The following is a 232,663-nucleotide window of genomic DNA, read 5'->3' on the forward strand; positions in this document are numbered from 1 at the left end:
CAAAGCCCCACCCCTTCATATTTGGTATCATTGAAAAGCCCTAAATGTCCTCTGTAGACAGCAAAAGGAGTTCATTCAGTAGAATGATTTAGAGCAGTGCTTGTTGTACAGGCTAACAGCTGCAGGGGGAACAACCTAATAAACGACTGAATAAAGTCTTAATTTAAGAGATTAAAGTCGTAAATTTACGAGATTAAAGTCATAAAATTCTAACCTGTTGTTTTAGAAGAGGAGAGCAGGAAAAACGCATCTTTTCCGTAGAAAGAACCAGGAAATTACTGCTTTATTCTAAAGTAAACAATTCCACAAAATGCTCTACAGCCTCATTTTAACAACTCTCCTCTTCTAAATCAACAAGTTAGAAAATTACCACTTTATTCTCGTAAATTTACGACTTTATTTTCGTAAATGTACGACTTTTTTCTCGTAAATGTACGACTTTATTCTCGTGAATGTACGACTTTATTCTCGTAAATTTACGACTTTTCTGTGAAAAAAAGTTTTTTCTCAATGTGGCCCTAATCCTCCGTCGTACATTTTAAAGGTGTGTAATTTTAAGTGAAAACTGGATAAAGTGAAAATAGTTTTTTTCAGGTACTACGAGCAGGACCTGGCTTTGGCGAAGGACCTTCAAGACAAATTATCCCAGGCTAAAGCTTACTGTAACCTGGGCCTGGCCCACAAAGCACTGGGGGAATACAGCAAAGCAGAGGAGTGTCAGAGATACTTGCTGTCTCTCGCACAAGCCCTGGACAACACACAGGTCACATCATCATCATCGCCCTCTAATATTTACACCTCTTTATTATCTGGGGCGTGGTTGTTGTTACTGACTGTGAGTGTGTGTGTGTGTGTGTGTGTCAGCAGGCAGTCTTCAGGGCCTTTGGGAACCTTGGCGATGTGTGTGTATGTCGGGGTGATCTTCCCGGAGCTGTGAGGTTCTACCAGCAGCAGTTAAGCCTGGCTCAGAAGGTCAATGATCAGAAGATGGAGGCTGATGCCTACTCAGCACTCGGGTCAGTTCACAGGTAAAACCACAACGTCCATCAACGTGGTTTTCTCTGTGGATTTAAAGCTTGAAACATCATTGGTGCATGTTGAGTCATGTGATGTCTGGAGACAAACAACCATCCACTCCCACACTCACACCTCGGGTCAATTTAGAGCAGGGGTAGTCACTTATGTTTCCTCATGTACAGGTGAAAGTGAAATGCATTAGATTTTTGTTATGCAGTGATCCCTCATTTATCGCGGGGGATTTATTTTTTACAATTATGATATTTGTGTTTTAAGGCTGTAAAACCCTTCACCACACACTTTATACACTTTTCTCAGACAGACATGACCATGTTCTCACATTTCTCACAAGTTTAAACACTCTCAAAGTTCAAACCTTTGTAGATTTTAAAACATAAAAGTATTATAGAATGAAACCAAAAATCAAAACTTGTTTTCAGGAAATAAAAATATCTACGTTTTCCTGCCTATTAGAAATAACTAATTTAATTTTAATGATCAACCTACGAGGACACATAAGAAATTACAGAAACAGTAAAGTTAGAGATTAAAAATGAGATTAACGCGATTAAAAACATGCTAAATATGACTGTGATTAATTATAATATAATATAATATAATAAAGTATAAGATTGAATGAATTAATCTCAGTTAACGTGATGGTTTGACACCCCTAACTTTGACTTTATCTGTTTTTTCCTCTACTTTCTGGGCTTTTTATTTGCTCTCCTCTCTTCCTCTCTTCCTCTCTTCCTCTGTCCCACTCGAGGCTGCTGCGGCAGCTGGACGCAGCCTTGTCCTTCCACAGCCAGGAACTGACCATCCGGAAGGATCTGGGCGACCAGCAGGGGGAGTGCCGCGCCCTCGGCCACCTGGCCGCAGTTCACATGGCCCTGGGAGACTACACTACCACCTTCCAGTGTTACGAGACCCAGCTGGGCCTGGCTCAGGGGCTCAGGGACGCCCGTCTGGAGGCCCAGGTCCACGGGAACATGGGCATCACTAAAATGAACATGGGAGTCTTTGAGGAGTCCATCGGTTATTTTGAGCAGCAGCTGGCCATGCTGCAGCAGCTGACTGGAACTGAGAGCATGATGGACCGAGGCAGGGCCTATGGGAACCTGGCAGACTGCTATGATGCTCTGGGAGACCATGAGGAGGCGATCCAGTACTATGAGAAGTACCTGACTGTGGCCCAGAGTCTAAACCATGTCCAGGACCAGGAGAAGGCCTACAGAGGACTTGGCAATGCACACAGGTGGGTGAAGCAAACATCCTATGCTCTCATTTGCTTTCGTTCTTTCTTTTAGTTTAGTTCGATCAGACCAGATCAGTACCACCAAGTGGACTAGAACTCAAACTATCCACACACACACAAATGGAACAAAACCGACAACTCTTTTGATAATCGATTAGTCGATTAGTCAGAGTTTTGATCACTGTATTCTCCTGTCGTCTCCTTGTGCTTCACCTGTTCCCTCCTCACTCTCCCTCCTCAGGTCCACTGGCAGCCTCCAGCAGGCGCTGGTGTGCTTGGAGAAGCGGCTGGTGGTGGCCCATGAGCTGGGTGGAGAAGGAGGGGGAAAGGCCCAGGCTTATGGGGAACTGGGCGCCTTACACAGCCAGCTGGGCAACTACGAGCAGGCCCTGTCGTGCCTGGAGCACCAGCTTCACATTGCACACACAGCAGTGGTAAGGACTTGTCTTGTTTCACTTGTCTGTCTCTTCGTTTTCTCCTGTTGAAAATGACAAATGATCTTCATGAGAAAGTGAATCATGCTCAATAATGTTCATGCTCTCACTGTCAGGATAAATCCCTGGAGGCAGAGGCCAGTGATGCTCTTGGAGGCATTTATCAGCTGATGGCAGACAATGAGACGGCGCTACAGGTGTGTACAGACTTGACGACTGATGTGAGACGAGGTTTAAAAACAACAGTTACTCAGTAAGACACGTGCAGACACTTTGACTTTGGCTGCTTATAACAACCTGGACGTTGATGCGTGTGATGGTCTGTCACCATGAAGCAGAGGGCGGTGTGACATCACCCACACATACTGTACATCACATAAACAGTATTTTGGTCATTACTCATGTATAGTATAGTATAATTATGTACTGGAGATTGAATTTCTCTCAGGTTTTTATTCTATTAGATTAAACCTCTGTCATCCATGTTGCTGTTGCCTAGCAACAGTGTCTGCATGTCTTTACCATCTGCACACTAAGCTGGTTTTGTTCAAAGCAAACCACTACTTTATTTAACCACCAATGAATCTGCACAGTGGTTTCCAAACTAGGGGCCACAAGCCCTGGTTGGGTCATGCAGTTATTCTAGGGGGGCTGTAGCTTCAGTGTGGACATGCAGTCATGACTGTGATATACATGGTCTCGTCTAACTCTCTGCAAGAATGTGAACAAAGAGTTTTTCCCCAAATGTCAAAGTCGCCCTTTAAGAATCCCTCTCTGCGTCCACAGTGGCACCAGAGGGCTTTGGATTTAGCCGAGCAGACGAGGTGTGTGAGCAGCCAGGGTCGAGCCTATGGCAACTTGGGACTGACCTATGAAGCCATGGGCAACTACGAGCGGGCGGTGGTCTTTCAGGAGCAGCACCTGAGTGTGGCGGCGCAGACCAATGATCTGACGGCTAAAACTCTGGCCTATGGAAGCCTGGGGAGGACACATCACGCACTGCAAAACTATGCACAGGCTGTGATGTACCTGCAGGAAGGTAAGAGTCCCGAGGTGTGTCTACACATGACATCGAGAAGCATTATCACACGTCTCATGAGATTAGGGTGTAATTAGTGTTAGTGTCTCTAACTCACAAGAGATATTTGTTACTTTAAAAAAAAAACCTATATCATATTTGATCTGCGTGAGGGCATCTCATTCAGAGTCTGAGATGTACTTTGTGATTTGAATTGGTCATTAGCTGAAAAGGCAACATGGGGTTAATTACGCTCGGACGGGAAGTGAAACATTGGGGCAACAACAGAGAGAAAGAGGGTAAATGTGCCAGTGTCGCACTGCCAGGACGTTCAAAGAGAAGATGTTCTCATCAGTCTGTATCTGATCCTCTGTTTGTCCTCAGGTCTGCGTCTGGCAGAGCAGTTAGGACGCAGAGAAGAGGAAGCTAAGATACGCCACAGTCTGGGTCTGTCTCTGTGGGCGAGTGGAAACCTGGAGGAGGCTCAGCACCAGGTGTGTATGTGAGAACCACAGAGACAGAGAGTGAGGGTCTGATTAAAGCAGGGGTTCGTACAGTAAGGCCCCATTTAGACCTGGTGTTAACATCCATCTTTATTCTCCTGTATGTGAGCACCAGTGCTGTAAGAATCAGTATCAGAAGAAACAAACAGTCAAATGAGAAAAAATGTTTATCGAGCGATCATTCATCATATCTCCACTCAATGAAACAGTAAAATAATTACGATGGATTGTTGTTCAGGTAAAAATGTTGCCCTGTATTACTGATAGTAACGTCTGTCAGGTCTGATAGTTTTGCTTGACTGAGCCACTTTTCAGATGAAGGATGGAGCAGATCAAACAGATTACATAATAACATCAACAACACAAATCACCAGAGTTACTTACTGCAGCTTTAAAGCTTCTGTTTGATGTAGCATTGTTTTCATCTTTATTTAATGTTTGTCGTGTCCCAACAAGTCATTTTCTTGTTGGTTATATATATGTACATATATGTATATATATATATATGTAAATATACACATAGTATATATATATATATGTATATGTTGCTGCGGCTGCGTCCCCAGCAGAGACAAAGTGGACAGGGAGCAGAGAGGCAGAACACTTCTTCACATTGTTGTGTTTCTCTACTGCCACCCAGTGGTTAGTGCTGAGACTTAGTTCAAGTATTAACTCATGTCATCTGAAGCAAACACGTCACAGTGTGTGTGTTATGAACGTGAAGACTCAGTTTGTGAACTGTGTGTTTCAGTTGTACAGAGCGTCAACGTTGTTTGAGATGATTCGACACGAGACGCAGCACAGCACGGATTACAAGCTCTCACTGTTTGACCTGCAGACCAGCCTGTACCAGGCTCTCCAGCGAGTCCTCGTCAGCCTAGGTGAACCGGCTCTCCTCTGACTGTGCTTGTTGGTGCATCTGTTTACTTCACGCTGATGATTTGGTTCATTTCTGGAGCTGAAACGATTAATCCATTATTAAGTTTGAAGCTTTTTTCATGATTAAAACAAGAGTTCCGATTGTTTAAGCTTCTTAAATGTGAGTATTTTCTTCATTTCTTTGCTCTGGAAAACAAAGAAATCATTAAAAGTGAATCATTTTGGTTTGTGGACAAAACAAGACATTTAAGAACATCATCAGTTCCAGGTTTCTAAGGTTTTCTAATATTTTATGGACCAAACTATTAATGGAGAAAATAATCGACAGATTATGAAAATAATCATTAGTCACAGATCTATTCATTTCCGCTCTTCTTCTTCTTCTTCTTCGCCCTCCTCCTTCTTCTTCTTCCTCTTCTTCGCCCTTCTTCTTCTTCTTCTTCTTCTTCCTCTTCTTCCCCCTTCTTCTTTGTCACTGTCGTCGCTGCTTGATCTTCTGTTTGTGTCTCACTCAGGTCGACATGATGAAGCTCTGGCCGTAGCAGAGCGAGGACGCACGCGAGCCTTCGTCGATCTCCTGGTTGAACACCAGAGAGGCAGTCAGCAGGCAGCGAGCACTGACCCTTACGTCCCGGTCACTGTGGAGCACATCCTGGACACGGTCAACAGTCAGAGGACGATGGTGCTCTACTTTTCTCTGGCAGGAGGATTTCTGTACAGCTGGCTGATATCTCCAGGAACAGGTGTGCACACACACACACACACACACACACTTGTCATGACATTTACAATCAACACACATGTATTGTCCGTGGTGGAATAACCATTTTAATATTGGACTCTCATATTTATTATAATTGTCATGACATTTGAGGACATTAAGGGAATTAACATTTGGATTTTATCACCATGTGACTTGAATGACCCCATGACCTTTCCTTTAAGGCCATCACTGTTTTATTCCGGGGCAGGATTACGATTGTTAAGTATCAAAAATATCTGCATGTTGTGATGAATGGGCCTCATTCACATATTTATAAATGAATGAATTATAAATAATATAAATGATATATAAATGTGTTCATACTCTGCAAACAAACAAAAAGATCCAGCTTTAAAGCTCCAGTGTGTAACTGTTCGATGCCTCCTTCACTCACACTTTCACCTTTCTAAGCACTTTTCAGTTCCACAAACAAACGTCTCTTTGCTGTTTCCTCCGTCTTTGTTGGTTTGTATATCGTGTTTATGTGGGTGGAGCATTCTTCTTCTTCTTCTGCACACACACACACACACACACACACAACACGCACCAAACCGTGCAGCAATTATCTACAGTTTTTCTAAAATGCTACAACAGGTATCGTGAAGTTTAACGAGGTGTATCTTGGAGAGGCCGGAGCAGACGTGTCTGAGCTCCAGGAGGGTGGAGGAGGAGGAGGAGGAGGAGGAGGAGCAGGTGCAAGTCCTCTGTCTCTGGACCAGCACATCTACAATGCCAGAGAGTTTCTCGGAGTGGAGAGCCATCACAGCAGGTAGAGCTTTTCTCTCTGATACATTAAAACACCTTAACATATGAATAAATGAACAAAAGCAGGTGCTACTGTGTGTGCAAGTGTGATGTTTTCTCTTTCTCTCTTGACGTGTGAAGATGTGAGACTGTTGTTACCTTTAATGCAGCATTCAGAATAAAGGACACATAATAAAGCCTGTGTCTCTGTGTGTGTGTCTCAGGATTTGCTCCGGCAGTGAGACAGAGAGCGAGGCTGGAGATCTGTTAGAGCAACAGTTCGAGGAGCTGAACAACAAACTCAGCTCGACCACCGACCCGTCAGGTTACCTGCGCATGGTCTCCAGGAACAACATCAACAACAGGTCGGATTTTCACTCGGTCATCTGTGTGATCTGTGGATGCTTGTTGGGCAACCGGCAGTTTCATCAGACTAATGTGTGTGTGTGTGTGTGTGTGTGTGTGTCTTCAACAGAAGCATGACGAGCCTCTACAGCGCCACAGTATCTCCAGTAAAGGACAACCTCTCCTCTCCTCCTGGTCGACTGAGTAATATAAGCAAACCTCCTCTGCGAGCCCTTTATGACTTACTCATTGCACCAATGGAAGGGGTAAGTGTGTGTGTGTGTGTGTGTGTCCTTTAAGTGTGGTTAGCATGTTAGCATGAGTGTTAGCATGAGTGTAAGCGTTTGCAGCTTTTTCTCGTTAGGAAACCGAAGTTTGTGTCAGTGAGTTCAAATGTGTTATTTATGAGGGTTCGAGCACAAGGTGCCCTGAACATAACTCACGTTTATTTGACACCACATCAGACCTGGTGAAAATGTACGTCTGAAAGTGCATCAAGCATTTGAGGTGGGCGGGGCTAAAAACTGACGCAAAAAAACTTCTAGGTCATGTGATGTCAGGTTTAACGTACATGTACGAAACTTGGGACACATTATTTGGTCTCTGTAAATTGTCCTTGAGTGTTTACATATATTTTATTAGTTCAGCCTTTGCTAAGTTGCTAAAATCTGTTTTTTCCTCGTGTCCGTGCTGGCAGACATGTTCTCAGTGTCTGCGTGGCTGAGGCTGGTTCTCAGCACTGACTGTAATGTCATGCCTTTTTAATCATGTTTGGTCATGTTTGGTGTGCAGGGTCTGATGCACAGCAGTGGACCTGTGGGCAGACACAGACAGCTGATACTAGTGTTGGAGGGGGAATTGTACCTGGTCCCATTTGCCTTGCTTAAAGGCAGCTCCTCTAATGAGTACCTGTACGAGAGGTTCAGTCTCATCTCTGTCCCGTCCTTGGCCAGCCTGGGAGCCGCTGTCAAGGTCAGTAGATAAAACATATTTAAGCAAATGTTGAATTCATGAATCCATCCACTCTCTTGTCGCACCTGTTGTTACAACCCATCACTGTAAATCTATTATTTCATCTATTTTAAAATGACAGTACAGTATCAGCATGGTAAATGTTTAAATTAAAGTAAGTAATTTTGTCATAAAGAAGTGATACTGTGGTAAAGTCAGCTTAAGTAAGAATAACCTCCAGTACTTCTTATTACCAAGCTCTTACCTGTATATGGTATTACTGCAATAGTATCTCATTACCACACTGTTTCCATTATTAATACTAAGCAGACATGTGAATTGTAAAAGATGCTGTTACTATGGTGGTTTTATCTCCCTGTTGTGGCAATAAACTAAATGGTATTTTCCCTTTAATTCCTTATTTTTCCTTATCCTTGTCCTTATTTCCTCTTTTGTTGTTATTTACTCACAACTGTTACTCCTTAATTATTACTCTCCCGCTGTTTTACACCTTCTACTGTATTATTCATCTGCATTTTCTTTAGAACATGTTTTCTATGCTTCTCTTTTTTAACAATTCTTAAAATAGTCTTTGAATCTCGTCTTATGTTGAAATAGTTTGTTGTGGTTCAGCTGACAAATAGAGAAATGTAGAAAGGAAAACGACAAGAGAAGAAAGGGGAAAATAACTGTGCAACAGGAGGGAGTGAGAAGAATCCTTCCCCATGTCCATACCTGCTCACCTCCCACCCACTGATAATGCCCCACCCACTGATAATGCCCCACCCACTGATAATGCCCCATCAGTCTAAACCTGTGTTTTCCCCACAGCCTCAGCATTGCCGTGGCCCCTCCCTTTGCACAGATGGAGGTTCAGTGGCTGCAGTAGTGGGAGCGCCTCGCCTGCCCCCCAGTGTGATGGACCGCTGGTTGTGGGGGCCTCTGCCTTCAGCCCAGGAAGAGTCTCTGTGGCTGGGGGATCAGCTGGGGTGTCACCCACTGACCGGAGCAAACGCCACGAAGGAGCGCGTACTCGCTGCTCTGAGTCAGGCTGAGTGTGTTCACTTCGCCACTCATATATCCTGGAAGCTTGCTGCGCTGGTGCTCGCCCCAAGCCGCGAGCACGCCGGGGGGGAGGCCGCTACCGGCAGACCCAAGGAGAGGTCTCCATGTGGGGCGTCGACCTCAAGCGAGAATGTGGACCGAGACGTCGACGGTTCCTTTTCAGTGAGTCACAGCAGCCCAGAGAGACTCAGAGGAGCAGAGGGACCAAATGAGGACGTGGACAGTGTGTGTGACAGTCCATCACTTCAAGACGTCCTCCTCACTGCTGCTGACATTCTGGGCCTGTCCTTAACTGTCAAATTAGTGGTTCTCAGGTAAAAACCTTCCACACATTCAACTTTTTAAAAACTCTGTCAACACTTTAAAAATCATTACAGTGGTTTTCTCTTTTCACAATCAATTTAAATGATTATTGTTATTATTAATATTGTTCGCTTATCAGCTCTAGTGCAGCTGGGATGACATTAAACACTTAGTCCAGTGATCTCAACTTGGTTTTATTCTTGTCTTTTCCACTGGCATCATTTTAGTTTTGGTTGTTGGTAGTTGGTTGGTTGGTTGGTTGGTTGTGGTTGTGGTTGGTTTTGTTTTATTGTTGTCTTTTCTGTTATTCATTGATTTTGTTAGCATTAATGTCAATTTTCTGTCAGTCCCTTGTAAAGCACTTGATTGGTTGGATGGTTGGTTGGTTGGTTGGCTTGTTGTTTGGTTGTAGTTGGATTGGGTTGGTTGGCTGGTGGGTTAGTTCTGGTTGGTTGGCTGGTGGGTAGAGTAACTAGTCAGCTCATCATAGTTCTGATGTCCTTGTCTCTTCAGGTTGTTCCCAGAGTCCAGCAGCAGGGTGACAGCTGACGGGGTGGTGGGTCTGACCCGAGCATTCTTAGCTGCAGGCGTCCAGTGTGTGTGCGTCTCCTTGTGGCCTGTGCCAATAGCTGCCTCCAAACTGTTCACACACACCTTCTACACTGCCCTGCTCAACGGCACTAAAGCCAGCGCTGCTCTGACGGAGGCTATGAAGACGCTACAGAGCAGCACGCACTTCTCACACCCGTCCAACTGGGCTGGTGAGTAAACAGTCACATCTCACATTATTCAAGATTCAAGATTCTTTATTGTTATTATGCAAACAGAACAAAATGTCCTCCCGATAAATAAATATGGAGTTTCTATCCTTCTGCCCACATCAAACACAAATATCCTTTTCTTTCAGGTTACATGTTGATTGGCAATGACGTGAAGCTGAACAGCCCCATGTCGCTGGTTGGCCAAGCTCTGGCAGAGATGCTCCAGTATCCAGAGAGAGCACGGGACGCCCTCAGAGTGCTGCTACACTTGGTGAGACACCTGCACAAGCAACTACAAACTCATGGTTGAGAAAACAGAAAGAACACGACAGCAGCAGAACTCCAAACTGAAAGATAATCCCAATAATAAATAATAAATCCCAATAATCCCTCTCCACAGGTTGAGAAGTCTTTGCAGCGTATTCAGAGCGGCCAGTGTAACCCAATGTACACATCACAACAAAGCATCGAGAACAAGGTCTGAGTGTTGCTCTTCTCTTCTTCTCCGTGTCTCATCTTTAAATGTCAGCTCATGACGTGTTTGCTCTCCTCGGGCTCAGGTGGGCGCTGTACCAGGCTGGCAGGCTCTTCTGTCTGCGGTGGGTTTCAGGTTGGACTATTCCGGTAGCGGCACGGGTCTCCCTGCGGCGGTCTTCTTCCCCATGTCAGACCCTGGGGATCGACTGCAGCAGTGCAGCACCACCCTACAGTCCCTGCTTGGTACCAACATCATAAAAACTGATATAATGACGACTTCTTTTGTGATGAAATGATACGTCTTATTATATTAAGAGTGATTTCAGGAAAATACCTCATTATGATTTTTTTTCAGATATTATTCATTGTAATTTGATTTGATCATAATTTTAAAAATCAAGCTTCATCCACATGAGATACCATCAGAATATATATATATATATACCTACCACTGATGCAGAAACTATTTACAGTTTTAGTGTAAAATATCCTTCGCCTCATTCTTCCCTTCCAAGTGTCAAAATTATAGAACATCTTCTGTGGGCTATTGTGATCCAAACATAAATAAACATCATTCTTGGGTTAATGAAAAACAACAATTTCAGGTTGTTATAGAATATTCTGACAAAAAAAAATACACATACATTTGACAGATTGTTCTGGCAACAAACCAGAACCAGAGCAGTTGTTACAAAAGCTCTGATATTTGCATGAACAGCAGTTTAAATGTTGACCACTAAGTCATTTTCAACGACCCTCAAAGGTTTCTGGTCGGCCATTTGAGGTCTGACCACTGAATCAATGCATGTTCATGACAGTTAAGCAGCAGAGTCTGTATTCATCACAGTCATGTGTCTTGATATCAGCATTCATTGATTCATCTCACAATGTGAATCTTTGTTTTTAAGAAGGTAAAATAATATCTGAATAAATGCTGACACAGAGATCTCCTGTGTGTCCTCAGGTCTTACCCCTGCAGCTCTGCAGGCTCTGTGTAAACTGGTCACAGCGTGTGAGGCTGGAGAACAACTCATTCACAAGGTACTGCTGCAACAACAGATACATCATACAGAACAAGTGGGACAGACCCAGAGACAAGGCTTATCTGCTGTGAGACAGGGGTCTTAGTGGTGTCATAGAGGGGCCACACACACACAGCAGTCTGATCTCAAGTCAAATAATAACAGCATAATAATCTATAAACTACAAGAACACCAATGTTTTCCCTTTGTTTTACATTTAATGGTTCTTTTCACAAAACCTGAAAATGTTTTACACAAAACATTTAATCACAACTAAACATTCTAGTATTTCACAGATAGTTAGAACATTATTATCTTTGTTGTATTCCTGAAACTTTTCACCAGTCAGTCAAACATCATCGTGACATCATCATGACATCATTGTGACATCATCGTGACATCATCGACATAAACACTGCGTGTGCAGTGACTCAGACACACCAGTGACACTGGGAGTGTTTTCCTCTTCCTCTCCCACAGACTCATGTTACAAAGGCATTTAAAAGCATGGTGGGTATGAAGAGTGTTCCACAGGTCAAGGGTCAAAGCAGACCCACAGTCTTTGCTGAGGATCCTTACACGTGTCCTTCCTTTCCTCTAAACCTTCTTCACAGCTTCACCAGGTGCTGGTGCAGTTTCAGTCCGGAGACAAAGAGCAGGATTTTTCTCTGGCTCCCATACAAGTGTCCATAAGTGTGCAGCTGTGGAGGCTGCCGGGCTGCCACGAGTTCCTGGCTGCACTCGGTGAGTCACTGATCTGCACAATCACTTCCTAGTTCATTTTAGGACGGTGTCATTTGTGGCGTCTTGTTTTGAGTTTGTTTTGAGAGAAACTCTGTTTGACTGTAAAAGAATGTGGAAACTGAATGGTATAATTGTTGTTTCCTTCACTCACTGTGTCTCAGGCTTCGATCTGTGTGAGGTTGGTCAGGAGGAGGTCGTGCTAAAGACTGGGAAGCAGGCCAGCAGGCGCACCATGCACTTTGCCCTTCAGTCTCTACTCGCACTGTTTGGTGAGGATCATTCATGAGTTTTGTAAAGTGTATAAAGTAGGAGACACGTGTCTATCATCATGCTTTCATTCTTAACACATGAGTCCTAGAATAAAAATGTTGATGAATCCTCACAATGTCATATTTCAGACTCCACAGAGCTTCCCAAGCGACTGAGCATGGACAGCTCTTCGTCTCTGGAGTCGCTGTCATCGTCGCAGTCTGCCTGTCAGCCTCACTCTCTGCCGCTCTCCTTCAGTTGTTACCCGCCTCAGCCCTCCTTCCTGCCACAGGTCTGTCCAGACACCCTGTCCTGCGACGCCATCTCTGTCTACAGCCTCAGCTCCCTCGCCTCTTCCCTCAGTTTCTTGTCCCGGCCGGAGCCCGCAGGAAGTGACATCATAAGCCACCGCTCGCACCAACAGGAGCCGGATAGACAGCGCGGAGCGGCAGGCCTCTACGCCTCGCATCGCCATCCCGGCGGCCTGTCAAGAGGTCGACTGACCAATCACGGAGGAGCAGCAGAGGCGGAGGATGACGAGTACGAAGGTTACTCCATCATAAGCAGTGAACCGTTAGGACGAGGAGGGAGGGACTGTGACACGCTGCCGCTGCCTGCAGGACACAGACACGGCAGAGGCGGCGCTGGGCGAGGATCTAATGGCGCTCATGGGTATCCCAGAACAATCTCCTCCAAGGGAAGCGTCAGCACACCCACGTCTCCCATCAAAGCTCCGCCGCTGCCAGTCAAGGTGGCAGCCAGTGCTAATCTCAGGCAGGAAATGTGAGTCCAGGGTTTCTTTATTTAGGAGAAATGAATGAATGTGGTCCTGCCACACCAGGTCCAGTGCTGAGGTGTCTCTGAGCGAGGTACCCAGCCCCCATCGCTCTTTGTTAACTGGACACTCTTAACTGACCCCAGTCATAGGAGCCACATCTACACTAGTGTTCAAACTACTACACCAGCCGTGGCCCTGCAGAGCTAAACAGTGTGGTCAGAATTGTGAGACAAGCAATAGATTTGTTCCACTGGCAAAGTCCAGAATTCAGTATCTTAAAGGTCTTAAAGGTCTTAAAGGTCCACTGTGTGGCAACTAGACATGAAGCAGCAGATTGTAACAGATGGAGGGATCCTCCCTCTGTCAGGTGTGTCAGGAAACAACAGACGTTTGCTCTGATGAGTTACTGTAGTATAATTCATCATTTGTGTTGGTTTGAATAATAATAACTCTCATGTGTTGGTTTTTTTCTCATTTCTTGCAGCACGTCTCCTCAGAGGACTAAAAAGGGCAAAGTTAGCAGCTCAGAGTCGGACCAGTCAAGTACTGAGACCGACAGCACGGTCAAGTCCCAGGAGGAGAGGACGGGGCCTGCCGGACAAATGGATCCACAGGAGCTGGCGCAGAAGATCCTGGAGGAGACTCAAAGCCACATGCAAGCTGTGGAGAGTCTGCAGAAAGCAAACGTTCGAGGGAAGACACTGATCAGGGCGGAGGGGAAAAAACAGTCATCGCTTTCTACTCCCACAAGCCCGACGTTGACTCCCTCTGGCAGAGAGCGTGGGTTTCATCCGTCTGAGACCAGTGCGTTCAGCAGACCACCCAGTCGGGCAAGTCTGAAAACGTGCTCCTCTCTTCTTTCTCCTCACCGTTCACTCCTCTCCACCTCTGTCTCCACACCTCCCCCAACTCCGCCCAAACCATCTCACGCCTCTGTGCGACAGAAAATCAGCTCCGGCTCTTTGTGTTCATCTGTCGCTGTGAAGGATCAGGGTTCACCGGTCTGCACAGCTTCCTCAGATGTGCACGCTCAGCAGACTCAGCACAAACTAAAACACCACGTCTCACCCTCCCACTCCCCGGCTGACACTGCACCATCACCAGCTCCGTCCTGTTCCTCTGAAGGATCCGTTTCCGCCTCGTCCAGTTCTGTAAACACTCCTGAAGTGAAGCAAGCGGGACAGGACAACAAAGTCCAGACTGTTCGTAACTTAAAAACCTTCTGGTCCAACAGCAGCCGGACACATGAGGCGCCCTGCGCCGCCAGTTTACTCCAGGGTGGGAACAAAAAGATGAGCACAGTTCAGAAGGATGTTCTCGGTTTGCTTAACCTCTCCCCCAAACAGCAGCCTCTCAGCAGGGATTCTGAAGCAGATGGTCACCAAAAACTGGACGCCAAACCCCGCCCACCTCCATCTGATGCTGTCCCCACAAACTCCAAAGGAGGCCTCAGTCTTCCCAGTGCGAATGGATACAAATTTCTCTCGTCAGGTCATTTTTTTCCATCCTCTAAATGTTGAGAGTTTGGATATTTGGAAAGTCTTCTGTTGTGTTTTCAGACAGGAGTCAAATACAACCAGCAACACCCACAGACAAGAAAGAAAGAAAGAAAGAAAGAAAGAAAGACAGAACCACTGCTTCATACTGACAGTCATTTAACATTTCTTTTCCTGTGGAGAGATGTTAAAAGGATGGTTCAGTTGGTTTTGGTACAGTACGGTACATTTTCTTTGTGTTCCAAAATAACCAGCCCCAACGGTTCCATTCTTTGGCACCAGAGTAAAATGGTACGGTACAGTCATGAGAGTCAGCTGATAGGGTGATGGAAAAGACCGGTGTTTCTTAGTTTGCAGCCAGCCTCTGATGGATTAACTGGTGTGTGTTGGGTCATTGTCGTGTTGCAGGTTCCAGTTCCTGCTTTGATTATTTGACAGATGGTGTCACATGTTCCTCAAGCACCCTCTGATACACGGTAGAATTCATGGTTGATTCTACGATGGTGAGCTGTTCAGGTCCTGCTGCAACCAAGCATCCCCAAACCATTCCAGCTCCATGCTTCACAGTTGGTACGAGGTTCTTTTCCTGGAATTCTGTATTTGGTTTATCTGGTGTCCAAATAATAACATTTTAGACTAATCCGTCCAAAGAACAGAACGCCAGATCCTGGTCTTTGTCTACATTCTCTCTCTCTGGCAAACCTCAGGCAGAGAGAAGCAAACAACACGAATTGAGCAAACAAAAATGAACCACAAAATATCGCGTCAATCATTCAAAGTGATTGTATTTTATTTGTTTGAAAATACACTTTTTGTTTGCAATGGTTGGAATTTTCGCTTGCTCTGACTCAAAAAGGGTCAGAACTGGGTTTTGTTCTGGCCCTGAGCAGGCCTGAGCAAGCTGTCTGCTGATTGGCTACTGAGTTTTGAACTCAAGGGACCGGAAGTATTCACAGGTTTGGAGTCACTGTCTGTTTGGAATTCAAAAAGGTTCCTACAATCATTTTAAATGTAATAATGGAATGAATTGTATCTAACTTCTTATTACAACAGGAGCCAAACACGATGTTTGAGGTTTAAATTGGGAAAGCCTTCTTCAAAATGCTGAGTAATGATGATTCAGATTCAAGATTCAAGATTCAAGAATAGAGGCTTTCATAGTGTGTCCTTATTTAGCCCTGTCTCCTGTTCTCAGTCCAACCGTACGCCTGACTGAGGGCTTTACCGTTCCAAACCGTACCATACTGCACCAAACACAACTGGACCATGATGGAAACTAGGCGCAGATGGGTCTGCCATTTTCAGACTAGGCTAGAATCACTGGTTTTATGTCATGATAACTCATTTAATTTTTTTTAATTCCCATTTCAATTGTCTACATGGTGTCATGAGTGATATAATGTCCATCATTTGTATGCAATGTACCACACTAAGGCCTTATTGTCAAATGTAGGTAATTTATTAACGATATGAATGTAACATGAAGTGTTTAAATCCAGGGTTTTCCACCAAATAAGGTTTCATGTCTGATGCTACAAACACACCTGTACGACTTCACTGTAGCACAAGTTGAATTTTGAGTGTGTTTCACTCCAAATGAGAATGGAAGGGTTGTCTGTGTTAATGGAGTTGATTTTGTCCTTATGAGACATATGGAGATGTCCTGTGCTACATGCACACAACATAGTTTACACACACACACACACACACACTGTCAACAAAACTCAGTGCTGACTGAGCTGAGCATCACCTCCTGCACCGATAACCAGCGACTCACTGAACACAATCCACACCTGCTTCATTCTACAATATCTTAACGGTCCAGTGTGCAGGCTTTTATTGGCAGAAATTGCATTTTTGTATGAAATGGCTTTGAAATAATAATTGTTTTGATTTTGCGGTCTTAGAATAAACTATTTGATATTAATACAATTACAATAATACATCGTTTATATAGCACTACACACACAAATAGACAACAATGGTTACACTTTAGATTAGGAAACACATATTCACCATTCATTAGTTGCTTATTAGCATGAAAATTAGTAACGTATTGGCTCTTAATTGACTAAGAGTTTTCCCTCAATAACCTCAGAATTATTGTTTATTAGTAATAAGTAAGGAAGTTGTTGTACATGAATTACAATCTCAATATGTTTTGCTTAGTATGGACTTTATTAATATAATTTATTCTGAGGTTATTGAGGGAAAACTCTTAGTTAATGGTTTACTGGTTGTATAGTAAGGCCATGCAGAATAAAGCATTAATAAGTACTTAATAATGACTCATTAAGAGCCAATATGTTACTAATGTGCATGCAAATAAGCAACTCATTAATGGTGAATATGTGTTCTAAAGTGTTACCAAAACAATCGATAGAAATCAAGCCTTAAAAGCGACGATGGAAAACGCCGTCACCTCATGTTCAGATCTGAGTCTGAAGGAGAAACTTACGACTCATTACAAACTAACAAGAGCCACATCACAGAGGGATGCACGATATGTTGACACCATATCGGTATTGGCCGATATTGGCTTGAAAATGTTAAGTGATATTGGCAAACACATAAGGATCCCGCAATATGACTAATGATGGAAGCAGTAGACTGAATAGGCTGCTACCTCACTGACTTCTATGCTGTATATTTATTTTGCTCAACATATTGTGTTAATTTAATGACAGAAGAGACTAAATTACCTCTGCATTAAGGGAAAAACCTTTATACAGTATGTGTATGTATCAGTATCATCATATCGGCATAATCCGATATTGGCAAAAAGTCCAATATCATGCATCCCTAGCTACACCCATAATAATCTAATGTATAAATCCAGGAAGAAGGTGTGTAATTCTTACACACTGAGCTTTTAAAATATGTTTGGATAAAAATAAATTCTAATCATTTTTATCTCGCCATTAAACAGCCTTTTCTGACTAGAAACTGCTCAATTTCACTGATTTACTCTGTGAACTTTGGTGTAGGAAGTGAGTGCTTAGCAAACTGTGTTTCCAGTCAGACAAAGCTGTGTAACTTAGATGTAACTTAGATGTAACTTAGATGTGCGTAGAATCCTATTGAAACTAAAAGAGTTATTACTTATTCTTTACAAAAATGAATCGCATTTTTGAGGCCTTTCCCATAACCCAACACTCACAGATTTTTGCGACCGCATCAATCCTGGTGAAAATGTACGTGTGGAAGTTGACTCTTGAAAAAGCGTTGAAAATTGGAAATGGGAGGGGCAAATAACTGCTCAGCCCCCAAAAATTGGCTGGCCTGAGCAGCAGGTTTAACGTACATGAACGAAACTTGGTACACGTGTTCATTAGGTCGGGACGGTCAAAAAATCTACACAAACCTATGCTCTAAAACCAACAGGAAAGCCGCCATCTTGGATTGAACGTTCACTAATTAGCGATTTTGGCGATTTGGCACCAATGATGTTTGAACAAACTTGTCCTAGAGTTTTCGTGCAAAGTTATTACACTTTGGACTTTGAGAAATTGTTAAACTGCTCATTCTCTGTCACCAATGTCATTTTATCTCACGGGAGCTGCTGGTTTACTGCTGCTGTGTTTGGTTGTTTTGTGTCACTGAGGTAAATCCAAATGAAGCATTTCAAACACTGAAGTCACATAACACATTTGAACTTAATGAAGGAGGCAACAGTGTATCAACCATTCAACCATCAACTCTGTGGCTCCATGTAAAATCACTGGCTTTACAAAAACTTGCGTTTCCTGTCAGATAAAGCTGTCTAACAATGAGCTAAAGTAGCAAACATACTCTCAAGATACAGGCGTAGCTTTTTTGTGTGTCTGAAGTTGGTTCTTGGCAAAAGACAGTCCAGCACTTTGTGTCAGGTCTTCATACAACCACAATTCCAAAAAGAGAAACCTTTACTGTTCGGAATGTAATGATAACAGCATGCCTTGCCTCTGGAGACAACTGGAGGGACAAAATCACTCGGATTATTATTATTATTATTTTTAAGTGTCTCAATGCCTCCATGTACACTGACTCACAGTCTACTGACTGAATGACTGACAAATGTTTTACGTCAGCCTGAACACTTTGCTATATTTGTATAAGTTGACTCGCATTTTTTGGATTTATTGTTAATAATTGTTGCCAAGTGTTATTACCTACGCTTATTGTTTTATTGTTGTCCTATATTTTCTAAGCTGTGTTTTCAAGTCATTAGTACACGTTTTATAAAGACATTAAAAAGAAGGATAGAATAAAAAACATTTTGGTATCTTTTGTGGAAAAGTGATTTCCAGTGTGATAGGTTACTGTGGCAAACGCATGTTTGCAGTGTCCCGTCTCTATTGTTTTTCCATCTTCTTTTTAGGGCCAATCAGTCCATGAGGATGTCCTGCAAAACCAGTCATTGTGCCACCTACTGGCAACAGGAAGCATGGCTTCAGTAGCAAATATTGTTTCATTTAAATTAAGCTTTCAGGGCGTGGTCTACATTTGTTATACTCTGACATAACTCATTATATAACTCAGGGTGGCCCGCCCTTGGATGGGCACCCCTCACAAAATACCAGGCCATTCTGATGTGGCATTTCAAAATAAAAGCCCTCTGAATGATCAGAATTGGAACGGTCTTTGTTCAGCAGGGGTTGGACTTACACGGTACCTCGGGTTACGATACACAATACATGGTTCATGATACCAATAATATATCGATTAGCGACACATCGCGATATCTGAAGAAAACAAAACATCAGTGTGAAAAGTTGCAAGATTCTTCTATTTATTATAACCTTCTGTAAACTCCCTCTTCTTCAGCCAGGTAACGACCAGGCTGTTAACTTTAGAGCGCCTTCATTTGTTAATTAAAATTTCAATATTTGCCCTGGCATAACGATTACCCTATTGCACAAGGAATGCTATAGCACCAAATCGATATTGTGACCCACCCACCCCTTGTTCAGTGAAAACATTGCTCGATTTTGCCAAGACTATATTAATTGTTGATTTAATAACTTGAAGACTAATTAATTAGGTTAATTCTATCTACCATCCATAATAGGTGTTATATATGAGGTGGAGGAAGCCTTGTCAACAACACTCTTTATTTTGTGGTCTCTCTGCCAACACAGTAACACAACAGTAAAGATGCAGTGCCACCTAGCGAACACACTGAGTAATGTACTTCTAATATTCCAATACTGTCCGCTGAGATTGGCACAGCACCCCCCGCGACCTTAATGATAGGTAGATAATGGATGGATGGACTACATCAGGCTGTGATTTAAGCTTCTCAAAGGTGTGAAAACACTATGTGTGGACTCATTTTCTCTAATTTCACTCCTTTTTCCTTGTTCTTTTCATTACTGGATAAGTTTTGGATAAGTTCCGATTTCTACGACTGCACCAGAAAGGTGTTGAATTTATCCAGTAGGATTTGCAGGCCTAGGATCTGTGTTAATATGTTCATAAAATGTTGTACACAACCATCAAGCTCAACATCCCAATCTTCTACATTATTTGTTGCTGTTTTTACAGTGTATTGTTTCCCATGTGTTTGACTGTGACAAAGGTGAAGTTGATATTCTAACTTTTGCACGAACAAAAATAAACATTTCGTATATATATACACATATATGTATGTGTGTGTATATATATATATATATATATATATATATATACATATATGTGTATACATATATATGTGTATACATATTCTGTTAGAAATGAATACATTTAAATTCGTTTGACTGATGTCTGCATGTTTTTTCAAACAAACAAACAAACAAACATTTATACTGCCATATGTGGGGACTAACTCGCCGTTGCTCCCATGAGTGACGTCACTTCCGCCTCCCTGAGTTCCTTCAGGAGTGTCTCCTCCTAACTGTGACGGTGCTGCCTGCATGTCTGCCTGCTCTCTGTGTGGTGTCAGCTATCATTGCGCAGCCGCAGCCCGGGGTGACGAAGATGGTGATCATCAAGGAATAGTGAGTCTGGAGTGTTTTAATCAATTCATTGTGTCACATAATCCCTGCCACTGTCTTTGTTCGAGTGTCTAGAAGCTAAATGATAACGTGGTAACTAAGTGTTCGGTGCTTGCGTCACGGATGGCGTTAAAATGAGCATGCTAGCAGCTGGTCGGCGGCTGCGTCTCATTTAGCCCGTTAGCTCTAACGGTAAATGTTCCACATCCACCTGCCCCCGGAGCTCATTATTGAAACCTGTTTATGTGCGTGTCGTTCGCTGCTGTTCACCGCTGGGTCTCACGTCGCTCAGTAAATACACACTTATGAGGAGAGTGGACCAAGACGTGGAATATGGGGCACACCGGTGTTTTTTAGGCGTCGCTAATGCGAGCCAGCGTTATAACGGAGGGAGATAATTGGCTGCGGACGAGTTAACATAAAAAAACACGTCTGTTTTAGTTTATTCAAAAATAATGCACAATGCACGTTGAGTTGATGGCGTGGCAGTGACTGACAATGTCACCTGCTTCTCTGTTGGCCGCGTGTTTTATCGATAAAGCGGCATATGTAGAGCTGTAGCGTCGGTCCCGTGAGTGACAGATTAGGGTTCTGTCTCTGCCGGATTTACCGTTACAGCTAGCGGGCCAAGTTAGTGGAGCAGGCGGCTATGGCTGCTAGCAGGGCGATGTTGTACTTTATCTGCAATGCAAACACCTAACATTAAATTACCAATTCATAATCTCGCTGCTCGTCAATCTGCTCTTAATCCCAGTGTTAACAACGTGTATGTTAGGAGACGCGCTCCTGTATTGGCCCATAGCATAAGAAGCTAGCGTGTGTTATGACAAGACTAAGACCTACTTTGCTGGTACTTTGTGTTAGCCCTTTAACTGGGCGGCTAAGACTAACATCACAGTAACATGGATTATCCGTTTTATATGTTTTCTTTTTTAGTCATATTATCTATAATCATATGGCTAATCTATAATAACGTCCGGATTGATACTCTGTTATTGATTCTGCCATGTCCAAAGGAGTCGATTTGATGATTTATAAGCCTATTACATTAATACTTTCACTAACCTCCATTAATTTGGAGCTATATGGATTTTTTTCATCACTGTAGAAAGTTAATACACAATTTACAGGACATGCTAGCAGGAATAACTCCTACATCTGCTGCTGTGTCCCATCATTTATTGTCCTCTGTATCAGCAGTTTATTTATGGACACGGCTGCTTTATTTCTGGACCAAACAACCGTAACATGGACATACACTTCATTTTATAGTAATACCATAGGAACTGTATATTTTGTTAAACATTATAATATTTTGTTGAAACCCTACTGTATAATCACAGCTTTATCCAAAGTGCAATAGCATTATCAGACATGAAAAACATGAGAGTAGGTAATACTGTAGTTTTGTTTTCAATGTTTATATGTTCGGTATGGCAAATATAATTGTTTATATTTGGAAGCTATACTGTAATTATTAGGGCTGCAACTGTCGCATAATGAGTCGATTGTTTTTTTCTGATTCGTGACAATTACTTCTGTTTAGTCGGAATAGAACGCTAATAATGTTATTACACTATCAAGAGGAGACCAGAGGATGAAGTAGACGACAGTCTACCACTCACATTGACACCTCTGTGGCAGTCTTGGCTATTTCTCTGTACATACTATCAAGCGATATCACTTTGGCTCCCTATAAGATCAACACCTTTTCCTTTTGTGGCTGTGGGGTGTAGGACCCAAAATAGTGTCAGTCTCACTTTTTAACTATTTAACATCCACACTTTCATGACATGCTCACATGAAAGTTGGCGGCAGAAGTGCCATTTTGTTTTTTTCTTTGTGATTATTTTGGAAAACTTAACGATGTCTTCTGTCACTTCAGCAAATTGTCCTCAACACTTATATCCAGAGAAAAATCAATGTAGTGCAATATTAATATGTATTATATCAGTATGTATATTTTCCTCTTTAATCTCTTTTGAATTACATTATCTATTATTTTTAATATTCTAATTATATTCAAATTTTTACTTAAATTTTTAAAATCCATTTGAACTTAGTGTCATGTGGTTGTTATACGTTCTGTCCACTGGACCATGCATGGGACACTGGTGACCTGCAGGTGCTTCTTGACGGCGTTAATATAATTAGCCACACTGTCCATGGTGACTCACATTCTACTCACTTGAGTGTGTCGTGGATGCATCTGGCAGCTTTTTCGGCATTGTGGCTCATCTGAGCTTCGGTGCGGTGACTGTCGCGTTGGTTGCGCGGCTAGGAACTGTATACCTTGGCTCAGGCTCTTGGATGAAGTCAGAAGACCGGACCCCTGCGAGATGTTAATTGGTCTCATGTCTTTGCAAATAAATTGTACCAGTTTGTCCATAATAGCATTCTGGTGAGCAGCTGTGAACCCTGCGATGTGGAGGGATGTGCTCGGACTTAAAAAGTGGTGATCTCCATGTGTGTATTACCGCCGTCAGCCCTTTCTGACTGATCATGAGATTGTTGTGATTCAAAAAACTTTATTGTTCTGCAAGGGTCGTACGTGAGCAAAGCATTTAGTTTTTCACACGGAAAGAGGCAGAGGAAAGAGGATGTAAGCTAAGCTGGATGTAAGCTAAGCTGTGCTCACATCACCCTCCGTTGGACAGTTTGTCAATTGCTTAGAGTTAAGGGGTGACGGGAGCAAGTTGTCTTTCAACTCAAAGGTTGTGGGCTCGATTCCCGGCTCCCCATATAAATACAAACAGTTTACCATATTGGCTAGCGATTGTAGGGTTGATATTTTGAACAGGTTTAGAGTTTTCGTTCTCGCCGTCAGTACAGTCACATGACTGTACTGTACAGTTGCTTTGTGTGATCATCTGTGTTATTTTTGTTTCTTTATAGTAGATGTTGAGTAAACGTTATAGTGATTTCCAATAATAAAGATATCTGCTGACCAATATTTCACAGTACCAGCCGCACAATCATGAAGATACATATTTAAATATAATGCAATTAGAAAAAAAGCAACATTTCGTGTTATACATTTGTTTAATAAGTTCTAAATATATTATGTACGTCAAATGACCACTATAACCTTTTATAACCCTGGTTTGGCTCTCATAGGTATAATGTATTTCTAATGTAAGTTATACTTATAGCATTCATGTGGCCAATCACATGACGACAGAGAAGCAGGCAGACAGAAAGTTAAAGTTACTTTTAGTTATAGTTTGAGTGATAATAAATACAATTGCTTTGAATGTTTAACCTCATGTTGTTTTGATTGTTCAAAGGGTTACAATCACATTTCAACAGCTTTTGTTACAATCACATTTCAACAGCTTTTTTACCCCCAAAAATCAATCTTTATTTTTGTAACATTTGTTTTAATAATTGTCTGTTAACTTGCATGTTAATTTAAATGTTTTTATAATGACAACCTCTTTGGTCATATTTCCCAACTAAAACTGTAGGTTAATGACTCAATAAACTCAGTACTTGCTACGTCTTTACAATGCCTGGGAAAAAAAACCCCAAGGCAAATAGTATTTCTAGGCTGTTAAGGTCATCAGTTGCTTACATTTTATATCAGTTCCATAATCTTAGCCTGTAGTGTGTGCCCCGCCAGCATAATCATTGTTTTTCTACCTTTCCTATTAGGGTTTCACATTGTGAGGAAGAAAGTTTTTTTCCTGCACACCTGTAGTGATATCCTGACATAGGCTAGTCATTATCAGTGCTGTGATTATACTGTGTGCTGGTGTTAATTTTCATTTCATCATATGTACATTGAGGTAGAAACAATTACTCGATTAATTGATTATGAATCAATTACTAAATTAATTGTCAGCTATTTGGCTAAACCAAAACATAGACGGCCTAAGATCTTTTTGTTCATTCATCATGTGATTTACCGCTGTATTTTCAATCATGATTTAAATTTATTTGTTTTTCCTCTTTATTTCCTGCCCCACCCCTCCCTTGTTCTCCTTCTCTCAGTCGTGTAGTGTTGCCACTCTCTGTGGAAGAGGTGAGTATCACTACCTCAGAGTTTTTTAAAATTGTTTTCTCCTGTCTATGACGTCTCCCTAATACCATTCATATTTATATACTGTACAGTTTAGACAAGTTAGAGTCCAGAGGTATCGTACGCTGACCAAGGCTTTTGGTTTTACTTTGCAAAAACAAAGTGCTGAATAGTTAGTAATGCCTAACCGAAAATGGAAATATCAGTCACTTGCATTCAGTAATTTGCTGGTAATTTAAGTTTGTCCCATTAATAACAATTTGCACTTTATTCTAAAGGAAGAACACATTTTGATCTGAAAGAAATTATAATTTGGGATGACTGGTAGATGGATGAAATTAGAGGTAATTAATTGGCCTAACCAATAAATTGGGATGGCATTTTTAAAAGAATCTGATTATTAATCGGTCAATTATAACAAATTACACTTTCATATGTATTTTATATATTTTTGAATGGATAAATGTTCCAAAAAAAATCAGCATCGGCTGCCCTGAATTCTGAAATTTGGCATCAGCCATAGAAAAACTCACATCGTTCCACCTTAAGTACATAGCTCACTGCCACCGTGATTGTTGATGGATTTAGATATGCTGGATTAAGGGACAGTTAATCAATATCCTTATTTATTTCAACACAATGTAGTTGCATGTCTAAGGCTTTGAAAGTTTTTAGTTCAATCTAACAATTTTCAGTGCAGCAGGTCGTGTGGCTGTTTGTGTTATTGCATCCTTGTATCACCTGTGCTTTCTTCAGGCTCTTGAAGTTTTTGCCTGCTATTGCACTAACAAAGAATCCAAGGATATGTCACCGCTCTTAAAGCTGTTAATTGAGTCTGCGTCTTCTCTATCTGTTCCCATTCCTCACAGTATCAAATAGGACAGTTGTACTCTGTGGCTGAGGCCAGCAAGAATGAGACGGGAGGAGGAGAAGGCATAGAGGTGCTGAAGAATGAACCCTACGAGAAGGACGGAGAGAAGGGACAATATACACATAAAGTATACCATCTAAAGAGGCAAGTCTTCCAGAAAAAAGAGAATGTTTACATTTTTTGTTTCCATTGTGCTTACATTAACAACAGCAGCTATAGTAACATTTGCGCTCGCCCGCATTGCCTGTCTCTTCTGATGAAAGAAAAAGTAACATTTTTGCAGTTATTTCATTATCGTATGGATTAAAATGGGATAAAGAAAACTCAACGTTCAAGTCCCATTTTCTTACAACCAATTGTTATGTAACTTTATTTTGGAGCGTTTACAACATTATAGACTGACGTGTGTTCACTTCAGCAGCTGTGTGTCTATTTGCATCGCTGCGTTACATAATGAAAAGATTCATCTGTGGAAAATGATTTTCAGTCATTGCTCAAAGTAAGACAGAGAGAAAAGTGAGTCTACCTGTCTCACTCACTCACACACACAGGTTTGTAGCGTGTGTGTGTTTCAGCTTAAATGTCCTCTCTGATGTTATCCACACATGCTCAAACGTACGTGGTGCATCAGTATTGTCACTGTAGACACATTAATAATAATATTTTGAAACACTGTGATAAGTTCCAGAGCTTAATATTGCAGCGTCTCCACCTGACAAGAGTTTGCACTGCGATCCACAAAGTTCCACGCGACTACATCTTTATACGTGCCGTCTGTGCGTGAAAGCAAGCGCACGCCGTCTTTTTGTGGTTTATACATGAGGCTCCTGGTGCTTGGAAATGTTTTTATTTACAGTGGTCTGCTGTAGTATAATAGTTTTTTTTTACCACAGTATTTTCTTTTGCCAACTCCAAAAATAAGTAATCTAATCAGGTAAAGAGGATAGAACCTGGCAATAGAAAGAGCAACATGAACATCAACAGAATACCACTAACAGAGGGTATTGGCTGCCAGCTGTTAAATCTGATGATAGACTTCCATTGGCAGCTATCTGACAAAAGCCATTTTAATGAACCAGCTTTTACCTTACATTATACAGTATATGCAGCAGTACAAGGGGAACTGAGGCTGCTTTCAAGACAAAGGGTTGTCCGGTGTTTCCTCATACAGGGCACAGCTCACATCTGGCATCTTGATATTGAAATAATGGGTGTTATTTTTTTTATTTATGTATTTATTTATTTATGTATTTTTATCTCAATAAATTAAAGCCACTCAGTCCAGTATTACAACAACAAAAATGACCATTCATTCCAAGTTGATGTGATGAAAATGTTGTTAAATTTCAACCACACTAGACAAAATGGGCCCAGTGTTTCCCCTACCATGATATTGGGGGGCATCCCTGCCCAACTAACCCCGTTGTATCAAAAAATATTGTTGTACACCATGAAACCATTGATAATGTGATTAAAAAAAACAACATGATACAATTTTTTATATACATCTAAATGCGTAAATGAAAAACATATGTAAAAAGGAACAACCCATGATTACGGTTACTGTTACTGTTACCTATGACGCTTACATTAACCACCAAAACAACCTGGCTTGTAAAGTTCAATAGAAACTGGAAGAAGCTAAACTTAGCTGTGACCGGTGACATTATTCCCAGGTAGAATTTATGACTTCTGAGAATTATAGAAGTTGTTAGTTGCAGAAAATTCACCAGATGAGGAGTTTGAGTGTCTCTGTCATAGTTCTCTCCCTGCAGAATAAAATTCTACCCCAAAGATTTCAACCAAAGTAGGACAGAATTTGAAAACCCTGTAGATAGACCGCACAATTGATGCGATTATTAAGTGTAAAATATTTGTGTGGACCGAGCTGTAGTGGTCTTCTGACCTGTTTCTCTCTCACTGCAGTAAAATCCCAAGCTTTGTGAAGTTGATCGCACCAGAGGGATCATTTGTTTTTCATGAAAAGGCCTGGAATGCCTACCCGTACTGTCGTACCAGTAAGTGAATGTTCACACCGCTCAATAAACATAAGAGGATCGTAGATGCATGCATGTTATGGCTTCAGTTTAGTGTTTACTGATGTCAACCTTATTTTTCATACTGATGCTGATGTTTCTTTCTTTCCTCCTTTCCCTGCAGTCGTGACGGTAAGTTGTTTTTTTATAACCTGTTCACACCAGGAAGTGAAATGGTGACATTCTTCTACACATCTGTGTAAAGTAAGCTCAGTAACATGGGGCTGCATGCAGAACTAGCTCGTGTTAGGTGAAGTGGGTAAATAAATCAGTTATTTACAGTTATATACCAATTTTTTTTACTCTTAATTACATTTTGTAGTTAAAGAAGTTTGGTGGGTTTATATTTCCCATTGTATTAAAAGTTGAATTTGACCCACTTTTCACCAAATCTGTGATCATATTTATTAGAGACTGATTTGCCTAGAATTTTCTTGGTAAAATGTTGGTTTAACTGGACAATGAATTAGCTTTCTGTTATATTGCCTAATATTGATATACCTCATCCGCTAGCTAGGGTTAAACTTAGATCAAGCTTAGCAGTGCAGCATTACAAGTGTTGTTCAAACGGGACTAGTTTTATAAGAGGAGGTGGGATGAAGAAGTTATTACTAGAGCGGGCCGGACGATGTCAGTAAAGATTACGGTGATATCACATGTGAAGAAACACAAATCATAAAGCACTAAAAGCACATCGATCCATGCTTGAGAATTCTTGGAAAGCTACTTGTGAACGGGAGATGAAAGAAAATGTAAGCACGTATTTACTGCTGGTCTATTTAACACAGAATTACTTTTACCTGGGTTCATTGTTCCAGACCTTTTTACCCCGGATTCTTTACTGGCATTGTTTGGTAATGACATGGCACATTCGGAAGGGACTAAATTCACAGAGAAGCTCTGGCAATAATTGCTTTACCCCACCTCCTCTCGTAAAACTAATCCCCGTCCAAACAGGACATTTGCTTAATTGGATTTAGTAGGGTTTATGCTCATCTCCATTCATAGAATTCTCCATCCTGGCTGAGGTCAGCAGTCATGGTTTGAACTTATTATTAGAAGACAACAATATACGTGTATATATATATGTACATATGTGTGTTTTTCTCCTGTTTTTCAGAATGAGTACATGAAGGATGATTTTATGATAAAGATTGAGACGTGGCACAAACCTGACATGGGAACAACAGACAATGTAAGTGAGCCGAAGACAGCGTTGAGGAACGTTAATGTTTAAGAGGTAAAATGATTTAGCGTTGAACTTGGGGAACTAACATTGAACGGAGATCCTGAAGTAAATGGTGAAACACGCCAGGTTGTGTCCGGCCATGGGTGGTGCTGTGAAACATTCCACCCCCCGCACAGAACGGTGTTTTATTCTCTGCAGACCTTTTTCAAAAGAGAGAGGGCAACATTGCTTCAGCTGGTGGGGAAAAGAACGCTCGCAAAACATAGCATTACAAAGTTAGCTTCTCTTAGCCAAACCTAAAACACAGCTAACAATATAATAAAAAAAAAACTTGACATTGGAGAATTAAAAATGTGAGGTATGTTTGCTTTAAAAAAAAATTAATGATTAATGCATGGTTAAAGTAGTAGTTTCTTATGTTTCTGTTTGTCATCTATATGATTAATCAGATAAAAATTTCATCTTTGAATATCAGGGTCATATTCTCCAATCCTAGAAAGCTGCCCTGTGGGCCAAATAGGTTGATTCTAATGAAAGGGGGAAGTTTCCATGTGTCAATACACACGGAAGTATGGTTTTACATTTGGACACCAAACACATTTACTGTAGTGGTGTCACAGTGGAATCAAGGATTGAACCACACACACACACACACACACACACACACACACACACACACACACCCAGTGTGACGTCCTGCATGCGTACCAGAGGGGATGAAAACAGTGTCATGGTCATTATAACACGACTACACGTTAGCTCCTCCCACTAACCCGAACCAGGCTTCTCTGACAAATCACGGTGTGTAAACTATGTAATGCACATGCAGCGTGTGTGCATGCATCATAAGGACGTAGACATAACTACAAACACAACTGCGTTAAGACAGACGACTCTTCTGTCCTCATCTGGAGAAAAGTTTCCTCAAATTATAGGTGTGTTTGTAGCATCAAACACACCTATAATTGTGTTTGATGCTACACAATTATAGCATCAACCTTTATCAGTGGTGGAAAAGCCTGATTTAAGCACTTACTGGTTATTGTTACATTCATATTGTTAATAAATGATCTATGTTTTGTGTTTTTTTAAATGAATAAATGTCCTTTGTCTTCTGTCTGTATCAGGTCCACGATCTGGACACGCAGACATGGCCGACTGTGGATGCTGTGGACATAGATATTGCAAACAACAACCAAGTGCAGGAGAGGGTACGTTTTTTTTTTTTATTTATCTATTTTTTTTTAATTTTTTTTTTTTAAATCATAAAGCACTAAAAGCACTAAATTAAGGCTACATTAATTCTAACCCCCCCCCCCCCCCCCAGCATTTTCAGACACACACGCACACACAGGGAGAGAGACACACAACTTTTGCCTCTCGCTGTGGCAGTATGTTGTGTGTTGTATGAGTTGATAAAGACATGATTGACTCAGTCATCACGTGTCTCACCTGCTGTGGAGAAGCTGTGTGTCCATACTGACGCTGACAGATCCAGTTATCTGGGCCAGTCCTCTCGGCTGTGGGCACATCATTTAGCGCCCCAGAGTTTTCCTACCTTCTGTATTGCAAGGGCGTTCGTGTGTGTGTGTGTGTGTGTGTGTGTGTGTGTGTGTGTGTGTGTGTGTGTAGCTCACTATGGCGAGAGTCTATGGTAAAGATCTGTGCCATGTTTTTATAAATGATTTTAGATGATACCTATCTTCTTCTTATTCATGCGAGACCGGTTGTGCGGAGCCCTAGCGCCCTCTATGGACGTGCTACCACTGAGCAGCAGTGTTTTTAAATGTCTCTAATGTGTCACTGACTCCTCAGAACACCTCAGGAAGAGTTTAGTCTCACTGGTTCTGACGGGGGAAAGTTGTGCTCTCCCAAAGCTTTAAACTAAAGTCCTAAATCTCACTGGAATTGTCACCAATAAATACAACCTTCAGACCTGCAGCCTTTTTTTTTTTTTAAACCACTCCCCGTCAATCAGTCAGTCAGTCAGTCAGTCAGTCATGTTACTTGTGGTTTAAAATCTAAAAGGAGGCAGTAAGCCCTTTTCCTCATGGTGGGCCACAGTTGACCCAGTTTTTCTTATACTATTTCTTCTCCAGTAATGACTTAAGTGGATCAGTGTTGAGGTCAAGTCTTAATCAGAGTGTGCATCTGCTCCAGGTCTCTTCCCCATTCTTTCCTCACAGACCTGATGGATTAAAACAGCAGTGAGCCTTGAGTTTGGGGGGATGGGATGTTTGGGGTTAGGTGGTCCTGTAAGACCTGGTCAGGATCAATAGTCTCCATGGAGACCAAAACCTGGTCCTTATGAGGCTAAACCTACTTTTTGAGGAATAAATTAAATTAAATTAAATTAAATTAAATTAAATTAAATTAAATTAAATTAAATTAAATTAAGTTTAATTTAATTTAATTTAATTTAATTTAATTTAATTTAATTTAATTCAATTACATTTAATTACATTTAATTAAATTAAATCAAAGGGCTAAGATGTGGTTAGGGTTAAGCATTAGCTAGTTATGTTTAAGGTTAAGTATAAACTTGAAAATCAGGTATTGTTAGCTGCACATAACTTTCTAATTACTGCTTAATAATGGTGAGTAAGGACATTAATGAACAACTATTATGTCAATATGCAAAAAAACAGGTATGCTTCTTGATTTATATTTAATAAATAAAATACAAACTACATGTGTTAATATTGACCAAATAAGTGTATATTAACCATAATAATTCAGATGATGCTCCTTCTAAAGAGGTTTGATTTGTCACAAGATCTTTTATTTTTTATTTTTCCTCCCAGAATTTTCTCAAACTTTCAGTCCAGATTTATGTGCATATGTTTTAAATAACATGCATGAAAAACACATTTTCCAACCATGTCTTGGAAATGATTTGTTTACCAATTCACATTCTGATATTAGGTGTAAACAGATATGTCTGTGAATTATTACATTGCCGCATTATGTGCAGATTTTCTCTTTTTTCAGAGAGAATTGCATTGTGATTTAGGTCATTAAAGAGTGGGTTCGTTGGTAAACTCTAATTAATGACCTTTTAATAGGATAATATGGTTTTGTGCTGTAAGGTGTTAATAAGAGCTTTGTAAAGAGTCGTAGAATATGCTAATAAGTAGGTAGTTAATGGTGAATATGTGTAGCCTATGACACTGTGTGACCGTGATGTCACCAAACAGCAAGAGAAACAAGTCATACCTGCTTCAGTCCTACAGACTGTGCTCCTGACACAGCACAGTAACATTACTCTGTTTAAACATCATGTTTAATCTTTATTCTTTCAGGACTACAAGTCAGAAGAGGATCCCACTGTCATCCCCACCACCACTCCCTCCACTAAGAGGAGAGGACCCCTGAGCCCCGAGTGGAAGGTACCGAGAGCAGAACTGCACTTGTGTTTAAAGTCCCTGTAAAGTCGTACAAATGTCTCCTCTGACTTTGTCAACCCACAGGAAATGTTTAAATTTGTTTTCAGTCATGTAAAATTCAGAAGACTGGAGAATCAGCTTCTGGCGAGGTTCCAAGCGATACTAAAATGTGACATCAACAGACTGCATGCAGGAAGTACTGTACTCACAAAGCTTTCTCATGAACTGATTCTAATGATTCAGTAAACTGAAAAACAACTGCTTTGCGTGTCACTAGTTTGTGACTTTGTGATGAATAGAAAACAATGTCACGGGCTGTGCTATGGAAACCCCGCCCATGTTGACGACTTACTATGAAGTAATGGAAAATGACGTATCTGATTAGAACTGTATAAAGTAAAAGTGCCATATGTCAGCATGATATTCACACTTATCACACTAAACCTGCCTAAAAACTTCAAAACCAAGAACACAGTAATACAGTATATGAATGCAGAAATGATAGTTTCCCAATATAATATGCATTTTTACATTCATCGGTTTGTTTATATTAAGTCAGTGCCAGTTTGAAGCTGCCAGAGTTCATCGGGCACTTTGACGCCATGGATATTGAGCAATATTTTGCAGAACAGAGTAACAGACTGAATATAATAATATCTGCCACTTGGTGCTTTTCACAAGCACTAGAGCTGCAACTAACGATTATTTTCATAATCAATTAATCTGTCGATTATTTTCTCGATTAATCGATGAATCGTTTGGTCCATAAAATATCAGAAAACATTAAAAAATATGGATCAGTGTTCGTCAAACCTGGAAATGATGATGTTCTCAAATGTCTTGTTTTGTCCACAAACCAAAATGATTCACTTTTAATGATTTCTTTGTTATCCAGAGCAAAGAAATGAAGAAAATACTCACATTTAAGAAGCTTTAACAATCGGAAATCCTGTTTTAATCATGAAAAAGACCTGTAGGAATCCAACATCTTAGCTCTCTGATAAACATTCCCTCGTCCTACTCTGGGAGATCACTTACATATGACAATAAAAACATAAAAACAAGATATTCAAACTAGTAAGCATTGGATTCTGTAGCTGATGTGAGGTGATCACTACACAAGCAGCATCTCTGTTGTCTGTTGATCTCCATCGCTCTTCTGTGCTTGCTTTGAGTGCATTTTCTGGCAGTGATTCAGCTGCTGCTGCCTTCTCTCTGACTGTGGTGAGCTGGTAAACTGCTCTCCCTGTTCTGGTCCCTGCCTGTTTTCATATCCTCCAACCTCCAGTACTTGTGAGGAGATGAGTTGCCTGGTATAAATGTCTGTGGCCACAGTGTCATTGCTGAACTCTAAACCTAAATGTATTTGTTCATTTAATTCTGTGGCGTTCAAATAAAGAGGTAAATCAAATAATAATAAGATTATTTTGATGGTATAGGGTCATTGTCATACGTCACATGTTTTGTGTTTTCTTCCTTGTCCTTTAAAGAAAGAGCTGAACGCAGACTGGCCTTACATGTGTGCGTACAAACTGGTCACTGTCAAGTTCAAATGGTGGGGTCTGCAGAACAAAGTGGAACACTTCATCCATGAGGTGAGGCTGAGGGAAGTTCTGAGATATCATCATACTGTTTACTGCCCTGTTTGTTGTATATTGAAGTGATTGATGGACGGAACAGAAGCCCGGTTTAGTTCCGTCTACTTTCAGTCTGTTAACCTTAGCTTAACGTAGGCATCGTGCCATTGGCATTAGTTAATGTTCTGTCTTTCTACAGCAAGAAAGACGTATTTTTACCAACTTCCACCGTCAGATGATCTGCTGGTTTGACAAATGGATGGATTTTACCATGGAGGACATTAGGCGGATGGAAGAGGAGACTCAAAAAGAACTTGAGGAGGTAATTTTTTCATCTAACACAACTCTTCTTCCTCGCAGTCACTCAACTGCACTTTTGTCACCTGGTGGAAAATGTTCTATATTTGGTAAATGATTTCAAATTGATTTCAAATTGATTTATTGAGCACTTTTCTAGTCTTGATGACCACTCAAAGGGCTTTACTCTACAGTCTTGCCATTCACTCATTCACACCTACAGTATTCACTCACGCATCCATACAGCACATTTATGTGCAGCCATCAGAAGCAACTTGGAGTGAAGGGTCTTGGGAAACATCTGCCATGTTGAAAGGAGAGCCGCTCTGCCAGTGATCCAGTGCAAGAGTTCAAATAAAAGAAGGACAAAGAAATGTATTGTTGCATGAAGTGAAAGTTATGATTGATGAAATGTATGAAATGACTGAAAACAGCACAGTCTGTGTCACCTGATTTAATCCTTTTACCCCTGAATGTCACATTAGATGCGGCAGAAGGGAGACGTGCGAGGCACTTGTCCAACGGAAGAGTAGAAGCCCGTCACTGTAGGTCAAACACTAGAGGCAGGCTGAGTAAGTCTATCAAGAACCTGTGTGGGGCTGCATGGCATTTTCCACTCCATTAAATGTTCACTGCCGTCTTGCAGCGGTCACACTTAACATTTGTGAAATCATCTGTTTTTCCAAAGTCTTTTGTGTGTCACATTTCCTGTGCTTTTGTTTCTTCTGTCTTTCTAATTTCACTTTCTTTTGATCCCATGACCTCTGTTCTTCACGCAGGCTCAAATGAGTGTTGGCTTTACCTTGAATATCCACACGTTATTTAAATGACCTGAGCTGAATTCTTATGTTGCTGATGTCACGGTGTCACAGCGAGGAACCACTACTGTAAATTGTATACAATCTCTACTTGTGTTGATGTAGTTATCCAATCAAAATGTTGTTATTTAATACACCATTTACAGTAAATATACTGTATCTCTTTGTCCTTAGTATGTGTTTTATTTAGGACTTACAATAGATAAGAAAAATAACAAATTAATCTCACATTTTGAAATTCATTAATCTTGATTGAGGGCGAGATTGGAAGTCGCTGATCAGCTGCCAGTATATTGCGAGTGGTCTGTTTGTCACTTACTTTCCACTTGTTGGTGACTTTGTTTTATCGATGGTTCTGTTGCTCAGCTTCTTAAAATGAGCTGTGCGTGTGTTAAAGTGCAGAAAAGGTTTCAGTCTCATGTAACTCCTGCTACACAGAATACAGCAGCAGCAGCAACAACAGTGATAATCTGCTGTCCATATCAGCAGATTATTAGATCAGAGGTGAAATCTAGATAAATCTTAGAATGTTGTGTAGGTATTCAAGATATGTGACGTGTGTGTCTTCAGATGAATCTCATGTCGACTCCTTCACTCTCTTGCTCTCGTTGCTCTTCCTCCTCGTGTTTTGTAACCACCATCATCATCATCAATAACTTTGACTTTGCTGAAAGTTTTCTTCTTTTTTTTTTGCAAGTGAACAGATTTCTTGCATGTGCTTATTGTTTAACCCGATCCTAAGTCTGCTGTGTTTTGAAATGCTTTTAATGCACTTCACTGACTACATGGTAATCTCATGTTAGAGCAGTAATGTCATGTAGAAGCTGATGCAGATCTTGACAAATCTATTGATTCTGATTTTCTTTTTTTCCCCTCCCTCTAAATATTAATGTTTACTGATAACAAATAATCCTAATAATAATGTTTATTTGTTTAAATGTGTGCAAATAGAGTCATAATTGAATGTATTTTGACACAGTGGTGTGATTTTAAACAGTCTCTGGTTCATCAGTGTCACAGTGAGGGTGCACACACTCACACACTCACAGAGTGTGTTAGCAAGCTCCAGGTATTTGCTAGTTCTCTTTTACTCTCGGCTCCACCGTGACTCCACCCTCGTCTCTGATGCCGATACCCAGACCAGCAGCGAGCTATCAATTAAGTCTCGAAAAGTCTGCAATTATTTTCCCTTAAGCGTAAAAATGTAATGACAGCATTATAACCACACCACTAGCATACTTTTAATGTTATTTCTGAACTGTTTTGATTTGAATTTGAACCCAAACTGACACCAAACCCCGTCTGTCCCGCAGCTGCGTAACACAGGTCCAGTTCGAGGCACCACTGCTGCTCATGAGCAATGAGGCAAATCAAACCAAACCCTGACCTGATGACGTCATCTGAGACACGCCCACCACGACAAGGAAGTGACCTCCACCCAATCGCAAGCCTCCTGTTCACCCAGAAAATCATAGTTAAAAGAAAAGGAAAAAAAAAAGAAGAAGAATCCTGTTTTTTTGCATACACATAAAAAAAAGGAAAAAAATGCACATAATGTAAATTGCCTGATAATGTAATTGTTAGTTGATTATTACAATGGGCTATGTTTTTATTCAGGTGCGTCAACTGTAACTTAAAGTCGAGCCTTTTGAATGGATTTAGCTTTTATGTCGACAGATTCCCACGTTAATTGGTATAAGACGACTTTAGCAGGTTTTGAACCATTTCTGCTCCTTTGTATAATAACTCTACTGAAACCCTCGTCTCCCTTCTCTGTGTTGTCTATATTCTTGTCTTGGTAAAAAAGAACATTTGTCTAGATCTCCTCCCCCTGCGTTTCACTGTCTTTGGCAGTTGGTCGGGAATACTGATCTGTTTTTTTTGTTTGTTTGTTTTTCGTCCCCTTTTCTTTTAGAATTTTTATATTTCAGGTTAAACAAAGTCTGCTTTACGGTTTAAAGCAAATCTGCTCATGCATGAACGGTTCTCTGCGGTTAGTTCCTCCTCCTCCTCCTCCTCCTCCTCCTCCTCTTCCTCCCTCCCGCTCACGTGCATGTGGACATCAGCAGAAACCCCTCAGTGAGCTGCCGGTTGCATGAGTGCAGTTGCTGCAGTGCAGCTGTTGATCAGAGAGTGTGTTTGTACTGCCAGTGATTCTGTGCTCGTGCTCGCGTTTTCCGCTGCAATGCTGCAATAACCACACAGCATCATTATTTCAGTTATTATTAAGTCAGAAAAACATGTTTGCCGTTTGCTTCCAGGTTAAAGTGTCAAGTATTAAGTGTGACCTTCTCTTAAACCTGGAGCCCTAAATAATGTTGTTTGTCTTACTTTATGCGGCGCAGGCCCAGAGCCCAAGATGATTCATTAATACTTAATCACCCCACTGCCCCAAATAGTTGTACAATTTTAACATATTAAAGGAAATGCAGATCTCTTTAGATACATGTTGACATGTGAACAGTGTTGAGCTCGAGTTCTCTGCTTTTATTTTGTAGGTGATAGCTCAGTTAGTGCACACGTGTGCATCTATTTCTAAAGTTTTAAAAACCAAAGTCATTAACCTGGTTAACTGGTTTAGTTCAAGGTCAGTATGAGCACACCGAGTGCTTGACTATGAATACGAGGCCACGTCCTCTAAGGTCAGTGTACAGAACACCACTCTCATTAATGCAGTTCAAGTGTTACGTTCATCGCCTACTCTGGGATGGTGGCAAGGGGGCCCCAAATCAATCTCAGCTGAGGGCCCCATAAAGGCTTGTGCCGGCCCTGACTGCTTGTCCGTTCACATCATTCCATTCCAAATGCTAATGATGACAGAATTTGACAGAGATGAGATAACAAAGGTGGTGGATCCCTGTGATGATGAGTGTGTGTGTGTGTGTGTGTGCACGTGCACGTGCACAAGTCACCGTAGTTCACTTTTCTTTCTTTCTCGCGCTCACAGTTAAAACACTGGTTTCAGGCGGCGGTGTGGATGTTTGTCACAGCTTCTGAGAGACGAGCATTTTAGGCTGTATTATTTATTCTCATCCATGTTTTATTTGCATAAAACAAAGAGTGTAAGGTTGTGCTGAACATTTGTTAAACTGCTTTACCAACAGACTGAATGAATGAGACTTGATCTGTTTTTATTTCTCTGGGGGCTACATTGACTTGACTTTTAAAGGTCGAAGCTGCTGAGTTTACGACTCTACTTTTAATCTTGTGCGGCTACTTTTGGCCTCTCTGAAAACTATTTTGTGATGTTTTATATGATCAGATAGCTTTGTGACATCTCTGAAGTCAGGCGTGAGAGTCTCCAAAATATGCCGTCGTTACCATTGTGTGCGTGTGTGTGTGTGTGTGTGCGTGTGTGTGCGTGTGTGTGTGGCGGACAGGTGAAAGCAGATTACAACGTGTTCATTGTAATAGAAATAAACAAAGTACATCCAGACACTGGATTGAATTGGAGGTTCACACGTCTTTACTGTAACTGCTGAAAGGAAGTTTGTGGTGTTGTCACGTGAGGGGATGACGGTGGTCAGTCCGTATGTTTCCATGCTTTGACTTTTAATGAATCCACGTCTTTGTCCCTAAACACAAGCACTAGTTGGGACTTGGTTTATTGAAGGAAGTGTGTCTGTCTCCACTACACTAGGGGTCAGTTTGCATCCATGAACTTAAAAATACCCAATTCCTTTAGCTGGTGGAACATTGTTGGTCCAAAGTCTGAACCTGCCTGAATGTCACCATGTTGTTGTTCCAGCTTTTTATTATTATTATTATTGTTATTATTGTTATTATTTATTGGTGTTAGCCGTGCATTGGAAATGTGGAGCATGTCAAAGTAGCTCGACTTTCAATCACATTATCTGGGTGTTTTAGCCTGATTTTTTGAATTTAGCACAATGTCAGTCAGAATAACATATTTACATGTGTTTTTAAGTCAAATATTTATTTTTATTTCTAACGACTCTGCGTGTGAAGTAATAAGAGAAGACTATCGTAGCGATGTTTACATGTGCAAAGTTCCCAAAAGATTTGCTCCAACTGGAATTTACAATTCTGTTGTTTACATGGACGTGAAATGATGTTATCAGATTGTGGTGTGTACACACACATCAAGTGTTGTCTAATTCTCCAACACTAGAAGCAGAAGACGCAGAAGAAGAAGAAGAAGCTTCACTTGTGTTTCTGTTACGGAAATACAGAAGTAACCAAACAGAAACATGTAAACATGTAAACATGTAAACATGAAACACAGGCCAACGCTGTCGCTCAGAATGAAACACAGCTGGTGACATTCAGGCTGGTGGATTGTTGTAAAAGAAGTTCATGTTAGGAAGACTTGGACAGGAAGTGGAAGTGGATTCAACTCATTAAGTCAATTGACGACATGCACGGTCACTATTTCCAGTCCGCTGTCGCCAAAGATGCAGGAGTTCTACAGAAATGAGAACATACTAGAGAATCTAGGGATGCTGCAGGGTCGTCCCCTCATGAAGCTGAAATGCAAACACCTTTTTTTTTTTCATTGAAGCCATGTTGAATCCCTCAGGGCTAACTACTGAACGACAGTGTTAACGTTTTCGATCGATATCAGATGTTTTACTCTTAGTCACAACTGACCAGAAGACGCTGGCTTATGTTATAGCAGGAAGTTGTAAGTGGCACACTAGTGCTTGTGTATTGGGACAAGGACAGTCTAGTTCAGCTAAGTAGTCAAGCAACAACTGTAGCTGTGCATGGAAATGTACTGTGGTTGTGTGTGTGTGTGTGTGTGTGTAAAATGGACCAAACGTATCCACCTGTTGTCGCTCAAACTATACCATAGTTGAACTGAACCTCATCTGTGCAGACCAGTGTACGGCTGTGGACATGGAGCCATTGCAGCAGCATCATTATCCACTACATGAGACCAAGTTAATTTACTAAAAAAAAAACTAAACAAACTAGGTTTAATCTGCATGCTCAACACGTGACGTATGTCATTCTCCCCCCAGTTTCTGTTTGATTTGTAAGCTTTTATAAGTTCTTGAACTGCATCAGTTGAAGATTCAATGAAAGGTCAGATCGATGCAGCCTGACCTTGTGTCTTCTGATGGAGTGAAAATCACCCTGTGTGAAAGACTTGAGCGGCTAGAAGAGGCTGAGTGATGCACAGTGGTTTGACCGTGAGGGGAGGTATTAGAAGTTTAGAGAGCAGACCCCGCCCCCAATCCAAAATACTGTTTTCTTTATTGCAATCATGAAGAAGCACTTGCAAAATCTACTGTCATTTTTTTTATGTTTCCAAAAAAAGATTCACAATGTATTAAATTTTCTCTTTTCTGATATGGCAAAATTCAGGGGGAAAAGAGTAGTGAATGTAAAACAGTCATTTTTTTGTTGTTTTTTCACAGCTGTCGCGCTGTGACAGAAGGTCTAGACAATGGAACATAACAGAATATCTAATAAATTTGAACAAATAAGAGGATTTGTGTGCAGTTTCCTTTCTTTGTTTGTTTAATAACAAATGTTTCTGTCTATAGTTGTGATTCATCATGTTTACCTTTAGAGATTAATATATCAAAAAAATGTAAACTTCAAAACAAGAGCCCACAGAATCATGGATTCTTCATTTGAGTTGAAAGTTTGACCTTTTAATTTGGTCTTACGATGGATTCTTTGTCAGCCACTCTGACGTGTTTTAGTCATTTTATTTCGATAGATAAATACTTTATTAATCCCGCAGGAACTTCAAGCATCCATGAGCTGCTCAGACCACAACATAACAGTAACGTTGGACCTATAGGACATAACCAAGAAAATACTGTATTAAAGTAAACATATATAGAAAAACACCATGCAATAGAAACAGTAAGCACAGTTGTTATTGACCACATCAACATTGGTTCTGTTCAGTTTGTGTAGGACATGGAATCAGCGTGCACCTTCATGGATTACACTCATGTATTTGTGCACGTGTATAATTTAGGTGTGATTTATCAACAGAAATTTAAGTCGGTATTTAAAATGATGTTTCCATTCATTCGTTACCAACTGAAAATGTAAGAGCTGTGTTCGTCACTGTCGAATATATTGAGGTAAGTGTTTTTCATACTGTGACCTGTCAAAGTCGCTGCTGTCCAAAGGTTTCATGAACAATTGTATTTGTTTGAAATCTATTTGAAATATTGCTAATTATTTTATGACTTACAGTTTTGACAGTTCTTGTACATGTTAGAAACGGTGAATATCTTTTATATTATATTTCGTATATATATACATACATATATATAAGTACACATATATGTGTGTATATATATATATACATATATGTATATATTTGTGTATATATATATATACATACACACATATATGTGTGTATATACATATATGTATATATTTGTGTATATATATACACATATATATGTATATGTATAGATCTATACTTCTATACTCCCTCCCCCTCTTAGATATGTTTTACATATTTTCATGTTCTCTATTTTTAGTCTTATTTTGACACAAAAAGGAAATCTACCTGAATCTTAAATGTTGAGATTACAGGTGCAGTAAAGTAGAAGTATCTACTAGTATTATAAAGTAGTCGTAAAATGACAATCGGGTATTTTCCCTCAATGATTTAGTCCCTCTATATAGAATTGAATCGACTTTATTGTCATTGTAGTTATACAACAGAACTGTGTTTGATCATAGCAGCGAGAAAAAAAGAGAGAAAAAAATGATATACACAGTATGTAATAATAATAATAAACAAGATAAAAGAAAATCATTTTAATAATACGTTGGAGTGGTTGGAGGTTCTCACAAGAGTTTGAAGTTTCTAAATATTTCAGATTTAAAAAAAAAATAAAAATTGTTTTGTTTTGTTTTTTCAAATGAATTCAATGTGCTTCCATAGTAGGAAGCAAACCACTACTACTTTATATATATATATTTATTTATATTGTTTTTTTTTATAAGCAATATAAAAAAAATATTTAAAAAATATAATGTTTTTACAGTTACCTGAACTTGCTCGGATCAGTACACGGTTGGTTTGCGGTAGTGCAGCTCAGTGTGCTGTGGTAAATCTGCCACTTTCTCAAAGAGTTTCATGGCTTCAGAATAGCAGCACGGACTTGTGTGTGTGTGTGTGTGTGTTCATTTTACGAGACTGTAAAAACTGCACTCCCAAACAGAAGGTGGCAGTACAACCGTCAAACACTGGAAACAAACCGCCGCAAAACAATAAGAAAAAGAAGAAAAATAATGCCGCCCCCAGTGCGCGTGCGCGAACACCAACCCAGCAGGTAAACTCCACCATGGCGGCGAGAGGCCATGTGCAAGATCCCAACGACAGGAGACTCAGACCCATTTACGGTAGGCACCGAGTGTGGAGTCGGCCGTGTTTGTATGTTTGGAGGCTCGCTGCATGCGGCTGTGCTCTGTGGTCTGTGGTCTGTGGTGAGGCGCGACTTTAGAGGAGGTGCTGGTGTCGGGAGTCGGAGGGCACAGGGCAGCGCTGCGGCCCCTCCAGCTCCGACCGCGGGTTCTGCTGCCCGCAGCGCCCCAATGACAGTGCACCCTAACCCAGCCTTCGCTAGGACACGACTACTGCGGCTGGTGTGCGTGTGAACCCGCGTTGAATCCACAGACACACTCGGCGTTGTCTCGTGTTGTTTCCGGCGTGGACAGGGGCTACTCATTTGTCGTTGTTTGACAGCTAGCTTAGCCGGCTAATGCGGACGTGCTGCAGCTGTTCGCACGTCAAAAGGGCAACAGTTCAGTCGCGGGGGGCAGTTTGTGATGCCTCCGTTTGAAAACGTGTTTATTGTGGTTCTGTGGTGTCTGTGTCCACATTGAATCGCCAACTGCTTTTGTTTCGTGCTAGCTAACTAGACACACGGTTAGCTTCCAGTTAGCACCGAGCTCATCCGTCAGTGGACAAAGCTCCAAGTAGTTTTTATGAGAGGTATTAACCTGTTAGCCTCTTAGCACAGACATCTACACAACTCTGGGGTTTTTTACATTTACCTACGTTTTACCTGGACGTCGCGTTGATATCGGAACATTTAATGCTAGCGGCGCTTACACCCAGTCTAAGCACATAAGTGTTCAGTTGTGTCAGTGACATATGAACAATCTTAGCTGTTATTCATTTATACTGTCGTTAGTTAATCATGTTCGTGCTGCTATCTCCATTTAATGTTATAGAGGAAATGTTTTGCCTGCAAATGATTACTTCCTAAATATATTGTTGTTGTTTTTTATCTTTGAAATGTCGGAAGGAAAAGTGTCCTGAATGAAGGATAATTACTTTCACAATTATGCTTTTAAAGTTGGTGACTAATAAAGTTAGGTAAAACATTAATCTTTTTTAAAAACCTGTAATCAATCACCCACTCATTTCATAGTTCCATATATCATCTATCCAGTTATAAACTAATCTATGTACTTATTATTACCATTACTGAAAGAAATGGGCATTCAGCAGTTTTTCAAGCTACTTTGTAACATATACACTGGCCCAGAAGATTCAACACAAATGCAAAAGTGACAGCACTAATGCAAACTCCACAGCGGGGGTCAGCAGTGTATGCCCTGGTAAAAGTACTTCCTACGACTTATGCATGAAGTACGTTATGTACTTTGTCCAATAAAACTGAAAGCATAAACTACTAGAAAAATATTATTTATATATGATGATCAATTATTTCAGATTTAATCACAATCTTAGTATATAATTGTTTTGACAGATAACTTAACACATGTTGTGTTCGCTTTTGATAAGACTTTGTTTTGAAAAGCGGAAATAGTACTGGTTTGGACCATTTCAGTGAATGTACCGTAAACTACACACTTTACATTTTCGAAACAGCTGATTTGACCATGGAAACTCAAATCCCCCACAACTGCTGATTTCTGTTGTGGCTTTTGCATTTGTTTCTATTTAAAAGCAAGAACACGGTCTGAGGAGAGCTGTACTTCAAATCTAAGCTGATGGCATTTCTGACATTTTCAGGTCCTTCTGCATGTTTCTCCCCAAAATGACAAATCTGTGTCCAAAGATGATCAATGAAGGCGTAGGGCTGGTACTGATTCATTTCATTCTGGGTTAACCCACTGATTATTTCCATAAAATAAAAGTGTTTTCAAATTGACTTATTGCACGTTGATGACACAAATCGCGTCATGCACACACACCAGTTTCTTATAAATGACGTTCTGCCTCATTAGGACCAGGTTTTGGTCTCCATGATGACTACTGGTCCTGACAAAGTCAGTGTTTATGCCAGAAAAGGTCCTAAAGAGGTCACAAATACACACAAAATGTACACACACATGCCGTCCTCAGGACAGCTGGGTGCCAGAATTAACCGTGCCAGACAGGATGCTGCGATTATGTCACATCTATTCTGTTCAAACTGTCATCACAGATGAAAGTATTGCCGAGCAAAGTATTTAAATCACTGTCTAGAGTTTGATATTCAAACTACGCTTCAACTGCAGAGCTAACATTTGACTGAAGGTAATTTAAATAGTAGACCATCAAAATCCAAAGGGCTAAACAATTCTGCTAAATTTTAAATAGAGCAAATGACAGAGATGGAGAAAAAGAAAACAAGAAGGATCTTAAGTGAATCAAAGCTCTACTCGCCCTGATGGAACACAAAAAGTGTTTACCGTTACAAAAAGAAATCTTATCGTGGTGAACAGTGTTAATATCCTGGCAGTTGGAGCAAATTAATTAATGCACTAAAGTAAAACTGCTGTGAATCAGATGACTTCAGCTGAAAAGCTGCTCTCCTGTGTTCATGCAGCTCAGGAATGTGGACATGCGTGTCCTCAAAACACCTCTGAATGTGGTTTCTGTGATCTGATCTGAGGACGCTTTCAGACCTTAGTGCGATGTGCACGATCGGATGGTCAGTTCTGAACAGGGTCATAGCCTGAGTCTAAACGGTGTTTCTTAGAGTGAACCGGTTCGGTTTTGTGCAGTCACCATTAGAAAAATAGGACTCAAATAACCAGCCTTTACTGTTTCATTAGTAAAATGGGATGGTAAAGTCAGGGTGGAACTAGACTGACTCCACCCACAGCAGTCAGCTTATTATTATTATTATTGGACGAAGTCACAAACAAACTTAGGCCATATTACATTATGCAGTCTTGACATAATATTGTTTTCCTTTGTGTTCCAGATTACCTTGATAATGGCAACAATAAAATGGCAATACAGCAGGCGGATAAACTGCTGAAGAAACACAAGGACCTGCACTGCGCTAAGGTGGGTCATTAGAGTTGTTGTTTTTTAAATCTTGCCTTCTGTTGCGTAACATGACATGGATTTTAGAAATATGCAGATTCTTTGTTTAAAATCGAATTTTCTGTCCCTTTTTTTCTCCCACTGCTCTTGCTCCTGTGCACCTCAGTCATGATCCCTCTCTTTGCACACACTGCACTTCTAAAAAGACACATCCACACATTCCACTAGAAAAATAGCAGAGCAGCAGTGTGCACTTTGACAGGAAAGAACACTGCTGCTGATTCACAATACACATTTTGAAATGTGTCTTTATTCTTGTGTAGGAAGTTGGAAGGAAATTCAGATAAACTCAGACACAACCTTTTATGGCATATGGTAAATGTTAGTGGAGCCTACAGTTAGTTTGTCACTGTCGCTAAAATAAACTGTTTTACTGACTGTTGAGATCTTCTGCTCCGCACCAGTGACGACTTTACTAATGTATTGACAATGTGTACAACAGCCTAAACGGTCATATACCACATCAGAACAGTGGCAGCTTCCTCCTTTATTTCACGTTCTCAGGGTCGGCTCACATCAGGGCTGCACGATAAATCGTTAAAAAATTGCGATCTCGATTCACAATGATACGTGATCTCATTTTCTTCTACCTTTTATTTATGAGCTGCATCACAAATAAACAATCCTGTTTTCCTCTCGGAGTTTCTCACTCTGAACTATTATTTCTAATCTTTTGTTCATGAGCGCAAAAAACATTTTGATTTGTGAAAAATTTGTGCCAGAGAATCGTGATCTCAATTCCAAGCAAAAAAAATTGTGTTTCACATTTTTTCCAGAGTCGTGCAGCACTAGTTCACATGCAGAAGAAGCCACAGGCACTTCAGGGGCATTACTGATGCAGCCATTGTTACTAGGCAACCAAAACCTGGGAGCTATTGACATGATCTGCCTCACTGAATTAATTAATACATACAAGTCACAATAATCAAAGCAGAGGTAATGAATTAAAGGCATAAAACCTGCTTTTTCCTAATATTTTAAAATGTAAAAGAAACTCTCCTCATTGCCTTCATTTATTCACATCTCTCTCAAGTTTTCACATCGTACGGTTCCCTGACAGTAGCGATGTTCCCGAGGCGCCACATGACCGTGCTTTGCTGCGCTCGTACACACCTGTGACATCATTCTGAGAAATAAGAGGCATTTTCATTATTTAAGAACAAATTGAATCGATTCAGAACCTTTTAAATCAAAATAGAATCGATTGAGGAAATTGACCATGATCCCCAGCCCTAGTTAACATGGTGAAGAACTGGCAAGTTTAACGTTTGTCTTTCTAATTCTTTTTTATTTCTCCCTTTCCTCAGGTCCTAAAGGCCATTGGCCTTCAGAGAACCGGCAAGCAGGATGAGGCTTTCACTTTAGCGCAGGAGGTGGCCACTCTAGAGCCCACTGATGACAACTCACTGCAGGCTCTGACTATACTGTACAGAGAGATGCATCGCCGTGAGTACACACACACACACAAGGCTTGGCAAGGTCAGGAATGACTGCATACTAATTATTGTGCCCGTCGCTCACAGCGGAGTTGGTCACCAAGCTGTACGAAGCTGCAGTGAAGAAGGTCCCACTCAGTGAGGAGTATCACTCTCACCTCTTCATGGCATATGCTCGTGTTGGGGAGTACAAGAAAATGCAGCAGGTATGAAAGCTCACACCTGCCCCTCAAACTGCTCGTCAGGCCTTTACCAAATTACTGATGATGAAAACAAGGGATTACAACTCAACTTTTCAATCACATCTGGGTTGTTTTGTTCAAACGATGCACAGTTAAAAACTGTAACTGTCCAAATACTTGGACTCTGCTGTAATCAGTATAATGAAAAGGATGTTGACGGTTGTGTATTTCCACTTTACAGGCAGGAATGGCTTTGTATAAAATCGTCCCCAAGAATCCTTATTATTTCTGGTCTGTCATGAGTCTAGTGATGCAGGTATGAGCATCCTTCACAACACACACACACACACAGACCTTGAATATTATGTATCGTATAAAAATGATGCACGCGTCTTGTTCAGGCCATCTCCGCACAAGATGAAAAGCTGGCTCAGATAATGTTCCTGCCTTTGGCTGAGCGCATGGTGGAGAAAATGGTTAAAGAGGAGAAGATTGAAGCAGAAGCTGAGGTGAGTGAGACGCAGTGAACACACAAAAACCCTTAAATACAAGATGAATACAACACTTTCAATGGAAACCAACAGTTTAATAAACCCTGCCCCCCTTGCCCTACATTCGTTGCTGGTGTGTTATTTTTAAATTTTTAGTATAAACTTTCCTTGGCAGTTCATCCAAATTCATACTATTTTAAGCCAGATTATCCTGTACAATCGGCACATGATTGGCACATTGGCAGGTGTTGAATATTCTCACTGACACCTTAACAATGTATTGCTGGTCCAGCATGCTGTAAATTACTTTCAAGTCTTATATAATTCTACCCAGTTGGAAACTAGGACAGAGTGATGGCTGCTAAAACCTGAACACATGAACACATCGCAGTGTGTCGGGTTGTAATTCTTATGAGTCAGATTCACACACACACACACACACACACACACAGAGAGAGTCACAGAGTTGTGGATTATGTGTGGAACAATCACTGCTCTGTGTTGTTAATTCAAGTAAAAATAGGTGTTGTCCATCGATCCATCATTCTTTCCAAATAGAGCTATTCAAGTCATCTGGTGAGAATTCTTGTATTTTTTAATATCACAAAAATAAATAAATAGCAATGTCAGTCTTTTCCAATATTGTGCAGCTGCAGTGTCCAGAATGAAAAATGTGTCCGCCATATACAGACAGAACAAAGTTGCTTGTTTTGTTTCAGTAGTTTTGTGTGTGTGTGTGTGTGTGTGTGTGTTTATAGGTGCAGCTCTATTTTATGATCCTGGAGCGTTTGGGGAAATGTGTAGAAGCTCTTGAAGTGATCAGGGGGCCACTTGGGGGTGAGTGCATATTATTTTCTTCTGTTTCTGTACCTGTAAGACCTGCAGGATAAATCTGAGTGAAGTTTTATTCCTTTTTATGTCTCAAGCTTTTTTTTCTTGGTATTTGGGTATTCAGGGTTCAAGCCAGGTCTAGATAGATGAATCATTTATGTGCAGTAGGTTTGATCAGTTCTCAGCGTGAGAAACGTCATGTGTAGTGTTAAATATGATGCAATACTACATTTGCGTTTGTTTTTATTGCAACACTTCGATACTGGCATGATTAGATCACATGACACGTTACAGCAAGCAAATGGACACGTTTTGACACTGACGTGCAATATTGAGGACTGCTATGCTAAACGGTATTCAGTGTTGCACAAATTATATATATAAAAAGTCCATGGATGGAATAATCTGATCATTCAGTATATTCAGGTCATCAGCTGACCTCATTCTTTGGACACATGTTGCTGAACCTAGACCTGAGCAACTATGGAAAAAACCAGAGTCCTGGGTTCAAAACCCACCTGTGACTATATGCTCTCATCTCATATTATGCTATTTGACTCCAGATGTGGAGGCACTTTTTTTTTCACTCCTTAGATTTGGTTACATTTCCATTTAAAAATGATAATTGTGACAATGAATATGACATTTTTATAAAACCGGGCATTTGTATGTAAATGTTACTGTTAGAAAAAAAAAAAGACAATTGGCCCCCAGGAATCTTCACATTATCAAATATGACCCCAGGTATAGATTAATATTCATGCCTCAAAAAATCAATCAAGAAACTATGAAAATATTTAGGAGGATCTCATCGAACAGATCAGACAACGAGGATGCATGCCCCTCATCTGGTGCAGACAGACGAGTTCTCTGATGTGAAGTGAATGTTGCAGGGCGTTTCTAATCTATGCTGAATGCAGCCAAGTTTCACTTTTGCACAAAGAGACTTTCCAGCATTTAACAGGTGCCGTTCCACCGTGTCCTCACATCTTGTTGGAAGACAGACGCGTGCTGGCCGCATGCGTCATCACAACATCCTGTTTCGGCCGTGTTGTTTTGGTGTTTAGTCTTTTGGCCGAAAACCATTTTCGGTCTATCTCTAATAGAACTCTTATTAAAGTTGTATTATTCTGTCTGTCCACAGAGAAGCTGACCAGTGAGCTGCAGAGCAGAGAAACCAAGTGTATGAAGCTGTATCAGAGACTACAACAGTGGCCAGAGTGTAATGCCTTGGCCCACAAGCTGCTCCTCAAAAAGTGAGTTCAAGTTTTTTACCAGTGTAGTATGTTCAGGTTTCTACCTGGAGCCTGCGCTGCAATGATTAACATGGACAGACTGAACGAATCAATGAGAGTCATTGAGAGAGACATTTGCTGACATGTGTTGTTGGTCCCCTGCCCCTGCCCCTGCCCCTGCCCCTGCCCCGCCCCTGCCCCTGCCCCTGCATATTAAACAATATAAACCACACACAGACATTAGACAGTGGTAACAAACTCTTGTTTCTTTTTCCAGTCCCGATGATTGGCAGTTCTATCCCTCCTACTTTGACTCTCTCTTTCACCTCATCGACCAGTCGTGGAGTCCGCCAGAAGAAGGCGAACAGTGAGTACAAGAGATGTGTATCTATGTGGATACTGGCATTAAGTGTGTATGTGAGCGTTTTAAAACACTCCTGAGATTTCTGTGACTTTCTGTGACTTAGCTTAGCTGGGCTTTTTATTTGATATTGAATGTGTGTGTAAACATTCATTTACATCACACGTGCCTATAGTTGGGGTAAAACAAATCGTGACCATAGTGCATCTGGGAAACTAAGAGCAGCTTATATCATCTGCATGATGGTTACTATTACAGTGGCATCAATGGATTTACACCTTGTGTGCGGTAAGAAATGATCAATACTGCATCAGCCTGAGCTTAAAATAGACCAGTGGCTAAGATAAGAATTACAGTTGTATTATTGTGAGTGGCGACAGAGTATTATTTAATTTCTCTGTGATGTGAGTTACACGACGATAGCTGACGTCATCAGATTGAAAATGCCACTGACTCGCGTGCCAACTTTTATGATGCAGTAAAATCAGTACAACACTTTCATTGCCATTGTCTCAATGTTTTTATTTTATTTTGAATGGACAGTGGTGTTTATAAGTTAAAGAAATGAATCATTCCAATCCACAAATATGTGTTAATCTTTTCAGAGGCCTGTGTGGGTCCATATAACATACTGCCACCAACCTGTAAACCCCGCTTTCGTCCAAGTCAAATTCACACGGGCCTTTGACCCAACCCATTGCTTATGATTCAACATTCTTACTCGCGTCAGATGACTTTATTCTCATTATGCAGTTTTTACAGAGTAGCTGGTGCCTGCGTCCTGTAACTGACCTGGTGCAGGAGCTAATATAGGCTAATATAAGCTAATGCAGTCTGTCAATATGTTGTCCAGGCTCTCGTCCTCAGTTTCTGAATGTATGTTGTACTTGCAGCATTAAGTAATGGTGATAGTAGTAGTCATTTTTTTGCTTTTCCATTAGCAATTTGTCAAAGTTGTCTTGAAATCACTCTGAGCTTCATTGTTGTTCTACTTTTATTACCTTTAATCTTTGAAGACTGCAAGAGAAGAGATTTAGCAAACAATGTATTCTCATCAGTCCCTAAGTGTGTGTGTTTCCTTCCTCTCTGCAGTTGTTCGGAGGGTGCTGTACATTACACTGTGGCTGAAGTGGTGAGGTTCGTTGAAGAGAGAATTAAGGCGGAGGATGGCAAAGAGTCTCGTTTACTCAGAGGGCCATATTTAGCTCGACTTGAATTAATGCATCGACTGAGAGAACGAGGCTGTCCAGAGGAAAGTGTCCTAGGTAAAACACTTGATTGTACACACACTGCAAAGTTATTGTTATTCCAGGTGCAGGGCTGAATAATTCATCCTGTTCAAATCAAAAACACAATTTAAAAAAAACAACAACAACATTTAGCAAAGTTTCTATGGCTGCAATTCTGTTTTGATTATTCGTTGCCAATTAACATGTAAAAAATAAATGTTGGAAGGAAATTAGATCTTAAACTTGTGGTAGATTATAGCAGTTAATATGTTGATGTTTTGGTAATTGTGCTTATTTACAGTAAATATCAATCTGAAGGTCTCCTTGAGAATGACATCGCAAATCAAATACTCTTCAGCGAGGAAAGGCAGCTTTTGTCCGGGGCAGAATACTGAGAGCAGATGAGAATTGTAAACGTCGAACATACAGAGACAGAAATGACATTATTATTTATTTATAATATTATTTACTTTGTTTAATATAAGGACAAGGTATAGACCTGTTCTACGGGAAAGATAACCTTAATTGACTTATGCTGTGATCTGGTGCTGTATAGAAAATAAAATTAAATAAAAGTAAGTAAATTGTGTTACAACATTAAAGGCGTTATTTTCAGAATAAGCCCCCGTTATGTTATCGATTTGTTTTGCTGATTTTGTTTTTGTCACATTTTTATTTTGTAACCACAACTGTAACAAAAACACGCTTCACAAGTTCTGATTGATGGCACAGCCCGTACTGTTTGTGTATTGGATGATCAGGTGATCCTTTAGAGCTAATGGAACAGTTCTTTGGGAAGTTTGGAGACAAACCCTGCTGCATCACGGACCTACAGATTTACCTACACCTGCTTCCTCCTGATCAGCATGTCCAGGTGAGAGGTGATTTCCTGCAGTGTTGCTGAACTCCCGTGGTTGAAGAGGCTAGTTGTAAAAATGTTTTTTAAAAAAATGTGTTTTTGTCACCTTTTTAGTTTATTAATCGTCTGAGTGAAGCAGTTCCTCTCGGTGAGCAGGGAGAGAAGGGCTTTGCTTTCCCTGACGATACCAACGCTCTGCAGAGGCATCTGTGCGTCTGTCAGCTGAGTCGAGCCCTCGGGCTGCAGCACGCTCTCAGTGTGGATGGCAAACTGCAGCTCATCACAGAGCTGAAGGCTCATTATCATCATGGGCTCAAGTTTGGTGAGAGCTTACACACTCCTCATTCACTTATTCATTAGCTGTTATTCAGTAAAAAAATCTTAACAAGTGTAAAAGGCTCATCGTAGCAGTGATTCATCAGAAGTTCTCTCATGTTTCTTGCTCACTCTTCCATCACTGATGCCCAACTCTTCCCACTGTTACATAAATTAACAAAGAAATAAGCACGTCCATCAATCCATTCCTCCTCAGTCAGAGTTTGTGTGTGTGTTTGTGTTTGTGTTTGTGTGTGTTCAGTGCTTACATGTAGGACGTCATCACTGCATCTTTACTCTTTGTTCAGCTGCTCTGTTTTTGTTCTTCAGCAGAATTTCTGTGATCACTGTAAGGACTATGGATGTAAAATAGCATTCTTGCTATAATTCGGCATGTTACATATTAAATGATCATATTGTTAATTTTGGTAACACTTTAGATTAGGAACACATGTTCACCATTAATTAGTTGCTTATTAGCATACAAATTAGTAACATATTAGTTCTTAATGAGTCATTAAGTACTTATTAATGCCTTATTCTGATCCTTACTTATAAATAGTTTAGTAAGGAAGTTGTTGTATATGAATTACGATCTCAATATGCTTTGCTTAGTATGGACTTTATAAGGTGGTCGTATCACAGGAAGAGTTATTCTCCCTTAACAACACCTGATGAATATGGTCTGTTCTGACATAATAAAACACAAAACTAAGTGTTAACAGTGTCCTAATAACTCTAGATGTAGTCTTTGTTGCTTAGTATGTTCCTCATACTAAAGTGATGTCTTTATCACTACTAATTCACTAGTAGTTGAACAATTATTAACCAACACATGTTCCCTGATCTAAAGTCTATTCTTGTAATACTACCACCTTTATAAATATCGTGTTTCATATACAACTTTCTTACTTACAATAATAAGCAATAATTCTGAGGTTATTGAGGGAAAACTCTTAGTTAATGGTTTACTGGTTGTATAATAAGGCATTAATAAGTACTTAATAATGACCAATTAAGAGCCAATATGTTACTAATTTGCATGCTAATAAGAAACTAATTAATGGTGAATATGTATTCCCTAATCTAAAGTGTTACATGACTTTTTGGAGTAAATTGTTCGCACTCTCGAGCTCCGTCATGTGTGTGTGTGTGTGTGTGTGTGTGATATTAGCTCTGATTTTATCATTGACTGAGTTTTTGTTTACTTCTGTGTTAACAGGGAAGACTGCTCTGAAGACAGAGCTGCAGTTCTCTGATATGTATTGTCTCATGGTAGCTCATGTATACATTGACTTGTGGACAGAGACTGGTGAGTATTTCCCTCTCTCAGATACCTCTCTTCGCTCACTTTGGGTAAAGATGTCTCTGTTAAAAAGCTATTGTGTGTGTGTGTGTGTGTGTGTGCTGCAGGGGATGAGAATATGGTGTGGCAGAGTTTGAGTGTCCTCCAGGAGGGTTTGTCTCACAGTCCCTCCAACGCTCAGTTCAAGCTGCTGCTCCTGCTCCTCTACTGTCGCCTGGGAGCCTTTGAGCCTGTAGTGGACCTTTACTCCAGCTTGGATGCCAAGCATGTGCAGCACGACACCATAGGGTCAGTATATAAGAAACACACCTTCAATCACAGCAGACAAGGATTGGGTCTGCTGGGAGAGTGTGACCTGGGATTACCTTAAGGCCTGTACATACTCTGTGTTCTCTCAGGTCAGGCCAGCATGTACCACTGTTGGGGTATAAAATGATGTTTTTGTTGTGTTTTTTCAGGTTTCTGTTGACACGTTACGCTGAGTCATTGGGTCAGTTTGCCGCAGCTTCCCAGTCCTGTAATTTCTCCCTCAGGTTTTTCCACTCTAACCAGAAAGATGTGAGTCTGTCCCGCCTCTTCATTCCATTTTTTTTTTTTTTTTTTAAATCCTGGATGGAATGCATCTTGTCAATATTGACCTTATTTCCTCTCTGTCCTCTTCCATTTTCTGTTCCCTTCTCTGTCGTCTTACCACCAGACCTCAGAGTATATTATCCAAGCGTATAAGTATGGTGCATTTGAGAAAATCCCAGAATTCATCGCTCTCAGGAACAGGCTGAATCAATCGCTGCACTTTGCCCAAGTCCGCACTGAGAGGATGCTGCTGGATCTGTTCCTCGAGGCTGATATGTGAGAAAGAACTCCAAACACACACTAGGTTATAACAGTTTATGATGTGGAGATGGGTTACTCAGTTACCTGTGTCTCTTCTGTCCATGTCTTTCAGTGTTTTGAGCTTGGATGAAAGTGTGAAGGCCATGTCGTTATCTGCAGAGGAGGACGACATCCCCTGGAGTAATATGAGGGATAACAGAGACCTTACTGTTTTTACCAGCTGGGACCCTAAAGAGAGGTATATATTAGTGATTGATCTCATCATCAGAGGCCACATATGCACTGAGAAGCACACACCAACCCATCTGCCTCTTCCTTTCACAGACAGCTTACTGATGAGCATCGACATCACTCTGTAGAGGAGGAATCTGTCTGGCTGAGGATACGCTCTCTAACACTTCGCATCCTCGCCTTCTTGGCTGGACACGGACACGCAGCCTCGCATCAGAACTCTGAGGTGGCCAACGAGAACGGCGTTGGAGACAAGACATCGATTCTCAGCAGCTTGCTGTCCCAACTCAATCAGACGCTCCAGACGGCCAATCAGTTTGTAGAGAAATGCATACAAGTACGTTCAGCACACTTTGTGGAAATACAGTTTAAATGATCCTACCTTTTTATATGGGCACCATATAAAAAAGATGACAAACCACTGCAGCCCCATTCCTAATTTAACGTTTCACTTTCATTTTTCTCTCTTACCTTTTTCTATTCGGACTCAAACCAAGCTGTTAAAAATACTAATGGAGCCTCGTGCTGGGTGGTATACCAGTTCATTTGAAAACCTGTTCAAATTTTTTATTCATTTTTTTTATATTACACAAGACCGGTTTATGAAAAACAGAACAAAACACTGTGTGACAGGGGACCCTTTTCACTGCTGCACCACACAGATGTTGTAGTAATTGTAGTAATTATCAAGTTACTCTGTCACCCTGGTGGAAAACACGTTTGAGTGTGTACAAGAATGTGTACAATTACGTTAAAATACACACTCAACTGTGCCGCTCTCACTAGAGCACTCACACATGCATGAAACATATATATCCATATGATGCATGCGGGGAGATGTCATGTGCTTTGTTACACGTGCGTTTACACACAAGTTACACACGGTGATTTCAGAGAAGTGGGAGGGGGTTTGAGTTTGGTCGATGTGTTGCCACATTTACTATTAGTTAGAGCTGCAACTAACGATTATTTTCATAATCGATTAATCTGTTGATTATTTTATCGATTAATCGTTTGGTCCATAAAATATCAGAAAACCTTAAAAAAACCTCGGTGTTCATCAAACCTGGAAATGATGATGTTCTCAAATGTCTTGTTTTGTCCACAAACCAAAATGATTCACTGAGTCAAAATGATTTCTTTGTTATCCAGAGCAAAGAAATGAAGAAAATATTCACATTTAAGAAGCTTAAATGATTAATCGATTATCGATTAATAGTTGTTGATTAATTAAGTAGTCGATTAATAATCGATGAATTGTTTCAGCTCTACTATTAGTTGGCAACAGCTTCAGGTTTAACGGGAGGAGGTAACGTGCAGTCGTGCTACAATGGCTACAACCACAACACGTTAAATGTTCCGATCTTTTCCTGCATATTAATGTGTTTAAATTGTCACAACAAAAAAAGGAAGTCACAGTTTTAACAAAAGATAAACAGATTTTTACTAAAAACTAAAAATAAATAACAAAGGCCTGAGCTAACAGGGTGATGAGTGTGACCGCCAGTTCTTAAGCACAATGGAAATGTCTGGTTTACTGATTCAAAAGTGTCAGTAAAAATAGTGAGTTAGGTTATTTAACACAAATGTCCACTTTTCTATCTTATTTCTTTGTCTAAAGTGGGTCTGACCCTGACCCAACCAGGGCCCATCAGAACCAGACGGGCATCTCTTGGATATCTATGGCCAAGTACAGCTGTGCAGACTGGAGATGCAGTACCACAGTCAGCCCACAGTGTGTCACTCACCTCAGTATTGGATTAGATTTTGATGGCCCATTTATTTTTTATGGGCATTTTATGCTTAATATTAGGCAAAGACAAATATTAAGTGGATAAAAAGCAAAGTGATACATGATGTTAGTAACCTCCTCCACGAGTATTCAAGGCCCTGAAGTGCTTCCTCACCCTGCTGCCTCTCTCCAGAAACTTCTTATCACTCCTCCCCAACTTCAGCAAATGATTAGATGGTTATTAGCAGCATGTCGCTTCCTTATCTCAGCGCGTGGACTCTGTATTGAGTGCATTGAGTCGGCCAGCTAAATATTATATGGAGTATTGTGGCGCCTGCTGTGTAATGATGATGATGTTGTTGTTGCACTGCAGTATCCATTCCTGGGACCTCCCTCCACCCGACTGGCCCCAGCTCTGTCCAGCGGAAGCTGCCAGTGTCAGGCTGCAGCACTGCAGCTGTCTGTCCACCTACAGGAGCTGGACACTGTCGGACTAGGTAAAAGGGAAAATAACACAAAAGTATGGATGTAATGCTAGAGAACAAATGCTGATGATTTTCTCATTTCTCTTTCTTTGTTCCGTCATAGATGAGTCGTCAGAGCTTCAAACCCAGATCTGCAACACTTTCAAATCATTAGTAGTACAGCTTCAAGGTGAGCATATGACGAAGAGTAAGCTCTATTATTTTGCGCTTTGATTCCGTTGTTGACGTTTTCTTCTTGTCCACAGAAATACTGAATAAATCCAAAGGAGATTTATTGGAAATGAAAGACAGCAAATTGAAAACCTGGCCCTCCCTATTAGAAAACCTTATCTTCTTTACTGAGGTGAGACACCGCTGCTTCATCACATTGCTCATGTGTCGTCATGTTGTAACATAACCCTGTTGTTCTGCATAGACGGTGTGCATAGTCTTGTGGATGGCTAGTTACTGTGCCAAGATCCTCCGACCACTCAAATCTAGTCTACAGAAGAAGAAGAAAAAGAAAAAGGACACAAACACAGCTCTGGTACACTTCTCTCCTTTAAGTCCTTACACACCGGTTTGTTTTTCTCTCTGATCATAATGTGTGTGTGTGTCTCTTGCAGCCAGTGGTGGTTTGTGGCTTCCAGGAGCTGACGGGGAGCTTGCAGGACCTGCTAACCCAGGCCTTGGACCACGTAAGGGGGCAAGAGACTGGCATGACTGCCCTTAAACTAGCCAGTTTAACCTTGGAAGGACACACACAGGTGAGTGTGCTTTGTCTCTATTGGGTTCTATTAGGTTGTAAATATTGTATGTAGAAAAACTCATGGATGAAGATGAGGACGACAAAGATGGCGACAGTGGATACAAGAGCAAGAGAGTTATACTGTATACACGAAAATGCAAGAGGTGATGGGACATACTCCCTTTGGGGTCGCCACAGCGGATCATCTACCTCCATCTGTTACACCCGCTGTCCTCGGGGCAAACTGAAAGGGCCAGAATATTGTTTTAATGAAGTAAACTTTGTGTTCTGATGATCTCTGAGCTTCTGTCTCATCATGTGTGTGTGTGTGTGTCTTTCAGGAGGAGGCGTTGTTTATGAAGGCTGCTATGGACAAGGTGCAGAGCAGCTACCTGCGCTCACTACAGGAGGTGGGAGACCTGCTCAAGAAGAGAGCAGAAACTATAAAGAACCTCAAGATCTGAACATCATCACACAGCAACCCTCACCACATTAAGATGACTATACTTCCATTATCTGCCCCCCTGCCCCCCCCCCCCCCCATATGTCCCACACTGCCGCCCGTCAGCTCACCAGCTAACCTGCCACTCCCTTGTCCAACAAACCCAGACCCTAGCCTCTCTCTCTCTCTCCCCCCGGGCAGATTCCTCACTCTTTGTGAGCTCTGAATTGGGGTTTTTTTGTGTGTCTTTTGTTTCACTCTAACACAAACCTCTGGATCACCTGCTACTCTTACAGCACATAAGCTTGTAAGTAAAGAAGATACATTTATACAGCAGTAACGGATGAGAGTGAGGAGAGAAGAAATAAATTGTGCTCTTTTTAAAATAAAGCAAATGAATAATCAGTTTTAGAGAAAAAAAAAAATCTAATAATTTATTGTACATAGTTAAAAGAGCAACTACCACAGTTCATTATCAGAAATGACAATATAAGACATCATAAACCACTATTCCATCTGTTTTTCTGGTGAGGCAGAACACAGTGGTCTCTCTGTGAAGAGCAGAGTCAGCATTAAACTGATGCACTCTAAGGAAATAAGGACACCTGGCTCACCTGGCTCCCAGCTGATCACATTTTCACTTGTGAGAATTATCAGATTTTCTTTCTTTCTTTCTTTTATTTGGGCTTTGTTTATTTTGTGTGTTGCTATGGCGCTGAGAGCAGAACCACGTCTGCAGTTGCAGTATTAAGAGCAGTGTTGAGTTCAGTAACCAGCAGGACTTTTGTTTTTCATCATTGTTTCATTTGAGTCGTCTGCAGCTGTGCTTGAATTACAAGTGGTGCTTGTTCCAGCACAAGAGAAGAAACATCAGACCTATGAATATTTAACTGACGCTGTACGATTGTCTGGAATATGAATGTTCTCCAAAAACGCTGTGTTTTCTATGTACATGATTCATGAGTTACTGGCCTTGTTCAGACATGGTGTTGATATCCATCCTGAGAGATCTGATCACAAGTGGACATCGCTGAAGTTTGTCACATCACATTTCACTTCCCCTGCACCGTGTGATGATGACATGGAGGTCATTTCTGTTTGTGAGGATAAAGATGATGTTTTTAAATGTCTGACTGCACAGATGTCTCTGTCAGTGGACTGTTTGCGTGCGCGTGTGTGTGTGTGTATTTTAACGACTGGCGAGTAGAGTAGAGCTGAAAGGGCAGCTTTATGCATGTGGCTGTAACATAAATTAAGATTTTGACCTTTTTAAAAGTGTCAAAATACTTCCAGTTCTTTGTCAAAGTGCAGTTAGCTAGTCTTAGTCTTGACAGCTGCAGTAGACAGAGTCCCATCTGCCGGTTGGGACCATGCGTCTCTGTACTGGTAAAATATTAAGGAGCTCAGGACAGTTGATGCAATGACAGATGACTTGAGGTCATTTCTCCAGCTCTAAATCTCTCAGCCCATATTGACACACATTTTATTGTTTGACCCTCTTCGAGACTCCTGACGTTTTTTTGGGGCTTCTTCGCAGCACAGGCAGTTGTTGTCAATGCTGGAGAAGTGATTTCTCACCAAAGTGACCTCTGCACAGAGTAGTGGTGTCAAACAGCCAGTAGGAGCGCACTCTCTCTCAATGGACTGTTTGCACCGTCTCTTCCTGGTTTTCAATAAACCACCGCGTCTATTTCCAGTAAGCTGTCAGCCAAAGATGCAGAGATGTTCTACAGTCTGTGTATGCAGGTGTTACTAAAGGGATGCAGCTCTGCTGTTGTCCCCTTACGACGCTGAAATGTAAATGCTTTGTTCTGTTTTAGGCCGTGTTCACACCCTCAGGGCTACCTACTCAAACAACTCAAACTAACTAAAAAGTCCAAGTTTCCCCTTAAAGACAACTGAGCTCTATTTTAGTGGACGTTGTAAGTGATGCTCTCTGTGATTATCGACAGCCTCCCATTATGCTACAGACTTTAAGATGCTGCATTCAGAGTGAAGACAAGTCTCCCTTGTATCGCTTGATTGATCACACTTGAAACGTATTGTATTATTGATCATTAATGCCCCAAAAAAGCCCTGCCTACTGTATCTTTAATGCATCCGAGGGGTGGATTTGCGTTCACCTGTGTCTTTAAACTCTTGCAGAAAGCGGTTTGTGTTGTGGTCAGATTTGAAAATGAAATACTTTGTGCACTCATCGGGGTGTTTTCACACCGGAGCTTGGAGCTGACGCGCTGTCCACTGGTGATGTGGATCAGTCAGGACGTTGATTTAACACCAGGTCTGAACAGGCATGTAAAGTTGCAGTGTGACACGCGTAATAGTATGCAATGGTTTCATCAGTCGAATGAAAGATCCTGACAATAACTCCTTCATGGATCCCTGTGAATCTGATTTGCCAGATTTTAGAGCATATATATATATAAATCTTGGCGTTTATATTCTAGTTGAGTCTAGACCAGAACATTGAGAGAAGGATTCTGTTTACTTTGACCCCTGATGTGATTGTATAGCCTGTAACATTTCACCCATCATCATGCAGTTCTGTTGAATATCTCGTCCTGACACTGCTCTTTTGTCATCACCATACAATTCAAACCCGCAGACAGACATTGGACCTAATTGTACATAAAAGTGGAGGCAGCCTCTTGAAAGCACAGTGTGTTGTGTGTTAAAAAAGCAGCTACAGTTGTGGATGACTGTGAAATGTGTCATTTGTCGTGTCTTCATTTTGTCATTCCCCAACAACTCTTCCCTCATGATCTAACAGTGGTGTCATCCGCTTCAGCAGGATGTGAAGAATAAGCTTGGAGCACTGACCGCTGACTGCAGGTTGTATGCAGTCATTTTCTTCACTGTTAAAAATGGCAATTTATGGAGAGCAGGTTGAACATGTGGTGAATTGGCGACGCCTCTCCTTCCTGTTATGCACACAAACACATGCACATCTGCTGATGCCTTTATTCCAAGAGTGGAGCCCATTCTGTCTGAATTGGAGATGTCCGTGACCCGACTACATGTGCGTTTGTTGGGGTTCTGTTACGGTTGACAATCTGGAGCGTCATCTCACCCCCCCCCCCCCCCTCCTTCTTTTGTTAGAAAATGGAAAACAGAAACACTGGAATGTCGAAGCTTTTTTAAATAAAAAAACAAAAAATAAATCTGACACTGTTGTGAAGTCTTACTCCTGACTTTAAGTTTAGGGCTGTAATGAATGATCAGTAAATAAACAGTAAATGTTCACATTTAAAGCAGCTGAAGTCACATTGATTTATATTTTTAAAAAAAAACAAAACACTCAAACCAATTGATCAGTAATCAAAAGTGTTAGAAATTAATTTAGTGCCGCTACGGGGTAAAATTCTATATTTTAACTTAATACTTTGAGCAAACTAATACATACTCCATGGTAGAGAATTCTGTTCCTTTTGATTTATAAATGGATCATTCTACAGCAACATAAACAACAATTCTTAATATGCAGGTGATAATAAATCCACAAAAACAATTGACTGTATTGTTCTCATAGTAATTGATGATAAGGCTCATGAATCATTTCTAGCTGACTGTACATGTCATGTTATGCTATACACGAAGATGTTCTTTAGTACAATCACATTAACGCTGGCCTCATTATTGCCGTCCTTTAATCCTTTTCATTTCTCTTCTCTCTTATAACCTGCCGGAACTTATACGAATTAAACAAGGCAATCAGAGAAGGCAGACCTGTCGCCCTCTGTTGGTCATATTGCAAAGTGCAAGTGCAGAAACACAATCAGACACAGACACACGTAGCCACTTAAAACAATACTTCACTAATAAGAATAATAAGATAAGAATTGTTTTGTGGTAATCACTACTACTGTTTCTTCGTTCAAAATCATCAAAGGGACTCTTGCCTTTGATTGGACAGCCGCTCCATTAATAAATAGAGACAAAAACCTCACTCGAACCCAGCTGTGTCACTGCTGCAGTACACATTTACGCCTGAGGGTGTCAGCAACACTTTTAAGGTCAATCGCGACTGCTTTATTTGAGTGTGATCAAGAGCAGCCTCCTCCTTGTGACGACAGGAAAAGTCGACAGACTCCTCGGCGGCGTTGTCTTTAAAACGCTAAAGTGTCTTTTGTGTTTTTAAGTGCGGTGAAGATGACTTACGTAGTTTGACTTACGTGGTTTTCAACAGTGGGGCGTTTGTTTTGGCACGCTAAGTATAGACGCTAGCCAATTAGCGCTGTTAGCTGGAGGCGTAGCTAAGTTAGCGGCGCGGCTAACTGTCACCGAGTTGTTTAGTTCTGTGTAGAAGGTTCTTCTCAATAAACACATGAGTGTTCCGCTGGTGGTTATACGCCTGGAGTTAGCCGAGCAGTCTCCTTCTCCTCAGGGTTTTCAGTACTCGGCTGGTAAGTTCATGTTTATGTTTAACATGTGCTTTAGCTAGTCTTGGTTAATATTAGAGATTGTTGTAATTCAATTCTTGTTATGACATTCTTCCCATCGACAGTTGTCATTTCAGATATACGCAACTTCATTCTGCCTACAACAAATGACGTCACGTTTTTCCATTTTTATATTCCCCTGGAATAATAACTTGTCAGAATTAATTTGTAGCTATATGAACCTGGATTTATGAATATTTATCATTTCGTTGCATAGACAGAGCTCACACATTTCTCACTCACGTGTTATTTGTTGTCGGAAGTGTTTGAAAGTTGTGATTTTGATTAGGAAGAAATAAATCGCAGTTATCTGTGCATATGTTATCTATATTCAGATTAACAACAACTTGCCACACCTGTCTGCCTCTTCCTTTTCTCCACCCTGACACTGACACCGAGGGGTGAATCTGAAAGGTTTCAAACAAAATTATAAAGAGTTCTTTCCTTGAAATCAGGGGAAATCATCACAATGATTGATAGTAGTATTATTTAGTGACAGTTTGCATCTGTAATGTTGATTTTACTGCCTTCTGTATTTAATCATCCATTACTTCTCCTTTCTCTTTATCTCAGTGTGTGTTGTGTGCAGTGTAAATTCACAGTGCCACATCTCTGCTCGCTGCATAGTGTTGTTTTCAAAAAGCTGTCTCACTTTTGTCCTTTTGTTGTTTGAATGTGCAGTTGAAGACATGTCAGAGGAGGAGCTGCAGGATAAGGCTCTGGGTTTGGCCAAACACACTCTGAGTGGAAAGACCGAGCTGGAAAGAGCAGCTGTGCTGCACCAGCACATCGGCAGCAGAGCCATGGGGGACATGGTGATCGAAACATTTGAACCCTGCCCAGGTGAGACATGCATGTTGCAGGATGTACAAAAACAACGGAGCAGAAACTTACAAAAACTTACAAATAATTAAATAACAACATTTCTGTGTGTGAGCTCTGTTTTAAAGAATAGGAACTGTGATTCGACCAGCGTTAAGTACACAACCTTTATCGATCTGAACACACCCAGTGTCTTGTGAACATGACTTGACAGTATTTTGAAACATTAAACACCTGACATTTGACACTTTTGTCCCTCTATAGGAGGAGGTGAAGACCCTGGTGGTTCAGCTGAGCAGACCAGTGAAGTTCGGGCTGCAAACACTGAGGACACAGAGGCTTCACAGGACAGTGGTGTGATGTCCAGCTCTGCTCCGGACTCTCCCTCCAAGCAGCTGCCTGATCAAATCTCGTTCTTCAGTGGAAACCCTTCTGTGGAGATCATCTATGGAATCATGCACCTTTACAAGACCAAGTCAGTCCCAGCTAACACATGTATATTCATAGCTCCAGACGTTGAGTATAGTTTTAATTAGTTTCATGTTTTTGTCTTGTTGCAGCAAAATGACTTCACTGACTGAAGATGTAAGACGTAGTGCCATGGTGTGTATCCTGACCGTCCCGGCAACCATGACCAGTCATGACCTCATGAAGCTTATGGCTCCATTTAATGATGTGATGGAGCACATGAAGATTATACGGGACTCCACTCCTAACCAGTACATGGTTCTGATTAAATTCCGCGCACAGGTAAAGTCTGAAAGAGACGTACTCTGAAAATCAATCAATGTTTTGCAACAAGAAAACAAAATGTCTTATTTCTTGGAAATGTGATGAAATTTGAGATGGGATGGATGAAAGAATTGCACCATTGTAAATGTCATTTACGATTTGTCCTTTTTTGATTTTTATTCTCAAATGTAGAAATTGAATTGAATGGATCTCAGTGAATGGACAGTCCTTGATTTGTTCATCTCGTTGTTTAGACACCCAGGATGTAATTCTCTTTTTTACCTCTACACTGTTTCCTTTTTTCAGGCAGATGCAGACAGTTTTTACATGGCGTGTAATAGTCGTCCGTTCAATTCCATAGAGGAAGCAGTCTGCCAGCTGGTCTATGTGGAAAGGGCAGAGGTTGTAAAGTCTGAAGAGGTAAACCTTTCCATCTTAGTCACAACTCATTTTATTCCTAAAATTTGCCTCCTAAAGTATTCTAGCAACATCCTTAACTCACAGCCTTTACACCTGGCGTTAGAATCCATTTTCTGTGATCAGATAGCACTTCCCCACATGCATTTACACCTGATATTAGCATGCGTCTCCGGTGTCCACATCAAGATCCGATTGCATTCCAGTCGCAGGCCGAAACTCTAACCCTGACTGGTGTTTTTAAACCTCATAATGACGATGCTCTCAAAAGCCTTGTTTTGTCCACAAATATGAAGCAAAGAAACTGGAAATTATAAACTTTTAAGACGCTGGAAAAAAGAAAAGGAAATTGTTTTAATTCTCAAAATAACATTCAAGCCGATGACTTGATTATATAACTAGTTGACAATTCATTTAGTAATTGATCTCTTTTTAAAAAACTTAAGTTTTTAAAAGTGGTTTTACAGTGATTTTACTCCACATTACAGACACACATTTTACGTTAACTTGCTTGTTCCCTCTGTTTTTTATCAGGGCCTGAGCAGCAACTTATTAATTATTATCAATAATTAAAACAAGCTTTCTGATTTTTCAGCTTCTTCAATGTGAATATTTTTTGGTGTCTTTGCTCCATATAACAATAAATCATTGCAACTGATTCATTTTGGTTTGTGAACAAAACGATGATATTTTCTGACATTTTATGGACCAAACAAATACTCGATTAATCGAGAAAATAATCGTTGTGTTCCTACCCACACACACACACACAATTGTTGGTACCCTTCTGTTAAAGAGAAATCACACATTGCTTCTGAAGCAGAATTGTTTTAAGAAACAAACAATGAAACTGGCCTGGACAAAAATGATGGTACCCGATAAATAATCTGACTATAGGGACATGATAAGATAAGGTGTGTCCTGTAATTAGCATCATATAGCAATTAATCAGACTGCCTATTGGGTGAAAAGTAGTCACTTTGCTGTTTGTGGTCAAATATATGTATAATGTGTACAAAATGGTAAAGACTATACTTGCTCTAATTTCCCGTCCTTTGTCTCCCGCTGTGTCCCTCTCTTTCCTCTCTTTGTCTCTCCCTCTCTCCCTCTCTCCCCAGGGAGCCAGTCTACCAGTGATGGAGGTCACTGAGTTGCCAAAGTGCACCGTGTGCCTGGAGAGAATGGACGAGTCGGTCAACGGCATCCTCACCACTCTGTGCAATCACAGCTTCCACAGCCAGTGTCTCCAGCGGTGGGATTATGTCTCGTGAGTACTCAGTCACTTGATGTCAGGATGCCACTGGAGTTATAGTGCTGCCCTGTGTTTCCTTATATATTGGAAAATATTGCCATGTTACTCATGTCCTTTATCAGACTTGACTATTGGTCACTTCTCTAAGCTTCATGTCACGTCATGTCATGTGTTGTTTTTTTGTCCGTGTCATAACTAGAGATGGGCGATATGGACTAATGAGTAGTATTTATCATGGTAACGATAAATAAACAACAATTCAGCCTCATCTTTTTGACTATAAATCTATCACCACCACCTTCCCGTGGAAAACTAACGAGACTGTCAAAGACTGAAAACCGCTATTCCCTTTTCGTGTAGTTTGAAGTGATGGTCGTAGTAGAGTATTATGTAACATTATATAACATTATTTTAATGTTAAAATACTTTGAGGTTGTCAGGTCTGTGTAAGCTCTGTTGTAATGGGGCAGCGCATTTACTTTATGTGCACTGTAGCGGAGACTGAGAGGGGGGACAGTGAACAGGCTGGATACAGTGCACGTCCTGTAGATGCAACGACGGTGAGGTAAATACGTCCTTTCTGAATTATTGCAGGTCTAACAACATCACTGATAAAGGATACTCAGGGTTAGGGTTAACAACGTATCCTAAACTGTATCGTAAACAGTGACATATCGCACATCTCTAGTCGTAACACACATGCTTCTGTTTTGTAAAAGACTACATGCTGAATATGTGCTCTGTTTTCAGGTGTCCTGTGTGTAGGTACATCCAAACACCAGAACCAGTAGAAGAGAACAAATGCTTTGAATGTGGTGTGCAGGAGGTAAGAGATACCAGACTCACTCTCTCTCTTATAAGCTCGTCTTCTCTTGGCAGTCTTTAAAACTTCACTCCCCCACAGAACCTGTGGATTTGTTTGATCTGCGGCCACATCGGCTGTGGTCGCTACATCAGCCGCCATGCGTACAAGCACTTTGAAGAAACACAGCACACTTATGCCATGCAGCTCACCAACCAACGTGTCTGGGACTACGCAGGAGGTACTGAACTGATGTGGGTCTCCACAATTGTTGTTTCCATTATTTATTAGAGTTATTTGGTCCATTAAATGGCTGACAAATTATAAATGATGTCAGTTAGGGTTTCCCAAAAGTCGCAATGATGTCCTCAAATGTCTTGTTTGAAAAAGTGATCCTGTTTTCTGTCATGTATCCAAAGAATTGTCACATTCAAGAAACTGAATTTATTAAATAGTTAACGGTTAATGTAGAAGTTGTTTACTGATTCATTGTTGCAGCTGCAGCCTGTTGTCAGTTGTGGGATGTAAGTTGTTGTTTTTTTTTGCTGTTGTTATTGCTCTCATTCCCTAGATTTCTCCAGGGAATTATCACATGGTTTCACTTGTTACTAACTATTTATAGCCATTAGACAACAGAATGATTCCCAAATTAGCTGCAACGGACCTGTAAACTTCATTTCAATTGATAAAAGTCTTTTGGCGATTACAGTTCTCCTTCCATCCAAACTATTTTTGTGGAGCGGCTGAACTGACTTAACAAAAGATTGATTAGTTCTGGAGAGAGCAGATCTGATAATCATGGGCACCGACCAAAGAAGAAGCAGATCTGATTAACACAGCACACAGGAACCGTTTTTTCTAGTTTTCTAGTAAGTAATATCTTGGTCCATTAATGTAAATAAAAAAAAAGAATGTTAATTTCTTCCCCCCCAAAAAATTCACATTTAAGAAGCTGACTAAAGTGATCATTGAATTTCAAAGTAGGCGACTACGTTGAGAGTCATTTCATCATTGCAGCCCTCAGCGATAAGAGCTTGTCCTGACTATGACTTAATTTGGACACAGTGTTAATCAATTATTAGTTTCATCTATAAGATATTTGTATCCACAACACTGACTGTCTGATCCACGTCCTCATAGATAACTATGTACATCGTTTGGTGGCCAGCAAGACTGATGGGAAGATGGTGCAGTATGAGTGTGAGGGAGGCACATGCCATGAAGAGAAAATCGATGCACTTCAGCTCGAAGTAAGAATCTCCTTTCTGATGCTTTGTTTGTTAAATCACAACTATAATGATCTAATCTATGGCCCATGTCGACAGTACTCCTACCTGCTCACGAGTCAGCTCGAGTCTCAGAGGATTTACTGGGAGAATAAGATCGCTCGTCTGGAGAAGGAGACGTCTGAGGAGGTACCAACGGATGTGCTCAATATAACCGTCAAGCTTTGAAATAGGCTCATACAAAGAGTAGCTGTTTGTGTGTGTGTGTGTGTGTATGTGTATATATATATACACACACACACATGTACGTACATACATATGAGATAGATATATAGACAGACCTAACTGTATGCATCTTCTTGTGTCACGGTCTTCACTTTAACTCCTGTGTTTGTCCCTCAGATTAACAACATGAAAGCTAAATTTAAGGAAACCTTGGAGCGCTGTGATAACTTGGAGCAACACTTGGGAGAATTGACCAATCAGAAGCAGGGCATGGAGAAAAAGTAGGTGTTACTGGTTTACATTTTGGTTTTTGTACATATTCACATATTTAGAATTTCTGCGTTTGAAGGCTCTTTGTTGCCTGCTTGTGTTGAGTGCACAACAGTTGGGATATATTGATAGAAAAACATCAACTTGGCTTTTTAGCTGACCTGCATTTATTTGCAGCAAAGAATCACTAGTTGTGGGGGGGAAAAAAATTAGAATGGTATTTTTCTCCATTGTGTCTCACATTAGTTTGTATTTGAAAGGTACAAATGACACCTTTCAGATGTTCTGGCTTCACTGTCATTCTGTCATTTGATATGTGATGTTTTTCTGACATTTTCTAAATGGGCAAATGTTGCTTTATACATTTTGTGCCAGTTCTCCTGTCCACTCCCTACTCATTTCCAGGAATGTCCGGAAGCCAATTTTCCAAACAGATTAAATGTCATACAACAGTATGAAATGAATACAGTATCAAACGTTTTCCTGTTATTTTAATACTGCAGTAAGTGATGGATGCCATTGATGGATACAATAGCAGCAGCCATCCTTTGGAGTCTGAAGGGATGTTTCTGTAAAGAACTTGATAATAACAACAGCTCTGTTGTGTGTGTGTGTGTGTGTGTGTGTTGAGGTTGGCTCAGACAAACAGCAGAGTGCTGAAGCTGGGCCAAGAGTTGAAGGACGAGCAGGAAATGAACCGCTGTCTGCGAGTCAATCAGACACAACTGCAGGCACAGCTGGCAGAGAAGGAACGCAAAGGAAAAGAGAGCGGTGAGATTTTCTCTAGAATTTCTAAATGAAATAGATGATGAAATATCACAAGTATCACAAGTCCTCGTACTCTACACACATTGGCAGGACAGTGGCAGCGGCCCAATGGAGTCTTTGTGCTGGCACACGCCTATTTACATCACACCACTCAATCCAAACACTAAAATACAAATGTTACAAATGTTAATGTAAAATGAATATACGTTTAAAAAACTAAACGGTGACAGATAAAATGTAATAGATGAATAAAGCTGCTAAGTAAATGTTTGCCAGCATCTACTGTAGAAACATGTAGATGCAGAATAAGTCATTGCTTCACAATTGCACAGGCAGCACATTTATAAAATGTCAGACAATAATACACAAGTTCTCTCTCTCTTGCATTAGAGTAGTTAATAGTTGAATGGTCATGGCAATGCACTCTCATGTTTTAAATCTATTACACTGAATATTGAACGGGAGCTTGAGTTGAAAACTGAATTAAAATATAAAGCACAGTTGGAATAATATGTGTTAATAATCAGATGAGGTCACCACGTCTTCACACCCACAGTTTGACACTTCATACAAACTCTAATATGAGTATTATTTTCCATTCTGTTATTCAGACAGACTTAAAGAGAAAAGGGGCGTGTGCACCTGACACTTTGGTCTGGTGCCTGCAGCAGCAGCACACTGACTCCTCCTTTGACTCCACCCTCAGTCTGTTGCCAAGTGCTTGTTCAGGGAGGGGACTGTTTGATTTCTCCTCTATCTCTCTATCTATATCTATCTCTCTATCTATCCATCTATCTATCTATCTATACACATAGTCCTTGTAACAAGTAAAGGTTTTTACATGACAATATCTGTGGTTAAAGTGATATCATCGCCCTTAATTACCAAGCCCTGGTGTTGTGTCTTTACACCCTGGAAGGTTGTCATCACCACTTTGCCTGAGGGCGACATCCATGAGCTTTGAATGGAAAAGTTTGTGTCTGTGGTTTAGACACACCTGTATTTTTCCCTCATTGTTTAAAACAGACTTGTGTTGATGTGGAAGACACATGTACCCTTCCTTCCTGTTCACACTAACATGAACCTGTAAATCACAGTCACATCCATTTCACTAATGGAACGGACTGCATTAGCTAGAGTCCGTGAGTCAGTGTTAGTTATAGTGACTGCGGCACTATTACAAACACAGAAACTGCTTTGTCGTCACTGAGCTGACAGAGATTTTAAGTGCGACACGTGTGTATATGTATTCAGTCATGTTTGTCTAACCCTGTAAGTGAAGCACACCTTTGTCCACAGCTCACCTGACACTCGACAAAAGAACAATAAATGTTTCTGCAGGAATTTGCAAACACGAGCAAATGCTTTTTTTTACAGAGCACTTGAAGTTGGTTCATCAAGTATATCCAGATAATCGAGTATGATGCTTTACGCTTGACCTTTTACAGCTCTGTTATCAGCCCCGAGCTAAGTGCTAAAACTCAGCATAATGAGCCACTTTTAGACAAAGGGTTAGTTAATCATGACATGATGTTACAACGTGACCCCTAAAAACAAAAATGAATTAGTTGATTGTTTTCATATAGGTTTCACTCAGCACGGGTTAACAGCACAAATGGATAAATAAAATTGTACATACTGTGAAATTAAGGATATAAAAAGGACACGTTCACGAGTCAACTTTTATTATCGGCCTGCAAACCCATGGATTTTTGTTAGTTTTCTTTCTAGTGTTACAGTTGTGTGTTTTCTCCCTTTGAAATCTGTGCAACATGTGCATGTTTTCTGCAGGAGATCGTAAAGACACGATGATCTCAGAACTGCAGGAGCAGCTGAGAGATATGATGTTTCACCTGGAGACGCAGCAGCAGATCGATCATCTGCCTTCTGAGGCTCGCAGTGAAATCCAGGAGGGACAGCTCAATGTACCAGACGCCCCAGCAGACGGCGCTCCAGGCTCAGCAGAAGTAGGCCCCGCCTCCAGCAGAGGCAGGAGAGGACGGGGCAGAAAGAGGAAGTAGGCAGTGCCAACATTTCCTGGAAAGAGCTTAGAAACTGTCGCTGCCTTTCATACATCAGAGCACACGCAGGACACATGATGACTGAACATCTTTAAAACAGAGTAGTGTTCTCTTTCCACAGAAACAAACGTGTGTGTGGAGTGTTAAGTCATGAAATTCTCAACCAATCCAAATCTATTTTGGTTGTAAATGGTATTTATTTGATCGTGTAATTCTCTGTAACCGCACTACTTACCAAAGTCTGAAAATGTAAAGGTACTACTTTTAATTTGACATGTGAGAGCTGGGCAGAGAGAAGCTGCTTTCTGAATGTATTTGCTTTGTTGAAAGTAAAATTCTGATGATGTTTTTCTACTGTTTGTCCTTTGTAGCCTCAACTTTGTGAGTTCTTATTTTTTTTTAATCATTTGTAAATTGTTTGTGAATTGAAGACTGTAAATATACTCAGGTTGACAAAGATGGATCCTGGAAGGTCCGTGGGCAGGAAGCAATGCTTTACCCACTGAGTTATTTTTAACCATGGAAATGAGTTTACTGCAGGAAGTACCACTGCATGGAATCATGGAAGGTACTAATCATCACAATAACCCATCAGTTTATAGTGGGGGCAGATGTAACATACAGGGCACACCTACAGGGCAATTAGATATCACAGGAAGTCGGCGAAAGAGCTGTAATTACCTCTGCCGAGGAGTTCATGTTTTTGTTGTGTCTCCTGCAGGTTTAGTCCAACAGGATTGACCATGACTGTGGTGTCAATCAAAGACAAAGCCATGAGCCCATATTTGGAGCAGATCCAGTTAAATAAATGAGTAAAATAATTAGAGCTGCAACGAACGATTAATCTGTCGATTATTTTCTTGATTAATCGTTTGGTCCATAAAATATTAGAAAATCTTAAAAAATGTCGATCAGTGTTCGTCAAACCTGGAAATGATGATTTTCTCAAATGTCTTGAATGATTCACTTTTAATGATTTCTTTGTTATCCAGAGCAAAGAAGTGAAGAAAATACTCACATTTAAGAAGCTGAAACAATCAGAAATCTTGTTTTAATCCTGAAAAAAGCTTCACAACGATTAATCGATTATCAAAATAGTTGTTGATTGATTTATTAATCGATTAATTGTTTCAGCTCTAAAAATAATCAATGGGTAGATCCAGGGATTTGTTTTGTCATGGTCTGAATCATGGTGAGTCGCTGTAATAAATAAACTTTTATTTATTCATATAAATCAAGGAAAACTCGAAAACTGGATCTGGATCCTGCAACCTGCAAGATGAGAACACAGAGAGAGAGAGAGAGGGAAGGAAGGAAGGAAAGACACACACTAGGAAGAGAAAGAGACAAGGTTAATGACATAATAATAAAGTCATATTCATATCCTGAGTGTGAGAGAGTGAGTGTGCGTGCACCACAGGAAAATCCCCCAGCAGTCTGGGTCTATAGCAGCATAACTAAGAGATGGTCCAGGTTTCCCTGAACCAGCTCTAACTATAAGCTTTATCAAAAAGGAAAGTTTTAAGTCTAACTTTAAATACAGAGAGAGGCTCCGCCTCCCGAACTGTCATACAGTTGATAATAATCACGATGATAATCACGACTCTACACTGGCTCATTGATCTGTAGCATCATGTTTACATAGGTTGTAGTAAAACAGCAGCTGCAGGCCAACCTGTTTCATACCTGTTTCACACCGGTTTCACACCTGTTTCACACCGGTTTCATACCTGTTTCACACCTGTTTTACACCTGTTTCACACCAGTTTCACACCTGTTTCACACCAGTTTCACACCTGTTTCATACCAGTTTCATACCTGTTTCACACCTGTTTCATACCTGTTTCATACCTGTTTCACACCTGTTTCACACCTGTTTCATACCTGTTTCACACCTGTTTCATACCTGTTTCATACCTGTTTCACACCTGTTTCATACCTGTTTCATACCTGTTTCACACCGGTTTCATACCTGTTTCACACCTGTTTCATACCTGTTTCATTCCAGTTTCATACCCAAAGTCAAATAAAAGTCATTGTTAAAACAAAAAAAGAATGAACTTTGTACAAATGCTGAGAAATATTTGTGTACAATGTGTTTTTAAAATCTTGGTTAAAAAAAATAATAAAGTGACTGAATTCATTTGTGACTAAATATTTGTTTTAAATGTAATATTTTATAGACTACGTGGCTGATCTGATATATATCTATCTAGCTATATGTATATATATATACATATACATATATTATTATAGCTATTACTTACAGATACTTACAGCAGTCTGTTACAATCTGTCTGCACTGTTGAAAATTGTCCTGCTAAAACGCTGTTTCATTTCACTGTGAATATGATTAAAATATAATATAATAATAAAAACCCACTTGACTCACGACGTCACCCAAAATAATGTAAACCACTGAATCAACAGAAGTTCACAGACCTGCCACCAGGCTCCTCACGGACGACACCAGCTGTCAATCACGCGTGTAAATCTTCCTGTTGTGGGACTAATAAAGCATTATCTCATCTCATCATGTTCTATTGAAGAAGAGCTGAAACAGAATATCCTAAAGGTGAATAAAATAATTAGGACAGAGACGAAGTAGCTAGAATGGTTGTATAAAACACAGCAACACAAGTGTGAGTGAACCTCTGCACCTTCTTTTTAATAAATTAATAAAGAGAACTGCGACAGCAAGTGAAAACATTTACATTAGTCTTATAGCAAAGGCAGTAGTCGTGTTCAAATCGACATTAGCTGCATTGTGTGTGCAGCTTTTGTTTTATCTCTTCATTTTGTGTATTTTACAAGCTGTGGTGTCTCTAAATTTGCTTATGAGGTTTGAGGTTATTATTTACGGCCCAAGCACCGACTGCAGCAAAGACCCTGTTTATTATCCACTAATTCTTCTGGTTTTTTTTCATCATCATATTTTTCTTTTTATTTCACTTACGTGTCGCACACAAAAACTCCTCATCGGGAACCACGAAACGTACGCTACGACCACGTTTTAGTGCGATTCTATGAATTATGCAGGAATTATTGTTACAAACACATTATTGTGATTTGTGTGGTTGTCTCTAATCTTTCTGCATCTTCTTTTTTAGGACCAATCAGTCCACAATGATAACCTGCAAAGCCAGTAATTGTGCCACCTACTGGCAACAGGAAGTGCGCCTTCAGTAACAAACGTCGTTTTTTTTAACTCTCATTGTAAATCAAGTTAGAAGTAGGAGCTAATTTTCCATTTAAATAGAGTTCTTTTTTCAGCCAGCAGAGTCACTCTCTGGTGGCTATTCAATCCATTCTTACTTCCTTATGAAATGTGCTCACGTTGTTGCTGCTGTGGACAAACGTAAGCAGAAGTTCCTCGATGTTTGAGGTCTGAGTGTGTTAGACAACGTGTTGCAGCAGTGAGCAATATCAACATCAACAGTTTACTTCCAGCAGCTTGTTGGAAGTAAACTGTGTACAGAGTGTGCATGTGAGTGTCCCTTCCTGTCCAGAGAGCAGTGAAAAAGACTATAGTGAAAGACAGTGTCTGCGTAAAAGCCTCTTTACATGGTCTGCACAGAAAGTGTGTTCTCTGCAGCGTTGCAGGAATTTGACAGTTCATACCAAAGTGACTGTATGTATCAGTTCAGTCATGCATGTGCGCTGCAGCACATTTGTGACATCCTGTGTTTTTATGTAGGCAAATGTTTCATTATGCAAACACGCTCTTCTATTTATATCCCCGTGACTTTTACACTTTAACTAGACAACGATCGGACGCCAATTTCCACAAGGTGAAAGTGAGCAGCTGGAAATGTCCAAAACCACAGAGTATTCCGTCTTCATGCACTCTCATACGAGACAAGACAAACCTTTATGTTATTATGTAGTGTGTAACTTAGATTAGATTCAAACCACATATGAGTTCACACAATGTTGATGTCTATCAGCTCCCCACAACTCTTTGTTTCTCAGTTTAGCAGTGTTTCTCTTTCATTTAATGTCAAGACAGACAGACAGACAGACAGACAGACAAGCAACATTGCTCTGGTAAAATGCTGACGTTTTAACTTCACTTTTCTGAGCTTGGTGTTGCAATATATAGAGTTTGCTTCCTGTTCCCTGTCCAGGTGTTTGTGAGAAACAATGATGGTATTTAGGTTGCCATAAAAATACGGAAATGTCTTCCCTAGCAAAACAAAACACTTCTTACTTTGGGGTGATAATGAATGAATTTCATTATAATTATTACACTCAATCTGCTACAGACTGGACCTTAAAACAAAAGACATTACACATTATCCAGCTTCACTAGTTGCCTGTGCTCCCATGCTAAGCTACGGTAGCTGCTCTGTGGCTTGATATCTGCTTCACAGGCTGTCGAGTGATATCTGTCATCTATTGTTCAAGTTTCAACAAGAAATCGTGTGTTTTATTTGTGTTTTAGTAAGTGTATTAAATGTGTTTTAGTAAGTGTATTATTTGTGTTTTAGTAAGTGTATTATTGTGTTTTAGTAAGTGTATTAAGTGTGTTTTAGTAAGTGTGTTTTAGTAAGTGTATTATTTGTGTTTTAGTAAGTGTATTAAGTGTGTTTTAGTAAGTGAGTTTTAGTAAGTGTATTAAGTGTGTTTTAGTAAGTGTATTAAGTGTGTTTTAGTAAGTGTATTAAGTGTGTTTTAGTAAGTGTATTATTTGTGTTTTAGTAAGTGTATTAAGTGTGTTTTAGTAAGTGTGTTTTAGTAAGTGTATTAAGTGTGTTTTAGTAAGTGTATTAAGTGTGTTTGAGTAAGTGTATTAAGTGTGTTTTAGTAAGTGTATTAAGTGTGTTTTAGTAAGTGTATTATTTGTGTTTTAGTAAGTGTATTATTGTGTTTTAGTAAGTGTATTAAGTGTGTTTTAGTAAGTGTGTTTTAGTAAGTGTATTATTTGTGTTTTAGTAAGTGTATTAAGTGTGTTTTAGTAAGTGAGTTTTAGTAAGTGTATTAAGTGTGTTTTAGTAAGTGTATTAAGTGTGTTTTAGTAAGTGTATTAAGTGTGTTTTAGTAAGTGTATTATTTGTGTTTTAGTAAGTGTATTAAGTGTGTTTTAGTAAGTGTGTTTTAGTAAGTGTATTAAGTGTGTTTTAGTAAGTGTATTAAGTGTGTTTGAGTAAGTGTATTAAGTGTGTTTTAGTAAGTGTATTAAGTGTGTTTTAGTAAGTGTATTAAGTGTGTTTTAAGTGTGGTTTGTGAATGTGTGAGTTCAATATGAGATACTATGGATACTGGTGTTTTAACGTACATGACAGTTACACTTTATCAAAGACGAGAGGAACATTGTGTTGATGCAAAAGAAAACATTCATCAAAAATAAAACATAAAGTCTCAGTTTGAACTGGGTTTCAGTTGTTTTAACGGCTCTTCATTGAACCTAGTGTAATGTAATGTATCAGACCCTTTTGTTTCAAATTCAGCATGAAACTGGAAAGAAGAGACGAGGGAGAGGGAGAGGGAGGAGGAGGAGGAGCCAGCGGGTGGTTGAGAACAGGATTTGGAGGTAAGATATACAGATAGGAGGGCCCTTCCTGAGTTGAGCTGTTGGCTGTGTGGAGCTGATCTCTGCTCTCACTCTCACTCTCGCTCTCTCTTTCTTACCTCCCCCGCTCCCATGGACTAAACCTGCACTAAAGTTCAACCTGTTTTCAAAGATTCCAGCCAAGTTTCAAGGTAAGCTGTTTCTCTGTTTCCTCCTGCATGTTGCATGTTTTCACCTGTGTCACACTATCTCCTCAGACTGGGTGTGCAGCAGTGGAGTGTTAGGTCGTCAACCAGTACCATTCTCTGAGAAACATCACTGACATTCACCGAAAATGTGTCAATAATATATATATATATTTTAAAAAAAACTCACAGAAAAAGCCACGCCCCCCTGCTCTTGTCTCTTTTGTGTATGTTTGTATGTTTATCCGCCAAAACTTAAAAAAAGTCAAAGTTTTCTCCATGTGAACCATCAGGCTACTCTAAAATGCCTGGTATGCAGCTGATCTTCACTTGTGAGCAGACAGCAGGGAGTCGGATGAAGCACTGATACCATCTTTCCCTCTCTCCTGTGCTTCTCTAAATTCTTTTGTGCTCAGTGGGTTTGGACACACAGGTCCTGAAACCTGACGAGTAATGACGCCACACCGTTGCAGTGCCAGGATCAGTCCCACAGAGCTCACACTGAACACTCAGGTTCACTGCTGTTCTCTCTTTTCTTGTTGAGCCAGGAACAGAACATGAATAACACTGATGTACGCTGTTGTGCCGACTGTGGTTTTGTCGTGTTAGTGAACTCACCAGCTCTGGGTGTAACTGATAGTTCCTCTTTTTCTGTAGAGCTAAAAAAAAACAAAAAAAAAACACACAAGACAAAGGTTTCATTGAACTCTGCAGATTATACTGCACACACTATAGTGACTTTATGTGAACAGAGTGAATTATCTTCTGTACTGTCACTGCACAGAGAGACTTTAAAGCCACAGCTCTTGTTTATCAGTGCATTAAATACAATTCTGGAAAGTGTCCTTTCTGCCCCCCAAGAAAATATTCACATTTAAGAAGCTGAAAACTCGGAGAGCTTGTTTTAATTACTTAATTATTTTAATTAAGTTGAAAATAGGTTGTGGGTCAGCTTCCTGGCTCTGCTAGTCTACATGCCGATATGTCCTTGGACAAGACTTAACCCCACGGTTCTCCTGAAGGCTGTGCTGGCAAAATGTATGGTTAGTCAAATCTGAAAGATATATATATATAAATGTGACAAAAAAGTCATAGGTTAGTATGTCGCCCAAAATGTGACAAAAAAGTCATAGTATAGTATGTCATCCAAATTGTGACAAAAAAGTCATAGTATAGTATGTCGCCCAAAATGTGACAAAAAAGTCATAGTATAGTATGTCGCCCAAAATGTGACAAAAAAGTCATAGTATAGTATGTCGTCCAAATTGTGACAAAAAAGTCATAGTATAGTATGTCGTCCAAAATGTGTCAAAAAAATTCATAGTATAGTATGTCGTCCAAAATGTGACAAAAAAAGTCATCGCATAGTATGTCGTCCAAAATGTGACAAAAAAAGTCATCGCATAGTATGTCGTCCAAAATGAGTCAAAAAAGTCATCGCATAGTATGTCGTCCAAAATGTGTCAAAAAAGTCATCGCATAGTATGTCGTCCAAAATCATGAAAAAACTTCATAGTATAGTATGTCGTCCAAAATCATGAAAAAACTTCATAGTATAGTATGTCGTCCAAAATGTGACAAAAAAAGTCATAGTATAGTATGTCGTCCAAAATGTGACAAAAAAGTCATAGTATAGTATGTCGTCCAAAATGTGACAAAAAAGTCATAGTATAGTATGTTGTCATAGTATAGTATGTCGTCCAAAATGTGACAAAAAAGTCATAGAATAGTATGTCGTCAAAAATGTGACAAAAAAGTCGTAGTATAGTATGTCGTCCAAAATGTGACAAAAAAGTCATAGTATAGTATGTCGTCCAAAATGTGACAAAAAAGTCATAGTATATTATGTCGTCCAAAATGTGACAAAAAAGTCAAAGTATAGTATGTCGTCCAAAATCACTCAAAAAAGTCATAGTATAGTATGTCGTCCAAAATGTGACAAAAAAGTCATAGTATAGTATGTCGTCCAAAATGTGACAAAAAAGTCATAGTATAGTATGTCGTCCAAAATGTGACAAAAAAGTCATAGTATAGTATGTCGTCCTAGTATAGTATGTCGTCCAAAATGTGACAAAAAAGTCATAGTATAGTATGTCGTCCAAAATGTGACAAAAAAGTCATAGTATAGTATGTCGTCCAAAATGTGACATAAAAGTCATAGTATAGTATGTCGTCCAAAATGTGTCAAAAAAGTCATCGCATAGTATGTCGTCCAAAATCATGAAAAAACTTCATAGTATAGTATGTTGTCCAAAATGTGACAAAAAAGTCATACTATAGTTTGTCGTCCAAAATGTGACAAAAAAGTCATAGGTTAGTATGTCGCCCAAAATGTGACTAAAAAGTCATAGTATAGTATGTCGTCCAAAATGTGACAAAAAAGTCATAGTATAGTATGTCGTCCAAAATGTGACAAAAAAGTCATAGAGTATGTCGTCCAAAATGTGACAAAAAAGTCATAGTATAGCATGTCGTCCAAAATCGGTCAAAAAAGTCATAGGTTAGTATGTCGTCCAAAATCACTCAAAAAAGTCATAGGTTAGTATGTCGCCCAAAATGTGACAAAGAAGTCATAGTATAGTATGTCGTCCAAAATGTGACAAAAAAGTCATAGTATAGTATGTCGTCCAAAATGTGACAAAAAAGTCATAGTATAGTATGTCGTCCAAAATGGGACAAAAAAGTCATAGAGTATGTCGTCCAAAATGTGACAAAAAAGTCATAGGTTAGTATGTCGTCCAAAATCACTCAAAAAAGTCATAGGTTAGTATGTCGTCCAAAATCAGTCAAAAAAGTCATAGTATAGTATGTCGTCCAAAATCGGTCAAAAAAGTCATAGTATAGTATGTCGTCCAAAATCGGTCAAAAAAGTCATCGTATAGTATGTCGTCCAAAATCATGAAAAAACTTCATAGTATAGTATGTTGTCAAAAATGTGACAAAAAAGTCATAGTATAGTATGTCGTCCAAAATGTGACAAAAAAGTCATAGGTTAGTATGTCGCCCAAAATGTGACAAAAAAGTCATAGTATAGTATGTCGTCCAAAATGTGACAAAAAAGTCATAGTATAGTATGTCGCCCAAAATGTGACAAAAAAGTCATAGTATAGTATGTCGTCCAGAATGAGTCAAAAAAGTCATAGAATAGTTTGTCGTCCAAAATTGGTCAAAAAAGTCATAGAATAGTTTGTCGTCCAAAATCGCTGAAAAAAGTCATAGTATAGTATATCGTCCAACATCGCTGAAAAAAGTCATCGTTTAGTATGTTGTCTAAGACGAGACATACATGTCATAGTGTACAACATTGGGTCAGGCATTTAGCTCGCATGGTAAAGCTGCCGCCCCATGTTCAAATACCTCATTGCATCCCTGGTTCGAATCCTGTATCAGCCACCCTTTCCTGCATGTTGTTTCTCCGCTCTACCTCCCCATTTCTTGTCTCTCTCTCCACTCTGCTATCAATTAAAGGCAACGAAAAGCCCAAAAATACAATTAAAAAAAAAGTCATAGTATAGTATGTTGTCCCAAATCACTCAAAAAAGTCATAATATAGTATGTCGTCCAAAATCCGTCAAAAAAGTCATAGTATAGTATGTCGTCCAAAATGTGACAAAAAAGTCATAGAGTATGTCGTCCAAAATGTGCAGAAAGTCATAGTATAGTATGTCGTCCAAAATCACTCAAAAAAGTCATAGGTTAGTATGTCGTCCAAAATCACTCAAAAAAGTCATAATATAGTATGTCGTCCAAAATCCGTCAAAAAAGTCATAGTATAGTATGTCGTCCAAAATGTGCAGAAAGTCATAGTATAGTATGTCGTCCAAAATCGGTCAAAAAAGTCATAGTATAGTACGTCGTCCAAAATGTGACAAAAAAGTCATAGTATAGTATGTCGTCCAAAATCACTCAAAAAAGTCATAGTATAGTATGTCGTCCAAAATGTGACAAAAAAGTCATAGTATAGTATGTCGTCCAAAATGTGACAAAAAAGTCATAGTATAGTATGTCGTCCAAAATGTGACAAAAAAGTCATAGTATAGTATGTCGTCCAAAATCACTCAAAAAAGTCATAGTATAGTATGTCGTCCAAAATGTGACAAAAAAGTCATAGTATAGTATGTCGTCCAAAATGTGACAAAAAAAGTCATAGTATAGTATGTCGTCCAAAATGTGACAAAAAAGTCATAGTATAGTATGTCGTCCAAAATGTGACAAAAAAGTCATAGTATAGTATGTCGTCCAAAATGTGACAAAAAAGTCATAGTATAGTATGTCGTCCAAAATGTGACAAAAAAGTCATAGTATAGTATGTCGTCCAAAATCACTCAAAAAAGTCATAGTATAGTATGTCGTCCAAAATGTGACAAAAAAGTCATAGTATAGTATGTCGTCCAAAATGTGACAAAAAAAGTCATAGTATAGTATGTCGTCCAAAATGTGACAAAAAAGTCATAGTATAGTATGTCGTCCAAAATCACTCAAAAAAGTCATAGTATAGTATGTCGTCCAAAATGTGACAAAAAAGTCATAGAATAGTATGTCGTCCAAAATGTGACAAAAAAGTCATAGAGTATGTCGTCCAAAATGTGCAGAAAGTCATAGTATAGTATGTCGTCCAAAATCGGTCAAAAAAGTCATAGTATAGTACGTCGTCCAAAATGTGACAAAAAAGTCATAGTATAGTATGTCGTCCAAAATCACTCAAAAAAGTCATAGTATAGTATGTCGTCCAAAATGTGACAAAAAAGTCATAGTATAGTATGTCGTCCAAAATGTGACAAAAAAGTCATAGTATAGTATGTCGTCCAAAATGTGACAAAAAAGTCATAGTATAGTATGTCGTCCAAAATCACTCAAAAAAGTCATAGTATAGTATGTCGTCCAAAATGTGACAAAAAAGTCATAGTATAGTATGTCGTCCAAAATGTGACAAAAAAAGTCATAGTATAGTATGTCGTCCAAAATGTGACAAAAAAGTCATAGTATAGTATGTCGTCCAAAATGTGACAAAAAAGTCATAGTATAGTATGTCGTCCAAAATCACTCAAAAAAGTCATAGTATAGTATGTCGTCCAAAATGTGACAAAAAAGTCATAGTATAGTATGTCGTCCAAAATGTGACAAAAAAAGTCATAGTATAGTATGTCGTCCAAAATGTGACAAAAAAGTCATAGTATAGTATGTCGTCCAAAATCACTCAAAAAAGTCATAGTATAGTATGTCGTCCAAAATGTGACAAAAAAGTCATAGTATAGTATGTCGTCCAAAATGTGACAAAAAAATCATAGTATAGTATGTTGTCCAAAATGTGACAAAAAAGTCATAGTATAGTATGTCGTCCAAAATGTGACAAAAAAATCATAGTATAGTATGTCGTCCAAAATGTGACAAAAAAGTCATAGTATAGTATGTCGTCCAAAATGTGACAAAAAAGTCATAGTATAGTATGTCGTCCAAAATGTGACAAAAAAGTCATAGTATAGTATGTCGTCCAAAATGTGACAAAAAAGTCATAGTATAGTATGTCGTCCAAAATGTGTCAAAAAAGTCATAGTATAGTATGTCGTCCAAAATGTGACAAAAAAGTCATAGTATAGTATGTCGTCCAAAATGTGACAAAAAAGTCATAGTATAGTATGTCGTCCAAAATCACTCAAAAAAGTCATAGTATAGTATGTCGTCCAAAATGTGACAAAAAAGTCATAGTATAGTATGTCGTCCAAAATGTGACAAAAAAGTCATAGTATAGTATGTCGTCCAAAATGTGTCAAAAAAGTCATAGTATAGTATGTCGTCCAAAATGTGACAAAAAAGTCATAGTATAGTATGTCGTCCAAAATGTGACAAAAAAGTCATAGTATAGTATGTCGTCCAAAAAGTGACAAAAAAAGTCATAGTATAGTATGTCGTCCAAAAAGTGACAAAAAAGTCATAGTATAGTATGTCGTCCAAAATGTGACAAAAAAAGTCATAGTATAGTATGTCGTCCAAAATGTGACAAAAAAGTCATAGTATAGTATGTCGTCCAAAATGTGACAAAAAATCATAGTATAGTATGTCGTCCAAAATGTGACAAAAAAGTCATAGTATAGTATGTCGTCCAAAATGTGACAAAAAAGTCATAGTATAGTATGTCGTCCAAAATGTGACAAAAAAGTCATAGTATAGTATGTCGTCCAAAATGTGACAAAAAAGTCATAGTATAGTATGTCGTCCAAAATGTGACAAAAAAGTCATAGTATAGTATGTCGTCAAAAATGTGACAAAAAAGTCATAGTATAGTATGTCGTCCAAAATGTGACAAAAAAGTCATAGTATAGTATGTCGTCCAAAATGTGACAAAAAAAGTCATAGTATAGTATGTCGTCCAAAATGTGACAAAAAAGTCAAAGTATAGTATGTCGTCCAAAATGTGACAAAAAAGTCATAGTATAGTATGTCGTCCAAAATGTGACAAAAAAGTCATAGTATAGTATGTCGTCCAAAATGTGACAAAAAAGTCATAGTATAGTATGTCGTCCAAAATGTGACAAAAAAGTCATAGTATAGTATGTCGTCCAAAATCACTCAAAAAAGTCATAGTATAGTATGTCGTCCAAAATGTGACAAAAAAGTCATAGTATAGTATGTCGTCCAAAATGTGACAAAAAAGTCATAGTATAGTATGTCGTCCAAAATGTGTCAAAAAAGTCATAGTATAGTATGTCGTCCAAAATGTGACAAAAAAGTCATAGTATAGTATGTCGTCCAAAATGTGACAAAAAAGTCATAGTATAGTATGTCGTCCAAAAAGTGACAAAAAAAGTCATAGTATAGTATGTCGTCCAAAAAGTGACAAAAAAGTCATAGTATAGTATGTCGTCCAAAATGTGACAAAAAAAGTCATAGTATAGTATGTCGTCCAAAATGTGACAAAAAAGTCATAGTATAGTATGTTGTCCAAAATGTGACAAAAAAAGTCATAGTATAGTATGTCGTCCAAAATGTGACAAAAAAGTCAAAGTATAGTATGTCGTCCAAAATGTGACAAAAAAGTCATAGTATAGTATGTCGTCCAAAATGTGACAAAAAAGTCATAGTATAGTATGTCGTCCAAAATGTGACAAAAAAAGTCATAGTATAGTATGTCGTCCAAAATGTGACAAAAAAGTCATAGTATAGTATGTCGTCCAAAATCACTCAAAAAAGTCATAGTATAGTATGTCGTCCAAAATGTGACAAAAAAGTCATAGTATAGTATGTCGTCCAAAATGTGACAAAAAAATCATAGTATAGTATGTTGTCCAAAATGTGACAAAAAAGTCATAGTATAGTATGTCGTCCAAAATGTGACAAAAAAATCATAGTATAGTATGTCGTCCAAAATGTGACAAAAAAGTCATAGTATAGTATGTCGTCCAAAATGTGACAAAAAAGTCATAGTATAGTATGTCGTCCAAAATGTGACAAAAAAGTCATAGTATAGTATGTCGTCCAAAATGTGACAAAAAAGTCATAGTATAGTATGTCGTCCAAAATGTGTCAAAAAAGTCATAGTATAGTATGTCGTCCAAAATGTGACAAAAAAGTCATAGTATAGTATGTCGTCCAAAATGTGACAAAAAAGTCATAGTATAGTATGTCGTCCAAAATCACTCAAAAAAGTCATAGTATAGTATGTCGTCCAAAATGTGACAAAAAAGTCATAGTATAGTATGTCGTCCAAAATGTGACAAAAAAGTCATAGTATAGTATGTCGTCCAAAATGTGTCAAAAAAGTCATAGTATAGTATGTCGTCCAAAATGTGACAAAAAAGTCATAGTATAGTATGTCGTCCAAAATGTGACAAAAAAGTCATAGTATAGTATGTCGTCCAAAAAGTGACAAAAAAAGTCATAGTATAGTATGTCGTCCAAAAAGTGACAAAAAAGTCATAGTATAGTATGTCGTCCAAAATGTGACAAAAAAAGTCATAGTATAGTATGTCGTCCAAAATGTGACAAAAAAGTCATAGTATAGTATGTCGTCCAAAATGTGACAAAAAAGTCATAGTATAGTATGTCGTCCAAAATGTGACAAAAAAGTCATAGTATAGTATGTCGTCCAAAATGTGACAAAAAAGTCATAGTATAGTATGTCGTCCAAAATGTGACAAAAAAGTCATAGTATAGTATGTCGTCCAAAATGTGACAAAAAAGTCATAGTATAGTATGTCGTCCAAAATGTGACAAAAAAGTCATAGTATAGTATGTCGTCAAAAATGTGACAAAAAAGTCATAGTATAGTATGTCGTCCAAAATGTGACAAAAAAGTCATAGTATAGTATGTCGTCCAAAATGTGACAAAAAAAGTCATAGTATAGTATGTCGTCCAAAATGTGACAAAAAAGTCAAAGTATAGTATGTCGTCCAAAATGTGACAAAAAAGTCATAGTATAGTATGTCGTCCAAAATGTGACAAAAAAAGTCATAGTATAGTATGTCGTCCAAAATGTGACAAAAAAGTCATAGTATAGTATGTCGTCCAAAATGTGACAAAAAAGTCATAGTATAGTATGTCGTCCAAAATCACTCAAAAAAGTCATAGTATAGTATGTCGTCCAAAATGTGACAAAAAAGTCATAGTATAGTATGTCGTCCAAAATGTGACAAAAAAGTCATAGTATAGTATGTCGTCCAAAATGTGTCAAAAAAGTCATAGTATAGTATGTCGTCCAAAATGTGACAAAAAAGTCATAGTATAGTATGTCGTCCAAAATGTGACAAAAAAGTCATAGTATAGTATGTCGTCCAAAAAGTGACAAAAAAAGTCATAGTATAGTATGTCGTCCAAAAAGTGACAAAAAAGTCATAGTATAGTATGTCGTCCAAAATGTGACAAAAAAAGTCATAGTATAGTATGTCGTCCAAAATGTGACAAAAAAGTCATAGTATAGTATGTTGTCCAAAATGTGACAAAAAAAGTCATAGTATAGTATGTCGTCCAAAATGTGACAAAAAAGTCAAAGTATAGTATGTCGTCGTAAATGTGACAAAAAAGTCATAGTATAGTATGTTGTCCAAAATGTGACAAAAAAAGTCATAGTATAGTATGTCGTCCAAAATGTGACAAAAAAGTCATAGTATAGTATGTCGTCCAAAATGTGACAAAAAAGTCATAGTATAGTATGTCGTCCAAAATGTGACAAAAAAGTCATAGTATAGTATGTCGTCCAAAATGTGACAAAAAAAGTCATAGTATAGTATGTCGTCCAAATGTGACAAAAAAGTCATAGTATAGTATGTCGTCCAAAATGTGACAAAAAAGTCATAGTATAGTATGTCGTCCAAAATGTGACAAAAAAGTCATAGTATAGTATGTCGTAAAAAAGTGACAAAAAAGTCATAGTATAGTATGTCGTCCAAAATGTGACAAAAAAGTCATAGTATAGTATGTCGTCCAAAATGTGACAAAAAAGTCATAGTATAGTATGTCGTCCAAAATGAGTCAAAAAAGTCATAGTATAGTATGTCGTCCAAAATGTGACAAAAAAGTCATAGTATAGTATGTCGTCCAAAATGTGACAAAAAAGTCATAGTATAGTATGTCGTCAAAAATGTGACAAAAAAGTCATAGTATAGTATGTCGTCAAAATGTGACAAAAAAGTCATAGTATAGTATGTCGTCCAAAATGTGACAAAAAAGTCATAGTATAGTATGTCGTCCAAAATGTGACAAAAAAGTCATAGTATAGTATGTCGTCCAAAATGTGACCAAAAAAGTCATAGTAATAGTATGTCGTCCAAAATGTGACAAAAAAAGTCATAGTATAGTATGTCGTCCAAAATGTGACAAAAAAGTCATAGTATAGTTGTCGTCTAAAATGTGACAAAAAAAGTCATAGTATAGTATGTCGTCCAAAATGTGACAAAAAAAGTCATAGTATAGTATGTCGTCCAAAATGTGACAAAAAAGTCATAGTATAGTATGTCGTCCAAAATGTGACAAAAAAGTCATAGTATAGTATGCTCGTCCAAAATGTGACAAAAAAAGTCATAGTATAGTATGTCGTCCAAAATGTGACAAAAAAGTCATAGTATAGTATGTCGTCCAAAATGTGACAAAAAAGTCATAGTATAGTATGTCGTCAAAAATGTGACAAAAAAGTCATAGTATAGTATGTCGTCCAAAATGTGACAAAAAAGTCATAGTATAGTATGTCGTCCAAAATGTGACAAAAAAGTCATAGTATAGTATGTCGTCCAAAATGTGACAAAAAAGTCATAGTATAGTGTCGTCTAAATGTGACAAAAAAGTCATAGTATAGTATGTCGTCCAAAATGTGACAAAAAAAGTCATAGTATAGTATGTCGTCCAAAATGTGACAAAAAAAGTCATAGTATAGTATGTCGTCCAAAATGTGACAAAAAAGTCATAGTATAGTATGTCGTCCAAAATGTGACAAAAAAGTCATAGTATAGTATGTCGTCCAAAATGTGACAAAAAAGTCATAGTATAGTATGTCGTCCAAAATGTGACAAAAAAGTCATAGTATAGTATGTCGTCCAAAAATGTGACAAAAAAGTCATAGTATAGTATGTCGTCCAAAATGTGACAAAAAAGTCATAGTATTAGTATGTCGTCCAAAATGTGACAAAAAAGTCATAGTATAGTATGTCGTCCAAAATGTGACAAAAAAGTCATAGTATAGTATGTCGTCCAAAATGTGACAAAAAAGTCATAGTATAGTATGTCGTCCAAAATGTGACAAAAAAGTCATAGTATAGTATGTCGTCCAAAATGTGACAAAAAAGTCATAGTATAGTATGTCGTCCAAAATGTGACAAAAAAGTCATAGTATAGTATGTCGTCCAAAATGTGACAAAAAAGTCATAGTATAGTATGTCGTCCAAAATGTGACAAAAAAGTCATAGTATAGTATGTCGTCCAAAATGTGACAAAAAAGTCATAGTATAGTATGTCGTCCAAAATGTGACAAAAAAGTCATAGTATAGTATGTCGTCCAAAATGTGACAAAAAAGTCATAGTATAGTATGTCGTCCAAAATGTGACAAAAAAGTCATAGTATAGTATGTCGTCCAAAATGTGACAAAAAAGTCATAGTATAGTATGTCGTCCAAATCAAAAAGTCTAGTATAGTATGTCGTCCAAAATGTGACAAAAAAGTCATAGTATAGTATGTCGTCCAAAATGTGACAAAAAAAGTCATAGTATAGTATGTCGTCCAAAATGTGACAAAAAAGTCATAGTATAGTATGTCGTCCAAAATGTGACAAAAAAGTCATAGTATAGTATGTCGTCCAAAATGTGACAAAAAAGTCATAGTATAGTATGTCGTCCAAAATGTGACAAAAAAGTCATAGTATAGTATGTCGTCCAAAATGTGACAAAAAAGTCATAGTATAGTATGTCGTCCAAAATGTGACAAAAAAGTCATAGTATAGTATGTCGTCCAAAATGTGACAAAAAGTCATAGTATAGTATGTCGTCCAAAATGTGACAAAAAAGTCATAGTATAGTATGTCGTCCAAATGTGACAAAAAAGTCATAGTATAGTATGTCGTCCAAAATGTGACAAAAAAAGTCATAGTATAGTATGTCGTCCAAAATGTGACAAAAAAGTCATAGTATAGTATGTCGTCCAAAATGTGACAAAAAAAGTCATAGTATAGTATGTCGTCCAAAATGTGACAAAAAAGTCATAGTATAGTATGTCGTCCAAAATGTGACAAAAAAGTCATAGTATAGTATGTCGTCCAAAATGTGACAAAAAAGTCATAGTATAGTATGTCGTCCAAAAATGTGACAAAAAAGTCATAGTATAGTATGTCGTCCAAAATGTGACAAAAAAGTCATAGTATAGTATGTCGTCCAAAATGTGACAAAAAAGTCATAGTATAGTATGTCGTCCAAAATGTGACAAAAAAGTCATAGTATAGTATGTCGTCCAAAATGTGACAAAAAAGTCATAGTATAGTATGTCGTCCAAAATGTGACAAAAAAGTCATAGTAAGTATGTCGTCCAAAATGTGACAAAAAAGTCATAGTATAGTATGTCGTCCAAAATGTGACAAAAAGTCATAGTATAGTATGTCGTCCAAAATGTGACAAAAAAGTCATAGTATAGTATGTCGTCCAAAATGTGACAAAAAAGTCATAGTATAGTATGTCGTCCAAAAATGTGACAAAAAAGTCATAGTATAGTATGTCGTCCAAAATGTGACAAAAAAGTCATAGTATAGTATGTCGTCCAAAATGTGACAAAAAAGTCATAGTATAGTATGTCGTCCAAAATGTGACAAAAAAGTCATAGTATAGTATGTCGTCCAAAATGTGACAAAAAAGTCATAGTATAGTATGTCGTCAAAAATGTGACAAAAAAGTCATAGTATAGTATGTCGTCCAAAATGTGACAAAAAAGTCATAGTATAGTATGTCGTCCAAAATGTGACAAAAAAGTCATAGTATAGTATGTCGTCAAAATGTGACAAAAAAGTCATAGTATAGTATGTCGTCCAAAATTGTGACAAAAAAGTCATAGTATAGTATGTCGTCCAAAATGTGACAAAAAAGTCATAGTATAGTATGTCGTCAAAAATGTGACAAAAAAGTCATAGTATAGTATGTCGTCCAAATGTGACAAAAAAGTCACAGTATAGTATGTCGTCCAAAATGTGACAAAAAAGTCATAGTATAGTATGTCGTCCAAAATGTGTCAAAAAAGTCATAGTATAGTATGTCGTCCAAAATGTGACAAAAAAGTCATAGTATAGTATGTCGTCCAAAATGTGACAAAAAGTCCATAGTATAGTATGTCGTCAAAATGTGACAAAAAAGTCATAGTATAGTATGTCGTCAAAAATGTGACAAAAAAGTCATAGTATAGTATGTCGTCCAAAATGTGACCAAAAAGTCATAGTATAGTATGTCGTCCAAAATGTGACAAAAAAGTCATAGTATAGTATGTCGTCCAAAATGTGACAAAAAAGTCATAGTATAGTATGTCGTCCAAAATGTGACAAAAAAGTCATAGTATAGTGTCGTCTAAATGTGACAAAAAAAGTCATAGTATAGTATGTCGTCCAAAATGTGACAAAAAAAGTCATAGTATAGTATGTCGTCAAAAATGTGACAAAAAAGTCATAGTATAGTATGTCGTCCAAAATGTGACAAAAAAGTCATAGTATAGTATGTCGTCAAAAATGTGACAAAAAAAGTCATAGTATAGTATGTCGTCAAAAATGTGACAAAAAAGTCATAGTATAGTATGTCGTCCAAAATGTGACAAAAAAGTCATAGTATAGTATGTCGTCCAAAATGTGACAAAAAAGTCATAGTATAGTATGTCGTCCAAAATGTGACAAAAAAGTCATAGTACTAGTATGTCGTCCAAAATGTGACAAAAAAGTCATAGTATAGTATGTCGTCCAAAATGTGACAAAAAAGTCATAGTATAGTATGTCGTCCAAAATGTGACAAAAAAAGTCATAGTATAGTATGTCGTCCAAAATGTGACAAAAAAGTCATAGTACAGTATGTCGTCCAAAATGTGACAAAAAAGTCATAGTATAGTATGTCGTCCAAAATGTGACAAAAAAGTCATAGTATAGTATGTCGTACAAAATGTGACAAAAAAGTCATAGTATAGTATGTCGTCCAAAATGTGTGACAAAAAAGTCATAGTATAGTATGTCGTCCAAAATGTGACAAAAAAGTCATAGTATAGTATGTCGTCCAAAATGAGTCAAAAAAGTCATAGTATAGTATGTCGTCCAAATGTGACAAAAAAGTCATAGTATAGTATGTCGTCCAAAATGTGACAAAAAAGTCATAGTATAGTATGTCGTCAAAAATGTGACAAAAAAGTCATAGTATAGTATGTCGTCAAAAATGTGACAAAAAAGTCATAGTATAGTATGTCGTCCAAAATGTAACAAAAAAGTCATAGTATAGTATGTCGTCCAAAATGTGACAAAAAAGTCATAGTATAGTATGTCGTCCAAAATGTGACAAAAAAGTCATAGTACAGTATGTCGTCCAAAATGTGACAAAAAAGTCATAGTATAGTATGTCGTCCAAAATGTGACAAAAAAGTCATAGTATAGTATGTCGTCCAAAATGTGACAAAAAAAGTCATAGTATAGTATGTCGTCCAAAATGTGACAAAAAAGTCATAGTATAGTATGTTGTCCAAAATGTGACAAAAAAAGTCATAGTATAGTATGTCGTCCAAAATGTGACAAAAAAGTCAAAGTATAGTATGTCGTCGTAAATGTGACAAAAAAGTCATAGTATAGTATGTTGTCCAAAATGTGACAAAAAAAGTCATAGTATAGTATGTCGTCCAAAATGTGACAAAAAAGTCATAGTATAGTATGTCGTCCAAAATGTGACAAAAAAGTCATAGTACAGTATGTCGTCCAAAATGTGACAAAAAAGTCATAGTATAGTATGTCGTCCAAAATGTGACAAAAAAGTCATAGTATAGTATGTCGTCCAAAATGTGACAAAAAAGTCATAGTATAGTATGTCGTCCAAAATGTGACAAAAAAGTCATAGTATAGTATGTCGTCCAAAATGTGACAAAAAAGTCATAGTATAGTATGTCGTAAAAAATGTGACAAAAAAGTCATAGTATAGTATGTCGTCCAAAATGTGACAAAAAAGTCACAGTATAGTATGTCGTCCAAAATGTGACAAAAAAGTCATAGTATAGTATGTCGTCCAAAATGAGTCAAAAAGTCATAGTATAGTATGTCGTCCAAAATGTGACAAAAAAGTCATAGTATAGTATGTCGTCCAAAATGTGACAAAAAAGTCATAGTATAGTATGTCGTCAAAAATGTGACAAAAAAGTCATAGTATAGTATGTCGTCAAAAATGTGACAAAAAAGTCATAGTATAGTATGTCGTCCAAAATGTGACAAAAAAGTCATAGTATAGTATGTCGTCCAAAATGTGACAAAAAAGTCATAGTATAGTATGTCGTCCAAAATGTGACAAAAAAAGTCATAGTATAGTATGTCGTCCAAAATGTGACAAAAAAAGTCATAGTATAGTATGTCGTCCAAAATGTGACAAAAAAGTCATAGTATAGTGTCGTCTAAAATGTGACAAAAAAAGTCATAGTATAGTATGTCGTCCAAAATGTGACAAAAAAAGTCATAGTATAGTATGTCGTCCAAATGTGACAAAAAATTCATAGTATAGTATGTCGTCCAAAATGTGGACAAAAAAGTCATAGTATAGTAGCTCGTCCAAAATGTGACAAAAAAAAGTCATAGTATAGTATGTCGTCAAAATGTGACAAAAAAGTCATAGTATAGTATGTCGTCAAAAATGTGACAAAAAAGTCATAGTATAGTATGTCGTCAAAAATGTGACAAAAAAGTCATAGTATAGTATGTCGTCCAAAATGTGACAAAAAAGTCATAGTATAGTATGTCGTCCAAAATGTGACAAAAAAGTCATAGTATAGTATGTCGTCCAAAATGTGACAAAAAAGTCATAGTATAGTATGTCGTCCAAAATGTGACAAAAAAGTCATAGTATAGTGTCGTCTAAAATGTGACAAAAAAAGTCATAGTATAGTATGTCGTCCAAAATGTGACAAAAAAAGTCATAGTATAGTATGTCGTCAAAAATGTGACAAAAAAGTCATAGTATAGTATGTCGTCCAAAATGTGACAAAAAAGTCATAGTATAGTATGTCGTCAAAAATGTGACAAAAAAAGTCATAGTATAGTATGTCGTCAAAATGTGACAAAAAAGTCATAGTATAGTATGTCGTCCAAAATGTGACAAAAAAGTCATAGTATAGTATGTCGTCCAAAATGTGACAAAAAAGTCATAGTATAGTATGTCGTCCAAAATGTGACAAAAAAGTCATAGTACAGTATGTCGTCCAAAATGTGACAAAAAAGTCATAGTATAGTATGTCGTCCAAAATGTGACAAAAAAGTCATAGTATAGTATGTCGTCCAAAATGTGACAAAAAAAGTCATAGTATAGTATGTCGTCAAAAATGTGACAAAAAAGTCATAGTATAGTATGTCGTCCAAAATGTGACAAAAAAGTCATAGTATAGTATGTCGTCCAAAATGTGACAAAAAAAGTCATAGTATAGTATGTCGTCCAAAATGTGACAAAAAAGTCATAGTATAGTATGTTGTCCAAAATGTGACAAAAAAAGTCATAGTATAGTATGTCGTCCAAAATGTGACAAAAAAGTCAAAGTATAGTATGTCGTCGTAAATGTGACAAAAAAGTCATAGTATAGTATGTTGTCCAAAATGTGACAAAAAAAGTCATAGTATAGTATGTCGTCCAAAATGTGACAAAAAAGTCATAGTATAGTATGTCGTCCAAAATGTGACAAAAAAGTCATAGTACAGTATGTCGTCCAAAATGTGACAAAAAAGTCATAGTATAGTATGTCGTCCAAAATGTGACAAAAAAAGTCATAGTATAGTATGTCGTCCAAAATGTGACAAAAAAGTCATAGTATAGTATGTCGTCCAAAATGTGACAAAAAAGTCATAGTATAGTATGTCGTCCAAAATGTGACAAAAAAGTCATAGTATAGTATGTCGTAAAAAATGTGACAAAAAAGTCATAGTATAGTATGTCGTCCAAAATGTGACAAAAAAGTCACAGTATAGTATGTCGTCCAAAATGTGACAAAAAAGTCATAGTATAGTATGTCGTCCAAAATGAGTCAAAAAAGTCATAGTATAGTATGTCGTCCAAAATGTGACAAAAAAGTCATAGTATAGTATGTCGTCCAAAATGTGACAAAAAAGTCATAGTATAGTATGTCGTCAAAAATGTGACAAAAAAGTCATAGTATAGTATGTCGTCAAAAATGTGACAAAAAAGTCATAGTATAGTATGTCGTCCAAAATGTGACAAAAAAGTCATAGTATAGTATGTCGTCCAAAATGTGACAAAAAAGTCATAGTATAGTATGTCGTCCAAAATGTGACAAAAAAAGTCATAGTATAGTATGTCGTCCAAAATGTGACAAAAAAGTCATAGTATAGTATGTCGTCCAAAATGTGACAAAAAAGTCATAGTATAGTATGTCGTCCAAAATGTGACAAAAAAGTCATAGTATAGTATGTCGTAAAAAATGTGACAAAAAAGTCATAGTATAGTATGTCGTCCAAAATGTGACAAAAAAGTCACAGTATAGTATGTCGTCCAAAATGTGACAAAAAAGTCATAGTATAGTATGTCGTCCAAAATGAGTCAAAAAAGTCATAGTATAGTATGTCGTCCAAAATGTGACAAAAAAGTCATAGTATAGTATGTCGTCCAAAATGTGACAAAAAAGTCATAGTATAGTATGTCGTCAAAAATGTGACAAAAAAGTCATAGTATAGTATGTCGTCAAAAATGTGACAAAAAAGTCATAGTATAGTATGTCGTCCAAAATGTGACAAAAAAGTCATAGTATAGTATGTCGTCCAAAATGTGACAAAAAAGTCATAGTATAGTATGTCGTCCAAAATGTGACAAAAAAAGTCATAGTATAGTATGTCGTCCAAAATGTGACAAAAAAAGTCATAGTATAGTATGTCGTCCAAAATGTGACAAAAAAGTCATAGTATAGTGTCGTCTAAAATGTGACAAAAAAAGTCATAGTATAGTATGTCGTCCAAAATGTGACAAAAAAAGTCATAGTATAGTATGTCGTCCAAAATGTGACAAAAAATTCATAGTATAGTATGTCGTCCAAAATGTGACAAAAAAGTCATAGTATAGTATCTCGTCCAAAATGTGACAAAAAAAGTCATAGTATAGTATGTCGTCCAAAATGTGACAAAAAAGTCATAGTATAGTATGTCGTCCAAAATGTGACAAAAAAGTCATAGTATAGTATGTCGTCCAAAATGTGACAAAAAAGTCATAGTATAGTATGTCGTAAAAAATGTGACAAAAAAGTCATAGTATAGTATGTCGTCCAAAATGTGACAAAAAAGTCATAGTATAGTATGTCGTCCAAAATGTGACAAAAAAGTCATAGTATAGTATGTCGTCCAAAATGAGTCAAAAAAGTCATAGTATAGTATGTCGTCCAAAATGTGACAAAAAAGTCATAGTATAGTATGTCGTCCAAAATGTGACAAAAAAGTCATAGTATAGTATGTCGTCAAAAATGTGACAAAAAAGTCATAGTATAGTATGTCGTCCAAAATGTGACAAAAAAGTCATAGTATAGTATGTCGTCCAAAATGTGACAAAAAAGTCATAGTATAGTATGTCGTCCAAAATGTGACAAAAAAGTCATAGTATAGTATGTCGTCCAAAATGTGACAAAAAAGTCATAGTATAGTATCCATCATCTACAGGTAGAACATGCAAACTCCATGCATAAAGACCCATGATCTAACATATTGTTCTTTAAAACACATGACATTTTTACACACCACTTATATGTATACATATGTATATATATATATATATATATATACATATATATATATACATACATACATATTTTTATGTGTGTTTGTGTGTGTATGTGGTGATGAAAACAACAAATCAGAAAAATTATTTCCTATTCCATTTCTGTCAAATGGAATTATTTTTTATTTTAAATCTCTCACACCTTTTAAGTAAAGTATCACAGCAGCATTATTATATCAGCTTTAAAGTTAAGTTAAGTAAGTTATGTTAAAGTTCTCTTCTTTCTCTCTGCAGATGAGTGACCAGGAAAGCAGCACCTCAGCTTCTCAAACAGAGGGAGAAGTGGAGGATGAGCTGGAGGAGGAAGGAAGTAAAGATGAGAAACTGAGCCACACTGCAGCTCCCAGTCTGTCCGAGTTCTCCTCCACACTGCGCGCTGTCATACGCATCAAACAGAAGTACCAGGTCTTGAAGAAGCGGCGTATTGAGATGAACCAGGCACTGGGAGGAGCAGAATTCCTCACAGGAGCCCCAGCACGAACAAGCCCGAAAATCTTCACGTTTGACGGAGCTGCCCCTCTGTCTGCTGTTCCTCAGAAGAAAAAGAAGCGAAGGAAAAGGAGGGTGTTGTTTCCTAACAGAGCGCGGCACAGAGCCTCGCCAAAACAGGAACACAGCCGAGCAAAATACTGTCTTTACCTGCTCTTTTTCATCGTCTTTCTCCAGGTAAAGGATTTCAACCTTTAATGTACAAATTATTTTAGCTTATATAGCTTTTTCTATTATTATGTATTACACTGGATGCCTCTCTATTCGCCATTGCATGAATAATCAGGAGAAGCCAGATAGTAGTAGTTTATTATTGGTGTTTTACTGCACGTCCACCCACACCTGCAACTGTGCACCCACTGGACTCAAATTGTAGCGACAATAAACCCTAAATGAAAAAGCTGAAGCGTGATGCATGCGTAAAATAAAAGTCCATTCAAGTTTATGCCATTTATTAAAGAAAATGATTACTGACAAACTGTAACAGATATCATACATAAAACTAAGATATATTACGGATATTTACAGTGTAAAACATTTGTTTAAAAAAATCGACCATGTTGATTTATCAATGAAAACCACACGCCTGTGACTCAAAGGATATTCAACATGCTTTTGAACGATATTATAAAGATCTGTGAACCCAGTCAGCCATGGCAGATATTCCAACGACAGAGACTTTTCTGAGTTCACTAGATCTACCGTCTACAGGAGAACAACCAAACAAAGAAATGATGGCTGAGATAATGGCAGAAGAGCTGAATAAAGCCATCTCAGAAGTGTATTCATTAATATTTGACCGTACCTCTCTATCAGCATGTGTCAGCTCTGCCTCCAGCTATTTCTATTATTGTCTAATAGCTCTTCACAGGCTATAAATATGCACTGAGCTATTAGCGTGGACATGTCCCGTCATGTCAGTGTTGAACAATTCACTTTGAACAAACTGATGACATCTGAGAACTGATTGGACAACATGGTGCAAACTTTAATTTGTCTGAATAAAATCACACGTATCAAGTCACAAGCTTTTATAGCCACAATTGAGTTAGCCTTTTTTTTGCCCTCTATTTAGTCATTGGAGGTATAATCATTTCCATCTTGTAGACTTTGAATGTGTGTCTGTTCTCGGTTATTCTAAAAGGTTTCGTGCTATGGTGTCTACAACGTGACATGGTCACCTGGTCACCTCATTTAAAATGAGAATCTATTGATCATGTCATCATTATTGGCTTCTAAGTAGCTTAATTGATTCACTTGTCTTGGAAGGTAATTGGATGTTACATTCAAATATTAACTGTACTGTGATGAAACACACCATGAGTGTAGTCACATCATTCATTTGTTGCACACCAAGAAAGTAAATGAAGATAGTGAAGGAAGAGTTCCTTAAACCTGAATATTTTTAGTGTTTTGAAAATACAGAAATGCAGTATTTTATTGTAATTTCTGTATCACGTTTATAACATTTTGTATTTAGCTCCCACTGAAGTCACATACTGTTGCTTTAATGCAGCAAACAAATCACGATGAAAGCAGATGTTTGATGAGTGGATAGATGACTCACTTCAACATTACTCTTAAACTTAGTGGGTCAATTTCTGTCAGTCTGACCATTCAACAGAAGGACGGAGGTCCAGGCATCGTGTGGGAACACCAGAGGATCCATTCTTTCTGTTACAGGGTCTCTCAAGTCCTTAAAGGTCTGTGTAATTTACCAACGCCGTTTTCAAACATGAACTCCAGATTATATCAGGAAGTCTGGGTCCAGACATTCTTCATTGTTAATCATTCACTCATGAAAAATGCAGCAGGAGATTGTCTGGGTGAGATTGAGATTGCCTTTTCCCTCGCTGTGGATTCCGTGCACTCTCCGGAGATTATACAAGGGAAGAAGGATCATCTTTGCAGAATGCAAAATGCCTCAAGCAACTTCTGTGGTTTCTCTTTCCAGACAATCTCTTTAAAATCTCTCCCTTGTCTGTTTCCAGGTGTACAATGCGATCGAAAACCTTGATGACCATGTACTGAAGTATGACCTGGACGGTCTGGAGAAGACACTGAGGAGAGAAGTGTTTGGACAGCAGGGAGCAGTGGAGGGTCTGCTGTCCCACCTGAAGGACTACCTGTCCACCTACGTCCACAACAAGCCTCTAGTGGTGTCCCTGCATGGCGCCAGTGGAGTGGGCAAGAGCCACCTGGGACGACTCCTGGCTGGACACTTTCGCTCTGTGGTTGGTGAACCACTGGTGCTGCAGTACTACGTCCTCCACCACTGCCCCCAGGAGGCCGACGCCCTGCACTGCGCCCGCAACCTCTCCACGCTCATCTCACAGGTCGTGAAACGTGCCGAGGAGGAGGAGAAGATCCCGCTTTTCATCTTTGACGAGGTGGAGCACATGCATGAAGAGATCCTGGACACACTGTGGCAGCTCGTGGCCACCAAGCAGTCCAACGAGTACTTGAACGCCATCTACCTGTTTCTGAGCAACCTGGGTCAGGAACACATCACCAAACATATGCTACACAACTCGAGTACCTCTATGACGATGACAGGATCCAGTCGCCATAGTAACCTCATAAAAGAGCTGACTCCAATATTACGCAACAACATGGAGAAGCTTCACCCACTGTGGACAGAGGCCACCATCTTACCTCTGGGCCTCCTGGAGAAAGATCACGTGATGGAGTGTTTCTTGGAGGAAATGACTCGAGAGGGTTTCTACCCGGATCATACCAACATAGAGCGCCTGGCAGGGGAGATTGAATATTACCACACTGTCGGGGGGCACAAATATTCCAAGACAGGCTGCAAGCAAGTGGTGGCAAAGGTCAACCTGCTGTGAGAAGCTCTGCAGGAAATGTTTGGATGCTTCACATTCTTTATGAAGAAAGAGTGCGAGAGTGAAGTGAGTGGAGTTACGAAACTTGAATGACAATTCAGTGGGTAAAGGAGGCTTTGGTGGGGTCCATTCCACACGTTTGGCTCTGGTTAGTTTGCATTAGTTAAGTATCTGAAGTGTCTGAAGCTGAATCAACGTTTTGATGGTTTTATAAAACATTCATTAAACGTGGACACTGTCAAGTTTCCAGTGGGACTGTTTCTTCACAGGAAAATGCTTTTACATGAGAGATATTGTACTGGATGGATTGTTAGTTTTTAGTTCAGTCTTCCTGATCCCCTGAGGATTAACACTGGTGATTTTACTGATTCTAAATCTTATTTCCAGTCAGAAGTTAAATATACCTTGTTTGATCTCTGGTTGACTGGTACAAAATTTGGTTCAGGCAATTAACTGAACTTAAAGTAGAAGAAAGTAGGCAGGATTAACTAGGAAATGAGTTGATTGTTGAGATGTCACACCGTGTCAGAACGCTCTGTTTAGGTCCAGGAACACGTTGTAGGAGATGTCAGGCGAGGCAACTAATCACCAGGCTTTAAAAAGAGCTCAATAACAGTTTAAAATGATAGATGTTGTTGTGGAGCAGTATCACAACTCAAGTAAATGTACTTAGTGTCAACCTGGTTAAGGATTTATTTTAAGTTGTGTACGATTTGTGTTTGTTGCATCTTTGGGAACTTTTCTGGTATAAACACTGACTAAGTAGAGACCAAAACCTGGTCCTAGTCATGCAGAACCTGGTTATGGTGTATTTCTATAAAGTTCACAAATGTACCTTACATAGTGTCACACATACTTGCTTTGCTTCTCACAATGCTTCTGTTGTTATTATTATTACCTCATGTCATTTTACTTTCTTTTATTGGCCCTTTTATTATATGCACATTTTTATATATGTATATGTATATGTATATGTATATGTATATATATATATATATATACATATATATATATACATATATATACACACATATATACATATATGTACACATACATATATATCTGCCGTCTTAGGTGAGCTGCTATATTTCACTAAGTTTTGCCTTTCACCCAAAATTCTCACCTGATATTCACATTAGAAAAGAAACCGTTTAATACACATTTCTTACATTTGTTTTATTATTAGAATTCCCTTAGATAACACAGGAAAAAAAATGAGGTACTGTGTCTAAGTGACAAACAACTATGATTCTCATAATCATGTGAATGGATTTAGATGAAAAAACAAAACAAGTAGGACAGACTTGACTTGAGATGTGAGACCATGAAGACGGCACAGTCGTCTCTGTACGTTCAGCATGGACGGAGACTGACTCCTGCCTGTGACCGTCATGCCAGGACAGATGTTCAGCATGGACGGACACTGACTCCTGCCTGTGACCATCATGCCAGGACAGATGTTCAGCATGGACGGACACTGACTCCTGCCTGTGACCATCATGCCAGGACAGATGTTCATCATGGACGGACACTGACCATCATGCCAGGACAGATAGATGAAAACAATGTCGTAGAAATGCAGACTAACTACACAAACTACCTGAAGATTCCACTCAATTGATTTCACCTAACGGAAAGTTGTAGCAAAGGATTTATAGACTTGTAAGCAATGGAATTTTTTTTTTAAAGGGGCCAGTGTATAAGATTTAGGGAGGATTTATAGGTAGAAATTGAATATAGTAACCACAGATGACCCCTTAAAAGAATTATCGTCTTAGAATCAGCCTTTTTTTAAGTACTTTGGGCATCTGTATTTCTACAGCAGAGTCTATGTGTAAATCAGAACACTACCACACAAACAAAAACGAGCTCTGGAGTGCATGAAACAATGTAAACATCTATCAACGAGAGCCTCATCACTACTACACGCTTGATAATCAAGTCCTTTCTAGTGTTCTACAGGTAACTTAGTTCCCTTTGGTTACAACCTGTCATTAGAAGTCACTAATTCTTACACACTGGACCTTTAAATGTCTCTCATTCTCTAACCAGCAGCAATTAAATATGTCAGTCCTGTGCTCATGAAACCTGATGAACAAACGATTATAGGGATTCACACGTCGCAACAAACTCCTGTTTTGTGTTTTCCAACCACGACGAAACCAGAAAACAAACTTTTTTTTTTTAACAAGCGTTGAAGCTCTGCATCAACCTTTTCATCCTCACATGCTGTTTTTTTTTTTCCACTTCACTTTTTGACAGAAGGTTAAATAAGCTACACATTTACACTAAAGACAACTTCATCTAAGGGAAATAAAAGGTGTTGCCTTCCATGACCATTACAATCAGTGACAATCTGCAAATAAAAACCACCAGTTGCTCTCTGGGCTCCACAACTATGGTGTTCATGGCGCTGGAACGCCACCATTACTGTCACACACGCTTGTGAAATGTGAAGAGGGGAAAACGTGAGAGGAAGACAGGGACAGTGGTGTGTGTGTGTGAAAGGGCTGACAGACAGGTGAGAGTTCTCTCCTTTACGCCTCCAGCTCGAAGCCCATGCCCACTTTGTGTCCGCCCGCGTTGAAGTTCTTCCCGTCGATCAGGGCGGAGAGAGTGACCTTCACACCTGCAGAGACCAGAGACAGAGAATGTTCAGTGTTCACCATTTTAAAGCCTCTTCACACCTGTAGTCCACTGACACAGGTGTGCTCGCCATCATCTGCTTCTCAGGACTGTGTCAGTGTGCATTCGTTTAAAAGATTCAAAAGAAGAGCTTTTAATGTTCATTTTGAAAAACGGTTATTGTTGACAGGTCGTCAACATGTTAAAAACACCTCCTCTGGCAAATCACATTCAACAACTGCAATACACTACAGGAAGTGTAGGGGGCGAGGAGGAGGGAGAGAACTTACCAGGTCGAAGGCTCTGGGTGTAGCCTACTCCGATCAGACTGGCGTTGTTCACTTTGGCCTACAGGTCAGAAAAGAACAGGATAAAACACTGCACTGTTATTTTTGGGAGAATTAGCTGCTGGAAACAAACTGCTGCCACACTCACAGACAGAGACACGTCTTTGTCCAGCTTGTATTTGGCAGCGATGCCAAAGCGAGTGTTGTTACTGCCAGCGGTCCAGGCCAGAGTGACGGCTGTCTCCAGCTCGTCATTCACCTTCTGGTAGATGGAGCCGCCAAACTCGGTTCCATCGTTACTAAGAGAGAAGAATAACACATCAGAGACGACCGTACACAAAACTACACTTCATTAACAACCTCAAAATCTTAAAAAATAAACAAACAAAAAAAACACGAGACGGCATCTTCTTACATGTTGAACACAAAAAGTAAAGTGAAGTAAAGTGAATACACACTAAACACTGCTGTACTCACACGTTGGTGTGCAGCTGGAAGTCTCCAGCCCTGTATCCCAGGGCAAAGTTGTTCTGGGTCATTTTAGACTTGGCCGTGTCGAAGGCCATCTGGTAGCCAGCCACCCAGCCCTCATAGCTCAGCACGCCGTTGGCATGGATGATGGGACCCTCAAAGTCCACATCGCAACCCAGGTTCATGTAGTCCCGCTTGTAGCCCGTCTTCAGCTTCCCACTTTTTTTACTGCAGAAATGCCACAGTGAGTCATTGTTAATCTCATCAATCATCAATATGATTTTCTGTTTGACACAATATCAGAACCTTGAGTTTCTACAGATACACGTTCACCACAGTCTTTACTTCCTTGGATGTTTATGATGCATTTACCACTGAGCTGTAACCAACATTCCAAAAACATCGTATTGCAACTGCATGGAAGACAACTGAGCACTCACATCCTGATCATGTTACTAATGTTTATTAAAGCACTTTAGTCCGTGGGCAACACGCGTAACCCCATGTTGCTCCTGATGTGAGTGAGTATGAAAAATGTGTGATAGAAAACGCGCTGCACATGCAGTAGATGCACTGTATGAATGTATGCGAGTAGTGTAAAGCAGCTTTGAGTGGACAGCAAGACTACAGGAGCACAATATAAATACAGACCATTGACCATTCAGGGTTTACAGAACTTTCTTAGTTTTCTGTGATTTTGATCAGTATCAGAGCGATTTTCAGACCCCAGGAACTTTTATTCAAAAAAGCGACAAATTTTGCATCAACCTAAGATACTTCCAGAGGAAGAAATCGCCAGTTCTGTCACATAAGTGAGCTGCATCTGGCTCTACTGGAGAGCCGACATGGCTGGAGACACAGAGAGGGAGGCAGAGGCCAAGACTGAGCTGCATATGTGCAGAGCAGCTGACCATTTACCCACCAATCACTGATCTGTTCTGATCTGTCTCCTCCTTTTGTTTTTCTATTCAGTGTCACTGTTGATCTCAGCGACGATCCTTACTAACAGCATGTACAGTTAATGTTGTTGTGTTTTGAGTTAATGTTGTTGTGTTTTCCCATTTGCGGTGGTGATTTGCACTTCCGGGCCACCGTACATCAAACTTCCTATGTTGCTTTAATAAATAGAGTTTAAAAGAGAAGACAAACACCTAGCTACTACACCTTTAACCAAAAACATTCAGAGAAATTGGACAATAGTAGCTAAAGACATGCAGGAAGATCAGGTCAGGTTACTCATACGAGTGGTTTTAAATCAGAGCTTAATAGAAGCAAATCAAAAAGGCTGCAATTTAATCGTTCTATGTTGTACACCAATTTTTATAAATACAATACATAAATGTTACAAACAAGTCATATCCTTAAGTTGTCATCCTTGCTTTGTTAGAAGTAGTTAGTGTGGTAATGCTTGTCTTGTTTTAAATCTATAACACGCAGTAAATATTTAACTAAAGCTTGACATTAAAAAATTAGATCCCAACTGTCCCAGTTTGCAATTCAATGTTTTAGCCAAATCCTTCATAAAGATTCACAGTATCTCAATCAACACTCATGGTAATAAATGTCTTACCCTGTGTTTGGCACAAAAGACGTGTCCAAGCCAACCTTCAGTCCTAGGGCCAGCTGTAAATAAAATCAACACTTGCTGTCAACAGTCCACACTCCAGTTCAAACTAAAACGATGCAAAAAGCAGAAGAAAAAACCATGTGTGAGCAGTGAACGTGTACCTGGTCCTCCACAGTCACTTCAGAAGCCAGTGTGTTGTCTGTGTTCCACTTCTGGCTGAGGCTCAGTCCCAGCTCCTTCATCTTGTACTTGGTCTCTAGGTTTCCTGAGGCTTTGCCTGTGTCTGTGTTACTGGAGCCAGACGTGTTGAACTCCTGAGAGGAGGATGAGCAGGACACAGATTTAATACACCACACACAGGAAACAATGACTAATAAACTGAAGTATGAAAACTAAAGAACACTTATTTATTTAGTTATTTGTGAACTGTACTGGGCGGGAATAACATAGTGAGAGACAACCACAATGTTCCTGAACATGAATCCATGCAAAACACCAGTACCACAAGACAGAGAAACTACTGAAAGTAGTTATGATACAACTTCAAATGTGTGACACAACGGTGAGAATGTAGATTACGACAAATTGATAATTGTTGAATTTCCTACTGTGTCTATAATACTATTAACGTTGATTAATATGCTGCATTATGAACTGCATATACTATATAATTGACAAATGAATACACAGCTCAGCTTGAAAGAACAATGATGATGTGGGTTATTGCCCAAAACGACCTAAATGACCAGGTTTTGACGGTACGTACGTACGTACAGTATTCTTACACAGACACGTAACAAGAAACACGCAACACGCAACACACACACACAGAACCCCCCCCGCGCACAAAATCGACCGAAAAGATTGAAGTTTTCACTGAATTCTAAAAGACAAACTGTAAACTGAAGAGGCAAAAATCTAATTATTATAAACTAAATGAGAAATAAATAATCAATGCTGTTACGACCCCAGGATCAGGAATGCTTTCTCCGTGTGTGTGTGTGTGTGTGTGTGTGTGTGTGTGTGTGTGTGATGGTTGCAGGTGAGCATGTTTGAGTGAATGACATGTGTGAGTGAGTCTAGGTGGATCCTGGGAGCTGATTGGTCCTGCACAGAAGGAATGTGAATAAGCTGCAGGACTTCCTCAAACCGCTCACAGCCAGACTGCCAGCAGACATTCTGTGCTTGGTTTTAATAAACCTTTAAAATGGTGGTTTCTTTGGAGTTGGGGAGAGGAAGTCTCATTATTCATGTTGCGCTCAGGTTTTCCACGAGGCCTGGTCGTAACAAATGCCCTGCTGAATTAACCGGAAATACATTATGCAGAGACTGACTCTTTTAAACTAAGACCACTTTACACACTTATCTATTGCGCTAACTTTGAAATAAATAATGAAAATAAGGGACAAATGAAAACAAATGTCACGATTCTCCGTTGATGTCCGCTTGCATCAGTGTTTTATTGAAGTGAAGTGTTCGGCTGCTTTTGTGAAATCAAAATTGTCCAAGTCTTTGTGAGGACTTGCGATCCTCTTGTGAGACGTCTTCTTTGGGCTGTTTTGATTCACTTTTGGAGCGAGAATCCGCGTTTGGCAGGCGCGCCACACACAGGAATAATGGTGGTGATTTCCCCCAGCTTCAGCCCAGTCAGAGTGGATTTCCCCAAAATTCCTTATGAAGCTTTCACAATCAGTTTCAGAAATGCAACCCGCGATACCCACGTGTTTCGTTTGTGACAGCCCTACTATAAGCAACGACTTCTTCTGTTGCCGAAATGTGTTTTCTGCTTGGTGAGCAGGTTATACTCCACCTACTGGTGGGGCCAAAGTTCAGTTCATGTGCAGTCCACACGCACCCAACACGCTCTTTCAACTGGTTCCAAAATCTGGGCACGGAAGCTTTTAGAAAACTGTGCTAAACATTCTCACTGACCAGGCAGATTAATAGTCCAGATTAAAAGTTTTCCCTCAACTAAAGATGAATTACAGATAAACTGAGCCATGAAAATCACCAGAAGCTGATGTGACAGAGGGTAGAATGAAATGTTCACCATGGGTGAATGATCACATTCAGACAAAAAAATGTGAATGGAAAAATAATGCACAAATAAGGAGAGGGTGATGTAACAAAACAGGACAGACGACTGGAGGAAGTAGCTCTGACACAATCTTACCATCTACATTAGAGCATGAGCAGTCCAGTACAGAGGGAAGCAGCATGTAGACAGAGAGGAGGTTAAAGGACAAGCAGGTGGAGAGACAGACAGGCCACAAACACACACACCTGTGGTCCTGTCAAGCTTCTCCAAAATACAGATTAAGCAGAAGCGCATCAGCCAAGTGTTAGACCTAAAAACCTTCAAGCTTCAGGTTACAGAAGCAGCATTTTATTGCAGTTATTGCAGGAACTTTTTACTGTATATAGTTGAGGGAGGTAAAGGTTAGAGACAGCAGCAGGAAGGCAAAGACAGGGTAGAAGACAATGTAGCACCAAGTGGCCAGAGGCCGACAAGAAGGTTGAGAAAATCTGGTGTCCTCACCACTCCACTTTGTGATTTTGTCTTGAGGTCCAGCTTCACGACACCAAAGCCTGGTGGATTTAAGAGATAGAATCATAACCGGGGCCAGGTAAAACAAATACAAATCATATTCAAGGAGATTTAAAGCAGTCATTTGACATTTGCATGGAAAAGTACTCACTAAGAAAGCAAATAAGATGAGTCTACTGTTCATGTCCCAGTGTAAAAACACTAGCAGGGAATCGATTTAATAGTGTCCACTGTCCACCTCCTCTATGTCACCATTCAGCTTATTAGTATTGAGAATTTTCCTATTGGTTGATTATATGACAGATCAAAACAACTTCAGCTGCCTGCTGGTTGGTAACCTTATCAAGCAACATTCTTTCTAAAATATTCAATTCTTTAAGCTTCAAGGACATAAATTCAATGCCGAGAGAGGAAATGTGGAACAAGCACAGAGCTTCTAGACCAGTTTGGGTCTAGTTGCATCGTACTTTGACTCCCACTCACTTCTGACCCAGATAAGTAGCACGACTTTGAGAAATTCTATTTAAAACTATTTTAGTCAGACTAATTATTTACATACACTAAGTATTTTTTGTACCATCTTGCAAACATGATTGTTTTATAAATGTATTTTTGAGCATTTTAAGACTTTTTTCAATAGGAAAGGAAAGAGGGCAGATATGCAGCAAAGGTCTTAACAGACCTGATGAGGTGCATGTACCTGGTCCTATTGAGAAACCTGATTTTAAGAGACTCAATTCAGCAGATAATAACAACTTCCTGTACTCACCATAGCCTTTGCTGAATATGTCCTTGGCAGCTTTGCCCAGGTCAGCGTATGAAGGAGGGACAGCCATTGTTCTACAGAGGATACAATGAGCAAATAAGATTACTTCAACCAAAGCAATGAACACGATGAATGAAGAGACATTAATGTCCATTATTTTTATGTAATTACATTTTTTTTCTCCGTACGTCTCTGGTTACTTATAATATAACAACCAAATTGGAAAATGTGACCGGACTCAGATATGAAGCAGTAGAACACGGATGCATGAATGAACTGGAGTGTGTGTGTGTGTGTGTGTGTGTGTAGATTTGGAAATGCCTGTCTGGATTTGGAAATGCTGACTCAATACTGACTCAAATAATGATTTTAGTTGATTACAAACTCTACACGGTCATTCTGGCCTGATAGAACTGAATGAAACTGCCCAAGATGACATGGATTTAAACCTGTTGGGGACTGAACAGTTGCCAACAGGTTGACAGGTCTATGTCTGTCTATTTGCATTTGAATTCTTGAATTATGGCCATAAGTGTGTGTCACATAAGTCTGTTCATGTCAGTCTGATCAACACGTTTCCTTTTCTGACATTATATGGACCAACCTACTGTTGATTGATGGAGATTAATTAATTATTAAAATAATTGCACCCCTATTTAAAACCAATTAATTTTTTTTCTTCCAAAGAGAACAAAAACTTTCTTTTTATAAGTTTTTTTTCTTTTTTTTCTCATAAGTTTTTGGGTTTCATTATTTGTTGAATTCATTGAGTCACATGCCTGATTTGACTGAGCCATGAGCATCAGCAGAAAAGGACAAGCAGCTGAGAAGTTCACCAATCCTCACAAATACATGTACGTTCCCTCATCCATCCATCTTCTACCATCTTTATCTTTATCCTCCACATGAGGGACACAGCTGACATTAGCACAGAGGAACAACACTACACAATAGGCTGTGGTCAAGTCAAGATATGACAAGGCTGAGAAAGTTAAGAAGGCAAAGGGCCCTACAGCTCATCACGGAGGCAGAGAGGAGCTCTTAAGAATCATCTGCACTGTTATTACATGTTAGTCTGGTGAATACTAAACTACTGCGGGTAAGAAAAAGCAGCGTTTGTAAGAGAATATATTCTGCAGGGACAAAGGACAACAGATGGATCAGCGACAGAGGTGTGTGTGGGGAGGGGGTTGACCGTTAGCTTACTTGACCATCACTATGCTAACAGCAAACACACACCCTCACGGCTAATTAGCCACAAGTTAATAACGCTGTTGTGTATCAGTGGAATTCTCCACCATCATCCACGGATTAAACTGTGGCTGCACATCGTTACATAACACACCGTCCGTCTACATGCTAGCCTTGAGGCTAACCTTGAAAAAAACCGCTCAGTAGCATCAACGTTAGCATGAGCGCCGTGTTTCACATTCACCAGCAGTGGTTACTCTTCTTACCGGCGCTAAGGTGTTCACACAGCGGGGGGAAGTCTGCAGCAGAGCCTGGAGCGAGCCTGACCAGAGTGACAGGTGACGTTGCTCCGAGAGTTAGTTGACAACTAGCCTAAATCAGCTCTGTCTAACGGGCACAGGGCACGATGAAGGAGACACACGGCGCATGCGCGGAGCGAGTTCGAAGAGCAAACGAAGAGTTGATGCAAAAACAAGATAACAATCTCCCACCGCCTGACTAAAAGCTGCTCATTTGAGACCTCGGACGTTCTGTAATGGGAGAGGAAAGGCATCATCCATGTTGCTAATTCTTCCATTTTGACCTTTAAAGAAATGTACTTTACAATGAGGCACTTTACTTTTTAAAGCTGCGGTTTGTAACTTTTGGTGAGCCTAGCTGTCGTTGACCTTATTATTCTGCCTATGTTTTCTTTTCATGAACAGAAACATTACTTATCGGCTGTGTATCTCATCTGAAAATGGGTTCTGTCATGCAAAACTATCAGACTGAGGTGCCGTCCACAAACCACAGGAGTATTAGGGCCAGCCAAAAAAAAAAAACGGCCCAAAAAAAAAAAAATCCGGCACAAGAAAAAAAGAAGTCAGGCAAAAAAAACAAAAAAAAAAAACTGGCACTATAAAAAAAATAAAGTCAGGCAAAAAAAAAAATCAGGCACAAGAAAAAAAAATAAAGTCAGGCAAAAAAAAAAATTTATTTAGAAAATATCAAAGTACTATAGTCAATGGCCATGGCTGCCTCTACAGATGCTTAATTTAGCGGTTCTTCAGAATCAGCTATAATAATAAGGAAATTCTCTGTCTTTTGGCTCAAAAACACGGTGTGGTGATAAGTATTAGGACGCTGAAGAGACTGTGTCAGAAACTTGGTTTGTTCAGGAGGATAAACCATACAAACTTGGAGGAGGTGGCCGCATTCATACAAAATGAAATAGCTGGAACAGGGCAGATGCAGGGGTACCGATGGTTACCGCTTGCCCGGAGTTTCATCTGTGGAAGCAGGACCACAAATCAGTGGGTTGAATCGGGGTGGAGAATCTTACATTTTTTTTTTTTCTTGTGATTTTTTGTGTTGTGATTGGCCAGCCAACGAGCACTTTCCCACTGTCCTGTGATTGGCCAGGTACCTGGAAGTGACGTAATTAGCACGTCAGCTCTCAGATACACAGCTCCCCCTCTGGCACGATGGATGCGCTGCATCTCAGCAGCGCATCCATCCGCGGTTGAATGTACGCAACCAGATGTGCCCGGACTAGTGCCCGCACCAGGAGGAGCTACAGTGGTGAGGTTTCCTGATGACATCATGAGCAAACGGAAGTGCCATTCTGCTTTGCAGAACCCAGGAAAACAATAAAAGCCTATTTTCTCAGCAGTGGCTGAACTGTTTGTACTGAAACTTTAGGGTTTCATAAACGAGGTAATGACACAGATACACACACAAAAGCAGCGTTAATTGGAGCTTCCGGTCTATGTCGCCTTTAAAGTTACAGCTACAGCTACAAAGTACATTGTAAATCGTGCCCTAAGTTAACTAAAGAGTAATTAGTTAGTAATACTAAAATGCAATAAAAAAATACAGGTTTGTTAATTACTTGCATTTAACAAATGTTTTTTAACGACGACTGAGCAGGCGGCACAAAGTCACCGGTCCACCTTAAATGTTTACGACAAACATGGCGCTTCTCGTGTTCGAGTTGGAGGGGGAGCAGTCGTGGATGGGAGCTGTGTGCACTCTGCCCCTCCCTGAATGAACACTGACTCGACGTTATCAGCCTCCGCGAGGGTGTGTGTGTGTGTGTGTGCGCGTGTGTGTGTCTGTTTGTGTGATTATGCAAGTGTGTGTGTGTGTGTGTGTGTGTGTGTGTGTGCTGAGGTGATTACTTCACTGTCAAAAGTACAGTGACATTTACCAACAACACCTCAGCAGCGAGAGTCCAATGGTCGGCGGCGGTGAACGTCTCTCGGACTGAAGGAAGCAGGCGCTGCAGGCTCAGTGCTCCTCTGCACCGACTTAACCGCGAACAGTGTATTTACTAAAGTTAGTGTATCGCAGTCATGCCTGTACCGCCGGTCTTCGTGAGTCCGTTTCACAGACCTCATTGTTTGGCTGCTGCTGCTGCTGCTGCTCCAGCGGGGGGCAAAGCCAAACTCACTCACCCCGGCAAAGCGATTCTGGCAGGTAAGAAAGTTTGTGAGGAAGTGCTGTTTACACGTCTGACCTGTCCGTGCAGATGTGATCGCTGTTCCACTGCAATGCAAGGTTTCTGCACATGTTTCAATAACTTTTATTTTTATTTATTTAAAAAAAAAAGCAGTGCTATCATTTACTGACGTTGTCTTTGAAGCGGTTTGAAAATGTCACATTTGGACGACATGGAGCATATTTTCCGTTGTTGCCAAATGTAGGGTGTCTGTATACATCACCACAGGCCCTATGTGCAACATGGATGACATTTACATCACATGGACCTCTGTGGACTCAAATCTCTCAAATGCAGATGTTAAACTCACTTTTTCAGTTCATAAAAATATATAAATGTGTACAATTAATGACGTTTATTGAAAGTTTCATTCATTCACTTCATTCACAGTACTGGCAGTACTGTATGCTGTATAAAATATGCATATATATATGTATATGTGTGTATATATATATATATATGTGTGTATATGTATGTATATATGTATATATAATATGCATATATGTTCGGATATATGTATATATACCTATAAATACATATTTATATATGTATATGTATATCTATATCTATATATATATATATATATATATGTATATATACATATTACATATGTATGTATACATATATCCAAACATATATGCATATTATATGTGCAATATGTATATATATATATATATATATATATATATATATATATATATATATATTATATTATATTATATTATATTATATTATATATTAGGTCATAAGGTCAGGATTTGATTTAGTTAGATTTTAGATGGGTCTGCCATGTTTAGACTTGTCTAGTTTAGTCTTGGATCATTGGCTTTATGTCAGAACTCATTCAGTTTTGTAATTCCCATTTCAATTGTCTACATGGTGTCATCGATATAATGTACCACACTAAGGCCTCTTTGTCAAATTGTGACAAAGTAACCAGACATCCACAGTCAATTGTAAACTAAGTAAGTAAATAACTAAGCTCTGTGTTGCTCTGAAGGTCCATCAATCTGTTGTTAAGGTCACTAAATCTGACCTCTGACCTCCAATAACATGATCATACATGAAAAGAAACACCTTTGTAGTAAGGTGTGACCTGCTTGGCCTTCATTTGGTAGCGTGGTTCCAGTACATTAATTAAATGTTTAAGCCAGGGTTTCCCACCCCTGAACAAGGTCACATTTCTGATGCTGCAAACACGTCTATAGCGCTAGTTATCGCATTAACGTGAGTTGAATTTCTGCTCCAAATGAGGATGGAAGAGTTGTTTTTGTAGTTCTGTCCATGTGCTTGTGATGCATGGGGACTAGATGTCCTGTGCTTTGCTACATGCTGTAACCACATTCAACTATGAACCACTGAAAGGGCATTAATATGATACCAGATGTAGCTGGGCTGCAGGAGCTGCACTGACTCTCACGTGTCCTGGAACGTTTAGACTTTAGCACAGAGCATTTTTTTTTTCAAAGAAACTCGGTTAAAATGATCCTGTCTCATTGGTCAATGAGTGACAGACGGCTCAACTTCACATCCAGAGCTCAGTGTGCACAATAGTTGTGCAATCACAGCCGATAACACTGCAACACAGTTAGGATGTAAGGAAGAGCCGACAGCCTCACACTAACTGAATTTGTTTTTGTACATTACAACGTTTACACACATCACTGTCAGCAGTAAGCATTCTTACAGCGTGAGCTCAGGGGCCATGCGGTCATGAGGCACAGTGACAAAGCTTATTGCTCTGTCAGTGGCTGCACACGGGTTCACCTGCACCTCCGTTACAAAAGGTTTGGGACTAGTTTAGTTCAGGACTGTTTTTGAAGTGTGCTTGTGTCATCATATGTGTTCATCTCCTGCACCAAGAACAAAGCTCCAATCCTCCAATGCTAATTATTAAAAACATTATTCTGCCTACTTATCAACATGTTAGAGAGACAAAAAAAAACTACAGGCCCACAAGTTCAAATAAGTGGGTCAAACAACCTCCCAACTCAGGAAGTGGGACTGTCTTTGAGGCACGTGGCCACCAACATGATAAGATAATGTGCAGAATGTTGAGTCTGCGCTTTTCCTTCATTGGAAAGTCTCAAAATGCATCTGGACTTCTGACCATTTTGTTAATTTCTCATACTTAACCTGTGCGACTATTGTCTTAGGTTAAAACTATCCTAAAACAAATAACAAGTCATTTATCAATGTGGATCATAAACTGCTCTTTCTTCATTCACTTTCAAAATATCTGTGAAGGTGCCCCTACATGTTGGACTTGATAAACTGGTTCTGTATCTTTTTCCAGCTTGAATACGTGGATATAATGCAGGTACTGCATGAAGGCATGTTTGCAGAGGATGTCAGTGTGAACGCTTTCTGACGTGGGTTTAATTTGTGGCTACAGCAGCTACAGATGGAAGAGCCGGCCTGTAATTAAAGGGATTCTCTGGGTGTGTCATAACTGGCACTTTAAAAAACAAAAAAAAGCAGTTGCCAAGTTGTGTTTGTACACGCATGACCAGGATGACATGCATGTTCCAGTGCAGGCTGAAACAATGGCAAACGGAATGTTCTGCATGTTATTTTGTGTGTGAACTAGAAAAAGTGCATGTTCAGCTTTGTGGTATGTGTGTTTTTTAAGCCGCTGCTGCTGCTGCTGCTGCTGCATAAATGTGTGTTTTTTTTAAACATTTGCAGCCAGGGTCATTGAATGCAGCACACTGCAGCCAGGGTCATTGAATGCAGCACACTGCAGCCAGGGTCATTGAATGCAGCACACGGCTGAACAGTCTTTGACAACTTTCTGGATGGTTTCTCCCTGTGCTGTAACCTCTGTGGTCGTCTCCCACGCTGGGATCCAGTCACTGGCTGACTGCTGCTGTGTTGTTATGGGGTGATGTGGTGAAGGCTGTGTGGCGTGAAGGCTGCACACACCCCCTTTGACTGAAATCAGTAGGAAGAGTGGGAGTAACTGTGGGCGAATCACACTGAGGTCAGCTGAGCCAATCAGCAGACAGCTGCGTGTTTGCTGTTTGAGGCAGATGTGTGAGAGGGCAGGGTTTTTAAGGTGGAGCTGAGCTGCTCCTCACAGTGTGCTCCAGATGATTTCAATGCACAGTGTGTGTGTGTGTATTTATTTCTGACCTCTTTGGGACCTTTTCTGTCATAATCACTGACCTTGTCCTTTTCAGGACCAGTAGTCCTCATGGAGACCAAAACCTGGTCCCAATGAACCCAGAACCTCATTTCTGAGGAGCAACTTGTGTTTATTACTAAGATTTGAATTGTGGGTTAAGATTAGGCAGTAACTGCTTATGATGAAGGTTCTGGCTAAGTTCATGATAAGTTCTGGATAAGGCTTTGATTAGGCTGTCAGTGCAGGATCCTAAAAAGAACAGCTCAGCAAACCTGTGCTTATATCACATATTTTAAATACGGATCTTTCAACAAATATGAAACCTGAACATGCAAGATTTTATAATCAATCAAAACTAAATCAAAATCCTAGTATTTTTTATTTATTTTTATTTCATTCATTTATTTATTTTTATTAAAAAGTATTTTGTTGATTAGTAATCCATGAAAGCTTTTTTCATGATTAAAACAATATGTCTGATTGTTTCAGCTTGTCGATCAATCGATTATGAAAATAATTGTTAGTAGCAGCCTTAGTTGTTTTCATTCACAAACCAAAGCGTTTAAGTGTATTTACAATTAAATAAAATAATTAATAAAGTTTTTTTGTTTATTTAAATCCACGCAATTATTGATAATCTAAATTGTTGGAAATGAATTAGTATTTTAATAGATTATTGATTCATTATCAGATGTGACAGTTTAACACATGACGGGTATAAAAGTGTATAATTTAACTTAATCTGACTGCATTTAAAACAGAATATTAGCTGTGGGTGAGGAGTGGATATTAATCAAAGACATAAGTAAGCTTTCATTTTTCAACAATCACTAACCTGTTGTTATTTACACATTTGTTGTTTTCGGTGTGTTGATGCAGATTTGACATGAATGCCTCTGGTGTGCTGTTAATCCTAATGTTCTTGGCTCTTTGTGAAATTAAATCTGTTCTAAAATCAAATAAAATCTTTCTGTTTTTTCGTTGTTTCAGGTGGGATTGCAGGGGGCATAGAGATCTGCATCACCTTCCCCACAGAGTACGTGAAAACACAGCTGCAGCTCGACGAGAAGGCAAATCCTCCCAAGTACAGAGGCATCAGTGAGTTCATACTTCACAGACGCCATCATTGCCTGTGTTTTCTGTCTTTAGATGGGTTTGTGTTGACCATGGTTATGAACTGTTGTGACATTCATGACCTCTGACCCTGGGATTGCACAAGTTGTGATGCGTTTGTTGACCTTTTCAGGTCATTAAACCAAACGTTATCAAGTGAATGGACCACTAAATAAAGTGGGGACCTTGTTTTAAAGATGACAAATGATCACGGCCCAATTCACATGATATTGTCAGAAATAGGCTGCAACTGTTTATTATAATCGATTCATCTATCCATTATTTTCTTGATAAATCAGTATTTCTCAAACCTGGGGCCTGTTGCACGAAACTAGGATAAGGGATTAAGCCGGGCTATGTTACTTATGCTGGCAGAATTTAGCCTCAAGTCGGTTGCACATAAGCAGTGGCGCCTAAATTACCATGGGCGATTTATTCTTTGTGGTTTACCTGGTCACAACAAGATCTGTTAATCCTGCTGCTCAATCCGTCCAGTCAACTGTTAATCTGATCAGTCAACTGTTAATCTGATCAGTCAATTATTAATCTGATGAATCAGTTTTTAATCTGATCAGAAACATGTTTTACATGTTATTCATGATCTTTTTGGAGTTTTATTAACCTGCATGAAAATGTTACAGTGATGACATGTGATTCAATCAATGGTGGTGGTGGGGGGGGGGTGTCAGAGGGGAGGCGGGTGAGGGGTACAGGCAGTCCTTTTTTTATCCTTTTGTGGAGGTGAGTGGAGAAGGTGAACGGTTGGGAGGTGTGAAGTGCTGCTTTTCAAACCTGCTGAATAAGTTGTTGAGGTCCTCAGCCGGTCGAGGATCTGTTGTCTCAGGGTGGGGGAAGGACTCCTGTCGTGCTGCAGGGTTGTTGTCTGAGAAGCTTTTGTTTAGCTTCTCCCTGTAGCTACTCTTTTCCACTGTGGTCCCAGATCACCTCACCTCGACTCGCCTTGACTCGCCACGGCACGGTTTAGGTTGGTTTTCCACTACAAAAATAGTATCTACTCAACGTGGGCGATGCCTTTGTTTTACACGCGACACACACACACACACACACACAAAAGAGTGACTAGTGACTTGTAAAGCAGTTGTTTTCAGTGTAACTGAATCATTAGAATCAGTTAGTTACTGATTAACACTAAAAAAGTACCTGGTACGAGGTCCTATGCTAGTGGAAAGTTAACCGTGCTGTGCTGAGGCGAGACGAGCCAGTGGAAACACACGCCAAGAAAACTGCAGCGCTTCCAACCAAAAACTCAGAAATAAAGTCAGGGTCGGTGAGAACTGAGAGGCAGAGTTCCTCTCTGGTGAAAGTGACGGGAGGTTAGCAGCAGAAAACAGAGTCAATGCACAAACTCAAAGTATTAGAGCGACACACACATTTTAAACTTCTAACTTATTTATGCTGTGCATGCACGATATGCAGAATGTGTCTTTGCAGAAGCTCAGGAGTCGTTGATGAGTCGAGGACATGATTGTTTTGCCTTTGTAACTTGGTCTCTTACCTCTTTAACATCTCTCCTCTCCTTTTATCACCAGGTGACTGTGTGAAGCAGACGGTGAACGGTCATGGGGTGAGGGGCCTGTACCGAGGTCTGAGCTCGCTGGTGTATGGCTCCATACCTAAAGCAGCTGTGAGGTACTGTGTTAATAACTTACTTCCTGTACCACCATGACTATGTCAGTGTAATAGAGAACAAGATGGTGAAGGTAAATAACTGGAGGAAGTTTAAATGACATTTAAATTACAATTACGGCATTACAACCCTCAACGATGCTGTATGCTGAAACAAAATGATCAGCAATGCTACAATGCTACATTAACAGCCTACATGTTGATTCAGGTTCAGGTCTGAGTTAAATTAATTGATGGAGTCATTTATCAACCTTTAATAAGTGACACCACACATTGCAGATCCTTTGTACAGTTTTTGTAATGTTTTTTATTATTATTTATTTGTTCATTTCTGCAGATTTGGAATGTTTGAGTTCCTCAGTAATAAGATGCGCGATGAGAACGGTGTACTGGACAGCAAGCGAGGATTCCTCTGTGGTCTCGGAGCTGGAGTTGCAGAAGCTGTGTTTGTCGTCTGTCCCATGGAAACAGTTAAGGTACAAATCCAGTCCCTTCTCAGTATAATCTGCAACACTGTTCACTGGGGATGTAACGGTGCGTTGAAATGTGGACATCACCAGTAACAAAGAAGAGTGCAAAATCTGTGCATTTAAGCAGTCTTTAAGAATTAAGATAAATGTCGTCTGTTATGAATTCCCTGTCATATTTAACAAATAATGACAAGCTGTGAGACTAACTGAATGATGACAGTATTTTTTTACGTGCTGCTCTATAATTGATCTTTATGTTATTATGATACTTTCATTCATTCTTTTTATTTGTCGTAGGTGCAGAAATATTGAAAATGATTTAGTAATAATTCTGACAAACAAAAAACACTGTCATGTTTACTGTTGAGTCTGTTTAGTCATTTAAACTCACTGCAGTCCCTCTGTTCACAGAACACTGTCATAGCTCAGATTATGACAGATTATCTTTGAGAATGAATTGATCATAGTGACTGTGTCTCTCTAGGTGAAATTCATCCATGACCAGACATCAGCAAACCCAAAGTACAAGGGATTTTTCCATGGGGTGAGAGAGATTATCAGAACCCAAGGTGAGGAAGAAGTCTTTCTCTTCTGTCTGAGCAGAAATTTTTACACAGTTTTTACACAATTGGAGACAGTGGCTGTAAAGTAAAATAAAGTAATAGTCAAGGTTGAGATGGTTTGATCAAGTGCAGGGAAGAGATGGTGATTATATTTGGAGATGCAGGAAATGACCACAGAGAAGGTTATTGTGAAGGAGGACATGAGGACAGTTGGTGTAACAGAAGAGCACACAATGATCCGCTGTGGCCAGAGAAGCCACAAGAAGAAGAAGTGGATGGTTGAGACCAGGGGCTACATTGTGTCATAGCAGTGTCACTGTGGGAAACACTGTTGTCAGAACCTCAGTGTTCTCTCTAAAGCAGTTAATCAAACCAAAGTTCAGTGGCCCACGTGAGCAGAAGTAACCAAGGTGTTGAATCTTCCAGTTTCTCCTGGAATTCAGGAGGCGCCCAAATTGCCACCAAGCATTTTGTCTCTGCTGGAGATCACTGCATGTTCTTCATTTCCACCGTTTCACTAGTATGTTGTCCTTCCTTCTTCCTCTAGTCTGTAGCTTCCGTTGGCGTGTCCATGTAATTAAACTGCCACCTGCTGTTCTTAACGTCTTTCTACCACATAATGATTCTCCGTGAAGAACAGAAATGACGTCATAAAAGAAGTTAAAGTCATCACATCCTTTCACTGCACCTGGGAAGTTCCTTCATTCAAGTAGAACTGTAATTACAAAGACTTGAATGAAAAGAATAATGTGTCTGCAGGTCTGAAGGGGACTTATCAAGGCCTTACAGCCACTGTACTGAAGCAAGGCTCCAACCAGGCCATCCGCTTCTACGTCATGACTTCCCTGAGGAACTGGTACAAAGGTGAGTCAGTGAACACAACTGTTCCTCGTCCGTGAAATCAACTCTAACTAAAACTCAAACAATGCAATCTATGAAGAGTGCTCTTTTATTTTTCTGTCCTAAGGTGATGACCCCAACAAAGCCATTAACCCTTTGATAACTGGATTGTTTGGAGCTTTTGCCGGTGCTGCCAGTGTGTTTGGAAACACTCCTCTGGACGTCATTAAAACCAGGATGCAGGTTGGTTAAAGGACATGTTCCCCTGCTGCAGTCTCATGAGTGACGATGTAACACGATGAAAATGTCACACCACGTCACACATACAGTATATAATATGGTAACTGTTAGAACCAGACCAAACCTGATCACAGCATGAATGTGGAGACTCAAGTAAAAATGTCTGCTGGCAGTCTGTGATGTGGTTCACGGAAGTCCACTGCAGGTGGGAGGATCAGGCCTCTTATCTGGAACCTCCTGTGCAGGACACTCCCACACATGTCACTCAAACATGCAGACACTTACCCACAAGGAAAAGAAACCATGACCCCCGGGGTGGTAACATTAACCTTCACCCTCACTCATTCACTGCGGTTTACCGCGTCGTCATCGGTAACCGTATCTCTACTCATGAGTCAAGGTACTAACGTGTGTGTATGTTCTTGTATGAGTATCTTTGTGAGGACCAGAAAACGGATCAATCGAAGGAATTGAGGACATTTTGGATGGTCCTCACAATCTGTCCCCCCAAAAAGGGCTTTTTGAGGGTTAGGACCTGGTTTTAAGGTTTAGGTTCGGGTTAGGGTTGGGGTTAGGGTTAGGCACTTAGTTGTGATGGTTAAGGTTAGCGTAAGGGGCTAGGGAATGCATTATGTCAATGAATGTCCTCTCTGAATGCTACACAAACGTGTGTGTGTTTGTGTGTGTGTGTTATTCAACAGGGTCTTGAAGCTCACAAGTACAAAAGCACACTGGACTGTGCCGTCAAGATCATGAAGTACGAGGGACCAATGGCGTAAGTTCATATGAATGAGATATGTGTTTGTGTGTGTAGTTTACAGTTATGTCTGAGATCAGAGAGCTCACTGATACTACTGTCATAGTGACTCAGTCAATGAACGGTGTCGTGACACACAGACAGTTTTCATAAAACCTCTGTTTTACTGATGGTTCTGTCGCTCAGCTTCTTAAAATGAAACCTTCCGCCCAACGATCCCTCGTCTCTCTCCATCTTCAGCTACCAGTGGGATAAACAATGAATGAATGAAGTATCTCCATCTGTAAAACTTAAATATTTGTCCACTAGAGGGCAGACTAGGTATACCTGTCCCTGACTGACAGTGTTGTTTCTAGATTTAGTCTTAGTTTTAGCCTTTGGACTAAAATGCTTATGAGTTTTAGTCATTTCTATATGTGTTAGTTGTTAGTCCAGTTTTAGTTTAAAGTCTTTTTATAGTCTCAAATTAATTTAGGTATTTAGGTATAAGTATTGGAGATTGTTGTTGGGCAGAAACCTTTTATCTCCATATTTCAACTTTTCAACAGTTTTTTTATTGAATTTTTTGAATTGATGCCGACTTCATCATCATCATCATCATCATCATCCTCAGTGTCACACATAAGTTGTGCGCCGCGACCGACTCTAGGTCGTCTTGGAAAGGCTCGGAGCTCGTCTGACAAACCGCCCACTAACATTTACGTCCGTTTTCGTCTCGTCAACGAAAACTCACACATGTCTCGTCATGTTTTAGTCATCAAAGATCCATGTTTATCTTGTCATCGTCTCGTTATCGTCATGAAAAAAGGGGCGTCAACGAAATCACCGCTGCTAGATCTTCCCTCCGTCCGTCGTCTGTTCAAGCAGAACTATAAATATAATTAAATTGACAATCTCACACTAAGTAGCATATCACAAATATGCTACTTAGTGTGAGATATGTCTCAGTGACTTTTGAAGCGGTTTCCCATTCATTATCTGTCTCGGTTTATTCAATTTCAGGTTCTACAAAGGTACCGTTCCTCGGCTCGGTAGGGTGTGTTTGGACGTGGCCATCGTCTTCATTATCTACGAGGAAGTGGTGAAGTTCCTGAACGTAGTTTGGAAGACGGACTGACGTGTGTATCCTGGTGTCAGGGCAGTTCCATCCACATCACAAATCCAGGTCAAGTCCCAAAAAATCATCTCCTGCAGCACTGCTCCTACGTTCTCACGTCTACCTCCACATGAATTTCAGAAAGAACGAAAGGGATCGATATTGTCTTGATTTTATTTATAACAGTTCCAGACAGCAGAGACTGCTCACACTTTGCTGTGTTTTTGTCTTAAATTCCAGAAAGGGGGGACGTTCAGTTCTTAAGAGCTCAGGGAAAGGGATGGGGCCTTTATTTACATCTGCTTGACGAGAAAAAATGAAGTGTGTCTCCCCTACAGCTCTTGGAATTCTACTGTATTAGATTTGATTAAAAAAACGATTGGGTTGGGTGCTTGTGATAGAGAAATGATAAAAATGACAGATTTGACCAGATTTTGAATGTTTTAGCGCCCACAAATATGTAGATGATGTTTTCCTGTTTTAGAAGACCATTTAAAACCATCCTGTATGTTCAGCTAGAAGCTGATGGAATAACAACTCTTTTACAAGTGCAGCAACAGTTTTAAAAAAAAAAGTACATTAACAACAACTAAATGCCTTAAATCATGAATGTCCCATTTAAAACATTGTAGCATCCACAAATAACCAGGTTTTTGTTCACTTATATGTTAAGCTTATTTAGAAATGCACATTTCTAAACATTAGTTGAGGTCTTGTGAAGAACTTTGAAGTTGCAGAAGTGTTTTAATCGACCAATGGTATAAATAGTGCCTATGTATTATATGATTCATTTTGAGATCTTTTGAGACCAAGAATGATGAAATGTACTTAGTCAATAGATATTTTTTGATTTTAATCAACACACTCAGTTGCACAAACTGCACTGATGCCAAATGTTGGAACTGTTCTTATTTTCTGAATTCACTGTAACTTTTACTGTGGATATTTGCTTCTAATTTTAAATTGCCTTTAATGCATAGAAATGAATGTTTGATAGTGCCTTCCATGTGGAGTAAGATAACGTTTATTGAAGATTTTATGCATTGCCTTTACTTAACTGAGAGGCCAATGTGTCAACTGCTGCTCAGAAACGTAACGCCGTGTTAAAGACTGGAGTTTGTGGCTTTTGTGAACCTGGCATGTTTACATGCAGCTTTTCTCTTACATCGACATGTAGGATGTACAATGTTTACCTTGAGTTGCCTTTTTACAACTTCACGTCAAACTGGCCTTGTAGACATGTGGAGATGAAAAATGTCACATCAATAAACCCAGTATTGTGCCTTCAGTCTTACTGAATCATATGTACGATAAGAAATAAACATCAAATCAGACTGTTGTCGTGTTCATTTCATCACATGTAGAAAGTAAGTTATGAACATGAAGTCGTACAAATGCTATTTCCTGGAAGGTTGGGACACTTTCTCAAAATACAATAAAACTCCAATTTGTTGAATTACTTGAACCTTTATTCAACAGATACAAGCGGACAGAGAATATTTTTTGTTTTTACACTGACAAACTATTTGTATTTTGCAAATGTATAGATCAAAATAGAATGTGACAGTTTCTCTCGCTCACGCTCACAATCGGACCTTTGGGTGTTTATTTTACAGTGAGTTGTTTGGACGGTGCATCAGGGCTGTTTTCTCTGTATTTGTAATGTAACTGTAACTGTAAGAAGGTGCCACACACACACATGATTCACATCAGCTAATTAGAGTGAACAGAAAAAGTTTTAAAGAGTAATTCCACAAAAATACTACTTTGTCGAAGTACTCAACATTTTAAATGCATATTCCACCATAATATTACTTGAAATTGCAATTCAGCGCAGCTTCAGCTTGCCTTTTCTCGTTAACCTTGTTCTCTTTCTCCCTAGTTTGTGTCCCCTTCCGATTCTCTCTCTTTCTCTGTGTCCTCATCTTGCAAGCTGCAGGATCCAGATCCAGTTTTGAGATCCAGTATCATATCATCACTATTATTATTATGCTATATTTAAAGTTGATGTCAGTATAATTGTTTATCAACAGTTTCTGACATTGGAGTTCTATAAACATGTCAGATTCAGAACTGTCCAGTTTGAACTTTTAACTGTTACCTATCTGCTCCTGGTCTCTCTCTTCTGTCTCTACACCTCACATCCCTCTTTCACTTTCTCTCCCCCCTTTCTGTCCCCTATCTCTCCAATGTCCCCCATTTCTCCTTCCACCCCTTTTCTCTCCACTGATGCCTTAGTGTTTGCTCATTGTGTGAATGGTTGACCCCGCAGTAGAAGATGGATGGATGGATACATTGTTGTGTTTATCATCTCGCTATAATATGGTTAACTGTTTTGCCTTACTATGTACAGTGCCTTGAGATAATGTATGTTGGGATTCGGGGCTATTAAATTAAATTAAATTAAATTAAATTAAATTAAATTAAATTAAATTAAATTAAATTAAATTAAATTAAATTAAATTAAATTAAATTAAATTAAATTGAAAGGATAAAAATGGTCCTCCTCTTACCTCATGTATTCTTTGTTAATGATTATTTACATTACATCGACACTGACATTAAATACCATAGACCAGATAACGGTTTACTAGCTTGAGAGGTAGAAGGCAGAGGTAATTTGGCTGTCGCTTTTTTGCCGTGTGACCTTGCAATACGCCGTTGGCCCTCTGTGCTTGCCGTAGTTGTCAGTGCAGGGCAGCGTCTCCTCCAGGACTGGACAAATGAGAGGATGAGGATGAGGAGGATGAGTGTTTTTGTAGCGCGGCGTTAAACAGACCCATGAAACACAGAAACATGTCTCTCAGCGGAGGAGGAAGCCGAGGCTTTTACTTCAGCACCGTGTTGTCCTTGGCTCGGTCACTGGCGGCTCACCGACAGGCGCCGCTAGACAAGGTAACCGTGTAAATACACGGCGACTCAAGCTAACCACAACAACCACGACCTGATACCCGTCACACAATGTGTCTTCCACTCGGAATGTCTCTGTCTCTGTCTCTGTCTCTGTCTCTGTCAAGCTGTGTGTGTGTCTTTCTTGCGCTGCGTTGGTGTTTTGTAGAATTCTATTGGACTATTTGAGCTAGCTCAGATTAGCTGTTTTTAGCCTGTACCTAATCTTCCTTTAGGCTAAAGACTTAGTTTAGCACAGGAAGCAGCTGCTCTCTCGCTTTCATTGAAATAAAGTTTATATGTTTATTGACTCTTTGCAGCTTATTACTCGTGTATTACTGCCGTTCATAATGTAACAGGAAACTTAGTTGTGTCACTACATCATTCCAAAAATACATGCTCGTCTGCGTCTTTCTGTTTTGCCACTACGCTGCAATGGAGCTGCACCCTTTATTATATCAGATGTTTTAGTCATCAATCTTTCCTTCTTTTTTCAGTAGAATGACGGAATAAATCCCCTTAAGTCCAGCATGGTATTGTTTTTGTTCAGCCAGCTGTTCAAACCTGAACTATGCTCAGATAATTATTACAGAAGCCTTTAAAAACCCCTGAACACAGAGAAACAGTTTGTCTTTTTTTGGCTTGGAATAATAATAATAATGATAAAAACACATCATTTCACTTATTCACAGTAGAACAGTTGAATTAATGCCTAATTTTGCAGCTTCATATTGAAAGCTGTTCAAGATCAGATACAATAATTAAAATGAAGTAACCATGGGCTTTTAAAATTTGATATATTATAATAATATATGTGTAATTGAATAATAATAATTACTATTTTTTGATTATTTTTATAACAGTAAACAAGCAGAAACAGAAACACCAACTGAAGGATGTTTTGTAAATTTGTTTTAAAAAAATATAAATTTGTGTCAAGCTTTGTAAAATTGTTTCACATTTTGTAATAATGGCCACTGTAATATGGAGACAAAGTAATTTTTAATACAAGGACTAAATTGGGACTAAATTTCTTTCTCCAGTGTCTTTTTGTAGGGGAGAAAGACACGTGAACAATGTGCTGATTCCAAAACCCAGGGTTTTTGTTATTAAAGTGGAAACATCTTTGCAATAAGTCTAATTATGTAATACTTCTAATAGTTCATAGATTACACAGCCATTTATAACCTATGTTAATTTATTAAAGAAGTCTCATTAATATTAAAATCTCCTTTTTCTAGAACTAGCCAATAAATGACTTATAAAACACAAGTGTCAGGTGAAGTAATAAGAATAAGGCAGACCACAGCACTGCAGCATACTGTTATTCAGTGTTTTTCAGACAGACATTTCCACGTGTCACAGCAGGAACAGCACAGGTGTAAATAATCCAATGAACGATGGCTGAGGTCCAATTAGCCCTCTCAGTTTCAAGTTGCATGCTGGCTCACTGAACAGAGCCATCATTTGTGTTATCGTCAACGCCTGTGCTTTTCCTCCTGAAACATGAAATAGGAATATATAATATGTCCATGTTTAAAAAAGATTATGAATATTTGTTTTCAAATGCTGCAGTCTATACAATTCATATGCCAATATAAGAAACTGTTTGTAAGTGATACATTATTAATTATTAATGGTTCTTTTTGTCACACACAAACAAAATTGTTTGTGTGTGTGTGTGCCCCTTTAATACTTAATATTATTACACAATAACTAATACTGTGCTCTGCATGATTATGTTGATCTATGTTAACCTAATCTAATTAAAGCTGGATTGTTTTTTGGGTCAGTTAACATTTGGGTACAATACTATAGTATAAAGTGTTGTTGTTGACTGAATGAATCTGTCTACATTACATTACTATTACACTACATTAAACAAAAGGGCAGAGCGGGATTTCATCGTGTAAAAACAGCATTGAGATACTGCTCAAGCTTAGCTTCAGTTATTGCAGTAACGCTGTTGACTTATTACTCACTCAGCTGGTTAGGATTTATGGTTGGAGATTATGGCATTGTCACAAGACTGTTTCTGAAACAATCAGAACACAACACACACATTTATCCTGTGATTGAAAATCAGGAAATGCTAAACAGGAAGTACATGTATTTCCTAAAAGAGCTTTTGTTGCAGTAACACAATGAGAGGTCAGCTCATGTTGATGTGAACATAGAAAATACCAGTTTATTCAACCTGTAATTTTAGTATTAGTTTTATGGAAAATATATTTAATGAAGGATGGTTTGTGGTCAACTTTTGTCATGTTTATTTTCCCGATTGATCATTTGGTTGTTGTGCTATTAGCTGTCACTAATAGTTTGACCACCAGACTAAAAAACCCAAAAGTCCTTCCCAGAGCTAATCTGATTTTCCGAATAGATTCAATATTTGTCAAAATCGCTGGAACAAATATCCATAAATAAAAGAAGTAAATGCTTCACTGAGCACATGTTGTCGGTCTGTACTCCGTCTGCTGTCACGTGAATAGGAGCAAGGGCTGCAGAAATAATCCAGAAATAATAGTGGCTTATTTTGAACTAACATGTGTTTTTGTTCATTTTTGTAGCCTTTATTTAACCAAGTTAGTCTCACAGCAGCACAATTACATCAAAAGCAACATTATTATTATTACAATATAAAAACATTCTTGTATAAAACACATGCATTTAAACAACTTGGATTCCATCACTAGTACTTTAAACTCATTCATTTTGAAGTTGAAGATCAGACTGTAAAGGATTCCAACTATCAGGCGCCAAAAACCTAAAAGCTTTCTTTCTTAATTCCGTTCCAATAACAAAACAAAGCATGTTCAAAGAAAGTTTAAAGTAAGACTTTTGTCCAGTATGGTTTTGTAGTAACTTGTAACTGGTAAACAAGGTCAATGAGACTCACATGTATATCAGTAGATAATCAAGGCTGTGATATCACTATCAGACATCATGAAAAAGGTTTACCGAGCCGTCTATTTGCATTTTCATGCTGCCTGATTTCTAAGCTCATATAATTCAAATACTTTACTAAACTGTTTGTTGCAGCTGTAAACCATATGTTGTTCTCCACAGGTCCAGAAGCTACAATGCATGTGTCCTATGGACTTCAGAGGCGTCTTCCAGCTGGATCAGAGGAGAAGAGATGCTGTGATTGCACTGGGCATTTTTCTCGTAGAGTCAGGCCTGCAGGTAAACATGTCAGCTACAAAGCGCTCCACGTTATGGTACTTCTATGCCGATGGTGAGTTGACGTGATGCTGATATGCTTCTGTTGCAGCACAAAGATGCTATCGTCCCCTATCTTCTGGCCTTGCTTAAAGGGCTTCCTAAAGTTCAGTGGATTGAAGAAAGCTCCGAACGCAAAGGTAGAGGTAAAAAAAAAAAAAGAGCTCCTAGTCAGAGTTTACTCTAGAAAATATTTTTGACTAATTTGACTAAAGTGTTTGTTTGTTTTATAATTAAAAGAAAATAGTTTCCAGCTCCTTAAAAGTGACTATTGACTGGTTTCTTTGCCCATATATAAAAAATAAAACTGATCACCATTTTGAGATTTGGGAACACTGATCTACATTTTAATGACCAAACAACTAATAATCGAGAAAATAATTGACAGATGAATCGATTAGGAAAATAATAAGAAAAGCATCTTCAACACAGTTTTATGTGGATAGTTTTCAAAATACACATCACTACTGTCCTTTTTTGTTTTCTTAGACCTTGAATGTTTTTGTTTTTTTTAACAACTTTAAAAACTATGACATTGAAAGAAAGTGAAAAACGTACAGAGCTTCACGTGGGCACTTTTCCCTCTATATGTATTCATGTAATATTCAGCTGCTGTTTGGTTCAGTAATGATGGCATTGTATTTACATTAGTTAACACGTTAACCATTAACCACGATTAATATAACCGAGATTAACGCGATAAATAAAGTGAACGCAGTCAGCGCAAGTGTGTTTACTTCTTGCTGCCCTGTGTAGCTGAGTGTAATTAATCTAGATAAACCAATTTCAAAATGTGAGATTAATTTGTTGATTTGTCTTTGTCTTTTGACAGCCCTAATTTAAATATCATGGATGGTACAGTTTATTAATATAAGGTGAACATCTTCTCTTGCAGAAACCCTGCCTGTTGCAGAGAACTTCAGCTTTTCTCTGGTAACTCTACTCTCAGATGTCGCTCAGCGTGATGAGACCTTACGAGGGCAGGTGTGTTCATCTAACATCTTTATCTTTACTTTACTTACTTAGCCTTTAGTAAAACATGATCATGTTTTTAACTGGTAAAGTCAGGGTGCAAAATGCTGGACAATCCACAACGTTTTGAATAAACTTGGCAGGGGGCGTCGCCCTTTTCTGACTGAGGGAATATCGTCAGTGGTGATATCAGTGGCTCTCAGTAGGAGTCATGTAACATACAGGAAATAAGCAAACGTCACAACTCTTTCCATAATTACACCCATCACAATAAAAACATAGTAATATTTGTACTCTGTTTTCATCATTCTCCCCATTTAAACCTGGATAATCCATTGCAAAAAGTTTAAAGTTTTCCCTTTGAAGTAATCTATGGAGGCGCTCCTCAACCGAGAAATATTTATTACTACATTTCTCTCTCAATACAGAAACCTGACTGTTTTGTCCAGCAACATTATTCAGAATCTTTTAATAGTGAAAGAAATTAGGCTCATAAATAACATTGAGTTTAGACTAGAGCTGAAACAATTAATCGACAACTATTTCGATAATTGATTAATAGGTTTGAAGCTTTTTTCATGATTAAAACAAGATCTCCGATTTGTTTAAGCTTCTTAAATGTGAATATTTTCTTCATTTCTTTGCTCTGGATAACAGAGAAATCATTAAAAGTCAATCATTTTGGTTTGTGGACAAAACAAGACATTTGAGAACATCATCATTTCCAGGTTTGATAAACACCGATCAACATTTTTTGTTGATTGTTTGGGCCATCTGATATTTTATGGCCCAAACAATGAATCGATTAATCAAGAAAATAATCGACAGATTAATCGATTATGAAGTTCTAGTTTAGTCAGAGCAGCTGGATTAAATTAATCCCAAATTAACCTAATATAATGCCGTGTGCGTGTGTGTGTGTGTGTGTGTGAAATGATGTAGATCCTGGAGACGGTCATGCAGATCATGCAGGTGCTCCGAGATATCTGCAAGTATCAAGAGGCTCACGATAAAGGTGCCAACATAACAAACACCGATGCTTCCTACACACATTATTTAGCAAGTCTTCTCACTGTAACTCTTACTCTTACAGAGAACTTGTGCAGGTACACTGTGCCCACCTTGCTTGGAATCGCCCGAGCATTTGGCCGATACAGCAACACCGATGAGCCTTTACTGTCCAAGCTGTTTCCCCGACCCGTTGCTCCGGTGCCGCCTACGGCCGACGACAGTGATGCTGCACACCGCAGGTCCTTCAACGATTTCCGCTCCATCCTGCCAAGCTCTTTGCTCACAGTGTGCCAGGGAGACAGTCTGCGACACAAAGGCTCCTCTGTATCCAGTGCATCTCAACAGGTATGTACAATATGTATGTATGTGTACTAGGCCTGTGTCCACATGCATGCATGCATTATATTTCTCTAAATGTTTACTTTTTAGGCCAGTCCAGAGAGAGCAGGCCTGACCCCAAGCTCACCTGCTGATCCGTCTGCACAATACTTTGAAGGTAAGTGCCTCAGTCGGGCACAAAGACAAACATTAAGCCAATTAAAGCATCATTTAACCCACTCAATCCTGATTTTGGAAAATGCTAAGAAGTGGGCAGAGAGAGAGGAGAAGTGAGGGGGTGTGGTCTGATAGTGAAATCTGGTGACAGAGCAATAGATTCTGCATTTAAAAAAATGGGGAGGAGTCACAGACAACAAGACTTGCACTGATTAGAGAAGAGAGTGATGAAATAGTGTACTAGTAACAAAAGCATGGACTAAAATAGCCACTGACAAAATGCAGTACCTCGTGACTGACCAGTGGGTGGCACTAGGAATGATGATTTTTCTATGCATGTGTAATTTGACGGTGAAGATAATATAGATAAAATATGGATATAATATATCCATATTCACTGGTTTACACCTGAACAAAGTATTTATCCCAATTAAAATTGTATATGATGTTTTATTTCGTCATTAGACAGCCTTTTTGTAAAAAAAAAAACTCATTCTCCTTTACCAAACTCATTCTCTAACCATAGAGAAAATCAGCAATTTTACATCACAGTAGACAGGAGCAGTAGATCAACTGCTGCCTCCATCAGTAAGTTCAAATCTGTAATTTTGTGCATTTGTTGTTTAAAGTTCTTAGGTCAGATATATAAAAAAGTAAGGCAAACTTGTGAAATAAAGCAGCAGTAGACCAGCAGCTCCCAGGTCCTTTTGTTAAGAGGTTCTCAGTACGGGGGGGTGTGCACGTTGCAGTCAGTGCTGACTATGTCTCAGTACTTCATGCAACCAATGACTCGCTCAGGACAGGACGTTTTTTAAAAGATTCCTCCCTGTTCCTCGGTTTAAATTCTCGGGAAGAAATACTGTTATGCTTGCATAATAACAATAAAGAATCTTGAATCTTGAATCTGTTCCCTTCAGGTTCATACCTCCCTGATGGCAGTGCGGTGGACCCTGATTACTACTTCTCCTCCATCAGCTCCAGCTTCTCTGTCTCACCTCTTTTCACTGGAAGCAGCTCTGGAGAGTTTCATGTCCCTCTGGATAGACTCAGACGGCTCCTTCAAATGGTCAGCAGCATGGGGGCAGAATTAATGCACTAAAAGGAAAAAAAACATGTGTAAAAAGTACAATTCATTGACCTATTATGTCTGGAACAGGTTGAACAGTTTGTTTCTGAGTCTTTTTTAAAATCCCTGGATGACGCATTGGCAGAGCTAATTGAGGTATTACTCTCTAATAATTGCACATATTGGTTAACTCTGCGTTCGGACACTTCCTGTTTATTGATATACATCTGTTTTCTTATTGGCAGCTGAATCCAGGCGTTCATCTGCACTACAAAACCTTCAGTGACCCTCTGTATGTCGCTACATTCAAAATGCTAAGAGACACGCTGTACAATTTAAAAGGTGAAGGATCCTTCTCTCCTCACTTTCTCTACATTTGTCCAAACTTCTTCCTTTTAAAACCACAAATTCATTTTGTAATAAAATAACAATGTGTTTGATTTATCCACCAGAGCTGCAGACAGACTTTGTGAAAGAGGTGCATGACTTTGTGCTGGAGCACTTCAGCAGCAGCCAGTCAGAGCTGCAAAGGATCCTCCACGATGTCGAGTACCTGCAGAGTGAACTGAGCCCACTCAAACTGCGCTGTCAGGCCAATGCTGCCTGTGTGGACCTGATGGTGTGGGCTGTCACTGAGGAGCAGGGTGAGCCTTTGACCTTTGTGGCACAGAAGGTCACACATCACAGGAGTCATTCATCACTGCGACGCTTCTCTCTGTGTTCCTTCACCAGGAGCTGAGAACCTGTGCACCAAACTGTCAGAGAAGCTGCAGTCAAAGACGTCCAGTAAGGTCATCATCGCTCACATGCCCCTCCTTATTTGCTGCTTACAGGTAACAGTTCACTGCTTTTCCTTCTTTAATCCACCACCATTCATCTCTTCTGTTATTCTCCCTTTTTAGAATCACATTTAATGTTATGAACGTTTATGTTTATTAAACCTAAAGCACCGTCTTAGGCACTGTTCATATTTTGAACATTTTGTATGTCTTTGGGTGATCTAATCACAATTAATGTGATATTATGGAATTATTTGATATCTGATTATTGGTCTCTGAGACACACGTTTATCAGCATATACTATACATCAATGTGTCTTTATTATTATTTTACATTAAAGGATGGCCTATTCATCTTATGTTCTGTGTTAAAAGCTGAAATAGACAACCTTTTCATCTATTTGATATTATTATGATGAAGAATATTTTCTTGCTAAATAATGACTAATTTTCTAAAAAAAAAATGTATTTTTTATTTTATTTATTTATTTATTTGTCCTTTATTAAGCCAGGAAGCTCCCATTGAGATCTCTTCTTCCAGGGAGTCCTGGTCATGATAAGAGCATGCAAATAGTTACAAAAACAAGATCATTTCACATATGAAACCCACAACAGGAGGTTATTAAGATGTTATTAAGAAAAAAGGCAATAGTGTCCACAATAAAGACAATATTATTCACTCGTTATCTATGATATTTTTCACCCGTCTCTACAGCGTCTCAGTTTTCTGTGCTTGTGTTTGTGTTCAGGGCCTCGGCCGTTTGTGTGAGCGCTTCCCTGTGGTGGCACATTCTGTCACTATGTCACTGAGAGACTTTTTGGTAGTGCCCTCTCCAGTGTTGGTGAAGCTGTACAAGTACCACAGCCAGTGCACTCCAGGTAGCTACAGAACACTCAGCTCCATCACTGAATCACAGTCTCTCAGTGTCCTCCTATAGTGTTGGAACAGTGAGGCCAATTCCTTTATCTTTGCCACAGACTGAAAACATTTGGGTTTCATGCATTTGGGATCAGACACTGACTATAGGTATAACGATAATCCCCTCTCTGACGCGGACGACACATTCCCTACAGTCAGGGATGAGGGGATGGAGGCGGACGAATATTATTGCAGTCTGCACATGCAAAACCTATCCTCGGAATCGGAATTGGCCACACTGTTCCAACACTATAGGAAGGCACTGTGTCTCCCCATTTCAACATCTTCTACTTAAATGATCAATTTTTCCAAAGGGACTGGTGAAATAAAGATCCATGTGACGAATGAACATTCGCAGTCAACCCTCGGCACTAATCTGAGCAAGAGGAGTCAGCCCTCGATGTACGAGCAGCTGCGGGATATTTCCATAGATAATATCTGCAGGTGAACACACACGTACAAACTTGTACAGCACACACACACACACAATTATCACGTTTTCCTTGACTCTACAACCTCTCCCTCTGTCCTCAGGTGCCTGAAAGCAGGACAGACTATGGATAATGTCATTGTGGAAGCCTTTCTCGCCAGTCTGTCCAACCGTCTCTACATCTATCAGGAAAATGACAAGTAAGTTGAGTGTTTTCAGAGAGAAGTGTGAATGTTGTGGTTACACGGAACATCTGTGTTGGTCTGGTGTTCCAAACTCAAGCATGTACTGTATACTCAACCCCACGAGTGTCGGGCTTGGCTTGAGTTTAAATTACTTCATTGAAAATACAGTGAAAACATTTTATAAATGGATGTGTGACGAGTTCCGTCTGTCACCGAGGTTTTTAATTTAAGAGAGCACATTGAACACAACACATGGGCTGTTGAAATGCTGTCCTTGTAAATAGTTAAAAGCAGTCACTGTTCAACAAGATTTAATAAAGAACTGATGCAAACACTGGGCTGCAAAGAACATGGTGCGTGTGCATGAATGCTAGTAGTAACATGGGTGGATGACAACAGTCACATCACGATCATATCAGTGTCATGTGTGACACATGCATTGTTACGTGGACCCTGATGAGAATGAGCATTGGCATCTTTCCCTCTCTCTCTTCTTCAGAGATGCCCACTTGATCCCTGACCACACCATCAGGGCTTTGGGTCACATTGCCGTGACCCTGCGGGACACCCCCAGAGTCATGGAGCCCATTCTTCAGATCCTGCAGCAGAAGTTCTGCCAGCCTCCCTCCCAGCTCGATGTGCTCATCATAGACCAGCTGGGCTGCATGGTCATCACGGGCAATGTAATGATGAGTCTCTGTCAACTGCAGCCAATTTAACCTCATTCCAAAAAGTTCTAAAGCATAAATGACTCTTTTTTTTTTCTTTTCTTTTTTCCACCTTAGCAATACATTTATCAAGAGGTGTGGAATCTGTTCCAGCAGATCAGTGTCAAGGCCAGTTCCATGGTTTACTCTACCAAAGACTACAAAGACCATGGATACAGGTGACTCTCATCGTCATGTGTCTTTACACTTGTTATTGTCATGTGAACCTTTAACAAATGAAATGTTTCCTGTTTGGTGTGTAGACACTGCTCCTTGGCCGTGATAAACGCTCTCGGTAATATCGCAGCAAACATTCAGGCAGAGCAGATGGTGGACGAGCTGCTGGTCAACCTGCTGGAGCTTTTTGTTCAACTGGGCTTGGAAGGGAAGAGGGCCAGCGAGAGGGCGTCAGACAAGGGTCCAGCTCTGAAGGTATGACACATGCACATGGACACAGACTTGTGCACATGGTTCACCACTTAAACTTAGCAAAAAAGGAAGGAAATGTGTGTTTGAGCGTTTATTTCTTTGTTGCAACAATGTTTCTTGGCAATGAAACTTACCAAATGTGACTGTTGCTCAGTGGCAGAGCGAGTCGTGATAAGATAGGATTACAATGTTAGTATAGTTAACAGAAACTAAGGAAATAACAGAAATTTCAATTGGAAAAAACATTTTCATTAACTGAAATAAAAATGTATTATATTTTAATAATATTAAAAAAAACACAATAACTAACTGAAATTAAACTAAAATTGCTTAGTTTTCATCTTTGTAAATTTATTTGAGTTGATGTGAAGTGTGAAACAGCTCTGAGTGGTTATCAAGACTAGAAAATGCCAATGCCAAACAGCTTATTCTGTTATTGACTCTTGTTTGGTGTCATTTGTTGGAATGGATGATTGAAGTCTGAAGACACAAGACATATTGGCAAATTTATAATTTATTCATTGAACAAACCGGGGCCTCAGTAGCATGTGGATGAATCAAATAGAGGTGTTATTAGGGTGAAAGTCATTTGGATTTTGAGTCACCTCTGCTTCTTTCCTTTGTCTTTCCAGGCTTCAAGCAGTGCTGGAAACCTTGGTGTCTTAATTCCAGTTATTTCAGTGGTAAGAGTTTTGGGTATTTACCACTTTTTTACTTTGCGTCACAGTGGCTTCTTTTGCATAAGTAACATGTTATCACACATCGATCCCTCCATCTATTGACTCTTTTCTACTGTTAGCTGACTAAGAGGTTGCCACCAATTAAGGAAGCAAAGCCACGTCTGCAGAAGCTCTTCAGGGATTTCTGGCTCTACTCTGTTGTCATGGGATTTGCAGTGGAGGGTTCAGGTACAACATGGTCCTCAGGAACATTCAAATGATGAAAAATGGGTCACACTGTCCCACGTCATGATTTCTCTCCTGTTGGCGTCTTAAAGGTCTGTGGCCAGAGGAGTGGTATGAAGGAGTTTGTGAGATTGGCACCAAATCGCCGCTGCTTACTTTCCCCAGTGGAGAACCGTTACGCTCAGAGCTGCAGTACAACTCTGCGCTGAAGAATGACACCGTCACCACAGTATGAGGACGCACACACACACACACACACACACACACACAGACACACACATCACATACCAGCAGTGGTTCATGGTTGTTTGTTCAACTTTAGGCGGAGCTGAATGATCTGCGCGGCACCATCATCAACCTGCTGGATCCTCCACCGGAGGTCGCTGCTCTCATCAACAAACTGGACTTTGCCATGTCCACATATTTACTGTCTGTTTACAGACTGGAGTACATGAGGTAAACCAGCACGTGTAATATTACACACTAGAGCTGCACAATGTTGTGATTCTGCGTTGAGTTGGCTGCTTACATAAAAAATGATATACATTAATAATTCAAATTTGACATAATATTAATTTAATGTGAGTAACAGAAGTTTGCAAGGCTGCTATGTTGGGTATATGGTCATTCTTGGACAAACAGAACATGTATATTGTGCACATTGATATCTTGATGGCATCTTGCACACTCTTATTACACAGAATATTTAGTGCTTGATCATGGTCACTGATACTAACTGTAAGCTCCATTTTGTTTGCAGGATGCTGCATTCTCTGGACTCTGATCGTTTTCAGGTCATGTTTCGATACTTTGAAGATAGAGCCATACAGAAGGACAAATCCGGTGAGCAGACGGTGTTTTCAGCTTCTTAAATGTGAATATATTCTGTTTTCTTTGCTTCTTAAAGAAAATAAATCATTAAAATTGAGTCAATTTGGTTTGTGGACAAAACAAGACATTTGGTAACATGGCTGTTTTTGAGGTTTGGGAAGAACAAATCAACAAAGTGAAGTGAGAAAATCATCGACAGATTGTTCGATTATGAAAATAATCGTTTGTTACTTTAAATCTGCTGTTATTGATGTTGTCTTTTGGCTTTCAAACGTTCTGATTGTTGCTGAGCGTTCCCCTGCCTCCACCCTTCATCCCTTCATGAACAAACAGCATCACCTCACTAGCAGAGAGGACCACCTCTGTGTGGAGCTCTGCTCGATGTTCTGTCAGAACGTGTGACTACGAGACTCCAGTCACTGAGCAAACACCCTATGATCTGTGATAATTATTTAGCATGCATTAAAAAAGCATTGCTTGTTGCGGCCGTCTGTCACTTGTGAGATGTGTACAGTTTAGATTTGCTCCATTGTCACATTGCAGATCCACGTGCAGTGCATTTGCAGCTATAATATAATTGTGCCTTAGTTTTTACCAGCTCACAGTCAGGCCTTGTCATTTCAGCTGAAATTGTGCGCATACTCACAGGTTTTTGTCATCACACTTCTGTGTACCTGTCATTTCAGCTCTGTTGGTTTCAAGACTAAATCCTCTGCCTGAAACACTGCAGTTGTTGTTATTAATGTCAAACTAATTCCTTGCAGGTATGATGCAGTGTGTGATCTCTGTAAGTGACAAAGTGTTCGAGGTCTTCCTGCTGATGATGGCTGAAAAAGTAAGGCAAATCATTCTCACGTACAGAGAACTCGCATCCCATCTATAGCACATTTCTCACCCAGTGTGTGTGATTATTTTGTGTGTCTCAACAAACGTGTCGTGTTTACAGGCAAAAACCAAAGCCCATGAGGAGGAGCTGGAACGCCACGCTCAGTTCCTCCTGGTCAACTTCAATCACATCCACAAGAGGATCCGCAGAGTGGCAGACAAATATTTATCTGGCCTGGCTGAAACGTGAGATTGCATCCTCTCCTCTCCATGCTTTATATAAGTTAGAAAATAGTGACTGAGAAAAAAAAAATGACAACGGTGGAGTAAAGACTGTAAACTGTTTCTCTTCAGTCTTTTGATCAATGTGTCTAAAGTCTCTTTATCTTGTATGTGTGTATATATATATATATATGTATATATGTATATATATATATATATATATATATATACATGTATACATATACAAGGAACAACAACAGGTGCGTGGGGGGAGCAAAAAAAAATAAAATAAAAAGCTCAACGATGAAAAAAGAAAAGAAAAAAATAAATGCCACTAAATAAATAGACACATGAATGCCAGTGACACAAGTGTTTGTGTGCGTCTGACTTTTGGTCCTCAGTTTTAGAATGTGTGTGTTTTCCTCCAGTGGAATTTTGCATGATCTAAAACCTAATTTTAAACACTTAGCAAGTCTTTGTTACTTGTCGGGTAACAAAGTCATAAGATATATGTGATCACAGTCAAAAGTGTTTTTCTCTCTCCTCAGCTTCCCTCACTTGTTATGGAGCGGCCGAGTGCTGAGGACCATGTTAGACATCCTGCAGACCCTGTCCCTCTCACTCAGTGCAGTAAGTAACACACTCCCCCGGTGACTGTAACTCTAACACATGCTCAGTTCACACGTTTGTCATAATAACAATATTAGTTGCTGATTAATAAGTGACATGAATGGTTAATAAAAGTCTTTTGTGCTCCATTTCAGGACATTCATAAAGATCAACCCTACTATGACATCCCAGACACACCGTACAGTATCACTGCGCCAGATACATATGAAGCCAGAGAGGTAATGCTGTTTTTACACAGATGCAGTGGTTACAGTGTGAAGTAGACGTGTCTGTTTTTAAGAACGTAACACATGTGTTTCTGTATCTGCAGAGCATAGTGAAGGACTTTGCTGCTCGCTGTGGGGAGATCCTGAAGGAGGCGATGAAATGGGCTCCATCTGTGACCAAATCTCACCTGCAGGTAACTGATGTTTAGAAACGTTGTTCTTCTGTCAAATACAAAACCTTCACATGTTACTTGCAGACAGCAGATAATAACTTGTGTTCTGTGCAACAGGAGTATCTGAACAAACATCAGAACTGGGTGTCGGGTCTCTCGCAGCACACAGGCCTCGCCATGGCAACAGAAAGCATCCTGCATTTTGCTGGTTACAACAGACAGAGCACAACTCTGGGGGTGAGCCATATACCAGACACACCTGCATTCATTCATTCATTTACTATTAAATATATAATATTAAATATTAAATATTGTTAGTCTTATGAGTCACGAGATGATTTGTGAACATCATTTTAAACATAGGAAAAGATGGTTACTGGTGTGTGTTAGTGAAATACACCAGTAACAGTTGACGTTCTTTTTAAACTTGCAAAGTTTTACATGTTCTTAGAATTAAAACAAGTCCTCTTTGCACACACATGAATAAATGTGTGAGAATTTGACCTCTGCATTAACCCATCACAGCACGTATCTGCACCCGGGAAGCGCTGGGGGATCTGTCGCCTAACCCAAATGCTTCCTTTAATTTCTTCTCTTGTAGTCCACTCAGTTGACTGAGAGGCCGGCCTGTGTGAAGAAGGACTACTCGAACTTCATGGCCTCCCTTAACCTCAGGAACAGATATGCCGGAGAGGTAAAAGCACTCATGATCATCACCTCTGGCAGTGTCAGGCTTCAGCTTTCTTACTCTCTCAGATTGTCTGATATAGCTGAAGAGTTTGTTATCATTTGCTCTTTTCATGTTGAAAAGAGAAACCACTTCTTTTTCTTAAGTAACGTGTTAACAAACCTGATTCAATTAAACATTTAGTTTTTTCTATTTTCCCAGAATAAAACTAAAGTAATTCCTTGAAATCTGAATCTATATATTTAGAGACAATACTTCCAGGTCACAGATATTAAGTAAAGATGTGTATTAAATCTGAGCATAGAATCAACATTTTGAAAAACAAAAACGTGAAAAGAGTGTTCTTTTTTATTTAATAAACAAAGAATAATGAATATTTCTTTATTTCTTTTCATATCTCTTTTGAATATGGAAGTAAATCATTCTACACACGCCCTTTGACATTTTAGCTAAAATGAAACAGTGATTTTCTTTGATGGACTAAACAGAATTCATAAACAATGACACTTAATGATCACAGCGAAAGCAACAAAATCTCAGCCTCATCATTCTCCCCCAGTCAATCATTTCTCCTCTAACTGAGCTGCACTCAGTGTGTTCTACTGTAAATGCTTATAAAATGGTGAAAGTGAGAACTGTGAAGTTCACTGTTCTGTTTCAGAAACGTTTTAGTCCCCATTGCAGAGATGGATGCTGCAGACGTTACCTCAGCTGATCGGGAAACTAAACGTGTTGTTGATTGTGTTGCAGGTCTCAGGTATGATCCACTTTGCCCAGGCCGTTCATGGACAGTCTGACCTGAGCCGGCTGATGATCAAGCAGATGGAAGAGGCTCTGGAGTGTGCTCAGCCTGAGGCTTTCACCGAGGCCATGTTCAAACTGGCTGCTTTACTCATCAGCACCAAAGGTCGGACGCTGTGGTCGTCTGTGTTGCCAGCACATTTGATGATGTGTATTCTTTTAAAGGCATTCAGGACTCTGTGTTGTTTGTTGGAAAACTCTCTGACCTGATTATTTTGGTTTAGACTGTGATCCTCTTCTGCTGCACCACCTCTGCTGGTCTCCACTCAAGATGTTTACAGAGCACGGCATGGAAACTGCTATTGCATGCTGGGAGTGGCTGCTGGCAGCACGCACTGGAGTGGAAGTACCAGTATGTAGATACTTTCTCTGTTTGTTTGTTTGTTTGTTTGTCTTATGCATTAGTGTTTATTAGGGCTGGTAAATGTGTCATTATAGAATCTATATCATAACATTTAGACAATATGTCTTTTATTTTAAAAGCTGTTGGGACAGAATTATGAGAATTAAGAATTCAGATATTTTTTAAGTGTGAATTAATTAAGCAAAATAAAGTTTGTATCAAACTTTTAGAAGAAGAGTTTAGAGTTGAAGAAAATTAAGAATTTTTATACATCAATACCAATAGTAATGACAATATTTATATATTTGATAAGAAATACATCAGATAACAACTGTTTTCTATTTTAAAGCTGCAGTGTGTCACGTGGGTGATTGTTGACGTTATTATTCTGCCTCTGTTTGAAACACACTCTGTCAACAAACCCAGGGTTTGGGTTTTTTTGAGCAGTAGAATTCATTTAGGAAACCATTCATGGACTCTGTTGCATCTGTTTGCAGCCGTTACATTTGACCTTCTCAATACAGTTGTTGTTTGACAAAAAAAAGAACCACTTCCTGTGTCTACACCTGTTATATCGAGACATAGCCGAGAAATATGGAACTATTATTTATGTGGCACATTGTTTGTAGTACCACCACACTGTCTTTGTCCTCCCCAGTTTATGCGAGAGATGGCAGGAGCGTGGCAGATGACCGTGGAGCTGAAAATGGGATTGTTCTCAGACGCACAGATGGAAGCTGATCCACTGGCAGCATCTGAGGAGAGTCAACCTACCCCCTGCCCTCCTGACGTTACCCCTCACCACATATGGATTGAGGTCGGACAGAAATGATGCTGCTCGGGTTGTTGTCACGTCGTTCTGTCGTGTCTGTCTCCTCCCCTCTCACTAACGGCCTCTTCTTCTCTCCTTTAGTTTCTTGTCCAGAGGTTTGAGATAGCGAAATATTCCAGCGCAGATCAAGTGGAGATCTTCTGCAGTTTACTTCAGCGCTCGCTGTCTCTCAATGTAGGCGGGGCCAAGAGTAGCCTCAACCGCCACGTAGCTGCTATCGGACCTCGTTTCAGGTACGTGAAACTGGATTAAACTGCACAGTGGTATGTTGTCGTCGGTATTTATTGATGTGTTGAAGTAAACCTTCCTCCTTCAGGCTGCTGACTCTGGGTCTGGCTCTGCTGCACTCTGATGTTGTCACCAATGCAACCATACGAAACGTGCTGAGAGAAAAGATCTATTCCACAGCCTTTGATTACTTCAGGTATTTATTCACACGTTCATGTGCGCAGAGTTTTAAAAGTAAACGGTCCAGTGTCTAAGAATCTGTGGCATCTAATGGTGAGACTGCTATTTTTTTAGAATCTATATCCGTGGGACTTTAATGACTTTGTAATCAGTAATTATTATTATTTTTATTCTTATTTATTTATTTTCTGAATGTGCGTCTGTCTGCTGAAAGTTACATTTGAATTTAGGACAAATCACAAATAAGAAAACAGATGGAGGCCTTGTCTGTCTCACAAAGGATTCAGTGTAATTTCAGATATGAGTCCTAAACTACACACTTATTGAAACATTAAAAACACCCACTGACTCCCCATTTTCTGCCCCTTGACCCCCCCCCCCCACCATCCCCTCCCCCAGTGTGTGTCCCAAGTTTCCCACTCAAGGTGACAATCATCTCCGTGAGGACATCAGTGTCATCATCCGTTTCTACGCCAGCATCCTGTCGGACAAGAAGTACCTGGCGGCGTGCCTGTTGGTGCCACCTGGTGAGCTTGGCAGTAGCCCAGCCCCGAGCACGCTCTCTGCCGGGATATTTGGATCGCTTATCGTGTCCAGCACTTCTCCGCTATCTATCTTAAGTAAGCCTAAAGTGGTGGAGCTCGGACTGCACCGCAGCAGGGGCATGCTTTTAATGCCTGGCAAAATTTGGTGCTTTATTATCCTCACTGTGCTGCTGATAGATCCTTGTATCTATCTCATATATGGACCATAATCTTAAATTCTCTTATTTACCCACTTTCACACTTTCTGCCTGTGTCTTCTACTTTTCTTGTATCTCAATCCTGATTTTACCTTTTTACCCTCTGTGTGGCAACAGTGAGGAAAATACCAAATTTGTCAGCTGCGTTAAGATGCATGACTTTTCATCATGTCAGCCCACCTGTCTGCCCCTCTCCCCAACAGACCAATAATTGGCATCAAAAGAAGAAACGACAAAGTGGAAAGTGTTCTTTCTTCCACCCCAGAAAATCCTCTCCTCTTCATCCTCTGACGGCTCACAGAAAAGACACGGTCTCATTCTCATTCACATCCAACTGCTTCAGGTAGACGGGCCCTCTAATCGCAGATCCTGGATCAGATTAATCGATCCCCCCCCCCCCTCCACCCCGCGCATTAACAAGCTCAGATAACATCTGACCCAGTATCAGTGGTTTAAGGTACCTGCTGCTACCTTCATGTAAATCCTGATGGATTTCCCTGCAAAAGCATGACCATCACAACAGCTGTGGACGCACTGACACAGCTCATCCTGCTCTTCAGATGCTGCCTCTTCATCGATCATTGATCATTGATGTGTTTCACTATGTCTGAAGTATAATATAATGATAGAGATGGAGTTTAAAGTGAATGTATTGACTTTACGAACAGATAATCAGGACCCGTCCTTGAACAGTCTGTCTGTGATGAATGCGGCCGACTTCAGGAGCAACGCTGACTCCAGCTCTCGCTCCCAGCAGAGCAGCCAGGGATGGATCAACACCTACCCACTGTCCAGCGGCATGTCCACCGCGTCCAAGAAGTCAGGTAACATTGTTACATTTTATTTGCATATTTCAATTTAAAAAGAGACCAAACTTCACTATTTCATGTCTTCATATAACCTTCACTCTGCAATGGACGCCAGTCGATATTTGATAACAAATCAGCTGATTATTTAAAATATTTATTTATTTATTTATTTATTTATTTCATTCTCAAATGTATCTGTAGATTTAGAATAAACTACAATAGGAATTATGATATTTATAGTTTGTTTTAGCAGATCAACATTATTCATCTGTATTGATGATGTGTCCTGAACTGTACGTAGTAGCATTTTCCTCTGATTAATATAATAAGCAAATTATGCAAATGATCTACTAAATTGATCAGTACATCAGATTAATCATGAAATTAACAAATATTTAAATGAGAACACAAGTTTGTATTATTTCTGTTTAATAATAGTCGGCTTGCCTTGTGCTGTTATTATATTATTGCCTTCTCGAGGATTTAATCATTCATTTCTTCTTCTCCTTTTCCATCGTTCAGTGTCTGTCTTCTTCTCTTCAAAAAAAAAAAACATTGTAATGTCTAAAATGCTATTTTAATATCACCACCTCCTTTTGTGGAATGCTAGTTGTCTTCACTCAGAAAAGTGTATATAAATCATGATTGAGACCGCTCTACAGACAAGAACAGATAAGGAGAAGCCTCCGTACTAATGGCCTCTCATGATATAGTACTAAACCAGTCCATTTCAGTTAACTTTGTGCACCTCATCTCTGTTCAGGTCTGTCCAAGAAGAGTAACAGAGGAACGCAGCTCCACAAATACTACATGAAACGCAGGACTCTGCTGCTGGCCTTACTGGTGAGTGCTGAGAATAGACTTCTTTTTGTGTTTTAAATAAAACATTTAAGTTATACCTGTTTATCATCACTGATTCTCTTCTTGTCACCATGTCCGTCCAGGCCAGTGAGATTGAGCGGTTGACGACATGGTACAACCCCCTCTCCACTCAGGAACTGGCCATCTCCACAGAGCAGTCAGTGGAGACCAGCATCGCCAACTGGAGGTCCAAGTATATCAGTCTCACTGAGAAACAGTGGAAGGACAATGTCAACCTGGCCTGGGGCATCGCACCTTACCTGGCCATGCAGTTACCAGCAAGGTTTGCAGCTTTGTTTCATGGGAAAGTCGTAATATGAACACTTTTTAAAGGCATTTGTCCTGTGACCTAGATGACTGAGAACCTCCAGCGACATTTTTAAATGTAGTGATATAGTGTATTACTGCGACGGAAAAAATTCACAGACTTTGAGAATAAAGTCTTAATTTACAAGATTAAAGTCGTACATTTACGAGAATAAAGTCGTAATATATTCTAACTCGTTGTTTTACAAGAGAGCAAGAAAACGCATCTTTTCCGCAGAAAGAACCAAGCGGACTTGGAGGAAATAGCTGGAAGTGGTGGACTGCAGGGTATCGGTATCAGCGGGCCAATCAGAGGGGTTTCGTGGTTTCTCTAGTTTATCATATGAATCCATGGGGTCTCTTCAGCTGTAGTCAAACCTCGACTCCTTCTGGATCCAAAATCTTAATTATCAGTCGGATTGTTTCTTGAGAAAACACAAAACCTCTCTGAATGGCCACTGATGCATCCACCGATAACCCTGCAGTCGACCAGTTAAAGCTTTTTCCCCCTCTACAAAAGCAGTAATTTCCTCCAAGTCCGCCTGGTTCTTTCTGTGGAAAAGATGCATTTTCTTGCAGATACTTTTAAAGTCCTAAAGTTTGTGAACCCTATTCTAAAGTACAATTCCACAAAATGCTCCACAGCCCTCATTTTAACAACTCTCCTCTTCTAAAACGACAGGTTAGAATATTTATTATGACTTTATTCTCGTAAATTTACAACTTTATTCTGGTATCTTTTTGACTTTATTCTCGTACATTTACGAAGTTTGATTCAAACTTTATTTGCTTAATTAATCCCCACTTAATCTGAATGAATCTCTTGTCTTTTCTTGTCACACTGTTGCTTATTTCCTGCAGGTTTAAGAATGATGCCATCGTTGCTGAGGTGACCCGGCTGGTCAGACTGGACCCTGGAGCAGTCAGTGACCTACCTGAGGCGGTCAAGGTCAGACCTCTTACTGCAGTGATGCTCAACTAGTAAATTGTTGGATGTTAATGAATGAATGAATGAATGAATGAATGTTTTCTGTCACTTTTCTTATTGTCAGTTCCTGGTGACATGGCACACCATCGATGCTGACTCTCCTGAGTTGAGCCATATCCTGTGCTGGGCTCCAGCGGACCCACCCACTGGGCTGTCCTACTTTAGCAGCCTGTACCCTCCTCATCCTCTCACGGCTCAGTATGGGGTGAAAGTGCTGCGCTCCTTCCCTCCAGTAAGTCACACACTCAAGCATTGAAGCAGTCTTGTACAAAGCGTCTGCTAAATGACATGTAATGTAATGTAAAAGCCATCACTTTACATTTTACATTTAATTGTGTAAGATCAGAGCTGAGCCAATGCCAGCTGTACGAGTATATTTCTGTACAGATGTGTCTGATGTCAGTATGTTTGTGTGTGTGTGTGTGTGTGTGTGTCTGCGTGAATGACAGAGAGAGAGAGCGCTCTACTCATGCTGCTGTAACATAAAACAAGTGTTTTAACCATTAGAAAAACAGTTATATGATGGTCATTGTTAATGTTGTGTTGGTGACTATAAATAAATCAATACTGATATGCAGGTGAAAGGACATGAGCTCAGGCGGTCTCAGGACTGTGGACACGTGTCTCAACATGTGTTCTCAAACTGTCTCAAAGTGTAGTTTCTGTGACGGGATTTGAGGACAGATTCAGATTGTTCAAACCTCTCGACATTATCGGATCACTGAGGATGAACGTACGTCTGAATGTGGCAACAACAGCAGCAACTTAACGTGTGGTCCATTTTGATTTCCCCTCCCAGGACGCCATCTTGTTCTACATTCCTCAGATCGTGCAGGCGCTTCGTTACGATAAGGTACACATGAATATCTCCGTCTCCACAGACTTCCTGCAACAGTTGAAGACAGTATTGCTCTTCTTTCCGCTAACTGACTTCTTTGTCCTGTTCAGATGGGATACGTGAGAGAGTACATCCTGTGGGCGGCGCAGAAGTCTCAGCTTCTTGCCCACCAGTTCATCTGGAACATGAAGACCAACATTTTCGTGGATGAAGAGGGACACCAAAAAGATCGTGAGTAGACAAAAAGACAGTGGCGTGAACTCCTGAGACTTTTAGTTCATTCAACCAGCCGTGGTTCTCTAAAGTTTCCGAGTCACAAACCACTGTAGTAAAAACAAATAAACAACCAGAGCTCGACTACGACATTTAATTGGAGAACTTTCCTAGTGTACAAAACCTAGCATGAAATTTATTAATTATATGACGTGTGTCCTCGTCTGCTACACTTTGGTGATACGCCCCCGTTCAGGTGGTTTCTGGTTCAGCTGGTGGCTCTTTTGTTGCCTGTGGAGTCTTCTTACTTTTCATTAACTTTAAAATATTGAATTATTTGAGCTGACGGAGAATGGTTTGCTCATCAGTGCAAATCGGCCTGGACTTTTTATATGTTTTTGTCACAGTTTTGTTCTTCTGTGTATCAGCTTATTCTATCATTTCCATGTCTAAGCTTGGGGGAGGGACCTGTCTCAAATAAGCAGAGCACCTACGCCACTTTGAGTTTGACCGAATGTGTACATGCAATAGGAAGTTGTCTCAGAATAGTTTTAGTTGGACTAACACAACATCATGTAAACATTGGTGTGTGTCTTTGTTGTAAATCTTCACTTCATAACATCACAATAAACAAACTTACCTTTAATCGGAACATTGGATATTGAAAGATTGCAGATTTCTTGGCTAAAGTGCAAAAACTGCTTATTCTGAGGCTACAGAAAACAAATGTATTTGTAATCATATTTCCTTCATCCAGGCTGTTCTGTGAGATTATCTTCTATTAATCTGTAATTAGATTAATGTAATCACACTCACTCCTGCATTCTTGTGTGTGTGTGTAGCTGATATTGGGGAGCTGCTGGAGCAGATGGTGGAGGAGATCACTGGTTCTCTGTCAGGTCCGGCCAAAGACTTCTACCAGAGAGAGTTTGACTTCTTTAACAAGATCACTAACGTATCTGCCATCATCAAGTGAGTTCATGAGCTCTGATGGTACATTTTATCCGCATCTCTCTCCAAAGACCATGTTTCATTCTCATGTAAACCATCACATATTTGTATTTTGTTTCAGGCCGGTTCCAAAGGGAGAGGAGAGGAAACGAGCTTGTCTCAAAGCACTGTCGGACATTAAAGTCCAACCAGGTAACAATACTCTGAAGAGAGGATTTAAAACAATAATAAAATCATTAAACATTAAAATATAGAAACATCTTTGTTTTTTAAATGTAAAGAAATCGCATCGCATCGTATCGAACTGATAGTGTATCATATCATACCGCACTGCACCACATTGTATCGTATCGTATTGAATTGATAGCGCGTCGTACCATGTCGTGCCTACCGTGCCGTGTCGTGTCGTAACGTACCGTATTGTACCGTATTGTGTCGTGCCATGCCGTACCTTATCGTATCAAACTGATATCGTATCGTATCGTATCGTATCGTATCGCACTGATAGTGTTTCGTGCCGTATCGTACCATACCATGATTGTACAGACAAATATTTTAAGGGAAGGCTTTATACTTTTATTCTTACTCAGACTGTATTCACCAGTGAAGGCATTACTTATTAAACTTATTGACTTATGTCAATATTTGCTTCAATGTAACTAGAAATGCAGCTGACTCTGTGTTGTTTTCTAGGCTGTTACCTGCCAAGTAACCCTGAAGCTATCGTGTTGGACATTGACTACAAATCTGGAACACCCATGCAGAGGTAACAGCAGATTTGTCACTAATGCTTCATGTTGGGTTCTTGTTAATAAATGTGAGCGCCACGTTACATCTGTGTCATGTGACTGTGTTCTGTCACCACAGTGCCGCTAAAGCACCATATCTGGCCAAGTTCAAAGTGAAGCGCTGCGGGGTGAGTGAACTGGAGAGGGAGGGTCTCCGCTGTCTGTCGGACTCTCTGGAAGACGGAGAGGAGAATCCAGACGGGTCCCACAGGGTCTGCTGGCAGGCCGCCATCTTTAAAGTAGGAGATGACTGCAGACAGGTATTCCAGCTTTTCCTCATGCTTGACATTGAGTCAGTGGAGTAGATTTGTGCTGTGATCCTCACTCCTGTGTCTCTCTGTCCTCTCTGCAGGATATGCTCGCACTGCAGATCATTGGGCTTTTTAAGAACATCTTCCAGCTTGTGGGCCTTGATCTGTTTGTCTTTCCATACAGAGTGGTCGCTACTGCACCAGGAGTAAGACTTCATTTATCTTGACTCTCTCTTAATCTGGTATTCCCTCATCTAACCGCCACTTTTCCACAGTTATCTTTTTCCTCCATGGCCAGAATCTTGTTTTTAGTAATTATAAATAAAATGTCTCCAGTATGAATATTCATGCTCTCAGTTTGTTTTTGTCTATTCGCTCCCTGTGGTTGCAGCTCATCAGTAACTGATCAGATTATCATGTTTGCCTCTTTTCCTCAGTGTGGAGTCATTGAGTGCATCCCAGACTGCAAGTCACGAGATCAACTCGGCAGACAGACGGACTTTGGGATGTACGATTACTTCCGTAACCAGTACGGCGATGAATCCACCCTCGCTTTTCAGAAGGTGCCGAGGTCTTGACCTGTTGACTGCATTTTTGTTATTTAAAAAAAGGAGAAAATGGATTCAGTATCAGTTCTGGTCCAGAATCACATAAGGGATCAGTCTCAGTGCAGAAGGGTTTGTTTGGATTCAAAACATGTGCAGTATTCAGCTCAGTGGCAGGTTGTTACCTCCAGAAGTACAGTACATCAACGTTAAGGAGCATGTACAGCAGCAAAACAGAGGAGCCAATACCTGAAGGATGTAACAGATAGTTACATATCAGAGCAACGTATTTTACTTTACTCATGGTTACAACTTACTTCCTCCTTTTGTCATAACCGTTAAACCCGTTTATGTGACATGATAGTCAGGTGGTGGAGTGACGGTCCGAATGTCACTCATTGGTGTTTCCTTCCTCTCCGCAGGCTCGGTATAACTTCATTCGCAGCATGGCTGCCTACAGCCTTCTGCTGTTCCTGCTACAGATCAAAGACAGACACAACGGCAACATCATGCTGGACAGCAAAGGCCACCTCATCCACATAGGTACAGTCATAGATACACACAGTTCAGTTTGTCGTGTGGTCTCTGGGTTTGTTTCACCAGTTAGGGAGAAGAAAAGAAGTGGTAACACTTTAGATTAGGGAACACATGTTCACCGTTAATTAGTTGCTAATTCACTAGTAGTTGAACACTTATCAACCAACCTTGGATATACAGATATAGAACAGTTCTCCTGTCTCTGAGTTTCTTAATTGAACACAACACTGGTTCTGTGCTCCTGTCTGTGATGTGTAGCAGCTGAGCCTCTATGTGAGCGCAGAAGAGATTGTATATATCCTGTTTATGTCTTCAGACTTTGGCTTCATGTTTGAGAGCTCCCCGGGTGGAAACCTGGGCTGGGAGCCAGACATCAAGCTCACAGATGAGATGGTGATGATCATGGGAGGGAAGATGGAGGCCACGCCCTTCAAATGGTTCATGGAGATGTGTGTCAGAGGATATCTGGCCGTGCGGTAAGAGAAGTCTGTGCTACGGTTGTTATTGAAGATTAAACTAAAGTCTGTGTAATAATAATAATAATAATAATAATAATAATAATAATCCTTTAGATAATAGAACTCATTTCATTCATGTGTGCACGTGTGAACACACAGACCCTACATGGATGCAGTGGTTTCTCTCGTGACCCTCATGCTGGACACTGGTTTACCGTGCTTCAGAGGACAAACCATTAAACTCCTCAAGTAAGTATAACATCAGGATGTGTGTTTGCTTCCTTTGTGTTACAGCTTATGGCCGTGTGTGATCTGCTGCATCTGCTGCAGCTGTGTAGTTCACACAACATCGTTTGTTCACATCTCGTGTTGTTTCCGTGTGAATATTTAGTGACTTTACAGACCAACAATCACCGAGCTGTTTTGCTTATTCAAGTAAAATTCAGTTTTGTTTTCTCCTCTCTTTATTCTACGGTTCAACACTTTTTTAACCCCCGTGTGTGAAATCTGTGTCTTTTAGACTGACTTTAGTTACTTTTCATTGACAGTAGTTAAAGGTAAAACTGTCAAACAATCTCCAAACGCAAGACAATGAATGACAGCACAAGAGACAGGTGTGAGTATGACGTCATCGTTGATGCATCCGCCGATAACCCTGCAGTCGACCAGTTCCAGCGATTTCTCCCTCCACCAAAGCAGCCATTTCCTCTAAGTCCGCCTGGTTCTTTCTGTGGAAAAGATGCATTTTCTTCCTGATACTTATGACAATGTGATGCTGATGTGTCAAAAGATGAAGTATCTCCTTGTTTGTGAAACCAATTCTAATGTACAATTCCACGAAATGCTCCACAGCCCTCATATATTTATTCTCGTACATTTACGACTTTATTCTAGAAGTCTCAGTGTGGTTACTGATAAAGAAAACACACACACACATACACACACTGTATACAGTGTATATTACACAACAACGCAGATGTGACGTGGGCTATTGTATTGGAGAGTGCAGAGGTGACAACATCAGAGGAGCTGCTCAGTGTCACCACAGAGCTGAAATCATGTGCACTCCCTTCACAACAGCACTCCTGCTTCATCAATATGCAAACAATCGTATAATATATGACGTTTTTTTCTTCTTTTTTATCCAGAGGACGATTCAATCCACAGATGAGTGAGAAAGAAGCAGCAGCGTTCATCATCAAAATTATCCAGAGCTGTTTCCTCAGCAGCAGGTGAGTAAGAACGCCTCCACAGACTAGAACGTGGCTGTAACCTCCTGAGATGTTCACTCACAGACGTGAATGTGTTTCCAACAGGAGCAAAACGTACGACATGCTGCAGTATTACCAGAACCAGATTCCTTACTGAGGGGCTTCCACCAGAGCTCCAGCCTCTCTGTCTCTACATGACATGAACAATGCAATCTGAGGTGATGTGTGTAATAATGTGGCCCTTTGGTCCATGTCCTCTGTGCTTTACTGTAAGTTCTTACACACACACACACACACTCTCTCTCTCTCTCTCTCTGTATGATGTATATCTGAGGTTCAAACGTGGTCGTCGTTTCACTCGAGTGTAAAGAACAATGTTTTTGCCTTTAACCAAAAGAGGTATTTGAATCACCCTTTAAGTGTTTCTCTGCTGACGCTGGGCTTTGTCTGTCACTCTTAAGGATTACGGCCATAACAGGAGCCATTATAATGGTCACTATCACACTCATCACTATCACTATCATTATCACTATCAAAGCACTTTATACAGTCCACCGCAGTATTTCATCCCCGTCACTCGCCTGTGATTAAACATGTGCAGTTTTTTTGTTTGTTTTTTTCAATGATTGAGTGAATTTGAATCATTTTATATGTTAAACACAAGCCGGTGTTAAAACATAGAGCTTTTAATCTCAGTGTAGTCTTTAGCAGTGTAAACGTGTTTAGAGAGGTGTATGTAGCATTTACTCTCAGAGATCACAGGAGTCTTTTCTGTGACTCATGTACAATTCATTAGATGTGAGGAACTTATTCATGGGCACTTTGAACTGCTGCTGGGATGCCCACCCTCTACTGTCAGTCATGTGTCAGCGTTTAGGTTCAGTCTGTTGGATTTAAAAAGAATCAGTGAATGTCACCGAGGAAGAGATGCTGGACAATAGAACAATAACAATATCATTCTCTTCAATACAATATACATCATTGATGTGTCTCTCTGCTTAAAGCTTTAGTAAACACTTCATATGTGCACGTTTAAAGCCCACTAACATGTGACCCACTTTAGGGAGGATTAATAATCAGAGGAACAGTCTTTTCATTGTTGACATGTCGTCAAGCTGCACCTTCTTATCAACTAAGACTCGGACTGATGATAGATGGAGACAATGACGACACTTTAAATATCAAAACACTGAGGACTGGACGCAGAGTCCACCCTAACTTTTCTTTGGTTGACTGCTGACCCTAAACTCCTCTTTTTGTTGTTACTGAGCTTTGGAGAACTGTTTAAATATACATTTCAATTCACTGGAGTTTTTATCCACTGAAAGAAACACACACTCGCATTCCTTCCCTGGTGAATTCCAGAGTGAGAGCAGGGGAAATAAAAGCTGAAGTGACGTCCCAGGTCCTTGATTTCCTTTAGTGGAAATGGACAGAGAGCAGAAACAGTGAGACACACAGTATCCTCTGTGTCTCTTCTCCCTTTACAGTGTGTCTCATTGTGTCAAATGTGAGTAACTTGTATCAAAGCTGCTGATTATAGAGGTTTCTGTTCCTGATGAAGATGATGATTTACCTAAAAAGCCATTTCTGTGACCTGTGGGCGGTGGAATCATCAATAACACAGATACTTGATGAAAGAAACAGAAAAATCTCCCTGGCATTATGCAATATATTCATGTGTAACCATACTGTGTTTGTGGGACATGCTGTAATTACTGTAATGACTCACACATAATATATCATATCAAAGCTGTTGTTTTCAATACTCTAGTCATTCCTTATGTTCTGTGTGTGTGTGGTCAGATGAAGATCGTGAGCATTTCAAACTTCACATTAAATGTGTGCACATTTCATCACTGACGGGCTACATTTGTGATTTCTTTCTTCACTTCTCTTTCTCCCTCTCTTTTATTTTCTTTCCTTCCTTCCTTCCTTCCTTCCTTTCTTTCTCTTTCTCTCGCTCTTCCTTTGTTTTTGGTTATTTTTTCATTCTTTCTTTCTCTATCTTCCTTCATTCTTTTCTCTCTGCCCTTTCTCTCTCTCTCTCTCTCTCTCTCTTTCCCACAGATGGAGTGATTTTAATTTGAAATGTTGTTAGAGTAAAACAGATGTTCCGAGTGTGTGCAGTCACTGATGTCATAGACTCAGATATCAAAGTCATTATCAGAACTTATGGAACTTATTGTTTTTATATTTCCTCATTTCAAAAACTAAGCAGATGTTCTGACGTCCTCTAAATCCACCGTTGCTGGAACTGATGCAGCTATTTGTTTGTATAGTTTTGCCATTTCAGAAATCCTTTGTTTAATGTTTTTCAATGACCCCAAATAAAAAACAACAACTCATTTCCCTGATATTTTATTGTTCTTCTCGCTGTTACTTAATCTTTGCTGATTTCCTCACACGTTTTATTTTGAACTCCAAGTTTAGTGTCAGCAGATTTGACCGCAGTTGTTCTCAAACTGTTGACCTGAAAGTAGCAATTATAACAGATTCAATACCATATGAATGAATGTAGGTCACATTTGATTTGAAGAAAACTGTTTTTATGTTTTAAAATGTGCAAAAGTAACAATTCTTATGACCTGGTTTTGTCAATTAAACTGAAATGCATAAATGCGAACACAGGAAGCTTGAAGGTGGACTGAAATGCTGCAGGAAGTGAGAAGTTTTGTTTTGATAAACTAAAACAAAACAAAAACAAGGTTGTGGCAGCTCAGAAAATTGTTCTGTATGAAACATAAAAGTCAAAAAGAAAGAAACATGAGCTGATCCCTGTAACAGACACAACTGAAGTGAAGTGAAGTGAAGTGTTTTTTAACCGCCATTAACTCAAAGAAGAAGAAGAAGAAGAAGAAACAAGGAAGGAAGAAGGAAGAAGGAACTTTTGAGCAAAACATCAGCCAATTCATATCCAATAGTAAATATAAGTCATCGCTACAGCACTTCTTCAACATCTTAAAAAATAGTTACTGACGTGTCATAATTTTACAATAAAGGTTTTTTATTTTTTATTGTTTGAACGTTAATTACTGTTGTAAGTTAATTTGTCTAAATAAAACATTTTTTATTTATGTTTTATTTAGCAATTAACAATTGCTAAAATTTAACAATTAACACGCGTTAATTCGGGGTGTCGAATTAACGCGATAATTCGACACCCCGAGGTTTTTCTGCTCTGATTCTCTGCAAGAACTATGCTATGGTGTGGACTGCTGAGTGGATTGTAACTGCTCATGGGTGTGAAGATCATTGTTTCTCCACCAGATGGCAGTGTTTGCACAGCAGGTTTAATCTTAATTGAATCAGCCTTTAAGTCTTAAGTCTTTAAGTCATCACAAATTGCAATTTCAGCTTCTTGTTCCCACAATTTCAAACAAGATTCATGTTTTTCCATTTGTTTTCAAATTTTACAGACACATTGTTTTAGGGATGAAAATCAGGAAACCTGATTATGCCAATTCTGTACCATTGTTGTTTTTATTTATCTAATGTTGTTGTTATGGCTGAGACTGTGTGTTCTTACCTCACTAACGTCAAGGCAATAGATTCAGATAGATTCATATTCATGCTTCAAAGAATAAATCAGTATTTAGGAGGATCTCATCGAACGTATCAGACATGGAGGATCATGCTCCTCATTGGATCGTTTCTCTACTCGCTGCTTTATCCTCACATCCAACTTCTGATCTTTTTGACGAGGATCGAGTACAGCGAGGGATCCGAGTGAATGTCGCAGCAGGGAGTTCATAATCTGTGATGTATGCAGCCAAGTTTTCACTTTTGCACAGAGAGACTTTCCAGCATTTAATAGTTGCTGTTCCACCGTGTCCTCACTTCTGATGTGTGGCAAGCTTCTTCTTCTGAACTCTGCAGGAAACCCGCTTGATGCCACTTGCACCTTGGTGGGCGTCGTCCTAGTCATTTCTCTGCATGAGAAATCCAAGGTGTGTCGTCACTCTTTTGTGTCGCAACTCTGATTTCTGATCTGGAATGATTTCATGTGTCTTCTGTCCAAATAACATCTGGAATGCAAAATAATGGGATTGTCCCCCCAAACAGTCTGAACATGTGGCAAAAGCCTTTGTGGGGGCCTTTTAGAAAAACATTGCCCCGGGGCCCTCTGACGGGTGAATCCGGCCATGCCTCACATCAAACCTTTCTGTTTCTTGTTTCTTGTATTTGGTCAAAGGGACATAAAGACCAGGCTGTGCTGCAGACTGCAGGCTTTCCTTTAATGAAATCCTAAAAATAGACCGCGCTCAGGCAGCCCCCAAGTAAGTTACAAGTGAAGTAATTACATTATCGGCTGCAGGCGTCTCCTCGTTTTATGATTTATAATGATGTGTAATCAAATGCAGCGCGCACACACACACACACACACACACTCTCAGCCTTTGATTTCACTTGTTCCTCTTTCTTTCCTTTTTTAATGCATCACATGGTGTGAACAGCTCAAACTGTCACATATCCCAAGGGATGAAGGAAGACAGACTGTAATGATAACAATGATATGATTCTTTTATTTTAATTTACATTATATCTCTTTTTAGGAGTTGTTTATTCTCGTTTTGGTTTGGTTTTGCAAGAGAAAACCTTTTCAAACCGCTGTCATTCTCTCTGTGTAGTCAGCTGATCTCATCTATCTATCTATCTATCTTTCTATCTATCTATGTCCCTCATGTATTTATTCTCCCCAGTTTGTTTTTTTTTCAATTGCTGTTAAACTTTTATTTTATTTTTTTCCACCCACTGTTGGAGGTCCCCCAGTGATCAGGGGCCCAAAGCAGCTGCTTAGCTCACGTATGACTTGGGCTCACTGTTGCTCCAGTGCATCATGGAGCCTCAGAAGTCTTCATTTTTCATTTTTAAATCACACACCATCATCATCATCATCATCATCATCTCCACAATAATATTATATAATATTCTACAAACAAGTCAAGTTGAAGTCGTTCTTCAGAATGTGTCTGAAGAGAGGATGGATGGTGGGTTGTGGTGGAGAAGGACCCCAGCATTTCTATTTGCGCCCCTGCTTCCCCGCCTGACGGAGAGTATCCGAGCCGGGACCGTGTGTGTGTGTGTGTGTGTGTGTGTAGGTGTGAAGTGGGCGGAGACTCAAACTGAGACCGAGAGGTCCTCCCCGTCCGCAACGACGCACCGAGCATTTCGGACTCGGCACCCGCACCCGTCCGAAGAGGAGGAGGAGACACCATGGCAACGACAACTTGCACGCGCTTTACTGATGAATACCAGCTGTACGAGGAGCTTGGCAAGTAAGTCAAACAAACACACACACACACACACACACACTGCATGCAGCCTGAGCAGCTGCAGGGACGACGACGATGAAGATGATGATGATGATGATGGAGCACATGCAGCATCATCCACTGCACAGACATCTCACACTCCATAGAGTTACATTCTACTCTGTATGATGAAGATGGGGTTTGCATGAGCACTTTGGGGATCACCCTCCTCCTCCTCTTCCTCCTCTTCCTCCTCTTCCTCCTGCTCTCTGCCCAGAGGCTAATTAGGGACAAACGGGTGATGTCAGAGAGAAAAGCTGATGTACTGGGAATAAACTGCCCTCATCATCATCATCATCATCATCATCATCTTATAGTTGCAGCCAGCTTTGCAGGGAAGTGTGAGAACGCTGCTGCTGCTGCTGCTGCTGCTGCTGTTGCTGTTGCTGCTGCTGCTGCTGCTGCTGCTGCTGCTGCTGCACTTCATTCACCCAGGTTGTGATTTTCTTAAAGAAAAGAAGGGAATCCTCGTAGGATGCAAACAGATTCAGAAAGAGGCTGTAGATGCAGTCAGAGTGGACTCAGTGCTCTCTCTGTGTGTGTGTGTGTGAGTGTGTGTGTGTGTGTGTGTAGAGGATTTCTTTCCATGCCTTACTTACAGGAACATTCATTCTACAGTCTCTCCAGGGGGAGGCAAGTGGGTTTCACTTATTTTATCCCCGAGGCCACACAGAGAGGGATCACAGATGTTGTGAAGGAGGACATGAGGACATGAGGACATGAGGACATGAGGACAGTTGATGTAGCAGAAGAGGACAAGATGGAGGGAGATGATCCAAAGTGGCGACCCCTAAAGGGAGAAGCCGAAAGCAGAGGTGTTTATTCTGACGTTATTCTAACAGGGGAATCGACTCACTGACAGAAGGAGGAAAGACGTGTTGACAATAAAGACCAGAATCAGCAGAACTGGTGTTTTAGAGAGCACTCACAGAATATCAGAAAATGAGATTTGAAGAATAATCTGAAGAAGAAAACAAGCATATAAACTGGGATTGAGCACAGATATGAAGGTCCCATCAATGTGTCCTTTTGCTTTAATTTGACCATTCACTTTAGCACTTTCATCTGCTCTCTCTCTGTGTGTCTCTCTGTCTCTCTCTCTCTCTCTGTGTCTCTGTGTCTCTCTGTGTGTCTCTCTGTCTCTCTCTCTCTCTGTGTGTCTCTCTGTCTCTGTGTCTCTCTCTCTGTCTCTCTGTCTCTCTCTGTGTGTCTCTCTGTCTCTGTGTCTCTGTCTCTCTCTCTCTGTGTGTCTCTCTGTCTCTGTCTCTCTGTCTCTCTCTGTGTGTCTCTCTGTCTCTGTGTCTCTCTCTCTGTCTCTCTCTGTGTGTCTCTCTGTCTCTGTGTCTCTGTCTCTCTCTCTCTGTGTGTCTCTCTGTCTCTCTGTCTCTGTCTCTCTGTCTCTCTCTGTGTGTCTCTCTGTCTCTGTGTCTCTCTCTCTGTCTCTCTGTCTCTCTCTGTGTGTCTCTCTGTCTCTGTGTCTCTGTCTCTCTCTCTCTGTGTGTCTCTCTGTCTCTGTCTCTCTGTCTCTCTCTGTGTGTCTCTCTGTCTCTCTCTCTCTCTGTGTCTCTCTGTCTCTCTCTGTGTGTCTTTCTGTCTCTCTCTCTCTCTGTGTGTCTCTTTGTCTCTCTCTCTCTCTGTCTGTCTCTGTGTCTCTGTCTCTCTGTCTCTCTGTGTGTCTCTGTGTCTCTGTGTCTCTCTCTCTCTTTGGAAATCCTCCTCGCTCTCGGTGCATATTTTTAACCCAGAAACAAGTTATGGATTAAGGGCTTGACAAGTCAATCTCCCTGTGTATCGATGGCTCCGCTAACAGGTCACATGTTTCATGAATGAATGTAAGGTCTCTGATCAAAGTGGTCTTGAATAAGGTCTTAAAAGGTCTCACATGTGGACTCTTTAAACCTCTAGATACACTCTACTTTACTGGATGGTGAAACCCCCTCTGTTATGGGGTGTGTGTGTGTGTGTGTGTGTGTGTGTGTGTGTGTGTGTGTGCGCGTGCGTGTGTGTGTGTGTGTGTGTGTGTGGGTGGTGGTGTGGTGATAAATTAAAGACAAAAGATGTGCTGGAGCAACAGCAGCTGCCCCTGCTGATAACAGAGCCTTATTACTCTCTGTGTGTGTGTGTGTGTGTGTGTGTGTGTGTGTGTGTGTGTGTGTGTGTGCGTGCGTGTGTGTGTGTGTGTGTGTGTGCGTGTGTGTGCGTGTGTGTGTAAAGACTGCAGGATATCACAGTGAGGAGGAGGAGGTGTTAAGTCAAAGGCTGCAACAATTTGTTGTTGACATAATTACAGATGAATAAAATCCGTCAACGTGGAATTTTATCAGCTAACGTGCGAAATGTCTTTGTTCTGATTGGAAACAACAATTCAAATATTGTTTACAAAGGTGTGTGTGTGTGTGTGTGTGTGTGTGTGTGTGTGCGTGTGTGTGCATGTGTGTGTTTGTGTGTGTGTGTGTGTGTGTGTGTGTAGCGGTGGCTCAGATATAAAGCTGTGTTCAAGTTTACATACAAATGTGAGTCGTTGGCTCCGGGTCGATAATGTTCAACTTTCATACGATCACATGACTTTGTGACTTTGACACAATGATTTGAGAGCATTCAGCGATGATGTCACACACTCTGCTCAAAGTGTAGGAGAACATGATCATTTCTGTGTGTGGACACACAAGTTTCCATATGTGCTGGGTACAGTTCTCAACGGCTGAGCTGTCCACCTCATCTCGTCTGATTCTGTATACAGTACATTTTCCTATTGATTGAAACCCGTGGGTCTGGTCAGGTTTGTCGCGCCCGCCCGACCCGTTGAGAACCCTAGTACTGGGACAAAAACCAAACGGAGAGAGCGTAAATCGTCGGTCCAAAGTTGAAAATCTGTGTTGATGCATACATGAATATACACACACACACACACACACACACAGTGTATACACCAGGCAATAAATGACTTTGCTGAAGATGGTGGATGGTGTTTGTGCCACAGGGTGACAAACAAGCAAAGGGCGGAGCTTGGAACTGAAAGATCCTGAGAGACGGTGGCGTTGGTTCGCTGCCATAAAACATGCTCAACGCGAACCTTTGATAATATTTGCTGCTTTTAATTCTTGGGGTTGAAAAATGTTTAATAATTATTACAGAGTGCTCCACCAGCACAGAGACGCAGTCACGGGCAGTTAAATCTCACAGTAAGTGATTTATGGGGCGATTGAGGGCAGTGGGAAAAAAGCTTGTGAACCAGTGGCGGTAAATAAAGATGGACGACAGGTCCTCACTTCCTGCCATGATGCAAAAATCAAGCTAAAATACCTCTGACACGTGCTGTCACGCTGTAAGTCAGAGCTGTCGGGATCATCAACATGTTCTGACGTTTGTGAAGCTTTTATTTCCTGCACTTAACATCAAATTCAACTGTGAAATTGCAAGCAAACAGCTGTTCCACCTGTAGAGCCTCATGTAGAGTTTCATCATCAGTTTAACATTTACAGCCGCTCTGTCATCTTTGCCATAATCAGCAGATATGATATTAAGGAGTACCTGTTTGATCCTTTTGTAATTATTTACAGATTAGTAGGGCAACAGGTCTGTTTCATCCTTCGTCCTTTCCCAGTAAAACACAAATATTTGCTTCACTGAGAGAATATGGAAGCTGTTTGTTTTTAAACGTGTCTCAGAGAGGGTGCAAGGACCCCATGAAAGGCTTTGTAAAACTCTAGCCCAAACCCAAAAAGCGGGTTCCCCACCTGACAGCATCCTGTAAAAGTGGAGCGAGTCAAAAAACTGACATGGTTTTGTGTAGCTAACATTTCTGAGTAAAATTCATGGAAACATTCATTGATGTCCTTTAAGTCTGTAAGCGTCTCTCCAGATTTAGATTTTATTTTATAAATGACTCGTCTTGCTCCTTCTCCTTTTAACCGCCTTGCTCAAAGTGCCTGCATTTAAGTCCCATGAGTAGATTGGTATTATACTCGTACTTTCATTGAAGAATTGTGTTGTAATCTGATTGGAGTAGTGAGTTTGTAGCTTTTCAGTCTCTCCCAATCTGCCTCGCTTTTTCCTTTTCACTGTCTCTTCTTAAGAAATCATTTGCCCCCTAATATACACTCTGAGAGTTTCCCACAGTATTGTGTCATTCACCTCGCTGTGTCGTTGGTCTCAAGGAACTGAGACCTCAGACCTCCTGATCCTCAAGGAGATAGGGATTAAAAGGCCAACCATAGGCTTTTCATAGATTAAGATTAACGGGACTGTGATCAGATATTATTATGTTGTCTGGAAAATACTGGAGCCATGTGTTGTGTATACACGTGAATAAAAAGAGTAATCCTGATCAGATGGCTGCTGCAGTCTCTAAATATCCACCACCTGCTTTGTTTTCATCAAACTGTTAAAGGTTTGTACAGCAAGAATATTAGAATATAAATAACCAGGATTCAAACTGCTGACGAGGTATTTGTGTCACTCTGTGCTCAGTTCATCAGCAGGTTTGGGATGTGAGCGCTAAAGCCCTCCTGCCTCCACCTGCCCTGCCGATAACCTGCCGGGTATGGAAACATACACGGGGTATTAGGGCTACATTGAGAAAAAAAAAAGACTTACTAAACAGACTTAAGTCTTAATTAACGAGAATAAAGTCGTTAATTAACAAGATTAAAGTCATTAATTAAAAAAGTCGTTAGTTAACGACTTTATTCTCGTTAATAAAAAAGAAAAAAAAATCACAGACTTCGAGAATAAAGTCTTAATTTACGAGATTAAAGTCGTTAATTAACGAGAATAAAGTTGTTAATTAACGACTTTAATCTCGTAAATTAACTTAATTCTCGAAGTCTGTGATTTTTTTTTTCTCAACGTGGCCCTAATACTCCGTCGCAACACCCTTCGGAGTTAATCACGTGATCAAGATCTGATAAAGCTGCCTGTGATTGGCTGTAACGTTACACGTGGTTGCGGCGTGCAGGAAGAATACAATGCGGTCACGCCCACAGAGCGGGTTCACGTGCATCTGTGTCGTTGTTGTTACGAAGGGGCTAAAAATGCCACCGAGGTCCAAAGTGTGGCTCCATTTGAATAAAAGTAACACTAATATAGTTTGTTAAATAGATATATCGCCACTAAAGTTCGGCAACGCGACAAATTTAACGAAGAAGAGCGGAGCGCAGACACGCGCTCATGTTACAGCGCCACAGCGCCACAGCGGCCTGATTTCAAACCTTCATCCATGACGACTACACACTTCAACAGGTAAGTTTACGTTCTTGTATGTTTGTTTACGTAAGTTAACGTCACTGCAGCGTAATATGTGCTTGAACTGGACTCCATGTGATGCTAACTTAAGATATTAGTGTGTAGCTTTATGTTGTGGCTATAAAGCTAACTATATGAAAAGCTAACTGAATATAGACAGTAACTGATAAAGCTTAGCCTCACTTAGCTCACTGTTATGTAGAGCTGAAACAATTAATCGATTCATTCATTCTTAATCGATTACTAAATTAATCGACAACTATTTTGATAATCGATTCATCGGTTTGAAGTTTTTTTTAATGACTAAAACAAGATTTCTGATTGTTTAATCTTCTTAAATGTGAATATTTCCTTCATTTCTTTGCTCTGGATAACAAAGAACTCATTAAAAGTGAATCATTTTGGTTTGTGGACAAAACAAGACATTTGAGAACATCATCATTTACAGGTTTGACAAACACCACTCAACATTTTTTAAGGTTTTCTGATATTTTATGGACCAAACCATTAATCGATGAATCGAGAAAATAATAGACAGATTAATTGATTATGAAAATAATCGTTAGTAGCAGCTCACTGTTATGTTTATCTTGTCCTCACAGTGACCTCTGACCCTGATGTGAGGAGGAGGACAAGGCCAGTCAGTGTGAATCTGTTCACACAGACAGAAAAAGAAGATGAGTAAAGAAAAACAAGACGAGTGCCACAGTCACAACTTTATTGTGAAAGGTTTGTTACCCTTTTCTACAGTGGAGGTGAGTAAACTGTTGCTATTGTTGACAAGTTAAGCCAAGGTTAACTCAGGTTATCCCAGCCTAGATTATGTTTTTTGAGTAATAATATATATATGATATATATATATAATATGTCATAATACAACCATCTTATTGTTATGTTTTGTGTTGTAATGTAAAATAGGAAGATGATAAGTCATTGATTTTACCTCTGTAAGTTTCTGTGAGATCCATAGTGAAAATGCCTTGTCACTTGTTTGCAATTGTTCTTTTTGCCCTGAAAATAATTTTATGTTAAAAAAAACTGCATTGAGTGTAAAAATACTGACACTGAAAAATAAAAACTAAAGATGGATTTTTTTCCATACTGTGTAATTTTCTTTTTTAGAAATGATATTATAAAACTGGTATCTGAAAAAGTAAAGATCAGGAACCGGTATCGAAATGAAGGTATCGGTATTTGTACCGGTATCGACAGGTTTTTGATTGATACCCAGCCGTAGTCATGTCGACTCTCTGCTGTCTTCACCAAAACAGTGTCAGTGTCAGCCAGTGTCATGCTTACTCACCCTCATCTCCTCATTATGGATGCACACTGGAGAGCTCGTGAGAGCGTCAGGGGCTCTGAGAGGAGGGAGTGTGAGTGTTTGGTTGCGTAACAATGCTGAGGTGAGATAAAATTAGCTTAGAGAAATGACAGAATTGGCTATTTCTGTTTGTCTCTGCAGGGTTTGATGAGCAACACTCTTGTGTGCACATACACGGCACTTTTCCTTGAAATGCTGCTTTTCTTGCCATTTGATGGCTCTCAATTCAGTCACTAAGAAAATAAGTCTCTAGAGTCTTGTTATCCTGACAGTGGAGGGTTCACAGTTTAATTTTTCCACCCCTCTCGAGATGGGAAAAGACCAACTCCTAGGTTAGGAAAGTGAAACATCTGTACGTGACATGTCTGAAGGTGTAAAACTTCTCATATTCATCAGCTTGAAGAGGCTTCACGTGAGTCACTGTGATCAGATGGCAATAATACATTAAGAGCTAATGTATTATTGCTAAAGTGATGTGACGACCAGCATTGTAATTTGAACTTTGTCATAAGGAATGGCAAAAAAACCTGGTTCTGAGAGCTCTGTTAGGACTGTGTAGTGTCAGCCAAACTGAGATTTGATTGGCTTGTTGATGGTGTAGGACAGAGGTGTCAAACATACAGCCCGGGGGCCAGAACTGGCCCGCCATAGGGTCCAATCTGGCCCACAGGATGAATTTGTTAAAATTTCACATTACACTTACAATCTAAATCTAATGTCAAATACAATTTTTTTCACTTCCAGACTAAATGTTTGTGCCTTTATAGATCCAGTGTGATGTGTAAATGGTAAAAATGCACTTACATTTCTCAAGAAATGTCACGTTTTGTAAAAAATATCTTTCATTAAATGTAAAACAAAGGAGAAAAAACAAAGGCGTTCTTTTTGTTCATAGGTTATTATTATTATTATTATTATTATTATGCTATTATTTTACTATTTTTAATTGTCCGGCCCACTTTAAGTTGTGTTGTATGTGTAGGACATCAGTGAGGTCGGTGTGTGTCTTTCTATGCTGATGAAGCTGTTAAATAGCTGCTCACTGTCTCATCCTTTTGTTTCCCAGGGGAGCCTTTTCAGTGGTGCGCCGCTGCGTCAAACTCTGCACTGGCCAAGAGTACGCCGCCAAAATCATCAACACCAAAAAACTGTCGGCCAGAGGTGAGAGCAAGACATCTGCATCTGACCCTCACTACAGTGTGTGTGTGTGTGTGTGTGTTCTTACATCATTATCATGTGTATATCTTGTATGTCCCAGATTTCGAAAGCTCACATTAGCATATTTTAGCACTTGTTTGATTGCACTGTGTGAAGTGTTCACGTCTGTTCCTCGCACAGAGACGGAGGATGTTTGGTCTGATTCTGTCGAATCCGCAGCATCAGAGGAACGACGTTCACGAGGGGCTTCACTTTTTTATCAAAACTATAATAATATGGAGACGTTAGAATTGTATAATGTGCATAATAAAGCTAACATTATGTATACCCATGCACACATGTAGGCACACGTTTTTATTAATCATAAATCTATCCTTAGATCGCTTTGTTTTGCCGTCTGAAAATCTGTATCCGTGGTCCGATGGGAAAAGGCTGAAATTCTCCATGTAGTGGATTGGATGAACCAGCCATCCCCTGTAACTGTCTGGTATAAAAGGATTCTGGGTTACGCTGTTGCTCTCGAGTTAGCCTACTAGACCTATTCACTATTTGATCAGAGTGTTTTAAGGTTGCTGAATCAAGACTCCAAAACACAAAGAATAACAATGTCTGTGCTCTCACAGATTGGCTTGTGTCTGTTTACAGTGTTATTTTTATAGTGATTGAGATATTTCACCATCAGCTGAACTGCTTTTTATCACGATGTGTGATGATGTACTACATCGTCTCCTCTCCTGTTAGAGGGTGTGAGCATCTGGGACAAGTTTAGCCCTGAGGCTGTTCTCATCTGTGTTTGTGTGTCACCACATGTTTACAGTATATGTGTGCGTGTGCATGTGCATGTGCATGTACATGTGCATGTGCGTGTGTCTCTTAACTTTTCATGGGTCACCTTGAAAACAGGTTCCACTTGAATCTAGTCCATGGGGCGGGGAAACCGTCATAACCAGGAAAGGTTCTTATCACCCTTATTTTAGCCATAAGTGCCACAGTCAATGAAATCCCTCATTATTGATGTGCACAACTGTAGAAAACACAAACACAATGTAAAATACACCATCCTGTATGTGTGACATCAGCAGTGTCACATACCAGCTCATACAGTCCAGACATGTTCACTCTGGATGCAGCGGTACAGGTTTCCCACGGTTCGGTATGCATCGCGGTTTTTGGGTTTCCGTATCTTAATATAAAACTACCCAGACTGGCAAAGGCAATATTGCATTGTAAAAATAATAAAAAGCACAAACTATTTAAACAATAATCCACTGATCAGATCAAACAGCAGACATAACATGTACCAGCGTTTGAGTCCCACATGCGGTCCATCCATTTCTCATCGTAGTCTACGCTGAATCCAAAAGGATCCCACACAGCGGACTTAAACGAAGACGGTGCCTCTTCAAATGTTCTTTTTTTCTTTTTCAGGTTCTCGTTCACTCCCCATTGTTTCTGCACTGTTCAGGCAGTAGATTTCAGGCACTGTTCAACTGAATGTAATCGCACGCCACGCGCGGCTGTACAAAGTTTTGATAAAGTTTTGTGACGGACCGTAATCGAATCGTATCGAACAGTTCGGTAAAATACGGAATATTGTTGTTCCCTGTTTCATTATACTGTCTTAATAACACAGACTCTCTTTAGATGTTCCTGTCCCCCTGACCCATGCCAAGCAAAGCAGGCTTTTCATTATCATCAATTAAATCTGAGGCAGTTAGAGAAGTTTGGAAGTGTGATGAAGAGTTTTGACCAGTGGGGGGCAGCGTTACACGCTTCCCTGTGTACAGCCTGTTGGAAATGATTGTTATTAGAAAAGGAAGAAGAAGCTAAAGAACATGAATCGTGATTAATAACTTAAAACTGTAGAGGGCAGCATTGCATCCTGCGCGGTACAGCCTGTCTGAAACGATTGTCAGAAAAAGAAGAAGTTCAAGAACTTCGAACTGTAGCGGTGCAGCCTGCCGTCGATGATGATGATGATGATGATGATGATGAGAAGAAGAATTGGATCTGATTGACAGCATGTGTATTCTCTTTAAATGTAGACCCAGCTGGTTTGTGACCCTGGTTTGATTTCTCTTGTAGACCACCAGAAACTGGAGAGAGAAGCTCGCATCTGCAGATTACTCAAACACTCCAACATCGGTGAGACTTTGAATTTGTCAGTCAGCACTTCACAAGCTTTGTGTTGTTTTATTGTGTTGTTTTATTGTGTCCTCTACACTAAAGCTCATTTTCCTGTAGACTTCTCTGCAAACTGACTTCTGTTTTTAACCTGCAGAATTGCTCCCTGGCGGCTATTGGATGTATTTTTACCTTCTGATATACTTTAGCTTCACTGGCAAACTTCAAGACTATTGAATTACATTATGCAGAAAGAGTTTTATGGAATAATGCAGAGAGAAATGGTGCTGAAACAGAACCATATACTGTATGTACTGTTATTGTTATATTATATATATATATATATATATATATGTATATACTGTATATATATATATATATACTGTATACATATGTTGTTATGTGTTATTGTTGACAAAGATCATGGTTATTTTGATGCATCTGTCTCTGTTTCTTCCTCCTTTCTCTTGAATTCCCGCAGTTCGTCTCCATGACAGTATCTCGGAGGAAGGCTTCCACTATTTAATCTTTGATCTGTGAGTTCCTTCCTTCCTTCCTTCCCTCCTTCCGTCCTTCCTTCCTTCCATTTCTTCCCTTTGCTTGGCACTGCTGTGCTGCTGTTTCCATCCTTTTCCTCCTCCACCGTTCATCCTTCTCCTCCCACTCCCCTGGTGCTTAATTTTCCGCTCTCTTCCTTCAGCCTGTCTTCTCTACGCTGCCTGACTACCCCCCCCCCCCCCACACACACACACACAAGCACATCCGCATTCTCTTCATTCCATCTCCATCTTCATCTTCACCCCCTCCTCGCTTCCAAGGCAGTTCCCCCATTACATAACAGCACAACCCCACCCACCAAATCACCACACACACACACACACACACACACACACACACACACACACACACACACACACACACACACACACACTCAGATACATCCACACTCTTCCGCACTGGAGCCAGTCTCCATGGCAACTCACTTGGAGTGATTCCTGCAGCCGGGGTTTCCCCCTAATGAGGACATCCCCCTCCTGTCTGACTGTGTGTGTGTGCGTAGGTGTGTGTGGGTGTGTGTGCGTGCGTGTGTGTGTGTGTTGCTTCTGCCTTATTATATATATATATAATATTTATTATTATAACAGCCATCTTTGTGTCTCTCAGGGTGACAGGAGGAGAGCTGTTTGAGGATATTGTGGCGAGAGAGTACTACAGTGAAGCAGATGCCAGGTAACCCCCCCCCCCCCCCCCGTCTCATTAGTGCACACAGACACACTGTGACACATTGTTTTTGGCGTCGCAGGCTCCACTTCCTGATGGATTATAGCTCGCTGCAGTTTTCTGTCTTTTCTCTGCGAACTGAATTGCTGCGACTTTTCCCCAGAGTCACAGTTGTACAGACAAAGTGCGACACATACACATGCATACAATGATGCACACACACTAACGCTGTAGCCCCCCCTAAAGGAGGGAGACTTAAGTTAATTTACCTGTGTAGGTGGTTTGTTTGTGGGGGAGAGCGAAGAGAGAGAGGAAGAGGAGAAGGGGACAGAAGCTGCAGCTGTTTGAATTCCTGCTGATATGAAATGATTTTTATCTCTCACTCCCGCTCTCATCGCTGCTTCTTTTTTTAAGTTACTAACATTGTTTTATCAGGGATATAAAATAGCCCACTCAACACTTTCATATTCATATATATATTATTATTCATCGTATTTATTATGCTTTTATTTCATTTGTTCACCTCTTGAAATGCACTCTATCTTTATATAGATTCCTCAAATCTAAATTCATTTCAAGTGGAAAAAATAGATGAAAGTGAAACATTTTTGGGTTCAAATGGAATTGTGAGTCAAATCATTGCGTTGAGTGGTATTTGAGTTGAGAGTCTGTGCTCTGCACGGCAGGAAGGACTGAACCATTCTGTGTTCATGAGGTTGTCCCTGTGATGGACGGCGAGCTAAACCCAGGCTGTGACTGTGTCAGCTGAGATTGACACTAAACAACCAACACGTTCACTGATGACTTTCTCTTCTTTAGAGCAGTGAGCTGTGAAGGGTCATTAAATATCAACAAAGGTTTTATAATTAAGTTTGTATGAAGTTTGAATATCGATAGGTTTTAAGAAATACTTATTTTATGTAGATGGATTATATTCCGCACTTTGAGACTTTTAAAATACGACATGGAGCTCAGCCGTGATAACCACATGTGGAAAGATTGGACTAATTACTAATCTCCACTAAATGTTTACATGAAAATCATAAAATATAAGGGAATTATTGATCTGCTTTAGAGAATTTAAAGTATATTACTGCCAATCACATTTTATAATATATGCCAACAGTGGACGTAGACAAATTCAGACCAGGCTGATCAAGTGGTTATTATTACTTGTAATAAACATACATTTACATGTTTTGCTCTCAGAATAAAACAGAATCATATTTAGTATTTTTTTGTTTCTAAAACTTTTCAACTCTTTTGACTTGATTTTAAAATGGGAGCCACAACAAAGCTCTAATCCTGAGAAAGTACCAGAGGTGGACAACACACTTTTTACTTTTACTGGAGTCTATTTGTCATTTCTGGATTATTGTTTTGGCTGTGGATAGGCTAACGCTAGCCCTGAGATAACGTAAATGTTATCCGTCAAATGTACGTCGCTATGGCGCACACACACACACACACACACACACACACACTTTATGGAGCTCTGTTTGCACATGTTGTTCTGTATGTTCATGTTTTTCCATGTGATCTCTTTTACTTGAGTCATATTATTCTAAGTAACAAAATTTTAGATTTAATGTGATTTCAGAATATAAACAAATCGGGAATATCGCGTCTGATAATCCCTCACACTACAGGATAATTTGGCCAGATAATCTGTTCTAATCTGAAGACAGCCATGATTGTCGGAAGAGCCTGATCAGAATATGGCCCCGGACTCATTATCCTCTCGATGATATGAATGTACATCTTTACGCAGATGATGGCATGTTCACATCATAGTTCTTCTCTTAAACTTAATCTGTTCTCCATCCTTGACATTTCTGTTAAAGGTCCAGTGTGTAACATTTAGCTGCATTTATTTTCATTCGGCAGAATTTGAGGATTTTTTTTATAAATGAACCGAGCCACAGGCCGAGTTCACACGTACGAATCAAAGAAGTAAAGAAAGAAGACAATGCAACGTGACACCAACGTGAGTTATACTATAAAACAGAAACAGTTTTGTTGTTATTCGTTTCAACTGAACAACAACAACAACAACAACAAAAACAACAATATATAAGAAAATGTATTTCCATGTTTTATCCTTTTAATATTTCCAATAGCTGCTCAGAAATATCAGGCGTACATTCAGTGATAAAACAAGTGACACATAAGTTCTTCTACAGGAAACTTACATCTGGATATTATGTGATGCACAACTTTACCTTCATCTGCAACGTGAGACTTCACTGATAAATGTAACTAGATTTCACACACTTTACCTTTTCACCTTATTAATTCATCTCCATGGCAACCACACATTATCCTCCACCCAGCTCCGTTAGCTGCGTTGTATCATCCAGGGCAATACATCCTCCTGTCAACTTATCTTTGCATGTCTGCGACTTTTCCTTCATTTTGATGATGGATGGATTTAATGACGTTGTTCAGAGACGGTGACGACTGATCACTTTGTGCCTGCAAACACAGGGACATTGTACAGTTGTGAAAGTAAACTCCTATGCGACACTGTTGCATTTCTGTTGCTAAACCTTCTATGTAAATGTTAGGAAATCAAGTATAAATGAGACTTTAATGTAGCCATCGCAAATGTAACATTAAAAAAAGCTGTTTTCAAGGTCACGAAGCTGCATTTGAGGACTACATTGGTTTTATTTGCACACTTCTTAAAAGTGTCAGAGTGAAAGCGCTGCACATTTCTAATCTGCTCAGTATATCCAGTATATCCAGTATTCTCTGCTCGACTCACACGACCCTGACAAATCTCCTGATTTCTCTGCTTCAGTCCCTCATACTCATTCTCTCACTTTTTGGAATACTTAACGACTTAAAGAATAAGTTTCAGAAGACCAAAGTTTTTATGAACCTCTGATTTATGATAGGAAATCTGAACAGGTTATGAAAATGAAGTTTGAAATGACAGAGTCTGAATTTGCTACAGCAAAAGTGTTCAATGTTGAATTTTTTCCTTCTGTATTTTTACTGTCTTAATTACATCTGCCTTTGCTCTCCCTGTTCTCTTTACATAAATTATGTGTGTGTGTGTGTGTGTGTGTGTGTGTGTGTGTATCACTCTATGTGTTTGTGTGTGGGTGTGTGACTAGCATGGCTTGATAACTGTCCAACAGTATCTCGCTGACAGTTTCCTCCATCTGCACACAGAATCGCTTTCTTTCCACCCTGTTAAAAATTGGATTACTAAAAAAAAATGAGTGTAATTTTGTGATTATCTTGATGCAGGTTTGTTGATATTGTTTTTTATCGATTTCTGGCCCTAACCTGACATGATGGAGGAGAATGGAATTTTGTTTCTGAGGCTCACACACTTGGAAATATTAGAACAAATGTAATTCAGATACTGGATAATCATTTCAATTATAGAGGGAAGAGAAGGAGCAAACACTAGGCATCAGTGGAGAGAAAAACTCTCTTTTAAACAACTGTTGTGTCAAGTTTATCATTTTATTCAGGACAGTTCTAAGTCAGTGGTGACATGTTTATAACTACAATCAATGATATCAACTTTAATTATAGCATAATAATAATGGTGATGATATAATAATATCAATATAATAATTATAATAGCCTCGAAACTGGATCTGGATCCTGCAGCCTGCGAGAGAGAGAAGTTAACGACATATAATAAAGTCATATTCAGACCCTGAGTGTATTTCACACACCAGTCATAGCCTTGAAACTTAAAAATGATGTTTCCACTTACCTAAACAGTTCTCAAAGTGATGTATTGTGGGGATCTTGTAAGCATTCCCCCAGATTACAGCATTATTTTTGACCTATCAACAACAGTGATGTATTACAGCAAAATAAATACAAATAAAAGAGTACTCAGTGATAAGATGCTCGCACCATCGGAGCTGCCAAGAACCTGAAAAGAAACTGCAGCATAGTCATGTACACTGAGATAGTTCTGGACGACTTTAACTAGCTCTCATGCTCTGTAGTTTGGTGTTCGTTGACTTGGATTTTATAATTTTCCTCTGCCAAAATTATAAGAGAGTGACTTAAAGTCTGTCTCTGAGGTTTGACGAGAGCACTAAGGCTCATTCGAGCATTGACAGATAATCCTGTTGAAATTCCCATCCCGTCCATGTCATTTTAAAGGCATTTGATCATTATTTTTTATATTATTGTGTGACATTATTTGTCAATAAAACAACACGGACACTACAAGCACCACAGGTTTAGTTTTGTTCACCTCCATTTAAGTCAGAAGGGGCAGAAACCAAACATAGATATTTTATATTAAATAAAAAGAAAAAACAATCCTTGCTATGTGGGAAGTTGGAGGAAACTGCACACTGACACTTTAATCTGCTCTGTTCCTAAAAATGAACTCCTCCTGTCCTCCTCCTCCTCCTCCTCCTCCTCATGTGTACAACTGTCTTTATGATTCCTTTCCTTCCCGTGTTCCCTTATCTGCTGTCCTTTTGTCTCCTCCACAGTCACTGTATACATCAGATTCTAGACAGTGTGTCTTACACCCACCAACATGACATAGTGCACAGGGACCTCAAGGTGTGTGTGTGTGTGTGTGTGTGCGTGCCTCATTGTGTTGCGCTGCACCCTCTGCACAAGCGTTGTTGTTTTACAGGCTTCTGTTGAATTGCTTGTGACTTGCCTGTGCCTGCTGTCTGTCTGTCTGTCTGTCTGTCTGTCCTATTGTGTGTGTGTCTGTCTTTAATTTGACTTTTGAGAATCTTGCACTATTTTAGACAGAATAGTGATTCAATGTGGGTTCTATACAGACACGAGTGCAGTGGATGAGTGAGTGAGTGAGTGAGTGAATGAATGAGAGGATTAACACCTGCTCAGTGTTTGGTTCCTGACACCCGAGCACTCGACTGGACTCTTCTTGTCACTGTATGTAAGCACTAGTTGGGAATCCACCAGGGCCGGTCCTATGCATTTTGGTGTCCTAGGCTAGATTGGGATTAGTAGTGTGTACACACGACTGTCTGATGGCTGATATAGTTTATGCCTAACAGGTCACCTGATGTGTCTTCAGAATACATACTGTTCAGTGAACATGCGTCCAGAACACGTCTCCTCCTCCTTCAGAGGTGTGTGCATGCGGCAACAGTGCGTCTTCTTATGATAAGGGCGTGGCAAGTCTAGACTGCAGTGTGAAACCGAATCGTACTAAGGTTCAGTGCAACATTGTAACAAATGACTCCCTGAATCAGAACGAAATACAGGTATGAAGTGCTGAAGACAATGAGACGAACACAGTAATAAACAAGTCATAAAACACTATAGTGAAGTTTAGAATAGGAGTACGGACACTGCAAGCAAAATGAGCGAAAAAGAAAAAAATACACTGCACAGTAAGAAATAATAGTTAATGGAAATCAAAGTATTAAATACAGAAAATGTTAGAATAAAGAAAACACTGTGACATTACACCAAACTTTCCTCCAGTAGATGGTGCCCTAGGAGACCGCCTGTATGGTCTATGCTTAGACCATCTGGCCTCCACTACACTAGGGGATCAAACGCCCCCTTCAGCTTGTCGCTGCTAGGTAGTTTTTTTTTTACTAGTGATGGCACCGTAGCACCTTTTCAGATATGAAGCCGTTAACAACACGTGTTATGTGCCATTTCAAGCTATTTCAAAAACAGAATTCTCTAATTGTATAACAAATGTTTTCCTCCCATGAAGGAAGCTCACAACATGACTCAGCTAAAATGCTGTTTCTACAGTCTGTTCATAGTGAAGCATGTGATATAAGGGATTTTTGGAGCTAGAGTCAGCAATTCTATGTTTGGAGTTTTGTTAACAGAAATCGGACATTCGTTCTTTATTTTTGGGAGGTATATTTCAATTTTGACCTTAATTGAAACATTTGTTTTTTTAAAAAGCTTTTAATTTTACTTTAATCAATTCCATATTGTTCAACAATAATAGCAAGAAAAACAAAAGTATATTTATAAGTTTAGTATATTTTTATTAAATATTTATTCATAGAAGGTCAAATTTGAAACTGTAATGTTTTTCTCTTATCACTGTTAGTATTTTACTTGTCATGATGACTGCACGTCACTCAGTACAATCTTTAATATTTTGTAAAAAATACAAAATATTAGCAATTGTAACATTGTCACTGAGCGCCACTGTTGTGTTGTTTCCTCAGACTGGTCGTGTTTCTGACATGTTTACGATGTCACGCTCGATAGTTTTGACAGGTTCCCCCTTCCCTACAGCGTCTGTGTGTGTGTGTGTGTGCCAGGTATTATGTATTATGTATTATGTACTATGTTGTGGGGACCTACCTCTGTGTATGGGGACTTGTCTTCAAAACACAAGTCCTTATTTTTGAGGAGCAGGTCAGGGTTAAGCTTCTGGTTACATGAATGAACACAGTGTTGTTAATAGAATAGTTGCACAAACCTGTGTGTCTGTGAGTGAGTGAGTGAGTGAGTGAGTGAGTGAGTGAGTGAGTGAGTGAGTGAGTGAGTGAGTGAGTGAGTGAGTGTGTGTGTGTGTGTGTGTGTGTGTGTGTGTGTATGGTCTGTGTTGTGAGGTGGCTGCCTCTGCATGGATGCTGGGAGCTGGATGTGTTCAGACTAACCTGCTCCCCCTGCTGTTTGCATGCAGTCATTGCATCCAGCAGATCCTGGAGGCCGTGCTCCACTGCCATCAGATGGGGGTGGTACATAGAGACCTTAAGGTGAGTCAAATGCAGGGTTTTGTGTGTGTGTGTGTGCGTGTGCGTGTGTGTGTGTGTTGGTTGGGAGGGTTGCTAGTTGTATATTTGTCTGCATCTGACTTGTTCACTAGAATGTGAAGGCTGGTAAGTGAAGTGACTTGAACCCAGCATGACTGTGCATGTCAGTGCGCCTGTTACAGCAGTATATGCACGTGTGTGTCCTCTCGTCTCTACATGTATCTGAATATGAAGTTTGTTTTCTTTATATTGTACAGTTATTTCTGACGTCCTCACATTGATGTAGACGCGAACTCTGTCGTACACCACGACGTCGCTGTTGGTTGTGGTTATATTTTTTAATTTCTGGTATTTCAGTCACTCCTGATGTTCCTTGAGATTCTTGATGATGCAACTCATGGTATCTTAAAATTCAAAAATAACATGGAAATAAATCTTTAATGATTTTAAATTCACAGAAATTAAAATTGATCCACTGGGATAGGTTGAAAAGTTATAACACTTAAAACACATAAATTGATGAAATGAAGGGACATATTCGTTATTTTTCATTAATTAACAATAAGAAGAAAGATATGTTTATGCAACATTTGCATGTGTATAAACAGATATTAAGTATTTTTATCTAATGTAATATCTGCTGGTATTGTTTTTTAAATCCTTATTTTGATATATTTATTAGTAAGTTATCATAAATAACTATTACATACAAAAGTGCTGAAACTAAAGAAACATACATACCAACGTCATGTCAAATTATTGAGCTGAGATACGACTCCAATTCCCACAGCAGTGTTTTTTATTAAAATAAAAATAACAACCACACACAGAAAGAACACAAATAAACCCAGAAACAAAACAATCAACCAGAGAAAACACAATAACAAAGACATACAGTCCCCTACATTTACCTGATTTATCAGATTTTATTGATCAAACCTCACACACAGTTCACTTGTGTCATTCTGTGAGATTGAGTTTGAATGTGTGGAAGGAAAGAATGACCCTGACCCTCATTTTAGTATAAATAGAGCTGTGGCCACGTATGACACAGGCCTAAGATGCTCATGCTGATTTGATCACGTGGCTAAAACCTGTGTTTCTACTGTCCCAAATGGCAGCCATGTTTCACCAGTGGCACTGACAACACTGACCATCATTTCTATCCCCATAAGATATGACTGCCCACCATCTCTCTAGATTTAGAATACTGACATCAGATTACGTCATCTAACTCCACTGGGGGAAAGAAATTACACAGCGTTTCCTTTAAACCCAGAGTGTGCTCTGTCAGGACGAAACCCAGCAAAGAGGGATCAGGTGACTATGACCTTGGACCAGAATCTCACTGGGGTTTTAACACTGGTTCTAGGTTGTAGGCTGTGTTCACTCTGTTAGAATAACCAATGTAAAAAAACTGTCAAATGTAACCAGCCAAAGCCAGGAATGGCATCCAGTGTCAAAATCTCTCCCAGATAAAATATGTGGGCCATGTGCAGCTTTGACCCAGAAATAATAGAGGACGACGTCAGCAGCAAGGAAAACATGGTGAAATCCAGTCCGGACTCACAAACAGACTGAATTTATGCTCCGTTAGAAAGAAGAATGGACTGTTTTGAACTTGTGGATGGTAGAAAGACACTGGTTATCAAGTGCTTCTATACTTGGGTAGAGTGGAAGTGAATTGGGCTTGTATAAGGAGGATTGCCAGTTCGAATCCCTGTCAGGTCAAGGGCTGGGGGTAACCCTGAGCAAAGTACCCCCTACCTAATCCTTAATTGGACACAAAAAGTGAGTCCCCATATGGAAGGTTGGGAAACACAGCCAGATCTGGACATAGAGTAGAAGAGTATCTATCCTAGAGTTCAGCCTCTTTCACCTCAATTTAAAAATCTGCTGCAGATGTTTGTGTGCCACTGGTGGAATGATAATTAGCCTAAGGCACAAATCAATCACCAGCAGCAGCAGCAGCAGTACTGTAACATCACAGCCCAGTGCGTTGTGTACTCTACGCTCTAAAGATGTTTGTCAGATTGTTTGTTGCGTGAGCGTCTAAGCAGGAAAGACATGAGGCTGCAGAACGGCAAGCTGTGTTTGGGTTTCATCGAGCAAACACATGGCAAATGCATTTGTTTCGTCTCTCCCATCTGTCTGCCTTCAATTGTTGTTATCAATTAGTGTGCACTGCACCTAGAAATTAAAGGGAAAGTCTGTTTTTTTTTGGAGCGTGATAACACACATAGCTGACTCCACTCTCATGAAAACATGGCTGTCAGCAGGGACTCAAACAATCCACCACCTAAAAATCCATACAAATCTACGCCAACATCTTAAGAATATGTTTGGCACCAGACGGTGTTTTCTGACTGGGAAACACTTTGGAATCTGATTATTCTACTGCTGCGTCGTTTGGTCAGTTTGTGTCATTTAGGTAAATCTCAACAAAGGCTTTCAAACCCTGAAATTCCAACAACTCTGATTTTTTGTGCAGACTTTGGTGTGGGAGATTGAGTGCTGAGTATAGCCCTTTCCAGAAAAGAGTAGAGTGAAATTCACTTATCGCTATTATCATTATTGCTATTATTTGCATTTTAGTTGTCAAAATCAGTAAAGGGTAATAAAATAACATATGGTATATGGAAAAATATGTAATTTTTAAATTGAATACACCATGCATTACGACAGAGATGGGACTCAGACATTGTGTTTTTCGTCAGTGAATATACTGGTGGGCTGTGCTGTCATGTTGAAATGATGTCATGCTGTTCATCATCTTGCCTAATGAAAGACACATCAGGGTTTATAACTCCAAACTGTATCACAAAAAAAAATAACTGTCTGAATCCACATGCGTCAATATTAACATGCAATTTAGAGTGTGCCAAAATATGGCAACATGCAGCAGCACACACATCATAATAATAACAATAATAACACCAACAACTATTATAATACTAATAATAATAATAACAACAATAATACCTTTTTAAAAAAGTGAGTTGTCAAAATGCTTTGACAGAACAGATTGATGAAAACCAAACAGACAGGAAACTAACAATAAGGAGTAAAGAAAACTACAATAATAATAAGGGTAATAAAAGATATAAAATAACTAAAGCAATTGAGAACAAACGTTTAAAGGGGTCAGGATCATGGTAAGATAGTATAAGTATGAAAATAAAATAAACAATGAAAAAGACAAGGTTACTGTGGATCAGTGGTAGAAGCTTCCAACAACTAATCATTCTTTTCAAATGTGTAAAATATGGTGGTGCACGTACATGTTAGTAAACTGTCACATGTCAGGCTGATGAAAACGATTTATTTTGCATCATAAATGACACTGAACAACGTTTTCTGACATTTTCTGAACCAATCGAATAATCAAGTTTGTTTAGTATAAAATGAATGTTTAGTTTCAGCACTAACATGCCTTTAATAATATTAATATTAGCAGATATAAGTAACACTGTGTTTTACAACATGTCAGAAAACAAATCAACCTTTGTACCTTTAATAACAGATGATGTTCCATTGATTATGTAACTGAACCTAGAACATTTTCTCCAATGGCCCTTTAACTCGCTCTCATTTTGTTGTTCATGAATCCTAATGCTGAGGTTTCAAACTCACGGCCCGTGGGCCACATGCGGCTCTCCAAATGATTTCATGTAGTCCCTTAAAACCAAGAGTTTTCTATCTTCTTAAAAGAATACATGTGTTTCATACTCATGCTGTTGTTAATGATGGAATATTGTGATATAATTTCCTTCGCTTGTATTTTTCAAGTTTCTACTTCTAACCGTTTGGTGTCACCAACATGCAGCCGGAGAACCTGCTGCTGGCCAGCAAGTGTAAGAATGCAGCGGTGAAGCTGGCCGACTTTGGACTGGCCATCGAGGTTCAGGGAGACCAGCAGGCTTGGTTTGGTACGTTCCTGACACACAACAACACACAGCGACACACAACAACACACCCTAATCCTAACCCTTATATAAGGTTTTTGCTTATTCATTAAATGTGTTTGGTACTTTCTCCCCCTCAGTTTGTTATTTGGGTAAAAAAAATTGTGTGTTTGTGTGTGTGTGTCCAGGCTTCGCAGGAACCCCTGGCTACTTGTCCCCAGAGGTGCTGAGAAAGGAGGCATATGGTAAACCTGTGGACATCTGGGCATGTGGTGAGCTATTACTTCTGTCTCTCCACACTGTCCAGTCAGGCCGCTGAGATCAGCTGACCACGGCTTTTAAGCTGTGACCAGTCATTTGAAAAATGTACTTTTAAAAGATGCCTTTCACTTAATGGTTTGGAGATAAAGTAAGAGAGTCACGGTCGAGATGGAGAAGCGGAGAGATCGTGCCACGCAGGAGGAAAAGAGGAAGACCACAGAGAAGGTTCAGGTTCATGAGGACAGGTGGTGGAACAAAAGAGGACGAGATGGAGGCAGAATATCTGCTGTGACGACCCCTAAAGAAGAAGTAGATTATTTAGTTTTTTCCAGCTGGGAAGCACTTTGTGTTTAAGTTTAAAAAGTGCTTTATTCTCAAATGTTTGTTTTATCATCATTATGACTTTAATCACTTTTGTTTGTGTGTGTGTGTGTGTGTGCAGGTGTGATCCTGTACATCCTGTTGGTCGGTTACCCTCCGTTCTGGGACGAGGACCAGCACAAACTCTACCAGCAGATCAAAGCTGGAGCGTATGATGTGAGAACCTGTCGCTCTTATCACAACAGAAATGCACTCATCATCTTTATTATGAGCATTTCTACCAAAAATGCTATTCTAATGGTAGCATTCGTCAAATATTCAAATACTCTTAACTCCAGCACATGAGAGCTAGTGAAATGTGTGTATGTGTGATATACTGTAATGTCTGTGTGTGTGTGTGTGTGTGTGTGTGTGTGTGTGTGTGTGTGTGTGTACATCAGTTTCCCTCCCCTGAGTGGGACACAGTGACTCCAGAGGCAAAAAATCTGATCAACCAGATGCTGACGATCAACCCGGCCAAGAGGATCAATGCCCAGGAGGCTCTGAAGCACCCATGGGTCTGCGTAAGTACACACACACACACACAGGAAACTCCATCACATGGCCCCCAGGTTGACCCTCCAACTGTCCGTATTTATGAACATCTGTGTGAAGCTGCTGTTTCCAAACATGCCGTGTCTGATAGCTCAGCGTATGTGGAACACATTTGTTCTTCACAAGAGGCAAAACAGCAACTTATCTCAGAGACTGTTGAGGAGAAAAGACTGGACAGATGTGAAGTATTTACAGCCAAAGCACTTTTATCTGCTCAGTATAGGCAGGAGATTGTTTTTGGTGCCCAAACAAATTTGCTGAATAGTTCCGAGCTTTTAGTCAAGATTGATGTGTATACTGTATGTTTTAAACAATGTTGTAATTCCTTGACCCAACGTCTCTTGGAAATGATTCTTTCACTGATTCCAGTTCTGATATTAAAGTGTCACAGCTGTGGTTTTAAATAAGTCGCAGCATTACTGCTCCAGCCGTGGTTTTATATTGTGATTTGGGTCACAATCATTTGCCGTGTTTCAGAAGTGCGTCTTCATGTAGAACATTTGGGAAACACTGACTTACAACAATAATAGATATTAGTTAAAACTGCTGTGAAATCCTTTAGTTCAAATCAAGTGGCAACCAGTCATGATGTAGTCATTTATATGACAATACAAAACAGTAATATATCATTTAATATACACCCACTATGACACATTCATTATCACAGGCCTTTTATGATGTAAGCAACTTTCATGAAGACACAAGCGGAAAGTATAATACACTTATATTCATATAGATGTATAATAAAAAACACATGTGGATAAATCAATGAATCAGGTGTCACTTGAAAGAAAAAGCCTATTTCGCAAGTCTGTCACCTTCCATTCACCATGTTCCAAAAATGTAATGTTTTGTTTTTTAAATATAAATGACAGTATCTTCTAAAATACTTCACCCACGTGTGCTGTCTGTCTGTGAGAGGCAGAATACAACCTACAACAAACGATGTTTGTCAGGACACTGTACATATTATTTTATTTATATTTTTTGTATTATTTGCCAGATATGATGAGCATCACAATCAAACTGTGAGTCTGTAGGACGACAGCTCCTGCCCACATAAAGCTGTCACTGTCACTGTGCTGCTGCTCCACTGTGTTATTTTCAGTATGTCTCTCTCTGTCTCTCTGTCTCTCTCTCTCTCTCTCTCTCTCTCTCTGTCTCTCTCTCTCGTCTCTCCACAGCAACGCTCAACCGTGGCCTCCATGATGCACAGGCAGGAGACTGTCGAGTGCCTGAAGAAGTTCAACGCCAGGAGGAAACTCAAGGTTGTGAAAAACGTCCCCACACTGTGTCTGCATGAGCCTGAGCTTTTATTTTGAAAAAGCAAGATTTTATTTGAAGTTATAGGCGGGGTCACACCCTGGACAGATGGACAGCCTGTCACAGGGACACATGTAGAGATAAACAACAACAATATATTATATATATATATTATATATATATATTGCATGTTTTCATGACGGTTGGAAGAAACCGGCAAACATGTAAACTCTATGCAGAAAAACCCTGATTCCAAGTCCTGAACCCAGGTTTTCTTGCTGCAAAGGCAAGAGCGCTAACCACTAACAAATAATGACTATGATACGTCTAAAAATTTATTCTTTTTTCTTTTGCACAACCTTTTGAAATTCATATTTCTGCCAAATGAAGACAATTGCCCCTATTTTGACACTTTAATTTATCTTCTGAAGGCTTATTCTGACTGTTGTCCTTTCATGTCCATCCACAGGGAGCCATCTTGACCACCATGCTTGTCTCCAGGAACTTCTCTGGTGAGTTTTGCCTGATGAAGAGAAACAGAGAGAGTCAGTGCCCTGAGCGGTAGATGAGAGGGGAGGACAGGATGACATCCCATCTGTCTTCTGCCATGTCTTCACACATTCACTAATGAACACACAGCAGGTTGATGGGCGGCAGTGTCAGAGTGAGCGGGAAACGCAGCAGAGATATTTGCTAACAGTGGAACATGTTAAACTACAGTCATAACTCAGCTTGATGCAGCTGAGAGAAGGAGCCTCTCGCTGTGTCTCACATGTGAGGATATTTCAGTCACTTTGCTCACATGTCGTACGCTCTGTACGCTGCTGTTAATGCTGCAGTGCATGTACTTCAATGGGAGATTCTCACTTTAAACTCGTGCACTGTGCACTCACTTGAAAAGCTGACTGTCACCTGTCAAAGAAGCAAGTATCTGCACACTGCTGTGCTCACTAAAAAAGGGGAGGACCAAGCTCCACTGCATGGTCCCAGCTCGCCTCGCCTCGCCTCGGCACGGCAAGGCACAGCTCGACTCTACACAGTTTGATTAACGCACATTTTCAGGATTTTTACCTTAGATTTTACACGGACAGTGTCGGGTTAGCTCGCTTAGAACCTCACCAGATCAGGTACTAAAACAAGTACCAGGTGGTTTCAATGATGGAAAAGCAAAAAGCCGTGCTGTGCTGAGGCGAGTCGAGTCATGCCGGGACCATGCAGTGGAAAAGCCAATGGCAATATCTGAATGCAATAGCTGGTGTTTGACCAGAGAGGCAGTAGAGAGGCTGATTTTTGTTTTTTATCACAACTATAATTTCAATACTTTACACTTAACTGTGAAGATATAAATTATTAAATATCACTACAAAAATTATTAGATACCCATAGACAACCGTAGACGCTGGTGTGCACCTGAAAACGTGGTGTAGGGGTTTCACACACCCAGTGTCCTCCTGAGCGGCTCCTCGTCCCAGGTGCTCTGCGGTTCTCCGGTGGGCCCACACCCACTGGGGTACGACCCAATCTTTAGTTTAGTTTTCTCTAATCACCCACCCCGCCTTGATTGTTTGCACCCGTGTCTTTTTACTCACCTGTCCCAGAGTAGATATGTTAGCGTTCCAGCTTTCTTTCTTGTCATTTCCAATAGTGTATGACTTTGATACTGTTGTTCACCATAACTGTTGCTCAGCATTAGTCCAGGTGATGTTGGAGAAGGTTCTTCTCCATGATGAAGGTTGGAGTTACAGAGAAAATACCATGCTTCCCAGTTGGAGCACTTTAATACAGCAGTGGATCAATGTTATTCTCTGCATGCATTAAAGAGGCAGATATGTGCACACAGCTTCTAGTTCTCCAGAGAAGGTTTAAAAGCCTTACTTCTTTCCCAAAATAGAATAGAAAAGTAACTTATTTCACTCATGGGAAAAAATATACTGACTCAAAGTAGACATAAATACTTTACTATATACATTCAAATGTGACTAAGAATAGCTTGGTTTTCAATGAAGTTTTAACAAAGAAAATACCAAATTACAGTATGTTTTTGGCTGGGTTTGATGCAGCCTCCTTGAAAACAACTCTGCCATTTAAGATCCTTCCATGACTTTAAAATATCCTTTTTTCATCACAAAATTAAAAATCTTTTGCACTGGAAAAAAGAAAAGAAATGCATTATTAGAACATAGAGAAAACAATATTTTATCTTCTGTGTTTTTATTATCTATTGTGTTTGTCTGTGTGTGGTTGACTCTGAAGATGAACTTGTGGCCCTTTCATTTATAAAATATTCATGCTTAATTTAGTTATTCTCTTAAGAGGGCTTGAGCTTGTTTGCCTGTTTTTGTTGTGTTTTGCTGCACAAGTGTGTTGTTGCCGTGTGCAGTACTGTGCTAAAATAATTGGCCACCGTTACATTAGTTTATTGAGCAATTGGATAATTATCATATGTCATTTCTTAAACTTTGTATTAAATGACAGCCAGAAAATACAGGAAATATGTATGCAGTATTAAATGAAGTACTTTTTCAGTGTCAGATTTAGTGACTCTATTTGAACTATAGCCTGACCCTGGTTATTTAAAATCAAAATGAATAAATGTCATTAGTAAAAACCTGTGTTTGTCCCACTAGCTTATACCACAATGGCTGCTGTGGAAAAGGTCTATTACACCAGAGGGGTATTCCAGAAAGCGGGTTATGTGAGAACTCTGAGTTTGTTAACCCTGAGATGAGGGAAACTCTGAGTTATCCGTTCCAGAAAGAGAGGTAACTTAAACTCTGGGTCTGTTACTGCGGTAACTTACCCTGTGAACATAACCTGCTCGCTGGCAGGTTTACTATAAGAAACCCAGAGTTTCTACCTGTCTCCTCCCACACGAAGAAAGCAGTTAGACATGGATTGCCCATTCATTAGAAATCCAATCGACATCGAAGCCGTATTGATTAGAAATGCATTACGTCGTGAGAGAATCTTCCGACCCAGATTAGACATTTTGATTAAAAATAAAAGACAAATTCACATGTGATTTGGTTCTTCTTTATTCTCTAAAAGTACAAAAGCAACAGTCAGGATTTGTAATATAGTTCCAACTATTAACATATTTCACATATTCACCTGCTTCACCATGACAATGCCCCCACCTCAACTGGCGTTCAAGTAATAGAATTTACAAGTCTGTTTTTCTGATTTGCCGGTCCAGGTACACCATTTCTTTCTCGGTTTTTTGAATGGTTTTCATTAGGTGCACCCTGTACAACTCTTTTACCGGCAACTGGGAAACATATGGACGACATTTAATTCCTGCAGTTCTACATACAGATTTAACATGGTATTGACCCAAAATCTCACTGTGTCAAGCTGTGCTCTCGAAGTTGATGGACCCTCCTCATGGTGATGCCCAGCCATGTTCTGTTGAAGGACAAGAATGTGCTAGTTTGTCCATTATCTATGCTCATCACTTCAGTGTACATGTCAAACTCCAAATTCCACTCAAGAATGTAAATGAATATGAATGCCAGTAGCTATACATAATATTAAGACACACTTCAGTAGGCCCCTCCGGATCTCTCCCTGTGGCAGCAGACAGCGTCTCCTCCTCCTCTATATAATTCAGATTGCATATATATATATATATATATATATATATAAATAAATAAAAGTTTTATTTAAAAAAAAAAAAAAAGACATAAGTGTATACTTGCATCTGATGTAGGCCCTTGTGTCCTGGGGGGTGACAGGCTCAGATGAGCTTCCCCCGGGGATGCCTTCAGCCACAGGGCGACCCCTGTATTGGCTGAGAGCCAGCTCCTCAGCCTCTGACAGAGGTGGTGGAGGTGACCCTCCACCCGTTTTTCGGGCCTCTGCCTTCTTTCTGTTGGCTGAGCAGAACTCAATGTTTGCAATCTGAATTAATATTTACGTTACGTTTAATAGCCTAAGTCAATTAAAATTAAAAAATAAATCAAAGTGAGGTGCAATCATAGCCTAGCAAAATATGCCTTACCTTTTTGAATGATGTTTTTATGTTTCATTTTGAGCTACTTCCAAGTCCTCCTTTCTCCTGTTGGATTGCACCTAAATGAAAAACTCAGATTTCATTCCTACTTATATTCATAACTATAGGCTATGCTACGATCTTACGGTTAAATGTTACGTCAATGGAATAGTACATTCAAACTTACGCGTTGACTCGGGCAGCAATTTTCTCCCATGCGGTCTCTCTCTCCTTCGCTGCTGCAGCTGTGTTGCATTCGCGGCGAAATATGTGCTCATATTCTCCGTAGCCCAGCATAAGGATCTCCAACTCCTTCGCACTGAAATAAGTTGATCTTTTTTTTTTCTCGGTTGTCATGGTGACTCGTGGTATCGGGGCTCCATTGATGATGGCTTTTTTCAGTGGTTGTGCACGCGCGTACCTCGAGGTTAACATACTCAGAGTTGATTGAACTAACTCAGATCAGCTGTTCTGGAACCGGATACTCAGAGTTTCCCGACCTAGAGTAAGTCAACTCAGAGTTCAGGGATAGACTCAGAGTGTGTTGAACCTGCTTTCTGGAATACCCCTCTGGTCTACTGAAGACATGCTTGAGCTTTACATACACATGTTATACAAGATGAACTATAAATTAATTATAAATAAATGAGTCGCATCGTTTCATTAAAAATGCAAACGATCACTGACAATGTCCTACATAAATGTATTATTGTGCACTTTTCATATGGGGACTAAAGTCACACCACAAATCATGACATAATGTGTGCATAATATAGTCTTTCTGACTGTTCTTGACTATTTTTCTAACTCTTAAATTAATCTGAATATATAAAGTGTTCATTTAAAGTGTTAAATGTAAAGTAAAGGCTATTGTTTGATGGCCCAGAGTCTAGAAATGAAATAACATTATCATTACCTGCCCTCAAATCATCTTTATTATGTGATATTTGTGATTGTCATGGATTACAGCAGCATTCAGCAAAGGCGGGGGCGGGATCCACACATAGGTCAAACCTTTAGTAAAGATTTATTTGTATATTTTCAAAAAATGACAAAGCTGGTAATGGCGTAAGATTTTTACTTTGTACTCTACATTGTAATCATTTGTCAAAGAAAGATGAAATATATACAGTATATAGTTCTTTTTTTTTTAAACTATGGCCTTGTGTGTGTGTGTGTGTGTGTGTGTGTTTCAGTGGGTCGACAGACCACAGCCCCCGCCTCAGTCAGTGCAGTGCCTGGAACCACCGCCGGCATCGTGGAACAAGGTAGACTCTCACTTTAAGTTGAACTATTACTTCATCTTTGAAAATGATTAATAATACAGTATCTTCTCTGGTTTTCTCCCTGCACTTAAAATCTTTACACTTCCTGTCACTGAAGTAGTGGCAGAAAAATAACCACCAAATGCTTCCTCTGTCCCTCGTCTTGTTTTAATTCCTAATTCCTTCCTCTACTTTCCTTCCTTCCTAATGCTTCTGGTTTCTTTTTTTTTTTGCCAAGGTAAGCAGCTTCCTCTCTCATGTCCTGATGGCTGCGGGTTACAGGGGCTTAGAAGACTCTGTGTGTGTGTGCAGTGGCTAAAGATGTAAGGAGAGGGAAGCCTGAGGATGTTTTGGTGCAAAAAAGCATCTAGCATTGATGTAGTGAGGCTTTTAAAGGGACAGTTTAGGTTTTTGGAAGTGTGTTTGTGTGCGGTGCTGAAAACATGAGGAAAAAAGCTGATGCAAATCTGTCTGTCATCCATCCTCATGTGATGTGAACATGATCCATGTTTCTGTGTGTGTGTGTGTGTGTGTGTGTTTTACTGCTGTGGATAAAACACACACACACACACACACATGGTTCTGTCCTGCCCGTCAATGAACTCTCCAGCGTTTCCCGCTAAATTCATCTGATACTCTGACTCGAGATTAACAAAGCCATTATCACATTATAACTGGAAATCCATTCTACTTCCTCCTCAGTGTGTGTGTGTGTGTGTGTGTGTGTGTGTGTGTGTGTGTGTGTGTGTGGATTATATAGAGAATTAGACTTTTTTTCTTGTGCTTATCTAAAGCTCTGTGGGTCAGGGTTAGGAGGTGCTAGTTGGTGTTTATTTGTCAGAGTTTTAAAGTCACTTTATGGGACGGGGCAGAGGGAGTGATGACGGATGTTTGTTTTTTTTCTCCTTTAAGAGTGACGGGGAGGAATTGTGGAGAGATATGCAGAGTCACTCTTTGTGTGTTGTGCATAAAGGCTTTGACGAGCAGGGTTTTTTTTTGCATGCATGCCTGCATCGTCATCGCGTGTGTGTGTGTGTGTGTGTGCACCTGCAGCTGTGTTTGTGGTCGTATGAAGGTGTATGATGTGTACTCTTCCATCTGAGGGTGTGTCATTCTGCTTCTCCGCAGCAGCCAAGAGTCTCCTCAACAAGAAGGCTGATGTCAAGGTAAGACATTCCCTTTTCTTTCTCTTCACATCCCGTTTACTCCCCTCAGAACTACTTTTATTATTATTCCATCAATATTTGTGATCAAAGGCAAATGCAGTACGCTGAGGATGATCTGACTTTGCTCACTTTTAATATATCGTCAGGCTGATGTTCTTGGCTCAGCATAAGCATATTGTCTGTGTCATTCCACCGTCCTTCACTTCTTCTTACATGTTTCGGCTCAGTAGGGCATCAGCGCCATTTTATTCAATGATCTATTGATTGTTAAAGTAATAGCATAACGAAAACAAACAACATGGTGTTACTTAGCTCAGAGTTTAACCTCTTAAGTCCAGGACTTTGCAGGACTGTGTACATAAAACTAGGGATGGCACGATACCACTGTTCTGAGTATGTTCTGAGAACACACTTCTCCAACTGTGTAAAACTGTAAAGAAGAAAGAATTGATTTTTATTTACATAGTAAAGTTTGTGATTCTTAGATTGTATATTGATTTTACATTTTTATGTGTACGCTATAAAGAATGTGATTTTTACCAATATCGGACTGATACTGAGTGTGGTATCAGTACTAATAACAGAAGAGTAACATGGTTATAATACACACTTTAGTCACTTTAATTAAATGATACAACTTTTAGTTTATGAAAATGTGCGTGATCGGTGTGAAGTTAAAGCACAACCTAAACTATATGTTATATCACGAGCTACATTTGAATAACAATAACTAACGTCAGGCCTTTGATGATTTATCCACCACACCTGGATGAAAAAGCAGTGTCTTTGGCCGAACTGTATGAGATATGGAAGGTTTTGTGGCGTCTCTGGTGTCCACACCATTGTGCTGTTTATTTACTGATGTGTAGCTGTGAACATTCTACACGTTGGCATGGACTCTGCAGAGCACTGTTCATGAGTTTGACTGTGAAGGCCTCATTTCATCTTCCCTAAATAATCCCTGACACCTTGTTGCCCCGTGGCATCAATGGCTTCTCTGTTTCTCACCTGTCACTCTAGTCATGTGTATAGTCTGTAAATTATGTGTATAATCCCATTACTTAATCCAGTGGTTCTCAATTATCTTCTGAGGATAGACATTTTTTCACCACCCCCATTGTATGTTTGTACAATACGCTTTAAAGGTTCATCACATCAGAACATGCACTGAACCAAGTACAAGGATGATGGAAGTTCTAAAAGCTGTGAGATGATGGAAGAGAACAGAGGAACAGCATGAATGCCTGGATTGTGTCATTATTCTAGGCTGTTGCAGGTTTTAAAACCATGCTTTCAGGATATTTAATGTCATAACACACAGTGCATCAACTGAATAATTCACCTCATGAGCGAGCTCCTGATCCGGGGTCACCACAGCGGGTTCTTCCCCTCCACATCTTACGGAATTAGGTCTGTGCTCGGAATATCAAAGAAAAACGTCTTGAATGAAGAAAATGCAGCAAATTGAAAGTTGTTTATAGTTTCTTGATCTTTCACACGGATCTGATGTCGATTTCATGAGGGCGAGGTTTTTAAGTGACCGCCCAGGACACATGTGCTGGTTTTGTCTTTAAAAACAGGCGGGTTGTCCACGATGAGTGGCTTCTGTCAGTCAAGTATTTGATCTAAGGATCCTGAATTCTACTACAATAGAAAACTTTTATTATTGTCACTGAAGACATTGTGAATTTTTGTCTGAGCTTCAACCAAATGTTATTTTGGGTTTATAAGATAGTAACTTTTGACATGAGACGTCAATGTTTTGTTTTAAGGAGATTATAACTGTGTTTGTGAGACTTATTGTTTTATTCAAATACCTGCGGTCACCACCTCTTTCTTCTCCTTCAGTCTTTTATTTTTGACATACACTCTCTACATTAACCTGTGCTTCCTTCCCCTCTTCAGCCTCTCCTCCTCCCCTCCTCTTCCCTCTGGTGGCCTGATACTAATCTGAGATTATTTCCCACCAGATGATTAATCTATCATTACATAATCACAGCTTCTCCATCACGCCAGTGCACACACACACACACACACACACACACTGCTGGTGCTATTTCAGTATCAGTGCAGAAACCCAGTTTTCATCCAGCAACTTCCCCTGGAGAGTTAAAATCATATTTTCTATCAAGTGTTGTATTCCTATAAAATAGAGTATTACACTTGAACAATGTTGAGTAACTGCTTCATTTACCTTATACTGTGTGATGCTGACCTTATCACAGATCACCTGGCCGATGTGTGAGGGGAAAAACATCCAAATCAAAGCTTTTAACTAGGGCCGTCAATCGATTAAAAAGAAATGAATAAAAACGAATTAATTGCGCATAAACCTGAAGCTTATTACATAAATTTATTTATATAAAATCATGGTGTGAATGTAGAATCGACACAAAAAGCTTTCTTTAAACTTTAAACACAGTTTCTCTCCTAATTATAACACATTTGACACAAAAAAGGCATCAATGTTTTAAACATGTTTAAATCAATCATCGAATTCTTTACACAGAGAAAACAGAGAAATATGAAAGAAAAGAAACACTGACAGAGACTTTAAAGATCAGACATGAGGCTCTGTTCACTGCTGTGTGTGTGTGAGAGAGAGAGTTTTTACATTTCAATAATAATCATATTTTATATTAAAAATATCATTTCAGTTAAAGAGCTTCTACATACAGGTGTATTAACCATTACAGAAACATAAAACAATATTTTTATAATTACAAATGCTGTTAATTTAAGGCAGCTGTGGTCTAGTAGTGCTGTATATTCTTGGGTTTTTATTCCTCTCTTTTGACAATGATAATCTTCAGCTTTTTTAAAAATATGTCTCATTCACAGCTGAAGACAAGAGTGAGGCAGTGGTCTGTGTGTCTGTGTGACTGTGTGTCTGTGTGTCTGTGTGTCTGTGTGACTGTGTGTCTGTGTGTCTGTGTGACTGTGTGTCTGTGTGTCTGTGTGTCTGTGTGACTGTGTGTCTGTGTGACTGTGTGACTGTGTGTCTGTGTGACTGTGTCTGTGTGACTGTGTCTGTGTGACTGTGTGTCTGTGACTGTGTGACTGTGTGTCTGTGTGACTGTGTGTCTGTGACTGTGTGACTGTGTGTCTGTGTGACTGTGTGTCTGTGTGTCTGTGTGACTGTGTGACTGTGTCTGTGTGACTGTGTGTCTGTGACTGTGTGTCTGTGTGACTGTGTGTCTGTGACTGTGTGACTGTGTGTCTGTGTGACTGTGTGTCTGTGTGTCTGTGTGACTGTGTGTCTGTGTGACTGTGTGTCTGTGTGACTGTGTGACTGTGTCTGTGTGACTGTGTGTCTGTGACTGTGTGTCTGTGTGACTGGTGTCTGTGTGACTGTGTGTCTGTGTGACATCAGACCAGCAGCTCGTAGAAAAGCATCAGTGTAGAGTTGAATAAAATGCGGGATGCTGTGCAGTCCCTAACAAAGTGGAGCGCGACGCGGCTCGACTCAACATGGTTTGGTATGGTTTTCCATTACTTTAATTCATGTTATTAATAATAATAATAATAATAATAATTAATTACTACTGATTCATGTGTCATGTGACATTGCACTCATGACTCATCCAGTGACGACACTCGTCTAGTATCAGCTCAGCTCGCTTGGAACTGCGCAAGAGCAGGTATTTAAAAACGTAGCAGGTTCTATCACTAATGGAAAAGCATGTGGACCACAGCTGGAGTCTCTGAGCCGGTCAAGTTAAGTGGCCAATTCTTCCCCTTGGGGTTGGTGGAAATCAAATCAAAGCAAAGAGGGAGTGAGGAAAGAAGGAAATGGTTTTGCCTCCACATCAGACAGTTAATGTCTTGTTAGTGAAAACACGAGCACTCAGAACACAGACCCTAGAAATAACCTTAACTTGTGAAATGACAGAAACAAGCACATCAGCACGACACCATGGCTCGTGCAGGCTCGTGCAGGCTCGTGCAGGCTTAACCCTCCTCCAGTGCCTGTGTGAGCTTCACGTACTTTAAACTAGTGTAAATATGAACTGATCCTCCACAGATATACACATCTGAACTTGATAAATAGAACTGAAGCATGTTAAATTTGGATCAGATTACACTGAGTTAAACTTTCCTGCCTGACTATAAGTCAGTTCTATTTATTATACATTTAATAAATTTAATTCCTCACAGGGATTTGTGTGTTTACACAAACTAGCGCTGTCTGCTTCGAAGCTTGAGACAGCAAGACCCTCACGGGGCAGCGCGCGCAGTGCATGCTGGGAGTTGCTGTCGTTTATCTACATGAGCCAAAAGGACATTTTTCTGTCTTTCTCGGTCAAGAAGACACTTACTTCAAATATGATTTCACATTCCTGCTACATAGACGACCCAGTTTTAATAGACATTCATCTTTCCAACTTTAAGATGCATGTACAGGTGATGAGGGTGGGGAGGGATGGTAAAGGGCTCCAATTAGCTTCTTTGCCTGGGGCCCCCCAGAGTCTAGGATCGCCATGCGCCTCTCACTGCTCCACTCTCTCGCTCTCTCTTTTTGGCATTTTTCAAAATCCTGCAGTTGGACGAAATGGACGAGATGCTTGTGTCTCTATGTCTGACAGATGTGATGCAGGGGAACCCGGGGTGAGAGCAGAGAGTGTGAGTTGTGACGCTGTCGCTGCTTTGACATGATGGAGCGTACCAAACCTCTCTGTCTAATTACATAACACCCACTGGAGTCAGAAACATGGTGGGAGTTGGATCGATACAGTGTCTGCTCTCTCAAAGTTGGATGAGTGCACTCACATCCACCTCTTTTCTCTCTGGAGTGCTCTGCTTCTGTCTGCTATTTTTACCTCTATGACACCATTTCTTCCAGTTTTTATTTATTTATTTTATATTTTTTTATTCTAACACACTAACCACCCACGTTACAACCTGCTCATGACACATTTCACCCTCGCTGCTGAACACTAACTGTAGGACTTTGTGTTTCCTGCACAGCCGCAGACAAACAGCACGAGAAACAGCATAGTCACCAGTCCCAAAGGCAACATCACCTCTGCCCCACTGGTATGCAGCCCTCTGTCTGTCCATCTGTCCGTCTGTCTTTTACAATACTCGGTTTGTGTGTGTGTGCGAGAGAGAGAGGTGTAGTGTAGGACAGTGCATTTTTATGATTTTCTGTACGATAATAAAAGTTTTGCCGCTTTTAAAGGAATATTTGACAATTTAGGGAACGTCTCATTTCAACTTCCTATCGTCCCATTTAAGTCGGTTTGTTTTGCTTCCTTGTGTAGTTTGTCGACTTTACTCATGCTGTATGGATTTAAAACCTTTGTATTTCATATCTCACTTCAGTTTTGACAGGTTTCAGTAATATAGGATATGGTATTTATACACCAACAAAGATCAGTTAACCAATGGAGTTTATCGAGATTATTCAGACCAAAATATTCTTGCATTGACTGAAAAATGGTTTTAATATCATTTTATTTTAGATTCTTAGTTTTAAACAATCACAGCCGTCTGTGTGCACGTCAGGTGTCAGAAACATTCAATAAGATTATAATGAACCATGAGAAAAGATGCAGCCTGTCCAAAATAAATCACCAGGACTGTACGCCGCTGAGCTAGACATGATTTTTACGTCTCTGGTCACGACAATAGAAATTCACCACAGACTTTTTGTGGTGATGAGCGATAATGTCCTAACATTGTCCCATCACAGAACAATGTATTTAGATTTCAATGGTGATGCTTCACGACCTTTTCAGAAAGTGACGTCATGACACACAGGAGTTGTTGATCCACATCAGTATCATATTTACATCAGTAAATGAAGATGTGTTGTCTTTGTGTTATTCTGCATTTGACTTCACTTAAGTGACACAAAGTTACCAAACGAGGCAGCAGAAAAATGTTCTCTACGGACTTTGGTGCAAGAGAGTGAGCAGTTAGCCGTTGTGAGGTGAGATACAGCAGCAGACGTCTTGTTATTATGACCTTTATTAGCATGGCAGCCATGTTTTCACTGTGTGTACCACAGAGTGCGTCCATGTTTCGTCAAGAGTGGCTGTTTTATTCATTTACCCGTTTATGATCATCGCTCAGAATAAGGATGTCATTCCTCTCTCTCTCTCTCTTTAATGACTCACACTCTGCCCTCTGTGAATCCTGCTCTTTTATCTCAAACTTTTATTTTATTTTCATCATAATACGTTCCTTCTTATCCCTCATCGGCCTCACACACACTCTCCTCTCTCCTTCCTGCCTGCACTTCTTCTTGCTTTCTCTCCATTCTTCTTCCAGGAGCCTCAGACTACTGTTATCTATAATCCAGTAGATGGAAACAAGGTACACTTCCCCTGTCACTCCATCTCTTCATTTCTTAAACATTTGTCACCCTTGTTTTCAATCTGTGTTGCTAAAACTGGTCTGTATTTGGAAAAAAACTCAGGTATTTTTTACAGGATGTTTTTTTTTGAGTATCTTTACATACAGTTCTGTATCCCTGTGTGTGTCTATTTTATCCATGTATGCATGAGAGAGATGGACACTGTTGGAGCTGGGACTCCTGTCCTGTGAGGCGTTTGTCTTTTACTGCTCTTGTAAACAGAGCTGCAGTGACCCTGCTGCTGTCCGAGCAGGATCTTCTCACCCGGTTGACCCTGTCCCACTGTACACACTCTATAAATGTCATGTGCCGTACAGTCAGTTTTGTGTGTCTTTGCTGGTTTGGCACAATCTGCTGATGAGATTGTGCCAGTGTGCTGCTGCTGCTGTGGCTGCTGCTGCTGCTGCTGCTGCTGCTGTGGCTGCTGCTGCTGCTGAGTCACAGTTCTGTATCTCCAGCAAAGTTGTGGCGTTCAGGTGGAGTCATGTGTCATAGATTTGATGAAAGAAATTGGAATTTCTAGTCTTCAGGTTAGCATGAACTTGTGTTTGTACGGTACTGTGCAAAAGTCTTTGGCCACCATTCTATTTGTTGTTTTAGCAAAGTTATAATTAACATATTTAAGTATTTCTCAATCTTTTTATTAGAATCCAACCACAAAGTCCAGGAAATGTTCGACCGAATATTAAAATTCTTAACTCAGCACATGAAATCTAGTGAAATGAATGCAGGGTTCACAGTGTGTTGAGCTAACGGGAGCAGCTTCAAGATGCATTCAAGAAACCTCGTAAATGTCATCACCAAACAAGTAGACTCAAGCCGAGTCGTGCTAGACCTGCATCATAGTAAAGCATCTTCAGGGGCTGTCCACACAAAAAAAGCAAGGCATATGTACTACAGCCATTTTGAGGGTTTTCATGTGGATGAAGCCTGAAATGATGCTTATGTTTGGTTCCATTTCTGTGGACAGGGCATTGCTTGCTGCTGCTGCCAGCTTGTGATATAATAGATGCACCACAAATTATTCATTATTATTCATTTTATATCATTTTAAAATATAACATATCAATACTGCCTTGACTTATTATAATCAACTGAATAATCAAATACATCCCTAATATGTGTACAGTATTAACATTTGAGGCATTTTTCTGAGAAGGTCTCAGAAAGCACTGAACCCAAAAGCACAAATTCAGAGTGTCCAAAAATAAAATGTATTTAAAGTATCAAAATAACTTAAGCAACAAAGTAAACTGAGGGAAACTGAGTGAGAGGGGCCCAGAAAACCTCAGGCAGGACGAGAGCAGGGCACGTGGCATGACGATCTCACAGAGGGAGACTGAATGGGAGGCTGATGAGGATAATGAGGGCCAGGTGTGGAAGTGGGCGGGGAAAATGTGAGAGTTAGGAAAGCAGATGAACACGGGTGAGTCCCTCAGCAGGTGACCCCGTGACATCTGCAAGCTTACAGTGTGTAACATTTTGTTGTTGCTCACCTCTCATTTAGCATCAAAATACAATTCAAATGATGTTCAGTTTGTAAAAAAGATGGAGATCCAACATCCAGGCCTCCGTACAGCTGAGCCGGCCCCTGATATGAGTAATAAGAAACAACTTATACGATTAGGGGACTGTACATTTATTTAAAACAGTCATCATTCCTGCCCAATAAAAACAATTCTCCTTAATCTTACACACTGGAGCTTTAAGTGTCAAGTATTTAGTGTGACCGCAATCTTATTCTTGGACAATAGCAGGATTATTGGAACCATGATAATGTCACTGGTAAACCTGTGTTTTTCTTTAGTATTTCATGTCAAAAATGGCACGAAAAATATTTATCACGCCAGGTTTATTAATGACATGCTTGAGCATTACACACACACACACACACACACACACACTGGAAGCGTTTTCCTATAAAAGATCAGTCACATCTTTCCACTCAAAAGGCCAATGATCACAGATGTTGACAGACGTCAGAGAAAGACAACAAAGCTTGACGTGGGTTTAAACTTTTGCACAGTGCTATATTGATGTATGTATACTGTATATACATGTGTGTCAAAGTGTGTTATAGTCATCGATCTGAGTCATGATCATGTTTGTTTCCACTTTGCAGGAATCGTCAGACAGCAGCAACACGACTATTGAGGATGAGGATATGAAAGGTAGGGTACACACACACACACACACACACACACACTGTAACCTTAACCTTAACCATAACTACTACTGGCCTAACCCTAACCATACAACGTGTCTTCACTTTATGGACACCCATGATGTGACTGTAATCAGATGTAGGTCCCCACAACATGAGGAATACCTGGAACACACACACACACACATGCTTTTTATGTAGCTGTTAATACAGTGTAAATATACATGAGGTTTAAGCAGACACACTCACGCTCATACAAACCGGCAGAAACACAGATGGAGAGTTGAAATGAGGTAGAAAGAGAGAGATGTATGTGCACTGTAATATAAATAATCCAGGTTATATTGCAATATAAGAAAAATCCGTTCAATTTAAACCCTCTAAGCCAAAAGGGATTTGACTTGCGACTGACATACATCCGGAGTGGTTTGCTAACAGATCTGAACGCTCCCGATCCATCCTGCTGGTTTCAGGACTCGTGCAGTCTCATGTTTCCAAGGTGTATGTGCACAATCCGTCCTCAGCTCACCTTCTATGACCCTGTGTTTTTTTTTGTGCTTTTTTACAGTAATCAGCACTCAGTTTTGATTTGTTTTTATCCACCACAACATTTACAAACTCATGCAATGATGTGAAAACCGACCAGATTCATGTTCCAGCCTCATTTCCTTATTTTCTTTTTTTTAGTAAAGTAAAGTTTTATATCTGATTCTTGGTTTTCTGCCATTCCATAAAACTCTATAGATATAAGTTTATCCCATTCTTTAAATTGTAAGGAGGGAATTTACACAGGTAATCGAGATATAAGAGCTATTTTTCACTGATTCCACTCTAGAACCTAAAGATTCCACCTTCCTGCGTCTGCCTTTAATCTACAACTCAGAGGTTTAAAGTTACTGTCAAATATAGCACTTTCTATATTCTGTGTATTTTAGTGAGTCAGTGTTCCATTTGAGTTTGTATTTCTCAGTGATTTGTTTTGTAGGTTCATAATTAAGCACAAGAATGTGCAGACATTCAACCATATGCCTTCAGACAACCCATTAACGCAGGAAGACTGTAGGTAGGTTGCTCCAAATATACAAAGACATCGTCTGCAAATACAATGTATGCAGCTTCCCATTCATTGAAATCCCTTTTATTTCCTGGTTCTGGCAAAATCCAGTGACTAAGGGCCTCAAACAAGAGAGGAGAGACTGCACAGCCCTGTCTTAACATGATCTTTGTTCATTTGAATTCTGGCTGTGGGTCGATTATATAACTGTTGAATCATTTCAACAAAATCCAAACTTGTATCGGACTCTATAGAGACACTGAGCCCAACTGAGGTTAATCTATTCTATTCCATTCTTTGCTGCTATGATCCTGTTTGTCTTTGCTTAATCTAAATGAATTAGATCTGGCAAACAATGTTCAAGACGTCTGATGATGATAGAGTAAATATTCTACAGGTGATCACAGTCCTGTCTATTTTTGCCGTCTTTGGCAAGAGTTACAGAGACTATTTAAAGTAAAAGGCTTAAAATAAGGTCAGCTAAGGACACAGAAATCATCATGTGAAGATTCACATTCGCTGTGACTGCAGCGTCACAAAACATGAATGAACATAAATACACAAAAATGTGTAAACTGAAAAAGACAACGATCAACAGGTGACGATTAAAGTTAATTATCCCTCTTTTTCATCGGATTTCTTTCTTTTTCTATTCTGTTTTTCTTTATTTGACCCAAAAGCTTATGAGGTCAATTAAAATGAGGATTCAAATGGAGTGAGATGAGGTCGAGAGAGAGGGGGGGAGGGAGGGAGGGAGTGAGAGAGAGAGAGAGAGAGAGAGAGAGAATCAGAGCAAGCTAAGCCTTCCCTCTCTCAGTGTCAGGAGGAAACGAGGGAAGGAGGACACGCTAAATCTGATAGAGAGCTGGGACAAGAATAGCGTGATGAGCTTGAGGAGGCTCGCATGCTAACAAAAGCCACGATGCACAGAGGTGGAGAGAGTTTCACTGTAGGCGACTGTGAGTCAAAGAGGAAAGAAGACAACTGAGGGAGAGTTCACTCACACACACACACACTGGAATGACAGAGAGGTGACCAACGATGAGCAACAGGCTCTCCGGTGCGTTTCAATGTCTGGGAGTGAGTCTGACCCTTGACCTTTGAGCAGGGAGAGTGTCATTACACATTATACTAATGCTGAGTCTTTATTTCTTCATCTCTCCACAGCTCGTAAACAGGAGATCATCAAGATCACAGAGCAGCTCATCGAGGCGGTCAACAACGGGGACTTTGAGGCCTACGCGTGAGTCTGACTCTGACCTCTTCCTTCTGTCACTGTGTCATGTTTGTAAACCTGAGAGTTATGAGCTGCAGGGACCGTGGGATCCCAAAGCTTCACGTCAGCCATACATGTTACATGTCATAACATACAGCAGCCTGATGTGCTTTGTCTTTGTATTAAAAGATTAAAGAGTAATTACAGTCATTGTTTTCTCTCTCTCTCTCCACTCAGCACACAATTAAGATTAATGCTGGGCAGATGGAGAGGAGGGGGCTACAAATGTGAAGGGACATGTCAGACTTTAGTTACTGCTTCATCGTCGTATGAAAGAGTGCAGTCACCACACAAACACATAGTTCTGTTCCATTTTTAACCCGTGTATATTTGGTGGGAGCTGAGTGACAATGTTACTTTCTTTTATTTAAGTTGAGCTTAAGTTTCATTCAGTCAGACAGAAAAATAACCACTTCCTGTTGTCTTCCTCAGAAGGGAAGTTCCTCAAACGTGGTCACAAGTCAAATATTTTAACGTGACACCTTCAAATAATGATGTGTCCAAGATTGTTTCTTACAACAGGGTGAATTTCCCCTCGGTCAAAGCCTGAGCAACAGCAGGCTTCTTATTACACAGTTTTTTCTTTTTTCAGGGTTTTTTGTTTCAAATATCAGGCAAAATTTAAACAATGTCAGCATATTGTATAAAATGCTATAACATAGGCGACTGTACCTTCATTAATGAGTTAATTCACATTAACTCAACAGATACCAGTTATTACTAGTTATATCTGCTCCTGGTCTCTCTCCTCTGTCCCACATTTTTCCTTTCACCCCAACCGGTCGAGGCAGATACTGCACATGTCTGAGTCTGGATCTGTCAGAGTTTCTCTCCACTGATGCCTCGTGTTTGGGTTTCTGTTGCCTAACTATGTACAGTGCTTTGAGATAATAATAATAATACGTTGTGATTTGGCGCATACATTGAATTGGACTGAATTATATAAATACAGACCATTTACCATGTAACTAAAAACATTCATGACGTTTGAGGAAAGTCTAGTCTGAGCTCACCCTCCATGTTTCCACAGGAAGATCTGTGACCCCGGTCTGACCTCGTTTGAACCTGAGGGGCTGGGAAACCTGGTTGAGGGAATGGACTTCCACAGATTCTACTTTGACAATCGTAAGACGACCACATTAGAGTCTGTCTCCAACCCACTGATTAACCCTCTGACTCTGAACTCTCCTGTTTTCCCCCGTCAGTCCTCGCCAAGAACAGCAAACCCATCCACACCACCATCCTCAACCCTCACGTGCACATGATCGGAGACGACGCGGCCTGCATTGCCTACATACGCCTGACGCAATTCGTGGACGGGCAGGGCCGTCCTCGCTCCAGCCAATCAGAAGAGACCAGGGTGTGGCACCGCAGGGAGAGCCGGTGGCAAAATGTCCACTTTCACTGCTCAGGTGCTCCCGCTGCCCCGCTGCAGGGATGAGGTACGAAAACACAACAGCATCACAAATAATCAGGTTTACTGAAGGGCCATGAAGGTACTGCATGCCACAGGAGGTGCTGAGGGCTGGGTTGTGTTCACCGTGTTTCACTAACTAGTCCTCCATGTACAGACACACCCACAGTGTTTACATTAGAACCACCTCTGTGACCTCTGTGACCTCTGTGGAAAATATGAACCTGGGACTGAAAATGGAAGTTTTGTTTTTCATTTTCAACTTGAAATGATTACTTTATTTCACAGTACGTGCAGAGGCTGTAGCTTTGACATGAATATATAATATAATTTAAGTTGCTTATAGTTTTTACCATCTTGTATAAAAGATCTGTGAGATAAACACATCTGAACTTGTTAAATCCATAATCTGCATCAGACACGGATGAAACCTCGTCTAGAGAGTCTGATCTACCAAATTCTGTGATGAGATGAGATCCATCCATCCATCTTCTACCGCTGTATCCTCCACAGCAGGGTCACGGGGTCGCTGTGCCGATCTCAGCTGACAGGGCGACAGGCGGGGGTCACACCCTGGTCACGTCACCAGTATGAGCTCAGATAGGATTTCTTATTTTACACTTTTGCTCAAATCTAAACGTTTGGGATTTCTTGAGAATTTGAGATCATTTTGTGATGTCATCAGGTAGAATTGACTGAAATTTAAACCCGTTTTTAATTTACGCTCAATCAGTAAGGAATCAATGTGAATGATATTAAAAGTTAAAACATGTCTTCCCAGGTATGTGCGACTGAGGAGGAGGACGTCGAGAGAACAAGTGGATAATCAAAGACAGTGAGACTGAGCGGAGGTGGATGGGGAGGGTGAGTCCAAAGGACTGAGGAGTCTGATTTCCAGGATTGTTCCACCTGCACTCCGCACACCCACCTCACTCTTCTCTCTCTGTCTCCCCCACCACCTCAACCACAGGGGGCGCATCAGTCTGCCAACAACAAAGGGAAACTCTACTCTGTGTCTTGTCTTCTGTCAGGCAACACACGGGGGGGGGGGGGGGGACCTCCTCACCTTTCACCCTCTGCTCCCTCCCTCCCTCCCTCCCTCCCTCCCTCTAGTATAATCATGGCTGCAGTCTGTCGTTAAGTGTACAGTATATTCTATATTCTAAACCTGCTGTGTTTTTTAACGACGAGCATGATTCCTGTCCCTGTTTCTTCTTCTTACCTGTGGCTGTTTTTCTGCACGACTGAACAATCAGTGCCACGCGTCTCACAGCGCGAGACACCAGTGGGTGTATTTAATTATCCCTTTCTTGTTCAACAGGGTTGTTTTTTTTTTATTTTCCTCTGGCGTGTATTTGACCCCTGAAGCTCCTCCTCCTCCTCCTCCTCCTCCTCCCCCCCCTCCTCTGTGAGACCGTGAAAACCATGCAGCATGCTAACATACTCCTGTGGTTCGTAACCGACTCTCTATGTACCAAACATTACAAGTTAACTACTGAAATGATGACAACGGTCGATCTCCTAGTATCAACACTGTTTATGTACATTTGCAGTTTCTTTGTGGTGACTTAGATTTATGCTATAGATGGTATTTAATTGCATGATATTCCAAGTTAACACGTTGGTATAGGTTGGGTGTTATCGTGCGTTTTTGTTTAGTTTTTTCTCCTCATGGACTGAACTGCGGCTGCTGAGTTAAACTCTGTTGCCTCTGTTTTGCAGGCTTTGTAATTATTATTATGTGTTATCATATCATAGTTTAGCACACAGCGCAAACCCAGTCTTTAAAGATCACGTGATGCTAGAATACATTTCTGCAAACCAGTGAGTGCATGTTTTTGAAAATGACACGACTAATATTAACATGATGGTAGTTAAGGGTCGATGATAGTCATCTCCTAGTGATGAACGTGGTTAATGCTGCGTTCCAGTTACTTCAGACACCAGAGTTAATGTCACAACCAACTCACAGTTGTTTATGATGGCAGTTATTCTGGATTCTCATGTTGGTGTTGGTGTTGGTGAGGTTGCTACAAGTTTCCAAGTTGGAAATCCAGGTTCAGGGGGCGTTCCTGACATAGGCACGCCCCCTGACCTCAGACATGTCCAGGTCCATTTCTAACTACAGATAGAAGCATTATAAGCACTTGATTGTGAGTAGGAGATAATCACACAGGATGATATCTTCATAATATCATACATATTCTGTGATGGACTGCAAAACCACTCGTCCTTAGGAAAGCATAAATCTTACTGTTACGGTTAATAAGTGAAAAAATCAGAAACACGGAAACGGATGACCTGGGTCACATGGTGCATTCCAGTTGTAATTGGAAGTCAGAATTTCTCCGTTTTCCTCACATCTGTCTTCCAACATTGGAAAGTTGGAGTAACCTCACCAGCTCTGACATTAGATTCCAAGATGGCTGCCACTCGTTCAAACACTGCTACATTTTTATCCGTGGACCTGTCCCGACCTCCGACCTCCGACCTCTGACTTCCGATGTACTTGGAACACAGTGTACTATTTTCCAGTTGTAGTCGTGTGTCACAACTGGCATTGAAAGAATTTTCAAGAACTGGCATTGAACTTCCATTGTCTCAGCGCCACCAACTGGCGGTGAGATTATTGGGCTCCAGGGAGCAGATGTAGGATGACAAAATTATATGAACAGACGCGGGGAAATGGAAAAGTATGAGCCGGGCCTAAATACACTAAGGAGGCGGGGAAATAACTGAACACAGGGAGTGTCAGGCAATCAACAGTGGAGGGAAAACAGAACACAGGAAGTAAAATGACAAAATAAAACAGGAAAGCAGCATCAACTAAACACACATGGTGCAAAACTACAAAATAAGACTAAGTACAAAAAAAATCAAAGCACTAGAAATGAGTTCCAGGGTCATATCTGACCTTTGTTCCTGTTTTTCTTTTTGTATTATTAACTGTCCTTTGGGTCTTTGAAAGGTTATTATTCTTATACATATATATATACATATACACCAATGATTTTGCCTCATGTTTGACAGTAATGTCTCATAATAATATTAATTATACCTGTTCAGCGCCTCTAAAGGTATCCATGGTTGGTTTATGTAGAAAGGAGAAAAAAATCAAAGGTTGAGATGAGCTGATATGATACTTGGTATCGGTATCAGTCCAATACTGACCAAAATCATTCTAATTGATATTGGATTTTTTTTGATTTTTAAAAAAAGTAAAATCCGAGTAAAGCTGTAAATGTCACGCAGATGAAGCTTTATATTTTTCAAACGGCTGGTAAATGCCAGAACAGCTAAAAGGCTAAAGCCGACCAATTCAACTATCGGTAGGAACTCGCGGTTGTGACATTGTTATCAAAAACAAAACGGTGGTATTGAGTCATCCCTGATAACAAATAACAAATCTTTGTAACGTTTTTCTGAGACGTTTGATCCTTCACTTATTGTGTTTATTTCTGCTTCACACTCCTAAAGATGATATTGTAGCAAAATGTGAAATAAGGCATTGGATTGATTTTGGTCAGAAATACTTCACCCAAACTTTAAGTGACTTCTCTGTAATTCTTCATAGAGAAAGACATAATAATGTGACTATAGTGAGGATATATCATTGTGACGGGGAAACAGGATCTTTGGGTTTATAAATTGTTTTTGCTTGAAATTTATACCTGCGAGAAATAAAGTGTAGGTGTTGGAAGAAAGTGTTTCTTTTGTCTGTAAAGCACTGGAAATAAAATAATATCGTTGCACGTTAAATGAAATGAAATATCTTTCCATTTTCTCGACACATCATTGTTCTCTGTGGTTTGACCAAGACTCTTGTGCTGCAGTTCATCAACCACAAGAGGGCGCCACCATCCAACAACACATCCAATCAACAGCAAGGTTAGAACATATTTTACTTCTGCTTTTGCTTCTTTTCCTCTGAGTTTGTCCTCAAACTTCACAAAGTGCACAAATAAATAAAAAAGTTAACATCACTTGGCCAATTTTTGCCTAACAAGGCAATAATAATTATAATTTATGTCTTGTTTCCATCTCATTCACTTTTCATCTTCAGTCAATGTAAGTATCTGTTGTTAAAGGTGTTAAAAGAGATCTATGTGCTTACTCTACGTGTTTTTAATATATTTAACAAAATGATTCAAAACCTGCTGTAGATGACGCTTGCAGTATTATATTTAGTCCATTTATTTGTTTTGTTTGCAGTTGTGGCATTAGGCAAACGTAACAAAGAATACAGATTATTAGTATTATTAGTACCAAGTATTTACAAAATTAAATAAATTCTGGAACAGTCAGTTCACATTTGAATTGTCATTTCGTATTTGTGAATTGATTTTGAACATAAATAACAAAAATATAAATATACAGTAATATAGTAATTTAATTTTGTCATAATACAAAAATTAAAAAAAACATTTTTTATATTTTTTTATAGGTTCCTGAGAAAACTGACATTAAATACAGGTACATCTGAAAGTGAGCCATAATGACACAGATTTAACTGCACTGTTATTCATGAACATACACAAGTAAATCAGTCATTTGTATCAGAGAAACTCCCACAAGTGGCAATGAAGTCAAAGCAGAACTCACAGTTCCCTTGGAATTGCTTAGTCAGTATTTTCAACTCTTTTTTCCCTGTTTTATTGATTATTAGTCGGGAACGCTGAGTCAGCATGTCCACTTCTTGTTACTTGTTTTCTGTACTAGTTGGGAATGTCGAGTCAGGAATGCTGAGTCAACATTTTTCCCCACTGTTTTCCTGTTTTCTTTTTTCTTTCAAGTTTTTTCTTTCTCTTTTTTCTTCATTAGGGCCCAAGCATCGACTCGAAGGCACCGTTGTATCTGCTCTGAACCCGACCCGGGCCCGAAACCCTACATTTCCCCATTGATCAAAGCGCGGTGTTTTATTCGCAGCGGGAGCAGCTGCAGGTTTCTGCTGCTGCTCCCGCTGCTGCTGTTGTCCGTCTACTCGTCTACTGGCTCGCGTCATCTGGGTCCTCCGGTACCGGCTGCGCAGTTAACAGGCGGGACTCCACATGGTGTTGTACGTTTGCCCTTTGGTCAGCGTCAGCGGCAGCATCCGCAGCTCGTTGAATTTCGGCTACGGGAATGTTGCGGCTTTGTGGAGTGGTGCGCAAAACCGGTGCGCATGCCGTTGACGCACGGCTGCCAGCTGTGCAGTGTCGTTGGCATTTTGCTGGCAGTGATGTCTTGAGTCTTTCTGCCCATAGCAGCACAAGATGCAGAGTGGAATGTTTGTCTCCCTCCAGTTCACGCTCAGCATCATAACATGCTCCAAAAATGAACATGCTCGTGCAAGTGTCGGAGGTTACGCGCGTAGCAAACATGTCATTTACAACCTGCAAGAAACGCGTTTTATGAGCGGAAAACGGAGGCTCGAGGCCCGACCCCCGACCCGCCTCATTTGCAGATGTTTTCGGTTTGTTGACTGACCTGACCCGTTGAAAACTCTATTCCATGCAAATTAGACTTAGTCTAAACACTCTCTTCATTTGTCATGATCTATGGCCTCCTGTTTCATTAGTGTTTGGTTGACTAAAATGCTCTCAATACCTCTTTTAACTTCTTTTTAGAACCTTTTTCTGGAACTTTTCAAGAGAACAGAAGGCAGATCAGAGGCAGGGAAGGCAGATCAAAGGCAAACAGCATGTGGCAAGTGATTAGTAAATGACTGAGACTTCTTTTTTATTTATTTATTATACTGACACCAATGATGATATGAATTCCTCTGATGTGCATGCAGACACCCTGCGTGTGGTTGAGTTTAAACTCTTGCTGTGATTTCTTGGGTCATTTGCTGTGATCTGGTCACTGTGGTCAGGCCTCCACCCTTTAACCCAGGTGAGCAGAGACAGTGGAGACATCGGAGGGTCTGAGATGCTGAAGGTGTGAGAGTTTATTTACTCTACTGAATGAAATGCACTGGTGAGGTCCTTGTGTGGATCCGTGTTGTTGACTGAAAACAGTCGTATTTGATGGTGAGAGGCTGAAACATAGATAATGTGCAGCTCTGTCTCTTTCCCCACAGCAAACCAAGAGAAGTGTACTGACCAGGTTGTTGAGTACTTTCAGGGTTAACAGGAAACTTAGCAGTTACTTATTATTATAGTTACCTTATAATAGTAAAAAGACGTCTTCAAAGGGGCAATTTAAAATAGTTAATCAACAGATTGCTTCCGTTTTGTTCCGTTTTGGGTGGCATCTATGGCATTTTTCCATTATACACTTATAGCACAGCTCAATCCGATGCTACTCGTTTGTTTTTCTTTTTCATCAGTGATGGTACCCCGTGTTTTTTTACTTCCTGCTCCGAGCTGATACTAAAATGTGACGTTGTCACACTGCCGACCATTGATTGGTCAGAGAGCATCGTCACTGGAGGAGTCATGAGCACGACTTCCTACACAAGAATCAGACTGAACACTGAACAACTGCACATCAGCTCAAAAGCTGCAGACGGGAGAGAGAATCGAACAATCATAATAATAGTTATAAATAGTAATAAAAGCTTCAGTCTGTAAACCTCATATGTGTGTTACAGTAATAGTAACACTAGGATTCATACTCTGGGGACCATGAATGTGCGTCCCTTACAGTGTTTCCCATTATTTAACGACACTGTGGCGGCCCTTCTTTAGTACATGCTCTGGTGAGCAGGTACAATGCATGACGTCAGCAGACTGCTGGCTGCCGATTGGCCAGATGTCCAACACAAGAATCACGCCGAACTGTAGATCAGTTAAAAAGACTTAAAAATCATGGAAACGTGCGTTAATCTCCAACGGGAGAAAACATGTGCAGACCGTGTTTATTATTTAAAAAAAGTTTACATGACATCAGCAAATATGTCAAACATCAATGAGCCGAAACGTGATGATGTGTGAGAGGAAACGACAGGTGAGAAGAGACGCAGACGATGACGTAATACTCAAACTGTGACGTTCTCTGACGCATCAGCACAGAAAGTGATAAGCGCGCGACACGGCGGCACCTCAGCGCGTGGAGAGTGGAGGGCGCGCGTCGTGTCCGAGCGCGCGACAGGACGGGACGGGACGGTGTTGAGTAGGAAGGAGTCGCTCTTTCACACAGAAGCCGGCTCCTGTGTGTGGAGAAGGTAAGAAGACCGTGACATGTTCGTCACAGAGTTTGTTATTTTACTGCTCAAGTTGCTGCTTGTCACGCACGTGACGCTTTCATGTTGTGTGTGTGTGTGTGTGTGTGTGAGAGTCATTACTGAGGGCTAACCATAGATACGGGTCTGGAGCTTTTTACAGATTTTACACTCAATTCCCTTCCTTTGTTTTGGTCAGTTGTTCACATGGACTGTGGTGATATAGCACAGTTGTGACTAGGACATGTCAACACACCATTCTCATGCCTGTTTCACTTTAATGTAAATAACACAAAGTTTGCACTTTTCAGCCATTTGAATTTTGCCCGTCTCTGTTTAGTTCATATAACATTGTCCATATGATAAATGTCTGTGTTACCTGTTTGAATCCAGGCTTGTTCAGTGTCCGGCATCTGAAAGCAGAGGCAGGAAAACATAACATGGACCTGGTCTAGGGCAACCAGTCAGCCAGTCCTTCTTCTCATACCAGCTCCTGGAGAAAGAACCAGTGAACTTCTTGCTTTATGATGACGTTTGGCTGGTCGGTCCGAGTTCTATAAGCCGAAGCTTTTCTTCTAGGAAACAGCTTATTTTGCAGCAAGAGAGAAAAGTGTTTGTGCTTCTTTTTTCATGATGAAACTAATTAAATTAAACGCTGATAAAGTTAGCACGACTTAGATAGAAGCGAGCAGAGGCATTTCTGTTTCCACTGGCATCAGGCCATGTCCACTCGGTCATGGGAGGTGTTTGATCCACACTGAAACAGCATTTTTGAAACCCTGAAAGTGGGAAAATCTCAAAACATCACCCATGTGTTTTTGTGTAGACAAACAATGAGGCCACATCCAGACGGAAACGGCATGAAACGTAAACTGTAAACACGGCGTCGTTTCAGGAAATATCTCCTTCCAAAACTGTAATGTAAACTTAATCGAGGAAAGATTGATTTACAAAAGTTTGCAAACGTCCAGTTTTGGTGAAGCAACGCACCACACTTTCTGACATCCGATGTAAATGGAACACTGACTGTGGATAACACAGACACTGACGATTATTTTCAGTCAGTTCCAAACACACACACACACACACACACACTGCCCTGCTGAGGAGCAAAGGTTGATTAATGTTGTATGGAAAATAATCTGACTAGTATATAGACAGATGGACAATGTCTGGGGACATTAGACATATGCATCTAGTTTAACTTGAAATAAACATAGCCTTGAAGATACTGAATCTTTCTGGTTCGATGTGTGTTAAACAGGATCCAGTGGAGTGTTCAGAGAGGCTGAGGTTCAGGATCAGGACTTTTGGAGAAACCAGTTGAGTTGCCGGCCTGTTTGAGGGACTCCTGCAGGATTTCTTGTAGGAAGAAGGTGAGCAGAGGCGCTGTGGCTAAACGGCGGCCATGCACCGCTTAAGGACTACAGTAGCAAGGCTTCGGCCTTTAGCGGCGACACAGACAGTCCAGAATGTCCCGCAGGTCGGATCATCATCTGCGCTCCGTGGCAGTTTAAGGACGTTTCAGCTTGTGCGGCGTCTGAACACATCTGTGACTGCCGAGCCCTTTCTCAATGGCACCAGCTCTAACTATGTGGAGGAGATGTACTACGCGTGGCTGGAGGATCCCAACAATGTGCACAAGGTAGTTGTCTGTGTCTGTGTCTGTGTCACCTGTGTGATCAGTGGTCACAGATACCTGTGCAAAGTTTGTGTCCCGCCATGGGAAAACCAGGAACAAGTCTCCTGAGGGACATTTTGAGTTATTTATACATTCTGAAAGTGTCATTTCTAAGCTTTCCAACAACGTCTCACACATGGGAATATTTTAAGAAGGTGTGGCCACTTTATCAACACATGCTCACCTGGACAATTAAATAGAGAGTCGAAATGTTGAATTCTCTTTCAAGTTACCACGTTGCCTATTTTAATAAACATCATAAAGTGCGCTGCACTAATGAAGACGGCGTCTCATCCAGTCTACTGTAGATTGAGCGCAGGTTCAAAAACCAGAGACTGCCTCTGCATCCCTCTGTGAACACACTCTGCACTCGCCTTCTTCCCAAACACAGAGATGCACGGTTGGCGGTTACTGGAAGAGACGTCCCACACACAAACCAAGCCGAACTGTAGATGACTTAAAACTACTTAACAATCCTAAAACCGTGGGTTAACCTCCAACAACTAGCAGAGAAATGTCTATATTTAGCAGAGGATTCTCGTCAGGATGTTGTCTATGTACAGAGCCTGGAGATAATGTACTGATATACAAATAAAATGGAATTGAATTGAATGTTCTGTAACAGATATTGCTAATTAAGTTAGTAATCTATCAGTAACTAACAGCCTGCACTGGTGGATGAATCCCGGTGCTGTCGTTACACTCTGTCAGCTGTCAGTCATGATATTTTACCCAGTAACCATCGACGTCTTAATATTGCTGTTAATAATTTAGTAAAGGTAAAATGATGTTTTTATGCATGTTAGCATCAGAAATGAGACCTGAACAATGAGCTCAGTGATTAATTAGCTACAGTGATTTTCATGATTGATTGATTGTCTCGTGGTTTTTTTTCATGTAAAAATACTAAACCTCCAGCTTCTCTGACGTGATGATTTTCTGCTGATGAATATTTCTGGTTCACTACAACAAGACCCAGATATTTGATGATGACATCTTGAATCCTGGGAACGTTTTTAACTGATAAGAATCCTTTTTTCCGACCGTTTGCTTGTGTTGACCCAGGATTACTTTGCCTCTAAGCAAATGCTGAGAAACTCATGATTTTCTTCCTTCTTCTCGTCCTCTCTGTCTCCATGTAGTCCTGGGATGTATTTTTCCGCAACGTTAATGCAGGCGTTCCTCCTGGTGGAGCCTACCAGAGCCCTCCCCCCCTCAGTGGACCTTCTCAGGGACTGACCAGGGTCCAGCATCAGGTGGGGGCTGGACAGAACCTGGAGAAACTGGTGAAGGATCATCTAGCAGTACAGTCACTCATACGAGCATATCAGGTAAATCACAAACTTTTAACATACAATAACACGTTATTATCACCAGATTATTCTACAGTTAAACTGAGACAAGTATGTTTAATAACATTAGAAAAAACAACTTACACTGTGTTCCATTAACATCGGAACTTGGAAGTTGGAACTGTGAGTGACATCACGCCCAAGTTCACCGCGCTACTGTTGAGAAGTGGCAAAGGCAAATGTCTCGTTATTGGTTATATGGTTATTAAGACCAACTGATAACAACTCTATTTCAAAAACTATCCCCCTCAGATATTCCTGTTGCAGTAAATCTCGTCTCTGCTTACACCTCTGACCCACGTCTGTGCCGAACGTTGTGCTAACATGTATACATATACGATATAACACACGTAAGGAAGCCTTACAGGAAGCTGTCAGTGGTTTTGACAGTGTCAGTGGTTTTTTTCCCTCTCCTGGTGTCTGTGTAGGTCCGAGGGCATCACATAGCCAAGTTGGACCCGCTGGAAATCAGCTGTGTGGACTTTGACGATGCTCCGTGTACCGTTGGTCTGCAGAACGTCGGTGAGAAATACACACGCTTTCATTGTAAACAAACATTCCAAGACTAGTGAGAGTCATCACAACAGGTAAGTGAAGAGCATGAATGTCCACGCTTCTTCACCCAATCATTCTCAATATGTTCTTTTGTTGCTGATTAAGGACCGCGAACAATACCCAAATAAATCAGTACTAGCTGACGGCAAAGTTCTGCCTGACCCAGCTTCTATAAAAGATTGTAAAAGAGTGTCCACTTATACACGCTTACCTTATAGATGAAGCTAGCCCGTACTACACGCGAGAAAGTCTTACAAGGAACGTTTTTAGCACACCATGTTTGGGTCCTTGGATTCCTTGAAAGTTTGTTGATTTGGGAAAAAAAATCAAGGCTCTTGAAACTTTTTTAAATTGCCCTAAAAAGACATAAAAAGTAGTTGTATTTAGTGGCAGTGTTGTGGACACTGTGACGCTGTTTCTCTCCACTGTTGACGTGAGATGCAGAACAATGAGCGAGTAACGTGGATAACGTGATGATTCCAAGAATCTCTGTTTCACCAAAGAAAAGGACAAAGACTGACTTTGACCTCGATCCCGAGGACAATCACTCGTCCAGATGCAGACTTCTGCAAATCAATAACAGGGGCAGCGCAGCTTAAGCTGTGTAAGCACATTCGGTCCCTGAATTTGAGGGAATTGATCCTGGAAAGTCCTTGAAAGGTCATTGAATTGGATGTCAACCAAGGTGTTGGAACCCTGTGTGGCATTTTTATTGCTCATTGTAAGATTGTTGTTTCCTGATCAGTCCACACGTCCCTCCTCATGTCCAGGACGGGGAAAAGACTAAACCACATCTATTATTTGTGCTGATATCGATACCGATACCGATATATCTACTCATCATTTATTCTCTTCTGTAGTAAAGTTAAATCATATTTTTTATATTCGTGTCACAGCAAATGTAGATATGAATTTAATAATAAATAGTTTAATAGTTTATGATAGTTTAAATAATCAGGCCATCTTGTTCACCAATAATATATTTTAAAGCCAATCTCAACCGATACTGATATGGTGCCGATAATATTGTGCATCCCTAGCTTGAACTCACCTTTAATCAATTTGTCAACGTTTCCACTTCCTTTTTTAATTTCTGTTTCCATTCAAATGTTTTTACGTGCAAATTGAAAATGCTCATAAAAAACAGGCTTGCCTTTATTTCCTTAGTCTGTGTGACACACCCATCAATTCACATCTCCTTATCTACAGTGATCTTCCTGCGTTTTCATTTAGCCTTTGGACTGTAAATGGATGCTCATAAAAACAATTTAAAACATTACATTACACAAAATAACTGTGTAATGTTGCAGTCGATACTGATGTTACAACCTTGAGTGTATCGGACCGATAGAGTAATCAGCTGTTTTTTAAAAGTGTAACGTGAACTCTCTAATGCCACTGAGATGAATGAAGCGCTTTTGTAAATGTTTATTCTGTAATCATCAGTGCGCAGATGTTTCTGTGCACTTGTGTTCTTATCAGTGTCTCTATAACGACAAGATAAGAATGTGCTTTATAATTAAATATAATTCTGAACACAGCGCTGTGGGTGCAACATTTAGAAATAATGTGTGTTTGACTTTGAAGAAGAACTCGTTTATTCATCACTTAGTTCTTGAGATGGATCAGTCTGGGAGCTCAGCTTTACATAAACACACACACACACACACACACACACACACACACACACACACACTCATCACCACAGCACAAAACAGTCAAAACAGATGCTAAAATATGTGTGTTTGCTGATGTGTGTGTGTGTGTGTGTGTGTGTGTATGTGTGTGTGCGTGTGTGTGTGTGTGTGCGTGCCGCACGCCTGCAGAAAGAAAAGGCCGGGCCTCAGCGTTTAAAAGCAGCTGATTGTTAGGAGGACATGGAATAGGGCCGGGGGTTTTTTAATTTGAATTTGGTTTTTAGTTTGAATTTTAAGTCCAAACATCAGACAAATCCTTCTAATCTAAACTATTCAGAATTTAGTAAATGTATCGATTAAAAGTGTCTTAAAGCGTCTTCATTCAGAGACAAAAACAACACATTTGTGAGCTCCCCTGTGGCTGATAATGTGGACGTTGTCTTCAATCGCCATCTTGTTACTCTTTTAAGACGAAAATGTGTGTGAGATGCAGAAAATAAAACGTCAGTTATTTTATGGACATCACAAAAGCCGTGTTTTATTTTTCAAAATAAAGGCGGTTGAATTCTGAAATTTGTCATTTGTGAAGAAAAAGCAAATCATTTTAAAAGCATTTCCAAAACCCACCGTGCTGGACCACATACTGATGCTGACAGACCAGTTCTATGATCACAGGCTGCCAGTTGCTGACCACTGGAATATAGTGTTTCTAGTGTTTCTAGTGTTTCTAGTGTTCATCCATTGTCCAGTGTTATTGTTCAGTTTCAGTGCTTTGTCTCGCTGCTGATGCTGATGCTGATGCTGCTGCTGCTGATGCTCACAGAGGTCAGCCTGAAAGAACACGTGAAAAGCTCTGTGTGATGTACCTGACGCACAGTCTATGTGTGTGTGTGTGTTGTGTAGAGCTGCAACTAACAGTTATTTTCATAATCCAATAATCTGTCAATTATTTTCTCGATTCATCAATTAATCGTTTGGTCCATAAAATATCAGAAAATCTTAAAAAAATGTTGATCGGTGTTCGTCAAACCTGGAAATGATGATGTTCTCAAATGTCTTGTTTTGTCCACAAACCAAATTGATTCACTTTGAATGATTTCTTTATTATCAGAGCAAAGAAATGAAGAAAATAAGCTTAAACAATCAGAAATCTTGTTTCAATCATGAAAAAAGCTTCAAGACGATGAATCGATTATCAAAATAGTTGTGGATTAATTTAATTTAGTAATTGATAAATAATCGATGAATTGTTTAGTGTTGTGTGTTTGTATGGAGTTTGTGTGTGTGTGTGTGTGTGTGTGTGGGTTTCCTCCCACAGTCCAAAAACATGCAGATTTATATACATAACATATTTGAGTGTATATGGCTCAGTGATGGACTGACACAGGAGCTGCTTATCTCCTGCTTCCTCATCAATGACGTAGGTAAACCTCACTGAAGACTTTCACACACCAAAGTCATGGTGATGGAGGCAGCAGTGGGTGGAACCACTCCTGTGTGCCAGCATGTGAACTTCATGATGATGATGATGATGATGATGATGAGGGCAGAGGTCGTGGCATACAAAGGAACATTATTCTGTAGAAATAAAGTGGATCAAGTCTGTGTTTCACTGGTCACAGCACTGTACCTCATCACCGCTACTCAAAAAACAAGTCAATGAGTTACCAGCTTTTAATGAAGACCTTAACTACAGCTTAAAAAGCTGCAAAATTGCATTTGTCTAAGTGTGTGTGTGTGTGTGTGTGTGTGTGTGTGTGTTTGTGTGTGACCTTTGCTCAGCAGTCCATGGGGTCATACAGTTCTCATTCAGGCTTATCTGTTATTGCTGTGATTAGATTGTAGACAGACACGACGGGATCATCATCTGTTTTCAGCGCTGAGATGAGCTAACACGCGTGTTCACTCACACTGTCCGACACACTGTATCCACACTGTTATCTGTTTGTTTGCTTTCAGCCACATTCAGTCTTTATCTTTTCACTCACACTGTCTGCTTCAGCTTAGTCGACAAAGTCCACTCATCACAGATGAAGGTTTTTCTTCTCATCACTGGTTCATCTGTCGAATATTTTCTCAGAAAAGTGTTTTGAACACTGTGACGATGACGTTTTCAAATGTCCACAAACCACAATGATCGAGTTTTAAGGATTTGTTTGGAAGCAAAGAAAGTTTTCACTTTTAAGAAGCTGAAACACTTTCAAATGGATGAATCAGTTATAGAATGAACACACACAATATAAAACACAAAGAAGTGACACATTGCACTGAAGTAATCTGAATATGATCAGAACATTATTTATTTAAAGATGTTAGTAATAATCAATGAATCATTTATGTTAAATTAGAGACACATGTTACTTTTTAACAGGGTCTGATTTGCTGTTATATCAGCAGATATCAGCAGATATCATTACATTGACACTGGTCAAACCACTGGAGCAGATATCAGACCGATAAACATGTCAAATCTGATACAGAAATCCTATAATTCGCTGCTTCACTGTATGAAGTGTCATAGTTTCAAAGGTCTAAAAACAACTACACATGAAAAGAATAATATAAAGAGGTAGCAGCCGCTTCAGCCCACTGTGGAAGTCATTAGTCATGTCAGCCAATATCGGCCAGTGTTACTAATATCGTGCAGATCATTTAAAACAAAACAAAAACAATCTTTTTATTATTATCTGACATTTTATGGACCAAATGAATTAACCGGTCATGTGACCAGCACTGTTGCAGCTTCCTGTGTGTGTGTGTGTGTGTGTGTGTGTGTGCGTGTGTGCGTGTGTGCGTGCGTGCATGCGTGCGTGCGTGTGTGGCTTTTCTCCGGGTTTGCCCTGCGATGAACTGGCGAGTCCAGGGTGTGACCCCGCCTTACATTATGTCAGCTGGTACTGGCTCTATAGAGGATAAAGTGGAAGACAATGAATGAATGAATGAATGAATGAATGAATGATCCAACATTATAAGTCCCAGTCCATGCTTGACACTGCATTCTCTGATTTAGTTGTTGTGAAAGTTACAATGTGCAACATTGAGTCTAACAAGATTATATTCTATGTTATCTATGTCAACATATGGATGCGCTGTAATCTCTGGTGGAGAGAGTGTTCAGGTGATCAGGCCTTTGTTGTTGCGTCTGAGTCGTGTTTGAATGGTCGGACCCTGAATATATGCTGGAATCATCGTTGTTTAACTCTTATAATGAAGCACATGATATATTTACAACCTGCTCTCTCTCACACGGCGACTCATGAGTCATGGAGTAGTGACAGAACCTCGGGCTGGGCAGTACGACATAAAGATCTTATCACAGCATGCTGAGTGATATGGCTTATAAATAATATCTGTTGTACCCATATATAAGACATGTGGAGATTTACAGCCGTACACACGTCGTTCTCCTTTGAGATGTTTGATAATACGCTGTAAATTAACTCTGAAATCAAAGCTGTGCTGTTTCTGACCTGCATTACATGCTTAAAGACATTTTCTGTAAATGGTAAATAGTTTGTATTTATAAAGCTTCTAGTCTTTTCTAGTCTTAAATTCATTTTCCACAGACTAATCTTTTCTGTATGTAACACAGTGATGGAAACAGACACTCTGCTGCTGAAGTGAACACATGAACACACGCCCCAAAATAAAGTTACACAATCATATGTTGTAAGAAAATGGGACGTGAACATAAGTAGAACTTTTTCTTTATTTTTTCTTTATCCCACTCAACTGTTGAGTGTTGGTGGTTATTCTGAAGTCAGTCAGTGTCAGGGTCTCACTCTCATCCTTTCCTCCTGTCTCACTCTCTCTCTTCTCCGTGTCTAACCCCCCCACACACACACATTGACCTAGTTCTCATGCCTGTGCTTGTTGGTTTTTGAACAGGTTTTTATGGACTGGCTGAGTCGGACCTGGACAAAGTGTTCCGTCTTCCCACCACCACCTTCATCGGTGGCAGTGAAAGCACTCTGCCGCTCAGAGAGATTGTTCAGCGCCTCGAGGTAAAATACTCCACATTCCTAAAATAACTGTGCGATACATTTTAAAGCTCCGGTCAGTGAGGATGTCTTCTGTGCTCACCTGATGTTAGCCCCTCCCCTCCTGCCATGAATGTATTTGTTAAGGGGGGCGTGGCATTTAATCATCAACAAATGTCAGAGTGACTTTGACAGATTTTTTATAATAAAGAGCACAAAAGAAATACTGTTATGTCCTCTAGAGTAGAACTTGACACATTTAGGAACAGATCGAGCTCAATGAAAGTGACGTAAAAGTAACAAGTAACATACAAAGTTACTTTCCACAGAGAGTAAGCTTTTTGAAGAAGTAACCAGTAAACGCTACTTTTTAAAAGTCACTTCTCTTTTTAACAATAAAAAACCAAATAACTTATTGATAAACCAATAAAAAAAGTTAAAATTGTTTAAAATGTTATCACCAATCCACATATTAATTCACTGAATTCAATGAAATTGTAAACTGGAGTCAAATAAATGATAAAACAACCATTCCTGTGACGTATAAGGTGTATTATATACTGTGTATGTATATATATATATATATATGTGTGTATTTGTGTCAGATGGCGTACTGTCAGCACGTCGGAGTGGAGTTCATGTTCATTAACAACTTGGAGCAGTGTCAGTGGATCAGACACAAGTTTGAGACTCCAGGCGTCATGCACTTCAGTCTGGAGGAGAAGAGGACTCTGTTGGCCCGGATGATCCAATCCACCAGGTCTGGTCTTTGCTCCTTCATCAGCACCACATTGTGTTCACAGCAGTACTTCTTGGTAGTAATTAGTTTAGTGTTGAATGATTTAGTGATACCAGACACACACACACACACACACTGGTTCACAGGTTTGAGGATTTTCTGCAGAGGAAGTTTTCCTCGGAGAAGCGTTTCGGTCTGGAAGGCTGCGAGTCGCTCATACCAGCGCTCAAGACCATCATCGACAAGTCCAGTCAGAGCGGCGTGGAGAGTGTGATCATGGGAATGCCTCACAGGTGAATATCCAGGTTAAATCCTCAAATGAAAAACCGTTCACATCATTCCACTGTGTTGTCTCCTCAGAGGTCGTCTCAACGTGCTGGCCAACGTCATCCGCAAAGACCTCGAACAAATCTTCTGCCAGTTTGAATCCAAGCTGGAGGCTGCGGATGAGGTTTGAACTTCACCCACAGACTCATAACGATGATGATAGTTCAGAATGTTTTTCTACAATAGTTTATCACCATGAACTGCATTTTTGTCACATGTTTACATTTTTAATTTGCTTGATTTTTAGATTTGTTTGATTATTTCAAATCAAAGTAAGTGGACACAATGTCTGCTTCACAAATGTTAACGTTTCACTTTAGTTGCTTTTTTAGAGCTTGAGGGTTTAACCTGTTTCCACACTACACAACAGATGTATGTGTTTCATTAACACACATGTTAAAAGCCTGACTTGAGTTGGACTAAGATAATGATTCCGTTTTCTTCATGTTATGCAAACACGTTAGTCAGACTAAAGTCGAGCTAGTCTTAGTCAGAGTAATGTACCTGGATAACGCGACTCATAGTCCGATTACTCCTGCATGTATGAACTGCAGCACGGTTCCTCTCACTGTTCGCTGTGTGTGAGGTGATGTGAAGGTCAACAGGAAACAGGAAACGGGTTCAGGACCAGGGTTCATTACAGGGCGAGGTATTCAGATAAAATTAAATCAAATTGGCATTTATTGGAATTTTGATATTGAATTTATTTATTTATTATTTTTTATTTTTTGAAGGCATTTTAACCTTCTTTTTTGACTGAGAAGTCTGTTGGTTTTATCCTTGTTTTTGAGACTTTGAAATAGAAACAAATGTGAAAATAACAGCATCTAAAACGAGTTCAAAACCAGTTAAAGTTTGTCCTCATTTTTGAATATACACAAAGTAAATGCTTCATTGTTACTGATGACAGTATTCACAATGTTAACATGTGTTATTTGAAGGGTGTTTTCCATGAATGAATGAATGAATGAATGAAGTCATCCTGTGCTGTGTGCAGCCGTCATTGCTGCGCGTAACTGTAACAGTTTACCGTTTCCCACATTTGTTCAATTGGCCGTTACATTTTTCTTCCTTGGAATTCATTTGTGGGCCGGATTCAGCTTGCGAGCCGCCAGTTGATGATCCGTGCAATACACACAACTTATAGAGAGATACAGCACTGCTTATGGAGGCGTGGTCAGACGTACACAGGCGTGGTCAGACGTACACAGGCGTGGTCAGGCGTACACAGGCGTGGTCAGACGTACATAGGCGTGGTCAGGCGTACACAGGCGTGGTCAGGCGTACACAGGCGTACACAGGCGTGGTCAGACGTACACAGGCGTGGTCAGACGTACATAGGCGTGGTCAGGCGTACACAGGCGTGGTCAGACGTACACAGGCGTGGTCAGACGTACACAGGCGTGGTCAGGCGTACACAGGCGTGGTCAGACGTACATAGGCGTGGTCAGGCGTACACAGGCGTGGTCAGACGTACACAGCCAATAAACTGATTTTCTCCTCCAACGGCCCGTCTCAGTCGGACTGCGGCCTTCGCTGGATTAAACTGAATGAATGAATGAATAATCATTTCATTCTCCAGGAGTTGTGGAGTTTTTCCCTGAGTGTCGTCACACTGTCTTCATTGTCCACTCTCAGGGATCAGGTGATGTGAAATATCACCTGGGGATGTATCACAAGACGATGAACCACGCGAGCAAGAGGGACATCACAATGTCCCTCATGGCGAACCCGTCTCACCTGGAGGCGGTGGACCCTGTGGTGCAGGGGAAGACCAAAGCTGAGCAGTTCTACTGCGGAGACACCGAGGGCAAGAAGGTACTTCACCTTCAGTTAAGTGTCTTTCTCATTCATCACACGGTGAAAGCAGTAACCTGATGGATGATCTGACAGGTGATGTCCATCCTGCTGCATGGAGACGCTGCATTCGCAGGACAGGGCATCGTGTACGAGACCTTCCACCTGTCTGACCTGCCCTCCTACACCACCCATGGCACCATACACGTGGTGGTCAACAACCAGGTACGCACTCAGGCCTCTTTCACACTAAAACCAGCTGGTGTACAGTATATACTAGACCCTATGGTTCTCAAACTGTGGCATGTGTACCATCAGTTGTACACAACCTTCCTCCGGTGACACTTTTGATGTGATTTTGACTAGAGTGCATAGAAAATAAAACAAATAACAAAATAATAACAAGTAATCAATAGTAACAAGTATTAGAGTCACCTTCTCTCTCGCTCCATCTTAATCTAATCTGGCTACAGCAGTGTGTGAAGTATACGTGAGGAAGAGGAGGATGATGATGACAGATTTAGAGTAAATCTGCCTCTTTTGCCCGGCCTGTGTACACCGCTGTGTTTGGGCGGATAGATGTGTAAAGTGTGATGACTTCCTGTCCAAAAAATTGATGGCAGTTTCAGGGATTTTGAATAAAACAACATTATATTACGTTCTTAGAAGTCAGTTATAGTTATTCCTATAAAAATAGACATTTTTATAACGTCTTTCGTTTTAGTACTTGTGTTAAGAAAATAAAGTACATGTTTCATGTTTATAATGTGTTGTCTTTGGTTTTATTCGTGTAACTGCTTTGCCAGAACATGGTTGTTGTTTTGTTGCTAGGCAACAGTCAAATTGACGGACAGTTGTTGAATTATTCATGTTAAACAAATGATTCGACTAAAACAGCAAATCATTAATCTTTTGTAGCTTCTCGCTGTGGAGTAACAAACGGTGCAGGACTTGGAGTTTTCGAGTGTTCTGTACGGACGTCAGTGTATAAACTGCAGATGTTATTGAAAATCACTTTCCTTTGTGTCCACACAGATCGGCTTCACCACAGACCCCAGGATGGCTCGGTCATCGCCGTACCCCACAGACGTAGCTCGGGTCGTGAACGCTCCCATCTTCCACGTCAATGCCGACGACCCGGAGGCCGTGATGTATGTGTGCGGAGTAGCAGCCGAGTGGAGGAACACGTTCCACAAGGATGTTGTGGTAGATCTGGTCAGTGATACAAAGAGTTTCATGCTTTTTCGGACATTTTAACCCTTTTTTTATTTATTTATTTATTTATTATACAGACTGTGGCTGCTGCCAAAAGGTTTATTATATTGTTCACAATAAGAAATATTCACTTGAATGTGAATATTGTCTGGTGTCTTTGCTCCATATAACAAAGAAATGATCCAATGATCAACACTTTCTGACATTTTATTGACCAAACAACGACTAACATCCGTCTAATACAAGAAATCCTTGTACTCTTTCCACCATTCTTGTTTGTCATTAATAAAACGAAGCAGATTACAGAAGAGAGACTTCACTTGTGCATGACCAGTACACCTGGATCGTTCCATAATATATGCCTTTTAGCATTGATGCAGATCTCCACACATTTTATCTAAAAAAAAAAGAGCTTAAAACTTCATCTTAGGTTATTTTTCCACGTGTGTCATGTGTGAGGTCAGGAAACCACTGCCTGAAACTCTGCCTCTTCATATTTAGGTGTGTTACAGACGGAACGGCCACAATGAGATGGACGAGCCCATGTTCACTCAGCCACTGATGTACAAGCAGGTCAAGAAGCAGAAGGGAGTCCTGCAGAAGTTTGCTGAGAAACTCATCACTGATGGAGTCGTCACAGCACAAGCATACGAGGTAAATAACAGTCAGAATTAGAAAACATTACTTTTGACCACAAACATTTGCAAACACGCCAATTTTTGTTAGTTTTGTTGTTTTTTTGAAGCCCTTGACCCGTGCTGGGATTTTACCTTCCTGTTACAAGCCTAATTTCATTCTACTCCTATGTGAGAATGATGAACTTTATTGTCCCATTTGTTGTTCCATTTCACACTAACATAGTATCTATCTGTCTTCAGGAGGAAGTGGCCAGGTACGACAAAATCTGCGAGGAGGCGTACGCTCGCTCCAAAGACGAGAAGATCCTTCACATCAAACACTGGCTCGACTCACCGTGGCCTGGTCTGTCTTCAGATCTTGGGATTGTTATTATGAGTAATAGTCGTGTTGTTAGTAATAGTTGTGTTGTTAGTAATAGTTGTGTTGTTAGTAACAGTTGTGCTGGTTCTGTTTGTATAATTCTAATTCTAATGTTTGTGTTGTTAGTAATAGTTTTGTTGTTAGTAATAGTTGTGTTGTTAGTAATAGTATTGTTATTAGTAATAGTTGTGTTGTTAGTAATAGTTGTGTTGTTAGTAATAGTTGTGTTGTTAGTAACAGTTGTGTTGTTAGTAATAGTAGTGTTGTGAGTAATAGTTGTGTTGTTAGTAACAGTTGTGTTGTTAGTAATAGTAGTGTTGTGAGTAATAGTTGTGTTGTTAGTAATAGTAGTGTTGTTAGTAATTGTTGTGTAGTTAGTAACAGTTGTGCTGGTTCTGTTTGTATAATTCTAATTCTAATGTTTGTGTTGTTCAGGTTTCTTCACTCTGGAGGGTCAACCTAAAAGTATGAGCTGCCCTTCGACCGGCATCAGTGAAGAGGAGCTCGGCCACATCGGAAACATCGCTGCCTCAGTCCCGGTGGAAGATTTCACCATCCATGGAGGCACGTCCTGCTCTGTGCTGTTTTAAACAATACACACTGATGGAGACAATTATTATATTATTACAAGATTAAACGTAGGATATCAAATCTGGCCAAAAATGACCTGATTAGAAACTTGCTAAAGCTACGCTTTTTTCATCCATAAATTCAAAATATAATGCGATACAATACAATGATGATAAAACATGATGCACTTTATTGTGCCCATTGTGGCTAAAGCTACACACATCACAGTTTATCATTTAATACATACACTGCAAAAACATCTTCTACCACTTTTTCCTTGACAGAAACACCGTGGACAGCTACACACCCATCAGTGAATTTTACATCTGTATTTAACAGCAGTATTTCATTATTTTCAGTGTTCAGACTCGAGGAGTGAACTCACAAACCAGGAGCAGGGATTTCATTCATCGTTGTTTTAACTTGTTACTGGTGATTAAAGCTTCTCGTTAAGCAAGATGTTTTTTTCTTACAATTTACATTTGCCAAGATTATCTTTCCCTTTTAAGCAAAACTTCCCAAAAACAAGGTTTATTTTTTATTTTACTGTCTTGAAAATATTGTTTTCCAGTGTAGCATAAGAAGAGGAATAAATTAGAACAAAACATTATAGTGTTACAGTTGCCAATCTTCTAGAACATATTTGATCCTGTTTCTTTCTTATATTCAGTATTTATTACAGTTATTATTCTTCAGTGCAGATTCTCGTCTTCACCTGTGTTTTCACTCCTCAGGGTTGACTCGTATCCTGAAGGGCCGCGCTGACATGCTGAGTCAGCGAGTGTGTGACTGGGCTCTCGGCGAGTACATGGCCTTTGGCTCTCTGCTCAAAGACCGGATCCACATACGTCTCAGTGGACAGGATGTGGAGAGGGGCACTTTCAGGTACAACCTCATGTCTGTGCACACTTGGAGAAATGGAGTCCAGGCTAACGCATTCATTCATCTGTCACAGCCACCGGCACCATGTTCTTCACGACCAGAACGTCGATAAGAGGATCTGCATCCCCATGAACTACATGTCACCTGACCAGGCTCCTTACACTGTCTGCAACAGTTGTCTGTCTGAATATGGAGTACTGGGTAAGTAGCATGCTCACACAAACCTCTTCTCTACCTACAGCGAATCCTCTGCCTCCATCTTCTCCTCATGTCCTCCTTCATAATACCATGAAGGTGGTGTGGTGAAGATGTGAAGAGTAGAAGTAGAGAAAGTGGATGAGTTTTAATATCTGGGGTCAAACAGCTGGAGCTGGCAGAGCTGAAGATGCTGAGATTTTGGTTGGGAGTGACCAGGATGTACAGAATTAGAAAATAATTAAAAATTTAGGGTGTGGCCAACTACATGACGGCCTGAGGGCCAGCATAGCTAACAGCTAACAGCTAACAGGTCAGTGTGTGTGTGTGTGTGTGTAAATAACAGAGTTGGTCCTGTGTCAAACCTTTAACCACCTGTGGAGTGTTTTGTGCTCTCATTAGTTTACTGAGAGAAATCTGGTTACACAGGTATTCCAGGAATGTGACTACGTACTCATCAAGGACCAGTTTACTCTTTATACTCACATCAGTAACCAGCATGCAGAGGTGGCCCGTCAACCAGGGCGCCGCCCCCACCTGTCTGTCTCACACGGAGAAGAAGATAGGAATCACAAAAACATGAACGTTTAAGGAAATGACCTTTACATCATACAGACCATGAGTACTGTAGTTTAAAGGTGTTTCCTGTCCTTTGTCTATGGTAAATCTTTACAATAGACTCTTGTGTTATAAGTGGTACAAGACCACCCTCCCCCCCACCCACCCACCCAATACAAATGTATGTAATTTTATTTATTTTCTTTTTATTGTGTTAATCTTTTACGGCTTTTGACTTATTTGAGTTGTTTTTAGATTTGTTTCATTGCCTCGTGTGAGCTTTTTACAGTATGTATATTGTTTATTATTCTGTGCAGCAGGTTTAAAGTTGGATTGGATAACTCTTTATAATCAAGATTAATCACAGAAATTCAATAGTTAATCATGATTTTACCATGTTTATATTGCTTTGATGCTATCTCAGTATTGATATCTGGATTTTAATACTGATTTCTGAATGCTACTTTTTTCATTACCAAGTTTATCAAACCTGACAATTAAGAACAATTGGATTTAAAAATGAGAGCAAAGCTCTGCTAACTCTTAGCTTTAGACATCGAGCACAAAAGAAAAGTCCAAACTGTTTCATTACCAATTTTATGTAATATTTTAGTTTTGAGTATTCTAGCCGAGCAACATCTGCTGGCAGATTATTTTTCTTAAACAAAGAACATTTCAAGTACTTTGAGAATATTTGGGCCGTGTCAGTGGAAGTTCTCAGTCATCCACACCATAGTCTTCTTCAGCCGGCTTATTGGATCACAAAGTACTGGAATTCTCATTGAAGTTTGAAATCCAGCTCTGTTTAAACCTGGTTTCTGTTTCTGTTTCTGGTGCAGGTTTTGAACTGGGCTTCGCCATGGCAAGTCCCAACGCTCTCGTCCTGTGGGAGGCCCAGTTTGGAGACTTCAATAACACGGCTCAGTGTATCATTGACCAGTTCATCAGCTCGGGTCAGGCCAAGTGGGTCAGGCACAACGGCATAGTGCTGCTGCTCCCTCACGGCATGGAGGGAATGGTAGGACCCGCTAAACTTGATCTGCAGCATTCTGCCTCGCTCAGGTTCATCATCATCATCATCATCATCAAAAATCTGTCTTTCCTCCGTCCTCCTCTCAGGGTCCAGAGCACTCGTCCGCCCGTCCTGAGAGGTTCCTGCAGATGTGCAATGATGACCCTGATGTTTTCCCTGTGAGTTTGACTCTGAACAGACACTGCACTCTGTACATCTGATACAGTATTCTAAATTAGGATGGGCATGAGTATTTGATTGATTATTATTTGTTATATATCAGGAAGATACAAAAACAAGTGTTTTTATCAATGATTGCACTGAAGTCAAATCTTTCTACTCCAATGATGACCTCATTTGTGGTACATCTATCATCACAAGGTGGCAGCAGCAGGTATTCAGTTAGTGGTAGTGTGCTTGCAGAAGTGATGAAACTTACAAGGGTTCCTGAATGCATCTTGAAGCGGCTCATCTAAGCTCAATGCTATAGTTTCCACAGAGGTGATGAAACTTACAAGGTTTCTTGAATGCATCTTGAATCTGCTCATCTAAACTCAATGATATAGATTCCACAGAAGTGATGAAACTTACAAGGTTTCTTGAATGCATCTTGAATCTGCTCATCTAAATTCAATGCTATAGATTCCACAGAGGTGATGAAACTTACAAGGTTTCTTGAATGCATCTCGAAGCTGGAAACATAGAGAACAGATGAAGCTGAGCTTCAAGTGGTTTCAGTGTGGAGTCTGCTGACAGCTGACCATCAGGGGGCAGCGCTGTTGTGTACATACACACACTCCCTCAGTCAGGTCTGATAGTTTTGCTTGACAGAGCCTGTGTTCAGGTGAAAGACTCAGCATACAAATAATGGAACATTATTTCTGTTCGCGTCGTAGACCAGACAGAGGCAGAGCAGTAACATCAGCATCACTGCAGCAGGATCACACCTCACGTCATACAAGTGACGGAATATTTGCTTCCATTCTTTGACCGTCTTTCAGAAACTGACGGAGGACGTGGCGGTTCGTCAGCTGTACGACTGTAACTGGATCGTCGTCAACTGCTCTACGCCTGCAAATTACTTCCATGTTCTGCGCAGACAGATCCTGCTGCCCTTCAGGAAACCTGTGAGTGATCTGTGACACCGACCACACACATGCTCCTCGTCATCACACCATTCATGTCGCTCAACTTTCCCGGTTCCCTCTCATTGTCTCTGTACCTCAAGCTCATCGTGTTCACTCCAAAGTCGTTGCTGCGCCACCCAGAGGCCAGGTCCAGCTTCGATGACATGCTGCCAGGTGAGTGCTGACCAAAATAAACAGCAGGAAATGCACAAATAATGCAGCTTTATTCAAATGTTAAATGTATGTTTCACAACCTGCAGGCACCTCCTTCAAACGTGTCATCCCTGATGATGGACCTGTCGCCTCCAGCCCAGAGAAAGTCAAGAGAGTCATCTTCTGCTCCGGAAAGATCTACTACGAGCTGATTCGTGAGCGAAAGAGCAGAGGCATGGACGATGCTGTCGCCGTCGTCCGCATCGAACAGGTGAGAGTCGCGGCCATCTTACATTTTAGATATCGTCATATCTCTTCCTGCTTTTAAAGGCTGTTGCATTGATAATTGTCATGTTTATTATATTCAATACATTTTCACTAAATATTATTAATTAAATATCATGTACCTGTATATTAATCAACATTACATTTAAATAAAGTCACTGCTTTAATTCTAAGCCTAATTATTTGTGTTATAACAGAATTTCACCATATTTATAGTCCATTTCATTTCACATGTAGATATTTTTGAGTGTATTTAAAGTGTATTATAGTGTATTATATTCCTCATATATCACATATATCGGGATACAGCAGATAAACTGAGGGTTTAAGACATAATCCATGAGAGTAATCCAAGTGCTTTAACTGCTTTTACTTTGAAACAGATCCAGACACTTTATTTTTGTATTTTCTGCTGCTGCTGTTAGAGCAGACGTCTCATGGGTAACTTCCTGTCTTCACTGCTCCACTCCCTACAACACATTTGCTGAGGGAGACGGAGAATCACATTTACGAGTAAAATAAGTGTTAAAAATTAAAAGGGAAGGAAAATGTGATGTAAAAAAACATGGCTCTGCAAATTCCAGACACTGCAAAGAAACCTGGACATATTGTTGATTATATTTTATTATTTGGACGTGATTTCCTTTTCCTTCAGCTCTCTCCTTTCCCCTTCGACCTGGTGAAAGCTGAGACCGAGCGCTTTCTCAAAGCGGATCTCGTCTGGTGTCAGGAAGAGCACAAGAACCAGGGCTATTATGACTATGTCAAGCCCCGCCTCCACACCACCATCCACTCCACGCGGCACCTGTGGTAAGATCCCGGTCATTCTGATGCGTCGGGGACGGGATTACAGGCCGACTGAGGCCATAGACACACGGAAACGGACGCTACTTCTAGATTGATAGAATGTTGATGCTCGTCTGTTTTTATCTCCTGTCTTACGTGAAATTTCCTGAATTTCCGTCACATCGTCCTGAATATGTTCTTTATTTGAGAGAATGCAACATCTGATTTGAAGGAATTTCTCTGAATGTCACAAATTATATTTCATTTTAATCTCGTCAAACATCTAATCCCATCACATTACCAGACCTCATCCATTCATCCCAACAGAAACTCTTCTTATGTATGAACAGCCTCTTGTGATACCACGGAGGATCTGCTTGATAAATGTGGGTCAGTTTTTGTTAGTTGATGTGTAATTTTCCACGACTCTCTGGCCTAAGCCAGTACCAGGTCTTGAGAGGGAACTGGTCTGTCTGTCTGTGAAAGACGACCGGATAGACCAGTTGCTCTTCTGTCCTGAGATAAAGACAAATGACAGTCTAGTGAGTTTGGGTTTTCTGAATGACTGGAACTACGTTGGCTTCCATTATTTTTTTCAGACCTGGCGTTAATTTAATGACCATATAAGTAAATCCTCCCAGCATTCATGTGAAGGTCCACATCTTTGATAACATGGCTTCTGATTTCGACCAGTTCACAGTGAATCCAGATTTCTCTGAAAACAGATTCATAAGCACATTTGTGGGACTGAGGATTTAGGGTCGCTGGACATCAATAAAACATGAAGAAGCTTGTTTTCCTGCTGACCTGCACCTATTTTTTTATTTAAAATGTTGCTCTTGTTCAGTGTTAAAGTTGCGCTGACGTCCGTTGTCATGATGTCGCGTGTGCTGCAGGTACGCTGGCCGCGACCCCGCAGCAGCTCCAGCCACCGGGAACAAACACACTCACGTCACAGAGCTGCAGCGTTTACTCGACACGGCGCTGGATCTCGAGGCTTTCTCACCAAACGTCTAGTCAGCAAAACTCACCGTGGAGCGGTCCGTCTTCACACGGTAACACGTGCAACCTTTCCAATGACTTTTCAACACTGTTACCGTGAAGACTTCCTTTGTTTCCATTTTTACCCTCAGGAAAAAAAGTATGAGAAAACCATTGAATGTATTAATTTATACAAAAATCATTTTTTAAGACTTTTACCTTAAATCAGAAGAATCAGAAGAACTTCATCAGTCATCAGCCACATCGGCCCGAGTCTGATCCACCACCATCATCAGCTGCTTCTCGCTCCTTTTTGTTTTTGGGAACAATTTTAATTCGCTAAAAAAAGACTGGGGGGGGGGGGATAATCGATACCGACATGTTTGTCCTTGCGTCCAACTGCAGAGGTCATTTAGTCTCTTCTGTAGGGAAATGAACTGGCAGCAGATGTTCACTGAGCAATCCCAGTGTGTTTGCTGATATCCCATAATACATTTTAAAGCCAATACTGATATTGTGCCAATAATAGCCCTAATTTTATCCACAAAATAATAAAAAATGATGATCACAAATGTGATAACTTGATGCTCGTACATCAACGACAGGATGTTTCCTTTCACTCAAACGTCATCTGAACACACGACCTGCATCAGTGAGCTCACGTGGGTCTCTGGGGACCCGTCCCGGGTGTGACCCCCACTCTCACCCGCTCTCAGTTGGGATTGTCTCCAGCAGCCACATGACCCACATGTGGAGGGGTGACCTGGTGGGGACTCGAACCAGCAAGCCTCTGGTTACACGGCCGCTAAAAGTTTTGTGACTTATTTTTACTAAAATAGGTAACATTTGTGTTGCTTTTTTTTACAAAATAGAAATCAAAAACAACCCGACTAAAAATAAGACAAATATTCTTAAATTGATTTAAATGTTCTTGTTGGAAGAAAAAGCCTCTGCCAGTGAATTCTTAAAAGTAGCTTTCAAGTCTGTAATGTGAATTTCATTTTTAATTTATACCCTAGAATTTCTTTTTTACTTCGACATACTTCATTCACACAAAAAACATTGTTTTAGCTTTTTTTAGTTTTATTAAAACAAAATGACATATTTTTCTTGTGCTTATTTTGCTTTCTTGATAATAGGTGATGACATCAGTGTTTGATTGTGTGTCAGCATGTAGCAGCTGTTTGTGAGAACATGGTGTTGGACTCACTTCACTTTCACTTTAGTGTTTTTGAGCCACAGTTTCCTGTCTGAGTCACACCTGAGGAAACACTCAGCGACACCATCATCACCATCCTCCTCTTCCTCACACACACTGGTATAGTGAACTTAGATTGAGATGGCGCGAGAGGTAAAGTGACTATTATTTCATTTACTATATATTTTTTTGGTTATTTGTTTAATCTTCTACGCACTCTGGTACAGAACAGTATTTCTGACTTTCCTCCAGGTATCAGCAGGAAGCTCACGTACCACAATTTGTGAAATGCTGCAGAGCAGGTTGCTGTGATTGTGTAACTGATGCTCACACTTTACATTACATGTCATTTAGCAGCGATTTTATCCAAAGTGACTTACAATTGAGTACAATCAGCCGGGGGTGGAGACACTTGACTTATCGGAAAGAGCAGGAATGTCACTGATCTTGCCAGACACGGAGGAGGGAGTGACCCCGTTGCCCTGTGTCACGTGTGTCAGGTGTGCACGCAGAGGTGATCCTAGACTCTCAGGGTCAGCTTAATGGGGCCCCTTCACCGTCCCTCCCCACCCTCATCACCTGTGTACACCCTAACCCTCAGAGAAATGTGCGTGTGCCTGGTGATGTCCTGTCGGTGCTACCGCTAACTGAGGAAACTAGATATCTAAAGAGTTTATGTGATTTGGTTTTACTTCATAGTTACAGTTCAGTTTATTTAGTGCACATTTGCTCATGTTTTAAAAAACATAAGAGTCATTCAAGTGTTGTTCAGTGTCACCTCACTTACAGCTTCACTTGAATATGAGTTTGTGATTTTACTGCACTCTAATGTTAAAGAATAAAACAAAGTAGTTTCTAATGTTACATGATAAGCACAGGGGACTCCAGAGTGCTGGGCCCCAAAGTCTAATTCTGCGTCGGGCTCCGTGAAAGCTTGTCTGGGTCCTGAGGACGTAAATGTAAAATGTCAAGTTTACCGTTTGTATCTTTTGTGACGTGTGTCAACATGTAAGAGGTTGTGGGGGAAAAACTATTTAAAGATTTTAAATAATAACAATAATGAATATGGCAAAGTTTCCAAAGTGGAAAAATACTAATTAAAAAATAAACACTAAGTGTGTGGCACCAGGCTTGGGCCCTGATGATGTGTTGGTGCTGAATAACTCTCTTAAAAACTCACAAATATAGAGTTTGAATGTAAATTAAAATGCAATAAAATAAAAATGTAATGTAAAATAACTTTTCACTAGGTGTGAATTGTTTGTCTCTGTGTCCCTGTGATGGACAGGCTGTGACCCCGCCTTTCGCCCTGTGTCAGCTGGGATTGAGCAGCAATTTAATATTTCCAGAGTGCATCAAAGTAAACACAAGATGGCAGCGACGAGCTAAACACAAATAGTTTCCTCCTGGTTTGCCTCAAAGTCTCCATCAGTATATTGTGTTTTGCAACAAATGCAACAATATAATAAAAATAATAATTATTATTATAATTACAATAATTATAATAACGATGATGATAATTAGATAATTGAATTAGATTTCAGTTTGGACATCTTTGCTGATCTGTGCTCTGCTCTTGAGTAAAGGTGTGGAGGAGCTGCTCCAGCTCCGAGGGGGGGGCTGGAAACTGAAGTTTGTAAAATCATGCCACACAGGAGTGTTCGATGGACTTCTTCACTCTTCACTCTATCACTGAGTTCAAATGTGTCTCTTGTGACTTTAGATTTGAACACAGTCACATCAATTTTGGTGCAGGAATGTGAGCCATCAGGAGCAACATGGGGTTCAGTGTCTTGCCCAAGGACACATCGGCATGTTGACGTGTGAATGGGTATGAAGGCTGCACATAGATGTGTTGTATGAAAGTGTGAGTGACCCCTAAAGTGTGGTCACCATCATCAAGACTACAATAACTCCATATACTGTAAATACAGAGCATTAGCATTAGCATTAGCCATGCAGACTGTCCCAAAGTACAAGTTGTGGTTGAAACTATAAAACATCGACCTGAAGGCGACTTTCATTCATCACTGATATAGAATGAAATATAAAGATTCTTTTTAGTATAAGTTAGTGGGGGAAGGAAACAGTGGTTTACATACACTGCTGAGGCAATGAAAGGGTGGAGGAGCCTCACTCCTCCTGTGCCTTTCACTCTCTCACTCTCTCTCGCTGTGTGTGTGTGTGTGTGTGTGTGTGTTATTGTGGGTCAGCCATTTCCCCAGGAATGTTCTGCCTCTTGCCAAAGAGAAGTCACGCCAAAGGAATGCACACACAACAGCACAGAAACAAAAGGATGACTTAAAAAGGCCTGAAAGTGAGAAGGTGGCGCCCTGATGTGAACGTGTCTCTCGTTACTGTGTCTCCTCTCCTGCATGTACACACACACACACACACACACACTATGCCAACCAAAACTCTCACTTTAATACTCTCTGAAGAAGAATATCTAGAAATGACAGCTACAGTAATGACGTAGAATAGAATAGTTTTTATTGTCTGTACTGGTATGATGAAAGTAAGGTGTATAGGTGCGGTTTGCTGATGGCAACGACGTGGGCGGAATTTTGGAGTTATGGTATGGACAACGAACACAGGTGCATTTTATTGATGGTATTTTGAATGCACAGAGATACCGTGACGAGATCCTGAGGCCCATTGTTGTGCCATTCATCCACGACCATCACCTCATGTTACAGCATGATGACGCACGGCCCCATGTTGCAAGGATCTGTACACAATTCCTGGAATCTCCAAACATCCCAGTTCTTGCATGGCCAGCATACTCGCCGGACATGTCACTCATGCATGGGTGTTTGGGATGCTCTGGATCGGCCTATATGACAGCATGATATTTACTGTAAGTCACAATATGATATTGTCACGATATTTAAGTCACAATATGATATTGCCACGATATTTAAGTCACAATATGATATTATCACGTTATTTAAGTCACAATATATTATCACGATATTTAAGTCACAATATATTATCACGATATTTAAGTCACAATATGATATTATTACGATATTTAAGTCACAATATGATATCCGATATTTAAGTCACAATATGATATTGTCACGATATTGAAGTCACAATATGATATTATCACGATATTGAAGTCACAATATATTATCACGATATCTAAGTCACAATATGATATCATTACGATATTTAAGTCACAATATGATATCCGATATTTAAGTCACAATATGATATGTCACGATATTTAAGTCACAATACGATATTATCACGATATTTAAGTCACAATATGATATTGTCGCGATATTTAAGTCACAAAATATTATCATGATATTTAAGTCACATTATGATATTGTCACGATATTTAAGTCATAATATGATATTATTACAATATTTAAGTCACAATATGATATTATCACGATATTTAAGTCACAATATGATATTATCACAATATTTAAGTCACAATATGATATTATCACGATATTTAAGTCACAATATGATATTATCACGATATTTAGGTCACAAAATATTATCACGATATTTAAGTCACAATATGATATTTTCACGATATTTAAGTCACAATATGATATTATCACGATATTTAGGTCACAAAATATTATCACGATATTTAAGTCACAATATGATATTATCATGATATCTAAGTCACAATATGATATTATCACAATATTTAAGTCACAATATGATATTATGATATTTAAGTCACAAAATATTATCACGATATTTAAGTCACAATATGATATTACTATTATTAACATGTACAGATCATTATTATGATGTTAATTGTCTTTTCTCTATCACACAAGTTGGAAAATCAAGGCTTTATCTGCTCATTTCATTTGAGGGTACGCACTGCAGTTGTAACCTTGCCTCCATCAGTAAAAGCAGTGAAGTGAAGCACATTCTTGAGTGTGAGTGTGCGCTCAGCTTTATTTTCACTCCTCCTTGTTCCTTCTTTGTCTCCTTTACCACCACCACCCCTCCTTTCTTTCTTTCTTTCTTTCTTTCTTTCTTTCTTTCTTTCTTCCTTCTCTTACTGCTGGAGGTCAGGTCGTTGCAGGACTGTTGTTGTTTCCAGTCCTGCAGTCAAAGCAGGGTCAGGCGTGTGCGTGACCCTCTCTGGTTTTGTGAGTATAATTGTGTGTAGCAGAGGAGGAGGCAGGCAGTTATACTCCCTCCAGTGACATTGTAAAATGACTGCAGTGGATTGGAAGTGTGCATGTGTGTGATTGTACTATGCGGCAGGTCGTGGGGGGAGGAAGCAGCAAAGGCAGCAGTGGAGTGGAGTGTTGAGGTGGTGGTGGTGGTGGTGGAGGGGAGAAGGAAGGGGAGCTTGATACGGATAGTGTAGAGAAAAATGAAGAAATGGGAAATCTCAGCACCTGTTTCCAGGGCAACAGAGGTCTGAAAAACACAAGTGGCTCGGCTACTTCTTTTTCCACACTGCACTGCCCTCTGGCAAGATACTGCAGACACTTGTAATGACTCCTAAACACAGTGGCCCTGCTGCTCACACACACACTGGCTCCACATGTACGTACATGTCATGCATATGGTGGAGAAGAACAAGAACAATGTTTCTTATTTTATTTTTGATTGAGTTAAAAATAAAACAGGTTAAACACTATATGTGGCTTTACAGCTTCCTTTAAAGATCAAATATTCAACATTCAGCCTTACGAGATGCTGGTTAGTGCATCACCTGTTAATGTGTAGAATACAGGGCCGGCTCAAGCCTTAATAGGGCCCTAAGCAGAATTTGATTTGGGGCCCCCCCCACCACCTCACCTGTGCTTGACTATCATTGATACAAATGTAATACTATAAATTGCACGACTTATAGTTGTGTAATTTACACCAAAACAATATTCTTTAGCATTAGAGGGCAGTAAAATGACAAAGGTTCATAATTAAAGTGAAGCACTAAGCATGGTGATACTGAACTTAAACTGAAAAGTAACAGACATTGACTTTGCTGTAAACAAATACACCAGTTTAATGACTTTTGTTTTTAAAACTTGGACAGATGTGCAAATGTGCACTAAATGTGCAATCTTCTACTACAAAATACGTAAAACCAAATCATAGGTAGAGAGATAGACAAACATGCATTTGTTTAAAAATATAAATGGTTCCAAAAAATAAATTAGACTCTAATTAGAATTCGAATTATGACATAATATAATAACAGAGATGATTACCAGTTACCACTTTACCAATGATGATTGATTTGAATTTTTTTTCCAGCTCTAATAAATGTGCTGCGTTTAAATGCAGATGTTTTTCATGGTCACGGGATGATCACTGACCTATTGACTCATTTTTCTGAAGAATTCAGGATGTCCATACAATGTGTATGTTGTAATTATGAGTATTCAAGTTCTTCTTTTTCTAATCATTTCCAACAGACTGTACATTAGGTGTAAGGCTGCCCTCCACAGGTAGCTCCACATAGCTTGATGCTTACATAATGTTACGCATGGCACTTTTCCGTTATACAGTTCTAGCACGACTTGACTCGACTCAGTTTTTTTTATTTTTCCATTTGTGATAGAACCTGGTACCTGGGATTTTATTAGTTCCTGCTCTGACGAGGCTCCAAGCGAGCTGAGCCGATACTAAAATGTGACATCCACAGACTGCCGGCCACTGATTGGTTAGAGTGTGACGTCCGACACAAGAATCGAAGCC

The 232,663-nt window shown here is 39.9% G+C and overlaps 10 protein-coding genes across 22 annotated transcripts in view; 9 read left to right on the forward strand and 1 right to left on the reverse strand.

Moving 5' to 3' along the window:
• Positions 1–14,942, forward strand: part of ttc28 (tetratricopeptide repeat domain 28) — a 53,650-nt gene extending 38,708 nt beyond the window's left edge. For both annotated transcript variants that reach the window (XM_058617243.1, XM_058617244.1), the window contains 23 exons: positions 595–763; positions 868–1,028; positions 1,787–2,275; positions 2,517–2,709; positions 2,826–2,906; positions 3,496–3,748; positions 4,112–4,221; positions 4,982–5,111; positions 5,625–5,852; positions 6,467–6,641; positions 6,841–6,981; positions 7,092–7,227; positions 7,754–7,933; positions 8,744–9,291; positions 9,794–10,041; positions 10,188–10,312; positions 10,442–10,519; positions 10,602–10,761; positions 11,483–11,559; positions 12,155–12,284; positions 12,446–12,553; positions 12,683–13,316; positions 13,796–14,942. In XM_058617243.1, coding sequence (XP_058473226.1) covers positions 595–763; positions 868–1,028; positions 1,787–2,275; positions 2,517–2,709; positions 2,826–2,906; positions 3,496–3,748; positions 4,112–4,221; positions 4,982–5,111; positions 5,625–5,852; positions 6,467–6,641; positions 6,841–6,981; positions 7,092–7,227; positions 7,754–7,933; positions 8,744–9,291; positions 9,794–10,041; positions 10,188–10,312; positions 10,442–10,519; positions 10,602–10,761; positions 11,483–11,559; positions 12,155–12,284; positions 12,446–12,553; positions 12,683–13,316; positions 13,796–14,831 — 5,590 coding nt within the window. In that variant the 3' untranslated portion in view covers positions 14,832–14,942. The remainder of the gene's footprint in view (positions 1–594; positions 764–867; positions 1,029–1,786; positions 2,276–2,516; positions 2,710–2,825; positions 2,907–3,495; positions 3,749–4,111; positions 4,222–4,981; positions 5,112–5,624; positions 5,853–6,466; positions 6,642–6,840; positions 6,982–7,091; positions 7,228–7,753; positions 7,934–8,743; positions 9,292–9,793; positions 10,042–10,187; positions 10,313–10,441; positions 10,520–10,601; positions 10,762–11,482; positions 11,560–12,154; positions 12,285–12,445; positions 12,554–12,682; positions 13,317–13,795) is intronic.
• A 5,720-nt stretch (positions 14,943–20,662) lies between these two features.
• Positions 20,663–40,432, forward strand: pitpnb (phosphatidylinositol transfer protein, beta). Of its 2 annotated transcripts, XM_058617385.1 has the most exons (12): positions 20,663–20,785; positions 24,776–24,806; positions 25,673–25,818; positions 27,601–27,692; positions 27,835–27,842; positions 28,831–28,905; positions 30,027–30,110; positions 32,202–32,288; positions 33,776–33,880; positions 34,062–34,184; positions 34,645–34,731; positions 36,291–40,432. In XM_058617385.1, the coding sequence occupies exons 1-11, from the start codon at positions 20,766–20,768 to the stop codon at positions 34,690–34,692; spliced, it is 819 nt and encodes a 272-aa protein (XP_058473368.1). In that variant the 5' UTR covers positions 20,663–20,765; the 3' UTR covers positions 34,693–34,731; positions 36,291–40,432. The 2 variants fall into 2 exon arrangements, with proteins under 2 accessions (XP_058473368.1, XP_058473367.1); XM_058617384.1 differs by lacking the exon at positions 34,645–34,731.
• Positions 40,433–42,223: 1,791 nt separating this feature from the next.
• naa25 (N-alpha-acetyltransferase 25, NatB auxiliary subunit) lies at positions 42,224–58,584 on the forward strand. The gene is made up of 24 exons (XM_058617402.1): positions 42,224–42,324; positions 45,147–45,232; positions 46,579–46,717; positions 46,795–46,913; positions 47,131–47,205; positions 47,291–47,398; positions 48,139–48,217; positions 49,356–49,467; positions 49,724–49,813; positions 50,900–51,072; positions 51,798–51,910; positions 52,010–52,217; positions 53,433–53,522; positions 53,624–53,804; positions 53,975–54,074; positions 54,214–54,365; positions 54,463–54,588; positions 54,675–54,918; positions 56,687–56,810; positions 56,902–56,967; positions 57,044–57,141; positions 57,214–57,324; positions 57,404–57,544; positions 57,867–58,584. Exons 1-24 carry the CDS (start codon positions 42,267–42,269, stop codon positions 57,987–57,989), a joined length of 2,916 nt encoding a protein of 971 aa, XP_058473385.1. The 5' UTR covers positions 42,224–42,266; the 3' UTR covers positions 57,990–58,584.
• Positions 58,585–61,976: 3,392 nt separating this feature from the next.
• On the forward strand, positions 61,977–71,300 carry brap (BRCA1 associated protein). Its single transcript, XM_058618128.1, has 13 exons — positions 61,977–62,370; positions 63,088–63,249; positions 63,493–63,703; positions 63,789–63,978; positions 64,267–64,380; positions 65,496–65,644; positions 66,380–66,455; positions 66,534–66,672; positions 67,572–67,681; positions 67,757–67,846; positions 68,060–68,163; positions 68,784–68,923; positions 70,712–71,300. The coding sequence occupies exons 1-13, from the start codon at positions 62,292–62,294 to the stop codon at positions 70,939–70,941; spliced, it is 1,794 nt and encodes a 597-aa protein (XP_058474111.1). The 5' UTR covers positions 61,977–62,291; the 3' UTR covers positions 70,942–71,300.
• A 5,201-nt stretch (positions 71,301–76,501) lies between these two features.
• On the forward strand, positions 76,502–98,666 carry tor4aa (torsin family 4, member Aa). The gene is made up of 3 exons (XM_058617347.1): positions 76,502–76,644; positions 95,324–95,755; positions 97,570–98,666. The coding sequence occupies exons 2-3, from the start codon at positions 95,324–95,326 to the stop codon at positions 98,422–98,424; spliced, it is 1,287 nt and encodes a 428-aa protein (XP_058473330.1). The 5' UTR covers positions 76,502–76,644; the 3' UTR covers positions 98,425–98,666.
• A 916-nt stretch (positions 98,667–99,582) lies between these two features.
• Positions 99,583–108,302, reverse strand: zgc:56235 (Voltage-dependent anion-selective channel protein 2-like). Its single transcript, XM_058617348.1, has 9 exons — positions 108,143–108,302; positions 106,689–106,759; positions 105,911–105,960; positions 103,533–103,685; positions 103,375–103,427; positions 101,811–102,032; positions 101,482–101,632; positions 101,337–101,394; positions 99,583–101,050 (listed from the first exon to the last, which is right to left on the reverse strand). Exons 2-9 carry the CDS (start codon positions 106,753–106,755, stop codon positions 100,959–100,961), a joined length of 846 nt encoding a protein of 281 aa, XP_058473331.1. The 5' UTR covers positions 106,756–106,759; positions 108,143–108,302; the 3' UTR covers positions 99,583–100,958.
• A 1,671-nt stretch (positions 108,303–109,973) lies between these two features.
• Positions 109,974–121,542, forward strand: slc25a1b (slc25a1 solute carrier family 25 member 1b). Of its 2 annotated transcripts, XM_058617985.1 has the most exons (9): positions 109,974–110,333; positions 114,473–114,580; positions 116,146–116,245; positions 116,580–116,718; positions 117,197–117,281; positions 118,035–118,139; positions 118,243–118,358; positions 119,057–119,130; positions 120,115–121,542. In XM_058617985.1, the coding sequence occupies exons 1-9, from the start codon at positions 110,210–110,212 to the stop codon at positions 120,227–120,229; spliced, it is 966 nt and encodes a 321-aa protein (XP_058473968.1). In that variant the 5' UTR covers positions 109,974–110,209; the 3' UTR covers positions 120,230–121,542. The 2 variants fall into 2 exon arrangements, with proteins under 2 accessions (XP_058473968.1, XP_058473970.1); XM_058617987.1 differs by lacking the exons at positions 109,974–110,333; positions 114,473–114,580 and adding an exon at positions 115,475–115,580.
• A 1,335-nt stretch (positions 121,543–122,877) lies between these two features.
• Positions 122,878–152,031, forward strand: pi4kaa (phosphatidylinositol 4-kinase, catalytic, alpha a). Of its 3 annotated transcripts, none has more exons than XM_058617230.1 (54): positions 122,878–123,103; positions 126,167–126,283; positions 126,372–126,465; positions 127,215–127,303; positions 128,234–128,306; positions 128,385–128,647; positions 128,732–128,798; positions 129,715–129,863; positions 129,954–130,019; positions 130,109–130,205; positions 130,316–130,507; positions 130,596–130,696; positions 131,392–131,521; positions 131,876–132,005; positions 132,096–132,191; positions 132,676–132,859; positions 132,962–133,062; positions 133,147–133,315; positions 133,945–133,995; positions 134,112–134,220; positions 134,310–134,446; positions 134,540–134,673; positions 134,978–135,060; positions 135,813–135,883; positions 135,995–136,119; positions 136,644–136,725; positions 136,860–136,943; positions 137,036–137,125; positions 137,222–137,341; positions 137,706–137,798; positions 138,543–138,699; positions 138,818–138,945; positions 139,595–139,753; positions 139,850–140,001; positions 140,085–140,192; positions 140,576–140,796; positions 141,587–141,742; positions 142,491–142,570; positions 142,672–142,871; positions 143,756–143,843; positions 143,947–144,114; positions 144,682–144,735; positions 144,831–144,951; positions 145,776–145,905; positions 146,006–146,076; positions 146,578–146,650; positions 146,752–146,932; positions 147,025–147,129; positions 147,361–147,486; positions 147,891–148,011; positions 148,322–148,481; positions 148,623–148,712; positions 149,612–149,695; positions 149,780–152,031. In XM_058617230.1, the coding sequence occupies exons 1-54, from the start codon at positions 122,990–122,992 to the stop codon at positions 149,829–149,831; spliced, it is 6,396 nt and encodes a 2,131-aa protein (XP_058473213.1). In that variant the 5' UTR covers positions 122,878–122,989; the 3' UTR covers positions 149,832–152,031. The 3 variants fall into 3 exon arrangements, with proteins under 3 accessions (XP_058473213.1, XP_058473214.1, XP_058473215.1); XM_058617231.1 differs by having other exon boundaries at positions 126,372–126,459; XM_058617232.1 differs by having other exon boundaries at positions 122,879–123,103; positions 140,576–140,703.
• Positions 152,032–154,768: 2,737 nt separating this feature from the next.
• On the forward strand, positions 154,769–198,841 carry LOC131446556 (calcium/calmodulin-dependent protein kinase type II subunit beta-like). 5 transcript variants are annotated; one of them, XM_058617859.1, is made up of 21 exons: positions 154,769–154,953; positions 162,621–162,715; positions 164,798–164,857; positions 165,318–165,372; positions 166,001–166,066; positions 172,692–172,764; positions 176,588–176,690; positions 176,855–176,938; positions 177,370–177,464; positions 177,689–177,811; positions 179,027–179,110; positions 179,575–179,617; positions 184,293–184,364; positions 185,490–185,527; positions 190,496–190,564; positions 191,804–191,848; positions 194,011–194,059; positions 196,274–196,349; positions 197,413–197,507; positions 197,588–197,824; positions 198,578–198,841. In XM_058617859.1, the coding sequence occupies exons 1-20, from the start codon at positions 154,892–154,894 to the stop codon at positions 197,821–197,823; spliced, it is 1,623 nt and encodes a 540-aa protein (XP_058473842.1). In that variant the 5' UTR covers positions 154,769–154,891; the 3' UTR covers position 197,824; positions 198,578–198,841. The 5 variants fall into 5 exon arrangements, with proteins under 5 accessions (XP_058473842.1, XP_058473838.1, XP_058473837.1 ...); XM_058617855.1 differs by lacking the exons at positions 172,692–172,764; positions 190,496–190,564; positions 191,804–191,848 and adding an exon at positions 170,539–170,611; XM_058617854.1 differs by lacking the exons at positions 190,496–190,564; positions 191,804–191,848 and having other exon boundaries at positions 154,771–154,953.
• Positions 198,842–203,647: 4,806 nt separating this feature from the next.
• LOC131446557 (2-oxoglutarate dehydrogenase complex component E1-like) lies at positions 203,648–228,197 on the forward strand. Of its 4 annotated transcripts, XR_009233941.1 has the most exons (25): positions 204,847–204,943; positions 206,205–206,585; positions 207,764–207,952; positions 208,402–208,495; positions 214,054–214,169; positions 214,751–214,905; positions 215,031–215,177; positions 215,245–215,335; positions 216,850–217,029; positions 217,105–217,233; positions 218,044–218,223; positions 218,725–218,877; positions 219,102–219,204; positions 219,658–219,786; positions 220,527–220,677; positions 220,748–220,875; positions 222,267–222,445; positions 222,547–222,618; positions 223,441–223,566; positions 223,668–223,740; positions 223,827–223,990; positions 224,660–224,814; positions 225,687–225,845; positions 226,998–227,122; positions 227,222–228,197. XR_009233941.1 is itself a non-coding variant. In XM_058617862.1 (24 exons), the coding sequence occupies exons 2-23, from the start codon at positions 206,349–206,351 to the stop codon at positions 225,805–225,807; spliced, it is 3,072 nt and encodes a 1,023-aa protein (XP_058473845.1). In that variant the 5' UTR covers positions 204,847–204,943; positions 206,205–206,348; the 3' UTR covers positions 225,808–225,845; positions 226,998–228,197. The 4 variants fall into 4 exon arrangements, 3 of the variants coding, with proteins under 3 accessions (XP_058473844.1, XP_058473845.1, XP_058473843.1); XM_058617862.1 differs by having other exon boundaries at positions 226,998–228,197; XM_058617861.1 differs by lacking the exons at positions 204,847–204,943; positions 226,998–227,122; positions 227,222–228,197 and adding an exon at positions 203,648–203,670 and having other exon boundaries at positions 225,687–226,619.
• Positions 228,198–232,663: the final 4,466 nt, after the last annotated feature.

Source organism: Solea solea, chromosome 19 (assembly GCF_958295425.1).
Source record: "Solea solea chromosome 19, fSolSol10.1, whole genome shotgun sequence".
NCBI classification, from domain to species: domain Eukaryota; kingdom Metazoa; phylum Chordata; class Actinopteri; order Pleuronectiformes; family Soleidae; genus Solea; species Solea solea.

Coding starts and splice junctions, on each gene's coding strand:
- pitpnb (XM_058617384.1), top strand. CDS start 20,766: ATGGTGATCATCAAGGAATA. Junction 25,819..27,600: donor AAAGTATACCATCTAAAGAG/GCAAGTCTTCCA, acceptor CTCTCACTGCAG/TAAAATCCCAAGCTTTGTGA. Junction 34,185..36,290: donor CTCAAAAAGAACTTGAGGAG/GTAATTTTTTCA, acceptor TCTGTCCCGCAG/CTGCGTAACACAGGTCCAGT.
- naa25 (XM_058617402.1), top strand. CDS start 42,267: ATGGCGGCGAGAGGCCATGTGCAAGATCCCAACGACAGGAGACTCAGA. Junction 54,366..54,462: donor CTGTTCCTCGAGGCTGATAT/GTGAGAAAGAAC, acceptor CATGTCTTTCAG/TGTTTTGAGCTTGGATGAAA. Junction 56,968..57,043: donor ATTAGTAGTACAGCTTCAAG/GTGAGCATATGA, acceptor TCTTGTCCACAG/AAATACTGAATAAATCCAAA.
- brap (XM_058618128.1), top strand. CDS start 62,292: ATGAGTGTTCCGCTGGTGGTTATACGCCTGGAGTTAGCCGAGCAGTCT. Junction 63,250..63,492: donor AACATTTGAACCCTGCCCAG/GTGAGACATGCA, acceptor GTCCCTCTATAG/GAGGAGGTGAAGACCCTGGT. Junction 67,682..67,756: donor TCGATGCACTTCAGCTCGAA/GTAAGAATCTCC, acceptor CCATGTCGACAG/TACTCCTACCTGCTCACGAG.
- tor4aa (XM_058617347.1), top strand. CDS start 95,324: ATGAGTGACCAGGAAAGCAGCACCTCAGCTTCTCAAACAGAGGGAGAA. Junction 95,756..97,569: donor TTTTCATCGTCTTTCTCCAG/GTAAAGGATTTC, acceptor GTCTGTTTCCAG/GTGTACAATGCGATCGAAAA.
- zgc:56235 (XM_058617348.1), bottom strand. CDS start 106,755: ATGGCTGTCCCTCCTTCATACGCTGACCTGGGCAAAGCTGCCAAGGAC. Junction 105,961..106,688: donor CATATTCAGCAAAGGCTATG/GTGAGTACAGGA, acceptor TAAATCCACCAG/GCTTTGGTGTCGTGAAGCTG. Junction 102,033..103,374: donor TCTTTTGTGCCAAACACAGG/GTAAGACATTTA, acceptor GCATTTCTGCAG/TAAAAAAAGTGGGAAGCTGA.
- slc25a1b (XM_058617985.1), top strand. CDS start 110,210: ATGCCTGTACCGCCGGTCTTCGTGAGTCCGTTTCACAGACCTCATTGT. Junction 118,140..118,242: donor CCTGAGGAACTGGTACAAAG/GTGAGTCAGTGA, acceptor TTCTGTCCTAAG/GTGATGACCCCAACAAAGCC. Junction 118,359..119,056: donor TCATTAAAACCAGGATGCAG/GTTGGTTAAAGG, acceptor GTTATTCAACAG/GGTCTTGAAGCTCACAAGTA.
- pi4kaa (XM_058617230.1), top strand. CDS start 122,990: ATGAAACACAGAAACATGTCTCTCAGCGGAGGAGGAAGCCGAGGCTTT. Junction 135,884..135,994: donor TGCTGATGATGGCTGAAAAA/GTAAGGCAAATC, acceptor TCGTGTTTACAG/GCAAAAACCAAAGCCCATGA. Junction 146,651..146,751: donor TCTGGAACACCCATGCAGAG/GTAACAGCAGAT, acceptor CTGTCACCACAG/TGCCGCTAAAGCACCATATC.
- LOC131446556 (XM_058617859.1), top strand. CDS start 154,892: ATGGCAACGACAACTTGCACGCGCTTTACTGATGAATACCAGCTGTAC. Junction 162,716..164,797: donor CAAAAAACTGTCGGCCAGAG/GTGAGAGCAAGA, acceptor TTTCTCTTGTAG/ACCACCAGAAACTGGAGAGA. Junction 177,465..177,688: donor TCAAAGCTGGAGCGTATGAT/GTGAGAACCTGT, acceptor TGTGTACATCAG/TTTCCCTCCCCTGAGTGGGA.
- LOC131446557 (XM_058617861.1), top strand. CDS start 206,349: ATGCACCGCTTAAGGACTACAGTAGCAAGGCTTCGGCCTTTAGCGGCG. Junction 214,906..215,030: donor CGGATGATCCAATCCACCAG/GTCTGGTCTTTG, acceptor ACTGGTTCACAG/GTTTGAGGATTTTCTGCAGA. Junction 218,224..218,724: donor AGGATGTTGTGGTAGATCTG/GTCAGTGATACA, acceptor CTTCATATTTAG/GTGTGTTACAGACGGAACGG.